Source organism: Patiria miniata, unplaced genomic scaffold (genome assembly GCF_015706575.1).
Source record: "Patiria miniata isolate m_02_andy unplaced genomic scaffold, ASM1570657v1 HiC_scaffold_1, whole genome shotgun sequence".
Taxonomy (NCBI): Eukaryota; Metazoa; Echinodermata; class Asteroidea; order Valvatida; family Asterinidae; genus Patiria; species Patiria miniata.
In genome coordinates, this window is record NW_024037047.1 from 20,876,401 (window position 1) to 21,143,088 (window position 266,688).

General features: G+C 39.8%; 8 protein-coding genes and 1 long non-coding RNA gene across 12 annotated transcripts; 5 read left to right on the forward strand and 4 right to left on the reverse strand.

Moving 5' to 3' along the window:
- Positions 1 to 26,368: 26,368 nt before the first annotated feature.
- Positions 26,369 to 32,689, forward strand: LOC119719093. Its single transcript, XR_005269909.1, has 3 exons — positions 26,369 to 26,450; positions 27,967 to 28,027; positions 32,661 to 32,689. It is a non-coding gene; the product is annotated as an uncharacterized LOC119719093 (long non-coding RNA).
- A 4,777-nt stretch (positions 32,690 to 37,466) lies between these two features.
- LOC119731596 (F-box only protein 22-like) lies at positions 37,467 to 37,958 on the reverse strand. The gene has a single exon (XM_038204793.1). The coding sequence runs from the start codon at positions 37,956 to 37,958 to the stop codon at positions 37,467 to 37,469; it is 492 nt and encodes a 163-aa protein (XP_038060721.1).
- An 8,422-nt stretch (positions 37,959 to 46,380) lies between these two features.
- Positions 46,381 to 85,616, forward strand: LOC119725332 (tetratricopeptide repeat protein 17-like). Its single transcript, XM_038196730.1, has 23 exons — positions 46,381 to 46,568; positions 49,241 to 49,500; positions 52,249 to 52,363; positions 53,630 to 53,746; positions 55,174 to 55,283; positions 56,595 to 56,742; positions 59,148 to 59,290; positions 60,623 to 60,780; positions 62,476 to 62,591; positions 64,334 to 64,393; positions 65,738 to 65,934; positions 67,663 to 67,849; positions 68,540 to 68,623; positions 70,286 to 70,510; positions 71,828 to 71,977; positions 73,089 to 73,299; positions 75,008 to 75,153; positions 75,860 to 75,962; positions 77,821 to 77,947; positions 79,367 to 79,607; positions 80,832 to 80,951; positions 82,113 to 82,256; positions 84,804 to 85,616. Exons 1-23 carry the CDS (start codon positions 46,407 to 46,409, stop codon positions 84,951 to 84,953), a joined length of 3,474 nt encoding a protein of 1,157 aa, XP_038052658.1. The 5' UTR covers positions 46,381 to 46,406; the 3' UTR covers positions 84,954 to 85,616.
- A 5,592-nt stretch (positions 85,617 to 91,208) lies between these two features.
- On the reverse strand, positions 91,209 to 92,549 carry LOC119731605 (3-galactosyl-N-acetylglucosaminide 4-alpha-L-fucosyltransferase FUT3-like; the record flags this gene model as incomplete). The annotated part of the gene is made up of 1 exon (XM_038204804.1): positions 91,209 to 92,549. A coding segment is annotated over one exon (1,257 nt), but the record flags the coding sequence as incomplete, so codon positions are not given.
- A 5,559-nt stretch (positions 92,550 to 98,108) lies between these two features.
- LOC119725342 (CD151 antigen-like) lies at positions 98,109 to 113,722 on the forward strand. Its single transcript, XM_038196741.1, has 8 exons — positions 98,109 to 98,697; positions 103,443 to 103,551; positions 104,042 to 104,248; positions 106,131 to 106,205; positions 107,845 to 107,949; positions 108,654 to 108,866; positions 109,819 to 109,902; positions 110,084 to 113,722. Exons 2-8 carry the CDS (start codon positions 103,465 to 103,467, stop codon positions 110,219 to 110,221), a joined length of 909 nt encoding a protein of 302 aa, XP_038052669.1. The 5' UTR covers positions 98,109 to 98,697; positions 103,443 to 103,464; the 3' UTR covers positions 110,222 to 113,722.
- Positions 113,723 to 115,077: 1,355 nt separating this feature from the next.
- On the forward strand, positions 115,078 to 165,188 carry LOC119725351 (tetraspanin-1-like). 2 transcript variants are annotated; one of them, XM_038196761.1, is made up of 10 exons: positions 115,078 to 115,200; positions 137,424 to 137,551; positions 153,964 to 154,145; positions 155,344 to 155,541; positions 158,534 to 158,608; positions 159,120 to 159,221; positions 159,372 to 159,563; positions 161,091 to 161,174; positions 161,977 to 162,065; positions 164,956 to 165,188. In XM_038196761.1, the coding sequence occupies exons 3-9, from the start codon at positions 154,080 to 154,082 to the stop codon at positions 162,034 to 162,036; spliced, it is 777 nt and encodes a 258-aa protein (XP_038052689.1). In that variant the 5' UTR covers positions 115,078 to 115,200; positions 137,424 to 137,551; positions 153,964 to 154,079; the 3' UTR covers positions 162,037 to 162,065; positions 164,956 to 165,188. The 2 variants fall into 2 exon arrangements, with proteins under 2 accessions (XP_038052689.1, XP_038052680.1); XM_038196752.1 differs by having other exon boundaries at positions 137,428 to 137,551.
- Positions 165,189 to 181,405: 16,217 nt separating this feature from the next.
- Positions 181,406 to 218,885, reverse strand: LOC119725365 (CD9 antigen-like). Of its 2 annotated transcripts, none has more exons than XM_038196773.1 (7): positions 218,430 to 218,885; positions 189,150 to 189,350; positions 188,362 to 188,458; positions 186,973 to 187,052; positions 184,465 to 184,614; positions 184,204 to 184,287; positions 181,406 to 181,917 (listed from the first exon to the last, which is right to left on the reverse strand). In XM_038196773.1, the coding sequence occupies exons 1-7, from the start codon at positions 218,508 to 218,510 to the stop codon at positions 181,840 to 181,842; spliced, it is 771 nt and encodes a 256-aa protein (XP_038052701.1). In that variant the 5' UTR covers positions 218,511 to 218,885; the 3' UTR covers positions 181,406 to 181,839. The 2 variants fall into 2 exon arrangements, with proteins under 2 accessions (XP_038052701.1, XP_038052708.1); XM_038196780.1 differs by lacking the exon at positions 218,430 to 218,885 and adding an exon at positions 199,275 to 199,463.
- A 6,645-nt stretch (positions 218,886 to 225,530) lies between these two features.
- LOC119725382 (coiled-coil domain-containing protein 91-like) lies at positions 225,531 to 240,022 on the reverse strand. Its single transcript, XM_038196790.1, has 11 exons — positions 239,717 to 240,022; positions 238,004 to 238,145; positions 237,104 to 237,279; positions 236,092 to 236,184; positions 234,052 to 234,288; positions 233,674 to 233,853; positions 230,754 to 230,861; positions 229,959 to 230,120; positions 229,283 to 229,459; positions 227,170 to 227,283; positions 225,531 to 225,874 (listed from the first exon to the last, which is right to left on the reverse strand). Exons 1-11 carry the CDS (start codon positions 239,807 to 239,809, stop codon positions 225,737 to 225,739), a joined length of 1,620 nt encoding a protein of 539 aa, XP_038052718.1. The 5' UTR covers positions 239,810 to 240,022; the 3' UTR covers positions 225,531 to 225,736.
- A 1,280-nt stretch (positions 240,023 to 241,302) lies between these two features.
- Positions 241,303 to 261,043, forward strand: LOC119725393 (fatty acyl-CoA reductase 1-like). 2 transcript variants are annotated; one of them, XM_038196808.1, is made up of 14 exons: positions 241,303 to 241,457; positions 249,955 to 250,161; positions 250,682 to 250,857; positions 253,165 to 253,237; positions 253,381 to 253,487; positions 253,767 to 253,944; positions 254,911 to 254,955; positions 255,095 to 255,213; positions 255,908 to 255,975; positions 256,328 to 256,406; positions 257,016 to 257,105; positions 258,441 to 258,570; positions 259,400 to 259,527; positions 260,473 to 261,043. In XM_038196808.1, the coding sequence occupies exons 1-14, from the start codon at positions 241,455 to 241,457 to the stop codon at positions 260,630 to 260,632; spliced, it is 1,563 nt and encodes a 520-aa protein (XP_038052736.1). In that variant the 5' UTR covers positions 241,303 to 241,454; the 3' UTR covers positions 260,633 to 261,043. The 2 variants fall into 2 exon arrangements, with proteins under 2 accessions (XP_038052736.1, XP_038052729.1); XM_038196801.1 differs by lacking the exon at positions 241,303 to 241,457 and adding an exon at positions 247,911 to 248,248.
- Positions 261,044 to 266,688: the final 5,645 nt, after the last annotated feature.

The window sequence follows — 266,688 nt, forward strand, 5'->3', positions numbered from 1 at the left end:
TTTGTTTCTGTACAGAATGAAGATCTGCGTGGCAACCGTTCTTTCAATCGCCCTCCTTCTTGGTAACTCCGTCAACCTCCGAGCTTCCGTTACTGGGCCGGTTCCCTCGGACGGTGATGGTCCTGCGTCTCAGGCGTGTCCGATGTGCTGCGGCCAGGGGCCGGCTGCAATTCCCGGCATACCAGGTCTGCCTGGGTCGTTAGGCCAGCCAGGGTCAAAGGGCGAGCCAGGTCAAAAGGGTGATATTGGACAGAGTGGACCTATGGGTGAGCGTGGAGCAGCTGGGCCTCAAGGGGACGAAGGCATAGGCCAGCCCGGAAAAATAGGTCCAAGAGGTGTCCCAGGTGTTGTAGGGCCAACGGGGGAGACTGGTGTCAAAGGTCAAAAGGGTGAGGCAGGGGAGGCACCAGACGACTCCAACCAGCGGGTAGCATTCACCGTGGTGAGGACGAGCGCCTCGGATACCTCTACGAGTTACGTCTACCGTTTGCCCTTCCAGGAGACCGAGACGCTTCTGCCGGGTACCAGCTTCGATCTCGAGACCGCCACGTTCACGTGTGGTGTGCCGGGCACCTACGTGTTCATGTTTTCTGTGTATAAGTATCCCGTCAGCCTGTACCTTCAACTCCGGAAGAATGGCGACGTGGTTGTCTCTGGCCATAGCACTGATTCAAGTCACAATGAGCAGGTGTCTGGGAGCGCGGTGGTGGTTCTGCAGCGTGGAGATACAATGGATCTCACGATGTACGGTAGGGTGTATAGTGATTCCAATCACTACACCTCGTTCAGTGGCTTCCTCCTTTACCCCGAATAAACAAATCCAACACATAAGATACACGAGTAGATTGTGTTGCTGATTTTTTTAAGTGCTTTCCATTTTGCCGAAACAATAACTAAGGCCGAATAAAAAAAAAAACATTTCTCGTCCGGGTTTTGAAAAAAAGGAGGAAGCGGGGCTTTTTATTTTTTATTTGTTTCAAGATGGCCGCCAATTAAAAATCTCCTGCAACTGTTGGTGTTTCCACTTTTCAAAGACACTTTTAAAATGAAAGAGAAGTTGGACAAGAGAACTGAACATATTTACAGTGTCATTTAGACTTGTATTGGTCTACAATTTATTTTCCCATGAATTTGTGGACATTTTCGATGTTTTTTTACTGCATTTTTCGAAAACAAAAAAATAATTAAACAATCCAGGCGGCCTCCAAAAAGGAAGCGGGCGGGGACGAGAAACATGTTTTTTTTTTTTTTACTTCGCCTTATGAATAAAAAGCAATAATTTTCCATGCCACAAAATAAAACAACATTTTTGGCATTGCGCATGCGCATATCTGTATACAATAGATAACTTTTTTGGAGTGCATGTATTTAGCTTTATGTGCGAGTATTGCATGAGATAATAGTGAAATGTGCGCTTTAAGTTTGTTGACAATGATAATGTGTTGTATCCGCCGTAGAGTGATGCATTTTTAATGGAATATTTTTCTTAAAAGCAAGATAGTTATTTTTTTGTTCAAAACAAAACCACGTCGCAATAAAGCAGTGCCATCAGAATGTTTACAACTAAAACAAAATGTTAACGATAAACGAACCTTTCTGGAATTATTTAGGCCAAATTGCCGACCGCCAACTGTTTATTGCCATATTAGGCCAAAAATATAACATAGTTTTGTTCCTGAAAAAAGTGCGATTTTTTTGTGTTATTGGGTAGTTAATTAATAAAATGAGGTTGATTAAACAGAATACCTATATATAGGTATCCTAACGTAAACAAATAAAGTTTTAAAAGACATACCGACAAACAAACAAAATATTTGCCTACCTACCTACCTGGATAATTTGAGGGCGTACTGTAAACAAACACATTTCTTTCTTTGCCTTATGTTCCCTGTATGCCCAGCACAGATGATGTCAATTAAATCAATCCCATGTATGTATCAATTTTTATTTCATGTCACGAAAAAAGTCTCGAGTGATTGCATCAGATTTTCTTATAGACTTTAAAGCTTGGCATTTGGATAAACAATTGTTTGAAATAATCTAATGCTATTCACAGCAATTAGAATACACTGGTTTTTATTAAATGATTGCATTTATTTTAAACTTTATAATATGTGAGAATTATGTAAAAGTAACAATTGACTGGCTATGAAAACAGTATGCATAAAACCTCATTCTGAGGATTACCAAAAGCACCACCATTGTTGATAAATACTCTCTTTTTTTCGCTTGGCTTCGTTATGAAAAAAACCCATGATTTTAATTACTTTCAGTTGAAACAGAAACGTGCCCACAGTAATGAAAAAAGTGGAGTTGGCTGTTGTTTTTAAAGCCCGTAAAAGTGCGACAAGTGTTTCTCGATTAAAAGACTCTAAATTATTTGCAGACTTTGATTGTTCTTAATCAGTATTACTTGAGTGCATTCAAGAAACTCACTTTGAAAACATCAGTGAAAGTGTGAGCCCGTTAGATGGTAAAGAAACAATCTTAACGAAATCAATTAACACAAAGCACAAATTCTATTAAAGTGAGGAGGGTCTTTCAACTGGCAAGAATTGTCCTTTGTCCCTAAGCTGCCATCAGATGGGATCACTTTATGGTATTTCATGTGAAATTCTTTGTGTTGACTTTTATTTGGATACCATATTTGGTCAGGTGATGCAATTAAGTGCCCTGCTGACAGCATATCTTTGGATATTGTCTCCAGCCAGCACATGTACATGTAAGCTGCACAAGTATGCTTCCTGGGAATAGGTAGACTCCTGCAAGGAATCAAAGAAAAGGTTATAATGGACCCTTCCTGCATGTCAATCAACAGTGCACATTGGCCAATCAGATCACCACTTTTGATCAGGTGACCACAGTAGCTCAGTCAGACTGGGTCACAAGCACTGTTGGATCTATTGCTCACCCCGCCCCATTTTTTGCACCAGTGGTTAACACCCCCCCCCCCGATTATTTTGTAAAGAGTGCCCTTTTTACACAAGTGACCTTTTAGTTTTTACACAAGTGTCCTTAGTTTTGCTTAAAAAAAGTTTCTTGTTTCACCAGCAGCTTTTTAAGAATTTTTAGAATTGTACAACACGCGTGTTATACGCACATGTGTGTGCATGTAATGCAGAGCATGTGCATACATGTGGTGCAAAAGTTAGCAATTGCTGCATGACATAAAAATAACATGTACAGTGAACATGCACGGTTTTAACATGTTGGTCTGGATTTGACGCATGAGGGCGCGTTGTGGTGCGGTGTGTACAGTGTACGTTTGCGTATATGCGCACATTTAGATACAGAGAGCAACCCAGACTTGGCCAAGTCTAGGGAATTGCCAACACTCCAAGAAATTTGTGATTGACAGTAAGAAATTAAAGCTTTTGCAAAAGTGTAAATAATCAGTAACAGAGGATTACTTCTGTGCTTACAGGGATAGCGCAGATTTTCTGTGCTAGCATGCTGAAAGCCCAGAATTGTGTGCTTATGATCCTTGAAATTGAGTCTATTGAGTTAGTAGTGGCTTTGTGTACTTACATGACAATGAGCTGAGCCTCCTGGGAATGTTCAGGGAGAAGCAATTCACGGATCCACATCTGTCTGTTGGTTTGAAAGGAAAAATACAAAGATTTTAGGTGGAAAACGGACTGGTATATTGATGTTTAATATATCGATTGCCATTTGGCAAATAAAATGAACTGAGAGTTGTTCAATTTGCATTGAAAGTGATCAATTCTCATTTTTGAAAAATCACCCACCAGAATGTCAAAGGTTGGACACAATTAACAGATGATGCAAGACTGGACTTAATATCACAAAAACCAGGGACTAACGTAAAGTGGATACTGGGAAGAGCTTTAAGTGTATTGTCTCCATGCATGGACAAAAGAGGGCGCTTTATAGACGAACAAGCAGAAGCCGAAATGAAGGACAGTACACTGGTTCACTCACGCTGGCCGCACCGTGTATATAATGTATGGGTACCAGCATTTACAAGCCACGATGGCGCCTAAATGGCCCTCGTATATCGTTTCCACTGTATGGGGTGCTTGAGCGCAAGAAGGAGATTCTACCTTCTCTTTGAGCGTAGTGACTCCTTCCTTGCTGATCTTCCAAGAAAACGTCTCCGTGGTCTCTCCTACTTCCTCATCCAGCATCCAGGGTTTACAGCTCCTTGAACCGTCTCAAGCTCTCCCCGCCGGGAGAGAGGAAGGGGGGCAAGGTGCCCCCTGCCCCCCTTCCTCTCTCTGGATACGCCACTGCTGCATGTGAAGTATTGAATTTTATGTTTTTCACGTTGAGACAAACGAAAAGTGTCGCTGAGCTTTGTAACAGCATTGAAACGCTTAATATGGCTTGATATGTGGCCAGGTGTACTCAATGTGACCGTGCAGTTTTCTAAAACACCGCGCAGGCCACAGAATCTCCTCAAACCGTGTTCACTGAGGGCCTGATTTGACGGTACTTGTGGGGCCGTTGCCGGTTTAATTTCAACGGGACACACTGAAAGCACAGCAGAACTTATCAATGTTGATACAAGACACTCACAACTTACAAGTGTTTTTAATGCAATCTTTAAAAATGCACCTTCGTGTCCCATTTAAACCTATTTTCAATTTTTGTTTTGCCATTTTCAAGGGTAGTTTGGTTAATTTTTGTTTATGCTGTTGTGAATTTTTATATTCATGAACAAAAGTGTGATGTCATTACAAGCAATAAACCACAATGTCACAGCTACGTCAGCACCGAAAAATGTTGCCAGAATTTGGGATATTAAATGGCTGTCATTTTTTTTTCTTTTCTTTGGTGATTTGTTGATGTGTCAGTACATGGCAGTAAGCCATTGAGCAAACTTTCTCACAAATGTTTTTCATGAACAAAGTTTTGGGTTCAAAACTGAAAAGTGTCTTCCTAATATGACATCACAGCAACAATGCCCTCAGTTGTCTGGAAAAGCATGGACAATGTTAAAGAAGTGCACTTTATAATAAAATTAACCAAAAAGGGATCTCAAATAATTTTCATATATTTAAGAGGAGTGGAAAGTTGAACAAAATATGTTCCTTAGAACAATTCACTTCATGGAACTTTTAAGTAAAAGTATTGCCGCATAATTCTGAACAAAAAAAGTCGGACAACAGCATTTTCAAACTAATGGGCGGAGGTGATTCAACAGCTGTTTCATGAACGAACAAAATCATACACAAACAGCCGTTGTAAATACATGTACTGTTATTATTATCCTCGTCCAAGATTTTAGGTTTAAAATGTTGCGCAGCTCTGCCAAGTTTTGTGAATCGTTTTGTTAAGTTTATTGCGCAGCTGTGCCATTGTGTACGTCCTATGCATGGCATAAGTTACGCACTGTTTCGTGAAATGGACTGCTGGTCATTCCTTACTCCCTGTTTGTAGCCAAGCGAGGGGGCACTTCCGCACAGAGTCCATAGCAACAGTGTCTCAAGTCTGGAGAGTTTAAAGTTCAAATGTCAATAAGTCAGTGGACCAGTTATTTTCCTAATTTCAAGTGCAAATTAAAGAGATCACTCACTAATGCCTCACTGTTCAGCCAAATGACAGCAAGCATACTACACAAGTGAACGACTTCTCCAAATTCTGCAGTTTCTTCAGCGCATTCCTGCACCTGAGATCTACCGAGTCTCGGTCTGCACTCTCCTGCACCGATCTCCCAAGGGTGAAGTTATCACAGCCGTACTCCCCGCCCCCAAAGAACCCCACAAGGGGCGTGTCGGGAAAGACCTCGTGAAAGGCTCCGCTTTCCCAACTTCGACCCAAGGGGGTCGAGCAGTACGCGCCCATCACTACCTTCTCTCTCACCCTGGTATTGGATCATTTGCAAGTGCAAGATTTTTGAACACGTATGCAAATGAGGAATAGTCTGGTGCCTGCAGATGCGTTACATTATCGTTCGTTTTTGTATGCGGTGTCTGGGGTAAAAACAGAGTCAATTCGTCGCAGCGCGAGCACAGCGTGAGTTACGAAAACGCGATTTATTTAATTAAACTGTTACGATCTTATCGAGACAACATGCAGTATCACATTTCATATTAATATGAACAAATTGGAAATGGAAAGGAATGTTTTTGAGAAGGCGTGGACGAATGATCGTGAAAACACGTACTGAACGTTGTGAATAACAACACCAAGTACACGATAAAACTGCATCCATTACTAGCTAATTGCGATATCGAATCAGGATACAGGTAGACAGTTTACTATCCAGGGTTTACTATTGGAAACACGGTTGGAAATAAAGTAAGCACTGGGGACGAGGTTGCCGCTTTCCACATCCTCGGCCTGGTAGAAATGGCGCCCTCTCCCAGCGCAGCTGAACAAGAAAGCCAGGCTGTGTTTCGCTGGCAATCCCAACTTCTTGAGTTCCTGGAATTTCGAACGAGCTTTTTCCCTGGTGGTGACCATAGACATAAAGAACCTATAGAAGGACAACAGGGGGCGCCAGACCGTAATTTCAGTGAAGCCGCCATTTTTAAAAACAATGGGCAAACTTGTTCTGCACGTCACACATAAAGCGCACACAATACGCGGCTGTCGGTGAGGTCCTCCAAATAGAACGTCACAGTGAAGGGTAAGTTGTAGTATTATTGCCTGTTATGACAGTAGAACAAACCTGACAATGTGTACATATCATGTATGAAATATCTGGGCATTGAGCAAGGGGGAAAAAGCAAGTTTTTAAGGAAATTTCATTGGATATTTTGCAAATAAAAATTGATCCAGACGCCACTTTTCAGGTTGTGCACGATTCAATTGTACTGTCATTTGTTATCATCTCATAGTCCCTGTCACTCACTCATGTCAGGAAAGAATGTTGTAACCTGACGCTACTTGAGCGGTTGTGTACAAAGGCTATGGAGAGTCAAGACAATTTTCTAAATATTTCCAAACAAATTTGTGTTTCTCAGTCCCAGATTCATATCTTATCATCATTTTCGCAACTACTGACATTCATTGAGATGATATATGAAGAAAAAAGCAGCGTCAGGTTGCAACATTCTTTTCCTCACAGAGTCATGGCAATGTTGAGCAGATTAATTTAAAACTTGCACAAATTTGCAAGAGTGGACCCTTTTCCTTTGTCAGGACTGAGGATTGTCAACAATTTGCATAACAGTCATTGGGAACTTAATAACAATGTCACAATGTGGCCAACCAGAACATATCAACTGCCAGAATAAAATGATCCAAAGAATACAGCATTAGTGTATTCAAATTTGTTGGAATTCTGTAAAGCTATATAGGAGTGTGTCACATGAAACTTCTTGACTCTCGATAGACTTTGTGCACAACTGCTAAAGTAGCGTCAGGTTACATCATTCTTTCTGATCGCGCATACACTTTTTGAATTTGCACAAGTTCTAAATTTGTGTTCAACACCATTAAAAGCCATTCATTCTTTTGCTACTTGCAGTCAAGTCTGAAGTGTGGACAGCTTTCAGCAACATTTTATTTTCCTATTCCATGGTCATCCTCAACTTAGCTCTAATTTTGCAAGTGCCTATAATTATAAATATATTACTGTGACCTACACCATGTAACTTGATAATAACTTGATACGAAATATTTTTCTAATAATATAAGATCATTTTTAATAAACCTTTGTTTTCTCTTGTATTTGTTTTGCAGAATCTAAAGTGATGCACAATGCCTCAAACCTGTGTAGCATGGGGGTGTAAACAGCGTTATTCACAAGAATCAAAGGTGAATGGAATTACATTCCACTATATTCCGAAGGACCTCACCAGACGACACCAGTGGGTGCATGCTATGCGTTGGGATGGCTACAATTCTTCTGGTCAAGATAGCCTCTGCTCGAAGCACTTTGCTCCAGAGTCTTTCAAAACGGGCGGTAAAACCAAAATTCTGAAGAGAAATGCTCTGCCCACGTTGTTCGAATTTCCCAAACCCCTTCAGCCTAGGCCCCTTAAGGAGCGTCGAGTATTGAATCTTGCTGTAGCTCGTGAGACAGCAAATTCTCTTCTTGAACCCGATGAAGACCTGGATATGCGTAGAAAAATAGTGACAGCTGTCCAGAGTGATCATGGATTCTATGGATTGCTGAAATTTTGTATTATGAAAAAATACAGGTTGCAGTAAGTTTTATGGTATATTTATTGATGCTTTCATTGTGTATAGTTGTACAATGTACATACAATTTTACAGTTTGTGTTTGTACCCTTCTGTCTTTTCACAATTATATTTATTCCAAGAAAATTTTAATTCCACAATTTTACCTCGTTTATTTGTTTTTTATGTAAATCGAATGAACAGCTTATTAATTTTGTACAAAACTGCAAAGTGTAATTAAGAAATTGTACTTGTATGAGCAAATGTATACAATGTGTATTAGAATTCATTTGTTTTAATATATTGTAGATTTCTATTTATTGGACGCTCAAGTGCAAAATGGAATTAAGAACTTGTACTTGTATATTATAATTATTTTGTGTTTATTGTACCGGGATATTTTTTTTTCTGGACACTCATGTGTATTCACATTCTCAAATGCACATAATCTGCAAACGGATCATATGAATGGGAAAATATAAACATAAACAAACAACTTTGCATATTTATTTTAATTGATATATTTGCTGTGTATAATTGTACACTGACATTTTACAATCTGTGTGTGTACCCTTTTATTTTTTCAGAATCATACTTATTTATTTGAAAATTTAGTTCCACAGTTTTACCTCCATTTATTTTTACAAAGCCAATATTTATTTGAAAACACAAAATGAAAAGGTTGTTGATTTTGTGGGAATAATATGCAAGTGGAGTTACATTAAACACTCATTACATCCATTAATTGTGTATTGTGCTCATTGCACAATGCGATTTTTGGACCTAAAATTCTCAAACTAGTTACATTTGTACATGCCTTTCCAAAGATGTTTTAGTATTCATGAATGGAACAAGAATAACTTAAACATTGAACATAATAGATTTATTTTAGTTTATTTTTTTAACCATGTACAGTATATATTTGTACCCAGATAACACAGATGTTGTACATAATTTACAGAAATTATAGCCTATATAAAATTTATCCTTCTATGAATATTGCTTTGTTTGATTTCAATTGTTAGAAATAAATTGAAATTTATTTTGAACGCTAATTTAAATTGTTTACAAATAATACATCGTATCACTTACAACCAGCATGGCAGCTATAGCAGTTGTATAGTGGACATGCTGTATATGAACAGGCCTTCCTTTTTCATTAATACCTGGGGACATGGACATCACACTTTGGCTCTCAATTTTTCTTTCATATAAAGTTATTTTAAAAAAAAATAACTATAAATCAGAGATGAGTCTCCAATTAGATCCAAGACATCATGACGTCATGCTTTGTTTACATGTGCGCTTTCCTATTACGTCCCAGCTGGCTCAAATAGGGAAGCATACATGTATTTAACAGAGCGTGTCGTCATTATATTTTAGGTCTATTAAAATGATGAACAGAATCTGTGGAGAACACATGACAATCAGACCCCACTTTTTGAAGTAACTGGAGGAATCATGGCTGACAGTAGTAGGCATATAGGTGGGGTGGGCGTGGACATTGGCTGATGTAGCTCCCTGACCTACAATACATGTACAAATGTACATACTTATGTACATTCTAGATCACTTGAACGCTCAATGGTTCTGGACTAGTGCTGAATAGTAACACGTGACATAGCAACCAGGCGCAGATCCAGAGGGAGGGTTTGGGGGTCAGAACCCCCTCCCCTCTTTGACTGGGCTCCGTTAGTATAGTAATAATAAAAAAATTACATGTGCCTGATGGGCCCGAACCACCTCCCCCCCCCCCCCCAAAAAAAACATCCTGGATCTCCCCCTGGCAACCGATTAAAAAGTTTTTGGGTGTAATGAATTGTTACCATGACAACTAGGCCTAGTAGTAGTAGGGTTTTCCTTTTATAGTGAGCCACAACCATGACAACACACAGCACATACTTTTCTGATTAGCTATGTGTGAGGAAAAGTTGTCTAAGAAAAATTGAAATCAAGAGTTTTTCCACTTGAAAGTCCTACCTGAAGTTACCTGGTTAATATTATCCAGCATGTCCAGGGAAATTAAATTCTGTTTCTATAGTAGGGGCTATAGATTTCCTGTAAATTTCAGGCGAAATTTGCAGATTCATTTGCAGATATTTTACTCAGGGATGTACACTCAACCCTTTATTGATTTCCCTTGTTTTTAGGCCCATTTTATACTAACATGATTAACCAAACAAGTATCCGCCGTAGTCAATATCAAGTGAAACAAACAGTCCCGATTTCGATTTCCTCAAAGTCAAAAGACAACCTTCACACTAACTTGAGTAACTCCAGCTGACATGCTCCATATTCATTCTCATGCTACATGTGAATGAATATGAGCATGTCAGCTGGAGTCACTCAAGCTACCTTCACACCGTATACGCGTACCGCACAAACACATACAATTATGACAACTCACATGACTCAGACGTGTCAGAAATACATGACCAACGCATCACCCAGCATGCCGCGTTTCGCGGCGGTTGTAGACCTAATTAATTTATTTTGAAATAACACACACACAAATACATAGCTGTACATCATTATGAAGTCAACGTTTCAAAGGGTTTTCAGTCACCATCAATGCGTTTTCAACTGAAATTGTCGATTTGTATCATTCCTTCGAATGTTATTCCATAGAGTCATGCACATTTATTCAAAACTCCCGCCCATGGTTCATACCTAGTCGGGCGCCGTCAAAATTACGGTACCCTGACGTTGATTTCCATAGGCGCTGTCCGTCTATAGGTTCTTTATGTCTATGGTGGTGACGCTGTTATCAAGAACCACAGATGCTGCGCTCACGTGGGGTCCGGAGAACGTCACTGTCAGACAACTGGGCAGTTTCTTGGAGTTTGTTCCCCTGCAAAGAGTGCAATTTGACATTATTTCATCCAGCAATACCCATGATGATACTAACCATGGTCAGCTACCGTATATCTGGAATCTGCAAAGTATGTCTCTCCAGAAACATGTTCTAGGTGAGACATGTCCAAGTCTGTATGTTTGACGTTGTTTTTGCTTTCTTTTCTGGTCCCAGAGAGCCAGCATATAGTCCTCTTTTTGTAACTCACTGACTGACTGTCACTTCTGAGCAGGGCAGTTCTATTGTATAGGATTACCCCGTAACCCCAACGACTTTCCAAAATCTGGCCCATTGTGCAGATTGATGCATGAAAAGACTTCTAGTATAAAATAGCCATTCCAATCAACCTCTTGAAAATTGGACGACCAACTTTCTGCCTATGGACAGATTCAGTTGTTTGGAATGACTCCAGAGGCTAGTCAATAAGGGAATAAATGTGTGCTCCGGAGGTTTTTATCACTCTGTTTAATACCACTTAGAGTCTGGGTGCTGATAATTACCCGAGCCGGAGGCGAGGGTAATTCATAAATACCTTTTCGGTAAAAAAAAAATCATATAATTCGTTCAAAACATCCCGATTTTGTTCAACAAATTCACTTTATGCTTTTTGAAACATCCCTCCTGCAAAATAATGGAGTGTTCAGCTGGCGAGTAAGATGAAAACAACCCTTTTATGTAGATTGACGCGCGCGTATCATGTTCTGCGCGATGTTGCGCAGAACGCACCTAGCGCGTTGCGTTTTGAATTTAGAACTATAAAATTCTAACTCCCTGGTAGTGTTGCGCATGCCTACGCGAGGATTGTGAACGTTCAACCAATGAAACGGATTAAGAGGCACTGGATTTTTAGGAGTCCACATTTTATTGTGACACTGGAAAAGTGTTTAAGATCAGCTAGCCATGTCTTTATCATCCGTTTAAGACCGGCCACGTGACGGGCTCTCGACCAATAGGAATGCGTAAACTGTCTTAGGTATTTATGAATGTAAATTTAATGCATGTTGTCATTTGAAACCAAGATCTATTTGGGAGTTATGATAAACTATGCCTGAGTTAGTATATTAACCCTGCGCAGCGTTTACAAAAAAACTTTACAACAATTCGTCAACTGCTGCCCTCTGGGCAGCAGGTACTTTCCCGCACTACGCAAGACCCTATTCATAGCAATACAACAAAAAGCCACGTGCCAGACAGTGTCCAGACAGTTGCCAGACAGTGCGCTGGAAAAATAATTGACTGGCGGCTGTGGTATGCAGTTATGAAGGGAGATGACTGTGTCAAGTTACAGGTCTTTGTTGATTTTCAATGAGACTTGACAGGAGGTCTGGTCAAATGTTTGTTGACACGGCCTGGGTGTAGCCCTGGCTGCAAAGTTCATTGAACCAGCTTATTTGGCAAGGCTCGAATGAAGATTAGATGGAAGGTGACCGTCATTGGCCCTCAATTTTTTTTTTTTTAAATTCGGTCACCTGGGGCCCAAAGGGTAGCAGGTCACTCTGCGCAGGGTTAAAATATTATGTTGCATTTGAATTGTAGTTTTTTTACTCCTCAGTTCTTTTCACTTCAAGTTTTAATCAGTTTATTCTTGATTTGCATATTACTGATTGCTTTTCCTATCTGATCAAAATTTATGGCGTTGTAAAAGGTTAAAAACAGAGCAAGAGTGCAACAGCTTTTAAAATTATTGAGAAGTCTATGTTTTTTAACAACAGGATCATTGTACTTATACAAATCTGTAAATAAGTCACGATACTGAATGGTAATTATTTAATAGATGTATTTTTTGAAACACTCCTTTTGAAATAGATACATTGAATGTTTAAAAACAATACCTTTAAAGTGGAAATCCACCTGTGACCTTCAGGCTATTGTACAAGTGAAGAGCTCATTTGCAAAAACAGTTATATGATCCATTTTTTTCACCTTTTGAGAAAATGTGCTTTAAAACAACACAGAGAACATTACTTGTGCACAAATGTGGACTGCCCATTACATCATATCGAATTCTTGTCTATTTGTATTTGAAAAGTAATTTTAGGTGTTCAGGGAAAATATTAAGTTTCTTTCTCCAAGTTTGTAAAATTGGCTCTTATGTGCTTTTGCAAATGTACTCTTCAAATGCTTTGCCTACTCGACTTACAAATGAAAAACTATCAAGAAAACACATTGCACTGATTTGAAATTGCGTCAAATAATTTTTCTGGATATAGGACTCAACAATTCGAAAATCGACGGGAACCATTAAAGAATAAATTTAATATGATTTCAAGAAAAACAGTGTACTTATCGCGAAAAATTTAATTCGAATTCGAGTCACTTGGAGTGGGACAAAAAAAGCACTCTTTGTGGCGACGATAACTCCAGACAAAAAATGGCACGATTTGAAATTACGTCCCATAATCGACTGTGATATAAGACGCAATTATTTGAAATTCGACAGAAACCGTTGAAGAAAAAAATTAAGACAACAAAAACCAAAAGGACAGTGCGCAAGACCACTCCCGTACATTTTGCCAACATCTATTTCTTCCAAAAGAGGGCGCGCTACACAAGTACTGGTCACCACCGTAAAAACTTCTGTCAACGTGGATCACGATCTGCCCAAACGAAGTCGGCATTTAGTGAACACTTAAGCACACATTGTGGAGACGATAACTCAAGAACAACACAGCGCACTGAATTGAAAATTCGTTCAATAATTGTTCGGAATATAGGACACAACTGGTTTGAAAATCGACGGGAACCATTGAAGAATAAATAATATGATTTAAGGAAATACTGCGTACTAATCGCGACAAATTCAACTCGAATTCGAGTCACTTTTATTGGAACAAAAAAATAGCACTCTTTGTGGAGACGATAACTCAAAAACAACGCAGTGCACTTAATTGAAATTTCGTTCCCTAATTGTTCGGGATAAAGGTCACAAATGGTTTGAAAAGCGACGGGAACCATTACAGAATAAATTTAATATGATTTAAAGAAATACATCGTACTAATCGAGAAAAATTCAATTCCAATTCGAGTAACTTTTAAAGGAACAAAAATAAAGCACGCTTTGTGGAGACGATAACTCGAGGACAACACAGCGCACTGATTTGATATTGCGTCCCATAATTGACTGTGATATACGACACAATATATTTGTCACAAAAACCAAAAAGGACGGTGTGTAAGAGGACCCCCGTACATTTTATCAACATCAATTTCCTCCAAAAGAGGGCGCGCTACACAAGTACTGGTAAAGACTTCTGTCAACATGGATCACGATCTGCCCAAACGAAGTCGGCATTTAGTGAACACTTGAACACACTTTGTGGAGACGATAACTCAAGGACAACGCAGTGCACTGAATTGAAATTTCGTTCAATAATTGTTCGGAATATAGGACACAAATGGTTTGAAAATCGACGGGAACCATTGAAGAATAAATATAATATGATTTAATGAAAACAGTGTACTAATCGCGACAAATTCAATTCGAATTCGAGTCACTTTTATTGGAAAGAAAAACAACACTCATTGTGGAGACGATAACTCAAGAACAACGCAGTGCACTGAATTGAAATTTCGTGAATATTTGTTCGGGGTATAGGACACAAATGGTTTGAAAATCGACGGGAACCATCAAAGACTACAGTTAATATGATTTAAACAAATAAGCATACTAATCGCGAAAAAAATTGATTCAAATTCGAGTCACTTTTGACAAAAATAAAGCACTCTTTGAGGAGACCAGGAGACGATAACTCAAGAAAAAACACATTGCACTGATTTGAAATTGCGTCCCATAATTGACTGTGATATACGACACTGAAATTCGACAGAAATCGTTGAAGAAAAAAAATAAAGAACAAAACAAAAACTACAGTATAAGGACGGCTCTCCCGTACATTTTACAAACATCAATATCTTCCAAAAGAGGGCGCGCTACAAAAATACTGGTCACCACCAAAAAGACTTCTGTCGACATGGATCACGATCTGCTCTAACGAAGTGAAGTAAACAAAAAAATATAACACAATCAGCTGGCCAAGCTTAATTCAATGCGTCACTTAAGTTTTGAGATGTCCAGCTGGACTATCGTTTCTGTGCAAAAGTGGGAAATGTTCTGTTTGGACTGTAACTGCAGCCTATCGCCAAGTTTTTCTCATTGTTGACACAAGACACTGTTGAGGGAGAGAAAAACAATATTTTGTCTAAATCTTCTGTCTTGTTTGTCTATTTGTCATAACCAATTATCTGGCCAGAATTCAATTCAAGGCGTCACTTATTTTTTGAGATAACGTGGCTACCTTGACTATCGTTTCTGTGCAAAAGTTAGGCAAGATTTTCTCCGACACTGTTGAGGGAGAGAATAACAATATTTCGTCTCAATCTTCTGTCTTGTTTGTTCATGACCAATTATCTGGCTAGATTTCAATTCAATGCGTCACTTAATTTTTGCGTCACTTAATTTAATTAACATTATTGGATCTAGGGATAACAGTTTTCAGCCATTTCCAATTGGTTAATTATCAACCTTACATTTTTAATAAAATTTGGTCAAAAACTTCACTTTCCTCCAAACAATTCATCCTAGCTTTTCATTCACACGACTTTCAAAATATTTATAAAAAAATCCCCCCAAAATGCGCTGCACAAACACAAGAATAGCTGCCTTAAATTTGAAACAATGTCCGAAAGCAGGTTTTTTGGTCACCACAATATTTGTTTGTCTTATTAATAATTTATAGTGTGAATAAAAAGTCTATAGACTCACGTTATCGAGCTGTCTGCTGCGCTAGTCGGACAATAATGGGAAGTATCATCAAACAACAGGCGGGGCCCTTCACAATTAACGGTGTCAAGTGACAATCTCATAACCCATTAATTTCCCGCATTAACTAAGCAAAAAGAAAAACGGATAACGAAACCATTCCCCAATTCCTAAGCGAAAAGAAAAAGCGGATAACGAAACCCACTTCCCCAATTCCTAAGCGAAAAGAAAAACGGATAACGGACTTCGAATCCAAAATCCATTCTCGACAGCAAAACGGATAACGAATAACGATTCCCATTTCCGTATTCGACAGCCAAACGGAAAACGAATAACGATTCCCAAGAGGAAGATCAAATCAGACAACGAAAATCAAGTCAGAAGAGAGGAAAATCAAGTAAGAAGTGGAAAATCACGTCAGAGTAAGAAGAGGAAATCAAGTTACAACAAGTGGTGGTAAGGTACGGCTGTAAGGGGAGATGGGATGCCGTTTTAAAAGAGGAAAATCAAGCACGAATCAAGTCAGAAGAGGAAAATCAAGTGAAAAGAGGAAGATAAAGTCAGAAGAGGAAAATCAAGTTAGAAGAGGAAAATCGCTTTCCAAGAGGAACATTAAGTTACAAGTGGAAATCAAGTTACAAGTGGTGGTAAGGGACGGCTGTAAGGGGAGATGGGAGGCAGGTTCAGAAGAAGAAAATCAACCACAAATCAAGTCAGAAGACGAATATCAAGTTAGAAGAGGAAAATCAAGTTTAAAGAGGAAAGTCATATCAAATAGGAATATCAAGCCCCAAGAAGAAGATCAAGTAAGACAACGAAAATCAAGTCAGAAGACAGGAAAATCAAGTAAGAAGTGGAAAATCACGTCAGATTAAGAAGACGAAATCAAGTTACAACAAGTGGTGGTAAGGTACGGCTGAAAGGGGAGATGGGACGCCGTTTTAGAAGAGGGAAATCAAGCACGAATCAAGTCAGCAGAGGAAAATCAAGTTAGAAGAAGAAAATCAAGTGAGAAGAGGAAGAACAAGTCAGAAGAAGACAATGAAGTCAGACGAGGAAAATCATGTTACAAGAGAAAAATCAAGCCCGAAGAGGAAGATTAAGTTTCAAGAGGAAGATCAAGTAAGAAGATGAAATCAAGTTACAACAATTGGTGGTAAGGGACGCCTGTAAGGGGAGATGGGAGGCCGTTTTAAAAGAGGAAAATCAAGTTAGAAGAGGAAGATCAAGTCAGAAAAGGAAAATCAAGTTAGAAGAGGAAAATCAAGTGAAAAGAGGAAGATCAAGTCAGAAGAGGAAAATCAAGTTAGAAGAGGAAAATCACTTTCCAAGAGGAACATTAAGTAACAAATGAAAAATCAAGTCAGACGAGGAAAATCAAGTTACAAGAGGAAAATCAAGCCCCACGAGGAAGATTAAGTTTCAAGAGGAAGATCAAGTAAGAAGATGAAATCAAATTACAACAATTGGTGGTAAGGGACAGCTTTAAGGGGAGATGGGAGGCCGTTTCAGAAGAGGAAAGTCAAGCACGAATCAAGTCAGAAGAGTACAATCAAGTTAGAAGAGAAAAATCAAGCTAGAAGAGGAAGATCAAGTAAGAAGTGGAAATCAAGTTACAACAAGTGGTGGTAAGGTATGGCTGTAAGGCGAGATGGGACGCCGTTTTAGAAGAGGTAAATCAAGTACGAATCAAGTCAACAGAAGAAAATCAAGTTAGAAGAAGAAACTCAAGTGAGAAGAGGAAAATATCACTTTCCAAGAGGAACATTAAGTAACAAGTGAAAAATCAAGTTACAACAAGTGGTGGTAAGGTACGGCTGTAAGGGGAGATGGGACGCCGTTTTAGAAGAGGAAAATCAAGGACGAGGAAAATCAAGGTACAAGAGGAAAATCAAGCCCCAAGAGGAAGATTAAGTTTCAAGAGGAAGATCAAGTAAGAAGATGAAATCAAATTACAACAATTGGTGGTAAGGGACGGCTGTAAGGGGAGATGGGAGGCCGTTTCAGAAGAGGAAAGTCAAGCACGAATCAAGTCAGAAGAGTACAATCAAGTTAGAAGAGAAAAATCAAGTTAGAAGAGGAAGATCAAGTAAGAAGTGGAAAATCACGTCAGAGTAAGAAGACGAAATCAAGTTACAACAAGTGGTGGTAAGGTACGGCTGAAAGGGGAGATGGGACGCCGTTTTAGAAGAGGAAAATCAAGCACGAATCAAGTCAGCAGAGGAAAATCAAGTTAGAAGAGGAAGATCAAGTAAGAAGTGGAAAATCACGTCAGAGTAAGAAGACGAAATCAAGTTACAACAAGTGGTGGTAAGGGACGGCTGAAAGGGGAGATGGGACGCCGTTTTAGAAGAGGAAAATCAAGCACGAATCAAGTCAGCAGAGGAAAATCAAGTTAGAAGAAGAAAATCAAGTGAGAAGAGGAAGAACAAGTCAGAAGAGGAAAATCAAGTTAGAAGAGAAAAATCACTTTCCAAGAGGAACATTAAGTAACAAGTGAAAAATCAAGTCAGACGAGGAAAATCAAGTTACAAGAGGAAAGTCAAGCCCCAAGAGGAAGATTACGTTTCAAGAGGAAGATCAAGTAAGAAGATGAAATCAAATTACAACAATTGGTGGTAGGGGACGGCTGTAAGGGGAGATGGGAAGCCGTTTCAGAAGAGGAAAATCAAGCACGAATGAAGTTGGAAGAGTACAATCAAGTTAGAAGAGAAAAAACAAGTTAGAAGAGGAAGATCAAGTAAGAAGTGGAAAATCACGTCAGAGTAAGAAGAGGAAATCAAGTTACAACAAGTGGTGGTAAGGTACGGCTGTAAGGCGAGACGGGACGCCGTTTTAGTAGAGAAAAATCAAGCACGAATCAAGTCAGCAGAGGAAAATCAAGTTAGAAGAAGAAAATCAAGTGAGAAGAGGAAGAACAAGTCAGAAGAAGAAAATCTAAGTTAGAAGAGGAAAATCACTTTCCAAGAGGAACATTAAGTAACAAGTGAAAAATCAAGTCAGACGAGGAAAATCAAGTTACAAGTGGAAATCAAGTTACAACAAGTGGTGGTAAGGTACGGCTGTAAGGGGAGATGGGACGCCGTTTTAGAAGAGGAAAATCAAGGACGAGGAAAATCAAGTTACAAGAGGAAAATCAAGCCCCAAGAGGAAGATTACGTTTCAAGAGGAAGATCAAGTAAGAAGATGAAATCAAATTACAACAATTGGTGGTAGGGGACGGCTGTAAGGGGAGATGGGAGGCCGTTTCAGAAGAGGAAAATCAAGCACGAATGAAGTTGGAAGAGTACAATCAAGTTAGAAGAGAAAAAACAAGTTAGAAGAGGAAGATCAAGTAAGAAGTGGAAAATCACGTCAGAGTAAGAAGAGGAAATCAAGTTACAACAAGTGGTGGTAAGGTACGGCTGTAAGGCGAGACGGGACGCCGTTTTAGTAGAGAAAAATCAAGCACGAATCAAGTCAGCAGAGGAAAATCAAGTTAGAAGAAGAAAATCAAGTGAGAAGAGGAAGAACAAGTCAGAAGAAGAAAATCTAAGTTAGAAGAGGAAAATCACTTTCCAAGAGGAACATAAAGTAACAAGTGAAAAATCAAGTCAGACGAGGAAAATCAAGTTACAAGTGGAAATCAAGTTACAACAAGTGGTGGTAAGGTACGGCTGTAAGGGGAGATGGGACGCCGTTTTAGAAGAGGAAAATCAAGGACGAGGAAAATCAAGTTACAAGAGGAAAATCAAGCCCCAAGAGGAAGATTAAGTTTCAAGAGGAAGACCAAGTAAGAAGATGAAATCAAGTTACAACAATTGGTGGTAAGGTACGTCTGTAAGGGGAGATGGGAGGCCGTTTCAGTAGAGGAAAGTCAAGCACGATTCAAGTCAGAAGAGTACAATCAAGTTAGAAGAGAAAAATCAAGTTAGAAGAGGAAGATCAAGTAAGAAGTGGAAAATCACGTCAGAGTAAGAAGACGAAATCAAGTTACAACAAGTGGTGGTAAGGTACGGCTGAAAGGGGAGTTGGGACGCCGTTTTAGAAGAGGAAAATCAAGCACGAATCAAGTCGGCAGAAGAAAATCAAGCCCCAAGAGGAAGATTAAGTTTCAAGAGGAAGATCAAGTAAGAAGATGAAATCAAGTTACAACAATTGGTGGTAAGGGACGGCTGTAAGGGGAGATGGGAGGCCGTTTTAAAAGAGGAAAATCAAGCACGTTTCAAGTCAGAAGAGGAAAATCAAGTTAGAAGAGGAAAATCAAGTGAGAAGAGGAAGATCAAGTCAGAAGAGGAAAATCAAGTCAGAAGAGGAAAATCATTTTCCAAGGGGAACATTAAGTTTAAAAAGGAGGCCGTTTTAAAAGAGGAAAATCAAGTGAGAATCAAGTCAGAAGAGGAACCGCCAACGAATGAATGTAAAACAATTGAAGGAAATTGCATTGTGAGGACACTGTGTTTTTATTTTTATCGTCATGCATCAATTTCTTCCAAAAGAGGGCGCGCTAAACAAACACCGCTCACCGCGCACTGACTTCAGCCAACTATCTTGTTTCGATCTTGTTCAACGAATTCCCATAAAAATATATTTCTGAATGTGATACATTATGACGAATTATTGGTCGGAATTTCACTAAAAAAACAATTTTTAAATTGTGACTTATCAACCGAACCATATAGTATTTTCTGTCATTTACGATGATGTTCATTCGAATGTATTTTTCAGGTAAGTTGTTTCGCTCACATTATTTTTGTTCTTTGACGAATTCACTTGAAACTGTACTGGCGATCGTAACACATTATGAAAAATTACTCAAAGAAATACTGAGTTGATACGTTCAGTTTTACATGATATATTTTCCGAACCATAGTGTCTTCTTTTTATTCAATACCAGTTCGTGTTGACTGTGCGTGTAAGCAGTAGCGACCACTGTGCATGTGGTGCGCCCTCTACTGAAAGATTAAACCGCTGGGTACAGCTGTCTCTGTGCGAGACAATCAGAAAGCAAAGAGTAGTTGGAAAGAGCTTGGGTAATGCCCTTGAAAAAGAGGAAACAACGGAACCTCTTGGGAATTTCTTTTCTTCTCGAAAAGGAGTTGTGACTTTTTTTTGCCATGAACGTTGCTTCATTTGGATAATATTTTTCACGTTTAAAACATTAAATTGTTTCGATCTCATTTTCTTTCTTGTTCTATGAATTTTGTACAAATCACTTTTTACTCAATACCTTATAGTTGTACGTTAAGCATGACTGGCACCGCAAGCCTTTTAAATACTGACAGACAAAATAGAGATTATCAGCGCCAATATGGTTTTTTGTAACACCGACAAAACTGCATTCCCAATTGAAGTCACGGTGTCCTTAAATCGTCCTTACTATATATAGGTTTTCTCGGTCAATTTCGGCAAATGAGCAGCCAATTTAACCACTACGCTATTCTATTTCGCGCGAAATCAAATGCTACTGAAAAGGGTCATTCGAGTTCGTTTTATGACCAGTCAAATGTACTGTTGCGTCATTCGATTTAACAAAATAATCATGCAATTTAACAATTCAACAAAGCAGCATTCAAATTCGCAGGAGCTTTTTGAGGCGTGTGTTTAGTCATTCAAATTCATTTTTGGGCAGTCATTTCTGGCATTTGTGTAATCTAAAAAACGCTTTGTTAAATGTTTGTTTCCTTAAGAATGTTGAAGGCATAAATACGGTTCACTTTTTGGCACTTGAGTCACTTTGCCGATGTACTTCGAAGACGAGCTTTCGCTACAGTTTTACACGCATATTTCTAGAAATGGCAGCTCGTGGTCGCTACGCTAGAGTGGTCCAGGTAGATCGAGAAACGTTGATTGAGGCCTTCGAGGGAAACGAGCAAGATTACCTTCAGCTTGCGGTCAATTTGAACATCAACAAATCCACAGCCAGATCAATTGTTGCAACATATATGAGGACTGGAAGGCGAGAGACGCTGGCAAGAGGAGGAGCAACCCACAGCAAGATGGATGATGACATGCGAAACCATCTGCAAGGCATCCTTGACGCTAATCCCGTCTTGACACTTCAACAAATGAAGGCTAGTTTGAGTGAGCATCTGCCAGAGAAGCCCCAGGTTTCTACTGCCACCATAGCCAGGGCCTTGGATGGGATGATGATTACACTGAAACTAGTGGAGGACGTCCCTGATGCAAGAAATTCCCCTGAAGTTCTTGATCAACGCATCCAGTATGGTGAGTGGTTCCTGCAGAATGGTGTTCTGGCGCATCTAGTCTTCATTGACGAGACAGGTTATAACGTCTGGACTCGACGCTCCTAGGGTAGAGCTCCACGAGGGATCGCTGCAAGACGAGTCGTCGACAGACAACGAGGGAGAAATTGCAATGTCACCTTCGCTGTTTCTAGTGAAGTAGGCTTGGTGCACCACCGAATCGCATTCGAAACTGTGACGCGAGAGAGATTCGAGGAGTTTCTTGCGGACACAATTCAAGAGTGTGATGCAGTTTTCCCAGACGACGAACCAGACGACTCACGTGCGAGCCCAACTCCATGAAGGTGCCAACCCAATGATCCAGCTGAAGCGCCTCCCTCCCTACTCCCCATTCCTGAACAGCACGGAGATGGCACACTCTGCATTCAAGGCTGCAGTTAAACGCATCCTTGGGTTACCTGAGTGGCAACAACGTGTCGGAGACAGACAGGCTGCCCAGCAAGCAGGAATGAACATGCAGCAGTAGAGATGCGATCTCCTTCAACAAGCAGCCATCCAGAGCGTTGATGTCATCACCCAAGTGAAGTGCATGCAGTGGTACAACCATACCCAAACATATATGCCAAGATGTCTGGCACGCCAACAGATTGATGGTTGAGGAAGAAACAACATAAACAATAAAAAAAAACCAGGAAAAACATACAGAAACACCCCATTCAAACACAATACAAAATTAGGTCTTGGTCAGTTAACCAATAAAGATCCCCCCCCCCAAAAAAAAAGAATGAAGAAGAAAACAAAGAAGAAGAAAAAACCTCATTGGCCCCATGTAAAGTCTACTGGAAGCATAAATAAAGAAAACAAGGTTTGCCTGAATTAAAGTGAAGATACGAAACAGTTGCCTAGTACAGTTTATCTGTTTATTCGTATTTCTTTAGTCGTACTTATTTGAATTCTCTTTAAGCAATATTGATTGCCTCTTTACGAAATTGAAAAAAATTAAATCAGTAAAATCTCCAGTCGAACCAGCTTTTCTAAATTGAATGATGATTGTGTGTCACGAAAAAGAATGACGATATGCTAAATTGAACACAGTGCTAAAGGAATTTGAATGCCTCAAAACGAAATTGAATGGCCGAATTCTGAATTTGAAACGCAGTAACAACTGGAGAGGCAAAATAACTTCAATTCGAACGCACGAAAATTAAATTGGCTGCTCATTTGCCGAAATTGACCGAGAAAACCTATATTAAACAGAAACACAATCACACATAATGTCACACGATAACATGATGGTGAAGAATTTACTGAAGTCAACTTTCATGACACACAAAAAATCGCACTCGGTTTCCAAACGAAAACTCAAGAAATAACTGTTGCATTGAATTGAAATGTCGTATATTAAATAAATAAGAAAGATAACAACAATCTGTTGAATATGAAGAGGTATTGCTTGCCAATAGAAATAATATAACAACAAAACAAATTTGTGTGTTAAGCGCGAAAAATACAAGACAAAGTTAAGTCAATGTTCATAAGTCATAAACAATACCCTGTTTGTGGAGACAATAATTCAAGAAACATTTAAATGATCTATCTTGATAGGTTGTGATAGATAACACAACCTTTTGGAATGTGAAGAGGAATCAGGAAACATCAAACAATAAAATTAATATACCCATCGCAAAAAATAACTGGCAATTTTTGTTTAACTTTCACGAGGCAAAAACAACACACTCGGTTTCCAAAAGATTACTGAAGAAACATCTGTTGCATTAAATTAGAATGTATTCCGGGATCCCTTTGCCTGCAGCTTTCCAGCAACTTTGAAGCAATTTAGATTTTGTGTTTTATCCTCAATAAAAAAAAGACAAGGGGTCAAGCCTTATTTTTTTTAAATTCAATTAGGCCAAAAAATAAATTTTCTCCAAAACAATTAATGCAAACATGCCTTAGAAAGTAGGAGAAGCTTCGTTCAACATTCATAGAACCCAATATAGCCTTATATGGTTAGGAATTATTTTGTTTCCCCTCTTTTTCCTGCGCAATTTTATCAAAAAAAAGAAACGTTTTCTGATTTTGCAATCTACCTGAAACGAAGGCAAGGGCGGATCAAGAAGACAATTTGGGGGGGGCCAAAAAAAATTTGGTCCCCCCCAAAAAAGTGGGTCAAAAAATTACGGCGTGGGGTTCGGGGCCCGCTTAAGGGCCCCGAAAAATTTTTGGATTCTAGATGCTCTGTGGTGCGATCTGAGGCAATTTCTGACCACTTTAACCAATGTTTTTTTTAGGAAAAGATTGTGGTGTACTCATTGCCTGCCTTTATTGCGACGTCACATTAAAAAAAAAAAAAATTGGTTTCGGTTTTTTTTGGGGGGGGGGGCATGGCCCCCTTTGCCCCCCCCCCCCGGATCCGCCCTTGAACGAAGGCTGGACATTTTGTTCGTTGTGCAATTTTCCAAACGACATAGACACATTGGTTGCGCAATGCATTCCAAACGACGAGGATACGTCTTGAGACCATGATCATGTGCACCAAGTATAAAACATTTTATAAGAATTTTAATAAGAATGTCTTTTATTTCATGTCACTACCACTAGAGCGGGTATGTAAACATGCATTTGGGAACAGTGCCCTCAATAGTCAGGTAGCGTCTAGCCCAACCCCCTCCACCCCAGCTTTTCAAACTTTCCAAGTTGGTGGTTCCGCAAATATTAACAAGAGATTCCCGCTGCTGGTCAAGAGGCCTAACGGTAGCCTTTTCACAAGGTCACCCTGACTAGCGCCGATAGTTTACCGGGTGGCGAAACAGCGAGGCGTTTTGAACGGAGACTAGACACACGTCGAGTGAGCTGCAAGCGAGGTTTCCACATCCCAGCTTAATTCCAATACTGGATCCAGCTCTATTGCAAAACTGTATGTCCGAAGCCGGTGTCACATGAAAATCCGACTCCTATGAAAATCGGACCCCTATTTCCCTATTATTGGTTGATCCCTCGCACGTGACAGGTCACTCTCCGGAAACGATCCTAAAAATAGCATAGTATCGTACTCACGCGTGCGCAGTACTACCAATGAGTCCACATTTCACAGAGTCGGATATTCACGCTACACCAGTATGCGGAACGAAACCGGAGTTTGGGAAACCCCGGTCTGTCTCTTGATTCGGTCGTTTTGTAAACATAGACTTTGTGCCCGGCTTCGGAACAAGGCCATGTAAGGCCCCTAATCAGACAAGCGGCTTTGTCATTTTGTTTTCTCACTGGTATTGGGGGGGGGGAGGGGAAGTTGGGGGTATGTGGTCGTTCAACTATCCCCCACCCTCATCGTCGCTACGTCATTGCTTCAAAGATTATTATAAATCGTGGTGGTTCGCAATACAGAATGGCAAATTCTGGTGTGATTTGTTTGTCCGGATATCACCAGGGCTAGTAGTTCAGGGTGAATCGTACGCGTTATGCGGAGGCCACCAACTAGCAAATGTAGGAAATCTGGTCGTTCCATACAAGCCTTTCTCGTTGATATGGGGGGATCTTAAATCACTTTACATGCTATTTTGGAACTGTATCATTACTTTAGGTAGTGAACGTTTGCTTTTTAGGTCCATCATCACCGGTCATACATTGAACATTTCTGAATGAATATTCAAAAGGGAGATATTCAAGTGTAAAAAACCTTTTTCACATTTAGAAGGCTACAATTATACACGGGCCGTATATGATGCGTAAAGTTCATGGAAGTTTATTTAACTGTATTTTATTTCCTCAAAGTCCCAATCAAGGAGCAAAGCCTACCTCATTGGCATAACTACGGGGGACACGGGGCACATGTACCCCCACCCCCAGTGGAAGCTGCCCCCCCCCCCCCCCCCCCGCTCCGCTCCATTTTGAAAACCTGAATTAAAACATTCACTGTTGTAATGATACTTTAGTTTTGCATTTAGTGCAGCCTTTGAAAAAAATAACGCACCCCAGGTGCCCTACCCAAGTTAAACCCAAGTTTCTCCGCTGGCTTGAGTACGATTTAATTCCTCATATAATCCCGGAAATATCCACACAATTTAATAGACTGAAGCGCCAACTGTACATTGAATGAATCACGGCCAGTGTATACGTCACTTGTCTATCCATCAATCACAGTTTGTCGGTGACAAGTCGGTGACCACAAGTCGGTGACCACAAATGAGTGGTCTGTGACTGACAGGTTGCGTGTGTCAATCACAAAGCTCAAGTTTGGATGTGTCACCGACATCCATACAATATCCACCAATAAGAAGCGGCCATTTCAATGTCGGTGACTAGTTTTTTATGGTGAGTATATAGCCTCAACGACATAAACATTGCTCTCGTATCATTAATATGAAGCGAGTCGGTGGTGTGTGATTGACAGCGCATGGCGGCCATGCAATCACAAACCAGGTCCGAGTTTTTAGTCACTGCTCAGGAAATCGATGGCACTATTTAAGACATGTGGGGCCGTCCACCCCTCACAGCAAACATAGCTTATCGCCATCTTCGGACAACAACCAGAGAGAGAACTGATGACTACAAGAACTCGGTGAGTGTTTAAAACAATCATTTTTCCTCGGAAGAAATGTGTTGTCTTTTGCACAATGTGTTTGAATCAATGCGGGATTCAGATTTTGTTGAATGTTGCTGATTCAATGATTTTTTTAAACAACGAGCTCGGTAGTAGGCTTGATATTTCCCCGTCTTTGTGTGTTTGTAAAATGTGGTAGCTTGAGGACTGAAAAAAATTTTTTTAAGAACAAATGTTCAATTTCTTTTTTACTATGACTCTGATACACGTTTGCTAGCAGCAAAGCCAGCGTGCTAATTCCGATCCAGAAGTTGTGCCTTTTCCCAACGACCCCTTTGGAGTTGATAAAGATCGCGATAATTTACAAATGTGTTTGAAATTAACTTGTTCAGACGGACTTTGTTTGTGCATAACATGCACTAATCAAAGCCCGTCTGAAAGAGTTAATTTCAAATACTTTTGTAAATTATCGAGCTATTTTATTTCAGCTCTTAATGTAAACAGTTGTTGCGGATGCAGACCACGGTTTTGCGAGTTCAAATTTCAAGGCAATAAAAATGAGGAATTCCTGTAAGGCAATATTTCCGCTACTACTTGCGTTGTGCACTCTCAAAAATAAATTATTGTCCAAATACTGACTGGTTTCTTTACTCTTTGAAAAAAATCATTTGGATTCTTGTAAAGTCACATGGACCTTTTTTATATTAAGGTTCGACTGTTAGGTTGGACTGTTTTCTGACCGCAGTTTTCCGCAAGTTCCCTGCTGTGATTCAGAACAGTAAAGATGTATTATTATACCTGCTTATTCAAAATAATATTTCAGAGGGACTTCAAATCGGTGTTTCACATTTCGGTTTCAAAAACAAATCTCGCAAAACCTGGATTCGTTATAACCTGGCCAATATTTTTGGCATGATCAAGCACACTTATTTTTTGCCTCCTTTTTTTCCTATAGACTTTATCATTTCAATTTTCAAACATGAAACCCTAGTACAATGTACTCACATTATTTCCGGATATCACTCAAACTCAATCAGGATGAAAAGTTATGCGGACGTTGGCCACGGAAGAACGTATACAGGTATCCGTACATCTCAAAATGCCGGTCTTATTTGTGTTATTATTAATGTGGATATTCTCAGTGCCTTTGAACTTTGTTGTTGAACTGTGTCATTTCGCCATAGTTCACAGTGCGCCATTCCGGTTTCATCAAGTTACTTTTAGGCATTGCAGGATAAAAGTGTCACTGGTCAGAATAGACTAGAGGGCGCAAATACAAACGCACTGGATCATGATGATGCACACAATTTTATACAAGTTCAGTAGCTGGATGCATTTTGTCGAATTCATGGATAGATTTGGTTTTTGGAGAACGCATTTGAGATAAATAGTCAACCCAGATTACATTTTCAACTGTACGGACTTTTTTTGGCGGTATTGTGCTTGTGGAATTCAGCTATGCCTCCCCACCAGACTCCAAGTAATCTCCTAGAGGATTTTTAATGACTCATATTTTTGTTGGTATTTTTTTTAGCCAGCAATTCGTTCGAGTGTTGAGGAGTGCTCCCGCGATAGAATTCAAGAACTGTGCTTAGGTGAGTGTCTGTTTGACATTTTCTTCATTCAAGCATCGTAATAAAGCGGTGATTTGGTGGGAGACTGTATCTTTTTTTCTATTCATTTACATGTATACAGTTTTTGGTCACAGTTATAAACAGAAAACGTCATTCGAAAAAAAGGAAGTGTACAAATCTACACTCACTGTACAACTGTGCCTTACATTTTGGCCAATCGCTGCTATGAACAAACCTTTTTGAACCGTAGCCTTTTTGTTCGTGGTCTTTGAATCAACATGCGATTCAGTTTCAAACTAACTTCCGTTCGATGACGTCACAATGCTGAATTGTCGCAAAGACGTTTGGGGTCATTCAAAGAATATCTACGGCTGCAGACCAGCAAATAAACTGCCAAGGACCTCAGTGATAAATACCCCCATTTGTAAAGATCAGGACAAATACTCACAGCTCTCCAAGGTGTTTGAAACACCCTTCGAATTAAAGCTTATTTCATCATCTTTCATTGTCTGTTCAATGTTAGCGGGATAATCCGATGACCTTTTTGGAACAAAAATTCCACCCAAATATGATGACCCTGTAGTCCTGTAGCCCATCGCCCAAGGCACAATCTGCCACTTCACAAAACAATGAACACTCAGATTTATTAGGACAAAAGATATTGCTCAAACAGGGGCGGATCCAGGAATTTTTGCAGGGGGAGGGTCAGGCTCCTAAAAAAATAATGTCAGATTGTTGTGACAGGCAAATGGGTTATTATTATTAATTGGTTATTATAATTACTATTTTAATTACCTATTATTATTAATTGGTTATTATAATTACTATAATTGTGATATATTTTTGTGTGTGTTTCACAGCGGGGGGGGGGGGGGACCCCACCCCCGGATCCGCGCCTGTCAAACTATTTTGTCAAATTTTAAGCTGATATGATTGTAATTTGATGTATGAAGACGTCATGATGACGTCGCTAAAATATCCCCATCTTCACACTAAGGTTCATGTTTATACCAGGTTTCGTCCTTCTGCGGCTTCTCTTTGCATTTTGAATTCACCTAAATTTGACCTACCGGTAACCCCGGTAGGAAAGGTCAGACGACTTTACCTTCGAATATCAAAAATGTTTATCAATGTATAGTCAATCAGATTTAAAGTGTGAACATGATTGTTCATTTTGTTCATGAGTTTTTGCAGTGAAATCGCTTGTAATAAGATACCCGATGATGTCATTATGACGTCAGAGTATACAAAAGGTACACCAGTGTTGATGTTCGTTCAAGGTTTGAAGTTTATACCGTGTACTGTAGGGTTCAGTAGAAAAGTCGCAGATAGTTATTGTCCGAAAAAAAAACAAGAAAGAAAGAAAGAAAGAAATTTCTGAACATTTCCAAACAATGATCGGGTAGTACCCGATCACCCAAATATATCAGGGTTTTGTTGTTCGGAATGAGGAATTCCTGTCTGACTTTATTTCCGCCTCTACTTTCATTTCGCACGCTTCAAACTAAATTGTTGTTCACATACTGACTGGTTTAGTTTTGATAAAGTTGAAATCTTGTCACTATAATAGATAGCACACTGTACATTCCCGAAAAGTTGTATTGTCAAAACAAAGGCTATCAGTAGGACTTTTTCTAGTCATTTCTGATTGCAGTTTTGAGAAGAGTTTAAAACATCAAGTTCCATGCTGATTTCAGAATAGTTTCAACTGATTGTGATTAATGCTTAAACAAATTCACGCACTTTTAATACTTAAAAAAAGTTTATGTCTTTGGTTTAAAGAAGACATTTTGCGAAAGCTCCATCCTTTATAAATAACCTCACCCATAAAATCAGTATGATCAACCACTCCTTATTTTCTTTCTCATTTTGCCATTTTAATTTTATCGCTTTAATTTTAAAACATGAAATTCTGGTGCGATGTCCTCACATTGTTTCCCGGCAATCACTCAAACTAATTCAGGATCAACAGTTATGAGGAAGTTGGTCACGGAAGAACGTTTATCAGGCAATCCGGACATCAAAAACATGCCTGTCTTATTTTGTGTTATTGCTCAAGCAGTACCCTTTCAACTTTGCCATTTCGCTAGAGTTCACAGTGCGCTTTGATCATCAAGTTACATTCAGGCATTGCAGGATGAACGTGTCATGAATATAGATGGCGCAAATACAAACAGACTGGATCGTGATGATGCACACAGTTTTATACCAGTTCAAACTGCTGTATTTAACTGGATGAATGTGTAGAAATCCTGTATTGAGTTGATGTTTGTACAAATTGCTCAGGCTTTCTGTTCGCCTGAAGAGATTGAAGCAAAAGCTCTCGATGAATTCACTCATGTATTTGCATGTAGGGTTCCACTCAGCATGCCGCTGAGATTCTGTTGGATATTTGGACAAACAGCCATATTGGTTTTTGGCTTTTTTTTCGAAAGTTTTTGGTGATTGGTACAGATTTTCACAAATTTGAGAAATGTTTCAGTTGACAAACAGATGGTGGCTTATAGCCAAACCGGTGCTCTGATTTCCCATCCGGAAAATAAATCTTTATGTAATGACTGTAACTTGACTGCGGTAGTCCAGCTGTATTCCTTGGTATGAGATCGATTTCCCTCATTAATGCAGAAACTGTATGCTCATTGTGATTCCTAAAACCACAAGTTCAAGCAACTTTGAACCAATTAGAGGAACAAAGGAGCAATTGCTCACAATCTTAAGCATGATGCAGCACAACTAACTTTTGAACTTTTAGCTCAGTTGATGCTTTACATTATTTTGACCAAAACAGATAAATTAAAGGGATTATTTTTTTGTTGGTTCTTGTCACTGAATTTCGTTGCCCACCGGCACACTATTTCGAAAACGTCTTCAGTTTTTTAAGACGATATATCTTGTCTCATATAACACTATACATTTACGAAATAATTTAGTGTCAAAACAAGGTTGTTCAGATTCGACTGGTTTTGAATCAAATTTTGGATCCATTTTTTTTCAAGAGCTCATTACATCAATATAGGTATGATCAACCACTCCTTATTTTCTGCCTCGTTTTTTCCTGTTTAATTTATCATTTTAATATTTAAACATGAAATCCTGATGCGATGTCCTCGCATTGTATTCCGGCTATCACTCAAACTAATTCAGGATGAAGAGTTATGGGGAAGTTGGTCACGGAAGAACGTTTATCAGGAAATCAGGACAACTCAAACATGCCTGTCTTATTTTGTGTTATCATTTATGTGGATACTCAGTAGCCTTTGAACTTTGTTGTTAAACTGTGTCATTTCGCGAGAGTTCACAGTGCGCCATTCCGGTTTGATCATCAAGTTATATTCAATCACTACAGGATGAACGTGTCACTGATAGAGGGCGCAAATACAAACGGACCGGATCGTGATGATGCAAACAGTTTTATTCAAGTTCAAAACTGCTTTATCTAGTTGGATTCATTTGTAGAAATCATGTACAGCGTTGATGTCTGTACAAATTATTCGTCCCTTCTGTTTTACTGTCAAGAGCGGATCCAGAACACTTTTTTGGGGGAGGGGGGGGGGAGCCCAAAAATAATTGTGTCCCCCCAAAGTGGGTCCAAAAAATTACGGCGTCAGATTCAGGGCCCGCTTAAGGGCCCCGAATGTTTTTTTTTTCTTCTTCTTTTGTTTGATTCTAAATGCTCTGTGGTGCGATCTGAGGCAATTTATGACCACTTTAACCAAATTTTTTGAGTACACAAATAATGGGAAAAAATATGGGACATTATTCAGTTAACAAACAGATGGTGGCTGATGCTAATAGCCAAACCGGTGCGCTAATTTCCGATCCGGAAGATAATTATTTTTTATAACGACCGTACCTTGACTGCGGTGTCCACCTGATTTCCGCCACTACTTCCTTGGTATGAGATCGATTTTTCTTATTAATGCAGAAAATGTATGCTCATTGTGATTCCCACAATCTCAAAAGCAAGCAATTTTGAAAAGCATAGGATCATTTGGTTTTGATGCATTTTTTTTTCGTGAGAAGCAACAAAATGGCTTAAAAACTAAGAAGGTCGCAACTAACTTGTTAAAGTTTCAGCTCAGTGGATACTATCATTGAGTAAAGCAGAGAAAACGTATGCACTCTTTTGTTGGATCTCGTAACTTGATTCCGTTGCTTTATAACACCTTAAACTATTTTTTTTTAAATTTTAAAAACACCTTCAAAGTTTTCAAAGGATATATCAGGCGAAATAATTTCACCGGGTATTTCACCAGCATTGCAAGGTTTCTGTCATCAAATCGCCATATATGTACTTTTCCGGGCAGTTGCAAATGATCCTACGTGGCCTTAAATTCTTTTTGCATACAGTTTTCTCTCAGAAAATCTGGGTATTTGCTTTGGTAGTTACTGCGTTTGATTCGAAAATATTAATTCCTTCACAGAAGACATGAATATTGTTGCTCGTGCGTGGGTCTGTTCAGGGCCGTTGCATGCAGGACGCATTCCGCTTAAAAAGCATATATATATTATCAATCCAGATCGCATTTCGCCCGACAGAGATTTTGATCTGGGGGTGTTTTACTTGTGAAATTCAGCTATGCCTCCCCCAACAGCCCCTAAGATATCTCCCAGCGGATTTTCAATGACTCATTTTCGTTGGTATTATTTCCAGCTCGCAATCTGCTGAGTGCTGAGGATTCCCTTCGTGATAGAATTCAAGAACGTTACATCGAGGCGAGTGTCCGTTATTTGACACTTTCCTCACTCAATCATCAGAACAGAGTTGTGATATTAGTGGAAGACTGTATTTTTTTCTCTATATACACCTTTTGGTCAAAATTTTTAAAGAAAACATCGCTCGAGTGATATTCCCTCCCTATAACACCCACCGCAGAACTACGCCAGACATTTTGGCCTGCAGTCTTTGCAAATTCCTCGTTAACTCATCAGGGTGCCTTGAACTTATAGCGGAAACGCGCTGAAATTTCCTTCACATTTTTTATGGACGTATATCAGTTTTGTCAAAAAAGGGAACTTAGATGAAAACAAACATTGATCACACCAATATTTAGTTGCTGTGTAATCAGATTCTTTGGAATTTGTCTTCATTTAATTAATTTTTTAAATCGGAATGTCCTAATTCTTTCTTGAGTCACGTTGTAATTCGTTTGTTTTTGTTTATCACCTTAATGATTCTATCAGGACCAGGGCAGGGGCAAGATGTGTGCCCCCTCCCCCTAAAAATACTACAGCTCCGGAACGCTTTGCCCTATCGGAATGCAATTTAGTGACCTTTCCTAACTTTTCTTGGCGGGCGAGATAAAAAGAAAATCGATTCGATGGGTTGCCATGGCAACCGGTTGAACAAACTAGCCTTTTCATAAATGTTAGCCCCTTGACCCCTTATACGCCACTGTTATATAACAAAGAAAACATTCTTTGAACAATGATTCCTCCAATCTCATGTTTTTGGGTTTTTTTTCTGCAAATCTGACGGCGAATTGTCATTAATTTTAGACTAGTTCTCCTGTTTATCAAACCTCAATATTTTTCTCTACTCTTCCCGTTTTTAAAAACTATTTTATTGAAGAAAAAAAAATCTCACCTGATTTGTTTCAGTTTCATGCTTTGTTTCTGTACAGAATGAAGATCTGCGTGGCAACCGTTTTTTCAATCGCCCTCCTTCTGGGTAACTCCGTCAACCTCCGAGCTTCCGTTACTGGGCCAGTTCCCTCGGACGGTGATGGTCCTGCGTCTCAGGCGTGTCCGATGTGCTGCTGCCAGGGGCCGGCTGCAATTCCCGGCATACCAGGTTTGCCTGGGTCCCTAGGCCAGCCAGGGTCAAAGGGCGAGCCAGGTCAAAAGGGTGATATTGGACCGATTGGACCTATGGGTGAGCGTGGAGCAGCTGGGCCTCAAGGGGACGAAGGCATAGGCCAGCCCGGAAAAATAGGTCCAAGAGGTGTCCCAGGTGTTGTAGGGCCAACGGGGGAAACTGGTGTCAAAGGACAAAAGGGTGAGCCGGGGGAGACACCAGACGACTCCAACCAGCGGGTAGCATTCACCGTGGTGAGGACGAGCGCCTCGGATACCTCTACGAGTTACGTCTACCGTTTGCCCTTCCAGGAGATCGAGACGCTTCTGCCGGGTACCAGCTTCGATCTCGAGACCGCCACGTTCACGTGTGGTGTGCCAGGCACCTACGTGTTCATGTTTTCTGTGTATAAGTATCCCGTCACCCTGTACGTTCATCTCCGGAAGAACGGCGACGTGGTTGTCTCTGGCTGTAGCAGTGATTCAAGTCACCATGAGCAGGTGTCTGGGAGCGCGGTGGTGGTTCTGCAGCGTGGAGATACAATGGATCTCACGATGTACGGTAGGGTGTATAGTGATTCCGATCACTACACCTCGTTCAGTGGCTTCCTCCTTTACCCCGAATAAACAAATCCAACACATAAGATACACGAGCATATCGTGTTGCTGATTTTTTTAAGTGCTTTCCATTTTGCCGAAACAATAACTAAGGCCGAATAAAAAATACCCATGTTTCTCGTCCGGGTTTTTGAAAAAAAGGAGGAAGCGGGGCTTTTTATTTTTTATTTGTTTCAAGATGGCCGCCAATTAGACATTTCCTGCAACTGTTGGTGTTTCCACTTTTCAAAGACACTTTTTAAATGAAAGATAAGTTGGACAAGAGAACTGAACATATTTACAGTGTCATTTAGACTTGTGTTGGTCTACAATTTATTTTCCCATGAATTTGTGGACATTTTCGGTGTTTTTTTACTGCATTTTTCAAAAATAAAAAATAACAAAAAAATCCAGGCGGCCTCCAAAAAGGAAGCGGGCGGGGACGAGAAACATGTTTGTTTTTTTACTTCGCCTAATGAATTAAAAGCAATAATTTTCCATGCCACAAAAATATAACAACATTTTTTGGCATTGCGCATGCGCATATCTGTATACAATAGATAACTTTTTTGGAGTGCATGTATTTAGCTTTATGTGCGAGTATTGCATGAGATAATAGTGAAATGTACGCTTTAAGTTATTTTTTTCTTCAAAACAAACCCACGTTTGCAATAAAGCAGTGCCATCAGAATGTTTACAACTAAAACAAAATGTTAACGATAAACGAACCTTCCTGGAATTATTTAGGCCAAATTGCCGACCGCCAACTGTTTATTGCCATATTAGGCCAAAAATATCACATAGTTTTGTTCCTGAAAATAAGTGCGATTTTTTTGTGTTATTGGGTAGTTAATTAATAAAATGAGGTTGATTAAACAGAATACCTATATATAGGTATCCTAACGTAAACAAATAAATTTTTAAAAAACATACCGACAAACAAACAAAATATTTGCCTACCTACCTACCTGGATAATTTTAGGGCGTACTGTAAACACACACATTTCTGAAAAAAATGTCACGAAAAAAGTCTCGAGTGATTGAATCTGATTTTCTTATAGATTTAAAGCTTGGCATTTGGATTAACAATTGTTTGAAATAATCTGATGTTATTCACAGCAATTAGAATACACTGGTTTTTATTAAATGATTGCATTTATTTTAAACGTTATAATATGTGAGAATTATGTAAAAGTAACAATTGACTGGCTATGAAAACAGTATGAATAAAACCTCATTCTGAGGATTACCAAAAGCACCACCATTGTTGATAAATACTCTCTTTTTTCGCTTGGCTTCGTTATGAAAAAAAAACACCATGATTTTAATTACTTTCAGTTTAAACAGAAACGTGCCCACAGTAATGAAAAAAGTGGAGTTGGCTGTTGTTTTTAAAGCCCGTAAAATGCGACAAGTGTTTCTTGATTAAAAGACTCCAAATTATTATAAGACTTTTATTGTTCTTAATCATTATTACTTGATTGCATTCAAGAAACTCACTTTAAAAACATCAGTGAAAGTGTGAGCCCGTCAGATGGTAAAGAAACAATCTTAACGAAATCAATTAACACAAAGCACAACTTCTATTAAAGTGAGGAGGGTCTTTCAACTGGCAAGAAATGTCCTTTGTCCCTATAAAGCTGCCATCAGATGGTATCACTTTATGGTATTTCAAGTGAAATTCTTTGTATTGACTTTTATTTGGATACCATATTTGGTCAGGTGATGCAATTAAGTCCCCCGATGACAGCATATCCTTGGATAATGTCTCCAGCCAGCACATGTACATGTAAGCTGCACAAGTACGCTTCCTGGGAATAGGTAGACTCCTGCAAGGAATCAAAGAAAAGGTTATAATGGACCCTTCCTGCATGTCAATCAACAGTGCACATTGGCCAATCAGATCACCACTTGTGATCAGGTGACCACAGTAGCTCAGTCAGACTAGGTCACAAGCACTGTTGGATATATTGCTCACCCCGCCCCCATTTTTTGCACCAGTGGTTACCCCCCCCCCCAGATTATTTTGTAAAGAGTGCCCTTTTTACACAAGTGACCTTTTAGTTTTTACACAAGTGTCCTTAGTTTTGCTTAATAAAAGTTTCTTGTTTCACCAGCAGCTTTTTCAGAATTTTTAGGATTGCACAACACGCGTGTTATACGCACATGTGTGTGCATGTAATGCAGAGCATGTGCATGCATGTGGTGCAAAAGTTAGCAATTGCTGCATCACATAAAAATAACATGTACAGTGAACATGCACGGTTTTAACATGTTGGTCTGGATTTGACGCATGAGGGCGCGTTGTGGTACGGTGTGTACAGTGTACGTACGCGTATATGCGCACATTTAGATACAGAGTGCAACCCAGACTTGGCCAAGTCTAGGGAATTGCCAACACTACAAGAAATTTGTGATTGACAGTAAGAAATCAAAGCTTTTGCAAAAGTGTAAATAATCAGTTACAGAGGATTACTTCTGTAATTGTACTGTAACACCTATTGAAATATGGTACCAGCGCCACCTATTGAAATATGGCACCCCCCCCCCCCCCCAGCAAACTTTCTCACAAATGTTTTTCATGAACAAAGTTTTCAAAACTGAGTATAATTCGCTTGATTCTGAACCCAAAAAGTCGGACAACAGCATTTTCAAACTAATGGGCGGAGGTGATTCAACAGCTGTTTCATGAACGAACTAAATCATACACAAACAGCCGTTGTAAATACTGTTATTATTATCCTTGTCCAAGATGTTTAAGTTTAAAATGTTGCGCAGCTCTGCCAAGTTTTGTGTATCGTTTTTTTTTTAAAGTTTATTGCGCAGCTGTGCCATTGTGTACGTCCTACGCATGGCATAAGTTACGCACTGTTTCGTGAAATGGACTGCTGGTCATTCCTTACTCCCTGTTTGTAGCCAAGCGAGGGGGCACTTCCGCACAGAGTCCATAGCAACAGTGTCTCAAGTCTGGAGAGTTTAAAGTTCAAAATGTCAACAAGTCAGTGGACCAGTTATTTTCCTAATTTCAAGTGCAAATTAAAGAGATCACTCACTAATGCCTCACTGTTCAGCCAAATGACAGCAAGCATACTACACAAGTGAACGACTTCTCCAAATTCTGCAGTTTCTTCAGCGAATTCCTGCGCCTGAGGTCTGCCGAGTCCCGGTCTGCACTCTCCTGCACCGATCTCCCCAGGGTGAAGTTATCGCAGCCGGACTCCCCGCCCCCAAAGAACCCCACAAGGGGCGTGTCGGAAAAGACCACGTGAAAGGCTCCGCTTTCCACATCCTCGGCCTGGTAGAAATGGCGCCCTCTCCCAACGCAGCTGAACAAGAAAGCCAGGCTGTGTTTCGCTGGCAATCCCAACTCTTTGAGTGCCTGGAATTTCAAGCGAGCTTTGTCCCTGGTGGTGACGCCGTTATCAATAACCACAGATGCTGCCCTCACGTTGGGTCCGGAGAACGTCACTGTCAGACAACTGGGCAGTTTCTTGGAGTTTGTTCCCCTGCAAAAAAGGATTACCCTGTAACCCCAATGACTTTCCAAAATCCGGCCCATTGTGCAGATTGATCCATTCGATTCAACCTCTTGAAAATTAGACGACCAACTTTCTGCCTATGGACAGATTCAGTTGTTTGGAATGACTCCAGAGGCTAGTCAATGGAAATTTAATGCATGTTGTCATTTGAAACCAAGATCCATTTGGGGGTCAATGATAAACTATGCCTCAGTTGGTATATTAAAATATTATGTTGCATTTGAATTGTAGTTTTTTACTCCTCAGTTCTTTTCGCTTCAATTTTTAATCAGTTTATTCTTGATTTGCGTATTACTGATTGCTTTCCTATCTGATCAAAATTTATGGCGTTGTAAAAGGTTAAAAACAGAGCAAGAGTGCAACAGCTTTTAAAATTATTGAGAAGTCTATGTTTTTTAATAACAGGATCATTGTACTTATACAAATCTGTAAACAAGTCACAATACTGAATGGCAATATTTAATTGATGTATTTCTTTGAAACACTCCATTTGTAATAGATACATTGAATGTTTAAAAACAATACCTTTTAAAGTGGAAATCCACCTGTGACCTTCAGGCTATTGTACAAGTGAAGAGCTCATTTGCAAAAACAGTTATATGATCCATTTTTTTTTCACCTTTTGAGAAAATGTGCTTTAAAACAACACAGAGAACATTACTTGTGCACAAATGTGGACTGCCCATTACATCATATTGAACTCTTGTCTATTTGTATTTGAAAAGTAATTTTAGGTGTTCAGGGAAAATATTAAGTTTCTTTCTCCAATTTTGTAAAATTGGCACTTATCTGCTTTTGCAAATGTACTCTTCAAATGCTTTGCCTACTCGACTTACAAATGAAAAACTATCAAGAAAACACATTGCACTGATTTGAAATTGCGTCTAATAATTTTTCTGGATATAGGACTCAACAATTCGAAAATCGACGGGAACCATTAAAGAATAAATTTATTATGATTTCAAGAAAAACAGTGTACTTATCGCGAAAAATTCAACTCGAATTCGAGTCACTTTGAATGGGACAAAAATAAAGCACTCTTTGTGGCGACGATAACTCCAGACAAAAAATTGCACTGATTTGAAATTGCGTCCCATAATCGACTGTGATATATGACACAATTATATGAAATTCGACAGAAACCGTTGAAGAAAAAATTAATACAACAAACTGCCAAAAGGACAGTTCGCAAGACCACTCCCGTACATTTTGCCAACATCAATTTCTTCCAAAAGAGGGCGCGCTACACAAGTACTGGTCACCACCGTAAAGACTTCTGTCAACGTGGATCACGATCTGCCCAAACGAAGTCGGCATTTAGTGAACACTTAAACACACTTTGTGGAGACGATAACTCAAGAACAACACAGCGCACTGAATTGAAAATTCGTTCAATAATTGTTCGGAATATAGGACACAACTGGTTTGAAAATCGACGGGAACCATTGAAGAATAAATAATATGATTTAAGGAAATACTGCGTACTAATCGCGACAAATTCAACTCGAATTCGAGTCACTTTTATAGGAACAAAAAATAGCACTCTTTGTGGAGACGATAACTCAAGAATAACGCAGTGCACTTAATTGAAATTTCGTTCCCTAATTGTTCGGGATACAGGTCACAAATGGCTTGAAAATCGACGGGAACCATTACAGAATAAATTTAATATGATTTAAAGAAATACAGCGTACTAATCGAGAAAAATTCAATTCGAATTCGAGTCACTTTTAATGGAACAGTAATAAAGCACGCTTTGTGGAGACGATAACTCGAGGACAACACAGCGCACTGATTTGAAATTGCGTCCCATAATTGACTGTGATATGCGACACAATATATTTGAAATTCGACAGAAACCGTTGAAGAAAAAAAATTAATACAACAAACACCAAAAGGACGGTGTGTAAGAGGACCCCCGTACATTTTATCAACATCAATTTCCTCCAAAAGAGGGCGCGTTACACAAGTACTGGTAAAGACTTCTGACAACGTGGATCACGATCTGCCCAGACGAAGTCGGCATTAAGTGAACACTTGAACACACTTTGTGGAGACGATAACTCAAGAACAACGCAACGCACTGAATTGAAATTTCGTTCAATAATTGTTCGGAATATAGGACACAAATGGTTTGAAAATCGACGGGAACCATTGAAGAATAAATTAAATATGATTTAAAGAAATACAGTGTACTAATCGCGAAAAATTCAATTCGAATTCGAGTCACTTTCAATGGAACAAAAAAATAGCACTCTTTGTGGAGACGATAACTCAAGAACAACGCAGTGCACTGAATTGAAATTTCGTTCAATAATTGTTCGGGATATAGGACACAAATGGTTTGAAAATCGACGGGAACCATTGAAGAATAAATATAATATGATTTAATGAAATACAGTGTACAAATCGCGACAAATTCAATTCGAATTTTGGTCACCTTTATTGGAACAAAAAACAACACTCATTGTGGAGACGATAACTCAAGAACAACGGAGTGCACTTAATTAAAATTTCGTTCAATATTTGATCGGGGTATAGGACACAAATGGTTTGAAAATGGACGGGAAATAAATAAAGCACTCTTTGAGGAGACCAGGAGACGATTACTCAAGAAAAAACACATTGCACTGATTTGAAATTGCGTCCTATAATTGACTGTGATATACGACACTGAAATTCGACAGAAATCGTTGAAGAAAAAAAATAAAGAACAAAACAAAAACTACAGTATAAGGAGGGCTCTCCCGTACATTTTACAAACATCAATATCTTCCAAAAGAGGGCGCGCTACAAAAATACTGGTCACCACCATAAAGACTTCTGTCGACGTGGCTCACGATCTGCCCAAACAAAGTCGGCATGAAGTGAACAAAAATAAACACAATCAGCTGGCCAAGCTTAATTCAATGCGTCACTTAAGTTTTGAGATGTCCAGCTGGACTATCGTTTCTGTGCAAAGGTGAGGAAATGTTCTGATTGGACTGTAACTGCAGCCTATCGCCAAGTTTTTCTCATTGTTGACACAAGACACTGTTGAGGGAGAGAAAAACAACATTTTGTCTAAATCTTCTGTCTTGTTGGTCTATTTGTCATAACCAATTATCTGGCCAGAATTCAATTCAAGGCGTCACTTATTTTTTGCGTCACTTAATTTAATTAACATTATTGGATCTAGGGATAACAGTTTTCAGCCATTTCCAATTGGTTAATTATCAACCTTACATTTTTAATAAAATTTGGTCAAAAAATTCACTTTCCTCCAAACAATGCATCCTAGCTTTTCATGCACACGACTTTCAAAATATTTATAAAAAAAATACCCAAAAATGCGCTGCACAAACACAAGAATAGCTGCCTTAAATTTGAAACAATGTCCGAAAGCAGGTTTTTTGGTCACCACAATATTTGTTTGTCTTATTAATAATTTATAGTGTGAATAAAAAGTCTATAGACTCACGTTATCGAGCTGTCTGCTGCGCTAGTCGGACAATAATGGGAAGTATCATCAAACAACAGGCGGCGCCCTTCACAATTTTTAACGGTGTCAAGTGACAATCTCATAACCCGTTAAGTCCCCGCATTAACTAAGCAAAAAGAAAAACGGATAACGAAACCATTTCCCAATTCCTAAGCAAAAAGAAAAACGGATAACGAAACCCACTTCCCCAATTCCTAAGCAAAAGGAAAAACGGATAACGAAACCAATTCCCATTTCCTAAGCAAAAAGAAAAACGGATAACGGACTTCGAATCCAAAATCCATTCTCGACAGCAAAACGGATAACGAATAACGATTCCCATTTCCCCATTCGACAGCCAAACGGAAAACGAATAACGATTCGTAAGAGGAAGATCAAATCAGACAACGAAAATCAAGTCAGAAGAGAGGAAAATCAAGTAAGAAGTGAAAAATCACGTCAGAGTAAGAAGAGGAAATCAAGTTACAACAAGTGGTGGTAAGGTACGGCTGTAAGGGGAGATGGGAGGCCGTTTTAGAAGAGGAAAATCAAGCACGAATCCAGTCAGAAGAGGAAAATCAAGCTAGAAGAGGAAAATCAAGTAAGAAGAGGAAGATCACTTTCCAAGAGGAACATTTAGTTACAATTGGAAAATCAAGTCAGACGAGGAAAATTAAGCCCCAAGACCAACATCAAGTTAGACAAGGAAAATCGAATTATAAGTGCGGTGGTAAGGGAAGGCTGTAAGGGGAGATGGGAGGCTGTTTCAGAAGAGGAAAATCAAGCACAAATCAAGTCAGAAGAGGAAAATCAAGTTAGAAGAGGGAAAATCACTTTCCAAGAGGAACATTAAGTTACAAGTGAAAAATCAAGTCAGACGAGGAAAATCAAGCTACAAGAGGAAAATCAAGCCCCAAGAGGAAGATTAAGTTTCAAGAGGAAGATCAAGTAAGAAGATGAAATCAAGTTACAACAATTGGTGGTAAGGGACGGCTGTAAGGGGAGATGGGAGGCCGAAGAAGTCAGAAGAGTACAATCAAGTTAGAAGAGAAAAATCCAATTAGAAGAGGAAGATCAAGTCAGAAGAGGAAAATCAAGCTAGACAAGGAAAATCAAGACAGAAGAGGAAAATTAATTGAGAAGTGGAAAATTAAGTCAGAATTGAGGAAAATCAAAGTTACAAGTGGTGGTAAGGGACGGCTGTGAGGGGAGATGGGAGGCCGTTTCAGAAGAGGAAAATCAAGCACAAACCAAGTCAAAGAGGAAAATCAAGTTAGAAGAGAAAAATCAAGGTTGAAGAGGAAAGTCATATCAAAAGAGGAAAATCAAGCCCCGAGAGGAAGACCAAATCAGACAAGGAAAATCAAGTCAGAAGAAGAAAATCAAGTAAGCAGTGGAAAATCAAGTAAGAAGAGGAAAATCAAGTAACAAGTGGTGGTAAGTGACGGTTGTAAGTGGTGATAGCAGGCCGGCCGTTTCAGAAGAGGAAAATGACGCACGAATCAAGTCAGAAGAGTAAAATCAAAGTAGAAGAGGAAAATCAAGTTACAAGAGCAAAATCAAATAAAATCAACGAAAATCAAGTCAGATGAGAGGAAAATCAAGTTGAAAGAGGAATATCAAGCCTCCAAAGGAAGATCAAGTAAGAAGAGGAAAATCAAGTTACAAGTGGTGGTAAGGGACGGCTGTAAGCGGAGATGGGAGGCCGTTTCAGAAGAGGAAAATCAAGCATCAAGAGGAAGATGAAGTTAGATTAGGAAAATCAAGTCAGAAGACGAAGATAAAGTTAAAAGAGGATAATCAAGTAAGAAGATAGCCCCAATAAGAAGATCAAGTTAGAAGAGGAAAATCAAAACCCAAGATGAACATCAAATTAGAAGAGGAAAATCAAGTCAGAACAGGAAGATAAATTGATAACATGAAAACCAATTTATAATATGAAGGTCAGGTTAGAAGAGGAGTTAATGTCAAGTTTCAACAGTTGGTGGTGAGGGTCAGCTGTAAGGACAGATGGGAGGCCGTTTCAGAAAACATGATCATCAAGTTTGAAGAGTAAGATCTAGTCAGAAGAAGAAGATTAATTGATAACTTGAAGGTCAAGTTGAACGAGAAAGATCAAGTTAGACGAAGAAAATCTAGTTATAACAGGAAGATCAGTTTATATCATCAACAACAAGTTAAAAGACGAATAACAAGTTAATTAGAAGAGGTAGATCAAGATCACTTTATATCATCAAGATCAAGTTAGAAGAGGAAGATCCACTAAGAAAATCAAGAACAAGTTAGAAGAACAAGAGGTGGATCAAGACGGGGAAAGTCAAGTTAAAACAGAAAAATCAAGTCAGAAGAGGAAAATCAAGCACTAAAAAGGAAGATCTTAGTAAAGGAAAATCAAGTTTAAAAAGGACCATCAAGAAGATGAATTTATAACATCTAGATCAATTTGGAAGAGAACGATCCGGTTAGAAGAGGAAAATCAAGATATAACAGGAAGATCAATTGCGTGTGTTCTGATATATATATATGACTGGTGTGATAAGGGTCGGCTGTAAGGGGAGATGGGATGACGGGATGAGATGATGGGATGGATGTAAGGGGAGATGAGATGAACAGAAGACGCAGTTTAAGTAAGAACAAGATGAGAAAAGAAATGTGTAGCAGAAAAAGCTAGTAGAAAAGTTAGGAGAAAAAGTGTTAGAGAAAAAGAAAAGGAGAAGAGCAAAACAATAGGAAAATGTTAATAGACAAAATTAGAAGTAGTAAGAAGTATTGAACTTAAAAGACGTAGTTAAAGGATTTAGGTAAATACATAAGAAGTTAAGAGAAGACAGTGTCCGAAAAACTGTAGAAGCCCAACATGAATATATTAGAGAGGAAAGATATGTTAGAAGAAGCAGGAGGAAAAGAAAAATCACAAAAAGAAGATAAGATAGAGGAGGAAGATAAAGTGAGAAAGGGGTGATAAAAAAGAGAAAGTTGGAAGAGGAAGAGAAAGACTATAGGAAGATCCATTAAGATACATTGAACACGCGTCTGAACGAGCGTTTTGCCCATACTTTTTTTTCACTGAATCACGGTTTAAACGCGCACGACTGGCGGTCTATGCGTCTAAGTAACTCGAACTCGTATGTAGGTCCTACTATAGGCCTACATTTGTTTCATTGATTGGGAATTTATTTTAAAGGAAAATATACACTTTTTAAGCTACAAGGCGAGCTAGAGCCTATGTTGAGATTGAATCAAGTATTAAACTGTTGGGGCGAGGGAAAGAGTTTTCTTTGATGCCAATAGGTCGGGCAAGGAAATGTTATGTGATGCGTGTTTGAAAGAAACATCGGCGGCTGGTTTTCAAACTGGGGTGGGGGCCGGCATCACCAGAAAGGGGCACTTGCTCATTAAAAAGCATCTTCCTGGCTTTGGTGCAGCAGCGCGTACCCAGCATTTTATGGGGGCACATCCGTGCTGAAACTTGAATGTCGACATGTTGGTTTTTTTTCACTGAAAAACAACTGTTATCCGAAATTTTAGGGCCACGGTTTTGTTTTCATCTGGGGGGGGGGGAGGTTACAGGTTTGAGGGGGCACATTAATGTCCGCAAAAGGGGAACTTGGGTATGGGGGCCGGGGGGGGGGGAGAAGTTCCCGGCCCCGTTCCGCCGCCCCTTGCAAGAAACTGTTTTCAAGACCGTCAGAAATGTTATTGTAACTGAAGCAATTATCTCAAAGGCCCCATCCAACATCCGCGTTAAGTTCTGCGTTTGTTGGTGTAAATCGAGGACGTGCAACATCACCGATGAATCGAGGACAGAAACCGAATGGACTCTTCGATGGAAAATGTGCACAAAACCAACGCGAGCCGTTGCAAAAAACTTAAACGAGTTGAGGTACAAACTGGAAAAGGGAAGAGGGACAGAAGAAAATCATCAATTTACACCATAAACAAATGTGCTTGTTCAGTTGGGTCGAAATTCATCTTTGCGTGAACTGCGTATTTTTATGTGCGTGCTGTGAGTTAGTTATGTAACGGACAGTTTGTTTTCCGTAGTTACAAGTAGTAGACGGCGCCACCGCCGCCGGCGGAGTGCCTCCGGCGGCGCGCACCTGGCCTGGTTTTGAGTCTGGGCCGGCGCGCGCTCCGGAAATAGGTTGTTGTAAATAGATCACTTCAATTGGGTTCTTTTGTTTGGGTACGCGGGAAGGGTTTGGATAAGTTCCAGGGCTGGGTTAAGTTGTTACAAATGTATATATTTTTCAGACAGTGCGTTTTGTATGCTGAGAATGTTCAGTTGTGTTTTTGGAAGCATTGCGGCAGGTAGCCGGTCTTTACAGAATTAAAACGAAACAAGTTGAGTTTTGCTTCAAGCCTTGAGTCAATTGCGTCCCCTTTTTCTGGCGTTTTGCTAAATTGGGGGACAAGAACCCAACTAGGTCTACGCTACAGTTACTAATGTTAGGTGTGATCACTTTCTTCGGATGGAAATTTCTCTCAAATTTCAGATTGCCCCCCCCCCCCCGAAAAAAATGGAATAACAGAAAATAAAAGATGATGAAAAACTTCAATTTGATGCGTATCTTGCACAATTCTTTAAACTTCTTCAAACTTGACCTCTCACTGAGATGTTCACAGTAACGCGGTATCGAGGAAGGAATTATCTTTGAATTCCGGATTTCTGTTATAAATTACGGTAACACGGTACGCGGAAGGCAATTCAAGCTTCCGTAACATAACAAAGCGTGTGTGAAATTATCAACAAACCAATGCTTGACTTGCACCAATCCCTTCTTGACCATTTTCCTAATCGACGATATCCAGAGTATAATAATTTTTCTATAATAAGGCTTAGTTCAAATCACCCAAAAAGAACTATTAACTGATAACATTCATAAACTGAACGACTTCACTGTGTATTTCTGGAAAATTTAAAGGCATGTTTGAACTAAATCTTTTGAATTCTTCCCCTTCCAATATCCCTGTGGGTATTGTCAATTGACATGGACTTGATTTCAAGATGGAGTCTCGCGCAACGGTGAGATGTGGCAGTCAGCGGGGCGCACAAAAAATGAAAATATTGAGAAGAACTGTTCTTCTTGGGGTGTGTTTGCTGTCTTTGACCGGATGCGAAGCTACTACCCACTGGCTAGTCACAGAAGAAGGCCTGATAACTCAACAGGTGAGGACAAAATCGGAGGAAATGTTGATGACCGGTATTACGTACATTCAACATTGCAACATCTGAATATGTTGCAATATGCCTACACACGTCTGGCATATGTCTGGTCGTTCTATTCGAATGTCGGACACTTCGCCCCATTTCCACGTCGCCCCATGTCACTTCGCCCCTAACCACTTCGCCCCATCCCCACTTCGCCCCATCCCCACATCGCCCCATCCCCACTTCGCCCCATCCCCACTTCGCCCCATCCCCACTTCGCCCCATCCCCACTTCGCCCCAGCCGTTACATGTAAAAAAAAAAATCTCATCTATTTTTTTGGCTTAAAAAAAAACTATTTCAATAGATTCACTAATTGCTAACCAACGGAAAGAATTAGCCCATCACCAAATGAACAATTCATACCCAACCTCTCAAGCTAGGCTCTCCCCTACCGAGAAAAAAGCTTGAAGTAAAAGATCCAACTTTGTTCCCAACCCGGCTATACCAACCCGTCTCCCACTTATCTGAGAACGACAATACCTTTGACATCCTAATTTCACTCTTGGAGGAACCAATCTCATCAATGAAGTTGTAAGTCTCACATATCAGACAAATTTTGACGTAACATTTTCCTCAAGGCAGTGAGTTCCTTTGAACTCACTGACCCATACCTACGGGATTCTTTTGAATCCAGCGGCTGATGATTTTATTTAAGCCATCATTTCTCTCATCTGTGTCTCGAGCACCTCATCAGAGAGTTTGTATTTTTCCTGAGTTTCTAGAATTGGGAGCATTTATTATCTGGGGTCTTTGGCAGTTTATTTGGTCTGCACCCCTAGCCTTCCCTTTTTTATACTACATGGGGCGAAGTGGGGATGGGGCGAAGTGGGGATGGGGCGAAGCGGGGATGGGGCGAAGTGGGGATGGGGCGAAGCGGAGATGGGGCGATGTGGGGATGGGGCGAAGTGGGGATGGGGCGAAGTGGTTAGGGGCGAAGTGACATGGGGCGACGTGGAAATGGGGCGAAGCGTCCGACACCCTTCTATTCTGTAGTGTAAATCATCATAAAAATTGTTGAATGAACAGTTGTCACTTCATTTAAAGTGTACACTACAAAGTCGGAAAAAGTCATTCATTGCAAAAATGATGATAAGGATTAAGACATGAATCTGGGACTGATGATGAGAAACATTTCCATTTCCAATTTCGTCAGAAAATGTTCTTGACTCTCCATTGACTTTGTACACATTCACGGAAGTGGCCTTAGGTTGCAACATTTTTTTTCCACAAAGTCTATCGAGATTCCCATAATATCTGGCCATCACTCATTTTTCCCTTCAGTGACCTATCAGCCATCAGAAAGTGATAATATGTCCTAAAAAGTCAAATTTAACAGGGAAAATATTGAACTTTTGAAGTAGGCCTACAGTCGTTTTCCTAGTTCCGGATTTTTTCCTAGTTCCGGATAGCTTCAAATAAAAACCTATTTTTGGATAAGTCCCCAATAAATTTTTTTAAACGATGTGCATTTTGAAAAGGAAAATGTAAGCTCCTTGAGACACAAAGATTTTTCATAAAATCAAAATAAAAAGAGCTTAAATTTTGAAAATTGTTTTATGGTCTCTCCATCACTCAGGGTAAACTTTTTAATCAATGTCACTTGAATTCGTGGAGTAGTTGAGCCGGAAGCAGCCTGAATGATGTTTGCTATCCGGAACTAGGAAAACGACTCTATTTAATGAGAAAACACTTATTAATGTTCAGCATGTTCAGACCAGTCTCATAAAGTTTGTGCACAGGGTGACAAGTGATGCCATGATGGCCAGACACGGGAATATTTCTGTGTCTACATACTATTGATCCTTGTGAATATTTTAAAACTTTGGGTCTGTTTGAGTTGTCGGTTAATTTATACTCAAATCTCAATTAGAAATTCTTAATTATTTTAATAAACCTTAATTTCCTTAACACAGTCATGACGGCTACATGTAGCTATCATGTTATGGCAACCGTTGAGATACAATGTTCAAAAGTCCATTTTGGTGACGGATGCTTATAGGGTTTTACTTGGGTACATTTTAGCCCGACTGCATCTGGCCGTACAGTACTATCGCAAGCTCTGTAGTACGGCCAGACGCTCAATGCTTCCACAAAGACTGAATTTTTTTCCCTGACTGAATTCATAGTTTATGACGTTTGTCGGGCGCGCGGCGCGGCTGGCCATACAAACACGAGGTCATGAACTAAATAATGCATATTCATTATCTTACCCAAGCACGCTCGCATAATGCATACATTACAACGTGGCCGCCATTTTTAAATCGCATGGAGGACATTTTCAGGACGATATCTGTGGAAGATGATGACTAAAAGTCGTCTTTTGGCCAGATGGATGAAAATATTGAGACCAAAGAACGTTTTTTCGAAAGGGTAGGCCCTATGAGTTGCTCTACGATTAAGAACCTTAACTTTGGAAATTTGTGTCCTGGATGAAAAGATAATCTCGATCAAAATCTGTAGCAAAATCGCTTCATCAGCGGGAAAAAAAAATTCAGTCTTTGTGGAAGCATTGAGCATCTGGCCGTACTACAGAGCTTGCGATAGTACTGTACGGCCAGACGCAGTCGGGCTAGGTACATTTATACCAAACAAAGTCTACTGTCCTGACGACGTTTCATTCTCTCCGCAGCTCAACTCGCACTTCAACATGAGGGAGCCCTACAACTTCATCTCCTTCCTCAAGCAAGGCAGGCGCGGCGAGAGCGTCCGGGAGCTAGAGCTGGAACTGGAGCGACAAAAGTCTGAGATCGAAGCCAACGAGGATAAAGACTTGGACTTGGAGCAGAGATTTCTGAAGACAGACAGTGACTGCGTGGCTGCGCAGGAACCGCTGGCCCAGCAGAACCTCTACCCTACTGTCGTGGTACCCCTGTTCCTCAAGAGTATCAAGTAAATATCAAACTCAGTTTGTAAATAATTTTTTCATTTCTGGTATTGAAACCAGTGATTCCATTAACCCTAACTCCCTAGGCCTTTCTGCTAGGATGTAGCCTCAATCCTGCAAAATCCTCCAATTGGCCTCATGGAAAAATAGCATATAGCCTCAATCCTGCAAATTCCTCCGTTGTTTCTTGAATATGGTCCATGGAGGGGTGACCACTGCCTGAATCCTGCAAAATTCTCCGGCTGTGACTGTCAATAGGCTGAGGCAGAGGCAGTGACATCCTGGAGCAGTGCGGAGGATGTCAAGTATAATCAAGGACTAAACTATGCACGGCTTAGCATAAACAACACAAGGTCTGGCCCAAGACCTTGACACAGTGCGTACTCCGAAATCAGCAACGCACTTTTGCCATGTATCCTCAATCCTGCAAATTCCTCCAATTTGCAAAAAGGATTTTGGAGGATTCAGGGCGGTTGGGGTCAAAGCTCCCGTGGCACTGTAGCTCACAAACCTGGAGAGAGCTGTAGAGAGAAGACAATGAAGAAATGTTCAGTTGTAGAATGTGCGAGCGTTGGAAGGCGAGGAATGCAACCAATTCACCAACCTGATTCAGACAGTCATTCAAAAGCTTTTTAACCCGTATAAGTCGCCATAATCCTGACTCAGGTTTTATGGGTAAGGCTAGCCCATTGAAACCTCTTCACGAGCCTATGAAAAGACGTGAAGGCAGGCACTATCAAATGGGCACAATTGCAGAATACCCCGCCACTCGATCTGATCCACCTCGTAGCCGGCTATGAGGTCATGGTTGGTTGACCTCAAACATTCTCAGCGCTACTTGTATGTACTGTGCGTCATGCTCCATTGCACTCCCACTTCGTAACCGCGTAGCCGCCAACAGGGTTGTTGGTTTGGACTAAAAAAAAATTTAGCAACTCCCATTCCTATTGTGTTGCTTCGTTCTCAAGCATATTCAAGGGGACTCCCACTCCGTATCCGCGTAGCCGCCAACAGGGTGGTTGGTTTGGACTTAGAATTTTTTTCAGCAACTCCCATTCCTTTTGTGTTGCTTCGTTCTCAAATAATGGACCCCCACTCAGTATCCGCGTAGCTGGCGTGGACTTGAATTGTTTCTTTTCCAGTGATTCCAACCTCGTAGCCAGAGAATTTAGGGGTGTATTTCCGAGTGGCGGGTATTCTGCAATTACCCCATCAAATGAACCTGATTTAATCTTAATTTTGATCTCAGTTGTTTGCGGCACTTGGCACATAATTTCAGCATAAGAAACTTTTTTAAAAACAGAGAAAAATACTTAGCTGTGTAATAAGATAATCTTCTGAAGCCTGTTGATTGTGACACTTATCAGTAGTTTATTTGACCACTAAAAAACTTCAGTATCCCTCTTGAACATTTTGCATGTATTGCGAGGAGCGCCAAAATCACGCATTTGGCATTGTATACTCTAGCCTGCAGTTGTATGTGTGTTGCCAGCGCATATATTGATGACGTTCACATGCGTACATCCATGGTGCAAAGCGGGTAACACGTTTTTGCGAAAAGTCGTAATCTAACCTCCCTGTTATTAAATCGATTCATACGCACAATTTTGGTCGACCAGGACTTGTAGTCTGATAGTTAACCCTAACCCCCTAGGCCCTTTTTGCTAAGAACCATCCTCAATCCTCCAAAATCCTCCACAATTTTGCAACTCTGCCTACATTTTTCAAAATTGTCAGACAGTCCTGCCTCAAAATGCATTCATCGTCAATTCTCCAACATCCTCCTCATCCCAAAATTTTGCACTTGTGTTTAAATGAAGGATAAACCAACGCCAAATCCTTCAAAATCATCAGACAGTCCTGCCTCAAAATGCATTCATCCTCAATCCTCCAAAATCCTCTTGTGCTTCATTCACCATTTATCCTCAATCCTCCAAAATCCAGTCTTGCAAATCCCAACAAAATATACAGTAAACTGTGCACATAAACAGTTGGACTCTGTTAATTTGTGGTACAAATGTATGCTTAATCCCACGTAAAGCACAGTCAGTTTTGCAGTACTCATCCTAACAGATTCTAACAAACCCTGGTGTTGGAGTTTGGCTGGTTGGGGAATGTTAGGGCTAAGGTTCCTATGAAGATTCCTTGCCATTTTTTGGTTAGAAACTTTCGCCGATCCTTCAAACTCCTCGACTGTGCATGAACCAATGACATTCTGCTATCCTGTAAAATCCTACAAAATCATCAAGATTTTAAAGGATCACAAGAGGTTTGCGGACAATGTTAACCCTAATTCCCTAGGCCTTTTTGCTAGGATGTACATTGTAGCCTCAATCCTGCAAAATCCTCCAATTGGCCTTATGGAAAAATAGCATATAGCCTCAATCCTGCAAATTCCTCCGCTATTTCTTGAATATGGTCCATGGAGGGGTGACCACTGCCTGAATCCTGCAAAATCCTCCGGCTATTCATGACTGTCAATAGGCTGAGGCAGAGGCAGTGACATCCTGGAGCAGTGCGAAGGATGTCAAGTATAATCAAAGGACTAAATTTATGCACGGCTGAGCATAAACAACACTAGGTCCGGCCCAAGACCTTGACACAGTGCGTACTCCGAAATCAGCAACCCACTTTTGCCATGTAACCTCAATCCTGCAAATTCCTCCAATTTGCAAAAAGGATTTTGGAGGATTCAGGGTTAATGTTACCTGTTGGCCCTACTTATAAGGATGTTTCATGTTGTATCTGTTCAGGGCTAAAGATTTTCTAGACACTAGCGGTCCTCTGGAAGTCAGCCGAAACGCCATGCCCAACTGCACCAAGCTGTTCTATCTCCCTTTCAGCATGCATGCTTATGACCATCTACAGGTAGGGACAAACACTGCGAAGGGTCGAGTACAGGGTGTCCCAAAAAAATGCTCCACTCTCCTTTGTTTACAAATCCAAGCAAACCTGAATGCATAAATGTTCTTATTATGCATGGTAAGAATGTTATGTTTCTTGGTTGTTATCTACCAAAAAAATTGGATCATACTATCGATCCACTAGGGACAGAAATGCTTAAATATGAACTCGCCTCCATTTGCCAACTGCGCTGGGGACTCAAATCACCAATTTTAAAATGTCGATTTTTGTCAATTTTTGACAATTGTTCACCTATGGCTGATTGTTCACAATTGATTTACAAATAGGTATTTTTAGTCAAAGTCCAATAAATGGACAATGCCATGGTTGGTTGGTTTTCTCATGTATGCTTGACAACAACTGATGACTGGTCTTCCATTATAGACACCCAGTAGAATTTTTGAAAAGCACACTTGACAAAAATCGACATTTTAAAATTGGTGATTTGAGTCCCCAGCGCAGTTGGCAAATGGAGGCGAGTTCATATTTAAGCATTTCTGTCCCTAGTGGATTGATCCAATTTTTTTGGTAGATAACAACCAAGAAACATAGCATTCATACCATGCATAATAAGAAACTTTATGCATTCAGGTTTGCTTGAATTTGTAAACAAAGGAGAGTGGAACATTTTTTTTGGGACACCCTGTATATCATTTGGCATTTGTGCATTTTTGTTTGTTTGAAGTAACGGAAGTGCTCAAAATCAAAAATAAGGGTGCTGAACAAGTAACCTTTTAAATGTTCAGTTCAGTGAATGCTGTAATTTCCGAGAATTGATTATTTGATCTCGATTTTAATTCAAAAGTTGCCGAGTCATGTTTTGAATTGTACCTGAAATCAGCATCTGGGACACGTTCTCATTAAGCCGATTGCAGCTACGCGATGCCACGCACTAAACCGACCAATTATAGCAACCTCGCATGTTCATGTTGTGTCAACGCTTGCGCACACCCATTCACGGCTTCACCAAATTAAAAACGAACTAATAACAAAAATTTCCAAAAATATTTCTTTAGAATTGGCCGTCTTTTATTGTTTTCTTCGAAATGGATATTTTGCACAATGGTGTTAGATATATGTATATATATTTTCAGAAGCAAAATCCCATGCTTTAGTTTTATAATTTAGATTTTTTACTTTTTGATAAACTTTTTATTACATTTTTTTATTATTATTTTTTTTGTAAATTGATGTATTTATTATTATATCAAGTTTTTGTTTTAATTGCAGGGCATTCAGGAAAGGCATAGTTTAACCGATTTTGTGGAAGAGAACGTTGGCGACCAGCTGAAGGGAGTTGGGCCTGAAGGACAGACTGGTCGACTGCTTTACAGGGCCCTCAAACGGGTATAAACCATAGAGCTATATTAAATTACTAGAGCGCTAACTTCATGTAGGGAGTTGGGCCTGAAGGACAGACTGGTCGACTGCTTTACAGGGCCCTCAAACGGGTATAAACCATAGAGCTGTATTAAATTACTAGAGCGCTACTTCACGTACAAAGTAATGCCTGCTGGGCGCATCCATGTTTGTGCACAAACCTATGGAGACCTAGAAATTTTGTACAGCTTTTGTACGGCTGTTTGCATATCTGCGTTTGTATTCCATACCGGTGTGTTATCGAAGCCAATACGCCCAAAACCAAAACGCACGATCAGCAAATGAGCGTGTCATTTTGCTCTACGCAAACAGCGCAAACAGCGCAACGCGTGCGCGTATTCGCTGCAGATGCTTTTTGCCGTCGCGTTTTTTGGAACCGTGAATGACCGTGAATGTTTGCGTATGTTCTAATTGCGCGTTGCATGTAGAGTACACTTTCAAAATTCAATCCATCTAATTTCATTATGTTCTACAAACACGCACATGAATAAGCCTTTTCGGAGTTCAAACTGCGCGCATTCGTAACCTGTGACAACGCACATTGTTTGTCTCAAATGCCCTTTGACAGTACCCACAATGCACAAACAGCCTTTTTGTAAAGTCAGTGGCGCGATGATGTCAAAGGCCATTTGAGACAAACAATGCGCGTTGTCACAGGTTACGAATGCGCAGTTGGAACTCCGAAAAGGCTTATTCAAAATGTCTGCGCCTAGGACGGCTTCAAAGCGTCTCCGTGCGCAGAATGGCGAGTTAGCGCTCTAGTAATTTAATATAGCTCTATGGTATAAACTTAAAACCCTAAAGGGTGCAACCAAAATAGGCCATGAAGAATTGTTATAACTTCAATTATTCTATATTAGGAGAGTTTTGAGAGCCATGGAATTGGGGGATTGAAGACATGTGATGCGATCAAGCTAAATGAGTCGTTTGTCAGGAACTTTCATTAGGAGATTCAAGCCAAAATAGGGCCACTTCATCACATCACTTCATCGCATCTTTTGGTGTTCCCACTTCTATAATTCTTGAACTTAAGATGTTATCAGCCACGTCAGCATGCGGTTTTCACACAACAGTAATGCTAAGATTGAGCTCTTTTGAAATCTGTAAAAAAAAATGTTGAGTGTCGACAAATGATTCATTTAGCTTGATCGCATCACATATGGCACTGCACCTCTGGACAGGGCTTGAGGCTTCCAATCCTGAGCTTTTCGGATGCAATTGGGTCCAAAAGTGGCGCTATTTAGCCAAGCTGTGGAGGGATTCTTTTTCAAAATGCTACTTTTCCATTTTGGGGGAAACGTCATTCGTTTTAGGTGTGGTCTTCTTTGGGTGAGAATTTCTCCAAAAAGTCTTTGTCAACCCATCAAAGTTATTTTTTAAAACTTTTTTATTAGAATAAGACTTCATGGGAGCTGTACACGCTGGCTACCTTCTACTGGCGTGCCATGGGCAACTCTCTGCAAGTCATTGAGTGCGGACGTAGGGCCTTGCACTTTGCATCACAGTAAGTACCCTTGAATTCGGGCGACTCACAATGCAGTGCGCCACCAAGAGTTTGCCATGGAGAGTCCATGTTTCAAGTTTACGGTTTCGCTCATACCCCCCGGCCTGCAAACAGGATGCTGGGATACTCTGATGAGCTTCACAGAATCTTGTGAAGGAAGTGGCCTATGACCTATGTATAAAGCATCTGGCTGCAGCTGTTCAAGACCGCAGTTAGACAATGTGCGCAAATGCTATCCGAAAACTTCCCGTAGAAATTCACACGTTCCATACCGGATGTGATTTCTGCTTCATTGCGGACCATGTGAACAAAATTTTGAGCGTCGCATAATGCAATCCGACCATTCGTGATTCGAAACGGAGCCTGAGCAAGTGATGGGAATTGTAAATTGACAACACAGATAAGTTTTACAGAATTTCCTACATTATTACGCTTTTCAATGAATAAAAAACACCTCTAAACTGGAATAAAAGAGTAATGAACCAGTCTATAAAGGCCGTTTCAAACCTTGCAGAGTCATGACCGTGATGACGCGCAGGTCACAGGTCACGCATCCAACCAATCAGAGCGTGAATTCATCAGAGTATTCCAGCGTCCTGTTTGCAGGGCGGGGGGGGTACGAGCGAAGTTTACGGTCGACAAAACACGGCCCAATTGAATGGGTGTCAGTAGATAACTTGAACTAATTTGTTGTAGATTGGGACATAGCATTCTGCCGCCTTACAAAAACACCATATTGGTGAAAAGAAAAGAAAAGGGAAACGTACATGTATACTCGAATCATACAGTTACGAAACTACTGACTGGAAAAACTACCAATTTCAAATTATGCTGCAAATTTGTTGACTCTCTTAAACAATGCGCTAGGGAAAATGAACTCTCCGTGGCAAACACTTGGTGGCGCACTGCATTGTGAATCGCCCGAATTCATTTGCAGCAATCTTAAATGGTGCATGACTTTACTTACAATCACCATTAGAATTACAATTGTTGACCTCGACTGCCATTCAATCAATCAACCTGATAATTATCCGGTAAATTCAAACAAGGAGTTTATGAAGACAAATTCATTTGACAAATTCAGAAAAAAATGCAAAAAAACTATCTTGTATATGTACTCTTTTGCAATGTAAAAGTTTTCAATTGGCTGCTACTGTGGAATGTAATCCCTTTTTGCAAAATATCAATATTTGACCTGATAGCTTTAGTCAAACACTAAACAGGGCCGGTTCAAACTCATTTTTGATAAAAATGGGTATTAGCCCTGTACAAGGGGTGACATTCCGGAGTGTGTGTTTGTTTTTCCTGCAGTAAAGACAAGAACATAGCCTTAGTCAACATGGCCAGCGTGCTGCATCGCAGTCACCAGTCAGCGTCTGCCGCCGTGATGGCACACGCCGCCCTGGAGGCAGGACAAGAGGTGCCCAAGCTGCACGTACTATTGGGCAGCATATATGCCGTAAGTTACTACAGCTGTTCTTGGTTCTTGGTTGGTTCTTCTCCTAAATACTCCACGTGGGAGTTTATTCAGGAGGCCAGAAACACCGGGGCAAACCCCTTCTCTTAGCGATAAGTGTTTACTGGGTTCTTTTACGTGCATTTATACAACACACGGGACCTACAGCTTAACGTCCCATCCGAAGGACGAAGCAATAATGGTTGAGTGCCTTGCTTAAGAGCACAAGTGTCCGCCGGCGGGCTCGAACCCACGTCACTGTTGCCTCTGAAACACCAGAACGTGAGTCCGGTGTTCTTAACCGCTAGGCCATCACACTCCTAGCTGTGCTGCACCCTTTCTGAAAGCCTGAGTGCAGAAAACTGTTAACCCTAACTTATGGGCTCCGTGCGCTAACAAAGAGGGCGCCCTTTTACCTAGCAACGACGTCCCATGGGCGGGCGGGACACATACATTTCGCTGGTTGAAGCGCACCATTCCTTGTGTGTGACACACGTACACCAGGGGATTTGTACTATGCACAAGCAGTGGCCACGCTTCAACGCGGCAAAATAATACAGTCAGGCAAGATGGCGTCGATCGGTCACCCCCAATTGAACTTTCTTTGCCAGTGAGGGGGTACTTGTGAACGGAGCGGATACCTATTAGTTCCCCACGACTACCCTGCTAAATCTAACAGAGTCTGACGGTGTGCTCATGTGAGTTCCTGCTCAATCCAACGCAGTCCTACACAAACTTACCAAGTTGTTTGGTCAGTCAGTCATGGTGCCTTCCGCTTGCCAGCAGGTGGGCTATTAGAGAGCTCCAGCCTTTTCTGTTCTGCATTGGGTACCTGAACGTATAAAATGACTGGCATACTCACTCCAACAGAATCCAACTGTGCCTTTATGTTGTTGGATCCAACAGAGTCCAACGTGGCGTTTTTTTATCAGTATGCAACACAATCCGACTCTGAATGTTTTCAGTTGCCTGCTTAATCCAACAGATTTCAACAGGAATATATACAAGGGCTTTACTGCTCAATCCAACAGGACCCCACAGATATGTATAACAGTAGGATCCTGTTGGATTGAGCAGGGTTATGAGTTGAACAAAAATCTGTTTGTTCTGAATGTGCACAAACCGGTGGCATTGCGTGTAACCTCCACTAGAACCTTCTGAGAGAAAACAGTCAATCTAACTGTAAACTGGCCAGCCCTCTAATCTATCTTAATCCTTTGTCCAAACAGTGGCTTTATAATCCCTAACACTTGGTGTAATAAAGCTACATGTGCTGTCACACAGCTGATATTGACAAGTGCTGGGGATTAGCAGCAGTATCGGATAACAGGGGCCAGTTTGTTGACAAAGGGATTAACAAGATAAGAGTGTATGGCTAGAAGTACTGTATTCTTTCCGAGTTTACAGGCCCTAACTCGGAAAGCTGCTAGAAGCACTTACACCTGATGGAGTTTTTGCGTGAGCGTCAGGCACCTATCGGAGGTCTCCCGTGATTGTCGGCTTTGGACAGCCCCCCCCCCCCCCCCCCCCCCGTAGCTGGATATTGTATTTGTCATGTGTTTTGTTTGATGGTATTGTTGTTGGAACTCCTGATGACGAACAGAGCATACTGTTTGAAACATCAAGGTAATCCCACTTCAGAACCACGCATACTCACAAAAGAGAGAGTTCTACATGGTGTTACCGCAAACCTCGCACTTATCCGCTCCGTTCACAAGTACCCCCTCACCGGCAAAGAAAGTACAGTTGGGGGGTGACCGACCGACGCCATCTTGGCTGACTGCAATTTTGCCGCGACGCGCGGCCACCACTAGCACTGCGTGTACATAGTACAACTGAATCCCCTGGTGCACGTGCGTCACACACAAGGAACGGTGTGCGTCAACCAGCGAAATGTCCCGCCCAGGGGACATCGTTGCTAGGTAAAAGAGCACCCTCTTTCGTTGGCGCACGGAGCCCATAGGGAACTAAACTTTAACGAATCTTGTCTTCGGTTTTGCCCTTCACCGATGTTTTTTAAACACTGTATACTCAGTGTGTTACCTCCCGAGTGAAAGTTGGGGAAAAAAAGGGGGCAAAACCTGATTTGATTTATATCACACCGACGCAAAATTCCATCTTATGATAGTTTATGCGGTACCCGCTGCTATGTACATCAGATTTGAACCAGCCAACCGATCCCGTTAGCTCGGTGGTCGAGTGGTAAGACATCTGCACTAGAAAGCACGAGGTCGTGGGTTCGAGTCCCACCCAAGTGATTTTTTCCAACTTTCACTCGGGAGGTAACACACTGAGTATACAGTGTTTAAAAAACGTCGGTGAAGGGCAAAACCTAATTTGATTTATATCACCTCGACGCAAAATTCCATCTTATAATAGAATCTTGTCTTGCCTTGTCTTCCCACCAGACCATTGGGGAGTATGACCTGTCCGTCTACCACTTTGAGCAAGCCATTGAGCTGGGCCTCCCAGAGACATGCTGGCCCCAGCAGCGCATCCACGCCGTGCGATGCCATCAAAAGCTGGAGCAGGCATTGGAAGCACAGCACATGTAAGTATTATCATTTTTTATTGACAGGGTCGTCAGCTTCTCTGGAAATCAGGAAAAATCTTGAAAGTAAGATTTGAGGCTTTGCATGGTGGAGATACTAAATAATGAAAGGTTTGCGGAAACACCATGTGCGAATAATTTCTCAACTAAGAAAATGGTTCTAAAAAGAACCAAAGGTATAAACTCGACATTCCGGTCAGTATGCTCTGACCATCTTCAGGAGAGTGCCTAAACTCTGAAGTGAAGTGTGAAGTTGCATCCTGTGAGGATGCCAAGTAGACAGGATCCTAGAACAAGCTACTTAAGTATTCACTTTCTTAGAGTTTAGGCACTCTCCTGAAGACGGTCAGAGCATACTGACCGGAACGTCGAGTTTATACCTCTGGTTCTTTTCAGAACCATTCTCTTAGTTGAGAAATTATTCGCACATGGTGTTTCCGCAAACCTTTCATTATTTAAAAATCTTGAAGTTTTCATTTTTCCAGTCATGGAAAACTCAGGGAATTTGGGAGAAAACGTCAACAATCAGAGAAACTTGGGGAATTTGACAGGGACGGCTATATCAACAAGTGTCTTAGTTGCTTTGTTGCAACCACCTCGTAACTTCCCAGCAACCTCATTTAAAGTGAAAATATGTCTCGCGGAATGTTGGAGATTTCTCACGGAAATATCAAGTAAAACTCAAGGAATTTCTTTGTCGTGGAGAGAGTCCGCTTGCGCGTTGACCAGAACATAAAAAGGCACATTCTGTTATAGAGAATGGACGAGGAACTGTAGATTCGTGCTAAGAATGGACAAGGCCAAGCCGAGTCCATTCATAGCACGAATCTACAGTTCCGAGTCTATTCTCTGTCATTTCTTTGTCATTGTGGACCACGTGGACACAATTTTGAGCGTCGCATAATGCAATCCGACCGTTTCGTGATTCGAGCAAGTGACGGGAATTGTAAATTTACAACACAGATAAGTTTTACAGAATTTCCTACATTAGTACGCTTTTTCAACGAGAAAAAAAAAACATCTCTAAACTGGCATAAAAGAGTAATGAATCAGTCTTAACGGCCGTTTCAAACCTTGCAGAGTCATGACCTTGATGACGCGCAGGTCACTGGTCACTCAAAATCCAACCAATCAGAGCGTGAATTCATCAGAGTATCCCAGCATCCTGTTTGCAGGGCGGGGGGTACGAGCGAATGACCATCGTTGCTTAAAAATTTATATCGCTGAAGAATAAAACCCAGTATTGTTATTGAAAAATGTCTCTGCTCGGAACATTGAACATAAATTACCCCCTGGTGTGAGTAGTGGACTCATTTAACTTTGTCTTGACAGGTCCCTGCAACGAACGCTGTCGGAGCTGCAGGACTACAAGACCAAACAGGACGAGTTTGAGCAGACTCAGAAAAAGATGAAGATTGCGCAGCGCCGGCCGGAGGACCAGTTCGAGTCTAATCTGAGCTACCACAGGCACCGGCTCATGAGGGGCATGGGTAAGGCTTGCGGCTAAAGCTACGGCTATGGCTAGGCAATTTGCACAAAGCTACGGCTATGGCTAGGCAATTTGCACAAAGCTACGGCTATGACTAAGCAATTTGCACAAAGCTAAGGCTATGGCTAGGCAATTTGCACATGCACTTATGGAGGCAGCTGAAGCCGCTTCCCATAGACACGTGTGTGTTTACCGCCAGCCGTAGCTGAATGATTTCTGCACACAAACTGCCACATGCAAACAAATACAGCCACAACAACGGCTTGCAATTACACATGCACTTATAGAAGCGGATGAAGCCATTACCCATGGAGACGTGTGTTTACTGCTAGCCATCGCCATATGAAGCACTCTTAGTGCAACACAGTGCAACACACTGCAACACACTGCAACACACTGCAACACACTGTAGCACACTGCAACACACCCAGTCGTTTTTTGCTATGCTTCCGAGGATTGGCTTTGTGTTTTCCTTTGTCCCTGTAATATAACACTCTCCCATAGACTAAGCACACAAACCTGCTTTCGAGGACAATAGGCACCTTCCTTCGAGGATCAATGGCCCCTTTGTGCTCCTTTTGCTGTCTGTCCTCAGGCGTAATGCCATGCAGGAACACTGCAACACACATGTGTGTTTACTGCTAGCCATCGCCATATGAAGCACTCTTAGAATCAAACTGCCATATGCAACACCGTGCAACACAGTGCAACACACTGCAACACAGAGCAACACACTGCAACACACTGCAACACACTGCAGCACACTGCAACACACTGCAACACACAGCAACACACTGCAACACACTGCAGCACACTGCAGCACACTGCAACACACTGCAACACACTGCAGCACACTGCAACACACTGCAGCACACACAGTCGTTTGTTGCTATGCTTCCGAGGATTGGCTTTGTGTTTTCCTTTGTCCCTGTAATATAACACTCTCCCATAGACTAAGCACACAAACCTGCGTTCGAGGACAATAGGCACCTTCCTTCGAGGATCAATGGCCCCTTTGTGCTCCTTTTGTTGTCTGTCCTCAGGCGTAATGCCATGCAGGAACACTGCAACACACATGTGTGTTTACTGCTAGCCATCGCCATACGAAGCACTCTTAGAATCTAACTGCCATGTATGCAACACAGTGCAACACAGTGCAACACAGTGCAACACAGTGCAACACAGTGCAACACACTGCAACACACTGCAACACAGTGCAACACACTGCAACACATTGCAACACACTGCAGCTGGTATAAAAGTCTGTGGGATCAAGGGCGGATCCAGAACACAATTTTTTCGGGGGGGGGAGGGGGCCCAAAAAACCCAAACGGCATTTTTGTTTTATCCTAAATGCTCTGTGGTGCGATCTGAGGCAATTTCTGACCACTTTGACCAATTATCTTTGGAGGAAAAGATGATGGTTTTCGCAGTGCTTGCCTTTGTACTGACGTCACTAAAAACAAAACAAAAATGGGTTAGTTTTTTTTTGGGGGGGGGGGGGGCATTTGCTTGCAGTCGATAACCCCCATTGTGAGGTCACAGACATTGAGGACGGCCCCCAGTTTGTCATGTGCACCCACGGCACCCCGCCTGATCTTAATATCTTATTGCGAAATATCTTTTTGCGAAAACTAACTTAACTTCTCTATCGCGTCAAATCATCCAAAGTCATTTTTTTTTTATTTGCCCGCAGTGGATAACCCCCATTGTGAGGTCACAGACATTGAGGATGGCCCCCAGTTTGTCATGTGCACCCAAGGCACCCCGCCTGATCTCAGTGTCTTCGGGATGGCCCTGGATGAAGAAGAGGTCGGTGGATAGTATTCATTTAGTACCTGATTAGCTACTATAAATAATTCAAATTAGGTTTTGCCCTTAACCGACGTTTTTAAACACTGTATACTCAGTGTGTTACCTCCCGAGTGAAAGTTGGAAAAAATCACTCGGGTGGGACTCGAATCCACGACCTCCTGCTTTCTAGTGCAGATGTCTTACCACTCGACCACCGAGCTAACGGGATCGGTTGGCCGGTTCGAATCTGATGTACATAGCAGCGGGTACCGCATAAACTATTATAAGATGGAATTTTTGCGCGTCCCACCCAAGTGATTTTTTCCAACTTTCACTCAGGAGGTAACACACTGAGTATACAGTGTTTAAAAACGTCGGTGAAGGGCAAAACCTAATTTGAATAATATCACCCCGGTGCAAAAATTCCATCTTATAATACTATAAATAACAAAAGTTGCATCTTTCATAATAAATAGCATGAAATAGTACGGTCTCAAATTTGTGACCAGCTCTACAAAAAAGGGTATTAAGTCGCACTGAGCTTTATTGTGTAATGGCCCGCTCAACATTGAGAGGGTGAACATTTTGTCAAAATGTGATTATCATTTTATGTCATGAATGTCATCTCTAATACCTACAGTTTCAGGTTTCTTTCACAGAAATGTTGATTTTGATGAACAAAGTTGAAAAAAAAACAAGCATTTTGTGTGCATTATTCTTATGTTCTACAACAAAGCCAGCTATTTCAAAGCCTGTTTTCTCAGTTGTGTAATTTGAACTCCAAGGAAGTAATTAATATGCAAATATGTCATATCTCCAGAACGGGAGGGGCTATGGAGCTCTATTATATACCAAATGAAAGCTTACGTTGTGGGCTTTCCAACCACGTATATAACTCCATTTCACTTTTTTTGCGATATAATACCATTTTTTGTGGAGCCAGTCACATTTGTCATGTGCACCCACGGCACCCCATCTGATCACAATATCTGCGGGATACACCCGAATGAAAAAACACGGGTCAGGGCTGTTCATTTCCAAATCACTTATGTTTGATTAACCCTAACCGCCCTGAATCCTTCAAAATCCTCTTTGCCAAAGTGGAGGAATTTGGAGGATTGAGGTTACATGGCAAAAGTACGTTACTGATTTCGTAGGATGCACTTTGTCAAGGTCTTGGGCCGGACCTTGTGTTGTTTTTGCTCAGCCATGCATAAATATAGGCCTGGATTATGCTTGAAATCCTCCGTACTGCTCCAGGATGTCACTGGCCAAGCCTCAACATATTGACAGTCACTGCCGCAGGATTTTATAGGATTCAGGCAGTGGTCACCCCTCCACGGACGATATTCACGATATAATGGAGGAATTTGCAGGATTGAGGCAACCTAAATTCAACATCCCTGTTGCGTATAAAAAGGACCGCAAATAGTCCTCAGACCTAATTTCATTACGCTTTGTTTACATGTGCGCTCGCGCTCTCACAGGAAAGCGCAAACAAAGCATTACGTCATTAGGTCTTAGGTCCTTTGGGATATATGCGTGGACCTATCAAAAATTTACTGTGAGTTTATTAAAATATTACGAACATCATGTACGCATCAATTTGTTTTTTAATTAAATGTAGCCGACTAGCTTATATTTGATGTAAATGTCCATAAAACCTCAGTGTTACACCTTGAATTACCACCGCATTCTTCCTTATTAATGTAACCTCTTGTGGTTATGATATTTGGTGTAACTTGAATTTATCACTGTAGGAAATAGAGGTGGTGGACACGTCTAGCATTCGCAACAACTGTCTTCAGCTCCCCAATGGGGTAAGAATTCTCAAATATATCGCAGTCGTTAGTATGTTTTATACAACACCTGAATAAATCCCCGTCATCTGATTGGTGGATCGTTGATCACATGTCATTGAATTATTCGTACCAACGCACGGCGTGCGCATGGCGCGCAGCGCACAGTGCAATGGAAGTACTAATGCACTTTGATTAGAAGTACCATTGCACTGTCACTGCACATGTTGCCGATGGTGGCACTGTGGTGTTTAAATTGACAATAAAAGTTCTAAACTTATGGAAAAGTTTTAAATTGAGAAAAATTGAATATGATAACTCTGAACTCGTCAAACTTGTAAACAATTTTTAACTTGAATAAATTGGCTATTAAAAGTCAACCAATCAGATGACGAGGATTTATTCAGGTGTTATATAAAACAAATAATGAATGTTTCACGTTTGTGCAATAGAAAGAATAATTTCATTCGGTGACAGATGAAATGTTCCATTCCACTCGGCAATTTCATCTGTCACCTCATGAAATTATTCTTTTTTTAATTTAATTTAATTTATTTGGATATTATTTCACGACTGTTCTCTTTTCGATTTTTTATCCCCCAAAAATAGATTCCGGTTATTTAATTTTGAATGCAATATTGACCACAAGAATCTGCTAATATGTTACTTTACAAATTTTGAATTACTTGTGGCCGAACAAGAATTCTGTTCACGCATGATAGGTTGGTTCCCATCCCACGATCAGTAACGATAATGTACCGACAAGGAGCCAGTCTGCTTGCAAAGTTAATCTGTTTATGCCTAAAATTTCAAGATTTTTTTTTAGAGAGTTGCAGATGCCCAAAAAAGAAAGAAAAAGGAGGTTTTGGGGTTGTGATAAAACATACAAGTTGAAAGTTTATGAGCCAGTTGGCGTCGGAGGCCGTGTTAATACACACTGGCTGTTTTTATACACAGGCACGGTTGACGGTTAAGACATCAAGTTTGCCACGACTCGCCTTTGGGTGACGTCTTAACACGCTAATCCCTTGTGCCTTTGTACACACACACAATGTCTGTGGAGGCGCATCGTGTGTTGATCTTGAACTGGCCGTTGTGTACGGCCTATTGTACAATTTACGCTCCAGTGCACACCCCGGGGTATTGAAACATGAGGTTTCGGCAAGAAATATCGTACAAATACTGTTGAAATTACCCAGTATTTGTGGCGTTTGGCTGTATATCAGAAGTTGGCTGGAAAATGTTGCTTTTTGCAAAAACTTTTGGCAAAAATAATCCCGGCGCGAAGTGGTTAAGAAAATTTTTTTAAAATTTGTTATAAAGCACGGGGAATGTAACTTTAATACCGTCTGATTTTTCCTGTAGGAGGAAAGTTGCTTTAACCTGAGCGCTGGGCTCCGACGCAGCTACACCACATTTTTCACTCGGGGCAGCGCCCCTCCGCTCCCCTGGAACAGAGTGGACTGGCCCAGCGACGCGGACTGCCAGAATGTGCCGCACGAGCTGCCTGACTGGAGTAAATACGCACCAACACACTTTCCACCAGAAAACAAAGGACTCAGGTAATTAATGTATTTTTGTGTGGGGGGAATATCGTGCATTCATTTTTATGGAGCTTCTAAGCAAAGAAATTTTGCTAAACAAATTGTATGGACCTCTTGATCTTAACCACCAATAGGTAACGGGAAATGTTAAAGAGCTTTGACATGTTTGAAATTTGCACCTGTGTCACGTATCCCTGTCCTATGTGACGTCAGGACTTTGCGTGTTCTTCCAGGGCCCAATTTCATAGCGCTGCTTAACAGCTGACTTTGTGCTTACCGAGCCTCCATCTATTTCATAGGGACCGTTAAGCAGTAAGCACAGCAAAAGCACGCTTAACCCCAGAAGAAAACTTTGCTTAAATCAGTGACGTAACAATAGAAATCTCCATGCGCGCGCAACCGTTAGCATGAAATAGTGCTTAAGCAGCAGCATGATTTTCTGCTATAGTAAGCACAACTTTTCTGCTTACTGTTAAGCAGTGCTATGAAATTGGGCCCTGTATGTGATATGCGAAAATGACATGGGAAGTGCGTGTGGAAGCCAATCAACACTGGATAAAGAATGTATCCATTTCTGTCTTTTCGTGCAAAATTTCTTAATTTTATGATGTACCAGACATGTTGGATTGCAAATGGAAGCGCTCAGTTCCGTGGTACATGGGTTGGAATCCTGACGGGGAACATGGTCGCTTGTGCTCTTGAGCAAGGCACTTCACCATTATTGCTTCGTCCTTCCGATGGGACGTAAAGCCGTAGGTCCCGTGTGTTGTCTAATGCACGATAAAGAACCGAGTAACACTTGTCGCTAAGAGAAGGGGTTTGCCCCGGTGTTTCTGGCAGTGGCTGCAATATGCGCCGCAGCACCTTGTATACCCTTTATAAAGGTGCTACATAATGGGTCTCATATTTCTTATAAACTTCATTTACCTGTCTTTAAAAATAGACATAATTACCAGCGCCGTGAGTACCTAATTGTTCCGTGCGCTATAGAAGACTCCAGTAGTAGTATTATTAAAGGAAATATACATCATTTGCTTTTGCTGTAATTTTCAGAAATGGATGAAATTTGGGGGTTTGTAATATATAGCAAATATTGTTACACTGACTTTTTTGAAGTTTTGGGTTCGAAAATGCCGACCAGCATTGGAAATTGATACAAAAATACCACTTTTCTGAAAATGACAGTATACCAGGTGCCATGATTTTACAGGATGCTTTACACTGTCAATCACTAACAGTCCAGCAAGGTGTTTCAAAATAATTTGGTAGTTTATTTTTTGATGTTTGCAAATGTTGTATTTTCCCTTTAAGTCTGGAAATATCACAGAAGAGAAAGAAACCTGGGCCCAATTTTGTGGAGACGCTTAGAAGAGATTATTGCAACTTCAAATTTTTCCTTTTTAGCACAAATGAACAGGGGACCAGTCACAGGGAATGTACATTAAATTGAATTTGAACTGGTAAACCGGGCCCTATTTCACAGAGGGCTAAGCAGGAAATAGTGTACATTGTGTGGCATTTCCGCTGGTAACCTGCATTTTTGTGTGTGCTTAGACAGATTCATGAAATTGGCAATCGTTTTTGCTTAATATTACAAATCAGCAGAGTACCAGTTACAAACTATATATTGTGTGTAATTTTACCTGGTAACCCACAATTTTCTCCGCTAAGCAGATCCAAATTTACCTTCTTGTTCTGATTCGATTTATTTAATTGTTTATTCATTTGCTCTTTTTTGGGGGGTAGAGTTTCCCATCTAGTCAACGAGAACCTGAACCTCTTCAAGGATGACATCCACCCGTTGCCATGGTTCCCGCCCGTCTGCGTGACCGTGGAAGAGTTGAAGGACGGCAGCACGGCCATGGACTACGTCGACAGCATTACCAAGAGGGGGGAGATACCCTTGACGGATACTATCAAGAGTTTGAGCCCGGTGAGTGAAACATAAGATGATATAAAGCTGCATCGAAACTACTTGGTTATGACTTTTCAAAGCACGTGTCTATGAGGTGCGGCCTAAATCGGTTTCCCATGTATGGCACTGCCCACTGGGGGTTTTGTAGCCTCATTTGGCTCATAAATTCTTGACTTTTTTTTTTCATTTCATTTCAGAAACATTTATTTCCACATGAATAAGCACTTTAGAAAACAAAACAATTGTTACATGAAAACTACTAAGTGGAGGCATTACACAAGAAGCCGAAGCTTATAAACGGAATGCCTTAAACACACACAAAAATATATATATAAACAATACTGAAAAAGGAAGACTAAATTCAAAAGACAAAACACAACAAAACAAAACAATGAAACAGACAGACAAACAAACGGAGTGGACATAAACTTAATAAATTTTACAGACGGACATACGAAACATACTAGTGATACAACAACACAGTTTATAAAATGGATGATGCAAGCAAAAGAAAGCACAATTAAAGCGAATGGTATGAATGTAGAAAAACCAAAAAAAGACAAAGCAAACTATGCTATATACTGAGAGATAAGATGGTTCTTGAAAGTGGTTTTAAATCGGCCAACAGAGGACTGCGATTTCATAGACTTTGGAAATTGTGTTTCAATATTGATCCGTTTTCTCCACCTTGTTCAATTCTGCACACAGCAACTGCTGGCCTACGTCAACAGTGACCAGGCCAGTGAAGAGGAATTGTCCCAGCGAGTCCTGACTGCGTTTGAAGAACCCAAGGTGAGTTCAGCGCTTGTTTTCTGTCTGTCAACTTTCTTGAGTTCACTGAAAAGGTCACTTCCAAAGAATGAGAGAAAATGATGTCCTCAGAACAGCCAACAAATGCCAAAAAAAGCAAGTACCCCTTCCCATCCCTATGCTTATGGCAACATGGTGCTTGTGTTCTTGGGCAAGACACTTTACTACAATTGCCTCTCTCCACCTAGGAGTTTAAATGAGTACCTGTGAGGGAAGAGACCAGGGCCCAATTTCTTGGCTCAGCTTACTGTTAGCGAAAAATCCCTGCTTACTATAGCAGAAAATTCAGTGCTTACTATATGAAGTGTATTTCACAGAGAAGCGAGGAATTTTGGCTTAGGCCAACAAAAAAAAGGCTCCGGTTTCTGGTATGGAGCTTGCCCAGAAAGTGGTGTGGCAACGCGGCTTTTTTTTTTTTTTTACCTGATTTTTTTGCTTCAAATGTCGGCTGATGACTGCAAATGATGCCCGACTAAACTTAGTGCAAATATATTGGAGTCCAGAGAGGCCACATAAAGCTTATTCTCGACCATAACCCAATCTAAAAACACGTTAAAATTGTGCTGCAGCAGGATACCAGTCAAACCAGTGAGTTTGGCGGTTTTGAGACATCATCTCTCATTGAAAAAAAGCCTTTTTCATTTTGCCGACGCGCATGGCTACGGCGACGTGCGCGCGCATACCAGAAACCGGAGACTTTTTTTTTTGGCCTTATGTGTACATCTCGTAACTAAGGATTCTGTGCTTACAGGGTTAGCACATAATTTTTCTGCTAGCGCAGTTAGCACAAAATGGCGATCGTTAGCGCAGAATTCTGTGGTTAGCAGAGCCATGAAATTGGGCCCAGATTCCGCTGATCGTGAGCTGCTGCAGAAAAGTGGTCCTATGGCCTGATGACCAAGGGTAATAGTTGCAAAGCACTTTTATGACTTTGATGTGAAAGAACGCTATAATGAGCAACACATTTTTATTATTTGTATTATCATGAGTTTTAAACCCCCTGTTTGTCTCCCCATATTTATACAAATGGCATATTTTGCCAATATACGACAGGACTATACATGTAGTTTAAATAACTACACAGGGTATTTGGTACTAGTCCTGTCTTCGCTTTGAACAAGGCTTTACTCATTAACCCTAACCCCCTAGTCCCTTTTTGCTAAGCACCATCCTCAGTCCTCCAAAATCCTCCAAAATTTTTCAACTCCGCCTAAATTTTTCAAAATTGTCAGACAGTCCTGCCTCAAAATGCATTCATCGTCAATCCTCCAAAATCCTCCTCAACCCAAAATTTTGCACTTGTGTTTAAATGAAGGATAACCAACGCCAAATCCTTCAAAATCATCCGACAGTCCTGCCTCAAAATGCATTCATCCTCAATCCTCCAAAATCCTCTTGTGCTTCAATCACCATTCATCCTCAATCCTCCAAAATCCTCATGTGCTTCAATCACCATTCATCCTCAATCCTCCAGAAACCTCATTTGATTCAATCACCATTCATCCTCAATCCTCTAGAATCCTCCAAAACCGCCAGGAGGATTTTGGAGGAGTGAGGTGGGTTAGGGTTAAGTCCATTCCCAGGTAGCTTACCAACGTTCCTACGTGACATTAACATTGCCACCACCCATCTCCTTCTTTGTAGAATGCCAATGAGAAATGGCTGATATTCAACCTGGCCGGTTTCTACTGGCTCATGATCGGTAACAACTACCACGGCATCGAGTGCCTGCGCCGAGCGTTGCACCGCGCTCCCGTGGAATACGCCGACGTGCCATTGGTCAACGCAGCTAGCGTCTTGCTCAACGCCAGGCGGGCAGAAGACGCCGTGCAGTTGCTACGGATGGCTCTGGTCGTCAACAGCACGGAGGTTGGAAATTTCTCTTCTTACAGTCTTGAATTTGCTCAGTTCCTTGAAAATCTACCGGGAGGTTTAAGTAGGGTATTTACTTCCAAGTAGGTTTGATGGGCACTGCTATTATGAATGGGAGATAAGGCATAGTGTTATTGGCTTTCTGCACAGTGCAAGATTTGGGAGTTTATTTGAAAAATGCCAAGGAAGTTGGTGTTAAAGGGAATATACAACATTTGCTTTTGCCGAAATTTTCAGAATGGAAGGTTTTGGGGGTTAGTGGTTCAAAGCAAATATTGTTTCGCTGACTTTTTTGAAGTTTTGTGTTCGTAGATGGTGGAAAAACCAAGGAAAACAATCATTTTTCCGTAGTCTGGTTCCCTTACCCCACTTAAGATGAAATGGAGCAATTGCAAGGCACCAGGGAATTGTAAGGTCAGGGAACCAGTCTAGCTGGCTTGCACCTGTTCCCGGACGTGTAACGAGCTGCAAACAAAATGTGGACTTGGTAGATTAGGGACAGTAGTTGGAAGAAAAGTCAGGTTTTTCCAGCGCTGATCATCCGACCAGTGTTGGAAATTGATACAAAAATACCACTTTTCTGAAAATGACAGTACACCAGGTGCCATAAAACGTTTTTGGCAAAATATTACTTCGGAACACGACGATCTCTTCAATTTTGCTGGTACCCCTCTATGCTTTTGCACGCATACGTTGAAATGTTTATCTCAAAAGAAAAATCGTCAAATCTTGATGTGCATATTCGCAGTTGGAATAGTTATCAGACATGCAACTTTTCCTTGAAACAGCTGATTTCCTCGTTTTTCACTTCACGCTTATGCCATTAAAAATTGAAAAACTCTGTATAAAGTTTTTGGGTAAACTCAGTGTGTGAATATTTATGTGATAATTATAACTGTTGATTTCCTAAGGCCAAAAAAAAAAAGTCTCTGGTTTCTGGTATGGAGCTTGCCCAAAAAGTGGTGCGGCGACGCGGCTTTTTTTTTTTTTTTACCTGTCTTTTTTGCTTCAAATGTCGGCTGATAACCGCAAATGGTGCCCAACTAAACTTAGTGCAAATATATGGGAGTCCGGAGAGGCCACATAAAGCTTATTCTCGATCATAACCCCATCTAAAAACACGTTGAAATTGTGCAGCAGCAGGATTCCAGTCAAACCAGTGAGTTTGGCGGTTTTAAGACATCATCTTTTATTGAAAAAAAAAAAATTCATTTTGCCGACGCGCATGGCTACGGCGACGCGCACGCATACCAGAAACCGGAGACTTTTTTTTGTTGGCCTAACAGACATTTTGTTGCTATTTCTTCCCCTCAGCCAATCACACACTTCGTCTTGGCCAATGCCCTGGCGGCCAGCGGCAACCTGGACGCCGCTGCAAACGAGTTTGCCGTGGCTCTGACCTTTAACCCCAAGGATCAATATCTCAACACCTTGAAGCAGCTCAAGTGTTTCCAGAAACAGGAGGTAAGTTGTCAGGGGCAGTAACTTTGCCGTTTGGAAAGATTCAGTTAAGATCTGACAACTGGGCCCTCTTCTTACTTGTTTCAGACAGGTGGCGACTTGTGACTCAGCGATGAAACTTTTCCGATATTAATTGGAAAAACGACTTTTTGATTATTTCAAATTTTCTACAATTTGTCACACAAAATTTTATTTTTTTAACGATTCTTCCACAATATGTGATTTTATTTAAATGATAATTTTGGAGAAGAGTCAATGAAAAAGTCAATGAAAATGGCACTTAAAGATTATCGCAAGCGTAGTTTAAATCTCTTTCACCAGTCGTAAATGGAGTGTTTCTATGGGTAGAAACACTTAGGCCAACATTTTTCTCATTGTAAAATTTACAGGAGGCGGTGTCCTGAAATTGGGCATGAAGTGTATTGTACATGTATGTGAGAGTATCGTGGACTAGGGACAAAAGAGTTAGGGCACAAACAATGGGTCCACGATTGACGGAAAGTCCATGATTGAAATTCGTGTACAGAACCAATGAGAGCTGTAGCTAAAAAGTTATGTCAAAGGAATGAGGATAAGGGACAATGGGGGGTGCACAATTGCCGGTGTTTATGAAGATGTGTGTACATGTATGATGTACATGTGATCTGATACACTGTGCCCTCTGGAGACGTGTGTTCACTAGGGAACAAAAGATTGTATACGTCTGCACAGGGCAATTTCTATAGATGAATACGTCTCCACAAGGTTTTCACGAAATAGATATATGGATTTTACTAAATAACTAGGAGTTTCCAAGGTGGGTTGATCTTTCGCACATGGAAGAGTTTTAGAATATTAAGGAATATTAAGTCCAAATTTCAGTCAAAATTTCAGCCAAGCAAATTAATTCTGGTTAAAATAAGAGCATTTTGAAACTTCACTTTCAAACTCGAAAAACTTTACTACACGAGAACAAAGAAATGTCTCCACAAGGATACATATTTCAGTATGGGTGTAACTGCAGCGTGACCCGGATTTACGACACGTATTTTTGTTTGGCCTATTTTCCGATTCTTTTTCCAATATGCCAGTTTCATCTCTGGTGACTGTTTTTCTTGCTTTGGGTCACATACAGGAACTGACAGCCCGGCAGGCTCATGACGAGGAGGTCGATGCCAAAGGTCAAAGGTTACAGCAACGCCAGAGTCGCACGGTGTGCTCCCAGGGTAGCAAAGGGGAGAGGCAGTGCCAGACTGAGACCCGCACCAGGGAGTTTGTGCCGCGGGAGACGGGGGACTACTCCAAGGGGGAGGACAAACGGGGAGAGAAACCCCGCAAGGCAGCAGGTGAGACAACAGTGGTTCCAACTCCCTGTGCGTAGTAGTCAACTGTTAACCAAAACTAGTAATAGTATACACATATTGAGTGGCTCAGAGTGAAATGGGAGGAATATTATCGCAAGGTAAAATCTGGACTTTTCTATTTCACGAGGCGAAGTCGAGTGAACTGGAAAAGTCCAGATTTTACCGAGCGATAATATTCCTCCCATTTCACAATTTAAAGCTACTCAATATTTGTTTTATATAACTGACATATAGATCCTTATCATTTGATATGTTTGAACTTTTATTTCAATACAAAATTGGTGGAAAATGTATTACTCTCTTCCAAACCACCCCTTCACAAAAATGTTTGAACTCAACTCTGTAGCCCTCTGCTCTTTGGAACAATACGCGCTACGCGCAACGCTGAACGCGCACACCAGCATGCATTTGCACACAAATACCGCGCCATGGAACAAGAACGATCCTAACTGTTCAATAGTATTTCCTATTCCCCATGGGCGAATGGGACATTTTGAGCCCCGGTATGAATCGGAGTAATAATGAATGTCACGTGATGTGAGTTCCACCAATCAAATGACAAGAATCTGTATGTCAGTTATATAATTACAAATAACAAATTTTATTTAAAGGTGGAGTATGTCATTTGCAGCTATTCAAAAAGTAACTGACGAAATTATTGTTGAAAAGCTTACTTGGTTTAAAGATAGTAAGGGAACTAAACTCCCTGTGAAATTATTCTTTCTGGCATGCTGTCATTTTGAAGAAAACAATAAAAGAAGGTCATTTCCAAAGATGCGTCTAAAGATGCATTTTTGGAAATTTCTGTTAGTAGTTCATTTTAAATTCGGCGAAGCTGGAATGGGTGCGCGCAAGCGTTGACATGACGCACACACACGTGCGGTTGATATAATTCGTCGGTTCAGTGCGTGACATCACGTAGCTGCAATCGGCTGAATGAGAATGTGTCGCAAAAAAATGCTGATTTCGGGCACAATTCAAAACATGACTCAGCAACCTTTTAATTGAAATCAAGATCCTAGAATGTTGTTTTCTCAGAATACACAGCATTTACAATGAGCTAAAACTTCTTCAGGTTAGTTGTTAAGCACCCTTGTTTAGATTTTGAGCACTTTTGTTGCTTCAAACAAAAGTATACACAAATGACAAATGATGTACTCTACCTTTAAATACTTACTGCCGAAAGTGATGAATTATTAAAAATATAACATGAAATTTATTTTTCTTGTAACTATTTTTTTATCGGTATATTTTGATAGAACAATAAACTACTTTATTCTGATTTTGGGCATCTGCAACCCTCTGGAAAAATGGCTTTCATTTGTCGCACGAATGAACCCGCCCTGGAGGAGCCGATTTGTTGTGTGGCAGCCAATAACTCAAATTTTATGAAGAAATAATTCAATAACTAAACTTTGGTGCATTTTTGTCGTTCGATGTCTCATCCAAAAGTGAATAACTTATATATTGCTATCAAAATAGCAATTGAAAAAAAATAATCTATTTTTAGAGGTGAAACTCAAAAACAGCACAGGGAACTCATCTTTAAAAAATCTCAGATGACTGGATCCCACGAAATGAGTCTTAATGAACATTTTTCACTGTTCTCATGCATTAGGAAGCGCATAATTTTTGCCCTCATTTTGAAAAATCACTCAGTTTTACATCTTAAAAAAATCCTTTTTTCAAGGAACTCCACTGCATAACTCCCCAAGTCAAGACGGAGACGAGGGTGAAAGCTTTGTTAGCGTTGACATGGTAACGCATCCACCAGGGATCAATGTCGACCAGTCACAGGTGGTCAATTTAGAGACTACACTACAGCCTGGTTCCGTGGTGAGTTGAACTCGGGATTTGTCACTCATGTTTATTTTGACTCTTCCCATTGCAAGCTGATAAATGACTTGTTGGATCCCAAAAGTACTTCATAAGTCTAGTCATAAGTAAATCACAGATCAGTTCACAAATCCAGTCATAAATAAATGAATGCCAAATCACAGTTTGTTTGAACAGCTTAGTCGGGACTGGGAACTGAATGACCTTTGAATGACTTGTGATTGACTATAGTGATTGACTTGTGATTGACTAGCGATTGACTTGCGATTGACTAGCGATGGACTTGCAATTGACTTGTGATTGACTAGTGATTGACTTGTGGTTGACTTGCGACTGACTTGGGATTGACTAGTGATTGACTTGTGATTGACTTGTGACTGACTTGTGACTGACTTGTGATTGACTTGTGATTGGCTTGTGATTGACTTGTGATTGACTAGTGATAAGCTTGTGATTGACCTGTGGTTGACTTGTGGTTGACTTGTGATTGACTTGTGATTAACTTGCGACTGACTTGCGATTGACTTGTGATTGTTTTGTGATTGACTTGTGGTTGACTAATGATTGACTTGTGATGGGCTTGTGATTGACTTGTGAGCACTTGAACTGGACTTGACTACAAGACTGAAACGTCTCAATTAAAGAGCATTTTTTTCATGGAAAAGATTAATTATAAAGAGCAGTTTGTACTTTTTGTGGTTGTCAGTTAAAACTGAATTTCAAGGATGGAGAGCTTCAGGACAGTGAGTTAGTACCGCCCCCTGCGTCAGGTCCCAACATCCCTGCCGCTAAACCCTCGCCCACTGTGGGTAAGTCCAAACATTGCTTCCCTCCACAAAAGGAGAAGTGATTGGGAGTGTGATCAACCGTCAAAGTTGCTTTCCCCATGCTTTTCTTATTGCATAGCATAACTATTCTCTTGTTGCCGTGCGTATTTCCTCCTCCCGTCTGCTTTTTTTCTCTTCTTCTTTTTGCCTGTTAGGCAGGTCCACTTAACTTCATTTACACTCTGCAGAGAATTCAGATGATTGTTCTAGTCTTCGTTTCTTGTCTGTCCATTCATGTTTGTTATGTTTGTTTTCTCATGGCATGGCAATATAAGCCTTTGGCTTCTGCACATGCCACCATATGTGATGCGATCAAGCTACATGAGTCGTTTGTCGGGAATTTTCATTTGGAGATTCAGGCCAAAATAGAGCCACTTCATCACATCACTGCATCACATCTCTTGGTGTTCCAACTTCCATAATTTTTTAACTAAAGATGGTATCAGCATGCAGTTTTCACAGCAGTAATGCTGAGATTGTGCTCTTTTCAAATCTGTAATAAAAAAAAATTGACCAGGGTCGACAAACGACTCATGTAGCTTGATCGCATCACAGTTATTCTTGTCTTCGTTTCTTGTCTGTCCATTCATGTTTGTTATGCTTGTGTTGTCATGGCATGGCAATATCTTCACTTCTATACATGCCACCATATTGCTGCTTTAGTAATTAATTTTTTCGTAAACGAGTCTTTGATTTGTGAATTATTTACGTTACTTGTTGGTTAATTTAATACTTTTTGCTCCGTTCCCCCGTTACCTTATCCTCATTTTAATTATATTTTATTAATTATCTTTTATGCTCCTTATTTAGTTTCTCATTAATGTTATTTATGCATAGACTCATTGTTTGTTTTGTATAATTCTCAGTAATATTGAAATAAATGTGTGTATGAATGAATGAATGAAACTTCTATCTTGAAAAAAAAAAAATTTTTTTAAATTGTCATAACTCTAGTAATGGGCTCTGTGCACCAACAAAGAGGGCGCCTTTTTACCACTTTTAAGAGGCCCGTGGACGGGGCACACAGCGTGTGCGTACTGTGCTGAACTGGTTCACGCGAAGTACGCACGACTTCCTGAGTGTGCCAAAGCTATTAGCCACAGCATGTTCGTGCGAGCGTCAGGCATCATCCGCGCGGGAATACGTTCGAATTTAACTTGCGATGGTCTCCCAGGCTAATCCCGCCCCCAATAACTTTGGATCATTCGAAATACGCAGTGGATGGATTGGGAACCAGTCTAGGTCGCCCCCAACTCTCCTTTTCTGGCCGTTGAGGGGGTACTTGTACATGGAGCCCATAGGCAAGTTATTCACTATTGAGTTAGACTTGCATTAGTCTCACCTTCACCCAAAAATTGGTCTGGGACCAGTTTTACTAGACTTGCCTAAGCCACAAATTTCAGGCTTGACGCAGGCTTGACGCAGGCTTGAAAACATGCATCATTTCACATTTGAAGAATTTCAACCCTGCGTCAACCCTGCGTCAACCCTGCGTCAACCCTGCGTCAACCCTGCGTCAACCCTGCGTCAACCCTGCGTCAACCCCGAGATTGATTTCAACCCAGGTTGAACTCAACCCTCTTCCAGACCAGGTTTGAGATTTTCAACCCGGGTTGAAAATCTTGCCAGGGTTCAAAACAGTAGTGACTGAGCATGATAAGCTTGATTTGCATGAAACAAGTGTGAAATGATGCAGGGTTGAATGCGTGGTTGAGAAATCAAAAACTCAACCCGGGGCGGCACTGGGTTTGCCCAGGGTTGAGTTCAACCCGGGTTGAGAGGCTCTAGTGTGAAAACGGCTCTAGTCTTGTATCTTTGTTGTTTATTGTTTGTTTGGTAGATGTGAGTGACCTGAATAACTTGACAAGGCTGCCCTGGCCCACGCTGCACGATTGCCAGATGTACAAGAAGGTCAACTTGAACATGTTCTACACCACCTGGGTCTCGGTTACCGCCAAAAATGTCAAGTATGTGCTCTAGTCGGTTTTCTATGTCATTTCAGAAATGAAGGAACATTGGTTATTATCCACAAACACACCTACCGATTTAATGAAGGGTGGGGTTTTTTTTTTTTGGGGGGGGGGGGTTGGGATTGTTTTAGCAGATAATGCCAAGAAAAGGCAGAAAGTTCCTGGAGTCCTTGACACTGTAAATAAGACTAGGAGAGTGAAATGAGAGCGAGCTTGTTGATGAAGCTCTTGAAAGACTGGGGGTTTTAGGATGATGGGAAGCATGATTGTGGTAGAAAGTTCCACGATTGGGATGTGCGGACAATGAAGGATGATGAGTGGGATACAGTGGGGTACCTACAGTCCCGGCCAAATCTCGCTGGGCCACCCTCCCCTGGTCCCCGGTCAATGTTGTCTCTCATTGCGCCGTCTGTGTTCCAGCTGGAGATAACAACTTTAACAGGGGGAGAAGGGGACTGGGGGAGGGTATGCTTGTTGTCAGGGGGTCCCGACCATTTTGGCCGGGATTTTTGGCTGTTTCGGAAGACATATTTTGAAGGCCTATATCTACAGAACTACAGGTCCGATTGGGTTGTAAGTAGGTATGTACCTAAACCGGGATGTGATATAAATGAAGTGGAAAAAGATGTGAACTTGCTTTCAATGATGTCAGTCTCTGGCTGGGTTGTACTTAAAAAAACCAAAAATTACCAGTGACATCATAAAATGTTAGAGCACCCACTAGCAGCAGGTTGCAAAATGTCACATGTCACAAAAAAGTTGCCAAAACAGCATTGCGTTTGTCCACAAACATAAGTCTAGTTTCATTCCATTTTTTTCTTTTTTTTAACTTCTAGTAGTGAAACCAAGGATTCCCCAAATAGCGCCCTGGGCACTGTCAGCTCAAAGGCATGAAGAATCCAGTAGAGAGAAGTGAATGAGAAGAAATTACAGTTTTAGAGGTGGGAGGAAAAACACAGAAGAATATTCTGGGGAAAACCCACAGAATCAGGTAGGGACTGAAAATCTTAATCCACATGTTGGCCCAGGCGGGATTCGAACCTGGGTCACAGCAGTGGAAAGCGAGGAAAGTACCGCTACACCAACCTGACTGCCCTTGTAGGTATAAGCCTTTTCGGCGTTCCAACTGCGCATTCGTAACCTGTGACAACGTGCATTGTTTGTCTCAAATGGCCTTTGACATCATCGCGCCACTGACTTTACAAAAAGGCTGTTTGTGCATTGTGGGTACTGTCAAAGGGCATTTGAGACAAACAATGTGCGTTGTCACAGGTTACGAAAGCGTGCAGTTGGAACTCCGAAAAGGCTTATTGGACTGTGAAAGGGTGAGCATTGGTGGCTGATCTCGTAGAACAACCATGTGTGTGTGTGCGCTGCAGTGTCTTAAGGGTCTTTATAAATTGTTGGTTTTGTCAGAATCGAGGAGCACATAGATTTCCAAGCCAAGCTACCCAGCAAGTCGCTGGAACCGGTCTGCGAGGCAGATGTCGGAACCAGCATGCACACCCTAGACCACCTTGAGGGCATGGCGGGACGGGAGGAGCTGCAGTACACAGCGGAGCAGGGACTGGACGAGGCGCTGGAGTTTATGAGATCAGAAGATAAGCCCATGTCTATCACGGTGGCAGGGAAGAGGATCGCACTGGCACTTCGGAAAGTAAGCTTTATTTGCTAACCGTTTAAGGACACCCTGGCAGTGGGGGTTAGGGTGTTGAGGAAGGGGGGGGGGCATACAGATGAGCAAGGATTGGACGATCGAGCGTGGAACTTTCTGCCATCGAAAGACTTACCCATGTCTATCATGCTGGCAGGGAAGAGGATCGCTCTGGTACTTCGGAAAGTGAGTTCCATTAGATAATCCTGACATTGTACTCTGAATGTGCTCCAAGCCATAGTGTCTTCGTGTGAGCGTCAGGCATCGTCAGCAATGCATTTGAATGTCTCTCCCGATGGTCTCCCCCAACTCTTCCTTCCTTACTGTTGAGGGAGTACTTGTGCACGGAGCCCTTTCACCCAGGCATGCAATTGTTCCCCGAATCGGCTGATTTCCTTGTTTTTTTACTTCTCATGAATGTCATTACAAATTGAAAAACACTGCACAAAGTCTATGTACAAGGTCGCCAGTAACAATATACCTTCCTCCATTAAAAGTATTTTTTCTCGGAATCTCGAAATTCATTCTTACTTTACTCGTCAAGCCTCTAATTTTCACATTCCATACACCCGTACTTCTTTTGCCCACAAAACGGTTAAACACGAGGGACCCATGCTTTGGAATTCATTTCCTGATAAACTTAAAGCCTCTAAAAACATTTCGACCTTTAAACATATTTACAAATCTATTTTGTTAGAAGCTTATAGCTGAATCTCTGCAATGCAATTGTTCATTTAAATCCAGTTAGCGAGCCTACATTGTATATAGCCCATGCCCTTAGGTACTTGTCTGTTTTTGTTTGTTCACATCTGTAAGTTAAACTTAGCTTTTGTAAGCAACATGTGCACTGAGCCCTGTTGGTATTTTTGTCTCCCGATCTCGTGCCCTCTCTTTTATCTTCTTTCCGTAGGCTCAATGCACGTGTTTGCTTTATATAGGGACCATTGCTTACAAGCTTTGCTTCTTAATGGATCCCTCTGCAGTATCACTTGTTCGTTAATTGCATCTTTATATATCCATTTATTTATTTATTTATATATTACTTTCTATGATTAACTTTTGTTGGATTAATACTGTGGAAGTAAATAAACCTGAAACCTGAACCTGAACCTGTGTGGTTTGGAATGTCCTCGTTTCTTCTAAATCCCCAGTTGCATGCCAGTTCACTGTGTCTTGTGTCCTATGTGTTTGTTTTAAAATTTGCCACACCTTTGTTTCTTGTTTCAGAATTCAACATCATGGGTACTGACTAATCTGGCGGCCGTGTATTGGCGACGGGCTGGGAACGCAGTGAACGCCCTGAACTGCCTCCGGGTGGCGCTTCACTACTCAGACTACAAAGTCAAGGTTTGTTATTAGTATTAATATATTATAGGTTTTCCCGGCCAATTTCCTGAAATGTTCATTCACTTCTGAAAATCGGTCATTCGTTTTCGTCTGAATATGAATGCACGTCTTTAATCCCATTTCAATTCTACGAAAGTTCAATCGTTTTCATTGTCCGTGCATTCGGTTTTGAAGATCAGACGGCCAGTTACGTTGTGCATTCATTTACGCAAGCATACCTTTTCACGCAAACCTCTGAAATACAATTTTGTAAATGTGCAATCAAAACTACGTTTTTCTCATTCAAAATAGCAGATAACATCACAGAACATTAAACTAAAAGTGAAATAGAATGGCAATGTTTGAAGTCGCTCTCTAAAAGCGAAAAAGAAGTCTTGTAAACGAATCTGAATGAACATAAACGAGAGGTGCTGCTCAATCACTTAATTGATTGAACTGAAATGGAATCGAATGCTCTTCTAGCGAAAATGAAAGGCGTGTTCAGAGCGATTCTCAAATTCAGACGAAAATGAATGACCGATTTGAATGAACATTTTAGGAAATTGGCTGGGAAAACCTATGTTTCTGGTAATTAAACCAAGGATTCCTGAAAAGAGCTGAAAAGTGATTGTGTTTGATTTTGGTAATTGCTGGTCCCAGAGGGCCAGCCTAGTGTCCTCTTTGTACCTGACTGACTGACTGACTGACTGGCTATAGGCTGGTGAAAAGAGCCGGGCAGTGCTGTCGTATAGGATAACCCCTAATTGCCAATGAACTGGCTAAATTCGGCCCACTGTGTAGACCAGATCAATGAAAAGATGAGTGAATAGCCCTCACTAAATCAATTGAATACATTTTCAAAAGTTGAACAAAGACATTGACTGGAGCAGGGTTTGAACCTGCGTCCTCCGTATTGCCGTTCCAGCACTCTACCAACTGAGCTCCCCAACTCTATGTTGGCGGTTCCCCATTTTGTCAATGTGTTTGTTCAAGAGATGCCAGTCAGAAGCCATAAACGCGCAAGTGCCATGTAGCTACGGATCACGCCCAAAGTCACAATGTTAGCAACATTAGCAATGCTATAAACCCGGGAAATTGCAAACTCAGAGAAGATATACATGTAGCTTTTTATTACATGTGCTGTGGTGCTTGTCTAAACCAAGAGTTGGTTTTTTTTACTAGGATCTTGCCCTGATCAGCATCGCCAATATCTTCCACCGCTCCGGCATGATTGACAACGGCATCACAGTGGCTCAGATGGCCTGGGAGATCTCCAGCGAGTTTGTGCTCTGCCACTTCACGCTGGCAAACCTCTACGCTGCCAAGGTGAGCGGATTCACCCAGGGTTTCCATATGCATGGTCATGGAAAAATCCTGGAAAATCCCGGAATTTAAAGCTATTATGGAAAGTCGTGGAAAAGGCATGGGGATTTTGTTATTTTACAAGGAATCGTGGAAAATTTGTGTTCCAAGAAAAATCATGAAATGATGCCTACTGGTGATTGGTCATGGAAAAATCCTGGAAAATCCCGGAATTTAAAGCTATCATGGAAAAGTCATGGTAAAGGCATGGGGATTTTGTTATTTTACAAGGAATCATGGAGAATGTGTGTTCCAAGAAAAATCATGAAATTATGAGATGATGCCTACTGGTGATTGGTCATGGAAAAATCCTGGAAAATCCGAGAATTTAAAGCTATCATGGAAATCTCATGGAATTGTACAAGGAGTCATGGAAAATGTGTGTCCCAAGAAAAATCATGGAATGATGAGATGATGCCTATTGGTGATGGCAGGCTTCCAGATGGCATTCCAGTTTACTATACTTCCTCTTTATTTATGTATGCTCTGTACTTGTTGCTTGTTCAATGCACCATTGTGATGCTTTTGGGGTGCTGGGTGGTCTTGTGCCAAACTGTCTCGAAGCTATGGCCCAAGGCCGAAGCTATGGCCCAAGGCCGAAACTCGCTTTAAACGAGAGACAGTGCAATGCTTCCCAAGGGGATATACAAAAAAATGCACATAATCATGAGATAAGACGACCCTTAGACTGATCTTAAGTTAAAACAAGTTCAGCGGCATTGCTAAGAAAGTTAAGATGCATTGAATACATCTTAAGCTAGTTGAAATCGATCCCAGGATGGTTCCCGAGTTAAGACAACTTACCCTTCCTAAGACTTGTTGAATGTTTCGTGAAACGGGCCACTGGTTTCCTGTTTTGTCATAGGCCGAAACTTGCTTTAAACGAGAAGACAGAGCAATGCTTCCTCAGGGGATATACAAAATAATGCACATAATCATGAGATAAGACGACCCTTAGACCGATCTCAAGTTAAGACAAGTTCAGCAGCATTGCTAAGAAAGTTAAGATGCATTGAATACATCTTAAGTTAGGTGAAATCGATCCCAGGATGGTTCCCGAGTTAAGACAAGTTACCCTTCCTAAGACGCGTTTGAATGTTTCGTGAAACGGGCCACTGGTTTCCTGTTTTGTCATAGGCCGAAACTTGCTTTAAACGAGAAGACAGAGCAATGCTTCCTCAGGGGATATACAAAATAATGCACATAATCATGAGATAAGACGACCCTTAGACCGATCTCAAGTTAAGACAAGTTCAGCAGCATTGCTAAGAAAGTTAAGATGCATTGAATACATCTTAAGTTAGGTGAAATCGATCCCAGGATGGTTCCCGAGTTAAGACAAGTTACCCTTCCTAAGACGCGTTTCAATGTTTCGTGAAACGGGCCACTGGTTTCCTGTTTTGTCATAGGCCGAAACTTGCTTTAAACGAGAAGACAGAGCAATGCTTCCTCAGGGGATATACAAAATAATGCACATAATCATTAGATAAGACGACCCTTAGACCGATCTCAAGTTAAGACAAGTTCAGCAGCATTAAGAAAGTTAACATGCATTGAATACATTTTAAGCTAGGTGAAATCGATCCCAGGATGGTTCCTGAGTTAAGACAAGTTACCCTTCCTAAGACTTGTTGAATGTTTTGTGAAACGGGCCACTGGTTTCCTGTTTGTCATAGGCCGAAACTTGCTTTAAACGAGAAGACAGAGCAATGCTTCCTCAGGGGATATACAAAATAATGCACATAATCATGAGATAAGACGACCCTTAGACCGATCTCAAGTTAAGACAAGTTCAGCAGCATTGTTAAGGACGTTAAGATGCATTGAATGCATCTTAAGTTATAAGACGCATTGAATGCATCTTAAGTTTGGTGAAATTGATCCTAGGACGGGTCCCGAGTTAAGACAAGTTACCCTTCCTATGACGCGTTTGAATGTTTCTTGAAACCAGCCACTGGTTTCCTGTTTTGTCATTGTCAACCAGTTTTATGGACTCAAATATGCAACTACATTCTCAATGAAGAAAAGAAGATAAAAATTCAGTTTTAGGCCAAAAAAAATAGATATTCGGTCTCTGGTCAGACCAAAGTTCCGGAATTGACGCGGCCACGCGGCTTTTTTTTTTTTTTTCAAGCTTGGATTGTACAGACAAGGTGGGTACTATTTTGCTTTTTTGGTGTCCTCAGGAGGTGCGGAAATAGAGGGCGCTGTTGGAGCTACCGCGGAACATTTTGGGGAAAAAAAGATCGACGCGCATGATTAAATTCGACGCGCGCGCTGACCAGAGACCGACTTATTTTTTTTTTTGGCCTTACAGCCAGGAGGAAAACCCTAGAAGCATATTCCAGATCAGGAAGGAAACTGAAAACTCAATCTACATATCCGCCTCGGTGGCAATTGAACCCGGGCCACAGAGATGGTAGTCGAAGAAAGCACCATATGGACTTGTAAGGACTTGTCTTCATTTATGCTTTGCAGTCGTTGACAGCATTTTGGGATTTATCTTTCCAGCGCCAATTTGACAAGGCCATCCAGTTGTACGAGTCTATGATCCTCTTCAACACGTCATTCAGCCCCGCGGAGGAGCGGCTCAAGACCATCAAGTGTGCCGTGCTGCAGATGACGAAAGGCAATCCTGCGTCCATGCTGGGCAAGTCATAGCTGGAAAAAGGTCAAAGGGCAACACTGGTACCCAATCCTTAACACATTCATCAGGAAAGTGCGCCAGAAATCACCACAACTTCCCCAAAGTGTGAGGGTTCTGGCATAACGAGACAGAACTGGGCAAAGGCTGTAGTGGAAAAAAATGCCCCCCCCCCCAAAAAAAAAACAACCATGGGGGTGATTTGTTTTATTTTCACATTTATTGTTATTTGTAAAGTTTGATATGTGTACTACACATATGTTAAGGAAATAGTATACAAATCATGTAATAAATTTGTTAACATCTCATTTTCACGACTTCAAAGAGAACTTTAAAGACCTCTTTCTCGGTATCTAACTTTTTGCACATGTCGATAAATGCAAACTTTCAACAGCCATAACTTGTTAATGGGATGTCCTATTGAAGTGCAACAAACGGCATTGCAAGGGAATTTTATTCTCTTTCCTAATACAAACAAACCCTCATTTCGACCTCTGCCCAGTTCTAACTCATTTTGCCCGAACCCCTCACATAAATACTCGTTCTCATAACTCCTCAAGACTTTTGACGGAATGCAAATTCAACTGACCCCTTGCACAGAGCCACCTCAATATGGATACTTTGTTGTTTAAATTCAATGACAGTGAAAGTACAAAGTGTTAACTCATGCAAATCAAAGAGGAACAGAGACATTATCCTCAGTGAGGGCGCTCTATGCAAAGGGTCTATAGATCACTGTACACTCACGTGGCCCCCTTCAATGGAGAAACCATTGTGCATGCTGTTGTACAAAGCAACTGCCCGTGATGGATTATCTGAACAATAGCTAGCACAATGCTTTCGCCATTGAAGGGGGCCTTCGTGATAGAAGAGAAAGCGTGCCAGTTTTGGTCTATGCAGTAGGTATATCAATTTTCTGCTTACATGCGAACTGGCAATAACAACACACACTTACCTACAAAAGGTCAAAGGTTATCACTGGTACCCACTATCAAAACGACTTGACATTGGTAACCCCCAACCACCACCTCACATACACCTCTATATTTTGTACTCTAATAAAAGTCACATTATTTTTACTGTTTTGATATTTTGTACATGCTATGGCAAGTTGAAATATATATTGCAATTATATTTTCAAGTAGGTATACATTTTAATGCCTTGCGTTTCCGAGACAACTCATTTGCGTAGTATTTTAAGCAACTGTAGGTAGGGCCAAAATATCGCTTTAGGAAGACGCAATTTCTGAATATTTTTATGCACCGCAGCTCTGTGAAATTTAGCCCTTCACTTCATCTGCAGATCTATGACAGTTTGCCTTTTTTTCAAACTTATTATGTGGAAGATTGTTTTTGTAAACCTGTCTAAAGCCGGCCTCGGGTCAATTTGCGATTTGCTTTCGCCGTGAGGGAACCCTCGGCATCAAGCACAAAAGTCACGCTCAGGTCACAAAACTGAGAAATCGTGTGATTATCAAGGAACAAGCGGCATCTCCACACACAGTCATCGTAACCATGCTCAGTCACCCAAGGCCAAGTTCGCGCAAGGACTATAGTTGACCAATGATTAACTAACGTTTGCCCGAACTCTGTCTAGTCAATGGTGGTTGACTACGCTAGTCGACTATTTGGAACCAACCTACTGGGGTTGGTTGCTTCGCTGGTAATCAATAGCCGCGCGCATTCATAACGCTAGCAGAGAGCCAGGATCCAGAAGGTTTGGGATGACATTTTGACCAGCGTTTGACTAGAGACGTTCGCACGTTGCAATCAGTGCGCAGGCGTAAGGTACGTCACAAATCAACCACTAGTCGACTAATGGTCCTTGCCCGAACTTCGCCAAAGATGTGACGACCATTATGCAGTATAGACGTGATCACATGACTTGATCTCATGGCGGCGCCCAATCAAACGATCTTCAATGTCTGTCAATTCGGTCACCATGATCGTTGTAAAACTCTCCTGCACACCGATTGACTACACATTAGATGATCGGTATGCGCGCACGACGTCGTAACTTCAAACAGCTTGACTGCGATTGATTCCCACCTGTCGGGAACACGCTCTGTCACGGCGCAGAAGTTGAAACTTTTGTTTGGGCCGTGACATTAGCGGCTGATACGTTCCTGACAGTCCAAGTTCAGGCGCAGCTTGATCCTGAAAAGTCAGTCGCCAACTCTTCCGTGTCATCTTGAGGCCGACCCGAGGGCAGCTTTTATGTCCCAACCTCGGCTGAATATATTATGTCCTTTCAGGCCAAGTACAAAAAATTAATCAGTTTCTTGCCTTTTTTTTTAAATCATGCAAATCAAAATTTAGTAGAAAGTGTGATGGCTCCTTTGGACACAAATGTACCAGCAAAAAAGAAGAGTCAAGAAAATGGAAGAATCAATGTATCTTCTTGGAAAATCTGCCATCTTCAGAAGAAAAAAAAAAGGGCCCCCTCCTTCCTTTTTTGCGAAAAGCCCAGACGAGAAACTATTTTTTCTTTTTACTTGGCCTAACCTTGTATCATATTAGCAGTACTAGTAATTGAGTCAAGGCTTAATTAAAGGTGCAAACAATGATATAATACCAAACAAATAGAGGGCGCTGTTTTGTAAAGCCCCCCCCCCCCTAAAAAGTAAATAAATAAATAAATAAAACATTAAGGTACGAGGGTGAAACAAAACTGAAAAGTTAGCTTGTTTTCTTATGCTTGGGGTATATTTTTGAGTCGTTTTATGTTGTTTTTTTATATTGCACTTTAAAAGTGCATATATTTTTAAAGTGTTGATTTTTGGAAAAAAAATACATTTCATAATCATGCTCACAGCCGACTATCACATTATTAAAGTTGGCACATTTTAACTTCTTACCGCTCGTTTAATCAATATTTTAAAAACTGAACTTTTTTTCAGACTTTCCAATCACGAAGTGATTAATTCCTTTGTTTATTAAAAAGAAATATCTTATATTTTGTATGACTTTATAAAGTAAAGAATTAAAAACACGTTTTTCGAACGGTACGGCTTTATATTATGTTGGTGCTGTCTGGTGTTACTTTACAGTTGTGCAGGGTGTCCAAAAAAGTTGTGCAAGCAGATATCCTTTAATTTCCCCAAAAAACTAATAAACATGAGTATTTCATCTTGATGGAGCATATTTATTATACTCTGTGTATATTCAGTAAAAATGCAATGGAAATCCGTTCATGCAAACCAGCGATCTAACTGAAAAGGCTATGGGTTTTTCACCCATTCCAATGGGATGGGATTTACACAGTTAACTTAATTTACATCAGAGTGAAAAGGCCCATGACAATCTGATGCACTGATATCACCAAAGATCCTATAGCGCCGCGGCGCTATATAGGATCTTTGATATCACTAACTGTGTAAATTCCATTGGCCAAATCCTGAACGGGATTTCGTTCCCAGCGCTTACACTTCAAAAGTTTGTATCATAGAGTTGCACCCTCTCTACAATCCCTGAATCAGTAATGTAACATGATTCCAATGGACCGATCCAGTAAGCTCCGCCCAGTGCGCACTGGGCAAATTAACACGTGCTCCTCTCCAATGCCACGCTGCATTTTCCTTCCGCGCGCATCATACGCGCGTGCACGCATGTCGGACTTTAGTGCACGCACGTCGGACATAAATCACGGCTGTGATAAGCACCACCATGTACTATCAGCTGGATAGTATACAAATATTGAATGCTTCGAGTGGTGTAGTAAAACTAGCCTCCCTCGGTGATCCATGGACCATTCTATTTTCCCGAGGCGAAGCCGAGGGAAAATAGAATGGTCCATGGATCACCGAGGGAGGCTAGTTTTACTTCACCACGAGATAAAGCATTCAGTATTTGTTTTATAACACTTCACCCACAGATTCTGCTTGATTTTAAAATTTTACATTATTTAAATCTGAACAGAGTTGAAATAAACTTCAATTTCAATACAAAATTGGTGGAAAATGTATTTCTCTCTTAAAAACTACCCCTTCACGAAATGTTTGAACCCAAGTCTGCGGCGCGCTCTCTTTGGAATAATACGCGCTACGCACAACGCGCAACGCGCACACCAGCATGCATTTGCACACAAATACCGCGCCGTGAAAATAGTACTTTGGTTGCTAATGGTATAAGTACTTTGGTTGCTATGCGCATAGTACTTTTGACCGTGCACAGAAAGATAGCAAATTTAGAAAGTAACATGTGACTTGCTCTCGGTCAATCAAGACACAGAATCTGTGGGTGAGGTGTTATAATACACGTTACGTCGAGGTCCCAGCGAATGTGTTATCTTCGCATCATATACATGTAAACGAATATTTCAAAGACAGGCAGTTAGATTCATCTACGACTATAGCACATCACTTGGGGCAGTTACATCACTTCTCCATTACCATGGATGGCGTGCCCTTCAACAACGAAGAAAAATAGCAGATTAACTATGCTCAACAAACAGCAGGATACTGAACAACACAGTTTATGTACCAGCAGAGGCCTTTGTTACTGAAAATACTCGATCATCCCGGGGACATAAACTCAGACTAACCAGAACCAGAGCCTTCACTAACAGTTTCTTTCCCATGACAATCAAGGATTGGAACAGTCTCCCACCTTTATCATCGAATCTGGGAAAACATCTCACTCAACAATTACAGTGGAACTCCTCAATAGTGATTCCAAATAAATAGGCTGTTGAACACAGTCCAGCTCCACGCCCCAAACTACCCAACAAGTTGGTGTGGCGTTTCCTGATGGATGCTTTGCCAACTATATGCCATTCAGATTCAGAGTAAAATATTGTTAAAACAATTTCTTTACCAGAACTGGCTGGGCACGTTTTACTCTAGGCCGCACAGCCTACAGATGAGGAACATGAGCGAAGCAAACATGTCCACGGAGTCCAATAGTCCACGGAGCAGAGGCCTTTGTTACTACAAATACTCGATCATCCCGGGGACATAACACAAACTAAATCATCGTTTTCTTCCAACCGATACCATTTCAGGCGGAACAATTTCACATGGTAATTGGTACCAGTCCTCTCTTCACTTTAAAGGGAAAATACAACATTTGCAAACATCAAAAAACGAAATCGTCAAATTATCACGAAATACCTTACTAAATTGTTAGGGAATGACAGTCTAAAACATCCTTTAAAATCGTGGCTCCTGGTGGGCTGACATTTTCAAGGAAAACTGTATTTTTCCAACGCTGGTCGGCCGACCAGCGTTGGAGAAAACTGGCTTATTTCAAAAACTGTTCTTAATTTTTCATATTTAGTTATTCTGACTTTTCTTTGCAATTGATCACACACCTGTGAAGGGGTACAAGCCTGCTAGACTGATTCTCTGACCTTACAATTCCCCAAAGTGTATTAATTGCTTCGTTTCATCTTAAGTGGGGTCAGGGAACCAGACTACAAGAACATGATAGGTTTTCTTGGTTTTTCCAGCATCTTCAAGCCCAAAACATGAAACAGTCAGTTTAACAATATTTTATGTAACATACTTATCCTCCAATCCATTTATTTCTGAAATTGGCAGCAAAAGCCAATGTTGTACATTCCCTTTAAGCAAAGGTGTTTTTTCCCCAGTCAAATCGGTAGGTTCGTTTCCCGGTTATTACCGATGTTCCTTCGTGGCTTTTGATAAGTAAAGGCTTGGAATTGACTTCAGCCGGCAATAACGCACGAGTCCATGAGAAGTGCCTTAACCCTAAACCACCCAACCCTTCAAAATCCAACTGCATATTTTCCTTGATTCTGTTGGAGTGAGTAGGCCTACTGCACCAGTCATGCTTTACATGGGGTCAGGAATACCGCCATAATAAGAGTCCAACTGCCCGAGTGTTGAGTCACCGTATGATGTTGGATTTTGCAAGAGTGAGGACGGTTCCTGGTAAATCACACAAGGGGTTAGGGTTATTGAAAGAGGATGCCTTTATCTTGAGCAGTTCGCGTATTTTTTTTCTGCAGCATACATCGTATTTGTACCAATTACATCACGCACCCTATAACATGAATATTTATCACTCTGTGTGGATGGAAGACACTTAGGTTCTCTTAGTGTTTTCCCTTCAATTAAACCTATCCCAACCAACAAAAATATTTGATGAAAATGGGCATGGGTTCGAACCACAGATCTTGCGATCCATGGTTCATTCCACTATCCACTAGGCCACTGTAGCAGCTCGACGAAAGCCGTTCTTTGAAATGCTTTGATGTACATGCATGACTGAGTGATAGTGATGTTGTGACGTCATTGTTATTTTCTTATGAATAAACATCGAAGTAGCTGAATAATCACGATCCATTGACGATGTGTGCTGCAAATAAAAACACCGCGAGCAGTTCAGTAGGCCTACCCTCTAGGTTTCCAGCGGCGCAACTTCCACCGCAACTTTGGACGAAATGTTGCATCGCGACCCTTAAGAACAGCACAGGAGATGTAGTAAGGGTGTTCAAAAAGAGTTCGTTTTGCGATTTTACCACTTTTAACTTTGTCAATAAATGGCACCAAGGGGCAAAAGAGTGCCGGAGAGAGGGAGTGGTCGGCCATTTTAGGTAACTCTATGTGTCCCGTTTGACGCCAGTCAAAGTATTTTGCGTACTGCATCGGGCTTTGATCCAAGTAAAGCAGAAAGTCAGCGAGTTGTTTGGTAGAGTTGAAATCTCCAGCGAAGATGTAGGAATTTGGAGGCGCCTCTTTGGCGTAAAATTCCCGTTGGGCGCCGTATACGACGGGGACAAGCCCGTACGTGTACGCGGTCTCCCAGAGTTTCTCCGTGGCATAATCGTCACACTCGGCGCTTTCTAGCGCCAGGTAGAATTTGTACTGTTTTAGGATCTTTATGCATTCAGACCGGGGCTCGAACGGGCAGAACAGAGGTCCGCATGCGCCGTAGATGTCGACAGCTATGTGTTTTTGCAAGCTGGCCACGTATTCGTACCTGGGCCAAAATGTTGTGTAGCAGTTTCGCACTATCCACGCCACGAGTTTGGTTTTCCCGCGCAGCCATCGGTCCATTGGTTGGCTGTCGTTGGTCGCTGATTCCCCGGCGACAAAGTACCCGTATCTCATCTGCACTTCGGCATCGCGGCGGAAGGACCAGACTCCATGCAGTGGGAGGGACCCGCTGTCCGCTTTGAACAGCCACCGCAAGCGAGCCGCCGGTTCCATTCCGTAATAGATCCACGCCTGGTTGTGAGACGCCGGCATGGATACCAGCATTGTGATGTCCCGGACGACCGCTGCTTCATCCATATTAAACACAACGGCATCTTGGTCTGAGAAGTCTGTCTTGTTCTTGCCAACACTGACCACCATTTTGGTGTCTTCGTCACAAGAAAATTCGTGTTTCCACACTCCTCCAGTCTCTTCCAAGAAGTCTAGCCGTTGAGATAAGTGCTCTTTTGCTCCAAAAATCAAGACATTGTACGGGTTTTCTTTGTAAGTGTCTGTTAAATCGTCCGATATTCCGAACGGATGGAGAAACGTTGATTTGGTGGCAGTGAAGGCGAGGATTTGTAGAACCACACACACAGCAATGACAACCAAGACCCATTTCTGCAAAACGAACAACAAATAAACCCAGGAGAGTGTTTCAAACGAATCATAAGTGTTTCATAATGTTTCAAAAACTTTATGAAAATCAAATTGTATTAGAACTACTAGCAGGTACTGAAGGCTGAGATACAGCCGAAGGCAGAGACCAATCCGAAGTTTTAAATAAAAAGAAATGTGGTTCCCAAAACAAAATTAATGCGCCCTCAAGCGACCAAATATGTTGCTAAGATTATCAATAAGCTTTTCACTTTAAGCCCCAAAATCTCTTCCCTATAAAATTAGAAATTTTAAGTTACTGAATAAAACAGTTACTGGTGAGAGGGGTTTGTACAAAGGCAAGTAGTCCAATCAAAGGTTTGTGATGTTTGAGGTGGATTTATTGCCTCAAAATGGACCCCGAACTTGCAGAAAATTTTGGGTTAAGGTTTCTCTGCTTTTATGGGGTCCGCAATGAAACCTCCCCGGCTTAGGGACCTTCACACATTAGTGACACCGGAAGGACATGGTAGACAGATAATTGAGAATCCTCATGTTGGTTTTTGTGATGGTCTTCTCGGAGGCATCGTACTTTGCACAACCATGAACCATTCAGATTGTAAGAATAATCTTCGCCACCCTGTTGGAAGCACATATTGGGGGTCGTACGGGTCACGTGAAAATAATATATATATATTTTGTCTAGATCTTTTAGGCAAATTGGGTGAAGGCTTGCCATATTAATAACGGGGAATGGAACATGAATGCAGGAAGAAGGGTTGTCTCGATTTGAATTCAGCGAAAGTGCAATGGCATGGTAAATGCTGTTGACGATTTCCGTTAATATATAATGGAAAGTACAACTTCGCCGATTGTGGTACTGTGAATTAAAGGGCCCATGTAATAGATTTTGTTTGATGCAATCCTTTTTATGTACCATTAAGTTCCTTATTTTCACTGTTAATATTGCCATTTGAAGGGTGTTTTGTGCCTTTTTTATGTTACTGTGAATTTCCATATTCACTGAGCAGAACTTCACTGTTACAGCTGAATGCCTCGGGAACAAAAATTGCAAGAATTTGGGAGGTTTTAGCCTTGGTCATTTTTTTTCTGGTTTTGGTGATTCAGTGTTGTTACAGACCATGACAGTAGCTATACGAGAAAAATGTATGCAAAGTTAATATTGTCAGTGTCCAACATATTTTGAGTTTATTCAATTAAACAGAAAGCTCCTTACTGAAGAGTGTCGAAAGACAACAAGTTTCATTGCAAGACCAAAATTGTCATGAAAGACCACGCAAAGCATGAACATTTTGAATTGCACTGATGACAATAACTTTGGTCTTGCACGAAAACAAAAATTGGTCTTGCACGAAAAAAATTCTTGCATGACGCTTTTGGTCTTTCATGAAATTTTGACGTTTCACAAAAGTTTGGTCTTGCATGAAAAAAATGGGTCTTGCATAAAATGGCCTTGCACCAACAAAATTGGGTCCGTGCATGACAATTTTAGTCTAAAACAAAATTAGTCTTGCACGACATTTTTGGTCTCAAAAAAAAAACAAGTGTTGTTGGACTTGCACGGACAAAATGTTTTTGAATAAATTTCACTTTGACTTTCCATAGTAGTTTGTACAAGAAATGTTTTTCGCTCTGTCTTGAACTTGTCAGTGAGTCCTGAAAAATCCATTTTTCACAAGGCACCGCTGGAGCGAAGCAGAAAGGGCCAATGGGTCACAGAGCACTACCCGTGTTGGACAAATTATGCTACGGTTAAAAGTGAGAAGTTTAGGGTATATGCCTGTCTTGATTTCGAGTTGTCCGTACCTTCGGTCTCACGGTGTACCCCCGGGGTATTGTCGCAGGTTGTTGGTTGTCCAGGGACGCTCTGAGTGAGTTGTCTGGCTGGGCTGGATTGCTTTTGGGCAAGTTACCATCCATGTTTGTTTCAAGCACAATGCATCTGAAGTTTTATCTGAAACGATCGAAAATAATTCTGGATTTGCGTAACAAAGTCTGACCCGACCCAACAAAATGAGCTACATTAGCTTCTCCAAAGTTACAATTCAGCATTATTTGCATTTTCCAAATACATTTTCTGCACTCAGGAAATCAACAGGAACACTCGTAAGGGGTGCCAACTGTCCTCCCCCCCCCCTCCCCGGAGAAGCAAAAAACAAAAGTGAATATGCCAGAGAAAGTACAAGGATTTTTTGGAAATAATGTGCTTTGCCCCACTCTAGAAAAAAATCCTGGCGACACCCATGCATATTTCTACCTTATAATTATATGCATAAAAATGTCAAACTGACTGATACCAAAATAAAGAGGACAGTGTGCTCTTTTCACTACATGAAAAACCAATATAAGTGAAAGAAAAACATGTCATAAAGACTTGTTTCGTGGGATCCGGTAACAAAATATTTGGTCACTCTTTGGACGAAATCGCCATGGAGTTTGGAACAAAATCGATTTTGGTAGGAAAAAAATGTAAAAAAACCCTCTCCCAAAATTACTTGTGGGTCCCCGTACTAAGCAAATCTTACTTTTGCGGCTATCCCCTAAAATGGTCTTTGGATTTGCAACTCGCGGTTAAAACACCGGCAACCTGAGGCGAAGAAGCGTCGTGTTGGTCTCGAACTTGAAGTACGGTTGCTTGATTTTACAACAGTTACTAAAAACGGTTGTTATATGACAATTTTGGTCGGATCTCTTAGAAAAGGTAAAGTTGATCTCCTATACAAGTGGATCATTTAGGTTTGTTAGAAATGCTTTAAAATGTCTTTTTGGAGCATAATGCGTGACCCCACTGTGCAATAATATTTGTAAATCTTTCAAATAAAAGCTAGCATAAAACGGTTGTTGATAGAAGAACTAGGACCAACTCTCTTCTGGCTTGCAGTGTGAACAAACGAAACACATCCACCGATTTTCTATCGTCTAGTTCCGAATTCTCTAAATGCTTTTAAACTAATCACATGAGGCTGATAAGTAACGATACGGCCCAGACGAGAGTCTTTTCCCTCAAATTTACGAATAACCACGATTAGAAAAGTAAGAAAGTAGTTTCCAAAGCATACGATACCAAAGAGTGGTTAGGCCTATAGCCTACTTTCCTCGCCTTTAGCCGCTGTGGCCCGGATTCGATTCTACTCCGACCAGTATACCACATGTGGATTTGGGTTTTCACTCCCTACCTGATTCCAGTGGCGGTTCTAGGGGGGGGGGGGGCTGGGGAGGGGCTTTAGCCCAAATTTTGTCTAGCCCCCCTCCCCCCAAAAAAATTCCATAAAAAAATGCACTAGCAATTATGTAAGAGTTTGACGTACATGGGAATATTGTCCCCCTAAATGAGAAGTGTGCATTTGTACACTTTTAATTAATAAAGTGTGCCTGATTATATTGTAGGATTATATCAGCGCTCCCCATTGAAAATATGGCATGAGCCCCCCCCCCCCCCCCCCCCCCCCATTGATTTTCAGAGGCCTAGGCCTAAGTGTCCGGAGAAAATAACCTGTCTACATTTTCAGCACGCCTCCCTGAAAAAATTATACATCCACCTTGCTAGCCCCCACCCCCCACCCCACCCCCCCCCCACCACCCCACCCCACCCCCCAAAAAAATATTGGCTCTAGAACCGCGCCTGCCTGATTCCCTGGGTTTTCCCCAGAATATTCTTCTGGGCTTTTTCCCTCCCCCCCCCCCCCCGGCCCTCCCCCTCTAAAACTGTAGTTTCTTCTCATTGTCTTCTCTCTGCAGGTTTCTTCAGGCTTGCGAGCCACAGTGCCCAGGGCGCTTTTGAGGAATCTTCATTACCAGAAAGAAATACAATACTAAACTTACCATAATCAACAAGACGAACTCATTCTCTTCAAACTCGGAAGTTTTTAGGAAAACGTGTATCTTCAACGTCAACTAAAAGAAGCATGAAAAAGCCGGCCTGTGGTATGTTTTTTTTTCAGTCTGGCTTCTGGCACTGGCAAACTCAAAGTGCAGTTACATGCATGTACTAGGTATGTCTTTACAACGTGTTATACCCCAAGCCAAGTAGTCGCACCTACCATCAATCATGCCGGCTTGCACTTTCACCTCTCGAGCTCGAAGCGCAGACAGGAAACGATTTTACCGTTTATATTGGCTTGATATGGCATATAAAACTTGACCTTGAACCCATCCTAGTCATTAAATGTTTAAAGAGGCTTTTTTGTGAATTTGGTGATTTGTTTTGGACATCGAATGAGGATACCTGTTTGGATCATTTTTTTTAAATCATATACGTTGTATATTGCTATATCTTTCAAACGATAAAGATATCGGATGCACTGCTATTTTCCTGTTTCTCTTTCATCTCGAAAAAAATAGATTCCTTTTCAAAATGCTTTTTTCCCCAGCTTTCACTCGGGAGGTAACACACTGAGTATACATAACAGTGTTTAAACGTTGGTGAAGGGCAAAACCTAATTTGATTTATATCACCCGACGCAAAATTCCATCTTATAATAGTTTATGCGGTACCCGCTGCTATGTACATCAGATTCGAACCAGCCAACCGATCCCGTTAGCTCGGTGGTCGAGTGGTAAGACATCTGCACTAGAAAGCAGGAGGTCGTGGGTTCGAGTCCCACCCGAGTGATTTTTTCCAGCTTTCACTAGGGAGGTAACACACTGAGTATACAGTGTTTAAACGTCGGTGAAGAGCAAAACCTAATTTGACAAAATGCTGTGGTTCTTTTTCTAGCGCTACAAAAACCGAAAAAAATATCTGCCGTCATGTTTAGTGATTGAATTATTACTTTACAATGTCGAATAATTGACTGCCAGACACATTCTCGCGGGGTAGGCTGGTTCCCGCCCCACAATCAGTATTGATAACTTGTATGGACCGGAGTCCAGTCTGCTCGCAAAGCGGATCTTTTTGTGCCAAAACAAAAAACTTTTTCTTCGCCAGAGGTTTAGAGACGTCCCGAAAAAAATGAAAAAGAAAGAAAGTTTGGGGTATAATTATGGAACTGTTTTTTTCTAAACAGGAAAAACCCCAATAATTTGACGAGTGAAAAGTGTTATTAAAAATATGTCAATTATATATTTGATATCTTTTTTTACAAATGATTGTTCTTGGAGTTGTTATATGGCGGACGTGACTTCACTTTTAGACCGGTAAAAAGGCCCAAACATTGCCTACGCTCGCGTCAAATCACGATTTGCACGGGCCTCATTTTGTTTTCCATAAGAGCATTTTGTGTGCCATGAACTTGAAGGTTTGTAAAAAAAAAAATAATAATAAAAGGGTGCAAGCCGTGCACAGGATCAGGAATTCGAGCTCATATTTTTGTGAAATTCGGATGAAATTGTGCCCTGAAATTCCTTTTATGATTTTGCAATGGAGCGCAGGGGTGATCATCTTTGGATGAAATTTTCTCCCAAAAGTCATCGGATTATTCCGAAAATTGAACAGAAAATGAAAGATCATGAAATGAGCTTTTTAATTTGATGAAAGTTGCGAGTATTTTTGGGGGGGGGGGGGGGGGGGATCGCATAGTACATTTTGTACCCCCTGTACGTTGTGACAAGATGGAGGGCGCACTTCACCCGCGGATTTCGATATGCTTCGGTGAACACGCATTGTGAAAGTGTGCCCTTCCTTTACTTCTTACCGTTTACGTACGTACATGTACATTGTACATGTGCGCGCACGCACACACGGTTGGTATAAATGGTTTTGCAATTGGTGGTAGCCGTGTTGCAATAAGTTTCTATAGGCCTACATCAGCTACAGACATGTTGTTTTCAACTACACTGGCCTTTGGAATGTCGTTCCTTATGCATGAGTCAGGGACCCACGTGCGTATTCATATGGTAATACCGTCACGCATGGGCTGGTACCCCCATGTCCGTCAGCGCGTGTTTTGTTATGGGTGTTCCCCGTAACTTTGCGTTAGTGCAAATAGGTCATGAACTGATGAAGGTGTTCCCATGAACAGTTTGTAGGCGAGGATTTGCGGAATTTATAGCTCAGAAGAGGAGAATATGGATGTACTATGGAAGAATAAGGATGAACTGAAGTGGCTGCTGTGATAATCGGAAGAGGAGGAATGTGAATAATTTGATAATTGATTGACAAGTTTGTCAAGTCTTGTGACTTTTCTTCTTCAGTGGATTTGCATTTCAACAGAAGCGCCAGCACTGCAGCAATGACCTGCGTGTAAACTTCAGTCGATTGTGTGTGAGTATACGATTTATGGAATACCCCGATTTATGTACATGTACATGATCGTATGTTGCTATTCAATTACACTGCAGTTGCACAAAATTCCACCTTGAAAACTTGAATCTATTGCCAGATAAATTTCAATTTCATAATTTTGTTGTAGGGCCTACTGTGTTGTACACTGAAACTGTTCATACTAACTTATGATGTAGGCCTACAAAGTATTACTACAAACAAAAGTCCCCCCCCCCCAAAAAAAAATCTCAACAAATTGAAATTTAAGTTCTAATCTCAGTCTAATTTAGGGGGTCCCGCATCTTTCGATTATTTGAGAAACTTGTTATGGAAAGATTGTAGTATCCGGACGCCACTTTTCAGTGGTTAATTTGAATACAAGGTCTATGGAGAGTCAGGGAATATGTTCAAAGTATTTCCTTACAAAATTGGAAATGTTTCTTGGTCCCAGATTCAATTCAATTTCAATTCAATTCAATATAACATTTATTTATATCCAATCATGAATAAAATACAGTTCATATAGCATGTAACAATAATGGTAAATAATTAAAGAATATAAAAAAAAAATAACAAATAAGTAAAATCGTACATGATAAAGCAATTAAATCAAGGCATAATAAGCCTAAGCTTGTCAATGACAGGTGCTAAAAGCATACTGTGACCACTATAAAGCAATAAATGAAACACAAAAACGTTCATAAGTAAGACAATTGTAAACACATAATACTCGGTCAATAACAAAGCAGTTAAACAGGTAAATAGCCTAATAATCAAGAGTCATGTCTTTTCAATATTTTAGTTCCAATGAGAGATGATATATGATGAAAAAAAGTGGCGTCGGGTTTCAACATTCTTTCCCTTGTCATGAATTTGCTATCAATGGAAAGAGAATTGGGAAAGATTTCCATATACGAAGTTCACTAATTTTCCTCTGTATTGACTAACAAGCCCCCAGATAGCAATTTCATGTCATCAAAGTCAATTTGAGCTGTGAGAAAATACAAGCATTTTCTTAGAAAACACTTACAATTTTTCAGTCCAATCTCATAGGGTTTGTACACAGGGTGTTGAGTGAACTTCGTATATGGAAATCTTTCCGAGAATTGCAAGACAAATTGAATGGCATTAAAATAAAATGTAGAGCTCCATAGGTGCGTGTATTTCGGAGTTATGCCAGTTTTAAGGGGTATATTTTGGGTGTGGTGTCTGTAAAGCATTGCGACAATGGTGACTGCGTGCAACAAACGTGCTGACATTATTTTCAATAGCATTGTGTTAAAGGGAAAATACAACATTTGCAAACATCAAAAAATAAAACTACCAAATCATTTTGAAATACCTTGCTGGACTGTTAGTGAATGACAGTGTAAAGCATCCTGTAAAATCATGGTACCTGGTATACTGTCATTTTCAAGAAAAGTGGTATTTTTGTATCAATTTCCAACGCTGATCGGCCGATCAGCGTTGGAAACAACTGGCTTTTTTTTCAAATACTGGCCCCAATTGACCATCGCACTTGTTTGCAATCGATTACAAACCTATGAACGGGTACGAGCCAGCTAGACTGGTTCCCTGACCTTACAATTCCCCAATGTATGTAAACTGCTCTGTTTCTTCTTATATGGAGTCAGGGAACCAGACTACAGGAAAATGATCGTTTTTCTTGGTTTTTATAGCATTTTCGAACCCAAAACCTCAAAAAAGTCAGTGCAACTATATTTGCTATATATTTCCAACCCCCCAATTCCATCCATTTCTGAAAATTACAGCAAAAGCAAATGATGTATATTCCCTTTAAGAAAGGTCTATCTGTCTATACATACGCAGAACTTGAAGAACTTTCTAGAAGTATCAAAACTTGTGACATTATTCAAAAAGTAAATGTATCAAAGTAACATATATATGACCTTATTTTAACCACTTCGCTCCGGTATTATTTTGACATTGACCTGACCCAGGCGCGGGACTGTTTTTCACAAACCTCGATGCCAGACGGGTTCAGGCCATCATCTGCGGGTAGCACACCCTGATATTTCTGGCCTCGCTCGCTGGGAGCGGGTCGCTGACAGATATTTCCGGCCTCGCTCGTTGCGTGTTTATCCGTCATCCGTTCCGAATACCGCAAAACCTTTGCGTGTATACACGTCATCCGACGTGAACTGGTTAAGACTTAAGTACATTATGTAAATAAAAGTTTCAGAATGGAGAACATGTACTTGTGACTACAGATGTACTATTTTACGTACATGTTTGCATATTTACACACAGTACATACAGTACATGTATGTACTTTGACTATAGTGTACAAGGAATAATTCATTGGTAGATCACCAGCGCAGTCATCTTTGGAGCCGTTTTCACCCTTCTCAAGATGAGCACTCCTGATGTAACCCTCTGTGAAGATGACTTTGAGAAAATATTCACTTAGTTGCTGAACATCTTTCTGTCAAGAACATCTAGGCCTACATGTATCTGTCAAGAATTGTGGGCTCTGAGGTCTCTGGACTTGGGACCAGACTTTGGTGGGTTAAACCGGTTTTATGGGTATACCCAACCGTCCCCTTCCCTCAGAGTACATTGTATACTATGTATAACATCTCTTTACTACTTTAACTGTTTTTAATTTCTGGGCTATTTTACACAATTTCTCTAGCATAATATATTTTTTAAAACAGAATGTGCCGTACAACTCTGAACAAGAAGGGAAAGATTTCCTTGTCATATTTTGTTTTGTTTTCTGAAATGTTTGGTAGGGTATCAAAGTCAAAATCATGCCCAATTTCCTTGCAGTGAAATTCACAGAAATTGACGTCAAATACCGGTAGGCCTAATCATCACACGCACATGTGCAGTCATGCGTATGCGTGAAACAGCAACTATCAAATATTGCAAGTGGGTGACCCACCACAACCTTGGGTTGTAACCCATTGTAACCCATTCATTCACTTTTCCAAACCACAATCGAAAGTACCGAAATATTACCTGACATTTTCACCTTGAGTTTATATGGTCCCCTATACAGAATATACAAAAGTGTCATAAACTTAAATTTTGCATGTATACATAACGTACATGAACCATTTACATTCCTGTGGCTTTTGTTGTAATACCTGCGGCTGTATTGACAAAAGGGTTTTGTGATCGTAAAATGGAAATTGCAAAACATTGTGGATATTGGCATATTTTCGTGGGATGGAGTGTCTTCACAATTTAGCGAAAGGTGTAAAAGTTCCTGTGGCCATGGGGAATACAATTGAGTAGCCTTGCTTTGCAATGTACGTGTATTGAATGCCTGGACTATATCTGCTGTCCGCATAGTATTGCTGCATTTACCAACATACAGGGCGGTGCAAAAAGAAGGAAACTCACTTTTGACAGCAATTTTCACCTACTTGTTGAGCATATTTAAAAAAAAAATTAATTTAATGGTATTAAAATATTGACCTTTAAACATGGGCCTACATGTAAGTGATGAAACAGGATTTTAGATTTCTAAATTCATAGTTGCATGCTTGAGTTTTATGTGACTCCATGCGGCAGCCAATCGGAGTCGACTTAGAACCTCTTGCGCTATTTCCATCAGAAATTTGGACTAAGCTGTTGATTGGTCAATTTGGCTGCCATGTTTTGGTAATACAACGGGTTACCAAAGATCGAGAGAAGGCGCCCGCTGAAGGGTCAGAATATGGGGGGGGGGGGGGGGGAAGACACAGACACATTAATTATTTGGCATAATTAATCGCCGAATCTGCCCGCATATCATAGACTCTGGTATGCAAGAATCCCCCACCTCTTAGTTTTGTGAAAAAAATAAATAAATATTTAACACCCCCTTCTGTCTCTAAACGCCACTGATTCTCATAATACACAACACATTGATTTAGATAAAACTGCAGTTTTTGTAAACAGCTGTTGCAAGTTGTGACTAATCAATCAATAATTTACAATTACGAATGGCTCGTGTATAAATTTACAACAGATTGGTTCGCTGTAAACACACGTGTGTACTGTTGGAATGTTGGGTGTGTACCAATATTTCTTTGTATCTTTCCTTCTAAGGTTGGTTTCAGATCAGTTTGCAGTGTTAGCGTGAATTATTATGTGGCAATAAAAATTATGCTGCGCACACTCACAGTGAAATGCTAAAAAGCCTCGATAGGTATGTTCAGTATTTGCCTGTTTATGTTTACTACCGGTACATAAAACATGCACATACTTTTGTTGTAGGAATATACGCACGTTATTTTGTGCACTCATGAGGCCCCCTTCAATGGCGTAAAGCATTGTGTCAGCTATTGTGCAAAGTAACTGGCCCGTGATGGATAACCTGAACAATAGCTAGCACAATGCTTTCACCATTGAAGGGGGCCTTCATGATAGAAGTGACTGACAGAGTAACTGGATTGGTCTCACATCGCCCCTTTTTGTTGAAGCACTGTGTCCATGCACATACAATGTACATGTATACACAGTCGTGTTTTACTATACTCTCGAGGACAATGCTTTGTGTTTCCCTTTTGTCCCTGTAATATAACACTGTCCCATAGACTAAGTACGATAGAGGACCGTTTTCAACAAAAGACCCAACTCCCGAGGACTGAAAGGATCTGTTGTTCTCCCTTTGTGTGTCGGTCCTCAGGGGTTATGTAGAACACGTACATGTACATGTATGTACATACACATCAACTTATTAGGGTTACATCCAGATAGAAGTATAAATGATGTTTGTTTCTGTTTTGCAGGTGAAACAAAACTTAAGTCACCATGGCTACCACACTGGAAAGACGTCGAATGCACCGGGGCTTGAAAAACTCCAAATGCTGCTCCCACGTCTTCAACACGCTACTCCTGGTAAAAAAAACGTTGTTTCAATCTTCTTTTACGCATCTTCGTAAAAACGAGTTGCATAAGTACCAAGTTAATTTCACTCACCTTCCCCTGAAAGAATTCCCAGCAAACAAATGCATTCAAGTTGCCCTCTTGTCGTTTTTTTGGTCAACTAAGATTTTCAGGTTATGTTTTTTTACCAAGAAAGTACTTTGAGCATCTGCAACTGAAAAAAAACACCCTTATTTGAGTTGCTTGAACTTGGGCCTCCCAATGCACACAAAAAAAGCCTGAATTATAGTCTGAATTGTAAAATTCTTACCCCTCAACTAAACATGAAAAGATTTGATCCACGCAATGTCTTATTCAAAAAGTAATTTTTTTTTTATAATTTGGAGGAAAATAACAATTCAAAATGCTTTTTTTTGGGGGGGGGGTTGGTTATGAAAGTGAAAATAGCACAAGGAGTGAAAAAAAAATGGTAATGATTTTGGATTTCTTTTTGGCCAATTAGATCGCAGCACTGGGAGCCATCGGTGTCAGCGTCTGGATCTTCCTGACGGTCTGGTCGCACCCGGCAAGAGAGGGCGCCCTCTTCATAATCGGCATTTCGTACTTTGTGAGCAACATAGTCCCAGCGGCCCTCGGGGTGATCGTGATCCTTGTGACGCTTGTAGGGATGTGCGGGTTATGCGCGACGCACCGGTGTACGCTTCTGTGGGTGAGTTTCGGTTTCATTTTAGTTCTTGATATTTTTCTCCACGGCTCAAAATTCAAATTACAAGACGAGGCTAAAGCTCCAGTCACACATTCATGGTTGGAGCTACGAACATCCACGGTTTACCAAGAATCAATCGATCACGATGAACTGTCGAGATTCGTGGAGAAATCGACTTTCTAAGAATGCACTTCGGTTTGAGGACAGATAGCCACAACTGTCCTAAGGTTTCTCTACGAATACACCACGGTTTGTCAAGAATATAGACGGATTGTTATAGAATATCGACGGTATTACTAAGAATAATGACGTTAACACCACTGTTGTCTGTGATTGGGCCACGGAAGACCAAGATTCTCCTACGAATGAAGCATACATATTCGTAGTACAACCTTAGCAGAATCCTAGCATATCTGGGCATATCCGTCAGACATTTGTAGCAACTACGAATGAGCTACGAATCTCCAAGAATATGTACGAATAGCCGCAAATAACACTATGAAAAGTACGGTTGTCCTATGGATGTCCCACGGTTGCGCTACTAATTGATTTTCATGACCATTCTCCACGGACGTTCGGAATAGTGTAAAACTTCATGAATACCCAAGGAAGATGACAGATAACCACGGAGGTACGAAGGATGAATACCGTACTCCCACGGCTTATCACGAACTATGGATATCCGTAGCTCCAAACCATGAATGTGTGACTGGGGCTTTATTCAGACTGGATTCATTGAAAGTCGTTTGAAAATATGGTGCCCGCAGGCGCATCTTTTATGTGCGTTAGCAATGGAATTCCAACTTTACATGTACCGGTACATGTAGGAGACCCAAAAATGTGTGCATATGTTCCTCTGTTTTCTCAAAATGTGTAGTATCCAAACTAGCTGAAACTTCAACAATTAGTTAAGTGTTGTACAGTGTACACCCTACTTAATATTTCATTATTGTTCAAATGAAAAATATGCAAATGATAATCTCCAGAAAATGAGACTTTCTGGCAATCCATATCAACACACACACAGGGTTGTGTGGTGTACGCACTGATCTCTATATAAAGACTGGATAGCGGATACAGAGCCGCACAATGAATGAATTTGACGCCATATTGGTGAGACTGTGAGACCGCGGCTGGTGATCTACACAGGACAAGTTGCCGTCTTTATAGACAGCATGATTTCTTTTGTAACATCTCGGATCATTTGACTTATATTTTGACCACCACCACTGACCAAGGTTGACAATTTTTCTAACGACGTGGTTTACTTTTTTAATGCCGCAGTTCACTTTTTCGGCGTTTTGGAAATAATAATCACTACGGAAATGTGTCCCTTTTAGAACATAATAATATGTGTACGTGACTAAAGTGCGCGTCAACTGTTGATACACACGCGCGTATATACGCGCTGAACGTTCGTATTATACGCAGCCATCTTCGTGAGACCGGGGGCGATTTTGGTCAATATGCAAAGTCTACTGTGTGAATGCTGTATGGATATCCGCTATCCAGTCTTTATTAGAGATCAGTGGGTGTACGTTGTTTATACTCGGTTGACATTATTAATACTCTGTGACTCAGTCAGTTTAGAGGAATAGAGGCCGGCCCCTCCGGTCTCCGGACAGTAAAAATGTAGTCGCATCCGATTAAATATTTGGCTACAGCTTGTGTTAACACAGGCGCCAGTGTGGAAGTTGATAAAGCCACCTTCCATAGGCATGCATGCTACTGCTACTACCGGTAGCCATAGCCATGTTGTTTGGGAGCCACCTATACCAGACCTCTTTTTGAATAAAAAACAATCGTCCAGATTTTAGAGAACAAAATTTGGAAACATTTGTTGAAAATGTTTGGTCCATAATGACTTTTCCTTTCTTTCTTTCAGTATTTTATTTTGCTGATGGTGGCATTCGTTCTGACGATCGCTGGATCAGTTTTCAATTTCATATTTTATTTTGAGGTAAGTGCATTGAGCTCTTATTATTTGAAGAACATAAAGGAAAATGGGTGATCATTTTCTTTGGATGGTTTTAAGATATTCTAGCCTTTCAAACAATTAAGTCTTAATCAGTTGCGTCGGATGACGTGCTAACACGATTTGGCTCTTTCTATACACAGGCACAGCAGACTGGTTAAATTATCAAGCGTGCCTCGTCTCTCCTCCAGATGACGTCTAAACACACTATTCCCCCATTTGTTTTGTACACACACAAAGTCCAAGAACTCTGTGGAGGCAGACGGTGTGTTGTACTTGAACTTGGCCGCTGTGTACGGCCTGTTGTGGTACAATTTATGCTTCATGGGCACACCCCGGAGTGTTGAAAAATATGAGGTTTCGGCAAGAAATATCGTACAAATACTGTTGAAATGACTTTTGCGAATCAGTATTTGTGGCATTTGGCTGTATATCAAAAGTTCGCTGCTATATTTTGCCTTTTTCGAAAATTGAAATTTTCGGCAAAAATAATCCTGGCCCAAACTGGTTAAAAATGGGTTGTCTTCAAACAAATTCCGTTCTCACTTTGTAGCTTGAAGTCTAGAACCGCCCCTCCTTTTTTCTGGCAAATCTTTTTGGTTTAAAGATGCACTATCAGTTCTCTTCAAGAGATTTCTGCTGACAAATGTTCACCTTGTATTTTTTTAAATCAGAAAAACTCCACTCTTTCCTATTTTGGCCTCTACTCCCCTCTGAAAAGGCGTTTTACTGTGGGTTGCTTTTACGCAAAAAAAATGCGAGTAGACTGGTACCCAGGATACTGATAGATAGGGGGAACCGGGGCCAATTTCACGGCGCTGCTAAGCACAAAATTTGCTAAGCATAAAAAAGTCTGGCTTATAAATGTAGGTTACCAGCCAAAACTCCACATGATGTATATTGCTTGAGATTAGTATCAGCTGTTGTTTGCTTAGCATGAAAATTTCATGGAGTTTTGGCTGGTAACCTGCTTTTATAAGCCAGACTATTTTTGTGCTAAGCAAGTTTTTGTGCTTAGTGGCGCCGTGAAATTGGGCCCAGGTCTACCGTTTGAGAACTGAAATAATGTCCAGCCACACAAATACTGCAAAATTTGTAAAGTATGAGTCTAGAAAAATTGCAATTGAAAAAAAATGAAACCTCTGTATTTCAGGGTGAAACTCAAAAATAGAACAGACAATAATCTTTTAAAGGGGCACTAGGTCCTGAAATCCCCCCAAATTTCATGTTTGGGATTGTTTACTTATCCTATTTTTTTTCTCGCGAACAGCGGTAACCGATCACCAATGCACAAAATGTGGTTTCTTACACGTCCGCAAAAGGCGAAAACTTTACGGATGAAATCTCAACTAGCATCCAAACAGCTCGACTTTTTGGGGTCGCAAAAGTGGACCCCGAAATTCGTTCTCGCACGCATAATACAGGAATAACACACAAATGCCCAGTTTTTAAAGGATAGTTGTGTGATGTTTATATCCTACGTTTAAATGTTCTTTCCGATGAACATCATTTCGTTCAAAGCGCGTTTTGTAGCCCAATTGGGCTGTTCCAGGACCCAGTGTCCCTTTAAGTATTCCATCTTTGCATTGCATTATTCCAATTTTGTTCTTCATTTTCCTCCCAGCTTAAAGGCACTATTGAAAGCAGTTTTTTAAGGAATCTTAAAGACGAATATGGGCTGTATGGCGGTGAAGAAGTTACACGAAGCATCGACTCGGTGCAAAGAGAGGTATGTTCATGCAAAGTCAATACTGGGTTTTTGCACTTCACTGAAATATTTTATCAACACTGTACAGGGTGAGTAAAACAAAACGAAACCCAAATGTCGGGACCATTGTTTTAGTGAATTTCTGCATGTAGCACTTTCAACATCTAGGATATGAAAGCCCAATTCATAAGCATCCTTCTAGTACAAGAATCATTCAAATCACTCATGTACTTTTAAAGTTACAGAGTTTTAAACACAACCACCGTTTTAAATTCTGTCCACGGATCACAAAAAAAGGTGTGCGTTCTTTCAGCAAAACAAAACAATTCACATACATCCCTATGTGATTTTTGTTCGTTTTGCCGAAAGAACGCTGAACTTTTTTGCGATCCCTGGACAGAACTTTAAAACAGTGGTTGTGTTTAAAATTCCGTAACTTGAAAAGTACATGAGCGATTTGAATGATTCTTGTACTAAAAGAAAGCTTATGAATTGGGCGTTCATATCCTAGATTTTGAAAATGCTACATGCAGAACTTCCCTAAAACTATGGTCCCGACATTTGGGTTTCGTTTTTTTTACTCACCCCGTAGACCAGATATATCAAAAGACTTTTGGTGAATAGCCATTCTTGAATCACTTCAATCTAATTTTGTGTGCTTTGTGACCAGTTTTACAAGGCTAACCTAGCACTGTTATAATAATTGTTTTTATCTAATCGCACAGTTTGAGTGCTGCGGCAGTCTATCCTATGAGGAGTGGCGTACCAGTGAGTGGCATGCGTTAGAGCGCATTAGGTATTTCAGGGACACCGACGCTCCCATAATTCCCTCCTCTTGCTGCGTCACGTCAAGCACCAGCAACGAGACAGAACCACTGGACCGTGTAAAATGCTCGGCCCTAAACTCCACCTACCCCAACGACTTCATGTACAGCCAGGTAAATTTTTGGAAAATGTTTCATTCATCATTTGTATATTGGATGTATGCAGTGTACATGTATATAGTGTCCCCTCATCATACAATAGGGTGTGGTGTGCGACGGCGTAGTCAGGGTTGTCACCATAGGGGAGCAGTGTTCTCCAACCTGTAAAAATTACCTGGTGCTCTGAGAAGCTTTCTGAGGCACCCGCCAAGCTTCAAAAGCTGCTTCCAAGCTTAAAAAGTTGCCCGCCATGCTTAAAAAAAGGGGAAAATTATAAAAAAAGACAAACAAGTGGGACTACCCTTACCCTCCAGGGTATATTTGGCCAGAAACTCTGCCAAAAGCAATAACATGCAACAGGGGAGGGGGGAGTCGGGGGCTGGATGTTACAGTTGGGGAATTCTTCTTTAGGGGCCGTGCCCCTTTGATAATGCCGCTTTGATAAATCCTGATAGAATGTTATTTCAGAAAGAGCCGTGGGGAGGTGATATTCCAAGAAAGTCATGGAAAAGTCAGCACAACCTGTACATGATGATGCGTAATGTTTGGCTATGGCAGTCTTCCACTTTGCATTCTAGTTTACTATTTTTCCTCATAATGCATGTTCAGTGCACCATTGTGATGCTTTTGTGGTGCTCGGTGGTCTTGTGTCAAACTGGAAGGCCGAAAGGGAGCGGTGTCACTTGCCTGAGTGTGAAGACGGGCCAGTGTATTGTAAATAGGCTCCTTAGATGCTGAAAACAGTGTGGGAAGTGGTCATGGAAAACCTAATTTTGTCCTGGAAAAGTCAAGGAAAAGTCACAGAATTTCATGTTAACATTTCTGTGGGACCTGACAGAACTCTGATGAGTGGTCACCAAGTGCCATCTTGTTTTTTTGTCGCGAGTCCTAAAAAATTGCCTTTTTTAAAATTCAGAAGCAGCTTTTTTATTTCTCTTCATCGTTTGTTTTTCTCTTCTCTCTGCAGAGCTGTAGTGGGTTACTCTACTCGTGGTTGTCGCTGTTCGCGTTAATCCTGGCTGTAGCCTGTGCGGTGCTTTTCGTCACAGAGGTACAAAACATTCATTTTGTTCTTTTTCTTAGTCTGATTTTCTGCTTTACCAGAAGAAGCAAAACAATTAACAAAATCCACCTTTAGAAACAAAATCCAGATTTATTTTAAAATCTTTAAGTATAAAATTGAGCAGTGTTTGCCCTTTTTTTTTATTAATCTGTTCTTCTTTTTATATCAGCTGATGGGAGTTGCGGCCTGTGCGGTTCTGTTTCGGCGATTGGGCCCAGTCCATTACGAGGAAAAGAAAACGATGCATCGGCTCCGAGGAGACCCAGATTGGGATAAACGGAAAAGACACGCCCACTCAAGGGTGTAAACAGAATTGTCCCTATCAAGGACTATTTTTGGCCAGCTGAGTTTTTGTCAACTTCCATCAGCAAAAACATTGGAGTGAAGACTTTTGTGAACTCCTTCTGTGGTGCCTTTTGACAACTAACACATGTGAACACATGTACTTTGGGATCGCTTAATACAAGAAATGGAGTCTTGTTCCTGGACTTGTTTCAATGCTATGGGTTGTGTTGTGGACCACTGCACCATGTTAAGTTGGAGTCTTGTTCCTAAACTTGTTCCAGTTGAATGGGTTGTTCCGTGGACCACTGCACCATGCTAAGTCGGAGTCTTGTTCCCGGACTTCTTCCAATTCAGTGGATATTCCTGTGGACCACTGCGCTGTGTGAAGTTGGAGTCTTGTTCCCGGACTTGTTTCAGTTCGCTGGGTTGTCCTGTGGACCACTGCACCATGCCAAGTCTGAATCTTGTTCCCAGACTTGTACCAGTACTATGGGTTGTCCTGTGAAGCACCGCACCATGCCAAGTCAGAGGAAATACAAGATGGCAGACTGACCTACGCACTTCTGGCTACAGTCAAAGACGTGGCATCCTGGCGAAGTTCACGATATGGAACTACCCTGATTTTGATCGACCTTGATGTTCGGTTGGAATCTTTGACTACTGAATTTATGGATCGATCCTTCCTGCCTGTCAATTAAACAGTATGCATTGACCAATTGGATCGCGACTTTTGGTCAGGTGACGACGGTAGCTTGGTCGAGCCCGGTCACAAGCACTGTCAGAATTGTACACAAAGCAAAAGATGGGCAGGGATTTTGGCCAAATCTGGAGCAGTCAACCGCTTTAGATAGGCAGAACTGAAACAATGAGTAACTGAAAGGGCATTATTTCGTGCTGATTTATTGGTTCGCTTGAGTATGAGCCTGCTTAAACACTTAAGAAGCAGGCAGGAAGTAAATGCAAATTTTTCTTTAGCCTTGGGGCAAGACATTGTTGTAGAATCGTGATAACCAGCCGCTGCGTTAACCCGCTGCCCTGAGAGGGCATCATCATGACGAACCGCTATCACCCACGAACCGCAAGTAACAACATCTTTGGAATTGTGTAAAATCTCCCCCGAAAAAAGGGGGAAAGTAGTTTGCATGCGCTACCCTGCAGGCAATCACGGACCATTTTCAATCCCATGCATACTACTTCATTGTATGACTAAATAGCTGCCATGAAGTTGCACAGAAGTCTTGCTGCCTCTTATACGCTACTGGAAGAAATTTACGACTTTGGTACGAACTTATATGAAAGGTTTTGAATATATTAGGCAAAACAGGTGCGTGTGCATTGCACAACCGCTACAAGATTCCCAATACGATGTTGCTGGCTGTTGGAGGGTGGTAGCGGTTCATCGTGATAACGCCCGCTCATGGTGGCAGTTACTATCGCAATGTACCAAGCATTAGCAACGTTGCTGGCGGTCCGTGTGCGATAGCGGTTTGTTGTGATAATGTCCGTTCGCAGCAGCAGGTTCTATTACGGTGGTGGGTTAATATCACAGAACAATATCTCTACCCAAGGCTAACTTTTGTTCAGTAGCTTGTACAATGTGCCAATATACAAATACAATTTTTATACCAAATATTTCACAATTTTTTATTTTTTGGTGCTGGGGAATGGGAAGATATTACTTAAAAGTGTTTTTGTTATTTTAAAGGTCCTTAACTTTTCAGTGTTGTGAATAATTTGCCGACTTGTTACCATTCTGCTGGTCTGTTTAATACCTCCATATTCTATACAGTAGTATTTTTTGCTGGTTGTTTTTTTTTGCATGTATACAGGTTGTTGCAAAAACTGTAGTATCAGATATTTTTATGTTTGCCCTTCAAATCTAAAAATACAACTGTGACATTCAATGTCCAAATCCACTTTTCCCTTTTTTCCCCCAACATCTTGTTTAAGTATGAAGGAGATTTCCTGTAGAATATAAAATTCTCTTAAATGATTTAAGTACTACGCAATAGGAACCGTGGAACATTTTGGATATGAAAATTTGGGTGGTCAGTTTATATTTCTTGCATATGTTCTTCAATTTTTATGATCAAATTGGAATTATTGCATGATTGTTTTTTAAATACTCAGTGGACTTGCAAATCGAGCAAAACTTTTTATCGCCAAACATAATTTGGTGATTAGTGGAATGTTCGCTTGGTACAAGAGTTGTGCAAAGAAAATGTTGAATTTGTTCACTTCAGAAAGACAGGTTTTTTCTGTATTTGAAAAACGTCGCAAGGATTTTTGTACAAAAAAAATGCCCAGAAAATATGTTGCTATGTATATTTGGAATCTTATAGCATGAACAATTTTTGTCTCCATCCCATTTTTATACAAAGATTATACTGTTAAAAGATATTGGTATATTTTTTATTCAAGGAAAATAGTATCGGTACCAGGGTATGTATTTTTCTTAAAGTTCGCAATTTTTGAAAATTTGATGAATTATACTGTTAGTTTTAATTTTCAGGGTACTTACAGAAAGTTTCTTTTTTGTCTTTTAACATCTTGTACATACTATATTTCCACATGTAGGTGTATATTTCTGGTGTAATCTGGCTGTATATGTTAGGTCGTGAGAATTTCTTATATATTTTTTTGTTACGTATATCAGTATTCAGATTTTGCATCTACTAAATAATTTCCTGGGCATTTCTTATTGAAACATTCCTGAATCCTCCAAAATCCACCACTTTGCATGAACTCAGTGGCACACTCTATGTGCATGTACGTGTACATGTACCTACCAAGTTTCAAGTAGCATCAAGCCACGCGTGTAAAGTAACAGTGGCTGAGGTATACCTTCCTCAATCCTACAAAATCTTTCAAATCTCTTTGTGGATTTGAAGGACCTGGGAGTGTTAGAGTCAAAGATATTCAACAGTAAAAGTAATTTTATCAGGGTTTTTTTTATGATAGATGAAGTTAGGTAAAGGCAGTGGTATGTGAATTATATGCGTTTTAGAAGTGCAGAAGGCATTGAAAACAACTGCCTTTTTATGATATTTTGTGGTCATTTATATGTATGGAAAACTGCACACACATATTTCTGACTTTGATTCTGGAGGTGTGCCAACCCAATGTAAAAGACTGTCACCCATCCTGACAGATTCCAACAAAACATGCCGTTGGGGTTTGATGGGTTGACTTCTGTTAGGGTTAAATTACAAAAGTGTTTAAAACTTAAACAGTAATAACATTCAGGAATGCACAAAAAAGTATGGTACATATTTTTTTTTCATTTTTTTTTTATGAAAAATTAAAATGATTTTTTAAGTTTAACAAGACTAGTTTATACTCATACTGTAATAGTCCTGTCTTCCAAAGTTAGGAGAGGCGCCATCCGCGCTTGGCATCGATCGCGGCCCAGCGGCATATTGAAAACATCAAACACAAACAACTGGATACACTGTGTATCAATTTGACACAAAACAGGTGCGGATCATTGAGCAATGTATCAATAAAACTTCTTGGAACCTGATCAACTATAAAATGCGTTTCTAATTCTTTATAAATTAAATAAAATAAACATCGTAGATTCTTTGTAAATCAAACTGGAAGGTAGATTGCGCAAAATACAAGGGCCCATTTTTTTAATTTGAGTTCGGTTGAAACGTTTGGGAAAAATTTCTGAACGGATTTACGTGTAAACGTCACATCCTTACTTCCAATTTCTTTTTGAGAAATTCCATCAAATGCCTCATGGGAGCTGTCCTGAAGATTTGGTGAACATTTGTTTGTATACATTTGTTCTATTCAGAAAGTTATATTTTTCCTACACTTTGACACTTTTTATATTACTTTGTTCCATGTGGACTTTCAAGATTTTCAGAATTGTATGTGTAGTGTACTTGAAAGATAGTCTCTGCTGCCTTTATTGTACACACTATATGAAACATCACTACATTACGGTGTCGAAGTTGTAATAAACAGGGTTTTATTTTATAAAATAAAACTACATATTTACTGTAAAAATATGACTGCAATTCTAATTTTATTGTACTTTCATTACTTTTTACACTTCCCTGAAATGCTATCTTTGATTGTCGGGGTTTTTTTTGGTCAAAATACTTGTATGCCATACATGTAATAATAATAATAGGTTCTTATATAGCGCTTTTAACTAAGATCAAAGCGCTTGACATTATTATTACCCCTAATCATTGGGCCAATTAAACATTCCAAATACCATCTCAGCTCCCTTGAGAGTATATACAGCTGGATGCTGCCTGTTAGGCGCAAGGAAGCTAATTCCCTCACAGGTACCATTTACTCCTGGGTGGGGAGAAGCAATGAGTGACAAAGTGCCTTGCCCAAGGGCACACGCACCATGACCCCAGGCTGGACTCGAACCCTCAACCTGCAGCTTTACCCACAGACCACGAATCCAATGCCTTTAACCACGAGGCCACAGCACTCCACATATATAGGCAACAAGTACAGTGTCGTAATCATTAGTAAATTTCTCTATTGAATGTACTGCTTATTCTGCTGGCTCTGCTTCAGATAGCATTCGAGGAGTTACTTCATTTGCAAAGTGTGTTTTGCTGAAATATTTTGACGTGTCTGTCCCTTCTTGATAGAGGTGTTTGGTTAAAATTAATATTTAAGTTCAAAACCCCCGAAGAATTATGTTGTGAAAAAGAGAAATATATCGTCCAATGCGTCTGATATGTTTAAAAAGTTTTGACAATTTATTTGAAGATTGTCGACCTAACGTGTCATACCGAATTTCTTTTCTGTGAAAACGGATTTGCGCCCTCTACTGTTTAAGACTTGTACTCCCCCATGAGCATAATGGTTTCGCCCAATTAATTATTTTCATCAAGTGTACGTGTATCGCGCGCTAGTTGACTATGCACGCGCGATACACGATTGACAGCAATTCATCAAAGTCCGTCACACGTTGTCCGCAGATAATCGTTTCCTTTTGTTGCTGGAAAATACCCTTCCGATGCGGTAAGTAGCATTTCAATTATCATTTTCCATAGCTGATAAAACATTGAATTGCATATATTGTTAACAATGACTGATCTTCGGTTGGGATTGCTAGAAGATGCAAGAAAAAGCGAGATGATATTTTTTTCGTGATGCTTATGTTTTCTTTGACGGCGATGGGAAGCGCCACAAGATTAAGAGAAAGTGATCACGATGCGGAAAGGTCTGGCTCATTTTTTTTCGCCGATTACACCCCAAATATTGCGTGGATATTCAGCCAGGCCAATTTATCTTCATCTTACAGTTTTGACGTACGATACACCATGCTGATATTTTGTCCAATAAATTGAAATTATGAGGCAGCGTTTGATATTTCCCAAGCATAACCACCCGTAGGGCCGTACTCGACTCGCGAGTCGCATTAGGAATGAGTACCGTGCGCGTCGTTAAATTGACGGGGGACAAAGTCGGTTGGCGTGCGGTTGACTTCTCAACCATTTCCCAATGCGGTTCGGAAATCTTGGTAAGATAAAATATCGCTTCCTGCTGCTGCCAACCATCCATGCATTTGGCGATCAAAAGGCAGATTTTTATTAAATAAGCCTATTGTATTTGTAACTGAAAGTCTTCAAATTCTAACTTGGATTATTTAAACAAGAGGTTTTTTTTTATTTGTAAATAGGCCTAATAATATTTAAAACAATTGCTCTTTGTTGCTAGTGTTCACATAAAGTGCTTGCCCAACCCAGCACTGTTTATTTACTTTTTATTTTAGGGACTATTTTTTGACATAATGGCTACGGACACTGTAATGCATTTTTCAACGGCTATATTGAATTAATTGCAACACAACTAAAAACATAACATTTGTAATTTTAGTATTTTTCTTACTTTCATGTTTTCAGAAGTCTTAAATTGTACTGTTCGTGTATGTTTTGCCTTCTGACTATGAGATGTGTGAAAAATAAAATCAATCAGTGAAGAAAATTAATCTTGGATTTGCCGACTCGGCTAGATTCTCTGCTGGAAATCTGCCCTAGGCCTTTGGCACACAACTTTAATACTGTACAATATTTTGCTGAACAGTAAAAAGGTCGGAAAGATTCCCATATCTGGCCATCATTAATTGTTCCCCTCAGTGACCTATCAGCCATCAGAAAGTGATAATTTGCCCTAAACATGCTAAAAAATCAAATTTAAAGGGAATGTACATCATTGGCTTTTGCTGTAATTTTCAGAAATGAACTATTTGAGGGGTTAGTATAATAGATCAAATATTGTTACACTGACATGTTAGAAGTTTTGTGTTCAAAAATGCTGGAAAAACCAAGAAAAACAAAAATATTCAAGTAGTCTGGTTCCCTGACTCCACTAATGATGAAATGGATCAATTTATAGATGCCGGAAAATTGTAAGGTAAGGGAACCAGTCTAGCTGGCCTGCACCCATTCATGAACATGTAACCAATAGCAAACTAAATTTGGACTGAAAAATGGTAAATTTGGAGCAGTAGTTGAAAAATAGTTAGGTTTTTCCAACGGTGGTCGGCCGACCACTGTTGGAAATTTATACAAAATACCACTTTTCTTGAAAACGACTTCACATCAGGTGCCATAATTTTACAAGATGCTTGAGACTGTCATTTATCAACATCCTAGTAAGGTATTTTTTTAAAAATCTGTTAGTTTTGTTTTTCGATGTTTACAAATGTTGTATACTCCCTTTAACAGGGAAAATATTGAAGTATTTACTGAAAAAACGCTTAGAAATTTTCAGACCAGTCTGATAGGGTTTGTGCACAGGGTGACAAGTGATAGCCAGATATGGAATCTTTCCAAAAGGGCAGAAAGTGCGGATCTACCGGTAAGGCGGTTGTGGTCAGCGTGCGGATTACCTGATTCAGATGCACAGCCCTAGCCAAAGGACTAGTGTAAAAGTCTATGAAAGCCTTCCTCCATGTTTGTAGACACACCAAATAGCCTCAAGCAATGACATCTTACATACTACATCTGGTAAACCAATCACACAACACTGTAACCATTGGGGCGGATTGTCAGTGTAACACTTGAGGCACTTTAAGGCTCCTGCAGGGACCCCCTGCTTAGTATTAATAAACATTTAGGGATGCCCTCAACAAAAGTTCACAGTTGAGACCTGTACTGGCAGAAAGTTTGTACTTCTGGGGCATAGATTATTTATGAAGAAAATGATTATTGAGGAAATTTTTTTTTGGAAGAGCTAGGAAAAGTAGACTTTTTATTGTAATGGCATTTTTGTTTGATTTAGTCAGAGGTAAATGAAAGAAAGAATTCTGAGAATTCTTTCTACTTAAATGTTCAAAGTAGTTTGTTATCCTATTGATAAATTTTGAAAATCAAGAATCTTTCTGTGATAGATTTTCTTAAAGGGAATGTACATCATTGGCTTATGCTTTGATTTTCAGAAATGAACTATTTGAGGGGTTAGTATAATAGAAAAACCAAGAAAAACAAAAATGTTCAAGTAGTCTGGTACCCTGACTCCACTGAAGATGAAATGGATCAATTTACAGATGCCGGAAAATTGTACGCTAAGGGAACCAGTCTAGCTGACCTGCACCCATTCATTAAAATAAAACCAATTAGCAAACATAATTGGACTGAAAAAATTGTAAATTTGGAGCAGTAGTGAAAAATAGTTAGGTTTTTCCTACGGTGGTCGGCCGACCACCGTTGGAAATGTAAACAAAAATACAATTTTCTTGAAAATGACTAATTCACACCAGGTGCCATAATTTTACAGGATGCTTTAGACTGTCATTTACCAACATCCTGTAAGGTATTTCGTAAAAACTTAGTCATTTTATTTTTCGATGTTTGCAAATGTTGTATTTTCCCTTTAAGAGAAAAAGTTCAACTTAGTTTTCTAGGGAGACCTTACTTTTGTATTCTTATTTCTTTCTTTGTGGTTTTCAGAGAAACTTCTCAAGAATATAACTCACTCAGCATAGTTTGGTTTACACTGTGTATCAATTTGTCACCCCATCACTTCCCCAGCCTTTAAATTCCAGTCTAATTGCCTTGACCTTTGACCTTGAGGTTGACAGGGAAATAAAGGGGGGGGGTGAGACCCTACCAACCCACCCAACAACTCAGCACAACCACTGTATGTTAACCTTTTCTGGCAATGAAATTAAGTTCTGCCTAAAGTTCAACAAGGCTGTGGTATCGTGATTTATAACTTGTGACAACTAACATGGAGGTTTGGAACTTTTTTAGGGGGGGGGGGGGGGTAGGTTTGAGATATTTGGCAACAAATGTCTCAACAAAATGTGTGACACTTTGATGGATTGGGTCCTCACTGGAAGGCGTGAGTGGCTTTAAAGGGAAGATACAACATTTGCAAACATCAAAAAACGAAATGATCAAATTATCACGAAATACCTTACTGGATTGTTACTAAGGAAATGACAGTCTAAAGCATCCTGTAAAATTGTGGCTCCTGGTGTTCTGACATTTGCAAGAAAAATGGTATTTTTCCAACACTGGTCGGCTGACCAGCGTTGGAGAAAACTGGCTTATTTTCAAAACTGCTCCTAATTTTTCATATTTAGTTATTCCGCATTTTCTTTGCAATTGATTACACACCTTTGAAGAGGTACAAGCCTGCCAGACTGATTCTCTGACCTTACAATTCCCCAAAGCTTTCAAATTGCTCCGTTTCATCTTACATGTAAGTGGGGTCAGGAAACCAGACTACAAGAAAACGATTGGTTTTCTTGGTTTTTCCAGCATCTACAAGCCCAAAACTTGAAACAAGTCAGTTGAACAATATTTGCTACAAAGTACAAAGGAAGGAAAAGGGAAGAGGAACAAAAGAAAATCCTCGATTTACACCATAAACAGATTTGCCCTGCGAGTACACTGGTTCCCCTCCACGCATAGTCAATTCTAAGGGGGGCAGGAACCAGTCTACAATGCAAGACCTGAATAATTGTCAGGGGCAGTAAATAAGTCAAACTTTTGTTAAGTAATTAATGGATTTTTGTCGTCTCACTCAAATGTGGATATTATAAACTCTTGTATTGCAAGAAAAATAGTAGGCCAGTTACAGTTTAAATAATTCTATTATTTTTTTGGGGGGGGGTCTGAAACTAAAATAACGGCACAAGGAGAGTAAACTTAAACTTTGTGGAATTTCTAGGATCAGATGATATGTTTCATTTGTTCAGTACAAATTTAAAACAACATTTAGGGCTTACAAGGGTTGAATTGGAATTCCGTGGACAACTGTTTCTGTTTGTTTACTTCGGCATACCTTCCCACAGTTTACCCAACATCTTTTGAACCGCCTGACAAGTGGCAACAGTTGGTGTGAATTCCTGTCAGAAGACAAACAAATCTGAGCTGTGAATAAACAGATCACATAAAAGACAAAGACAACAAGAAAAGATTGGCATAGCTGTCATGTATCGTCAGGAATGTTTGGGTTTGGTTTTTAAGGGGGAGGGGTGTGTAAGTTGTGGTTGGGGGACCACCATGGGGCATGAAAGCTCAGTCGGTGGAGCACCAGTGCGTTGTTCTAGAGTTTGCAGGTTCAAATCCCGCTGTGGCTAAAGCTATCAAATCCCACTGTGGCTAAAGTATCATTAGGCCAAAAAATATAATAGTTCTGCGTACCCATTTTGACAGCCCCTACCCTAATTTTTTTTAGGGGGAAAAATGAGGGGAAAACCCTGAAAATATCAATCCCTACCTTATATCCTTGACTACATGCATGCACCTCCATATGATCGTACATCAAAAAAATTGCCCCCCCCAAAAAAAAATGTGATGTATTCGGAAGCAGAACTTTTTTTCTGGCCTAAACAAGAAAGCTGAGAACCATATTGTTGGGGGTGGGGGAAGAATTTAAAGAATGAGGAAAAAGGACCAGGGCGATTCAGTAAATTAATTCTGTTCAATTTTTAAAATCAAGAGGCCTCTTTCTAATTTAAAAATAAATGGAGAGCATTACACTCAACCTTTTTCTATACTGACCTTTTTGGGGAGTGATTAAAAAATCCCCAAATGTTTACCAAAGCTCCAAGGTATTGTAAGGATCAAGGTCCAAGGTTTTTCCAGAGAAATCCTACAGGCTACGACCCTCCAAAAAAGAAAAGTTTCATGAGAAAGTCTCCTTTGCCCATGGGTGTGTAACAGTATACCCTCCACATTAGAAAAACTGGCACTCCAAACATTTGAACAGACTTTGGGGACTGAAATCGGTATTCGACCCCGTAGCACACAACTTCTTTGTCCTTGTAGCATTTTAAACATTGAAATGTTGGATCTTTGGGTATGGTTACTTTGCAGAAATCCTGTGTGTACTTGTTGACAAAAAAACTTTTTATGACCAGTTCCGTGTTCCTCCCAGTCCCACGTTTACAGTCAGAATTTGGAAACTGTCCAAGTTTGCTAGCTAAAGGATACATATATGTAATTGGGTATTACAATAAAAAAGACGGTTTAATTTTTTTTGATGCACCTTTCTTAAGTTAATTAACAAACTGCTGCAGGCTTAACCGTAACCTTCCCAAAGCCTCCAAAATCCTCTTTGCAAAATGGAAATTTTGCAGGATTGAGGCTATAGGGCCTATCGCAAAAATGTGTGGCTGATTTTGGAGGATGCACTGTGTCATGATCTTACATCTGGCTCTGCATGAAAAGATATTGACAGTGATTGCCAGAGGATTTCACAGGATTGAGGCAGTGGTCACCCCTCTAAGGACCACATTCAAGAAATAACGGAGGATTTTGCAGGATGGAGGATGTATGGGTATTTTTACATGGACGCAGTTGAAGAGTTAGCAGGATTGAGGAAGCATCCTGGCAAAAATGCCTAGAGGGAGTTGGGGTTAATCAGGCATGCAATTTTTCCTCGGATCAGCTGATTTCCTCTTTTTTTTCACTTCCAATGTGTGCCATTGAAAATAGAAAAACACTGTACAAAGTCTTGGAAAGATTTGGTTTTCCTCTTTTTTTGTGACTTCCCAGTTGCATGCCTGGGTTAATGTAAATGATCTAAACAATGGAAGTTGCTGAATAGGCTACTAAAACCCCAACATTTGAGCATATGTATGAAACTGCTGCACTGTGGTACATTTTGAAAATATTCGCAAATTTTGAAAACTGTTTAAGAAAAAAAATCTTAAATACGAAAAAATGCAGCAAACATCAGTGTGGTTGTGAAATGTGATATTGAAATTGACAAGGGGAAGTATGTGTACGTGTACGGCAGAGAATTCGGTGTTAAACTTCAGAAAAGGGTTTGCTGAAAATATTTTGGCACCTTGTGGCTAAGTAAAACATGACCCCCCTTTGTGTAAACCAGGTTTTAAAATTAGACAATTGTCCAATTTCGTGCAGTTGTTATTTTTGGTTTGCAATCTTACAAAAGACAGGCATTAGCTTGTCCTTGGCCTAAAAAGTTGCTCTTCCCGTGCTATTTTAGAATTTACCCTAGTCTAGGAGCTAGACGTTGTTATGGTTTGATACGCGATAACCCGCCGTCGCGATAACCCGACGTCGCAAGAGGGCGCTATCACAACCAACCAATATCACCCACGAACCCGTCCGAACAATCTTTTTGCCAATTCCTATTGGTTGTGTAATGTACGCGAACCTGTTGGGTAGGTGTTCGGCCTTATAATATTCAGCGCGCAATTCAAAAAATTCATAGTAGTTCCGAAGCAAACTCTCAAATTTCTTTCCTGTACTATAAAAGATGCAGCAAGACTTCTGTGCAATTTCACTGGTCAGCTCTTTTGTTGTGTGTAATAATTATGTGTGGGACTGAAAATGAACCGTAATTGCCTGTAGAAGTCGCGCATGCGCACTAATTTCCCCCACTTTTCGGGGGGAGGGGAGATTTTAGGAGATGTCCTAGATGTTGCTACTGACAAGTCGGGGGGGGGGGGGATATTGGCTGGTCGTGATAATGCCCTCTCTATCAAGCCATAATAACATCTAGCGCCTAGAGTAGTTTCACCCTTCACTTTTGAGTTTGATGTACATGTACATGTGTGTTTAGTGTACACTCAACACTGGGTGGCACTTTTCTTATCTGGCTGTTCAGACCCTTGAAAGTTGACACATCATGATCTTGTTACACAGATATCAATATAATGGATGTCAGTATACATTTGCCTTCCCATAAATGCCTCATTAAGTGGCATGCTGAGAATGCCACTGAATGGCATTCAAGAGACAACACGCTGGGATTTTCTTCAAAAATCGGCGGAAAAAAAATATAGCGCAGATGATTACTTTCTCCTGGTTATTATTATACAAATAGAACATGGTTTGCGGGGAAATAGTGAAAACTAATGACCCCGAGGTGTTGGATGATGGAGACTATTATCATTCGCCTCGGGAGATTGTCCCAATCATCCAACACCGAGGGATCATTTGTTTTCACTATTTCCCCGCAAAAAAAAACATGTTGTATATGTTTTACTATACCTCAAAAATATTTATCACGCAGCTGCGGTATTTCATTGGTACCATGATAGTGATCGTGCAGTATTTGGATAAACTGAAACATTAATTTTATTTGAAGGAGACAAACAGAATAGAAAGTTGTGTCATTTAACTTGAACATTCATACAAGCACAGGATTTATTTTTGAAAGTTGAAAATGCAACAACTTTTACTATTTAAATGGAACAGAGCCCGACACATCTAAAGCCTGGTTTCCATATCGACGTAAGAAACGCAAAGTGAAACGCAAACAGGACCCAAACTGCAACGCAGACATATGGAAACATTTCATCCGGAAGTGTCGCCGACAACTCAGACAGACGCGCGAACTACCTAGCAGACGATCGGCAAAGTTGAACCCGGTTCAACTTTGCCGAATGTCCTGCCTACTGTCTGCGTAGTCTGCGTAAGCTGAACGTCGATATGGAAACCAAGCTTAAGGCTGCAACCCAAGTGTGTGATAGTACCTCCCTGGTTTTTCTGCGCGTCACGTGCGCGTAGGAAGACGCGGGGAAACAGTAAAAACTTTCACACGATTGAGTTGCTGGATTGGACCAATGAAATGCCGCGGCTGCCTGATGAATATTTATGAGGTATTGTAATAATTATCAGTTATCATTTCTTGTAAGAAACCATGGATTCCGCAAAAGTGCCCCAGGCACTGTAGCTCGCAGCCTGAAGAAACCTGTAGAGAGTAGACAATGAGAAGAAAATGACAGTTTTCAAGCTACCTGTAGGGACTGAAAACCAATCCACAGATTGACCGAGGCGCCCCCCCCCCCTATTACTCACTGTAGCGCCCAAAACCGCACCGCCTATTACTCACTGTAGTGCCCAAAACCGCCCCGCCTATCACTCACTGTAGCGCCCAAAACCGCCCTGCCTATTACTCACTATAGTGCCCAAAACCGCCCCGCCCAAAACCGCCCTGCCTATTACTCATTGTAGCACCCAAAACCGCCCTGCCTATTACTCACTGTAGTGCCCAAAACCGCCCCGCCTATTACTCACTGTAGCGCCCAAAACCGCCCCGCCTATTACTCACTGTAGCACCAAAAGCCGCCCGAGCACTCTGGTTCTATGGATTCTTCACTGAATAAACACAGTGTAATACAATGTAATACAGAGCTGCTAATGGGTTAATTACAGCAGATGTTTTGATTCGAGCTGTGTATTTTTGCTCCCTGAATGATGGCATTTCATTGGCCAAGTCCGATTTTCGATCCCCAATCACCTAATCATCACCCAGAAGTTAATCAGGCAGGGGCTAGGCTTATGTTGAAACATTGTCACAAGGAAACGCTAACGGCAAAGCTGAATAAACACGCCCAGCGTGTGAAAAGTGTCTTCACCCCTTCCATGTGTAAATAAGGCGTTCGTCTTGGATTTCCTTTCTCCATACAGTACCATATGTGAAGTGCACCTATATAGTTACAGTATTTATTTCACACTGTTCCACGAGAAAACTATAGAGGGCGCATTGGTATGCTTTCAATATCTATGGTTGCGAATATTGTGGACCAATTTGTTTGTTGTATGTAGACGTGGTGGAATGTGATACATGTACATGTACAATGTGTTTACTTCACTTCAGACAGACTTACATGTACAGTCGAGTCTCGTTATAACAAACTCGTATGGACCTAGCCAAATTGTTTGTTATATCAGAATTTTGTATTAAGAGGAACATCAGTCCCATTCATTGTGCACATAAATGCACAGTTGGGACCAAGGCTTTATGTTTGTTATAACCAGAATTTTGTATTAACAGAGTTTGTACTAACGAGAGTCATGAACACAAATGTTTGTAAATACTGTGGAAACGCTTTCAACCCCAAATTTGCTTTTGATTTCCTTGAATGTTTCTCTTCATTCTGCGACAGATAACCCTAACCTGAAAATGCCTCTAAACCTGTTTTCCAGAGAGGGCACGAAACGTTATGTGGACACGGCTGAGTCCACATAACGTCAACACAACCTGCATTATGTGGACATCTTTTGTTCTCATGTCCACATAGTGACTGTAAGACAAACTCATGGATACAGGCCATTAAAAATTAAAGGTACATTTGTGTAATGTACAACATTTGCTTTGCTGTAATGTTGAGAAATGGATGTATTTTGGGGTTAGCAAAAATATCACACTGGCCTGTTTTTTGTGTGTTCATAGATGCTGGGAAAACCAAGAAACAAATCTTGTTCTTGTAGTCTGGTTCACTGACCCTACTTCAGACAAAACGCAGATAAAATGGAGCAATTTTAGATGAAACCGAACAATTTATAGATGTCGGGAATTGTCAGCTCAGGGAACCAGACAAGCTGGCTTGCGCCCGTTCACAGATGTAATCGATTGCAAGCAAAATATGGACTAACTAAATGTGCTAATTTGGGGGCAATATTTGTTAAAAGTTATTTTTTCACCAACGATGGTCGGCCTTTTCTTGAAAACGATCCCCTGGTAGCCAGGTGCCATGATAATTGATTTCACAAGATGTTTGAGAATATTATTGACTTGCAGTCAAGTATTAAAAAGTATTTCATAATAATTTGGTAATTTTGTTTTTCAGTGTTTGCAAATGTTGTACATAAATTACCTTTAAAACTTTTTATTGGGTGTACATGCATCTGGACCTAATTTCTTGGATCTGCTTAGCTGAATGTCCATTTGTATTATTGCTGTAATAGAAAATTTACAAAATAAGCAAAAATCTGTCAGGAACTACCAGTAGACACAGCTACGTGTACATGCACACATCACACATTGACATTGAGTGACTTTTGAAAGGTGACCTGTTTTTGCCAGTCAATCTTTTTTTTTTCTTTGTACACTTGGCCCCTGAATTTTATCCGAAACCCCCCCCCCAAAAAAAAGCGTCTACAGAAAGCAATTCCACATCTCTGATTCCTCAAAGGATGCGGGAAGACGATTCCGGCCCCAGGATAGATTTCTTTTAAATACAAGATTTCTATAAATTTAGCAGCAGATCAATACACCACAGTGTCCTCCCATGTCTAATTTTCGAATAAATAAGTCATAATGTGTGTATGTATTGCGAGGTATGCCGTAAACACATTTGGCCCTCCTTTGCAAAAGGCATTCAGCCCCTTGATGACATCATCAGCGGTTGCTAGGCAACAGATCCTGCTGAGGAGAATAGCCCCCACGAAAAAAAATGCCCGCAAGAAAGGAGGCCTACGTGTAGACGTAGCCTATTGGGGTAATTCCATTTCGCATCAAAATCGGAAACCAACCGGTACAAATGTACATGTACGTACACGATACATGTAGGTCTCTGTCTGGAGTGTGCAAGCGCATAGTTGTACAGTGTTTTTAGATGCAGTATGTGTGGTTAATTGCTCCACCAAATTGAGGAATAAAGGGTGTACATTTAGCCTCAAAGTTTTCCATGCAAGTTGTGGTTAAATAAAAGAATTTAGTAATAGCCTTTCTTAAGATGCATTTAGTTTTAAGTGGGATTTTTACAGGTTGTTTTTTTTAATAGGATAGGCCATTTTTCGTAATAACATTGAAGCCTTTTAAAATAAGCACTGCAGTTTTCAAGATAAATTACGAAACTTTGTAGTGATAGTAAACAAAATTACCCGTTTTACCTTAAATTTCAGAGATATACCGGTACACGTATTTGATTTCTTTAAAATCACTGAAATTCTCTTTAAGAACAAAACACATTCTTTGGGGGGTTTTCAGAAAATATTTTATAGGCCAACAAAAAGAAAATTGAAGCCCCCTCCCAGAAAAATTCTTTTCTTTAAAGTTGTGATTTTTTTCTGAAGATGAGTTATATTTTGATTTTTTGGAGCAGGAGTAATTTTTTTGAAGAAGAAGAAATTTATGGGGTGTTTGGGGTTATTTTGATGAATGTGGTTTGGAAATACTGAAAAATGTTCATGCGATTCGTATTCTTACTGGTACCAGTAGTTTAACAATCAAGTTTATGCTGGTACGATGTAATCCTTAAAATAAATGTGGCATTGAATTAATAACCCTCAAAACTGGAATTCTTAAGACGAGGTAAAAACTCCTGAAATAATAATCCTCCAATTCACCTGCACTTACAAATGACCGTGGAGTGCATAAATTTTTCAAAATTACAATTTTTTTTTGCTCATTTCTTCTCCCAGACTCCTACCCCCCCCCCTCTCAAAAGATGAGAAATTGCGCCAGAACATCTGCATCCTATAAATAGAAAATCTCGTTATTTCCAGCTCGGTGTTCACGCGCCGCGCTCGGTCCCGACCGTAGAATGTCCCGTGTGCTCTGCCAAAAAAAGACCGAAGACGAGGGGGGAAAAAAAAATCACCGTCGAGATGATAGACATAAAATAATCCTCCAAAGAGTATCACTTGGAAGGGTCCATTTGCTCTGGAGGTGATAATTTAATTAAAATGGTGCCGACTTGGTCACGAGGGATCTTTTTTTCTTTGACATGAGTAAAATATAAACGAAGAGAGTTTCGTACATCGGTGAGTTAAACAAAAATAAAACTCTCTGCCCATCTGATACCTAGGTGTGACTAGGACGTGTGGAAGAAATCAAGGGAATGCAATACAGGCTGGGTTCGCCCTAGTGCGTTTGTTGACTGAGTGAATAATTTCGGGGATTTGGGAGCAATATTTGACGGCACAACGACACAAGTAAACATATTCTCAAATTTCGGGGGCGGTAGGTTAATGCGATGCTGTCATTATTTTTTGCCTTGTTGGGACTGCCAGTTTTGCGTGCTTGAAATTGTTGATGGGGATTATAGGCTCAATATTATTTGATACCGAATGATGGCAAAATATAGAATTCCGGTGAACTCAGTGGAATTTAATGACCGTGATTTTCCATCTTAACTTGTGTGCAAAAGCTCTGTGTGCAAAAGCTCTTTCAAAAGGTGACAGAAACGACTTGGCCAGATCTGCACTTTGTGGATAACTGTCTAAATTTGAATTCCTTGTGGTCATGTTTCTAGAAAATTGCGTTTGCTGGTCATCCAGCATGGCCTTTGAAGTAATGGCCACGCTGCCTGTTTGCGGTTTCCCTACCACCGCATTTCTTATATTCTAGGCCTATTTTGATGACATGTTCTCCCAGAAAAGTACCCGATAATTACTGAATATCCCCATATTTTTGTGACGGGGAACTCTGGAGTCTCAAAATCAAATACCACACAAGTCTAAGGCCAAATTAGTCGGCAAAATGAAAAAGTTTTTTTTTCAATGAAAGATGATGTCTCAAAACCGCCAAACTCACTGGTTTGACTGGAATCCTGCTGCTGCACAATTTTAACGTGTTTTTAGATTGGGTTATGGTCGAGAATAAGCTTTATGTGGCCTCTCTGGACTCCCATATATTTGCACTAAGTTTAGTCGGGCACCATTTGCAGTCATCAGCCGACATTTGAAGCAAAAAAATCAGGTAAAAAAAAAAAAAAGCTGTGTCGCCGCACCACTTTTTGGGCAAGCTCCATACCAGAAACCAGAGATTTTTTTTTTGGCCTAAGGGGGATTTTTTAATTTTGGATGGGCTATAAAACAAGAAGAGTAAAGGCAATTTTCACACAAACTTTGAACTTGATGGACTTGCACAGGTACATTCAGACGCATGGGCGTCGGCCAGGATTTTTTCTAGAGGGGGGCAAAACATATTTTTCCCAAAAAAATTCTTGTATTTCTCAACAAATTCTCGATTTCTTAGTTTTAGAGGGGGGCAGGGACATTTTGCCCCCCCCCCCATTAAATTTACACCACTATGACTTTGCGCCTTTTTTTCTTTCTTTTTTCTTCCTTTTTTTGTGTGGCTTTTCCAGGGGGGGGGCAAGTGCCCCCCCCCCTTGCCCCCCCTCGCGACGCCCATGTGCAGACACGTACAGCAGATGTCTTGAATTTGAGATAATCCTCATTACTGGTACATAGTGTACACGTACCCAAGTACTTGTACCAAACCCAACCCAGCTTCACCTCACTCAACGGACCTCTTTCCTTTCTGAGAAAATATTTTTTAAGAAGCAGAGAAAAAAACTAAAACAGAATGCAACTTATTTGCATGTATGTGCACTGAAATACATACATATATGACCATGTAACAGAACAAGTGTGATCGAAATTCCAGCTATATAAAAGAAACAAATAAGAAATTCAAATTTGTAATCCACTGAGAATACCAGAGAAAAATACTTTTAAAAAAACCAGAATGAATATAACTTTGCGTATTATGCCTGCATTAGAACAGAAAAAGGGTAATATGAAATTCATACTTTCTGATTGAAAAAAAAAATTCCAATTATATAATCCAGTGTTTAAGAATACAGCTGGAGAAACATACTTTTAACAGTGAAATTACTAATGTCTACGTAACAGGTCAAGAGAACAATGAAAACTTAATGAATAATAATTTTATGATCTAATATTTATCATATTAGATACATACGTTATGATCTAATATCTATATAGACCCCCCCCCCATTTTAAAGGGGGGGGGGGACATTGTTTGGTCCCCCCCCCACTTTTTCTTCCCCGAATAAAAATTGTGGCCTATAATAATGATTCTATTGCTCAGAATACATGTAGCTGATTCAATTACTCCAAACTCAAAACTTTAAAAAATGATATTTTGCTGCAATTGGTTTTAGTGGTCAGAAATTGCCTCAGATCACACCACAGAAATTGCTTTTCTTTAACTGCATGTCTCCTCAACTATATCGCCCATTTACATTTAACTCCTCACATTTTCATTCCCAACACTACACCCTACCCGATCTATGATCGGGTAAATCAGCTTGTTTATAATATTTATAATAAGAATACAGCCAGCTTTTATTTGATCAAACAGAACAGTGCGGTGCATGTATTACTTTTCCTTCTAAGACCTACCGGTACCGGTACACTGTACATGTAATCTCCGTTGAGCAGTTTTTATACACAGTAATCTAATCACACTGTCACTGTAAACTCACGAAGGCCCCCTTCAATGGTGAAAGCATTGTGCTAGCTATTGTTCAGATAATCCATCACGGGGCAGGTGCTTTGTACAATAGCTTGCACAATGCTTTCGCCATTGAAGGGGGCCTTGTGAGTGTATAAAGTGGTAGCGTGCTCGGAATGGTCTGGGCCCAATTTCATGGCGCTGCTAAGCGAAAAAAATTGCTTAGCACAAAAGAAGCCTGGCTTATAAAAGCACTTTACCAGCCAAAACTCCACGTGATTTTTATGCTAAGCAAACAACAGCTGAATACCAATCCAGAGCAATATGCATCACAAGGAGTTTTGGCTGGTAACCTGCTGTTATAAACCAGACTTTTTTTGTGCTAAGCAAATTTTTGTGCTTAGCAGCGCCGTGAAATTGGCCCCTGTACTCGTGTGTATTATTTTATCATAAGCCAATAAAAGAATTTGCAGACGAGAGGCTACTGTGCATAGTATGTGTGGCGCTGAGACCCCAGCGTGACATCCAACCATGGGCCATTAGCTCATTAGACTCCTGTCTGCGATATGGCCAGGGGTTGGACACTAAAAATACATGCAAGCCGGCTTAAATTAAAGGCACGCTGTGGTTAAATTTGTCAGTGTTCGGGACTAGGGGACCTCAGTACCTTGTACATAGTCACATGCATGGGTCCAATACAATGTAAAATTGGGTGTTTTTTGGGGGAAAACGAAGACTTGTCTCCATATCTGTAAGTTAAAAGGAAAGAACTTTGCAGGAAAGAACATTGTAACATATTTTTTTGGGAAGTGTGATTTCAAATTAAAGATATAGTCCATCGTTTGTAATTTGTGCATTTTGTTCGTTTGAAGCAACAAAAGTGTTCAAAATCTAATGAAGGATACTGAACAACTAAACCTGATGAAGTTTCAGCTCAGCTTCAGCTGTATATTGCGAGAAAAACAGCATTTTAGGATCTCAATTTCAAATCAAAAGTTGCTGAATCATGTTTTGAATTGTTTTGAATTGCAGCTACATACGCGATGTCGCGCACTGATCCGACGAATTATAGCAACCGCGCGCGCCTGTGCGTCGTGCCAATGCTTGCGCGTGCTGCGCCGAATAACAAAACGAACTACATGTGTACTAATTTAAATTTTCCTACGGTGCGTCTTAAGACGCACCGTTGGAAAGGCCTTCTTTCATTGATTACTTCAAAATGATAGCTTGCCAGAAAGATTAATTTCACAGGGAGTAATAGTCCACTTACTATCTTTCAACCAAGTATGTTTTTCAACAATAATACGCCAGTTACTTTTTCGGATGGCTGCAAATGATGGACTATAGCTTTAAACACTGACCACATGTATTTTGAAATTCCTGTGCTTCAAATTTTGTTTTTTAATTTTTTTATTTGGTACCGGTAGTTTTGTCAATTTTAAAGACGAACATCACATCGGCATTGGATGCTTGAAATCATGGATACATTTGTACATGTACCGGTATGTGTGTAGACTTTCGTCTGAAATCAGACTTTTTGAATCTGAGTGCTAGAAAAAGATTTTTTTCCAATTTGCAGACTTTTTTTTAAAAATGGACAATGGCGCAATTCCAGCGTTATGAAAGAAAGTACGTACATGTCCGTAACAGAGCCAATTAACCATGATATCTAATTAATGATTCAGAGAAATATCCAAAACTCCTAGTCTGTAATCTCCTTGACCATTACTAGATGATGGATGTACAAGTTTTGAAGAAAAAAAAATCCTCAGGTTTATTTACTGAGAGCTCTCCTAAAAGCTCTGGACATCACGGACATTAAGTTTTTATGGTTATGGGAAAGTCAAATAAAACAGTGGCTCTTGTGGGTTTCGTCAAAAAAATATTGTCAGTCCAACAGCTGGTACTGGATCAATTTCATACGCGTACTTCTTCTACACACCCTTGAGCTTCAAATAACATTTACGTGTAAGCGAAGAACATCACAATGTGTTTTCCATTCCGAGACTAGAGCTGTATCATATACAGAGAGCTGTGAAATACGTGTATGTCTGCGTATTTCTGACCTTTACGTGAACCACCGAGCGCTGCCCGCACATACTGAAGTCGTAATCCCTACATTTCCTGTTCAGTCCGTCCATGGGATGCGGCCGGGGAAGCAATGGCTCTGCGGACAGGAAAGCATTAATCTTGTTTATTAGCGAGAGGAACCCTTATTTATCAGACAAGAAGTCATCCCTTCCTGTTTATCTGGAGAGTTGATAATTAAAAGTGGAGGTGGATTGCATGCCCTACATGTATGTATACCCAGGTCGAAATAAAATAGAGAAAAAATATATTTATTTCCTATTGAAAATACATTTTTTAAAAATTTTTTTTTTCCATTGTATTTCGCCACCCCAAAAAATAGCGAAAAAATAGAATAGTGAAAAAATATCTTTTTAAAAAATAGAGGTAAAATAGAGGTAAAGTAGGTTGCTATTTTTAAAAAATAGCATTCTATTTAAAAAAAAAATGCTATTTTAAAAAAATACAAAATGGCGTCTGTCCAAACAACTGTTCTATAATACGTGGACACTACATGTTAATTGTACACATGTCCATGTGGACAATACTGTACAATGGACATACATACCGGTATTGCGAATTTTTTTTTTTTTTTGCGCGATCGAGCAAAAGCACAAATCCACTGATGGTGCCGAAAACCAGTGCTTTACTGTGGCATCATAAAGTCATAAAAACCATATGCAGCTTTTTCTCAAATCTGCTTATTTCCTTGTTTTTTTACTACTCATGAATGCCATTAATAATTGATTAACACTGTACAGAGTCTTGTGTGGTTTGGAGTTTCCTCAGTTTGTTTCTAACTTCCCAGTTGCATGCCTGACAAGTGTGCAAAATCAGTGAAATTCCGTTTCTGATACCGGTATATTCCCCTTCCCCTAGTGTGGCCACTGGTTATGGTTCGTGACTCATGATCAGAGGGTCAGGGGTTCGAATCCAGCTGCTTGGTCAAATGTGGTCCACATTGTCCAGGGGGAATAGAAATATTCTCAGTTGTTTCATGCTATGGAAACTGGAGATAAATGCCGGCCTGATGGGCCAAATTTGCAGAAAAACAAGAGCAGGTTCTAGAAAAATTGGTCACCCCTCCGCACCAACATTTTTAAGCCTCCCAAATGTGTTTGTAATAAATATTTTCACAACTGACAACTTAGGCAACCTTAGATTTCCAAATTTCCCAAATTTGGAAACACCCCCCCCCCCCCAAAAAAAACAAAGGCCATATCACTCCTCCAAAATTGGTAACATTCTTAAAATAAATGTTGTATTATTCGATTTAGCCTCCCCTACCAAATTCTCTTGTTTAAAAATTAATTTTACAATTTTAGGAAACCCCATTTACGACAGTTGAACATTTAAAACCCCTGCCTAAAAAAAAAAAAAAAATCTGTTGCTCCTAAAACAAAAGGTTAACTTCAAAAACCCAAACATCTCTACCAAAGTTTCTTGCATAAAAAAGTGTATTTTACGATTTAATTTTTAAAGAAATTTCACTTTAATAACACCCCCCCGTTTAATAAGAAGAAACCAAATCACTCCTCAAAAAATGGTTACCTTAAAAAAATATATATATCGTCCCTTGTGAGGAAAATAGGCTTGATTAAAGAGTTGGCCATATTAAATTGAAAGCGAGGTAAAATCTTCATTTGAGCATCCCTATCCAACACGTACTGTACATGATATGTACATGTACATGTACATAATATGTGCATGTACAGTACATATATATGTACCGTACATCTGCAAGACACGAACCTCAGAAGCAACGATCGCTAATTTAGCCCCGGTCATCATAGCATAATCAAAACGATGTTATCATAGAAGACCCCCCAAATGATCGATGGTGGTTGTTATGATTCACGGAATTGCAGGATGCGCTTGGCTTTCCGTTCAGTAATTTGCCCCGATGTACCGGCAGCGCGTGATTAATGGGTTTGACTCAGCGAGTTACTTCATCATCGGCTGTGGACTGGAACTCTTTGGCGCGCGGCTCGAGGAAAACATTTCCTAACATGTTTATAAATTGAAGATAAATAAAAGTCGTGCATATATTTCGTGTTTATTTCAATTTCAGGTTTAGCTCTGCGTCATGCTCAATTTCTTTTTCCTAACGAATTTTCAATTTGTATAATTTTAAACAAAAGAGGGAAAACAAGTTACTTTTTCTATTTTGGAGGTTTTCATCCCCCTGAAAATAGGCTTTTACATTCATGTTGGGTTGCTGTTACATCAGTAATCCACTGGCAAACATACACCTGAATTATTCTCGGGCCAAAAATTTGAGTACATGTAAATATGCCGTACCTGAACGTGAATGACTTAATTGTATAATGCTAGAAAAATAGAATTAAGCAATAAACAAAACTATTTTATTGTGAAACTCCAAAAATAGCTTGAGGAGAGACATACTATAAGAAATCAGTAAATTTTGTTCTCTGATTAAAGACCGTAGGCTGATTTTTATACTATTATCCCAAAATAGACTTACCGAAGTTGTATGTGTCTTATTACGACATTATTGGCAGACTTGTTTTCCCGTATTTCTAAAAATAGCTTGACCTTGTAGCAGAGCAGCCAGTGCAGCACGCATTTATGATAAAACCATTGTCCAATTCTGCCGCACTGCTTACCGTGAGCGAAGAATTTCTGCTAAAAATAGAAGAAAATTTTGCGCACCAGACGTTTTATTTCAAATGTTAAATGAGCACTGATCTTTGGGTTACAAGTGCAAAATGTTAACATCCCATAGCTCTGTATTTATGTGCTTACTGCAAAATTTCATTTCGAGCGCCTTAAATTCCATGTATAGCAAATTGTTTCATTTGATAATGTGATTTAAAAGATTTGAATTTAGTCATATATGCTGAAAATTTTCACAAACAAATTGCAGTGAAAATCACAGACGAATTGAGTCCGGATGAAGGGCCAATAAAATCAGAATTAACAGATCTGTTCGTAAAAAAAAGAAAAGAAAAGTGTTTACTGCAGGAGATAAAATTGTTCATTTTTTAAAATTATGTATTCCTTCCAAAAATAATTATTTATACTGTACCGGTACAAGTAAAGTACTGAATAAATATCCATGAAATTAGAATACCACATTGTACATGTAGTAAAAAGTGGAAAGTAAATTTAATCAACATTACTAAAATTGTAGCACCTAAACCAAAATTACATCAGTACATGCACGAGGCCCGCCAACAAAAAGATTCCATATTAGGAACCAGATGGGTGTGGGCCAAATGCGTTTATCACCCAGCAAAACTATCATTGCACAATTTTTCCTGGAGACACGATGCAAATATTGGTGCAACGAAATTGTCGGGGAGAGGGGGAGAAAAAAATAAATAAATGAAAGAATGATACTGAGTCAGGCGAGGACAATTAAATAATGGAGTCTGTCTTGGAGATTACGGACGCGCCCGGGGGCCAGCTTGCCTGTGACTCACACAGAGCGCAGTCATTAAATCTATCAAAAGGGGACGCAGTCATATTTTTGTCGATCGGACCGCCGAGTCATTTTTCTTGGAGATATTGCAATTGATTTTCCACGTATTTTTGCCAAGGCAAATGTATGAATCATGTGTTGCCAGAAGTTTTTGGAAGGATCGCGGAAGGGTGTCCCAATTATCAAATCTTGTCAAAAGGGGACACAGTCATGTTTTTGTTGTCCGACTGTGGAGTCATATTTCCTGGAGAGATTGCAATTGATTTTCCATACATTTTTACCAAGACTTGTTTATGATTCAGGTTCATGTGGTGCATACTGGTAGTTACAGACTTTGGAATGGTGGCACACGTACATGTGTCCACATCTTGTACAGTACAGGAATACATTTGTAAATATGTGCTTGGCAGGTTTTAAACAAGTACGTTAAAACCGACTAGGGGCCTGGTTGCCGATAATGGCCCAAGCCGAATTATGCGCGGCCAGGCCCTAACTGGTTTTAGACATACATGTTCTTGTTAAAAACCGGCCAAGCACATACTGGTACTTGCCGGTATTTCCACTCATAAATTATATCTTTCCGTCAAAAAAATCAAAACAAGTCAAATATTCACAAATTTCGAACGATTTTCTTCAACAAATTACTTCATGTTTTTTGTGAAACACCCCTTTGGCCATGTCTATGGTACATGTGCCTTGGGCGCACTGTGCTTAACATCTTCTTATATCACGTACTGCGCAATATGATCCAGAACACAGCAATTGTGTTTAAAACCAGCTGGTGTTTTATCAGCGCTTTAAACCACCCACGTGACAAGCTCTTGACTAAATTACACAATATGCACTGTAGAGTGACTCGAGGGAGTAAATTGTCTCATTTACAAAATGTATGAATATAAGGAAATAAATGTGTGCTTGGCTGGTTTTAAACACTATGTTTTAAGACCGGTTGGAGTCTGGATGCTGATAATTACCCGAGCCAAATTTATTCCCATTCATAAATATCTTTTCGGTTAAAAAAAAATCTAAACTTTTCAGTCCAAAAGTCTAGCTATGCTATGGTATGGTCCTCTCGCAAGTAGTTGCAAACAACTCCTTATATGGAGATTGGCACGCGCCTACTGCGTGATGTGGCACAGAACGCAGCTGTGCAGTGTAGTATGAATTTACCGTAGGACTATGAAATACAGACTCACCGTGGTAGTATTGCGCATACATGTACATGTACGTGTGGATTGTGAACGTTCAACCAATAAAACGTTAAAGGCACCGGATTTCACATGAGTCCAAATTTAATGTGACGCTGGAAAAGTGTTTAAGACCAGCCAGCCGGTCTTTATCAACAGTTTAAAACTGGCCACGTGAAGGGCTCTCAACCAATAAGAATGGGTAAACTGTCTTAGGTACCGGTATGAATGAAAATGGTGCGTTTGCCCAACGTGTTCAAGACCGTGCCTCAAAACTGAGGCCCGGTTCATATTCTGCCTCTTGTTCTTTGAATTCAAGATCAGATGGTCAGGGGTTCGAATCCAGGGGTTTGAATCCTCTATTTTATGTCCTTGGACAAGACACCCCACTTGCCTCTCTCCACCCAAGAGCATTCACTGTGTGGACCTGTGAACAAAAGTGGTCCACATTAACCAGGTAACAGAGACGTTGTGTGGACTTGTCCACGTCCACACAAGGTTTCCCCCTCTCTGGAAAACAGGTTTTAGAGGCATTTTTGGGTTAGGGTTCTGTCGCAAAATGAAAAGGTACACTCAAGGAAATCATGATAAAAAATATGGGTTGTAAGAGTGTTCACAGTGCTTTGGAGTAAAATGAGTTTTTTTCCCAAACAAAGGAATATGTCCACACTAGGTACATGTACAATGTATACGTAAGGTAAAAACTGGTGTATGGCTTTTCGATAGAACAGACACACAAATGGAGAACAAAAGATCCTTTCAGTCCTCAAGTGTTGGGTCTTTTGTTGAAAAGGGTCCTCGAACGTACGGTTATGTGCTTAGTCTATAGGAGAGTGTTACATGTATATTACAGGGGAAAAGGGAAACACAAAGCATTGTCCCTGGGCATATAGAAATTCACGACTGTGTGGGTATACTGTGTTAGCTGGCAAGTAACCAGGTGATGGAACAGAAATATTTTCAGGCCAAGATAACTAGAGATAAACACCAGCCTGATGAGCCATGCTGGCTCAAGAAAGACTTAATGTGAATTATTCTGTGCTTTGAAAGGTCCACTATCATGGTTGAGAGGTTCAGGTTGGCCCAAAATAATCTTCCTTTTATCCATTTCTGTCTAGACAGGCAGATGTACCGATACATGCCAGCTAGAAAAGTGGGAAATCTTGTGATAAGGGCTGCTACTGTCGGCTCGGAGCTGTCTTATCGTTAAGAAGTTTCCTCACGTAAACGGGACAGAAACCACCGGGTAAGTGCAAGCTGTGAAATATCCGAGACGGTTCAACCCGGGCAATTTATTTGCGGCACGCAGTGCGATTTGTGGGGAAGGGGGAGGCGCAGGGAACGAGAGGCGCGAAGTGCCAAATGGGCCGTCATCTTTACAGACGTCAAACATTTTTCAATTATTTACGTGTAGCCGGCAGTGCGTGATGGTTCAGCGACACCCTGCGTGTAGTGGTTGTCTTATGCTGACCGCGTCATTAAGTTTGACACGTAGGGTGCATTGAGCAGGGATGCCGCCTTATACGGATGATTGCCGTGACGTCTCGCGCCATTTTTCACAACCAACCTTTGGTCTTAGCCTACCACTGCGTAGCACTTTAAATTGCCGGTACATTAAATTAATGATTTCTTAGTTAGACAAAAATAGTTTAAACACCAAAGAATTCAAATGTTTGTCATTTGCGTAATAACTACAAATGAACCACAATATAGACTTTGTTCTTAAAACACAGTTCAGTTACTGTGTGTTGTGCAAAAATGTAATTTCATTTTCAAGTTTATTCAATTTTGGAAAGCATTGTCACTACAATGTACATCAAGGCATGGTTTCAGAAATGAAAGATCTTGTAATTTTTGTTATTTTTTTTTTACCGATATACATGTGTAATCCAGCATGTACACAATGTACGTACCAATTCAAAATATAGAATTTTTATGGTATGTTACTTTGGTCCTGTACGTGTTGTAAAACATACATGTACATACTGTACATTTACTACCGGTATATTTCGACTATATGACAGCAATTTGCTTGCCTTTTCAATACTGAAGACATTGAAATGACCTTGTATTAGATTACTGTCAAAAACCTTTTACGTGTACATGTAAGCACATTATTCAGTTTGAAATATGGTAAGATTTCAGGGTCAGCGTGTACATGTACATGTACGTACACGTACGTCATGTACATGTACATGTACCTGAAGATTTTGAGTTTATTATTGAATTGCCCAGTCTTTTGTATATTTTGAATTGGTACATAAAATATGTAAATTGCTTGTTCCCAAAATGGCATCCTTTGTGACAGATTTTATCTTTATCAATAAACTGGACAGTGTGGGGGAAAGATGGGAAATTATGTACCGTTTGTACCAATCACATAAATAATGCACGGTATGTATATGCATATTATGTAAATGCTGGATTATACATGTATAAGCGTTTGTTGAACTAATCTTTCCATTTTCAATAAATTAATTTAACCAGAAAATAGGTTTTATTTTGTTAAAATATGCTGCCAATTTATTAAAACATAATTGTGCATCTAGACATGGTACAGTTTTTAATCTTAGAGTTTTCGTTATTTTAATGCACATTGTGCAATCACAGACCAAATTTATTTATTGTTGTTTGGCATTTTCAAAGACTAAGTATTGTGGAACGGATCTAAATGGACAAATTGCGCTGAGAATTGCCCAATCAGTGGTGTAATAAGTCCTCCTTTGTGCAAGTGTCATGAAGGAAATTTGCATGGACAGTGCCCTAAGGTTTTCTGGGCCACTCCGCCGAAGCGAGGATTATCCCCTCCCGAAAGGTTAGGGAACAGTGGGAGGGTGATGGGGCAAATTGCTGCCGGACTGCCAGTTATGCAGACGGAATTTCCATTCATTGGCTGGCGCTCTGCATGCTCCCCGGTTTACGGGGAGGATCCCTGATTACGAAAGAAAATAAATCGCTTCTCTGAAGAAGGTGGGTCAGCTTGGGCACATTTCCAAGAAATGGCAGGGCTGCATTTCATTGAGTTTAGCAAAGTAGAATTAACTAAATTTTTCCACAGATGACACATTCTAACAAAAGGTCCAGTAAACTTATAATAAACTACCAGGAAAACTTATGGAGAGCTATACAGGGTCCACACTTTGGTATGGTTCCAGTTGAGGTTTATTATTTGGGGGGGGGGGGCTGCTTAAAGGGAAGATACAACATTTGCAAACATCAAAAAACGAAATGATCAAATTATCACGAAATACCTTACTGAATTGTTAGGGACTGACATTCTAAAGCATCCTTTAAAATTGTGGCTCCTGGTGTGCTGACATTTTGAAAAAACCTGTATTTTTCCAACGCTGGTCGGTTGACCAGTGTTGGAGAAAACTGGCTTTTTTCCAACAACTGTTCCTATTTTTTCATATTTAGTTATTCTGACTTTTCTTTGCAATTGATTACACACCTATGAAGGGGTACAAGCCTGCTAGACTGATTCTCTGACCTTACAATTCCCCAAAGTGAATTAATTGCTCCGTTTCTTCTTAAGTGGGGTCAGGGAACCAGACTACAAGAACATGATAGGTTTTCTTGGTTTTTCCAGCATCTACAAGCCCAAAACGTGAAACAAGTCAGTTTAACAATATTTTCTCTAACATACTTATCCTCCAAATCCATTTGTTTCTGAAAATTGCAGCAAAAGCAAATGTTGTACATTCCCTTTAAACGTTATAACAGACCTCCTAAGAGTAAGATGCTTTTTTCTGGGACTATTCTTCATTTCTTGGGATTTCATTTTTAATGCAGTTAGGGCCTACTCTTCCAACACCACTTTTCCCAGAGATGACACTTCCCAACAAAACATGAAATAAGACAATTAATTAGTATTACAAGATAATTTACCAGTTTCCATCAGCCTAATAGGGCTTTAGTTTCTTATAATTGTGTATCTCTTGCACTTGCGTTTCCATAAATGTTTAATGTTTTTTCAACCAAAACACCCCTTGACATTATTCCCCACATACGCCCTACTCGATCATGACCGGGTAAATCAGCTAAATATACCAAATAACCAATCAAAAGCTATTGTTTTGATATTGTAGCTGCTTAATAACCAAAGCAGTTTTTGCAGCCCCATATAATTGGCCTTTGTGCATGCATGTTCTTTCAAAACTGCTGACGAAAAAACAATTAACAAAATTGGTTCGATTCTACCTTTCTCAAACTTCAAAGGCAAAATGACAGTGGTACAGAAAATAACAAGTAGGGGACTCACAAAACAATTTTTTTAATTACATGTTTCATTTTTCGCCAATTTAACTATTGAATAAAAAGAGGGAAAAGTACTATACGTAGTATACATGTATGTTTAAATAAATTATCATAGTTCTTTAGCCATGGTGTTCACATTAAATTTTCCATTCCAAAATGCTTTAGAAATTCTTTATTTTGGTATTTGATTCATGTACAGATGTAAACTATGATTTTTCATTTTTTAATAAAAAAATGTGTATACGTGTACATGTCCCTTGTTGCCAATATGTGCCTGATTTTTACCAAACAAATCACATTGCGCTTTATCAACCTGTGATAATGATGAACATGAGTACTGCATTTATCTGCATGCTGAAGACCCCCCATACACTGTACATCTCTCCCATACTGCATGCATGGTAACATCATCCATTTGTTTCCAGCTAATGGCATTTTCTCTGGGTCAACAAACTACCCAGATTACTGGGGCTAAATTGTGCCACTCCAGGAGGAAAAATTGTTGCCCTTGCATCTTGACTTGGATTTGTGCTGGCGTTAGAAAAAAAAACCTGGAAAAGTTTTGAGTCTTCTGAGCAGCTGGAATCGTACTTTTTGCATTAAGAAATATTCTGAATTTATAGGGATCGACTTGAATTTTAGATATCATAATTTCTTCACATTAGTTTGAGGAGACAGATATTTCAGCAAAAAAAAAAAATTCTGTGCGCCCTTTTTTATGGAGAACTTTGAGACGACGTATTTTAAAGGACAAAATACTTCTGCTTTATATTGAAACAGGTTACATGTACATCCGGGGTGAGATTTGTTAGGATTTTTCGTTGGGATTTTTTCCTGATTTTGTATTATTTAAAGGGAATATACATCATTTGCTTTTGCTGTGATTTTCAGAAATGGATGGAATTGGGGGGTTGGAAATATATAGCAAATATAGTTACACTGACTTTTTGAGGTTTTGGGTTCGAAAATGCAATAAAAACCAAGAAAAACGATCATTTTCCTGTAGTCTGGTTCCCTGACTCCATATAAGAAGAAACAGAGCAGTTTACATACATTGGGGAATTGTAAGGTCAGGGAACCAGTCTAGCTGGCTCGTACCCGTTCATAGGTTTGTAATCGATTGCAAACAAGTGCGATGGTCAATTGGGGCCAGTATTTGAAAAAAAGCCAGTTTTTTCCAACGCTGATCGGCCGATCAGCGTTGGAAATTGATACAAAAATACCACTTTTCTTGAAAATGACAGTATACCAGGTGCCATGATTTTACAGGATGCTTTACACTGTCATTCACTAACAGTCCAGCAAGGTATTTCAAAATGATTTGGTAGTTTTATTTTTTGATGTTTGCAAATGTTGTATTTTCCCTTTAAATCCCTTTTGAAATATGGAATTGACTGAGGTTTTAAGGCAAAGGGTTTTTATTGTGTAGATAAAGTTATATATAACAAAAGAATTAGTTATTTTAGGAGGTGCCTACCACAGCTAACACCGGTATAACAGCACTAAACATTCTGTGCTAACCCAGTACTTAAGCATAGAATCCTTAGTTACGGTATGTGCGCCCTTAACTATTCCTGGATAGCGGATGCCCACTCATACACCAGTCACATATAGTTGATTTGCATTTTGGCCAGTTCGCCACCGATCTTCCAAAAATGGCCACTGATATACCGGTACGAATGTTCTACGCATGCAGGTACAGTGCGCGCTGTATTATCTTGAGTTGACGCGTATTTTGATCACGTACAGGTACATGTACATGTATTATGATGTTCTATAAAAGACAAGTTTCCGTTGTGATTATATTTCCAAACGTCGCAAAAAGTGAACTGCAGCATTCAAAAAGTGAACCACGATGTTTGAAAAACTGTCACCCGTGGTCAGTGGTGGTGGTGACCAAAAGGTAAAACAGGTGAACCACGATGTTACAAAAATGAATTACAACTGCCTGTAACAGGCATACAACTTTTCCTCGGATCAGCTGATTTCCTCTTTTTTACTTCCCATGTGTGCCAAGGGCGGATCCAGGGGGGGGGGGGGGGGCAAAGGGGGCCATGGCCCCCCCCCCCCCCCCCCAAAACGAAACCAATTTTTAATTTTTTTTATGTGACATCGCAATAAAGGCAGGCAATGAGTACACCACCATCTTTTCCTCAAAAAAACATTGGTTAGAGTGGTCAGAAATTGCCTCAGATCGCACCACAGAGCAACTAGAATCCAAATTTTTTTCGGGGCCCTTAAGCGGGCCCCAAACCCCACGCCGTAATTTTTTTGTCCCACTTTTTTGGGGGACCCCAAAATTTTTTGGCCCCCCAAAAATTGTGTTCTGGATCCGCCCTTGATGTGTGCCATTAAAAATAGAAAAACACTGTACAAAGTCTTAGAAAAATTTAAATTTCCTCTTTTTTGTACGACTTCCCAGTTGCATGCCTTCTGTAAAGACTGCAACTTGTCCTTTATAGAACACCATCCGGTCTCCCCAACATGGTTTCAAATGGATTTCTTCTGCTGTCTGTGTGCTATCCAGTCTTTATGAGATCAGTAATACGCATGCGCATTTATAAAACAAATTTCCTCGCTAACCCATGAAATACATACCGGGTATACATAAACATGTATGCTTACCCGTAAGCACATAATTTTCTGCTACAGTAAGCACGGATTTTTTGCTAAAGCACAGCCATATTGCGATAAAGCACAGCCATATTGGGCCCTATGAGTTTAGCTCTTAAAATTTGCTGAACGATATTTTCTGCGTAGCAGCTCTGTAAAATTTGGTCCAGGTCCAATCATAGATCCAAGTATGTAATTTGTATGTTCTGTAGACATGCATGACCTATATACCAGACTTGCTTTAGTCACGCTTGAGAGGGTTTGTGGTTGGTATAACCATGCTCTGTGGTATAATAAGCTTTTCTTATTACTATGAAATGTCAAGTTAATTTATGGGCTTAGTGTAGCCTGTGTATATTTGCAGGAGCTTCTGAGGTCCATAAATAATATTTTATGCACAGTGCATAATTTTGCCGTAATTATTTTACCATAAGGGGATGTGCATGTACCTGGTACAGGTACGGTATTTAATCTTGAGGCATAAAAAGCAGCTTGCTTCACAATTTACATTTAGGGATTTACAGTGTTATGTAGAATGCAATGTTTTGGTACATTGTACGTAACACAGCGTTATGTATGTAGCTATAATTTAATGTTGTGCGTAATTTACACTGGTACATGTACATGTACATGTATACATTGTTCATAAATGTGGGAAAGATTTCCATATAAGTAGTTCACTCAGCACCCTGTGTACAAACCCTATGAGAGTGGACTGAAAAATTCTAAGTGTTTTCTAAGAAAATGCTTGTATTTTCTCACTGCTCAACTTGACTTTGATGACATGAAATTGCTATCTGGGGGCTTGTTAGTCAATACAGAGGAAAATTAGTGAACTTCTTATATGGAAATCTTTCCTAAATGTGTTTCAGTACAATGTCACTTACCGGTAATTACATTTATATTAGGCCTGAAATTTGCAATTTTATTTTCATTTTGTAAAGAAGACTTTTGTATGAAATCAGACTTTTTCAGTATTTGAAATGCATTAGGCCAAAAAAAATAATAGTTCTGCCTCCAGTTACCCTACCTATTATCAATTCAATCAATTCAATGACTCTTAACTCGAAAATGATGTTTAAATGATGTTTAAATGATGTTTAAAAATGGTTAAATTGGTCAGAAATTGCCTCAGATCGCACCACAGAGTGTCTAGAATCCAAATTTTTTCGGGGCCCTTAAGCGGGCCCTGAACCCATGCCGTTAGGGCTTCGCACTCGCAGGTATGTCATTCCCCCCCCCCCCCTCCCACTTTTGAGAAATAATTGACGCCCTTGAACTGAAACAAATTTCAGGGATTTGATCTCTTATTGTTTCAGTTCATCGCTATTTTATTTTTCAACTGCCTGACATTGTTTACAGACCTCTCTCCATTCAGCATCCATCTTTTGTTGTTTTAATGCCCCGCGGCGAAGCCGAAGGGGCATACTGTTTCCGCCTTGTCCTTCCGTGGGTGGGTGTGTGGGTGGGTGTGTGGGTGGGTGTGTGGGTGGGTGGGTGTGTGTGTGTGTCCGGACAAATCTTGTCAGCGCGATAACTTGAGAAATACTTAACATATGAACTTCAAATTTGGTTTGTGGATTGTTCTTGGTAATCCTAAGAAGCCTTTTGCATTTGGGGCCAAAAGGCCAAAGGTCAAGTTCACAGTGGCTAAAACAATAGAAATCTTGTCAGCGCGATAACTTGAGAAATACTTTACATGTGAACTTCAAATTTGGTTTGTGGATTGTTTTTGGCAATCCTAAGAAGCCTTTTGCATTTGGGGCCAAAAGGCCTAAGGTCAAGTTCACAGTGGCTAAAACAATAGAAATCTTGTCAGCGCGATAACTGGAGAAATACTTTACATGTGAACTTGTAAAACAATAGAAATCATGTATTTATTCTGAGATTATAGGTATTAGGGATTAATTCATATAAAACCTACAGAAGACACTAATGCTGTCAATGAATGTTCCATGTGACCAAGGTACATGTAAGTTGATGTTAAAAGAGTGATGTTATGTCATGGGAACTGTCACCATTGCGGGGCATTTGTGTTTGTAAACACACCTGACTTGTTTTTTACAGAAATGTCTGATTATTTCACTAGTTCATTAACGATGAATGAGCAAGAAGTCTGATGGCACAAAAATCATGCATGTTACAGATGACTGCACTTCAAAATGTTTTCATTTTCAAATGTTTAACATTGTTCTTTGAAAAGCATCCTTTTCAACCATTAATCGAGCAATTTCCAACCTTAATTCCTACATGTATGTACAGTATTAGTACATTGTTCTTCCTTAGATTTTGTTAAGTTGGTCCACTTTGTTCCTTTAACCTCAAAGGGGCCATAAAAATCAGACCACGGGTTGCCGCACAGCGAAAAATTTTCCGACGCTACGTGGCGTCAAAACTGAATTTCCCCATGTAGTGTACACAGAGCAGAATTACCATTCGTGCATATGAATAACTAATTGGCCATAATTCCAAAACCCTTTGACCTATAGTCATGAAATTTCGTGGGGATGTTCATTGTAAGTTGTTCTATGCATGTACCGAGTTTCATAAGTTTTCGTCACTCGATGGCCGAGATCTTAGGGGGGAGTGCGGAATTTTATTTCAACACAAAAAAAGTTGCCAGAAAAAGTTTCATAATTTTTCGTCACTCGATGGCCGAGATCTTGGGGGGGGGGGGGAGAGAGGGGAGTGGAATCTGCCCCAATTTTTCATTCGTTGAGCAAATTTTAGGTTCACAATTTGAACAGAAAACGCCTAAACTGAACAGTGTCTTCCTGAAGTGACATCACAGCAACGGCACACTCAGTTGTCCGGTAAAACAACATTTTAAAATGTTTAAAGAAGTGCACTTTTCAACCAAATCAAACAAAAAGGGATGTCAGATACCGTACTTGTCATATTTTTATAGGAGTTGAAAATTGCTCAAAATGTGATGTGATCAAGCTAAATGAGTCGTTTGTCGGTAACTTTCATTTGAAGATTCAGGCCAAAATAAGGCCACTTTATCACATCACTTCATCACATCTCTTGGTGTTCCGACCTACATAATTTTTTCAACCAAAGATGGTATCAGCATGCGCTTTTCACAGCAGTAATGCTGAGATTGTGCTCTTTTCAAATCTGTAAAAAAAAATAATAATAATTGACCAGAATGGACAAACTACTGCTCATTTAGCTTGATCGCACCTCAAATGTGTTCCTAAAAGAAAAATTCATCTCAAGGATCCTTTAAAAGCATCCTGTTTGGCTTCACTGCTGTCAGCAGTCTTCCTAAATGCTTTTGGGGCCAAGAAACGATTGACTCTACAGGGGGGACGTCCCTAATGCTAAATGCAGACGTTGACATTTTAGCAAATTGGGCGATCTGGGTAGTCGGGTCCGCAAATAGTAAAACAACATGCTGCGCCAGCGTGCAAAATTCTGGGAGGTTTGACTCACATGTTAAATTGGAAAACATGTACCGGTATGATGAAACGCCTGATGGCCAGTTCCCAAGAAAAGAAATCAACAATTTGGCACATTGCCAAGTGGGCGAGGCCGGGCTGCAGGTGGGTTTACTCTTCGGGCAAATTTCTGTCGTCATGGAGAACCCGGAACGGTGATGGAATCTTGGAAAAGTGATTTCCATATGGCACCCCCTGAGTGGTGAGGTGTGTGGGTATGTGGGGGGGGGGGAGGGAATCAAAGACAAAAGGTACATTAAATCAAATATAAATTTATCAAAAAAAAATTCATAAGACATTGAACACTGCTCATACTTAAATGAAGTGCAGGTATTGTATCTGTACACTGTATAGTTTTCACATCAGTACAGAAGTAACAAAAGCCAACCATGTCTTTTACGTCAATTGGAGAAAAAAAATATGTCCGTTAGCTTTGGAAAATATTAAAAGCAAGGTTTATCACATTAACAAGCAAAAGTTGTCCCTTAGGCCAAAAAAAAAAGTCTCCGGTTTCTGGTATGGAGCTTGCCCAAAAAGTGGTGCGGCGACGCGGCTTTTTTTTTTTTTACCTGGATTTTTTTGCTTCAAATGTCGGCTGATGACTGCAAATGGTGCCCGACTAAACTTAGTGCAAAATTATGGGAGTCCAGAGAGGCCACATAAAGCTTATTCTCGACCATAACCCCATCTAAAAACACGTTAAAATTGTGCAGCAGCAGGATTCCAGTCAAACCAGTGAGTTTGGCGGTTTTGAGACAACGTCTATCGTTGGAAAAAAACCTTTTTCATTTTGCCGACGCGCATGGCTACGAGTACGGCGACGCGCGCACATACCAGAAACTGGAGACTTTTTTTTTTGGCCTTACCTAGGTGTCTTCATATTTTCTCTCCGAAAAAACATTCTCCAAATTCGTTAAGTTTACAATTTGGTAGCTACACTAGTACAGTAGTCTGAATGATAACATTTAGGCTTCATTTTACCATCAACTACCGGTACTCAACTAAAACTGACTGTAACATATGAGAATTGACTTGACCTTAATGGCTTCTGGTGACAACAAACTTCTTGGCTAATGACTATGGCCTTCCTGTCTTCAAGGATGGCCATCCAAACACAAACATCCGTTTCTTGTATTGAAGTCTGCAAACTAGATTACTCATTATATTTTTTGTCCCCGAATTTGTGTCATTTACCCTGCAAACCAAACAGTATTGGTTGCAAATTCCTTGTTACAAATTAAAAGTTTAAGCAAAACTATTCAGGTTTAATTACATTGTACTATTTCTATTTATTAAGTTTTTCGTAATTTTCCTTTCGCTGTTTAAAGAATTAAGCATTAAGCGGACGTACACCTTTCCGATTTTACGGGATCATTAGGCATTAAGAGGTGTGCATTGAAAATTCAGGTGATCTGACCGGTCACGGGCGACGGGATGAAATCAAATATGTTTGATTCTGTTTGCATCCGATTTCACCATATCCGATGCTACCAGATCCAGCCTCGACTCTATGGGCGCGTGCGCGTTCCTTCACTAACCCCTGGCCGTGATGTACATGTAAACGATGCTGACTGGCTATTCGGAGCATACTGCGCGGGCATTTCGAAGATTCCACGCCGGGCGCGCCCATAATGCGCTCGCATGCTTTGCATGTTGTTATTTTTTTAATTCTAAAATTCAACTACTTATTATTGTAAACATGAGTTAAAAGGAATGCTCTTTATTTAGGGAGATGGAATTTGGGCATTTGTAAAATCTGTAATAGACTCTCCTCCCCCCCCCCCCCCCCCACCCTGTCTTCCCCTCCCCCCCCCCCCCCCCCCCCCCTCTGGTACTTGTACATCTTTGTACATGATTTCTTGCTTGCAAGCTAGCCCTAATAAGTAGCAGACCCAGCACCATTTACTGCCCCAGTGATTACACTAACAGCTTACTACTTGTGTATTGACACTGTCTCATTAGGGACCCTCTTGACCTCAAGGAGTGACCTCGCGACCTTCAAAAGGTCACACCCATTTGGATTGGCTCATATTGAAAGAAGGGGAAGAAATAATACTGACGCATATGGAGATGGGGACAAATTTGTTGTTGAGCTTGGAGTTTTTGCCCAAGTGTGACTGCTTGCCATGTTATGGGGGATACATTTTGTAAATTTGCAGGTCGACTTTGCAGAACTGGGTTTTAAAGGCAATGAACTCCGTTTGCAAAGAAATGAGGATGCATTTTCACAGTTTTATCAAAAAGTATGATGTCTGCTGAGCTTAAATTTCAACAGGTTAAATTTCTTAATATAATAATAACCTGCTTCAGATTTCTTGTATTGTTGTTCCTTGAATTGGAAAAAAACACCTTTTTTGGCAAATGGTGTCTGTGAACTTTAAGAATTATACTCTCAAGCAAAGTGATACGCTTGGCAACAAAGATATTGGCAAGGGAGTTTCCCAAAACATTTGCTTCACATCTGGCTTGAGGCTTAAAGGGAATGTACAACATTGGCTTTTGCTGCACTTCTCAGAAATAAATGGATTTGGAGGATTAGTATGTTTTGGCAAATATTGTTAAACTGACTTGTTTCATGTTTTTGGGCTCGTAGGTGCTGAAAAACGAAGAAAACCAATTATGTTTTTGTAGTCTGGTTCCCTGACCCCACTTGAGATGAAATGGAGCAATTTATAGACTTTGGGGAATTGAACGGTCAGAGTATCAATTAAACTGGCTTGTACCCGTTCACAGGTGTGTAATCACTTACAAAGAAAATGTGGACTAACTAAATACAAGGAATATGGAGTAGTTTTTTAAAATAGCCAGTTTTGTCCAACGCTGGTCGGCCGACATCTGCCTACCGGTAGTTCTGTCTCATTTTGCCAGAACGCCTCTATGAAGCTTCAAAATGTAATTGCTCCACAGTCCGCAACTGTCAACTGTCACACAAGAGGAGTTTCAAAAAGTTCAAGTACATGTACAAACAAAAGAAGCCATTTAAAACTTAGAAGGACATACATGTAGGAAAACCCTGGTAGTACCAGTACATGTACTGGTACAACGTAAACAAACCTTGAAGAAGCATGATATTTCAGGAAAAAGGACGTATATTTGTACATGTACATGTATATGTATACATTCTCTACATCCTTATATTCAAAAGTTACTTGGTATATCTCCAAAATGGTAACCCTTTAAAGGGAAAATACAACATTTGCAAACATCAAAAAATAAAACTACCAAATCATTTTGAAATACCTTGCTGGACTGTTAGTGAATGACAGTGTAAAGCATCCTGTAAAATCATGGCACCTGGTATACAATGTACTGTCATTTTCAAGAAAAGTGGTATTTTTGTATCAATTTCCAACGCTGATCGGCCGACCAGCGTTGGAAAAAAATGGCTTTTTTTCATATACTGGCCCCAGTTGACCATCGCACTTGTTTGCAATCGATTACACACCTATGAACGGGTACAAGCCAGCTAGACTGGTTCCCTGACCTTACAATTCTCCAATGTATGTAAACTGCTCTGTTTTTTTCTTAAATGGAGTCAGGGAACCAGACTACAGGAAAATGATTGTTTTCTTGGTTTTTATAGCATTTTCGAACCCAAAACCTCAAAAAAAGTCAGTGTAACTATATTTGCTATATATTTCCAACCCCCCAATTCCATCCATGTCTGAAAATTACAGCAAAAGCAAATGATGTATATTCCCTTTAAAGTAATATGCACGTACTCGTATAATGTGGACCATAACTTTTGATGTGCAAGAAGCACTTTCAATTCCGGCAACCAGAGGAAGTAGTTATGGGCTGAACTCTACACTTTGCGGTTGTAAACCATGTTGGCTTCCCCCTAAATATTCCCTGATGGGAAATATATCAGACGTCTAATTGACGGTAAATTGTGTTGCATTCAGGAAGGAAACTTTTTTCTTTCTTTTTGGTTTGGAAAAGGTGGTTTGAGGTGCTAAATATTGTGTTCACATTCAACATTTATTTGAAGTGTTTATTTCAATAATGGTATCAAGTTTTCAGATTAAAGATATACATGAACATTGCATCATCTGTGCTCTTCACAAAAAAAAGAATGATTTATACTTCTAACTATTTTGAAATTGTATGCTTTATTGTAACAAAAAACACAAACAAACGAACAAAGCATCAGTCGCACCACAAAGCGTCGTATCCTGATTTTTGGCCAAATTGAGTTTTTTTCATTAAAGGGAAAATACAACATTTGCAAACACCAAAAAATAAAACTACCAAATCATTTTGAAATACCTTGCTGGACTGTTAGTGAATGACAGTGTAAAGCATCCTGTAAAATCATGGCACCTGGTATACTGTCATGTTCAAGAAAAGTGGTATTTTTGTATCAATTTCCAACGCTGATCGGCCGACCAGCGTTGGAAAAAAATGGCTTTTTTCAAATACTGGCCCCAGTTGACCATCGCACTTGTTTGCAATCGATTACACACCTATGAACGGGTACAAACCAGCTAGACTGGTTCCCTGACCTTACAATTCCCCAATGTATGTAAACTGCTCTGTTTCTTCTTAAATGGAGTCAGGGAGCCAGACTACAGGAAAACGATTGTTTTTCTTGGTTTTTATAGCTTTTTCGAACCCAAAACCTCAAAAAAGTCAGTGTAACTATATTTGCTATATATTCCCAACCCCCCAATTCCATCCATTTCTGAAAATTACAGCAAAAGCAAATGATGTATATTCCCTTTAACATTTTTATTTCATCAAAGTGCTCGTCCTTACAAAGTTTTAGTCTGGTTTTATTAAGTCGTATCCCGATATGCCACTTTGCGCGCTAATTCCCTTAGCGCCGTGGCGTAACTAAAAAGCACCAGCTGGAAAGTACTTGAAATACAATAAAGTGAGTTTTACAAAGTGACATGTACCTTGGGAACTGAAAATTTTAAGAACTAAGCAACTCAGAAGCAAATGAATTGCATACGATGAAGTTTAAAGGGAATGTACATCATTGGCTTTTGCTGTAATTTTCAGAAATGAACTACATGTATTTGAGGGGTTAGTATAATAGATCAAATACTGTTACACTGACAAGTTTGAAGTTTTGTGTTCGAAAATGCTGGAAAAACCAAGAAAAACAAAAATGTTCAAGTAGTCTGGTTCCCTGACTCCACTAAAGATGAAATGAATCAATTTATTGATGCCCGAAAATTGTAAGGTAAGGAAACCAGTCTAGCTGGCCTGCACCCGTTAATGAACATGTAATCAATAGCAAACACAATTTGGACTGAAAAAAAAGGTAAATTTGGAGCAGTAGTTGAAAAATAGTTAGGTTTTTTCAACGGTGGTCAGCCGACCACCATTGGAAATTTATACAAAATACCACTTTTCTTGAAAATGACTTCATACCAGGTGCCACAATTTTACAGGATGCTTTAGACTTTCATTTACCAACATCCTATTAAGGTATTTCGTAAAAATTTGGTAGTTTTGTTTTCCAATGTTGGCAAATGTTGTATATTCCCTTTAAACTATAATGTTCCACCTGAAACGAAACGGATTGAATTGTTACATGTACACAAGAAGTATAAGGAATGAACCGACCAAAATATTACCACTTTAAATCATTTTTCTCAAGACACCAAAAATTGCGATACGACCGTTCGTGGTGCGACTGATGAAATATTTGTTTCTACTTTGGGCATCTGTAAGTGTAACCCTTATTTGAAAAAAGGCATTTATTGTGGGTTGATTTTTGTATGTAGAAACTGAAGGTGAAGCCACAGCTGAAAACAATGCCAAGGTTTTAAAAAATGGCAAACGTGCAGACTACAATTTCTTTTTATGCAGAAAAATAACTTTCCTCAATATTTTATTCAGTTTTTAAAGGGAATGTTCATGTACATCATTGGCTTTTGCTGTAATTCTCAGAAATGAACTATTTGAGGGGTTAGTATAATAGATCAAATATTGTTTAACTGACATGTTTGAAATTTTGTGTTCGAAAATGCTTGAAAAACCAAGAAAAAAAACTGTTTAAGTAGCCTGGTTCCCTGACTCTACTTAAGATAAAATGGATCAATTTATAAATGTTGGAAAATTGTAAGAAAAGGGAACCAGTCTAGCTGGCCTGCACCCGTTCATGAACATGTAACCAATAGCAAACAAAATTTGGACTGAAAAAAATTGTAAATTTGGAGCAGTAGTTGAAAAATAGTTAGGTTTTTCCAACGGTGGTCGGCCGACCACCGTTGGAAATGTATACAAAAATACCGTTTTCTTGAAAATGACTCGACACCAGGTGCCATTATTTTACAGGATGCTTTAGACTGTCATTGACCAACATCCTAATACGGTATTTCGTTAAAACTTGGTAGTTTTATTTTTTGATGTTTGCAAATGTTGTATATTCCCTTTACTGTCATTTGGTACAGTCCCACTCTCCCAGGGCATCATAATTCATGTTGCTTGTAGAATATCATAAGCTTCTCTTGTTAGTTTTGGGGGAAATGGGCTCAACTTACTCCGAGTAATGTACAGATAATGGGACCCAGCTGTGGTAGGGAGTCGGCCATTAGGCCTCAATGATACTTGTGTCTGCAATCTCAAGTGTGTCTGTCTGTACGGGATCAACTTGAGATGCAAAGTGGGATAAGCAAAATTGAAAAAAAAATTGTTGAGTTTGAATCCGTATGTGACCTTAGGCCAAAAAAAAAAAGTCTCCGGTTTCTGGTATGGAGCTTGCCCAAAAAGTGGTGCGGCGACGTGGCATTTTTTTTTTTTTTTTTTTACCTGTTTTTTTTTGCTTCAAATGTCGGCTGATGACTGCAAATGGTGCCCGACTAAACCTAGTGCAAATATATGGGAGTCCGGAGAGGCCACATAAAGCTTATTCTTGATCATAACCCCATCTAAAACCACTTTAAAATTGTGCAGCAGCAGGATTCCAGTCAAACCAGTGAGTTTGGCGGTTTTGAGACATCAAAAAACCTTTTTCATTTTGCCGACGCGCATGGCTACGGCGACGCGCGCGCATACCAGAAACTGGAGACTTTTTGGGGGGGGGGGGGCCTTAGGATATGTTAAACAGCAAGGGGTGTGATTCAAAACTTAAATTAATGTACAACATTTACATTTGCTGTAATTTTCAGAAATGGATGAATTTGGTGGTTGGTATTTTATAGAGAATATTGTTAGCGTACGCGGACCTGTTTTGTGTTCATTCATGCAGGAAAAACTGTGAAATAAAATTACTGTTCTTGTAGTCTGGTTCCCTGACCCTGCTTCAGACAATCAGTAATTTATAGACGGTTTCTTGTATTTATGTGTATGTTTAAGTTTTGGTGTTTTTTTTTTTCCTATTCCATTGCAGTGCTGAAGTGACGCAAGTGCAATATCACAGCTCAACGCATATCAGGGAAAGCCGTGCGCCTTCCCAAAAAACCATCATTTCCATAGCAAGCACAACGCAGGGTCCAGCAAGCAACCATGGCGACAACACCGTGCGGCACGTGTTCCAAGATAGTACTCTTCATTGTAAATTTTGTCTTTTGGGTAGGTAAACCTGACAGAAATTTTGTGAGATTAATGAAAAAAATCCATGGGAAGTACAGTGGAATGCCGCTATAATGCGGACAACATCGCGGGATCCACAGAAATTGTTTGTAATACATGTAGCTATCATTCGGTATGGCGATATTTTAAGCTGCCGGTGCTCCGGTAATCACTTTTTAATAAATACTGCCCTTCACATCTTCACCCAGGCCCTGGTACCGGTACATGTAGTTACTGAAAGACGACTTTGAACACACGCCAACTATTGAATGTCATCACACAGTTTTAGAGCTTACTACCGGTACCTACAGCAGTGGGTGGCTTTCCCCTTCGCTTTCCCCTTCTATCCCTTGGGGAAACAATAACCACTTGTCGCTCTTCTCTTGACATTCTTCAACAACTACATTGTTCGGTACGTTTTGTGCACAAAAATTGGGAGCCAAAGACGATGCTCTGTACAGCCTAATGTTTGGTGAAATGTATAATTATTCGAAACTCGCCGATCAAGTTTTACATGCGCCAGCTGCAACTGTGCAGCGCTGGTAGAAAGTTGCATGCGAGCCGCATCTGTACAGAAGAGTGGCAAGCAGCAGACCATTCCAGGCTGCACCGTTTCGTGGATGAGCCAAGCGAGCCGCTCGGCGAAGACCTGCCGCGCAAACAATGGACGATGCTGAACCGCCTCAGAACCGGCGTAGGCCGCTTCGCCGCGACTATGAAAGGCTGGGGGCTCAGGGACTCTGCCGCATGCGACTGTGGCCACCCAGAGCAGTCAGTTGACCATATCATCGAGTCCTGTCCACAGCACCGGCCACCCCACGGCGAACATGACATTATCACCCTGGACGATGACACAAAGACATGGCTTTTCTCCACCGAGTTGCAGGTGTGATGAAAAGACGATGGTAGCATACGAGTGAAGAAGAAGAAGAACATTTATATGTACATGTACATGTATTGGCCGCTTTTCGACATGTAACATCACAGTCATGTGTGCACGCGCATAGTGGTTTTTTTTGTTTTTTTGGGGGGGGGGAATATTTAAACTGGCAAAAAGCTATTACAATACTCGGTTGATGATCGAATATTTGAATATTCATTATATTTGGGACAGCCCTACATTACTTGTGAATGACTTGTGACCGATCTTTGATTGACTTGTGATTTGACATGAGACTTTTTGTCTTTCTCCGTTCAGCTGAGCGGCATAGCAGTACTGGGCATGGGCATCTGGGTCAGCATTGACCGTAACACCATGGAGTTCCTCAAAGTCTTTGACTACCCGATCTTTCGTAACTTTGGCTTTGCCATGATCGGTATCGGGGGATTCGTGACGATACTGGGCTTCATCGGCTGTTTCGGGGCCTGCCACGAATCCAAATGCCTGCTCTGGACGGTGAGGAGATGGAATTAAGTTATGAGTCTAACGGTCATATTTTTAAAGGTCGAGTAGATCATTTTCTGCTATCCAAAAAGTAACTGATGAAATTATTGTTGAAATGCTTACTTGGTTTTATAATAAAGGCAGTAATGGCACTAAACTCCCTGTGAAATTATTCCTTCTGGCATGCTGTCATTTTGAAGAAAACAATAAACGAAGGCTATTTCCAAAGATGCATCATGCGACAAATTTTTGGAAATTTCCTTTAGTAGTTGGTTTGTAATTCGTGAATCCGTGAATGGGTGCACGCAAGCATTGACACGACGTACACACGGTTGCTATTATTTTTTGGTTCAGTGCGTGACACCGCGTAGCTTCAATTGGCTGAATGAGAAAGTGTCCCGAATGCTGATTTCAGGCGCAATTCAAAACATGATTCGGCAAATTTTGAATTGAAATCGAGATCCTAGAATATTGTTTTTCTCCGAATGTACGGCATTCACAGAGCTAACTAAAGGTTAGTCGTTAAGCACCCATCTTTAGATTTTGAACACTTTTGTTGCTTCAAACGAAAAAAATGCACAAATGACAAACGATCTTAAGCAAACGAGGGCTATGTTACAATGTCATTTTCTCAGAACAAACAGTAGATATATTGTGTACATTGAAGCAGTTTGGTGATTTTACTTCGAGAATTATACATTAGAAAAGCACAAGATTCAAAGACAGGCAACATATACACTTGGATTCATTCATGGCTCTTTGTATTCCCAAAATGGCGTTTGTCATGGCGTCCTCGTTTGCAGAAAAAAAATTACGGCTAATTGGCTTTGTAAACATACTGGCCTTCTACTAGTGAAAATAGGACTTACAACAATTTTTCCCCAAAAATGTCAATTTGCCGGATTGCCATGAAACGGAGACGTAGCCGGGGTTTTAGAAACGACTTGAGATTGATGGTTTAAGCCACGTCCGCATACAGCGTATCACACGACAGCTGGCTTTGTGTGGGGAGCGTGTTCAGAACGTTGATCAGATGTGCGACTACTCCTCCCCTTTTTTCTTGTGTTTTTGTCTGTATTTGGTCGGGGGGGGGGGGGGGGGGAGGGGGGGAGGGCTATCTCCCAAATGCCTTGCTACGCCACCGCCTGCCAAAATGTCATGCCATATACAGGTATCAATTCGTCACCGACACCACGAAGTAACACTCCACGTGTTAAACCATATTTTTTTCGATTTTCAGTTTTTTACATTTTTAAACATTATTCATCAAGGCCTACCATTGCACGAAGTTTCAAAGCTTCAAGAGCTTTACTTTAATAATTACGCTTATTATCCATGGCAACTTTTGCGCAAAAGTGACAATTTTCGTTTTCACGAAGTAGCACTCAAGTTCCATTTACCATTGCAATGCATGGCGCGCACTCTGATCAAATGTGAGCAAAAACGTTTTCACAAAGTAACACTCACCTTATATGAGCGCGCGCTGACCTGAAGTTGCACTTTCCTTGTGTTATATACATTGAAGAGTGTTACTTCGTAAAAACGAAAATTTACAGTTTCGCAGCCTTTTCGGTTTCACGAACTAACACTCACCTTTTTTCTCTTTTTTGTTGTTGATTTAATACACAAACGGGTGAAAAACAGCAGATTTAATAAATTCAATTCATCAAGTGTTCACAACGAGAAACCCAACTGAAAAAACTCTGCCGTTTTGATGCAAAGTGTTGTTTTAGAAGGCGTTCAACTTAAGATACCGTTTTCTCCGAATGCTTTTACTGGTATGTACATGGGTGTTACTTCGTGGTGTTGCTGACGAATTGTAACAGGTTCCCATCTGATTTTGTTTGCATACACAAATATGCCAAGCAATAAGCGGCCCTTGAAACTGATGCCTGGATACAGTTGGTTTCATTCTTGATCATCATTGTATGGTTTGTCAGAGAAACAAGTTTCGGTTCCATTTTCCCCTACAGCACATTATCTCTTTCGCAGATTTCCTGTTGATCGTTCCTGCTAAAAAGATATCCATTGAATGAAAATCCCCTAAAACTTCCCACTGTAAATATATCTCACACTGTCCAGTCTCCGATTTCAGTACGAGGGTTCTGATCTAGCCAGATTAGAGTAATGAATAATTTCCTGCAGCAGCTTGAGTCCATGGCAATCTGGTCTCTTGAGGTGCCCATTTAGATTCTTTGGTGGAGAGAGAGAGAGGCAATCGTGGTAAAGTGTCTTGCCCAAGAACAAGCACCACTACACAACCATTACAACCATTACCTCAGTTCATTAGGCACTTACAGCAATTTTCTGCAGCAGCTTGAGATCAGGGCAATCTGGTTTCTACCCTGACATGTGTCCGTAAATACTCCTCAGTGGAGAGAGGCAATTGTGGTAAAGTGCCTTGCCCAAGAACATAAGCGCCACTTCACTATCATGACCTCAGTTCTTCAGGTCATTAGACCAGTTTTCTGCAGCAGCTTGAGTGAGATCAGGGCAATCTGGCCTCTACCCTGACAGGTGTCCGTTTATACTCCTCAGTGGAGAGAGGCAATTGTGATAAAGTGCCTTGCCCAAGAACATAAGAACCACTTCACAATCATGACCTCAGTTCTTCAGGTCATTAGACCAGTTTTTTGCAGCAGCTTGAGTGAGAGGGCTATCTGGCCTCTACCCTCACAGTTGCCCATTTATACTCCTTGGTGGAGGCAATTGTGGTAAAGTGCCTTGCCCAAGAACATAAGCACCACTTCACAATCATTACCTCAGTTCACCAGGCCATTAGACCAGTTTTCTGCAGCAGCTTGAGATCAGGGCAATCTGGCCTCTACCTTCACAGGTACCCATTTATACTCCTCAGTGCAGAGAGCCAATTGTGGTAAAGTGCCTTGCCCAAGAACATAAGCAGCACTTCACAAATGTATGTTCTGTTTTTTGTGCAATTTTAAATGCAATTGGCTTGATTTTGTTTTTGTGATAATCGTTTTGTTCTTGTCTTTTATTGCAGTATTTTGTCGGCCTACTTTTCCTGTTCCTTGCGGAGATTGTTTGCATGGCCCTGGCATTCTCATACACTGAACAGGTAAGTTGTCATGCCTATTGACTAGAAACAAGGGCTCTAGTGCACATTTTATCAAATATTGTCACATTATATCATTTATTGGCATATGGTGAGGTCACTAGTGAGGCTGTTGATGCCAGAATTAATCACAGTAGCTGTTGTGTTGCAGATACATTGTATCATATATATAATGTATATTGACTGGCAATAAGGGCACTAGTGTAAACTAGTGCCCTGTCACAGTATCGTATCTTGACCTACGTGTATGATAAGGGCACCTGCATGTGTATACATCTCAGAGTTAGTTACAATACATGTATATAATGACTTTATCACTAGTGCCTTTAGTGACCTACCGGTACATGTAAGGGCATTAGTGGAGTATGTCACAGTATGTTGATCACAGTATGCATATGTGTATTATATTGGCTGGTATTGACTGCCCTCTGTTGACTGAAAGTTTCCAATTCCTACATGTACACTGTACCTTACAAATTTCCATTCCTGGTTTTTTTTTACCCATTTTGTGCAGGTCAAAGAATATGTCAAGTTGAAGCTGGGCGAGCCAGTCGAAAGTAGTTACACCAAGGAACCAACAGGAATTGTCAGAGCCGTCGACAGTATGCAAGAACTGGTTAGTGAAGAAACAAAGTTTGGCAACAAGCAGTTAACCAAGAGTCGGTGATGTTGTTGGAAGATATTGGTTTTGTAGGAACTTTTTGAATTTGTTTGGAAGGTGATCACCGGCATTCTTAATCTATCTGTCTCTTGTTCTCCTGTGCAGCTCATGTGCTGTGGCAACAGCAACCACACAGATTGGCAGCGGAGCCAGTGGTATAAGGAGGTGAACACCCCGCTGAACCCCATCCGCAACCAGACGATACCGGGATCCTGCTGCATGGAGTCTGAGGACTTTCAAAAATACCTAGACTGCCAGATAAAGGTCGAGAATCCTAACGAGTTGAGGCATTCACAGGTAGGCCGGGTTGGGGGCACTTTGAGGAGAGGAACATTTTTTTATGTAATCGAGTCCACTTCAAGTCCTCACTAGTCCCCCAAGTCAGCCCAAGTCCTCACAAGTCCTAGCAAGTCCTTACAAGTCCTCGCAAGTCATTGCAAGTCACCACAAGTCCTCACAAGTCCTAGTAAGTGCTTACAAGTAAAAACAAGTCTTCACAAGACCTTGCAAGTCCTTTCAAGACCTCACAAGTCGTCACAAGACCTTGCAAGACCACACAAGTCTCACAAGTCCTCGAAAGTCAATGCAAGTCACCACAAGTCCTCACAACCCATAGCAAGTCCTCACATGTAATAACAAGTCTTAATAAGTCCTAACAAGTAATAACAAGTCTTCACAAGACCTTGCAAGACCGCACACGTCCTCACAAGTCTTCACAAGTTCTCACAAGTCAATGCAAGTCACCACAAGTCCTCACAGCTCCTAGCAAGTCCTCACAAGTAATAACAATTAAGTCTTAATAAGTCCTAGCAAGTCCTAACAAGTAATAACAAGTCTTCACAAGACCTTGCAAGACCTCACAAGTCCTCACAAGTCTTCACCAGTTATCACAAGTCATTGCTTGTCACCACAAAACCTCACAAGTCATAGCAAGTCCTTACAAGTAATAACAAGTCTTCACAAGACCTGGCAAGTCCTTGCAAAACCTCTCAGGTCCTCACAAGTCCTCACAAGTTATTGCAAGTCCTAGCAAGTCCTCGCAAGTAATAACATGTCTTCACAAGACCGCAAGAAATTGCAAGTCCTCGCTAGTCTTCACAAGTCCTCATAAGTCCTCACAGGTCATCTCAAGTCACCTTTAGTCATCGCAAGTCATCACAATCTCCAACAATTTCTCACAAATCTAAATAAGTAATAACAAGTCTCCACAAGACCTCTCAAGTCATTGCAAGTCCTTGCAAGTTCTCACTAGTCTTCACAAAACTTCACTAGTCTTCACATTTTGCCCTTTGCTAATGATTGAGAGCCCGTCACGTAAGTGGTTTTAAACGGCTGATAAAACGCTGGCTGGTTTTAAACACTCTATTCCTGCACCGCTGCCTCATCGGGCAGCACCTGCCGCGCACGCGCCAATCTCCATGAAAAAAAAATGTAGCGCTATATGCGCACGAGGCACATACCACAGACATGGCCAGAGGGGTGTTTCACAAAACATGAGGTAAAATTGTCGAACAAAATCTTTGGAAAATCGTGAATTTTTGACTTGTTTTGAGTTTTTGACCGAAAGGTATTTATGAATGGGAATAAATGTGCTTGGCCAGTATTAAACATACGTTTAAAACTGGCTAGGAGCCTGGTCACGGATCTGCGTCAAGGCCCCCTAGCCGGTTTTAAAGGTACTTGTTTATTAAGCCGGCCAAGCACATATTTATTCCCTTAGCAAAACTCTTTATTTTTGTAGTATATCAAATTTTTTAAATGTCATGTATTGTATGTGTATTTACAATTCATTTGTTCAGTTACTGCTGTTTTTTGTGTCAACAGGGTTGTTTTGACGCACTGTACGGTACTTTCCTGGAGTATATATGGTTCATTGGCGGAGTAGGAATTGGAATAGCAGTTCTTCAGGTGAGCGTCACTGTGAATGTACAACAGTAATAATGAAGATATTAATAACAGGTTCTTATATAGCGCTTTTAACTAAGATCAAAGCGCTTTACATTATAATTACCTCTAATCATTGGGCCAATTAAACATTCCATATTCCATCTCAACTCCCTGGGGAGTATATACAGCTCGATGCAGCCTGTTAGGCGCAAGGAAGCTAATTCAATCACAATAACCATCACTGCCCTCACAGGTACCCATTTACTCCTGGGTGGGGACAAGCAATGAGTGACAAAGTGCCTTGCCCAAGAACACACACACCCCGACCCTGCCAGGATTCGAAACCCACAACCTGCAGCTTTAACCGCAGACCTCAAATCAGGGCCCTTAACCACGAGGCCACAGCACTCCAGTAGCAGATCTAGAGGGGGCTTAGGGGAGGGTTGCAACCCGAGTAACATGGGGCAAAAACTAAAATAATGGAATGTTCAAAAATTGATTCCCAAATTACCTTGGAAGGAGAGTTGTGCATCACAAGGCCTTAAAGGACCACTCACAGTGAGGGCTACCTACATTTTGTAAATAAGGGATAGAAAAGGAAATCTAAGAAATGGAAAAAATACTTGAAGACATGAATGATTTGAATGATTCTTGTACTAAAAGAAAGCTTATTAATTGAGCTTTCATATCGTAGATTTTGAAAGTGCTACATTCAGAACTTCACTCAAACAGTGGTCCCGAGATTTGGGTTTCGTTTTTTTTTAACTCGCCCTGTATATTTTAGGAACAGGATTTGACTTTTTGGGTTTGATTTCTACCGCAGGTTCTACTCATGGTGATTACCGTGTTCTTGCTACGAAACCTCACTGATGATTACGATTGATGACCCATCATGCACAGGCTGAAACTGAGGTGAGGGGAGGGGCTACTGGAAAAGGGGGCGGAATGTCTAATGAACCCCAGTCGTATGTTGAAACTCATTTGTCAGGGTTCTCAGCTACTCTAGAAATCAGGGAAAAGTGTTGAAAATGAGTTTCCATTTTTTCAGTCATGGAAAATCAGGGCATTTAAGAAAAACACCAAAATTCGGGGAAAACTCAAGAGAATTTGACAGGAAATGGAAACAATAATAATAATAATTACCCTGGATTGGACATTTGGGAGACATCCCCATAGACTTGTGCGCAAAGTTTTTCAAACTTCAATGTGCCCTAACCCAATATTCCCTTGTCCTTTTTCAACGAATTTCAGTATGTTTACTAATTAGACCACAAGCAACAAATATAACCTAATTGCAACAGTAAAATTGTGCCTCTAAAGGGGGGCTGTGACATTAGAAAGACGTGAAAATGTCTCCCTAATGATCGATGTCTCCCATCGTGCGAAGAAATTACGATAACGTGTCTCCTTAGTGGTACCTTTACACGTATATACTTCTTGGAGTATCCAATCAAAAGTAAGTAATCACATAGATACAAATTTCTATAATCACAAAAGTCAATTACACGGAGAAAATAGATGCCTATGTATTCTTGCAACCAGAGTAAAAATATACTTAAATACAGAAAACCGGACAATACCTGGACCAGATGGATGAATATAAGGGTTGGGAGGCCCTCGCTTGTCAACAAGTTGCTGGTGTATTATCAGTATCTTAGTTGCTTTTGTTGCGACCACCTCTTAACTTCCAAGCAAACTCGTTAAAGTGAAAATATTTCTCATGGAAATATGGAACTTTCTCAGGGAAATAGGTAGTCTAGGGGCTAGACGTTGTTTGTTTGATACTTGATAACCCGCGGCCACGATAACCCGCCGCCACGAGAGGGCGTCATCACGACCAACCTTATCGCCCACGAACCCGTGTGGCACAACGTCTGGGCCGATTTGTATGGGTTGTGTAATGCGCGCGCACCTGTTCAGCCTAACATATGCGACGCAAATGTAATTCTGAACCAAACTCTTAAATTTCTTCCAGTAGCACACAAGATGTTGCAAGACTTTTGTGCAACTTCACTGGTCAGCTCTTTTGTGGTGCGAAGTATGCGTGAGACTGAGCATGGACCGTATTTGCCTGCAGAAGTAGCGCATGCGCACACGTTTCCCCCCTTTTTTGCGGTGGGAAATTTAAGCAATTGTGATGGGATCAAGCAACATGAGTCGTTTGTCGACCCTGGTCAAATTTTGTTTTATTACAAATTTCAAAAGAGCACAATCTCAGCATTACTGGTGTGAAAACCGCATGCTGATACCATCTTTAGTTAAAAAATTATGGAAGTTGAAACACCAACAAATGTGATGAAGTGGCCTTATTTTGGCCTGTTACTCCACATAAAAATTCCCGACAAACGACTCATTTTGCTTGATCACATCACAATTGACCTAGACGTTGTTTCTCACGGGTTCGTGGCCGATATGGTTGGTCGTGATAACGCCCTCTCGTGGCGGCGGGTTATCGCGGCCGCAGTTTATTGAGTATCAAACAAACAATGTCTAGCCCCTAGACTAGGAAAAAGGGGAAAATCAGGGAAGTTTATATTTCATAAATTGCTTGGGACCCTATTGATCACAAGTCTCAGGTTACTCAAATAAGCTGCAACAAAGGCATTCCTTTGTTGTTTGTTCGTCCATGGTTACTTGCGACTGGACTCGTGATGGACACGACTACAGCACTGTTGAAACTGAAATCAAAGAGTCAAGGAAAGTGTAATTTCAATTTTAGAAATTGACCTTGAAATTGACAAAATGAGGAACCGCCAAAAAGTCCTGGATAACTCGGTAGAGCACCGGAACGACAGTCCGTGGGTCGCAGGTTCAAACCCCGCTCCAAGTAAATTTCTTTGTTCAACTTTAAAATCATTATTATGCACCTAGTCAGTTTTCCGTGTGTGGTTTGTTAGCAAAAGTTGATACTGACAAACGAAGACTAATGGCAAAATAATTTTCAAGTTTGAGGACGACATAAATACTGTCACTTGTCTCAGTTTCCACAAAAACTGTTGCCCTTCCTTACCAAGTTTCAAGAAAGTACTACTTCTACCCTACATATTGTCACCGTCACCACGAAGTGACACTAACATAAAAAAATCAATATTTTACGATTTCGATTTTTTTTCCTGATTTGTGATTAATTACACATAATCTATCACCTCAAGAAGTTACTAAGCACATAGTTAATTAGTTTTGTCAAAACATTAATTAACATTAATGAACGTTTGCAACTTAATGGGTCAAAACCGGAAAATGCGTTTTCACGAAGTGTACTATACCATTCTTTTGCATGTAAACTGCCTGCACACTACGCGTCAAAAACGGGTTTTGCGTTTTCACGAAGTAACACAAATGTCACGTGATACGCATGACTCACTTCTGGTGTCATCACGAAGTAGCGCTAACCCATTAGCTAATACACATGGTTAGCGTCACTTCGTGAAAACTCGAACAGCGCGTATTCTGATTTTAGAGTTTATACGAAGTGACCTTAAGGTTAATTAGTTGATAACTCATTAATATTATTTGTTTTCAATAAAAATCACACATAAACGTGACATTCAAGATCCCAGCTTTCAGACAATGTAAAAAAATATGAATTTTGAGGCTAAAACGATGTTCAGATCACCGTTTCAAAACACCACCAACTTAAATCGCTTGTATCTCTAAACACACATTTTCCACTTCACAGGGGTTAAGGTCACTTCGTGGTGTCGGTGACGATATGAACACTGAAGCAAAAATGATCCTGCAATGTTTTGGAAAGAAAGTTGTCTATATCTGTTATTGATTTTCCATCTTTTTATCCCTCCAGATTACCTTGATCCTGGTGCGAGAGAGTGTATTGTTATGGTGCATTGTGGGTGAGCTGCTGCAATAAAAAATAATTGTGTATATCGTTTCCTGGAATACGAAGAAAAACAAGGTAAAAAAAAAGTAAAAAAAAAATCACAGTGGTGCATCAAGTGTTCAACACTGTCTACAATGGTCTTATTAAGTCAGTAAAATTAACAGTGAATGTAATTGTAAGTTAAAAAAAAAATTCTTACAAAAGTTGTAAAATAAAACTAAATTTTTTAAAAGAGCTCAGTATTGGAATACTAAATTTCCTGACTTGCACAGACCACAAACAACACACAGAATCACATTGGCCTTTTCTAATCATGTGATAGGAAACGCCCAATGGGCAGTCGAGTGGTGTCAACTCATTTGCATGGCTGGATACGGGTGTGTTTGAGTAGCTTACACATGTAAGTAAAACTTACATCGGAGCGTTCGATTTGCCATTACGTGATACTCGTGTCTGCCCCAGTGTCACCCACCACTACCCCAGCTCGCGACCGGTCTCTGATGGCTACCTGCATAATTTTTCTTTTTTTGCAGCATACATCGTATTTTAACCAATCACATCACACACCCTAACATGAATATTCATCACGCTGTGTGGATGGAAGACACTTGGGTTCTCGTAGTGTTTCCCTTCAATTAAACCTATCCCAACCAACAAAAACATTTGATGAAAACGAACATGGGTTCGAACCACAGATCTTGCGATCCATAGTTCATTCCACTATCCACTAGGCCACTGTGGCAGCTCGCCGGCAGCCGTTCAAAGAAATGCTTTAATGCACGTGCATGACTGAGTGATAGCAATGGTGTGACATCATTGTTATTTTCTTATGAATAAACATCAAACTAGCTGAATAATCATGATCCATTGACGATGTGTGCTGCAGATAAAAACATAGCTGGGTGCCCGGGTGTAATGACCTTAATTTTCCAGAATGCCTGGCAAAAAAACAAACATGCGGCAGCCTTCCATTAGCCTCCTTTCATGGCATCCTAGTGTGTACACCAGGAAGCTAATCGAACACACCCTTTTTGCAGTGCGAAAGTGTAGATTGTGTGGAAGATGAAAAAAGTGGAAGTGTGATAGTTAAAGGGAAGATGCAACATTTGCAAACATCAAAAAACGAAATGACCACATTATCACGAAATACCTTACTGGATTGTTAGAGAATGATAGTCCAAAGCATCCTGTAAAATCGTAGCTCTCGATGTGTAAACATTTTCAAGAAAACTTGTATTTTTCCAACGCTGGTCGGCCAACTAGCTTTGGAGAAAACTGGCTTTTTTTTCTCAAAAACTTCTTCTAAGTTTTCATATTTAGTTATTTCGAATTTTCTTTGCAAATAATTACACACCCGTGAAGGAGTACAAGCCTGCTAGACCGATTCTCTTACCTTACAATTCTCCAAAGTCTAAAATTGCTCCGTTTCATCTTAAGTGGGGTCAGGGAGCCAGACTACAAGAACATGATTGGTTTTCTTGGCTTTTCCAGCATCTACAAGCCCAAAACGTGAAACAAGTCAGTTTAACAATATTTTCTATAACATACTAATCCTCGGAAAATTGCAGCAAAGGCAGATGTTGTACTTTCCCTTTAAGTAAGGGTTTTATCAAGTTGGTAATTTCATGAGAATTGTTGGTACGCAATTTGAAAAAAAAATTCCAAACTGTTTACAAAATGGCGGGCAAGGGTAGTCTGGTGATGGATTGTGAGTAATTCGAGGAGTTTTTTTTTTTCATATTTCAATACTGAGCTCTGTTGAACTTTTAACCTTTCACCTTTCACCTCAAACTGTCCACGTACAGTTTGATCTTTTTTCAGATGCTAAGTTAGCATCAACTGCACGTGGAAAAGTACACATTCCCTGACGTTACTCAGTTTTACTTGTATAAAGATTAGTGAACACGCAGTTGGGTATTCTCTCAAGCGTGGTGCAGAAATTTGAAGTGTACATGTATATGTAACTTACTTGTTTAACATTTTAAAAAGGGGGAAAATCATGGTAATGATTTTTTTACATCTCTTAATAGTTCATGTTGTATGTAAAGAAGATTTTTATGAGTAGCGGATTTAAGCTAATATTTGTACAGAAAATTTGACTGTGTATTGGTACTTAGCATAGTTGTATCGTCTCCAGTGACACTTTTATCATGTTTTCAAAATATTTGGTGTATTTGAAATGGTCGGAAAACAGTGTATAATTTATGCTTTTGCTTCAGTTTTTTTCCTAACTGTAGGACAATTTTAAATTAGACATTTGACATTGAAAGTAGGTTGGTGTTGGTGTAAGATACCAATGCGCGAGTACCTAGTACTTATGCTACTCGTCCTGGTGATTTGTCAACTACTCACGAGTACTTAACTACTCACGAATACTTGACTACTCACGAGTAATTTACTACTCACGAGTACTTGACTACTCATGAGTAAACTTGAGTGCTCATGAGTACTTAACTACTCGCAAGTACTTTACTACTCACGAGTGTAGTTGAGTGCTCACTAGTACTTGACTACTCACGAGCACTTGACTACTCATGATTACATGACTACTCAGGAGTACTTGACTGCTAACGAGCACTTGACCACTCACAAGCACTTGACTACTCACGAGCACTTGACTACTCACGAGTACATGACTACTCACGAGTAATTTCTTCACGAGTTCTCGAGTTGAAAAAGTCCACTACTCGCCCAGGACTAGTGTAAGAACGAACTAGTTTAACAAGTGTGACTTTGTCAAGAAAAAAGTACTGTGTTCCAAAAATTTGTATGGAAAGGATAATACATGTAAACCAAATGGTTAATCGTTTTGGTTTTGTATACTGAGTCCTGAGTTTTGAGTAACAAAATGTTACTCATGCACAGAGTCCTTACTCACTGAAAAATGTAAACTCGCTGGTTGGTGCTGCAACATAGTCCAGTTTTGCAAAGGTTATAAATGAACACAAGTTTCAGTAAAATGGTTGCAGATTTTAAACGCATAGCTAGCTTACGTGTACTTTGCGCTGTATGACATTTGCCTTGTTTAGAGCATGGACATTTGAGTTTTTATAATGTACATGTATTTCCAAGTACATATCATTTTTTTTCTCAATTTTTGAATGTCTTTGTATTAATATCTTAGACTGCCCAAAAAATCCTTTTTAAAAAGACGGAACCAGCAATATCTAAATTAGAAGTACTAAAACACTTTGTCAAAAAGTAGATATTCTACATATCTAATTTTAAATACAAATTCCAGTTTGATAATATTGTCCTGCATGTTATGTACACATGGCATATGCATCGAGTCATGTTTCTTATAAATATTAATATATTGAACTTGTGATATTTTTGTCGATATCGGCAAATTGGCTTATTATCAATTCTGATATTGTCAATATATTGACAAACAAATCCTTTATACACCAGCTTGGCTAATTATCAATATGCGTGTGCCATGGACGCCCATTAACTCATACAATGCAATATAACTATTTTCTCTAATACTTGATGATATACCACGTTTTATATCAAGTTCACAAAATATAGGTTGTGATATATAAACTATTACCACGTTGAAAATTGAAATAGCTTTTAAATAATATACTAAATACTACATGCTTGCCATACCATTCTAGTAATGATGATGGAAGTGGGCTTTTTGCTAGTATTTCATTTTTAGTATACCAATATATATCTTTGAAGAACACCTTTCTTGCCGTTTGTACCAAATTTTGAAATAACATATTTTCTAAGAACCGGGCCAGTGTCAGACTGGACTGATGCAGTTTCAAATATTGTAAAATGTGAAAGAAAACCTTGTATTATCTTCAGAAATACTTCATACAGTTTATTCTTGCCAATGACGTTTCCTTTTTTGGAAACTCTCTGAAAATATTTTTCCCTGAGACAAAAAATCATCAAAACCTTGATCACCACCAAGCTTTGCACTAAAACAAGAGGCTCTAATTTCAATACTGTCAAGTTATATATGTGTAGAATAGCATTAGATATTCTTAGATATTGTAATAGCTTATATTATGTAATATAGCTCTGTATGAATATTTTAACAGAAGTGAGGTTTAATTAAAGCATTTGTATTACACTCGTGAAAAAAAAAATGTGTACAAACATATTTGATGTCAGTATTCTGTCCATAAAACGTTTCTGGAATTTTAGAGTTTACCGAAATGTTAAAGTGTACAATTTTTTTTTTTATAAAACGGTAGGCTGATAACGCATTCTGTTTTGTTTTTATGACGTCACTGTTACTTTATTCACAAAAGTTGCACGACTGATATGTTGAGCTGTTAATTGGATTATCCCTTGTTTAAATTCTACAAGATTATCCCTTTTTTCAGTTAACAAAACCTACATATATCTAATAGACTAAACTGGGCACGCTACCACGTGATTCAATCACGTGGCCCCCTTCCATGGCGGGTTTATAATAGACTAAATAGACTAAACTGGGCACGCTACCACGTGATACAATCACGTGGCCCCCTTCCATGGCGGGTTTATAATGTGCTAGCTATTGTTCACATTTGTTTCCCATGAAAGGGGGCCCCATGAGCGTCCAGTGGTCACGTGCCCGAGTTTGTCTACACTTTTGGTGAACAAAACTTAACCATCCAAATTAATGTTTCAATAATTCTACTCGTCTGCTGTGAAACTGATCCAAGTATTTATTTGACTTATTATATATATACTACATTCTCCACTTGTAATATCCGTTTTGACAAATTTTTATTTCTTCCAATTTTTAGATGCAGTTATACAAATCCAATTGCCAAGTAAACTATATCAACCCAGTAGCATGTATTTTTGTAAGGTTAGCTTACATATTTTACCATTTTTTCATCCACTATTTTAGCTTGGAAGTATTTGTACAAAATGTCATTTGTAGAGATGCAAACAAATAAATATGGCTGTCTTTGTAAAAAAAAAAAAAAAAAAAGGAAGAGAAAATGTATTTTAGGGTAAGAATTTGCATATCAAAAAGGGACAAAAAAATCCGTTGGTTTGGCTGAATGTTTTTGCAGATTCCAAGTGTAGATATGCGTTGTTCTAGATGAATTGTGTAGCATGTACTAGAAGCATCATCTGCATGGACGCAGTTGTGAACCTACAATAAAAAAAAAGTTTCAAGAAATAATTGTCAAAAAAAGAGAACATAATATACTTGAGGCTCATGTGCATATTCGGCAATTCTCAAGAATTGATCAATGACAAAAGCCCTAAAGTTACAAAAAAGGCCAAGTACCCTTTAAAAAAGATTTGAGGGGAGGAATTTGCTTGACTGAAGCTGCATGTGGAGAGATTATGAAGCAAGAAATCATATTTTGACGAGAGAAAAAGAGCAAAACTTTGCAATGAAATTGATGTAAAAAATCACAGGTTTGTGCACATTGTATGGCAGACGAATTGTATTCAAGTCGGTCACAAGTCCATCCAGGGTTGAACAATGACAAAGGAATACCTCTTGATACACATCATTTGAAGAGCTTGCGACTTGCGAGTGGACTTGCTAAATAAGAAGACTTGGACCGGTGTAGCATGAATTTTGGTTTTATGAAATATGGACTCATTGGTGGTATATTGCGAATGCTCATGCATAGATAATTAGGAGAGGGGCCGGTCACGTGAGAGGGTTTAACCAATAAAAGGGAAAAAGAGTCCGATTTTCATACGAGACTGATTTTCATATGACACCGGCTTGGTTACAGTTCTAATAGGGCGGCCATTTCGTCTATTTTGTATTCTTGTGAGTGTTTCCTAAACCTAGATTTTGCCCCAGTCTTGGCTTCAGGCCCTTCACCTTCCTACCATACGGGGCTGTGACAAAAGCAGATTATGTACTGAACGCTCTAAATAAACTGTACAACATTGTTTTTTTTATAACAAGTGTCTTCGTGGTAGTCGACAATCTTTTATGTCTGTTGTTCAAGAGTGATTTAGTTAACTCCCTTCCAAGACGGCTGAAGCCAAAAAAAAAAAAATTTGGTCAGTTATTTTTCGACCCCAATTAATAACAAAATTTCAAGGGGTTAATCCTGCAATTTTCATTAAATTTGGTTTATGAAGAACTATTCGGCAAACGACTCACAAAAAAACGTTTGATGCTAGACGAACATAATCGGTATTCATACACCAACAATTTTAAAGATTTGGGCAATAATTACTGGGGAAAAATATAATTGTTGCTTGATTTCGTCCAAATTCCTGTTGTATTGGATTGAAATTTCTTCAAAATATGGGGTGTTTAAATGTTGATTGATGCTCCTCTTACCGCCAAAGGAATTTCTCAATTTCTGCATTGTTTGTAGTAAAGTCAATTTTTGGCCAAATTTAGATCAAAATGTAAGGCTAACCCCTCAGGGATCCTAGAACACATTCCAATTCGATTTCTGGACAGACGTGCTTTTCAAAATGAAATTTCGACCAACATTTGGGATAAAATCAGTCAAAAATGACAATTGTTTTTTTCCAAAACTCGATGATTTTAGCCCAAATCTTCAAATATTGGGAGTTTGAATGTTGAATGATGCTCCTCTAACCTCCAAAGCAATTCTGCATTGTTTGGAGAAAAGTAATTTTTTTGCCAAATTTGGATCAAAATGTAAGGCTAGCCCTTGCATTTTTTTCACATTTTGCCAAAAATTGAAATTGCTTTACACTTGCTAGAACGATGCCTTAGCGATCCCAAAACACATTCCGTTTCGATTTAGGGACAGATGTACTTTTCAAAGTGAAATTTCGACCAACATTTGGGGTAAAATCGGTCAAAAATGTAAATTTGTTTTCTCCAAAACTCGATGATTTTTTCCCCCCAAATCTTTAAAATATTGGGTGTTTGAATGTTGAATGATACTCCTCTTACCTCCAAAGGAATTTCTGCATTGTTTGGAGAGAAGTAATTTTTTGGCCAAATTTAGATCAAAATGTAAGGCTAACCCCTTGCATTTTTTTCAAATTTGCCCAAAAAAAAGCAATTTCCTAAAACTTGCTAGAAAGATGCCTAAGGGATCCCAGAACACATTCCAATTGGATTTATGGACAGATGTGCCTTTCAAAATGAAATTTTGACCAACATTTGGGGTAAAATCAGTCAAAAATGTTAATTTGTCTTCTCCAAAACAAGAAGATTTTTGCCCAAATCTTGAAATTATTGGGAGTTTGAATGTTGAATGATGCTCCTCTTACCTACAAAGGAATTCTGCATTTTTTGGGCGGAAAATCATTTTTTTGGCCAATTTTGGATCAAAATGTAAGGCTAACCCCTTGCAATTTTTTTCAAATTTGGCCAAAAAAATAAAATTGCCTGAAACTTGCTGCAAAGATGACTAAGGGATCCCAGAACACATTCCGTTTCGATTTAGGGACAGATGTGCTTTCCAAAATGAAATTTCGCCCAACATTTGGGGTAAAATCAGTCAAAAATGTTAATTTGTTTTCTCCAAAACAAGAAGATTTTTTCCCAAATCTTGAAAATATTGGGTGTTTGAATGTTGATCGATGCTCCTCCTACCTCCGAAGGAATTTCTGCATTGTTTGGAGAGAAGTCATTTTTTGGCCAAATTTGGATCAAAATGTAAGGCTAACCCCTTGCATTTTTTTCAAATTTGGCCAAAAAATGAAATTGCCTGAAACTTGCTGGAAAGATTCCTAAGGGATCCCAGAACACATTCCAATTGGATTTATGGACAGATGTGCCTTTCAAAATGAAATTTCGACCAACATTTGGGGTAAAATCAGTCAAAGATGTTAATTTGTTTTCTCCAAAACAAGATGATTTTTGCCCAAATCTTAAAAATATTGGGTGTTTGAATGTTGATTGATGCTCCTCTTACCTCCAAAAGAATTCCTGCATTGTTTGGAGAGAAGTCATTTTTTTTGCCAAATTTGGATCCAAATGTAAGGCTAACCCCTTGCATTTTTTTCAAATTTGGCCAAAAAAAAAGCAATTTCCTAAAACTTGCTAGAAAGATGCCTAAGGGATCCCAGAACACATTCCAATTGGATTTATGGACAGATGTGCCTTTCAAAATGAAATTTTGACCAACATTTGGGGTAAAATCAGTCAAAAATGTTAATTTGTCTTCTCCAAAACAAGATGATTTTTTTCCCAAATCTTTAAAATATTGGGTGTTTGAATGTTGAATGGTGCTCCTCTTACCTCCAAAGGAACTTCTGCATTGTTTGGAGAGAAGTCATTTTTTAGCCAAATTTGGATCAAAATGTAAGGCTAACCCCTTGCATTTTTTTCAAATTTGGCCCAAAAAATGAAATTGCCTGAAACTTGCTGGAAAGATGCCTTAGTGATCCCAAAACACATTCCAATTCAATTTAGGGACAGATGTGCCTTTCAAAATGAAATTTCGACCAACATTTGGGGTAAAATCAGTCAAAATGTTAATTTGTCTTCTCCAAAACAATATGATTTTTTCCCAAATCTTTAAAATATTGGGTGTTTGAATGTTGAATGATGCTCCTCTTACCTCCAAAGGAACTTCTGCATTGTTTGGAGCGAAGTCATTTTTTAGCCAAATTTGGATCAAAATGTAAGGCTAACCCCTTGCATTTTTTTCAAATTTGGCCCAAAAAATGAAATTGCCTGAAACTTGCTGGAAAGATGCCTTAGTGATCCCAAAACACATTCCAATTCAAGTTAGGGACAGATGTGCCTTTCAAAATGAAATTTCGACCAACATTTGGGGTAAAATCAGTCAAAAATGTTATTTTGTCTTCTCCAAAACAATATGATTTTTTCCCAAATCTTTAAAATATTGGGTGTTTGAATGTTGAATGATGCTCCTCTTACCTCCAAAGGAACTTCTGCATTGTTTGGAGCGAAGTCATTTTTTAGCCAAATTTGGATCAAAATGTAAGGCTAACCCCTTGCATTTTTTTCAAATTTGGCCAAAAAATGAAATTGCCTGAAACTTGCTGGAAAGATGCCTTAGTGATCCCAAAACACATTCCAATTCAAGTTAGGGACAGATGTGCCTTTCAAAATGAAATTTCGACCAACATTTGGGGTAAAATCAGTCAAAAATGTTAATTTGTCTTCTCCAAAACAATATAATTTTTTCCCAAATCTTTAAAATATTGGGTGTTTGAATGTTGAATGATGCTCCTCTTACCTCCAAAGGAATTTCTGCATTGTTTGGAGAGAAGTCATTTTTTAGCCAAATTTGGATCAAAATGTAAGGCTAACCCCTTGCATTTTTTTCAAATTTGGCCAAAAAAATAAACTTTCCTGAAACTTGCTGGAAAGATGCCTTAGTGATCCCAAAACACATTCCAATTCAAGTTAGGGACAGATGTGCCTTTCAAAATGAAATTTCGACCAACATTTGGGGTAAAATCAGTCAAAAATGTTAATTTGTTTTCTCCAAAACTCGATGATTTTTGCCCAAATCTTAAAAATATTGGGTGTTTGAATGTTGAATGATGCTCCTCTTACATCCAAAGGAACTTCTGCATTGTTTGGAGAGAAGTCATTTTTTAGCCAAATTTGGATCAAAATGTAAGGCTAACCCCTTGCATTTTTTTCAAATTTGGCCAAAAAATGAAATTGCCTGAAACTTGCTGGAAAGATGCCTTAGAGATCAGAGGATTAGAACACATTCCAATTGGATTTATGGGCAGATGTGCCCCTAAAATGAAATTTCGACCAACATTTGGGGTAAAATCAGTCAAAAATGTTAATTTGTCTTCTCAAAAACAAGATGATCTTTGCCCAAATCTTGGAATTATGCATTGTTTGGAGAAAAGTTATTTTTTGGCCAAATTTGGATCAAAATGTAAGGCTAACCCCTTGCTTTTTTTCCCCTCAAAATTTGCAAAACATTTTAACTGCTTTAAACTTGCTAGAAAGATGCCTTAGCGATCCCAAAACACATTCCGTTTCGATTAAGGGACAGATGTACTTTTCAAAGTGAAATTTCGACCAACATTTGGGGTATATCAGTCAAAAATGTTAATTTGTTTTCTCCAAAACTCGATGATTTTTTCCCCCTAATCTTTAAAATATTGGGTGTTTGAATGTTGAATGATACACCTCTTACCTCCGAAGGAATTTCTGCATTGTTTGGAGAGAAGACATTTTTTGGCCAAATTTGGATCAAAATGTAAGGCTAACCCCTTGCATTTTTTTTCAAATTTGGCCAAAAAATGAAATTTCCTGAAACTTGCTGGAAAGATTCCTAAGGGATCCCAGAACACATTCCAATTGGATTTATGGACAGATGTGCCTTTCAAAATGAAATTTCGACCAACATTTGGGGTAAAATCAGTCAAAAATGTTAATTTTTGTTTTCTCCAAAACAAGATGATTTTTGCCAAAATCTTTAAAATATTGGGTGTTTGAAATGTTGATTGATGCTCCTCTTACCTCCAAAAGAATTCCTGCATGGTTTGGAGAAAAGTCTCTTGCGGGGGGGGGGCCAAATTTTGATCAAAATGTAAGGCTAATCCCTTGCATTTTGTTTAATTTTGGCCAAAAAAAACAAATTGCTTGAAACTTGCTGGAAAGATGCCTAAGGGATCCCAGAACACATTCCAATTGGATTTATGGACAGATGCTCTTTTCAAAATGAAATTTCGACCAACATTTGGGGTAAAATCAGTCAAAAATGTTAATTTGTCTTCTCCAAAACAAGATGATTTTTTGCCCAAATCTTGAAATTATTGGGAGTTTCAATATTGAATGATGTTCCTCTTACCTCCAAAGGAATTCGGCATTGTTTGGAGAGAAGTCATTTTTTGGGGGGCCAAATTTGGATCAAAATGTAAGACTTGCGTTTTTTTTTCAAATTTGGCAAAAAAATGAAATTGCCTGAAACTTGCTGGAAAGATGCCAAGGGATCATAGACCACATTCCAATTGGATTTTTGGACAGATGTGCTTTTCAAAATGAGATTTCGACAATTCGGGGTAAACTCAGTCAAAATATGTTGAACATCTGCCTAACAAAAAACACGCGGAAACAACACACACACGATCCTGGGACAACAACTTATTGAATACCTGTCGTACTGGCTTGACAATTCGCCTTGTGATTGGTCAAGACTAGTAAAACAAGCCTATGAAGTATATTAAGCAAACAATTCAAATTCGTCGCCGTAAATTACTTTTTCTTCACGGAGAAAATCTGCCCAACTATACTGAACACGCAGAAACAACAGACACAACGGTTCCTGAACAATTACTTATTAAATAGCTGTTGTACTGCATTGAAATTTCGCCTAATGATTGGTTATGACAATAGTAAAACAAGCATGAGAAGTATATTAAGACAAAACAATTTAAACAAATGCTGTCTCACCAAAAAGCATTTTTTTGTCATCGCGGAGAAAAACCTGTCTAAAATGTAGCCCCAGTCTACAGAATATCTGCCAAACCATTGAACACGCCAAAAATTGCAAGTATCTGGCAAAAATGATCAGATATGAGTAGCAACGGAAGAACATCTTAACCTCAAGCCGAATTCACATTGAACACAAATCACGCGGAGATACTTTGAAATAGCAATAATTTAATCCATAAAATCCAAGTGCAGATTTCGGACAACCCAGAAATGGGCATTTTGTGAATGAACAGAATTGGCAAGATGTGGTATGCATTAGAACAAGGAACATTTACTGCAATGTAACAAGACTACAAAGAGTACTTCTTTTATTTCTTGGTAGCAACTGCGCGCCCTCTGCTGTTCATGACCTGAAAAGTGCAGTCAATTAATAGGCTGGCTTCCGTAACTCCATTTTAAAAACAGAATCGATGATGATGCGACTGGGAACCAGGCAATCTGCCATTGTTTTTGTTTAAACGAAAGAGGTCGCTGTGATGACAGAGCCGTAACTGTGACGACATATTGGGGTGGGTGTGGCTTACAAAAAGAGGTCAACCTAAACATATCATTTTATTAACGATCTTTCGTTTTTCATCATTAAATGAGTAAAGGTACTAAACTGCAATTATAATGAACAGGATTTTTCTAGTTTGTGCTTGGAAAATGGAATCGGTACAGCGCCCTCTTTCGCTTATTTTATTACCTATAGTTTTATCTCAAGCGTTGGTTTGTGATAATTCTACACATTTCCAAGAAGAGTATAAATACAAATGTACAATACTTTTTGTTTTTGTTAACTTTGAAGAAAATTATGGCACTACTTAATTCACCGAAGCAGACAGCGCTGTGTGCATTACACAGTCGTCCGTACTTTCTGTACAAAATGAAAAACATGTGCTTGTACCCAGAAGCCACCAGGCGACATCTCATTAATATCCGGGATAAAATTTGATCCGCAAAAGGCCCGTTGCATCGGGGATTCTCAACAACATTCTTAAGAAATCTTCTGGGAAGTTTTACGTTATCGGAAGTGCAAGCTATTTTACAAAAAAAAAATCCTACAACTTAGTCCTGATGCAACGGACCTTTTGCGGAAGAACTTGCTCCGACTCAGACACGTTTGTTCATGGTATAAATCGAGAACTTTCTATCGTTCCTCTTCCCTTTTCCTTAGTTTATACCTTTATTTGTAACAGCTCTCATTTGTTTTGCACACGTTTTCCAACAGGGGAGTCCTCGATTTGGTTTCTGTCCTCGATTCATCGATGATGTTGCACGTGTGTGTCCTCGATTTACGCCATAAACAAACGCATCCCAGATAGTTAATGAGATGATTGCTAACAATATTAAGCTATTTTCTTATAAACTTTAATGTGACAACCTTCTGAGCAAGATCTCGGCTCATTTCCATGGGAGTAATAAGCAGATGGACATATTAGCAAAATTACAGACACAGCAACCAATGCCGGGAACCAGTTGCGCTCAATATGCAATAGTTTAGCTGGTAGCCCGCCTTTGCTAAGCAAGCATGTATGCGCTAAGTAAGTTTGTGCGCTTAAAGATGATACCCCGTGCTCTTAAAAAAAAAAAAAATTGTCTCCTAACAAATTTTCAATTTGTTTGTGTTGTTCTAGCGAAAAGAAACTGATTTCGGGCGTCTGCAACACTCTGAAAAAATGCCTTTCTTTTTGAAATCACCCTGCGAGAGCTGAATGATTGTCTGGCAGCCAATAATTGAATTTTTGTGTAAGAAACAATTCAATAACGAAACGTCAGTGAATTTTTGTTGGTTTGATGTCTCATTCAAAAGTGAGTAACCGTTATATTTCAAAGAAAATAACAATACATGTTTATTTTATTTTTTGCAAACTCGAAAGTAGCACGGGGAACACATCTTTAATAGCTCCATGACATTGCCACAGTAGTTTTTCGGATACGGATTGTGGGTACAAGCAAAAAGAAACTGTTGGTCAAATAATCGATTCTAGCTAGTATCACTACAATAGTACAAAAACATTGAAGTTACAAAAATACACTCAATTACATTAAATACATGTACATGAGACAAATACTGAATAGTATTAGTTTTACACATAATTTGGATAAAATCTAAACATTCCTATTTGAGGGTCAACAATTTTATCGACTCCCTTTATAGAAAAGCCACATGTCTATTATTCAGTGGCCATATTTTTTTTACCATTGTTACGAATTGTGGACGACAAATTTCAGCCAAATTTCTCATTGCCAGGCATTGGAAAGAATGTTGCATCCTGACGCCGCATTTTTCTTCATATATCATCTCAATGAAGGTCAGTCATTGCAAAAATGTTGATGACATGAATCTGGGATTCAGAAACATTTCCAATTTTGATTGAAAATACTTTGAAAATGAACTCGACTCTCCATAGACTGTGTGCACAACCAAAGAAGTGGCGTCTGGATACTACATTCTTTCGCAGGCGTTTTCATGTTAACCATTAAATATAACGACAAAAATTGGCTTGGACATTGAAATTAAAGAAAACCTGGCCTGTTCTTTTTTTTAGATATGAAAAACAAAGTCACATTTATATCCCCTAACTACAATCAAACTTACTGAGTAGGGGTCATTCTATACATTTTGGGTCTTAAGTGTGACATTTTTTTCCTGTCACTTGTGACATTTTCTCCTGTCCCCGTTAATGCCTTGGTACTTTGTAATGTGCCATATCACTGATGAGACTGACTTCAAGCATTTTTTTTTATTTGTTGGGTAGGTAGTTTGCTATTCATAATCACTCTTGTAGGCCATCAGCCTGGGGGTTTGGTCAGTATCAAATCAGGGCATAAATGGTTATCGTGCGCATGCGTAAGGTATACCGCCCCTAGAGTGGAAACAAGCATTTTGATGGACATTTTGAAGGAAAAAAAAGGCTGATAACACCCAAAAAGCTGCCACCGCTGCAATGCTATAACATATTTTCCAACTCTGGAGGTGTATACCTTGCCAAAAATCGCTATGACGATTATTCCCCTCATTTGATACCGGTGGCCAACATTTTGGACCGAGGCTGATGGCCTATTGGGTGACCACTGCATTAAGGAGTACATGTATATCAGAATTCTAATATCATAGATGTCAGATGTAACAGGGACAGAGAAAAAAGCGGCCCCAAATTGATAGAATGAGCAACTTATGGCTAGTGATTGGGCAGGCCGAAAATACATTTTAGATAACTTATCTGGTCCGTTTTATGAAACATATTTTTTTTGTTTTCTGAATTGAAAGACTTAGTTATACATGCATTCTGTATACATACGCAACTACATGTTTTAGTACTTTACTTAATAATAAAAAAAAATTACTGATGAATTTTGACAATATTACCCACATTTCAGCGGCACAAGTTGTGTACATTGATTCAAGTACTGCTTGCAGTGAGCACTGATATAGAAATTGATGCTGGAATTCTAGATGCATTGAAAGCGCATAGGGGTGGGGCCAATTTATGGAAAATAGGGGGGGGGGGTTTAAAAGGTGGGTTTAAGTCCAAAAATTGCAAAAGAGCGCTACTTATCTGTTTGCTGGTAACGAAATTAACACTTACACAAGTTACTATGGACTTCTCCCGGATTCAACATGGCTGCCATCTCCATGGCAACTGGACAATCAAAACCTCTCATAAACTGAGATGCTATCATTTCCGAACTTGAAATGCAGGTCTAACATTATTCTTTTGAAAATAGTTACATCTTGATGAGTACATCATATTCTACAACAGTTTCCAAAGAGCACTTGTTTTTAAAAAATATACTACCGCTACAGACATTTTTTGTTTAGTACCACAAATTTCTAGTAAAAATCTATTACAGCTAAAAAGAGTACATGTACATGGTTCATTTACAAGATGATAAAACTGGACAATAAATTTAAATAGAAAATTGCGACAAATTTAGCAAAATTGGGCTGCTTTTTACAGTGAGATTATGGAGAAACAGGGATGATATTGTCACTTTAAAAAAAAAAAAGTCTAAAAATTTGACGAAATTTCTGCAAGATGCATTTCTTCCAATAATGATAATGTCCTTCAGATAAAACAATTCTGATTTCAGGCTTAAATCTGAAAAAAGAAAACTGTGAAATTAAACATTCTGTATGTGTGTGAGCAGAGAAGTCAGGGGACCAGACATTCAAATCTAACTAGAGATTGATACAATAGGCCCCGCCCACTGCACACATAGACAGCAACACCAGCACACATGAGCAAAAACAGGTGTGCCTCCCCAATGCCACACTGCATGTTCCAACAGCGCGTGTTTTACATAACACTCGAGGACATGGCATTGTCTTTCCCTTTGTCCCTATAATGCAACACTATCCCATAGACTAAGCACACAGACTCACAATCAAGGACCGTTTGTAACAAAAGAATCTGTTGTTCTTCCTTTGTCTGTTTGTCCTTGAGGTGTATGGAATTCACACACACACGTACTGGTATTTTGTTGTACCGGTATATTCATTTGCCCAAACACGGTGCAAGTGGACAAAGAAATATCATGAACTGGCATAAAGGAATTAGTCTTACAAAAACTGCTTGTTGAACATTGTTGCCATGAAAACTATATTCTCTCCCTAACGTACATTCCTATCTTCAATTCATAATCTCACTGTAAAATTCATTCATTCAGTTCAGAATTTTTTATCATAAAAAAAGCAATGCAGATGTTTGCAACCCAACCCTCAAGCGTAATGAATGGCAAACGTTTAACAAACTTTAGTAATATATATAAAAAAGTTAAGTTCATTGAGTTGGGTTTGTCTTAAATGTATACCCCTAAAATGAAATGTTGATAATTCATATTCACATATTAAAAACAAATCATTTTAGGTATTTGTGACATTCGTATTTTATGTCTTAGTATTTTTTGTTTGTTTCCATTTTTCAAAAGAAAAGTTCTGTTTTCAAAACTTGGAAATAACTCATGAGAATTTCTAGTTGGCATATATTTGACCAAATTTAAAAAGAAAAGTAATTTTTTTTTTCTTCAGAAATTGATGTCCATTTAGTGGATGATTTAAAAAAAAAATATAAAAAAAGGTTGTGCTTTTGTTGCATTTTATCAAACAGTAAAACCAACTATTTTCTGTACTTCCTGGTATTTGAATGGCAATAAGTGTACCCTCTGTCACACGAACAGCCACTTTCATAGTCCCTGGTATTTGAATTGCAATAGGAAGTGTTATCCCTAGCATGAGAACAGCCAATTTTGAACCCCTGGTATTTGAATGGCATTTATGAAGTTTTCCTCTGGCACGAGAACAGCTAATTTCAGATTCCCTGGTATTTGAATGGCAATATGAAGTGTACCCTCTGGCACGAGAACACCATTTTTTATGCCCCTAGTATTTGAATGGCATTATTAAGTTTATCCCCTGGCATAAGAACAGCCACTTTCATACTCCCCGGTCTAATTGAATGGCAATATAAAGTGTACCCCCTGGCATGAGAACAGCTACTGGATGTTATCTAGATGGGGTAAGATTTCTCCCTGTCTGCCCTTCTGATGGCACAGCACAGACACAATGAGAACAGCATCCCAAGAAGCTATAGGTGGGAAAATACAAACGAAAAAAACAACATATTATTGATTTCTCCAATTTAAAGGGATTGTACATCATTGGCTTTTACTGTAATATGCAGAAATGAACTATTTGAGGGGTTCGTCAGGGTTCCCTGACTCCACTAAAGATAAAATGGATCAATTTATAGATGCTGGAAAATTGTAAGGTAAGGGAACCAGTCTAGCTGGCCTGCACCCGTTCATGAACATGTAACCAATAGCAAACAAAATTTGGACTGGAAAAAAAATGGTAAATTACGAGCAGTAGTTGAAAAATTATTGGGTTTTTCCAACAATGGTCGGCCGACCACCGTTTGGAATGTATACAAAAATACCACTTTTCTTGAAAATGACTTCACACCAGGTGCCATAATTTTACAGGATGCTTTAGACTGTCATTTACCAACATCCTTGTAAGGTTTTTCGTAAAAATTTGGTAGTTTTGTTTTTCAATGTTTGCAAATGTTGTATATTCCCTTTAAAGATACAGTCAATCATTTGCAGCTATCCAAAAAGTAACTGACGTCATTATTGATGAAAAATATACTTGGTTGAAAGATAGTAATTGGACTAAACTTCCTGTGAAGTTATTCTTTCTGGCGAGCTGTCATCTTGAAGAAATCAATGAAAAAAGGCCATTTCCAACGACAACGATGCGTCTTTAAGACGATGCGTCTTTAAGACGCATCGTTGGAAATTTCTGTTTGTAGTTTGTTTTTAATTCGGCGAAGCGCCCAAGCGTTGACACGACGCACAAGTGCACGCTGTTGCTATAATTCTAAGTTCAGTGCGCAACATCGCGTAACTGCAATCGGCTCAATGAGAACACATCTCGGACGCTGAATTCAGGCCCAATTCAAAACATGACAAAGAAACTTATAGTTTGAAATCGAGTTCCTAGAATATTGTTTTCTTGGAATATACAGCATTCACCGAGCTGAAACTTCATCAGGTTAGTTGTTCAGCACTCTTTTTTTAGATTTTAATCACTTTTGTTGCTTCAAAGGAACAAAATGCACAAATTAAAATGATGGACGCTACCTTTAAAGGCAAATAGGATCATTTGCTTTTCATGCATTTTGTTCGTTCCCAATATCCAAAGAGGAATATTCAAAACCTAACCTGTTGAAGTTTCAGCTGAGTGAATAACAAAATATTACATTTTTTTTTTAGGAAACACTGAAAAAAAACCCATGCACAACCTCTTGATTAGGAAACATGATTTCGTCAACATCACTCTGTATTCCAAAAATCAGTCAGTTGATTGATCCACTGCAAACCCCAATGCTGAATTTACATCGCCCTGACGCAAATTCCATCTGAATAGTTTGATTGCGGTACCCACTGCTATATCAGATTCGAACTAGCCAGCAGACCCCGGAAAGCTCGGTGGTCAAGTGGTAAGACGTCTGCACTAGAAAGCAGGCGGTCTTGGGTTCGAGTTCCACCAGCGATATTTTTCCTCACAATCACTCAGGGGCAACACTGAGTACACAGTGTTTATAAAATATGTCGGTGAAGGGAAAAACTGAGTATTGAATATAAATCACACCGACGTAAATTCCATTTTATGAATAATTGACTGATCACTGGAAACCACCATTTTTCGGTTTCTTCAAAATGACAGCAAACCAAACAAAATAATTTCATGAAAAAAAGTAAGACTGCTGCAAACTGCTTACTGACTGGATGGACCTGAAATATATAAATCTAAAAATTAATGTGGCCTGACGTTGCGAACTTAGCAAGTTTTTCTTCAGAGGCTAAAACAGAAATGCTGTTTTAGCCTCTGAAGAAGAACTTGCTAAGTTCGCAACGTCAGGCCACATTAATTTTTAGATTAAAATAATTTCATGTGGAGATTAAAGTACCAGTAAGGTCTTTGATCCAAGTAAACCTTTTGACACAACGCACACGCGTGCGCGGTTGCTATAATTCGTCGGTTCAGTGCATGACATCGCATAGCTGCAAGCGGCTGAATGAGAACGTGTTCCAGACGCTAATTTTGGGCACAATTCAAAACATGACTAGGCAACTTTGAATTGAAATCGAGATCTTCGAATACGGTTTTCTTGGAATGTACAGCATTCAGAGAGCTACCATTATGAAACTTCATCAGGTAAGTTGTTAAGCACCCGTCTTTAGATTTTGAGCACTTTTGTTGCTTCAAATGACAAAACGCACAAATGATCTACTTTTCCTTAAAAAAAAGTTTAATTATTTTCTAGAGAAGAGCAAGTCCATATTCTATTCAGTGATTTTTTTTTTACCTGTACGGCACCAATGCCAATGGCAAGTCCAGCAACTAGAACTGCATTGTCTTCCAACATGTTGAAAAGAGCAGTCGCACACCCCTGTCAGGGAAAATCAAAACATAATTGGAGCGTCAGCCAAACTAGTAAAGCAGAAAATGTAGGGGGCGCTGTTTAAAGCCATGAGAGGAAACACACATGTGGATGCAAATGTCACATGTGGATCCGTGGTTTGATTACCAGCATGAGAGAATAAGACAACAAAAACAAATGACTTACATCTTGGTTGATTGTGAGGAGGGAGGTTATCGCCTGGAACGCTATGCCCTGTGCACAACCCTCAGCTTCTTCTTTGCAGCAAGAGTCTGGGACCGTCCCGTAGGCAGATTGTTGCCAGTCACTGGGCCCGGTGGCTCCGCAACACTTCAGCTGCCATGCACACAAAAAATGTCAGAAAATAGCATCAAATTTGTGGTTAGTTGGAAGTGAATGCACAGAAACCACCAGTCAATAGTAAGAGGATCATAAGTCAATTACTAGTGAAATCACAAGTCAATTGCAGTTCAATCACAAGGTCATCACAAGTCAATCACAATTCATCATAATGTAACCTCAAATCAATCGCAAAGTATTCACGAGTCAATCAAAAATCATCCACAAGCCAATCACTATAGTCAATCACAAGTCAATTACAATCAATCACAAGTCAATTACAATCAATCACAAGTCAATCACAAGTCCACCACTAGTAAATCACTAGTCAATCACAGGCAATCATAATGTAATCATAAGTCATTCACAAGTCAATCACAAGTCAATCACAAGTCAATCACATGTCAACCACTAGTCAATCACAAGTCAATCACAAGTCGTCATTCACAAGTCAATCACAAGTCAATCACAAGTCAATCACAAGTCAATCACATGTCAACCACTAGTCAATCACAAGTCAATCACAAGTCGTCATTCACAAGTCAATCACAAGTCAATCACAAGTCAATCACAAGTCAACCACAAGTCAATCACAAGTCATTCACAAGTCAATCACAAGTCAATCACAAGTCAATCACATGTCAACCACTAGTCAATCACAAGTCAATCACAAGTCAATCGCAAGTCAACCACAAGTCAATCACAAGTCAATCACAAGTCAATCACAAGTCAATCACAAGTCAATCACAAGTCATTCACAAGTCAATCACAAGTCAATCACAAGTCAACCACTAGTCCATCACAAGTCAATCACATGTCAACCACAAGTCAATCACATGTCAATCACAAGTCAATCACAAGTCAACCACTAGTCAACCACAAGTCAATCACAAGTCAATCACAAGTCAATCACAAGTCAATCACAAGTCATTCACTAGTCAATCACAAGTCAATCACAAGTCAATCACATGTCAACCACTAGTCAATCACAAGTCAATCACATGTCAATCACATGTCAATCACTAGTCAATCACAAGTCAATCACAAGTCAATCACAAGTCAATCACAAGTCAACCACAAGTCAATCACAAGTCAATCACATGTCAACCACTAGTCAATCACAAGTCAATCGCAAGTCAACCACAAGTCAATCACAAGTCAGGTCAATCACAAGTCAATCAAAAGCATCTATAGAGCTATTTTAAATTACTTGAGCGCTGACTCATGTACAAAGTGATGCCTGCTGGGCGCATCCGTGTTTGTGCACAAACCTTTGGAAAACTGGAAATTGTGTTCGTTTTTTTTGTACAGCTATTTGCATATCTGCATTTGTATTCAATACAGTTATCGAAGCCGATACGCCCAAAACCGAAACGCACAACCAGCAAATGAGCGTTTCATTTTGCTCTAAGCAAACAGCACAACGTGTGCCGTGAGGTTTTTTAACCGTCATGACGCGCTTAAGTAGTTTGCGTATGTTCTATTTGCGCGTTGCATTTAGAGTACACTTTTAAACTTCAATCCATCTAATTTGCTTGTGTTCTACAAACACGCACATGAATCCAAAATGTCTGCGCCCAGAGCGGCTTCAAAGCGTCTCCGCGCGCAAGAATAAGGAGTTAGAACTCTAGTAATTTAATATAGCTCCATGATCAAAAGTCATCTACAAGTCAACCACAAGTAAATCGCAAATCAGTCACATATAAAAATAATAATAATAATAATAATAACAGGTTCTTATATAGCGCTTTTTTAACTAAGATCAAAGCGCTTTACATTATTACCCCTAATCATTAGGCCAATTTAACATTCCATATACCATCTCAGCTCCCTTGGGAGTATACAGCTCGATGCTGCCTGTTAGGCGCAAGCAAGCTAATTCAATCACAATAACCATCTCTGCCCTCACAGGTACCCATTTACTCCTGGGTGGAGAGAAGCAATGAGTGACAAAGTGCCTTGCTCAAGGGCACACGCACCATGACCCCGCCAGGACTCGAACCCATGACCTGCAGCTTTACCCACAGACCACGAATCAGTGCCCTTAACCACGAGGCCACAGCGCTCCACAATCATAAAAAAAAAATTCACAATTTGATCATTCGTCAGTCACAAGTCAACTGCACATCAGTCACAAGTGTTTGACAAGTATTTCAGAAGTCAAACAGCAGTCACCTCACTCGTCAATCACAAGTCAAATAGCAGTCAATCACAAGCCAACCACAAGACATCCAGTCTCAGCTCCAGTGACAAGCTACTTGAAAGCTGACTACCTGACTACCTTGATCATTCAAAGTGCCAAGGGACTTAGTGTTAATAAAAACTCTTGAACAAATGCTTAGGAAAAACAAATACCTGTCGCTGCATATTGTCAACTGCTGTCATGATGACTGAGTTGTCCTCGGCATAAGCCTGTTGAACTGTACTAAGCATGCCTGTACACAGAGGTAATAGAAAGAAAACAAATCACCACGGCAAATTATGGTTTGAAACGACCCAATTAATAAGCATCATTCTGCAAAGCTTTTGTTTTTACTTAGATGATCCATGAAGAATGTACCGGTACATAAGGCCAAAAAAAAGTCTCCGGTTTCTGATATGCGTAGCCATGCGCGTCGGCAAAATGAAAAAGTTTTTTTTTTCAATGATGATGTCTCAAAACCGCCAAACTCACTGGTTTGACTGGAATCCTGCTGCTGCACAATTTCAACGTGTTTTTAGATGGGGTTATGAACGAGAATAAGCTTTATGTCTGTATGTGGCCTCTCTGGACTCCCATATATTTGCACTGAGTTTAGTCGGGCATCATTTGCAGTCATCAGCCGACATTTGAAGCAAAAAAGTCAGAAAAAAAAAAAAAAAAGCCGCGTCGCCGCACCACTTTTTGGTCAAGCTCCATACCAGATACCGGAGACTTTTTTTTTTGGCCTAAGACTGAAATCAAGGAGAAATTCTTTTTACATGAAAATGGTATTTTCATATACAGCCATAATGTACATGATCAGACATACAGGTTTATGCTTGGATTGTTACTATATGAAGAGTGCAGTTCTTCCCACTTCTGCCACCAAATGCCGTAGAAAGACTTCCGATATTGAAATGTACAAGCTCTGCTACATTGTACATGTACGTACATGAAGGTATTAAAAAGACCTCTTTACACACGCAACACTTAAACAGAGTATCTAAATCAACCATGTTTATGACTTCTTCCACATAAAAAGAAAAACATGCTTGTGTACTGCAAATCAAATTTGAATCCCACTTCTGACACCGAATATATTCACGAGTAAGTCTACGTACAACCTGTACCACAATCCTGAATAGACGACAACGTTCTCATCAGTACAAAAAAAAAAAAATCACCTTTTTTCAGCATAACATTGAAGTTCTTCCTTTTGAAACAACACCAAAATTCTGAACAATTGCAGCAAACAGGAAAAAAATACTAGCAGTGTCACACAAGAAGGTCAATGGTTTGAAACAGTAAGAAGTGACTGCTTTGTTACAGTTGTTCAGAATGACTCCAGAGTCTAGTTGATGGAAAATTAAGTTCTCCTGTCCAAAACCAACATCTATTTGGGATGAACGAGTTACATGTACTCCTAAAACTATACTAATACAACTCTGGCAGGCCAGTATGAAACAAGTGTCCATTGTTGATCCCACTTCTGACACCGATTCACATGGCCATCCTACATGAGCCATATTTTCATCACCATGCCAAAAATGTTGGATGTGTACCTTCTTCAACGATGCTTTTGAGTTTTTCCCTGTTGAGATAGCACCAGATACCACCGCCGACCTCAGCCACGCAGATCAGCAGCAAGAAAGTGAAGAACTGAATAACGACAAATGAATCAAACATAATTATAACATGAGGCTCAGCAATATTTGAACACCATGTGCACGACAGATCAAGACAAGCAATTAAGAGGCAACCAGAATTAAACCATTACCAGCGGCCTTTGATAGAGTGTTGGATGACGGCAATGGGAAGGCTAACGAGCGCCCTGCAGTTCATGAACACAGCCAATAGCCACTTACTTGTAACAAACAAAACCTATATCTACCTCTACGCCGAGACAAGCAGCTTGGAAGCAGCTGGAGAACAGCCGCATCCTAGGCCAAGTTTGGGCAAGGACCGTTAGTCGACTAGTGGTTGATTTGTGACGTACCTTACGCCTGCGCACTGATAGCAACGTGCGAACGTCTCTAGTCCAACGCTGGTCAAAATGTCAACGCCAAACTTCTGGATCCTGGCTCTCTGCTAGCGTTATGAATGCGCGCGGCTATTGGTTACCAGCGAAGCAATAAACCCCAGTAGGCTGGTTCCAAATAGTCGACTAGCGTAGTCAACCACCGTCGACTAGACAGAGTTCGGGCAAACGTTAGTTAACCATTGGTCAACTATAGTCCTTGCGCGAACTTGGCCCCACTTGGATAGAGTGCTGGCTATGAGCCACAGGTAGGCTAAATAGCACCCTCTATAGTTCATGCAAAGAGCTATTAGCCACTGTTTTAAGACCTACCATTCCGAGGAGTACAGTGTTCTCCATACAGGCTCCGCAGCATCCCAAGAAGCCCACCAGCATCATGAGGCCCCCGATGCCGATGAGGACGTACACGGCGATATAGTACTCCTGCAGATCACCCGAAGCTTGCGCATACTGCTGGACGTTGGGCTCAAAGCACAGCCACAGACCGACGCCTAGAAGGGCACAACCGCACAGCTGTAATGGAGAAAACAATGACATCATATTTTATAGAGTTATGACATAATTTTCTATTTATAATAGATGTTGCTTCTATATCAAGACCTACAATTCAAGCAAGTCAATCTTTTCAAAAATACTTCATTTTCCCCCTGAGAAGTGAGAATCTTCCTGAATCCTAAAAAAAATCCTCCATTGTACAGCAAACCAGTGGCACTTTCTTATTACTTCACCCCAACGGCCTACTTAGGTTTACTAAGTAGAAGACCAATTAAGTCTGTCAAAATCCATCGCTCGCTCTGCTTCAGGGCCAAATCTGTTGAAATCCACCACTGGTGCTGGTGGATTTTGATGGACTTGGTACACATGGCTTATCTGCCAAAATCCACCCAATTGGGGAGACAGGTTTTAATGGACTTGCTAAGGTTAGGGTAAAAGAAGCTGGTCTCAAATTTCCTTAATTAATCCAGCAAACTCCTCCGTCCAGACTCCTCCAGAAGATTCAGGGAGGCCGGGCGTATTTGTAGGAATGACCAGAGATAGAGAGTAAATAACTCTCTGTGAAAACCGCAGGCTGCCCTCAATCCCATATGTAAACAATATATCTCCTTATAAATAGTCTGTTTATAGGATCTCACACAGGTGCAGTTCCCATACAGTAGATTGTTTTGCATTCCACAAGTTCCTGTATTGATAAATTAACAGTGTCTGCAATTTCTAGGGGCACAGAGGTGAATCACTACCAGTATACCTCTGTTGTAGACATCAGCTATAGTCTTACCCATATTGTGCATCAGTTCATTTTTTTTGGAAGGGGAGGGGCTAAATGTAGTTGTATTAAAGGGAATATACAACATTTGCAAACATCGAAAAACAAAACTACAATTTTTTTTACGAAATACCTTACTAGGATGTTGGTAAATGACAGTCTAAAGCATCCTGTAAAATTATGGCACCATGCGTGAAGTCATTTTCAAGAAAAGTGGTATTTTGTATAAATTTCCAACGATGGTCGGCCGACCACTGTTGGAAAAACCTAACTATTTTTCAACTACTGCTCCAAATTTACAAATTTTTTTCAGTCCAAATTTTGTTTGCTATTGGTTACATGTTCATGAACGGGTGCAGGCCAGCTAGACTGGTTCCCTTACCTTACAATTTTCCGGCATCTATAAATGATCCATTTTTATCTTTAGTGGAGTCAGGGAACCAGACTACTTGAAATTTTTGTTTTTCTTGGTTTTTCCAGCATTTTCGAACACAAAACTTCAAACATGTCAGTGTAACAATATTTGATCTGTTATACTAACCCCTCAAAATAGTTCATTTCTGAAAATTACAGCAAAAGCCAATGATGTACATTCCCTTTAAAGGGGAAAACAGGATTCCCTTAACATTTAATTTTATGATATGGAAATTAAATGCCTACATCGTCAGTGTTTCACTTTATTCCGGCCGGCATTCCACAATCGTACCACACCAAATTAATTACTTTTCAAACCAAATTACAAAGCAAAGATGTGGGCCATTCTATGAATTTTGGGTCCTAAGTGGGACATTTGTACTGTGAAATCTGCCATCAATAATGAATCTATCAAGTGTTTTTTTTATTTGATGGAGGACGACTGCATTAAGGAGTGGATAAAAATCACATGTAAGGCCAAAAAATAAATATCCGGTTTCTGGTATGGAGCTTGTCCAAAGAGTGGTGCGGCGACGCGGCTTTTTTTTTTTTAACCTGACTTTTTTGCTTCAAATGTCGACTGATGACTGCAAATGGTGCCCGACTAAACTTAGTGCAAATATATGGGAGTCCAGAGAGGCCACATAAAGCTTATTCTCGATCATAACCCCGGCCATCTAAAAACACGTAAAATTGTGCAGCAGCAGGATTCCAGTCAAACCAGTGAGTTTGGCGGTTTTGAGACATCATCTTTTATTGAAAAAAAAACTTTTTCATTTTGCCGACGCGCACGGCTACGGTGACGCGCGTGCATACCAGAAACCGGAGACTTTTTTTTTGGCCTAAAGTGGACCCCAAATTAATAGAATGACCCATTTAACAACATGAAAATTGCAACATTAGGAACGGTAAAGAGCAATTACGTGGAGAGATTGACTGTAGCAGTCCAGCGGCTAGGCAACTCCAGAGGCTAGTCAATGGAAATTAGTTCACCTGTCTGTACCGGAATCTATCTGGGTCAACCTCAGGCACTCCCAGTAGATTTGGTTCGGCGAGGCTCTAGAATGCCTCTCTGAAACAGGTTTGAGACAACTAAAGGCACACAGGGACATTGGCCAAAAAAAAATACTGTTCCGAAGAAAACTATAATTGAAGGTGGTCAAAAAAGTATGCCTGCTGGCACACATTTTTACGTGCTTCAGCAACAGATCCAAAACATGTGAAAACCATTTTGCTGCTGAGCTAAAACTTCCACATCTATGTTTAATTGTTGTTTGTACTCTACTTAATTTTATTTCATTTTTGTGTGTGTTCTACACTCAATTAAGAATTATACTCATAATGAATATATACAAATGTACGTATACTTTTTAAAATAGTCAAAACTTTGTTACATGCAGAAGGTGTGAATTTGGACTTCAGTCAAAAGGATGTCATGCCTAGATTAGAAGGCACCACAGGAACCACCATAATGCCAACAGAGGTCCACGCGGCCCATTCAAAACACTGGCCCATGCACTGACCAAAAGTCTCAATGCTGGACCAGGATCCAACACCGAGATTTCAAGAACCCCTTTCACAGAGTTCACAACTCATAGGGTTGAGGCCAAGGCTTGCACAACCAAAATATTCAAAGTTGACCTCATGGTTTTGTAGTTATTATATTACAAAAATAGTCAGACGGACACTTTTTGGGGGGACATTTCTATAAGCCACATGGGTAAAACCATGAAGGAAGGAAGGAACACATGGAGGAAGGAAGGACACAGCCCTGGTCGGTACCACTGTTGGCGGCAGAAGGGGGGGGGGGGTTGTAGCTGATACTCTTTGAAAATGGCGACCCTATTGATGAATTTGCCCCCCTCCCCCAAAAGTGTCCGGCCACCGCTGGTTGGGATGAAAATCCAAAGTCAGCAGCCGATCCATATGTAGGTACACACACCGCTTAAACGTGAATGGTACACCTTAGCTATGGAATCCAGCTCCCAATACCAAACTTGTCATCACTGGCCAACTGGCATTCCAGACACTGATTACAAACACATGTAAGGTGTATTTTCCGAGCCGGTCCCTGATGAGCCTCCAATCAACCAATCAGGAGCCGGTGACATCCCTGGTATCAAATGACCCCTGCCAACCTTGGCTTGCCTGGACCCAACCCCACCAAGGAGACACATTGATGACGCTCAAGGGCAACAACAAGACTTGTGCAAGTCTGTCAATGAACTCTTTTTCATACTGGCGATTTTAATAATTCCTGTCACTGACAAACAGGGTCCCAATTCCCGAAGGTCCCCAATTCACGATCATGTACAAAACTTATGGAAGGTCTTCCTAAAAAGTTAGAGAACAAACAAAAGAGGGACTATATACCGGTAGGGGATCCCTGATTGCAGGCAAATACACACTTGTGCTCGTTATAATACATGATCTGAACCTATGTTGTGACAGTCCCTTTAAAGTACAAAAACCAAGGTGTCCCTTTAAAGCACAGCTATTAATAAATTCAGCACAGGAGCCTTGACTGGTACTAATGTACATGGAAACCTCAGGAAATCCTGCAAGGAATAAAAACCCGAAATTCTAGAATGCTGTTGGCTGAACTTTACAAGCCACATTTCATTTTCAAAGAGAAAACGTTTTTGTGAATGTTAAAGGGAATATACATCATTTGCTTTTGCTGTAATTTTCAGAAATGGATGGAATTGGGGGGTTGGAAATATATTGCAAATATAGTTACACTGACCATTTTAAGGTTTTGGGTTAAAAAATGCTATAAAAACCAAGAAAAACAATCATTTTCCTGTAGTCTGGTTCCCAGACTCCATTTAAGAACAGAGCAGTTTACATACATTGGGGAATTGTAAGGTCAGGGAACCAGTCTAGCTGGCTTGTACCCGTTCATAGGTGTGTAATCGATTGCGAACAAGTGCGATGGTCAATTGGGGCCAGTGTTTGAAAAAAAGCCAGTTTTTTCCAACGCTGGTCGGCCGACCAGCGTTGGAAATTGATACAAAAATACCACTTTTCTTGAAAATGACAGTATACCAGGTGCCATGATTTTACAGGATGCTTTACACTGTCATTCACTAACAGTCCAGCAAGGTATTTCAAAATGATTTGGTAGTTTTATTTTTTGATGTTTGCAAATGTTGTATTTTCCCTTTAACAAAACGATACATGTATTTGAATCCCTTGGACACCATACCGGTACTTAAAAGCACTTATGTTTTTCCTTACAGATTTATTTGAAACTACAAAGAAGACAGCTTAGCGCATTCTTTTTTCCATAATTTTATTGGGTTTTTTTCCTAAGAGGAAAAACTGCCTTAAGTTTAATGATGATAAACTAATTAAAGCTACACATGTAGCGTACATGTACCTGTACATGGGCAATGACCGTTTGCAAAATATCAACACATTTTCCAAACAGAAATACATACGGGGAATTCCAGTGTTTAACGCAGAAGAAAATGTAATGTCCGTGACAGAGCCAATTAATTATGATATCTAATTAATGATTCAGAGAAATGATCCAAAACTCGAACTCCTAGTCCTAAAATAATAAGAAGAATAATAATAAAACAGCATTTATATTATCATATTATAGCGCAATATGAATCAAAGATTCCTCAAAGCGCTTAACAATAGAACAACAAACAGTAAAATAAAAATAATCCCAATTTAAAAACCCAACTTGGTTACAAACTTCGACCAGCTGTTGTCTGAATGATTAATCGTAACATAAACCCTGTATTAATACTGTGAACTGTTAAATACCGCTGCAGTACCGCACATAGATAAAATACCATTAAAATACTGTAAAAACTTTATTTGTATATTAAAAAAACCCAATCACTGTTATTCCTAGTAAATGCATGGACAAAAACAAATGCATGTAACACTTCAAATGAAAAAGGAAGGAAAAAATACTTTTTCCTTTATTCTATAAATCCTAGGCTATAGCAGTTAAAACGTCATCATGTTCACCGTAAAACCTCAGGAATTCCAGATTTCCAAAAGAATTCTTTAAAAATCTCGAAATCAGACAAAAATCCTAAAAAAAAGTCCAGACAGATCTCACCCTTGTTGCCCATGAACATGTACTAAACATGTACATGTACATTTTTTGTACAATGTACAATAATTCCCATAGTGCAGTCCCTAATGGCCAATTGTGATTGATCACACCTGGTCATTCCCTACAGCACTGCCACTGGTCATTATGAAACCTACACTCAAGTATAGCAGGATCCCAATATAATTTCCTGTAGGCTAAAAGAAACAATCGGTATTGGTTTTCATATACATGTAGAGTTCAAGAACAAATGTACTGGTAGGCCTGCAAATACATCAGCCAATGTACATAATTTAGACAATCTTGATGATAAGTAAAGTAATCCATCTACATGCATGTATTTTGACAACTTTTCACTCTTCAAACTTTATGTCAGCAGGCTTTCAATGCTATAGTTTACACCCAAGTTACAACTTACGGAAGTTTGTTGCAGAGTTGTAATGACTCGAGTCAATGACTCGACTCGAGTCCGACTCGAGTCACATTTTTTGGCGACTCGACTCGACTCGAGTCCCGACGGGTAAATGACTCGACTCGACTCGAGTCACTGCGAGCAAATGACTCGACTCGACTCGAGTCCCTCATCAGAATGACTCGACTCGACTCGAGGAAGGCTAATAAGACTCGAGTCCCAAAATAAAAGCAAAACTTACTTGCGAAAAATATTTGCAATGACTTAGGCTGCGCCGTTCACGTTGCCAGTTTTTGTTCACGTCACGTTAATGTTCGCGAATAATGTACGTTTATATACAGCGGCAGTCTGTTTCCTTCCTCCATAATGAAACAACAAACATACACCGTGTCGCGGACTCCCACCTTGTGGTTCTATAGCATGTAATGCTAAACCCGGAACCAGACTTAAAACGCATTTCTCAATCCGTGGTTTCATCATTGGTTTCGGGCGATTTTGAAGTTCTTGGTGGAACGCTGGTTAAATTCATGTCCCGATTTCACACAAAAAAATGGATACGGACGGGCCCACCTTTAAATAATCAGAAACAGTTTTGTATAATGCAATTAGGTTTTAACGTTGTCAGCGATCAGCGAACAACAAAATCTAGACCCGAAGCCAAACTAGTTATAAGACCGAAGTTTCACATCTTCTTATCTGTGACGTGAGCTGGCAATGGAAACTGTTGGTTGGGTACCATACAGCATACTTTATGTCTTTGGATTTCCGTAATAGACTGATGCCTTGTATTCTTTCTCTCTGTGTTTGTTGCTTTTTATTGTAATTTAGTGTTCAAATATTTGTGACTCGAATTGACTCGAGCTAAATACTTGACTCGACTCGACTCGACTCGACCACACTCTGTGACTCGACTCGACTCGACTCGACCTTGTTGACCTAATGACTCGACTCGACTCGAGTCACTTCTTTAAAATGACTCGACTCGACTCGAGTCACAAAAATCAGTGACTCGTTACAACTCTGGTTTGTTGCATGCATATATCGGGTATTTGTTTTTCTGTGTGTTTTTCCCCCATCAAAATCCCTGAATTGTATATTTTTTGGGGGGTGGGGGGGGGGTGGGATCTCCTATCTTGAACCATTACAAACATACAGAATAGATGTACAGAGAAGTTTACCACCGTAGATGCAAACTGTCACATCAAGACTTCCACTAAATATTAATCCACATTTCTGTAATGTGAGAACCAATTTGGTTGACAATATTTTAGAATCTCCTTTGTCTCATTAAATCAAAAACTGTTTCACTTTCATCAAAACTGATGTCACATAAATGTCTCACTTTCATCAAAACTAATGTCACACAAAAATTTACATGTACTTCTGGTACTCAGCAGGCCTGCATACCGGTACATAATCCTAATAAAGAAAAAAAAATCCTGTTGAATTAAATTCTCATCCATGATTGGGGAAAAGTGGGGGGGGGGGGACTGGCTGGCTGGCTCTTTTAATTCACAAAATTATAAGTTGGATTGGGAATTTCCGACCATTTTCCTGGATTTGTGGGGAAAACCAGTGGACTTTGAGCTTGTTTTGATAACAAAGTTGTTAATCTCTCAAAATGACTGTTTAATAATTTATCGCCTTCAGCCAGGAAATGTTCATGTTTACACAAACAAAAAGGTCACTGTTGATTGCTTCTGAATGTCACTAGTATTGTTTAGCTCTTTAAATCCAGTGCAAGGGCATGATTTCCATAAATGTCCATAATTTACATTTTGATAAGATGTGAGATCTGAAGGAGCAACAGCAGCTACAGAAACAATCAAGAAATTTGAAGTACTTTGTTTGTAACTTCCTGAACGTAAATATCTGGTATTGTAAAAATGGTACGGGAAATCCCAATTTGGCCGAATGGAAAATCAAACTTTGCAACTTGGAACATCCTAATTGTGCAACATCCTCTCACAGAAGCAAATAGAAATTTATGCATCGGGAACTTTTTATGTCATAAAATCCCCCCCCCCCCCCCCCCCGGAAAAAACAAATTGGTAAGAAAGTGGCATTCATTTCGAAATACAGACATGAAACGACATCTGGAATTCCCAAAATATCACCCAAAAACTCCACTGAAATGAGAAGTTCCATCTCCATGATCAACACTATGTTCTGAAGCATGCAAACCATTCAAAATGCAAAGTGCTGACTTTACAATGTTCAGAGGTCATCACACTTTTGGCCTCCATTCCCGCTAGAAAGCCAATGTTTCTGATTCATTTTACTCTGCACATTCAACAAATTCTAATACATTTTTCAAATTAACAAAACATGAAAAACGTACTATGGTACTTTCACTTGTCACATCAGCAAGCAGTAAAGTACCAGTAAGTATTTTTTTAAAGAATTGAAAATTGAAAACTACATGCCACACACATACAAATATTTGGTGAACAAAATTTGTGGCACTGTTAATTCAAGTTGGCAAACTTATAAGTCTGTTGGAGGTCAGGGCTGCGACCTTTGACCCTGCTGACTGGCATGACCTCAGTTCAAATTAACCAAGTTAGAATGTCACATTGGACCCTAAATTAAAAAATGACCCATATGAACCTCATCGACACTGCATTTCCTTACCCTTAAATTCTGCCTTTTCTTACTTTAGGGACCCCCACTGCGGCTTTCTGCACTGAATTTGTCCTGTGCTCATCCATGCTTCCCCATAAAAGGGAACAAAAAATTACAGAAAGGCAAAAAAAAAAATAGTATCAACCGCAATACTTGGACTTGGAACATCCAGCTTTAAAATGAAATATGAGGAAGGAAATTTAAGATTGATCCACACAAGGAAGTACCGAGAACAAAAGATGGGTGTAACTTGACATAAATGTGAGGGAAAAAACACTCTGCCAACTTTATGCATCACACATCACAGGGAAACAAAATTTCCCAAAACTTTCAAACGTCATTCGATTTTCAAAGTAAGAGGGGCATTTCGCCTGCATGACAAAATTCCCTTTGTGGGTTCGTAATGTCACAATGGGCTCTGTGCAAAAGTACCCCCTCAACGGTTACAAACAGAGAGTTTGGGGAGACCACTGGGAAGGACATGACCAAAATCCAATCAAAAGGTTTAATTTTGTGTTGAAAAGATGACATTCCCTCATTTCCCTGCAAGGATAGAACAAATCGTACCACACAAGCCAGGAATTGCATTTCCTTGAACAACCAAAACCAAAGCAACATTTAGAAGAATTTTACATTCGAGATTGCGAAACTCTCAATAAGCAATGTGCTAAATTTATAAATCATCACTTCCTTAGCAAAGTGTGTGCTAAAGCTAAACATATGACTTGCTAAACAAGGAGGAAATTGTCACGAGGTAACACAATGCAATCACCTCGGACTCGGAGCAGGAAATATGCTGATTAATTTAACCTGATATCCAATATGGTACAGAGCTGTAAATATCAGAGCACAATTGTTAAATAAGACAAATGTCCATTTGGTTTGTTTTGATATCACAATTAAGTACACATAGTTTAATAAACTGTAGGTCTTTGTTGTTACAGTCAGTTGGGGCGGGGAGGGGCGGGCTGGAGTGCACCCTTGGTGGGGAGGGGGTCAAAAGATATAAAAAAAAAATAACAAATAGAATGTATGAATTTTATTTGAGTTGTCCAACAATGAAATGCTGAAAAGTTTACATCAATTCCCAAAACATGCAAAAAAGAAAACACAAGCAGAATTTCTACTTATCTTCTTTCTGTCTTGTTCTAAAGAGTGAAGTATAGGCCAACTACAAAACAGTATCTTCTCAAAATAAGTTTTAAAGACAAAATGGGCCCGAAATCTACCCATTCAACCCTAATTGTCCTCTATCCATATTGTGCAGGCCTGTGAACAAAATTAACGCACAGGTCTTCTACAATCATGAAAATCATCATTACTTACAGACAATACAAATTACAAAAAAAATACAAGACAATACACAATACAATTGCTTTTTATAAAAATGCACAATAATTACACATTTTGACAAAACCAATGAAGTGAACAAGGTACAAATAATTAAATGAGCATACAATTTGGTTTCAGAAATCCCAAATTCCCTTTACAATGTCTGCTCCGATTGTTGCAAAAAGTTCTCAAACAGAACGCCGCCAAGGCGCGGCATAGCCTAATTTAATTGGGTGAACAAGTGTCATCAGTAGAAAGTAAACTTTAAACCCAAATTTTTGGTGAGAAAAACCTCGAACAACGCCAACTTACCCAGAACAAAAAGTTGAAGGCAAACATCAAGTACTTGACACACGCCACACATCCCGTAACAGCCATTTTCCAGCTTTTTCTAACTTCAAAACTTCAACCGAATTTCTGTCCTTCCAACAAAAAAAACACCAACAACCACCTCGCTTGGAAATTTGACAATAACTAAACCACGAACGTGAATCTTCTATGGCTGTTTATTACGTGTAGCCCAATAGGGCGCCTAAACAATGAAAAACTTAACACAAGTCTGGCATACCGTTATCACACAAAGGGCGACTTATCGCGGCTTGTTGGGCTACAAAAGCGCCGCCGTGCCAAGATAAGCGCACCAAGCAAAATAGATGGATCTATCATACAACTAGTGCAGGATGTGGCAAGGATATTTAGGGATCGCCTTAAAAACAAAACATTCTGGCACACTTTGCACATGTCTAAAAACAATGCAGTCACCATACAAATAAACAACACAGAATGCGCAGTCTGTTTATAACATTTCCATCAAAACGTCCGGGTTAAATATGCTCGAAGTCTGGAAGATTTATTCGAGTGTGTATAAGGCCTGTACTTGCAAGGGTCACAACGCAAGTTCTGGAGTAAAGTTCATGACAATAGTTTCGACTTGCGCCACGTGTTTATTTAGGTTGTCTGCTTGGGTTGCGCTAGCTGGAAAACATAGAGGGCAAATACCGTTGTCCCGTATTGTACTGGTACAACAAAACGACAGGGAATGGAAGTTTATATGAAAAATGAGCGAGCCCAATTTGAAGTCGAATGTAAATACAAATTCTCTTTATACGGGTTTGATTTTTGCATTTGATGGCTGAAAATACTGGTATATTGGTACACTCATGGAGGAATGATGGTACACTAAACAAAAATGCATCGGATGAAGCAGTTGCAGCTATGAAAGCTTATGCACACTTTCTTACTTTTATATATTTAAACAAAAATGAGAAGTTGGAGTAACAGACGGATTGTAGACTGGAAAATAAAAATAGTGTAAAAAGGCAACTTAAGGCAGCCTGTGTTTTTGTACATTTTCTTGTTCGGGAGCTGGGATCATTGTTTAATTGCAGCATGTACAAGCGCATACAAGCATGTCTGTGCCTGTGGCAAAATTGGAGTTACTAATGCCACCCATATCAATGATACGTTGGCACCGGACGTCAGGATGGTCGCGGTCATGCTTGCCGACGTCATGCCGACGTTGGCGATCGGTACGGTAGGCCTGCAACCGGATGTCGGCCTACCGTCAAACGTTCACAGAAAACCCAAAGTGAGTAATTTGACTCATTATCGTAAAAAAAATATGAGTCATTTTGTCCGTGTAGTGACACACTGGCTTAAAATGTCACTACACGGACAAAATGACTCATTTTTTTTTACGATAATGAGTCAAATTACTCACTTTGGGTTATTCTGTGTTGTTGACGTTGGTTAAAAAGCCTTGTTAAGTTGTTTCCATATCGACGCTAAGCAGAGCCCGCGTACGTTGGCAAAGTTGAACGGGGCAACTTTACCGATCGTCTGCGAGATAGTTTGCGTCTCAGCGGTCTGGGCTGTCGGCGACAATGTTTCCCGATGACAATTAATTAAGTCTGCGTTGCCGTTTGAGTCTTGTTTGCGTTGTTCTGTACACTTCTTAACCTAGATATGGAAACTAGGCTTTGCAGTATAATCGACGTCGGTCTGCGAACATTATGCCGACGTTGGCGATCGGTATGCAATTTGACGTCGGCAAGCCCAGTTTCCATATCGACGTTTAGTATTTCGACGTCGGCCTCCCAACGTTGTGCCGACCTGGTAAGCGGCAAACTTTCGGTTCGACAACGTTGTGCCGGCCAACGATGTTGAACATTTGGTATTTGGAAGTCGACCTGCCAACAATATGCCGAATTTGGCGAGCGGTATACATTTTAACGTTGGTCCGCCAACGTTGTTTTGACGTTGGTAAATATGTATACGATGTCGATCTGCGCCGAAGTTATGCCGACGATCGGTATACATTTCATCTCGGCGGCCTGCCAACGTTGTTGTACTGACGTTGCAAGATCGATTCAAGGTTGGCCAAATAATGTCGCACCAACCACGGATGCACCAACTTTATAAGTTGGGCCGACGTTAACATTTATTGGGGCCGACGTTACGCCAATGTGTCGTATCAGCGGTGGCCCGATGGAAAAAAAATACGTCGGCCCAACGTTGGCGAAATTACGTCTCGTCAGCATGTTAAATACGCTGTTGGCCCAACGCCGAAAATTTCGTCGGGCCGACGTCACGCCAACGCATCGTATATACGTTGACCCGAATGAGAAAAAAAAATCGTCGGCTCAACGTTTTATGCCAAAGTCGTATCAACCGTGCGACGGTACGTGGAGAAGCCAACGTCGGCCAAAATAGAGCATGCTGTCATCAGATACCTGCAAAAATTCATTTATTTTGTACGTTTCCGCCGAAAGAGGGCGCACGTCAAGTCTGCCAGCTGCGAATAATTTTTGATTAAGAAACTTAGCGGGCGGCAGGTTGTAGCATGTGAGAATTCAAAGTGCCCGGATGACCTCTTTACACCTATCTTACTGATTGACTATCACTTATCCAAATTCAAATTCAACTTCAAATTCAAGTTTATTATCCACACAAAAAGTATAGAAATTCAGCTTCCGCTGGCATTTCTGAACAATGACATTACATAAAACTACTACACCAATGCATAGTACAATTATATACAGATCACTATAACTCACAAAAAAACAAACCAATACAAAACCAAACCAATACAATACAGTAAAAATTGAGAGGACCACGATACATTGCACAAACGATTCTTAAGTCAACAAAGTAAACAACAATAAATAACTTAGACTGGTTGCACGCTGGTGAATAGAGCCGGGCAGTGCCATCGTACAGAATTACCCCCGAACGCCAATGAATGGGCTAAATCCGGCCCATACACCAGATGCACGAAAAGCCTTCAACAATAGTTCTCAATCAAACGAACAGAATTTCATGATATCCATTTATAATACAATAATGTATATAAATGGACGCGGAACGCGCTAAATCTGAGACAAACAAATCTATAAGGTCCACCCCAGTAAATAGGCCAAAAATCCGTCCGCTGAGCCCATGAATAAAAAGTTATACACTCAAAATATTCTATATTAGAGAGTTCTGAGAGCCATATTGGGGAATTGAAGAGATATGGCAATGCACCTCTGGCCCGGACTTGGGGATTCCAATGCAGAGCATTTTGGATTATTGGGCCCGAAAGTGGCGCTATTTTGGCCATACATGTGGTGGAGGGATCTGTTTTTCAAGCCGACTACTCAGAACTCTCCCAGGCGTTTAGACTACACAAAAAAATTGATCAACATGTCATCTGTCGTTTTCTTTTCAATTTTTGGTGGGTTGACCATTGACTTTTCGAGAAATTCTCACCTTAAGACGACCTCTAAAACGAATGATGTTTCCCTTCAACCTCGACCCCAGGGTGTCGAGCAGTACGCGCCCATCACTACCTGCTCTCTCACCCTGGTATTGGATCATTTGCACGTGAAAGATTTTTGAACACGTATGCAAATGAGGAATATTCTGGTGCCTGCATGTGCGTTACATTATCGTTCGTTTTTGTATGCGGTGTCTGGGGTTAAAACAGAGTCAATTCGTCGCAGCGCGAGCACAGCGTGAGTTACGAAAACACGATTTATTTAATGAAACTGTTACGACCTTATCGAGACAACATGCAGTATCACATTTCATATTAATATGAACAAATTGGAAAGGAAAAGAGCATTTTCGAGAAGGCGTGGACGAATGATCGTGAAAACACGTCCTGCACGTTGTGAATAACACCACCAAGTACACGATGTAAATCCATTACTAGCCAATTGCGATATCGAATCAGGACACAGGAAGAAAGTTTCCTATCCAGGGCTTACTATTGGAAACAACGTTGGAAATAAAGTAAGCACTGGGGACGAAGATGTGTTTCCCTTATTTCAAAAAGAATTTTGAAGTATGGGCATTCAGCACATGTGTTTTTATTCCTCCATGATGTGTCTATGGGCACTTTAATACAGGGATGCACCCTTACCGTACCCAAAGCCACAGGGTTGTCTAAGGGGCGTGGCTAACTCGCAAACGGCGATAGGTCCATTGTCTTGATGGTTCATAAATCATTATTCAGTTAGTCCTAAAATTGCCTTTAATAAAAGAACGCGCCAGCTGTCTGATAAGATAAACGCAGCTGCAGTGCATAGTCAAAAATGGCGACCTTCCTCAATGCAGCACGCGCGCGCGCATCACGCACACTTAACGATGAGTCAATCCAATTAAGCCTTGCAAGATAATTTAGAGAATTGAGGACCATTATGATTAATCACTGTGTACTGTCTTTCAATTCTGAAAGAATGACTCATCGAACGGGGGGTGTGCTGGAATATTTTATAATTTTCAAGCTAATTGATGATTCGTTTCGAAAATGTAGCTCTATAAATCTATAAATTTGATATCTTTATGTTTTTCATTTTGAGGCATGAAAATAAAGCAAACAAAACATGTTATTCTAAAGATATTGGATTTCTGAAGTCAAAAAAGCACTGTAAACCATATGTAATTTTGTAAACTTATTTTAAAACATTGCCACAAACAGCCTTTATATTTTCATGTCTTTCATTGTAATACATGGATTTAAAATAGACCTTGCACGAGAAGTATAACATTGCAATTCCTTTTAAATTTTATTCCAAACTAATCGCCACAAAAAGAAAAGAAACTGCCTTTAACAGTCTTGATGGCACTGATGACTTCTCTTGACTGGTGACTTCTCCCTTCGGAACGTCAGGATCCTTAAAAGGCACAGTTGTAGGATGTTGACTTTCATTACTAGGTTAATTAGGTTTTGATTGTTGTACAGAGGTCTTCGTAGTTTTAAAATATTCCAATAAACTTCCAAAAATAAATCTTAAATGAAAAAAAAATTTTATTCTTAGAAAAATGGTTTGTGAAACTCGGCCGAGAACGCCTTTTAAAAGCACTGCAGTTTCCTCTGTTTATTGGGGGAAAAAAAGTGGTGCATGTTAAAATTTTTGGCTGCAAATCTAAAATTGTACATGTACCTTGAAACATGTTCACCATCTATGCACCAAACAACCTACGTACCGGTACTAATAATCAAATTACATGGGTCACCCTTTTTAAAACCCCTGCAATAACAAGAACTCTTTTACTTTTACCATTAATTTTATTATAATAAAGAGGTCTGTCGTCCCCTAGCTAATCACCGGTCGACAGGATATGTCGGCAGGGGAAGAAATAACAAGGGAGATGGCATATATCGCCGTTGGCGTATCTCTCTATTGGATTTGTCTTGGCGGGCAGGCGAGGAAAGATCGCATCTGTACGGCCTGTGTAGTGCAATGATTTTTTTCTGCAAACAAGTATGGTCACTGACCACAATGCGCATGCGTCAGTTAACCGACTAGTTCTCGGAGTTCACTTTCCCTAACTCTACAGGTCCATGAATCTGAAATAAAAGGTGAATTCTCCTTCATAGGACTATATTGAACGCGATTAAATAATGAAAATTCTCAAATCACGTGATATATTATTCCGATCACGTGATATGTTTCACGCATGTGTATTAAAGGGAATGTACAACATTTGCTTTTGCTGCAATTTTCAGATATAAATGGATTTGGAGGTTAAGTACGTTATAGCAAATATTGTTAAACTGACTTGCTTCACGTTTTGGTTCGGAGATACTGGAAAATCCAAGAAAACCAGCCATGTTCTTGTAGTCTGGTTCCCTGACCCCACTTAACTTAAACAGAGCAATTTATAGACATTGGAAAATTGTAAGGTCAGAGAATCAGTCTAGCAGGCTCTTACCCCTTCGCAGGTGTGTAATCAAATGCAAAGGAAATGCGGAGTAACTAAATATGAAAAAGTACGAGCAGTTTTTGAGAAAAAAAAAGTTTTCTCCAACGCTGGTCAGCCGACCATTGTTGGAAATATACAAGTTTTCTTTAAAATGTCAGTACACCAGGAGCCACGATGCTACACGATGCTTTGGACTGTCATTCCATAACAATCCAGCAAGATATTTGGTGATAACTTGATCATTTCGTTTTTTGATGTTTTGCGAATGTTGTATCTTCCCCTTAAGGTCATAGCCTATCCTTGGTTGTAGAAGAAAAAGTAGCCGCCGGTGTATATCTACGCCCGAGAAGGGGATTGCTGGATCTAAATAGATAAGCGGTTCCATGCGTCTGGCGTTATTGCCCATGCAGAACTGTCACTGAAATATCAGAGGCGGTTGTCCTTGAATGTTTGCCCGATGAAATTGTAGGTCTGTCATATAGAGTTGTGTATAGATTCAATATGAACGAAGTTACGTCTATAAATAGTATAATGTTGAGATGTTCCCACTGAGGGTGCGGGCCGTTCAAGGCGGATGACTACCAAATGTATACCTTTTGTGCATATAACATTCATCCACTTCGATCATGGGACATTTAATGACTAGAAAGCACTCAGAGAGCGCAAACCTCCGCCAAGGCTACAATTCCCCGCCATATTGTCAGTACACCCAAAAGAAATACTCGCATAAATGGTGAAGAATCCTTTGACAAAAATCGTGGCTCCAGAGTCAGACCCAGATCCGGATCACTTCCAAAATCTAATCGACACTTGTAGAAATCGACCACCCCTAAACAAAATAAATTCATTCACGTCCGTCCATAACTAACAAACTAACCAAATCCGATGAAAACATAGCCTCCTTGGCGGAGGAATAATAATGGAAATTATTATAATCATTTTGGTTTGCACTGCACCGATTTCTATAGCACCTTCGCCATTGTGCCACAGCTTCTAGAAGAACATAACTTCTACAGAGTTCATAGCAAAATCAAAATGCGGTGCGCATTGTATAGCAAACCTTCGCTGTATAATACAATGTATTTTTGGCTTTTCCCTGCTACCTAGAAATTATCCATGTACACGTAAATCAATATTCAATGGCCATCATTAATACCGAATAGTAGTAGCGCATATGACGTAGTCAGGTGGCGATCAACAGTCATAGTTTAAAAGTGCCCTATCCTTTGGAAGAAAGCTAATACATTTTGTAACAGTACTTGCATTTTGCATCAAGTCGAAGAAAAACAGAACGCCACAACCTTTCAATAAACGTAATATACAAAGGCTGTTAAAGACACGTGCATTATACATGTACAGATGCATGTGCATCATACCGTAGGCCATTCTAACTATAGGAATGGGCAAAAAGTGCATGCAACCATAGATCAAGGTGATTCCCAGAATACAGAAAGCTATACGTGTCTATGCATAGAAATTTAGATTGAGTCACGATCCCGCGCAGGTATTCCTACATGTATGTCACTTCTGATCCAAACAATGTTTGGATTGCTAGCTGGAAGCGGGCGTGAGATAATTCTTACATCACGATCATTGAAGATAAAGAGAGATTTGTACGTATACAATTAATATCGTAATTATATCAAAGTCTGCGTCACAATGCACAATTGCACAATGCGCCTAATTCACCGTGCAGCACCTCCTATTTAAGGGCAATTCCAGAGAGATGTGAAACTGAAAGGAAGTGTAATGTCCGTGACAGAGCCAATTAACCATGATATCTAATCAATGATTCAGAGTGATATAATCCAAAACTCTTAGTCTGTAGTCCCCTTGACCACACTATAGATGATGGATGTATAATATTTGAAGATTTTTTTTTCAGGAGTATAATTATTCACTAAGCTCTTAAAAGCTCTGCAAGAACATTACGCATAATCGTCTTTTATTGAACTGCGTAGAGCTAAAACCAATCCAAAAGATGGAAACTGACTTATAATTCCTCTATTTCCACAGGCAATGGGTGATGAACCGCCCTAAACGAAAGACAATCATCAAAGTAAACTAACAGACAAACCACGACATTCGCAAATTCAGGGCACGTAAGCTAACATCACGGTCGAAGTCTCTATCGGGTTCTACATTATATAATTGCTACTCGGGTGCTCTTGTTTAACCAGGTTCACATCTCTGTTTGATGTCTAGTGCGCCTGGGACTAGTTGGCCAGCACTGAAATACGGTCCACACGTGCGTCACATGTCCAATTGGAACAGATTCTTTTACTCGAAAGGTCAATATGAAATATGACACCATTTTAATATACATTACGGCATCGGGTTCCTCATTAGTACAGTTCTTCTCCAGTGTGCAGGGCAAACAGTAAAGCCTCGGTGCACACCAGAAAAATGACTTGTGCATAATTATGTAGTCATGCAGCCCTCAAGTCTGCCTTGACAACTTAGCTTGGTCGACCAACCGAAACTGGCATATTTTATAAAACAAAAAATGAATAAATAAAACAAACATATAAAAACACTCTTTAAACCAAATATGATAATAAGTTGTGGTTAAAACTTTTGCATTTTCAGTGCAAAAGACTGTCTCTTTAAGTTTTTCTTTTAAAATATCAAAATGAAACTGACAGTGACAGGGCTTAAAATAATCTACGAACTACATGAAAAAACATGAACAGGAAAAGACGCGCAAGTAAATACAGTAATGAATACATTAACACTTTTTTTTTAATAACTGATCAATTTGTCCCGTATGTTTATGTTATACATTTCCTTTACTTTCATTTTCTCACACAGAACAACACACGATACAAACACCAATAAATGAATGAAGTTTTGAGAGTTATAGAATGGCGTGTACATAATGTCATGCCTGGGAGGGACAATTTACTAAACTCTCGTGTGAGAGAGGTCTCTTTTAAGAAGTCTTTATAGCTACAGGTATCGATTGCGCTGCAAATTGTCATGATACGGCAATGACGTGACCTCTGGGTCACCCACCTGGCAGGCTGGTATCCTGTCATTGTTGCTATAGAGGCAATTAAAGTGCGAGCAAACGACAGGGAACCACCTATGTTTCTGCAGATGATGATGATGATGATGATGATGGTGATAAGTTTCTTTCTTTTTTTACGTACATCGTTGGCCTACAAATTCTTTCAGCATTTTTCTTGGCAAGATGATGACTCCATTCATCATTATTCTTGCAACGAGTGAAAAGACGTCTGGTGATTAAACTTGGTGTCCAATATTAACCATTTCAAGATAAAGCAAAGTTTGATATATTGCAAGAAAAAAAAGCCTTTTTTTTTACAAAACCAAGTGGTGTACCTCCATGCTGTAACCTAACATGTTTATGGGGGATTAAGAGGAAAATGTATAAATTTTTTCTGACAACGGAAAATTCGAAAAGCAAAAGGGGGTAATTTGGCTCAAGGGGCGCTATACCTTGTATAGGTGTATATTTCGCCTGCGCATGCTCAGAATGACGTAAACGAGTGTACCGTCCTCAGCCGTTAAAAACCCAGTTGGTAGAAATCTCAACAAGAAACGATCAGTCAACTGACTGAGTTTTTTTGGAAATAAAGAACGCTGTGGGACGAAATCGTGTTTCGTGCTCAAAAGGTTGTGCATGGCTTTTCACAGTTTCTCGAAAAGTGTAATATCGACTGAGCTGAGACTTCAACAGGTTAGGTTTTGAACTATGAGAGGTGTTATTATTATTGGGAACGAAAAAAATGCATGTAACTGTAAAGCAAATGATCCTATATGCCTTTAATTCCCTGAACATTATACCAACCGCACAGCATATCAAATTGCTACTTACACAATATTACCGCGGGTACGATGTGACAGAAAGATTCCGTGGCACAAACCTAATCCATCAAATGAGATATAAACATTATATCAAGCCAATAATACACGACGCGAACCTCTATCTATAGATAGTTATATAGGTCACATACCGCGCATTCTGCTCTGCTGTGCTGCTAATGCACAACCCGCTGTGGTACTCGGTAATCTCCGCTACGTACGTGAACTGCGTTCAACATCTATGCGCATCTACTGTAGAGACTATGTCTCATGCCTAATAGTGATACTGTCCTTTTTGTAAATGAGCAATTATATTCTCAAGATTATGGATGGGGATCATTTGAATTTTGAAACAAGTAGTAGGCAGAGCGACCATAAATGGTATTTTTTATATACAGGGTGAATCAAAAAACGAAACCGAGATACTATTGCTAATTGGAACAGAAGTAAGACACATAAGAATCAAAGGGAGATATCCTCTGTTAGGGTTGAATCTCCTCTTTAAAATGACACTCTGATCATGTCACATTCACGGTTGACTGAGTAGTGACCAATTTTATGACAGGGTCTATTTAGAGAATTGCGCCACTTTTCATGGTGAAATCTCTCTCCCCCCCCCCCACCTGCCTTGATTGGCAACGATAGCCTTTCACTCTGTGACAAACGACACCAAGAAACCACAATTGAACAGTGGAACAATGCTCTAAATGGACCCTTTCATAAAAATGTCATTGCTCAGTCAACCGTGAATGTAATGACATGACCAGGGTGTCATTTTAAAGAGAAGATTCAACCCTAACAGAGGATATCTCCCTTTGATTCACATATGCCCTACTTCTGTTCCAATTAGCAATAATATCTCGGTTTCGTTTTTTGATCAACCCTGTATATAAATGGTGATTTGGAGTACACGTATATTGTAAATGGTAAGACATAATATGGTACAAATTACAACCTTCAGACTTTTGTTTGATCTACAAGTCACTGACCTATTTCTGACATTAAATTGGTTTATCCTTAAGTGGGCATAAGTTTGTTGTGATTAACTGTATAGGCAATACACTTTATTCATGAGTCGGCCATATTCAATTGAAAGTGAGGTAAACTTTTCATTTTTTGGAAATTGCGAGTAGAAATGAAATTTAAAGCAATGAAATAGAGGTTCATTACAAATACCAGTGTGCTTTGATAAATAATCTAAACTATGCGATTTAACATACCGTTTTAAGCTACATTAAATAAAAAGGTGAAATTGAGGTTTGGCACGAACTGCAATCATGAAATAATCTGGCACCATCCCTTTCAACAGTTTACTATTTATAAAATAGACTCAGGGGACACGATCGAAAATGGCTACCTCATCGTGAATAAGGCCTGTACATTGGACCAAAGCCCGTGGCAAAACTGAGCTATATTATTTAAGTATATTCCTATTTTGTTTACGTGCATAGGCCTACAGCATACAAGCGATTCGATTCAAACTGTAAGTTGATATTCCTCCCTGTGACAAATTTGATTGAAGAGACAACCAAATTATTTACAGAAACATCTGAACGCGACAAGAAGTTTTTTACACGCAAAGTTCCGTATTGTTTTAACGTTGGATAAAGTTTCCTAAAATTTGGATCGAACTGACTTATCACCTGATGCAATGAATACTGCGTCTGACTAAACAACAAGGACATAAAATTGTGCTACTTGAGGGCGATTTGAAAGTCAATATTCAATTTCTAAATGTGTCTCTCGAACAAATGCTACTTTGATAAATCAATACGCCATCAGACGCCAATTAGCGAGACAAAACAGGCAATTCTCTGAGTTGCCATACCTCACAATGGATCGACCTTTATTAACATTGATCAAGCTTTAGTGCAACGATCGTCGTGTGCTATCAATATATACATGAAGTCCTTTTTGCTGCAGGTGGAAAGTGCAAAAGCAGTTAATTAAAGGTGCTAATTAACAAGGCAATTTTCACTAGATCTTTTTTTGCGTTTGTAGCGTGCAAAGACAACAACAGTACATTTTGGACGAAGCATGTCGATAACCGTCCTTCTTCAATCATTATTAACGCTAATATGCACTTCCGAAGTGTCAACGACTTGGATGAAACAACAAACTGCGAGTTTTCGTTTTAGCTGTGTTACAATGTTGCTGTGTTACAATTTTCAAACAATTTATTATAAAATAATTGCGGCATTTGTGTATGCCGTTTCAGAATTTAGGTTTACTAAGCTCCTTTGCAGTGCCAGGGGCGGATCCAGGAATTTTTGCAGGGGGGGGGGGGGGGGGGTTCATCAGCAAACGATTCTGAAATGTAGACAGAGCTTTTTTGTCCGGACACTTGGCCTCCGAATATCAAATGTGGGTGGGGTGGGGGCTCGTGCATACTTTCAACAATAGGGGCGCTGTTCAAATCCGACGATTATTAACACTATATTACAGAATAGTGTACAGATACCCCCTAACCAAGCTGGCTCTGTCCGTATTTAATTTGTGCAAAGGCGGACATTATTACCAGTATATTTTTTTTGGGTGTCAGAGCGGGGGGGGGGGGGGTGTTCGCATTATTTGTAATGAATTTCTATTATTTTGGACGGAGCGGGGGGGGGTCCCCCCCCCCCCCGGATCCGCGCCTGTGCACTAGTGTTGAAAGTGAGGCTTAACTACATGTATATAGCTTCCTGTATGGCTTCTTAGCTTGGTATAAGCCTATGCTTTGAAGTAACGATACCAAAAAGTATTGGTTTTGCAACTACCGCCTCGTTTTAGATCAAACGTGGCGATATGGTTCTGCTGGTTGGCCTCGAATGAAAAAAAGTCCTTCGTGGAACATAAACAGGCACAGCTTCCCTTAAAACAAACCCTCCCGCCAGCCCTTGCACTATATGCACTAACGAAGCAGAGGCAGGGAGGGTATTTGCTTTCGCACACGCTGGGACGAAAATTACCTCGCCGTTTGAGGTCAATGTTTCGAGATGTATTTTGTCTGGGACACGCGGACACTTTTCACCGCAACAACCTGCCATCCACCTGCGTAGAGGTATTCTACGCCGTGACGTAAGGGACCAACAGTTCACATGACAGACACCATTTTGGAAATTAAATAACAAGAGTTTATGGGTACAGGCCAGTAAATAGGCCCGAAATTGCCTACGCCGGATAAATCACGATTTGCATGCCCTCAAATTATCCGGTATCAGAGTATTTTGAGGGAGGATTTGTAAAAAAAAAAAAGGAAGCCGTGCAGAGGACTGCGAGCTCGTATTTCTGTGAAATTGGGATGAAAGTAGGCCCTAAATTTGCTCTATTTTGCCATGGAACGTAGGCGTACGTTTTTTTCAAACTGGCGATCACTTAGGGGTGGTCATCTTTGGATGGAATTTTCTCCCAAGAGTCATTGTTAACCCCCCCCCCCCCCCAAAAAAAAATCTCGAACAGAAAACGAAAGGTGATGAAATAAGCTTTAATTTGATGTGTGTCTCAAATGCCTAGGAGAGTATTTTAAATATTTTTTGGAAGTGCGTATGATTATCATTGAGGTCTACAGAAGTCTATACTGGTCAACCTTATTAGATTCGTAGCTTGATCTCTGACGTCGGTTCTACCCGAAAGTGATGGGCTTCACTGGAACGTGATATGGCAGTGACGGGCTGCACTTCTGACAAAAGGTCAATTCGATGCCCTAGAATAATCGGAATAAAGTCCAGTTTTAAGAACACTGAGGAAATGTCTGAAACGGGAGAGGATAATTTAAATGTTTTTATAATGGTTTGTCGCGCCCCTAGATTCATAACAAGAATGAAACTATTATAAGATGGAATTTTGCGTCGGGGTGATATAAATCAAAATTAGGTTTCGAGTCCCACCCGAGTGATTTTTTCCAACTTTCACTCGGGAGGTAGCACACTGAGTATACAGTGTTTAAAAAACGTCGGTGAAGGGCAAAACCTAATTTGAAGAATGAAACTATGTATTGGAACAAAACTGTGACAAAATAATGGCAAAACGGAGTGAAAATCATAAAAAGAGCAATTTTCTGAATTAACTTGCAACATATTCGCTTAATGTAAACAGTGACTACTTTACCTATACAATTTTTTGAATCACTTTCCGTGTTCACGGATACATTAAATTTGCCAGCAACCTGATCTGGTGCGTCTATATTTCCCAACCAATTTGCCCTTAGTTTAATTGGATTTCGCAGAGGTGTGTTGTTTCTCAACGTGACATTTGTACAGATGCTGTTTTTGATATTTTGACAGTGTCGCCTCATGTAAACACCATTGACATTTCCATATCGGATACTGCGCGTGGCTGAAAAAAGACGATGCATTGCAGATGTGTTCTGAATAATTAGACATGCAGTGTGATTTATATAGCAGTACTGCAGATATATCGGGTGGGGGGATGATATAGGCTGCCTCGCGAAGGTTATAAATATGAATGGAAATTATGCTACGGGAAATATGACAAGTCAAGGAGAGTATACATGATAGTATATCACAAATATGAAGGCTGTGTATATTGGAAAAGCTGGTCGATCTAGCACGAAAAGGTTTTCCTAAGATGTATCAACAAAAAACCACTCTGTCATAAGTCTATAGGATAATGCCGTGTGCTTAGGCCAAAAAAATAATAGTTCTGCTTCCGGTTTCCCTACCTACCCTATTCTGACAACCCCTACCCTAATTTTTTTTAGGGGAAAAAATGAGAAGAAAACACCCCAAAACCGTCAATTTCTACCTTTCACCCTTGACTACACGCAGACACCTCCATATGATTGTACACAAAAAAGAATTGGCGAATTCCCCCCCCCCCCCTACCTACCTACCCTATTTTCAAATGTCATGTAATCGAAAGCAGAACTATTTTTTTTTGGGGGGGGGGCTTACATACATGTACTTGCATATGCCTTGCAAATTACATTCATGCTTTCAAAGTAAATACATTATCGCATGGCTGTACAATACAATACAATACAATACAATACAATAAAACTTTATTATCCCAGTGCGGGAAATTCCAAGGCCTTTTGGATTACACTCCTCGGGAAATATACTACATAAGCTCCCTGAACGTTTTTCATAAATGTCATGAATTTCTTGTTCTTATTAACAGTGTAAATGCATTTTACTTTTGCTTGTACCACGGCGCTACAACAAGGACGTTTAATTTCTTTGCCCGAGGAAAAGTGCAATGAAAACATTTTTCTAATGCAGCTTTCTGCAATCGATGCAGACCATAAATATGGAGATGTCTGGCCTGTTTTTGTTTAATAAATTATTAGACCAGACGCTATGGCACAGCATTGCGGAAAAAAATCGTCAACGCAAGCGGCATATGGCTTGTATCAAGGCGTTATTTGTTATACTTTTAGGCCTAAGTGTTTCTGAAATTTGCTTTTTTACAAATAAATCTATATAAAAAAAATCATCAAATTTTCGCCATTACTGCTTCTTTGAAAGCTGCAAATATAGGGTCCAAAAAAAATTGGCAAAGTCACGAGCTAGAGTTCCTCATAATTTCTAATCGTTTTTATTTAGAGCAGACTTGCGTGGCGTTAGGCACACACGTAAGGTTAACACGACTATGTAAGCAACGCCTTGAAGCAAGACTAGAAAACGGGCGCGAGGTGGATTTTTATTGGAATGCAACGATACACACTTCGACCAGATGTTTATTCGATATTGTGGCAAAGGTGCATGGTGTATGACAGACCATAAATGGCCGGGGAAAATAGCTCCACAGATAAACTTCGAAGCCGTATAAACTATGATAAAATCTGAGATAAGAATAATTATGTTCATACTGTTTATATTTTGAGGTTGTCTGTTTATGTTTTGAGAATTCAGAACACGTAAACGAAATAGATGCAGCTACGCAAAAGCCGTGTCCGAAACGGGCTTCCAGAGCTACGGCTACGTCTATTGTCGGCGTGTCCCCGCGTATTTTCAATGGGCGCAGACCTAGACCTAGCTCTAGACAGTTGATTCGGATGCAGCCTAATATTAATTATTAAAAGCATGAGTTCTTAACACGCGTATACTCCCCTTAGGCTAGAACACATTCGACTGAGGTAGTTGTGGTTGCTTATCGCGCATAGGATCGCAAGCATTACGCCCTGCAATACATGCCTTGAGGTAGAATCTGACTGTAGTTTAAACATGAGAAATTGCAAACTGTGTGAAAATTGAATGGAGCTTTCAACACATGCGCCATTGAAAAAATATCACACATACAATATTACCCTTTAGGCCTATACAGCGTGTACAAGGATACAAGCACAACAATACACATTTCAGTGAATGATTTAGCAACATCGATATCCGATTTTCCCCCGGCTAAGTATTTGAGCTGACATGGCGGGGGAAGTAATTTTAACGGAAGTCATTTAAGTGCATGCATGCGTGACCGGCAGGGCGATAGGCATTTTTTTAAATAAAAAAACCCGTGTTTCCACGGTTTCGGTATGCGGTAGAGAATAAAGGACATAAACAAATGAACTTTGGTGAACCCGTGGTTATTGGCGAGGAAAATACCTTAAATTCCACAGGATTCTTTTTGGTTACTGGGTCACAAAATGTGGCAAATGTTTGATCTAAAGTTGTCGGAATTTGGCATGTCTAACTTCGGCAAGGGTTGAATAAAATATTAAGTAAATTCACGCGTGAATTAATATTAGTAAGAAGCACACAAAATTGTTAAGCCTTGGCCTATATAAAAAAAATTTCCCTTAAGTTAAAATAAATAATAAGAGAAGGAACACTTACGATTTTGTCCCCAATTTTTAATTTTATAAAGATACTACTCGGCTAAAATCGTTGTAAAGCTATGTGGCCAGGTAAAAAAATTAAACCAGTTTTTCGGCCTGCCCGCTTCCCTTTTTTTCTGGGCCCCTCCTTTTTTTTAATATTCATACATTTGCAAGATATTTTGCACATGCATGTATATTGTCAAATGTCAATACATTGTCTTTCTATTTGTTTCCAACAAAATTGTAGCTATGGTATTGCTCCTTTGGACATAAGTTTGCATCAGCAAAATATTCCACAAAATTGAAGAATGCATCCGCCATCTTGGAAATGCCGCCATCTTGGGGGGAAAACAAGAAGAAGACAAAAAAGCGCCCGCCTCCTTCATATTTTTAAAAAGGCCGGTCGAGAAACTACTTATTTTTTTTACTCGGCCTATAGGCTTACGTCGCATGGTGCTTTTAGTGGTAACGTATTTCTGTGCTTAGAATCTATGCATAGAATTGGCTTCTTTTCTCAGCCAGTTATTACTTTTTGCATACATTTTCTGAGCGACATTTTCTAAGCGCTATGAAATTGGACCTACAACGTCTGACCGACGGACCATCGATCACGCAGCGGGTCGATGCCAGAATGAAGGCCGTACGCCACGGGTCAAAGGCCTCGCCACGGCCGCTGGCCATTCCCGTGCTCCGCATGAAAAAACCCCAACCTCTTGAAAAAAAGTCCACCCAATGCTACATTATGCGGTGGACCACAATACAACATAATAGACTCACAAACAACAGCACAAATGGCATGATGCACGCGCCATTACCAGATTTTGAACACGTGAATTAAGCAACACAAAACCTTTGCAAACAGTCGATAACAGCTGATGATACAAAGCTTTTGATGTTATAAAAATAACCATTCATTAATGCCAGATGGATCTGGAAATGAATATTCTATTTTTTATATGAATTCTAAGAAAAGACATTTGATTATTTTTTTTTTTTTAAACAAGAAAAAAACTTGCGTAAAGGCTTTTACTTTGTAAAGGCTAAAAAAATGTCAATCATTATGTTAATTTATTCTTTTGCAATACATTTTGCACATAATATTGTCAATATATTGTCTGTTTATTTGTTTCCAACAAAATCGTAGCTATGTAGAAAACGCTTTGGCTCCTCAGCACACAATTTTGTATCAGCTAAATAGTCGAGAAAATTGAAGAATTCATCCGCCATCTTGGAAAATCAGCCATCTTGGAAAAAGAAATAATTTTTTTTGTCGGCCTTATTTATTTATTACATATATATTTTGAATAGATTTATTGATTAAACAAATAAACATCAATAAATCCCCTATCAATCAATTGATCAATCATTTGATCCGTTACTGTCTGTAGCCTATAAATTATTGTATAACATCATAAACTCAATCACTGAACTATTGGCCTTTCTATCTAATCTTATTTTTAATAAATTGGTCCAAAGCTACTGTAATAAATATAACCGATCATATTCACTTCAGTCACCAAAACAAGTTGATCAAAATGTCAATGATCCATCAACTAAGCTTAATGATAGTCCATCACATCAGCGATTTTGCAACCCGATATTCAATACACAAAACAATCAAAGCAAAGCCATAGAAACTGATAAAATATAAATGTCAATACACGAAGAACTTGACGGGTATTTATCACTGGTTGATGGTTGCTACAACACCGCGCCAACTGTGACACGGGACACATAAACAATGCATTTGGGCATGTGTCCCCTCCCCAGAAAGGTTTTGTCAATGTTTCTCTAGGGGTCATGTAAATAAGCAATGAAATTGTTGCGTTTGCACTCGGCCGTCAATAGGACCCGTTCCCACATATGCACACGTGTGTAAACATTTACTCTCTGTCGTAAAAAATGCGGGACGCCGAATCATGTCTGTGTACATATTCAAAGCCATACAATAGGTTTTTAGGCTTTATATAAATTATACACGTCCACCCAAAATATGCACACACAGCGACAGCATATGGAACAACTTACAATATACAGGCCATGGTCACACATCTGGAAACCATGTTTTTGCCAGACTGTCGTTACATTCACAAATTTCACAGTCGATTTATTTAGACCATGAAATTTTTACTTTAAACAAATTCATCTAGAATTGGAATTGTGGGTTTCAAAACGATGTTAATTTATTGAAATCACTGCATTGCAAGTAAAAGATGTACCAAGTAATGATTTACGTTTAAACCGAAATCCTTCTATGAAATTTCTCACAATTTTCACATGCTCATTCGATTGTATAAAAAACGACGGTACACGAAATAAAAGGAGTATGACTCAGTCCTCGATACAGCAGCTAGCAGTATAGTAGTGGTTTTATGTATATATCAAAATCAAGGTTAATTGTACTATTTCCACAGTATGAAAATGCAAAGTAGGCCTACAAGCACAGATTACCCATGGTCTACTCCTACCTCCATGTACAATGTATACATACATTATGAAGAGGGATGTACATGTTGTACATAATATACATTGTGCGTGCACACACGTACACACAATGAACACATTGAAATCAATCTAAGACGCATCCAGGAAGTAAACCAATCGATTAAGATTTCGATAGTCAAAATATGTCTGACAGCTAGGTAGCCGATCTGTATAATCATTGATAAAATAACACAGCCAATACTCACAAAATTTGTTATACACGTCGTGACGACTAGGATGTATTTACAGCAAAACACGGCCGTGCCGGCATCGCAGGAGCAGCACATCTTGTCCGTGAACCGTGTTGCACACACCGTACGCAGGGGTTGTCGACCGGGGGCAAGAACGCGCGATCTCCCCGTGGGAAAACCTAGGACGATCACGCTGCGCAGCTAGACTCCCAACAATCACCGTCGAGTTGTTGACGGCTTAGGATCCCGGGCCGTTAAAAAATCACCGCTATATGCAATGCACCCACTCAACTGGTCTAGAATCGGGACTGTTCACGCATAAAAAGCCATGAAAACACAGACAGGTTTGTGGATGGGTTTTTATTATTGTTCGCACGCCGATCGTTCAATAGTGTTTTCAGCCTCGTCACAAAGGCCTCCTCGTGTGTCATTTAGGACCGCATTATGTGCACGATGCGTGTGTGTGATGTGGCTATCGTGTGGTATTCCCCCGCGCGCAGGGCTTTCGCCACTGTCTTACGCGGCTGCGGTTGCAATTTATCAAAAAGCATTGTCGTTTTCTAGTGGACATAATGAATAATTAAGTTACTGTTGTGAATAATTAACCATAATGATGCTTTGGGGTACTTTCGTCGCTGATTTTATTTTTCCCAGGTTGCAATGGATTGTATTTCATTTCAACGCAAGACATTTTATGAATAAAGTAATAATTGGACAATAGTTTTTAATTGTTAGCCATTCGTGTTTTTACAGATAAAAAAAGACAGAGCTACCTATTATTTACTTATTTATTTATTATTTGTTGTAAACATGGAGGCCTTACTACAGAATATTGTGTATTACAAAAAAACGGGTCATTCTGGTTGCATTTTTATACGATACCATCCATTTTTTGTATGACTTTTCAAAAAAGATTTTTTTTTGACATTGCATTTGGTTTTCAAGCATAGCATTATTTGTTTAAAGGTTTATATGATGCATTTGACATTTTTGATGTAATTTAGAATCCAACGCTTTAATGGTTGCCAATAAAAATGATCCGTGCCTTACCGTTTTTGTTGAGAAAAATTCACATCACTTCATGTCCCTTCATGGCCACCATAGAAATGTCTGTGGCTCATTTTTGCCGTCGGGGAGTCTCCTACTTTTTAGACTGGCTCCGTCCATCACGTGACCGAAAATATCTACACATCAGTCTGCTTGGAAAGATTTGACTTAAAAGAAAAGGGGATGAAATATGCCACCCTGGTAATAGAAATGAATGTGGCGAATAAAATGGCAATAAAACACCCGAAAACAGAAATAGTACAACATCATAAGTCATCATGAGTCCAGTCACAAATAAATCATCAGTCCATTATAGGTCCAGTCACAAGTAAATCATAAATCCGTCATGGGTCCAGTCGCAAGTAAATTATAAGTCCATCCGTGATACGTCCATTCGCAAGCAAACAAGGCCGTCATAAGTCCAGTCACAAGTAAAATCATAAGTCCATCATATGTCCAGTCACAAGTAATAGGTCCAGTCACAATTCTATCAAAGGCCCAGTCGGAAGTAAATCATTAGTCCGTCATATTAAGTCTAGTCACAGTCCGTCATATGTCCAGTCACAAGTAAATCATACGTCCGTCATAAGTCCTGTCACAAGTACGATCATAAGTCCATCATAGGTCCAATCACAAGTAAATCATAAGTCCATCCGTCATACGTCTTATCGCAAGTAAATCATAAGTCCATTATAAGTCCAGTCACAAGTAAATCATAAGTCCATCAACAAGTCCGATCACCAGTAGGTCTAACAGGGAGTGCACAATAACAAAAGGAATGCTTGTGTCAAAGATCAGCTTGTGACTTAACTTGTGACTAGTACTAAGTAGATGATCACTTTTGATATAATTCTAGGGGTCCTGGGGAACGACGCCCCTCCTCCTTCGCGACATGTGCCCCGCCCCCCGGAATTCGGGGAGAGTAAAAAGGAGCTCAAGTTATTGTTAAAAGCCATTGTGTGCCTCCCCACCCCCCCCCCAAAAAAAAACCAGCCCAGCCCCTCCCTAAGGCCCCTCCAAGTGCAAACCCGACCCCAGTTATGTAACCGTACTGATTATGGAATTTTGAAAACTGTACTTAATTTGGATATGGCCATAACACTGCTTTAATAATTATCATAAAGGGCTCTCTGTTTTCGGAGGCAACAAACTTGCTCCCTGTATAAACTATATTGAAGAAATTCAAGACAATACTTCTAATGTGTCCGATTGTTTTCGCCACACGCCCTGCTTTAAAAATATTTATGATTAAAGCTGTATCCGTGTTTATGCTTTTCTTTGTGTCTTTCCTTATTATTATTTTTTTATACCCGGAACTTCCCCTTACAAGACCTTCATTCTGTTGATTTTGAAATGAATATGGATGCGCAATCTCGGGTTTTCCGGACCGGAGATGCGTAAAATGAGGCCGTGAATGATACTAAAAAAATATTGTAAAAGTTCTTGCACAAACGTGAAAAACGGTCCATCTGGACTGAACAAAACAAAAATCGGAGCTTGTGTCGAAGAGAGCCGAAAGCTAGCAGCACGTTTATCCTGGAGACCTAGCGGTTTTTGCTCCAAGGAAAGTTGGAGCAATTGGAAAATCCTCTAAAATATGTAAATTTCACAAAGTTTTGGGTACGCAGATGCGCCGTGTGTTTTGGATGAGGTGGAGGGGGGGGGGTGGTCTCCGTCCCAAAATGACCCCTCCCGACGCGGCCGAAAAATTACGGTCCACAATTGCAAGAAAACCTCAAACAAATTCTTTTGGAAACGGTTCCCTAGTTAGGTCCGACGGATTTGACTCCTTCAACACATGTTTTACGTTACATATAGTGTGGACATTCTTTTGTTTTCGTGTAGTTAAGAAAAACCTGTGAAAAATTCATTTCACTCACACTGTGAAGACTCTTTCAGCCCAATTTTTTTTTTATGATTCCCTTTAGTATTGCTCTTCATTTTTTCCACAGATAATTCTAATCCAAAATGCCTGGGCAAGTCCACACAACGTGGCTACTACCTGGTTTATGTGGACATCTTTTGTTCGGAAGTCCACACAGTGAATGTAATGCTTGTTCACTTAGTCACATAGTGAAAATTTCTGCATGTCCTTCGCAGCAATTTTCTTTGAAAATGAAAACAATGTTTCAATAAATGGGAGAAATGGAAGGGGATTTTTTTTTAAAATTTGTTTAACTTTACACCCTTCGAGCTTTCACGGTCATATAGTGCAACCACACTGAAGACGAAAACGAAATAGGCCGTATTGTTATTCAAAGAATGAGTGTGTCATTTTCTGGATTCAAACACTAATACCGTTCATTGAAGTGGTTTTAGTCTGCTCTTAAATCTAGTAGAGATTATAAAAAAAATGTATTTTTTTTTTAGATATAGCAAAGAACAAACTTAGGCCTAAGTACCTTACTTAACTACAATCGCACCTGATTCGCTCAAGAATATGGCCTGTTGAAGCCTAAAGCCGATCAAGTCTTACCTGTTGTTAAGGCTTAAAAGAAGTTTTGCTTTTGCATTTGAATTCTTCCATTTCAATTAGCTTAATTCCTCATTCAGCGACTTTGAAACAACTTTAGAGTCTTTGTCCAAGAAATGTCTCTACCTCATCATAATTTGTTCCGGGGATTTTAGCGTACTAAAAAGAAAATTATCTGGAAGGTTATTGAGCTTTCAATTCGAGAAAAAGGTTAAATTACAACAGACCCCTCTACCAAAAAGGGAAGAATTTCATGTACGCGTTTTAATTGTGACAAGTCGGTTTAAGATTGAGGGCGCCCTTGTTCTTCTTCTGCTCTGCAGTTTTCTTATACTAGCCATTTTGGTTTCATACAAAATGCAAAATACATTGTATTTTAGTTAAGAAACCTTTTCTTTTTCAAGTGAATTAAGGGGAAAAATACCGTTAATTTGTTTTCTTGATTTGACACATTTGCATCGGCAAAATAAAGAGATTCGTGGATGTTGAAACTATAAAATTTGTATGGCTGGACATACCAAAAGAAAAATAAAGTATATGAAAAAAAAGGGAAAATTGAAAAAAATATTGGCAGAATCATGCACACTATGCAGAAAACCACACACACTAGATTTCAAGAGTTCATCATTTGTACACAGATGTACAATCACACATTTTTATTCATATTGCCAATTTTGTTGCCTCTTACTGAAAGCATCAGGAATCATCCAATAAAAAAACAATCACCACCATTAAATATAAGTTAAAGAGAAATCAGTATTGGCAATAATGTACATCGGTATAAAAGCAAATATGGTACATGCTAGGATATCTAAATTCTCACTAGTCACTATGACATCTTTAGCTAAGAAAACCTATAGGAACTTTCTTTGCAAGTGACAGACTTTTAAAAGAATTATTAACCTCTTCATTTCCAAAAATAAAAGGTTAAAACAATAAACTTATGATCAGTCAAAAATACAGGCTACAATTTATAGGACATACTTTTGGAAATGACACGTTAAGGTTGTGCTTTGAAATCCATTGGTCTCTTGAAATTTCGTGAATAAGTTTTAATTTCAAAAATCATAAATATTTGTTCCAATTTTACAATCTTTGAAGGTAATATACAACATTTGCAAACATCAAGAAACAAAACTACCAAATTGTTATGAAATACTTTACTTGACTGTAAGTGAATAATAGTCTCAAGCATCCTGTGAAATCATGGTACCTGGTGTGCTACCTTTTTCAGGAAAGTGGATTTTTTGTATCGGTTTCCAACGATGGTCAAAATACTCAAATACTGCCCCAAGTTTACCAAATTTAGTTTGTTTGCGGGTGCAAGCCAGCTAGTCCGGTTCCCTGACCTGACAACTCTCTGATGTCTTTAACTTGCTCCGTTTTGTCTGAATCAGGGAACCAGACTACAAGAAAAGTAGTTTTTTTGGGGTTTTTTTTAAGCATCTATGAAAAGAAAACTTTAAACAGGTCGGTGTAACAATATTTGCTATAAAATCCTAACCCCCCTAATCCATCCACTTCTGAAAATTACAGCAAAAAGCAAATGTTGTATGTTCCCTTTAATGAGTTTATGACTTTTATACCCAAAAAGAATGTTATTCAGAAATCCCAAACAGTGCTGTGCATTTTCGAATGAGACAGCTCACATTTTTTGAATCTTCTAATTGGTAAAATGCTAATCGGATATTCGGTCACAGTGGATGAACAAATATCCGGATAATCAGTATCTTCAGCACAGCACTAATCTCAAAATCTCACCCGATGGGTTTACAGGGATTTTTTTTGACTTTTTGAACACATGGACTTAAAGGACTTCATTACTTAAATTAGACAGAATTAAAATAAAGCGCAGTTAACATTGAACCAATATATCAGCTCGTCGTCTCTAGGGGGCGCTATTTTAGATTTAAGGTCCTCATTGCACTCAACATGTTGTGCATTTAAGTCAGTTGCATTTGAAGCATAATCGATTCGCAGTGTAGGCAGATTGAATTCTGCACTGTCCAACTTGCAAAAAAACCTGTCTATGACCTATGGGTATATCTCTACGCATACTAAGCATAACTCACACTAAAAGTCCATAGTACAGAATTGTTGGCCGGCCCCAGTGGGCCAGTTTAGTACACCCCTTGCAACTACATGTACATGTATATCACTGACTGACTCACCGTCACGAGCCGGGCAGTGCTATCCTATAGGGTTACTGAGAAACACAAAACGAAGGGGCTAAATCTAGCCCATTGTGTAGACCAAATACATGAAAAAAATTCCAGTGAATAGTTGTTCTGAATCAATTGAACAGAATGGAAACCAGTAAGCTTGCCTAGTTTTTACTAATAAAGCTATTGCATTGTATAAATGAATACACTCACTAAATCCCAGAAATATGTTAACTTAAAACAAAACCTGCATATCACTCCTTTGTTCTTAACAAAGCAACTACAACTAGAATTGCTTTCAAGCAACACAAAAACTACAAATGCTTTGGACAGGGCATAAATTTCGTGAAATGCTCCCCTTCAATGCCATAGAGTACTGAAGTGAATACATCACGCGCACAATTATGTGTATAAAAGACATTAGCGCATAATTCAGCCCGTGAACCAACACGCGCACATACTACATTCGTTTGCACTACACTTCCCGGTTCAAAATGATGTCACACTTCCGTACTCAATACTGCATGTTCCAGCCGCATGCATCATACGTGCATGCACGCATGTTGGATTTTTTAGCACGCACTGGCGCTGGGCATTAATCAAGGCTGTGATTGGTCAAGTGTCATGGGGCAGCGTCTAATGGGGAGTCAGGTTGGGGTAGTGGTTCTCTCCTCGCCTTCCACCGCTGTGACCCAGGTTCGAATCCCGCCTGGACCAATATGTGGATTGGGTTTTCAGTCCCTACCTGATTCTGTGGGTTTTCCCTTAGATTTAGAATATTCTCGGTTTTTCTCCCACCTCTAAAACTGTACTTCCTTCTCGTTGTCTCCTCTCTACAGGTTTCTTCAGGGTTGTGAGCCACAGTGCATAGGGCGCTTTTAAGGTATCCTTGGTTTCATTACCAGAAATGAATATTTATAATAACAATAATGGATCCATCTATTTCTTCCTGGCCTGAAAATTGCGACTTTTTTTTGGGCTCAGTACATGTACATATAAATACAGGATTCGTTTGGCACTACTATCTAGTACATGGTATAAAAAAAAGAATATTTGATTTTACAATTTCCTACATGATTACGTATTCCTGTTTTTATTTCAAGTAACTCTTTACAAGTCTACATGGCCAATGGATGCTGCGCACGAACAATAGAGGGCGTTTCATGACCACTCACCAGAGTTGTATGCAAGACACACCGCGCACCGCACTGGTTTGTGCGCATAATTATGACACCAAATACGCGCAGCTAATGTTCATCTGAAAGTACACAAAGCCTCACGCCATGGTGTGCCCAAAACGAATATCATGCAAAGCCAATACCAGCACTCTGGGTACCAGACCAAAGCTGTGGGCACCAGACTTCTGGGAGTAATTTATTGAGGTGATTCCTAAAGCCGTGTCAGTATTGAATATGTGTGGCTGCAACTTTGTGGTTTTTTTTACCATTTTAATATTACAGGGATAGTCATAGCCGCAGACAATATTCCCCATTTTCTGATAAGGGCTATTTCTGGCCATTGTAGGACTGAACAAGTCTAATCTTTCCATAAAATCATCACCTTACTATAGTTTCATATATACACGTACAAAAATTGAAATATCGATAAATTACCTTTAAACGCTAAGAAATGAGTAAGTTTTAGGAAGAGTTGTTGTTGGGTGTGTCCACCGGATTGCCCACCGGTTTGTCGTCCATAAGTGATTTCAGCTGCTGTCGTGCACTCTCTAGGAACAGGTCCAGACTGGCCATGGATCGGTGCCGTACAACGGCGTCCAACTTTACATTAAAAAAAAAAAAAAAATTAGAGAAAACTTGGTGTTAAATTTTTTTCATTTTAAGAAAGTCGAGATACAGAAAAGCTGTGTTTGTCAGAGACAATCCCAAAAACTGAAAAGTTGTATTTTACATCGTAAAGCTATAAGCTCACTGTACACACTTGCATCTTGCTGTATAATTGACGCACCGATGTGCGGACCTTTATAAACAATCTGAACAGCAACTTCTGAGATTTGAATTTTGGGCAGAATTGTAACTTGTAACGAGTCACTGTTTTTTGTGAGTTGAGTCGAGCAAAGTCATTTTAAAGAAGTGACTCGAGTCGAGTCGAGTCATTAGGTCAAGAAGGTCGAGTCGAGTCGAGTCACAGTGTGTAGTCCAGTCGAGTCGAGTCCAGTACAGTTGAATCTCGTTAGTACAAACTCTGTTAATACAAAATTCTGGTTATAACAAACATAAAGCCTTAGTCCCGAATGTGCATTTATGTGCACAATGAATGGGACTGATGTTCCTCTTAATACAAAATTCTGATATAACAAACAATCTGGCTAGGTCCGAACGAGTTTGCATTAACGAGACTCGACTGTATTTAGCTTGAGTCAATTCGAGTCACAAATATTTGAACACTATACAATAAATAAACACAAGAGAGAAGGTCATTTTTGGCTTCTTTAATTTTACATTCGGGCTACTCCATGTGGTGACACCACATTTGACTCTAAATGAAAATAAAAAGGGGGTGCCAGCTGATCGTCATTCAACTAATGGGGACACTGATCAAACCACGTATGTATATGTATACATTATTTGCGAACATTCTTACGTGACGTGAACAAAAACCGGCACCGGCGTAAGTCATTGCAAATTTTTTTTGCAAAGTTTTGCTTTTATTTTTTGGGACTCGAATCCTATTAGCCTTCCTCGAGTCGAGTCGAGTCATTCTCATGAGGGACTCGACTCGACTCGAGTCATTTACTCGCAGTGACTTGAGTCGAGTCGAGTCATTTGCCTTCAGGGACTTGAGTCGAGTCGAGTCACCAAAAATTGTGACTCAAGTCGGACTCGAGTCGAGTCATTACAACTCTGATTTTGGGGTTGGGTTTCTTTAACGGGTACCCTACTCTGGGTACCCACGTTTTTTTTCAATCCAATACCCGGATCCCGTACTACCCGTAAATGCACACCCCTATCAAAGAACACAGGGAAAACAAGTTTTAAAGAGAACTCCATTTTTTGTTCAGGGTGGAACTCAGAAAACAGCAGGAATGGTACATTCTTTAAAATGAGCACCGTACCCGCTTTTGTTCTGCATTGTATTCCTCGGATCCTTGCCTGGCGTTGGCCATGGCTTGTTTGATGGCCTCCTGTTGGTGTTTTCTCTCCTCCTCTAATGCAGCTTTTATGGCTTCCTGACAAAAAGAAGAGAGACCAGTAAATGTTCAAATCGCTTTAAATAGTGATAAAAATATAAATCTTTGAATAGTGGGATAGAAAGAGGGAAAACTTCAGATTAAGCCCAGCGGTTAGAGCGTGGAGCTACAGAGTGGAAGGTTGGCAGTTCGAATCCCATTCAGACCAAAAACTGGAAAACTCTCTCTGACGACCCAGCAGTAAAATGGGTACCTGATTCGTTCAGGGAAGGTAAGACGGCGAGAGGAGAGGACTGGGCCCCGCCACTCATATGCCGCGCCCAAGACACAGTGGACCTCTAACATCCCACTGCCCCTACGGCCTGTAATGGCTACGGGACCTTTACCTTTACCTTTACAACATTCTGCAGGGGTCAAGCTGGCTTTATGGCTACATGTGGCCGGTAGTTCCCTGTCCACACGGTATGGCTGGCTAGTCTAGTCCCTGACTAACTTGTCAGAAAACACACACTGTGCCAAGTATAGCCTGTTAGGGCCCGTGACCATTCAGCCCCTGTATGAAAAGGGCCCTTCGGTAAGCTCGTCCTCTCCCAAGAAGTCCTTTCGTACCGTCCCAGCTACCGGCCCAGGAGCTCGTCCGGTTGCTCATCAGGAACTCCTCTATCCTGGGGTCTATTGTTTGCAAGTATTGACACATGTAATATAGCCCAGAAGAAACCTGCTTGTGGTTTTCATCTCTCAGCGCTAAACAATAGAACACTAGGATTTTATCTTTAATCCGGTAAGTCTGCTATTGTTCTGCTCTGGCTGTTCTCTGAAGGGCAATAAATTGATGCGCCTGACTGACTTCAAAACTTCTGGTCAGACAGGACCATGTACCGGACGAGACTGGGCTGAAGACCGGACTGGCTTTGGACCGGACGAGGTACCGGGGGGCCCTTTTCATACCAGGGCTGAATAGTTACGGTCCCTTACTCATGCATGACTTGTGAGTCCTATCTGCGTGGCACACGATATATCAGGAAATTTGCGTGCCGACTTAAAAAACCCGAGAAAAAACCCAGAGAAACGCAGAAAAACCCCAGAGATCTATGTCTGTTTGCAACAGAAGATAGGGCTTTTCCGCAATATGATTTTTTTTTTATCAATAACACGTTCCTGATTACTCATGTACAACGTTTCAAGCAAATTGGACCTATGGTTCTTTAGATATATTTTTCAAATATGTACCTTTAAGACTACGTCACATGACCCGTGATCACCTGCCAACAGAGTGCACTCGAATAATAAATGACGTCAGTGGTCAGATTTTTAAAAAGCTCACCCTTGCCACAGACTGATATCATTGAAAGCAAGTTCACATCTTTTTCCAATGTTAAATTATAAGGCACTTCCGGTTTGGACCGGAAAGGTAGGGTCATGTGATTTTGCAGGTAATATCAAAAATGAAGACGCTGGATTATTCTGTCCATTCCTGTCAAAAGCTAAATCAAATCTCTCACAGTCGATTTTATATTGATTTTCACAGATCAAATCTAGAAATCTTTGGTTGCTTTAATCCGATACTTGATGACGTCATTTGCTATTTGAAGCAAAAATCTGGATGATATCTCTCGCAGTTGATTTTTCAGCAATTTTTTTAATGTTTAAAGGTCTTTTTATTGTAATTTCCGGTATGGTGACGTCGTAGAGGGCGCTCTAACATGTTATGACGTCACCGGTAGTTTTTTTGTGAAGTACAACCTAGCCAGAGACTACCATCGCTGAAAACAAATTCACATCTTTTTCCAATTTTAAATTATAAGGCACTTCCAGTTTGGACAAGAGGGAAGGCGGAAAAGCCAAAAAAGCGGAGTGGGGAAACAAAAAATGCGGAAATTCAATGAAACGCAGACATTTCACATGCCTGCAACATAGCTCAATTTGTAGAACACTGTTGGTAGAGATTGTAGATTCAAAACCAACTCTTCTCACTTTCTTTGTTCAAACACAAAAACAAGACGCAGGTTGCCTGGTCAAGCATATAAATGTTGCCAACCTTGCTTCTTTGCCGTTCCTGCTCCAGTTCCCGTAGTAACGTTTCTTGGTGGCGATTTCGTTCCTCCTCTAACGACCTGGCAGCCTCCGACCTTTGGACCTCTAGCATCTCCTTGCCCTTTGACCTCTCCTCTTCTAGCGCCTTCTGGAGAGATGCTTCACTTTTTTTGTGAGCTTCCTGAAAAAAAAAGATCGATTTGTTAATGGTTTGTTTTAAAGTCTTTTACAAGGGACTCCAAAAAGGTAAAAAAAAATACTATGATGATTTTAATCGAATCAGGTTGATAAAGTTGTAATCACAAATCTCCAAGTTCAGTGACAAGCTGTAAACTTTGTCATATTTCATACCTATTACTTGTGATCTGACTTGTGATTGACTTGTGCTTGACATGTGATTGACTTGTGATTGACATATGATTGACTTGTGGTCGCCTAGTGATCGACTTGGGATTGACTTGTGATTTGACTTGTTACTGCCTGATGTTTTATTTGTGCTGGACATATGATTGACTTTGTGATTGACATGTACATCTTGTGATTGACTTGTGATTGACTTGTGATTGACATGTGATTGACTTGTGATTGACATGTAATTGACTTGTGATTGACATGTGATTGACTAGTAGTGATCTGTGATTGATTTGTGATTGACTCTTTTACAACTCTCTTTTACCCACCTGAATGGCCTTTTCTATTTCTAGTTGATTTTTCTCCTTTTCTTCTCGCAAGCAGGTTTCCAGCATTATCCTTTGTGCATCTGCTTGTTCTTGTAAGGCTGTCTTTATCCTCTCTTCATTCTGTTTTCTCTCTTCCTCAAGAACATTTGCTAATCTGTCATGCTGCAAAACAAAACATTGCAGTTCCAGACACGTGCATTATACATACATGCAAGCATGTCACACATTAAAGGGACACTGGGTCCTGGAACAGCCCAATTGGGCTACAAAACGCGCTTTTAATGAGATGATGTTAATCAGAAAAACTGGGCATTTTTGTGTTATTCCTGTATTATGCGTGCTAGAACGAATTTCAGGGTCCACTTTTGCGACCCCATAAATTCAAGCTGTTTGGATGCTAGTTGTGGTTTCATTTGTAAAGTGTTCGCCTTTTGCGGACGTTGAAGAAAACTTTTTTTTGCATTGGTGATTGGTCACTGCTGTTCCCGAGACACACAACGTGTATAGCGTACACTGAGAACGACACAAAAAAGGTACTCGTACTCCATCGTGTTCGATGTAAACAAGCAGGTTTTTTTCGTCTTTTCTCGGGAACGGTAAGACATTACCGTTGGTCTCCTTTCAACCAGATGTTTGAAATAGGCTAAGTAAACAATCCAAAACATGAAATTTTCGGGAATTTCAGGACCTAGTGCCCCTTTAATCAAGGCTGTGATTGGTTGAAACATTGAGGGGCGGAGCTAATAATGGATAGGTCTATCCCTATTATAATGGTAACCTCCGAATAAAGTTTACCTGATTTTGCAGGATTTCTTTGCAATTCTCCGTTTCCGTGGTGATGGCAACCTGCAGCTGCTTCTCACTGGCTTCCTGCTGCTGGAGGACTGCACATTTACATAATTCCTGCATAAAGTTGAATATATGAATCTATTACAATCTAATATTTGCATACTCACTGTCACATGAAGGAGGATTTCTGGGTCAACAAAGCAAGAAGAACTGCAGTTATACTAATGCACAAAAGTTCACTTTATGATAACCATAATTAAGCACCGTCGATATCGTGCTTCGGCCGATAAAGATATATCGTTTTTTTTATATCGATATTATCGATATATCGATATTTTATACATTTAATTTTCAAGGTATTATAATAGGCATGAATTACATAGAATCTACTCTTTCGTTCGCTTAAAAATAAGGCCTGACGCCCCGACACCGAATCTGCGTGGGGAGACGTATTAAAGCTACAGTCCATCATTTGTAATTTGTGCATTTTGTTCGTTTGAAGCAACAAAAGAGTTCAAAATCTAATGAAGGATACTGAGCAACTAACCTGATGAAGTTTCAGCTAAGCTTCAGCTGTACATTCTGAGAAAAACAGCATTCTAAGATCTCAATTTCAAATCAAAAGTTGCTGAATCATGTTTTGAATTGCTTTGAATTGCAACTATATGCGACGTCGCGCACTGATCCGACGAATTATAACAACCGCGCGAGCTAAGCGTCGTTCGAATACTTGTGCGCGCTGCGCTGAATAACAAAACGAACTACTAATTTAAATTTTCCTACGGTGCTTCTTAAGAATCACCGTTGGAAATGCCTTCCTTCGTTGATTACTTCAAAATGACAGCTTCCCAGAAAGAATAATTTCACAGGGAGTTTAGTCCCCTTACTATCTTTCAACCAAGTTAGTTTTTCAACAATAATTACGCCAGTTACTTTTCGGATGGCTGCAAATGATGGACTCTACCTTTAAGTCTTGAACCCCAAAGGCGACAGGTGATGCAGTCAATGTGCAATGACAACACCAGACCTTAAACTTACAGATTTCAAGGCATCTGCCTAATTGTGTAGAAGTGATTTCGGAATCTATATATCATACAGTATACCTTTCCAGTCACAGTATCAAAAAGTGAAATTCATTTTTTGCACCAAAATGTCCAGGATAGTGCAACAGATGTCATCATTAGTGGTTCTGCACTATGTTTCTTCAATTTTGTACACATAAAGTCTGAAATGTTCAATCAATCATTGTTATTTTCGATATTATCAACGAATTATGTTTTTTAGAGTGGCCAATGCATATTTATGATTATGCAAATAAGGGCGGAGTTTGCAGACCGATGTCAATGGAGAATACATTTAACTGCAACTGATTACCAAGGGGCTCTGAGTACTGGTATGGGAAGGGCAATGAAGCGGGCCTACAAACTTCCTACTGATGGTGTTGCTAGGCAACTGTATATCCATGGTGACAGTGCGTTTTAAAGAGGCTACTGATGGATGGGGAAAGTACAGAACAGAATGAAAATTAAGCAAAATACGACACATCACAAGAGGTTATTTTGGAACTCATCATTACTTTGAGACCGTGAATTCCAGCAAATATCAACAGAAAGTTCCGCCGCTCGGCATTTCGTAACGTATATATTCTCAATCACAAACAAATCTGACGCTGGGATTCGGTGTTTTCATTCCGAAACGGTGGAAATGCTGGTAAATTGTTCTAAGGGTACACCCCTAGACCGTAATGGTGTGATCCACATGATAAATGCTGCGGATAATTTGGTATCGCACTGACGCTCCGGGCACTCCTCATGTCCGGATCGTAAGTGCGATTCCAATTTTTTTAGCAGCGTTTATCACGTGGTCTTTTGATTGGCACGTCTGACACCGCCTGCGGTTCTAGCGTCTGTATTACGTACGTTGCCTACATGGGATGGGCCTGGCATACACACTGCCGTGCAAAACGATATCACCAGCACGTGGTGCTAGTCTACGTAAGTTTGGTTAGCAAATAATTCTATGTTTTGGAGGATAAATTTGGTGATATTTTCGAGGCAAAGTGTACTCGAATTTTGAGTGCGAGACTGAGATAGGTGACTGAATTTATTCTTCAAATGTCGCCGTATACGCCGCCTGGAATATAAGCTACAGGGACATTTTTCACTCAGCGTGAGAACCAACGTAACTTCGTAAGCCGTGACGATGTACTTTCGTATTTTTTAATAAAGTTTTTGAAGTTTCGATATTTTCGATATTTCTCCAAAGTCCGATATTTTCGATTTATCGATTTTACCAAATAACTAACATCGGCGATATCGATATCAAACCAATATCGATAAAATCGATATATCGATATATCAACGGTGCTTAACCATAATATGTTTTCTTATGTTCAACCACATGTACCACTTGCTTTGCCAAATTAAAAAATAAACTATTAGAATTCCATAATGTTAAAAATGTGGTTTGGTAAATTTGTATTTAATTGAATATCATTTAAAAATATTCTGATTATCAAAAACAAATGTTTTCAAGTATTTGAATTGATCAAATATTCCATTTCCACAAGCTTTCTATATTCTGCAAAATAACATGAATATTCAATAATCAATTGAATATTTCGAATTAGATTTTGCCCTTCACCGTTTAAACACTGTGTACTCAGTGTGTTACCTCCCGAATGAAAGTTGGAAAAAAATCACTCCTGTTGGACTCGAACCCACGACCTCCTGCTTTCTAGTGCAGATGTCTTACCACTCGATCACCGAGCTAACGGGATCGGCCCGACGCAAAATTCCATCTTAAAATTGAATATTTATTTTGGGTTCCTCCATTATAACTCATTCACCTCAACAAAATACATATGAATATTCAACGATCAATCTGATTTGAATAGTTGAATATTCAGCACAGCCCTACAATATACCTTATACTCCTCCACGATGACAGCCAGCGCATCGTGCCCCGCTTTGCGTATCTCCTCCATCTCTGTTGCATGTCGCGCTTGCACCGCCTCGTAGCGTTGTCTCTGCTCCTCTGCTTCGCGACGGTGACCTTCGACTTCTTTATCCAGGGCATCTAGTTTCTCTGTTAGTTCTTCGCGAACCTGACACGAAAAAAAAACCCAACTGTTATTGGAAGAAATTTAAGTAGCTTTGCTACTATATACCCACGTCAATGTGAGTTCCTCTTTACCTGCAGACTCTGTGTAATTTAGTATTCTGTGTCTTAATTGTGTCCTTTGGCAAGCCTCTTTATCTCAATTTGCCTCTCTCCACCCGGGTGTGAACTCCATGATACTCACTTTGAGTAATCGGATCTTTTCTCGTTCCGCGGCAGACAGCCGATCCTCCATCCTCGCAACTTTCCCCGTCAGCTCGGCCGCTAAAACCTCGGTGGAGGAAGACGAACGCTTGATGAGTCGATGGCCGGCTGGCGGCTCATTCATCTCTCCACTGAGCATGCCCAGTTCGTCTAGATGGTCCGCCTCCGCTGACGCGGCATTGTGATTCTCGACTGGCGGTGGTCCACCGACTGCGCCCTGGAAAACAAAGAGTGGTATGTTAAGGGAATAAATGTGTGCTCCGGAGGTTTTTATCACTCTGTTTAATACCACTTAGAGTCTGGGTGCTGATAATTACCCGAGCCGGAGGCGAGGGTAATTATCAGCACCCAGACTCTAAGTGGTATTAAACAGAGTGATAAATACCGACATATTGTGTTAATATTTTATAGTACCTTTTGTTTTTTACATCAAATTTTATTTATTTTGCATTCATCAAATACGAAAGTACAGTTTTTTACATCAAATTTTATTTATTTTGCATTCGTATATATCTATGGTCTTATTGTACATGTATAATGCACACTGGAAATCAATTTTCATGTTTTTTACGTGACGAGTATAATAAATTGAATTGAATTGAATTGAATTATTCCCATTCATAAATACCTTTTCGGTAAAAAAAAATCATATAATTCGTTCAAAACATCCCGATTTTGTTCAACAAATTCACTTTATGCTTTTTGAAACATCCCTCCTGCAAAATAATGGAGTGTTCAGCTGGCGAGTAAGATGAAAACAACCCTTTTATGGAGATTGACGCGCGCGTATCATGTTCTACGCGATGTCGCGCAGAACGCACCTGGCGCGTTGCGTTTTGAATTTAGAACTATAAAATTCTAACTCCCTGGTAGTGTTGCGCATGCCTACGTGAGGATTGTGGACGTTCAACCAATGAAACGATAAGAGGCACTGGATTTTTAGGAGTCCATATTTTATTGTGACACTGGAAAAGTGTTTAAGACCAGCTAGCCATGTCTTTATCATCCGTTTAATACCGGCCACGTGACGGGCTCTCGACCAATAGGAATGGCTAAACTGTCTGAGGTATTTATGAATTACATTTAAGGGCTTTTCCACGGAATAATAAACCTCAATGAAAAAAATTCAAAAAATCCAAATGCCACAAATGAAACATGCTTATTTATTATCTTACATTTCTTACAATGTTTAACAGTTCAGCTGTTAATTTTAATTAAAAAATCAATAAAAAAAAGGACACCAATTTCTTTTATTTCTCTGAGTTCGTCTGGCAGCATGGTGTTTCAAGCCTATTTCTACCACAGCAAAGAGTTGGATGAATAATCTCGTTTTGAAATGATTATAGCAACTGATACACTTTATCATAATTATATTCCAGTTTAAGAATACAACTTTTGGTTCCAGAGTGCAGTGAACAAAATCGTATTCAATTAATTCAGATGGCTATTCAATGGAAGTCTCCTCATGCATCTGTTCTACACAATGGGCTTGGTTGAGCCCATTTGTTGGTAGTACTGGGTACAAGGGCGGATCCGGGGGGGGGGGGGCAACAGGGGACATGCCCCCCCCCCCAAAAAAAACGAACACAATTTTTTTTTTAGTGATTTTAGTGATGTCTCAATAAAGGCAGGCACTTTGTACACCACCATCTTTTCCTCAAAAAAATTGGGTTAAAGTGATCAGAAATTGCCTCAGATTGCACCACAGAGCATCTAGAATCCCAAAATGATTGAACAAAAAAACAAAAAAACACGCAGTCATTTTTTTTAACCCAATTTTTGGGGACCAAATGTTTTTTGGCCCCCCCCAAATAAAAATTGTGTTCAGGATCCGCCCTTGACTGGGTAATCCTACAGGATAGCACTGCCCGGCTCACAAGTGACGGGGAGTCAGTCAGTCAGTCAGTGACATAGGTGCAAAGAGCACACTAGGCTGGCCTGCTGGAACCAGCAAAAATAGAAACATGGTATAATGAGGAGAAATCAGGAATGACAAAATTGCAAAGATATTGGAGTTTACCTCAGCTCCAAAAAGGTCGTCATCGAGTGCAACATCAATGTTGTCCAGGCCATTCTTCGCAGGCTGGTTCTGCGGTGGAGCTGCTGCTTGGGCCTATAGTAATTGCAGGAGAGGATTCCGATTACTAGACAACTATGGCAAAACTGAAATGGGGGGAGGGGGCAAAGGGGAGGAGGGAGAGGGGGAGGAGGGAGGGCAGGTTAGAGAGCAGCCAGCCTTAAAGGTAATGAATACAATTTGCATTTGTCGCAGTCTCTTGACATGAACCAATTTAAAGGCTATTAATTTATATCAGTCATCGTTCCACTGCGCAGTTAAATGTTTCGCGGCCATTGGTGCTGGAAAAACACGAATAAACGCTGTTCATTTTCAAATTGAAGCTTGCATAATCTGTCGTTCATGGGCCACAGGGAATGCCAAACTGCCAGCTCTGTGGAGGGAAAGTAATACACATACGTACATGTATATACCTAGCATACGTTTGGCATAACAGAGCGTACGCATGAAGTCAACAGCTGGCTCGTGGCCGTGCAGTAGTTGAGAAAACTGCGTTAGTACTGATACAAAATTCCTCTTTTCTTAAGAATGACAGCAAACCAGCTTAAATGCTTTCACAGGATGCTTCATGTACTATTAGCTTCTTATAATAAAGTGGGCTACTTCATAATATTTTGGAAGTTCTGTGTTTTCAAATGATCCTATCCGCTCCGTTCACAAATACCCCCTCACCGGCAAAGAAAGCACAGTTGGAGGTGACCGTCCGACGCCATCTTGCCTGACTCCAATTTTGCCACGAGGCGCGGCCGTACCATGTACCACTGTGTGTACATAGTACAAATCCCCTGGTGTACGTGCGTAACACACAAGGAACGGTGCGCGTCAACCAGCGAAATGTCCCGCCCATGGGACGTCCTTTCTAGGTAAAAGGGCGCCCTCTTTTGTTAGTGCACGAAGGCCATATGCCTTTAAAACTAGTAATCTTTTACTGATTCATATCACTTCAAAAAGTCACCTGAGCTTGTTGTCTGGAAGCTTCTGCCTGAGAGGTGAGTTCGGGGGCGGCCGCAGCGCCCCTCTGGGGTACAGGGTCGGCAAACGGGGGGTCTATTTGGGGCTGGAGGGGCGGCTGTGCCTGGGCCTGTGCCATCAGGAGGTCTGGCTGACCTGCAGCGGGATTCTGAACGGAAGCTAAACGGGGGGACCAAAACAAACTTTTGAGCTTCAAGTGATCATGAAAAAAACTATTTAGTCCACCAGATTGCAAAACTGCCCTTTTATAATTAAATATGGCTACTTTATCTGAGTAAATGTAGATTGTGAGAGAGGAGTTTATCAAAACACTTTCTAAGTTTGTATCACATCCCTTTTATATTGCTATTTTTCATTTAGAAAGAAATTGTTAATTAAAAGTGACTGTCCAAGTGATTGTCTAATTTTATGCTTGTCCAATGTAATGTCATCCAAAAACGTTGGTGTGTCTAATATCCAGTTCTGTAGTCCATCCAAGTCTATCACTCTGAAGCACTTTGGCCTTGAGACTTTTTGCCTGATGGATCTTGCTGCACTGGGCAGGCTTGTCACTTTAGACAAGTGTTGCATGTTGCTGCGTTTGGCAGGGTTTCTTGCCAAAATAGCCTGGAGGGTTAGAGTTAATTCCCTAATAACTCAAAACCCTGCCCCATTTCCACAAAATTAATCTCACTAATATTCAACACGGTATCTCTGCCAGCAATCTAGATGAGTCCCAAAACACAAAACATTAGAGATGCATTTTTAGCTGAGTTCAAAACAGTAACATAAGAATAGGTTTGTCGCTGTCTTACAATGTCTTATACATATGAGAACAGGGTCCTCAAAATAACCACTGCTGTGTCATTTGACACGGAATTAATTTAACGATGGTGATTTTTACCAATAGCAAAGGAAGCCCATGGTGAGGGGCTAGCCTCCACGCCAGGCCCTGGCACTTGTTGGGCAAGCTCGGGAGGAGGGGGTGTGGCTTCCTCAAACCCGCCAAAGTCACCCCAGTCATCATCCAATCCCCCTGCTGCCCCCTGCAAAATGGGGGGGAAAAAGTTTTAAAAGGCTTAAAATCGTTTAGTTTGACAGATTTTTTGGGATGCAACCTCAATCCTGCAAAATCCTCCAACTGCCTCCATGTAAAAAATGTATACAGCCTCAATCCTGCAAAATCCTCTGTTATTTCTTGAATGTGGTCCTTGTAGGGGTGACCACTGCCTCAATCCTGCAAAATCCTCCAGCAATCACTGTCAATATGTTGAGACAGAGCCAGTGACATCCTGGTCTGGAGCAGTGCGGAGGATTTCAAGTATTATCTAGGCCTAAATTTATACAGGGCTGAGCATAAACAACACAAGGTCCGGCCCAAGATCTTGACACAGTGCATCCTTCAAAATCAGCCACACATTTTTTTTTGCCATAGCCTCAATCCTGAGGATTTTTTGAGGATCTGGGAAGGGTATGGTTAATAAAGTACTTACAGTCCCCTGCAATAAAAGAAAAATGTTATGGCTATTGTTACGGCAGCCGTAACACAATTTTCAACTATTATCATTACGGCATTGCAAAAACACCATTGCCAATGTAAATCAAATTTACAATTCCCGTCCAACAAGAATGCTTCGGTAGCTCGCTTAGTTACACGCTAGACTACTCTGCCGGGGATTGGGGTTCGAAACCGCTGTCGTACTACTGATTTTTTTTAAAATAGATTTCTTAACTTTTAGGTTTTTTAATTTTTTATTTAAGTGGATTTCATTTTCTTCGTTGTGGCTTTGGAGGATTTAAAAAAGGGAAATACAGTCCGAGAACCATTCGGTTCTATGATAGTCTCGTTCTAACAGCCAATGAAAGCCAAAGATCCTGACGTTGAATGCTATTATTAGGTTGGGGAACCAGACGGTTCCGTACTGATAGCAGTTGAAAATCGCATTACGGCTGCCATAACGATAGCCACTGCATAAAAAAATGAAACATGCAAATTATGTATGAAAAATGGCATTTGACAGGTGTAAAATATATCCTTGTCGGCAAATGAAATTATGACTGAGTAACTACAGATTACAGGACCACACGTTTTGTTAAAAAATACTCAGTACTAGTAGTACTAGGGCCTATGAACAATTTAATAACTAACCAATTACCTTTTACATTAAACATCAATGTGGCATGTCTGGCATCAGAATTCCCTGTTCTTTATAATTACTACACCATTTTTATTAATAAAAAACAATAGGGGCTAATAAAAATTAATTAACTAGCAGATATGATTTAGCTTGGGCAATCTTACAAGTTATTGTGTACAGAATTACCGAAAACAGATTTTCCCTAAAAGGACTAAGTTAAAAAAAAATCCTCCAAGACTACAGAAACTCTATGGCTATGCGTAATAAACAAAAGTGCTAAAACAAAAATGTAAAAGAACAAAAAAGTGTAATCAACATCAACATGATCAAGTTAGCATGGTTAGAGCCTAGTTTACTATTGCATTCTTTAATGCATTAACAAAGGGTTACAGAGTTCTAGATTTGCCAAAAGTACAGTTCTATAGGTTAAGCCGTTAGTCCGGGCAGCGTTTAAACGCACCGCACACCAGGACACCTACCTGGGCCGGAGCTGGCGCCGCTCCCTCCGCGGCAGGCTGCTGCGCCGCCCCGGCATTCGACATTGCCGGGAAATTTGCCCAGTTGTCTGCCATTCCCAGAGAAAATCCTGCCGTTCGTCCAGCAAAAACAACTCGTCGTAGACCAAAAACAGATGTCACTATCTTCTTGAATGAGATAAGTTATGTATAGCAATCTTTAGCCCCAACAAATCACTGAAATTGGGAATAATTTGGACCGCATAATTCACTCGAAATTGTCCCAGTGCTGGAAGCGGCCATTTTGTCGAGGGGTGTGTGTGTCCGACCAATGTGTTCATATTAACTCCAGTAAGTGTCATAAAGAGGCGCGCGTGATCAGTAATAAATACTTTTGTTACCAGCAGAAGTATTCATAAAATTGATGCGATGAATGTTTAAAATTAAAAATAAACTTATATTTATAAAGCAACTACGGCGTAGGAGGGAGGGGGCGTAAATTGCCTTTCGTTTGTCAATAATTTTGGTGGAGGGGTGCCCCGCCCCCCCTCAAGATTAATTATTGCCGACCTTCCTAAAAATCATTTTATGCCTGTACTATAACAAATCATTTTACTGTATACATGTACATAGCAATTTAAATACAATGCAGTGTTTTGTTTTACTCATAGTTTTATTCATTTAAGGTCTTGTTTTATTGTTTTATTTCTTTAAAGTTTTACGAAGTTATAATTTATTAACATTGTTTTCAGTGTGTCATATTTAATCAGTTGGAGAACCCCTCAACAGAAACCATGTTTCTTTTGGGTGATCCAGCGGGAGCTGGTTAAATACTGTGTCATGATGTTTCGTCTAAAATGTTCATGTGTATTTTTGAGTATTTAATGTTGTTGTTTGTTGTAACAAATGTATCCAAAAAAATGAAATAAATGAAATGAAAGGACATGAACCTTAAATAAATATATATTTATATTTTAGTGATTAAACATCAATCGAGTATTAGGGAGACATGTGACAGTCAAAATTAATCATTCTATATCGGCTCATGTCCCTTTATCCCTTGTTCCATCCACGGTTTAGCCACTAGCTTGCCTAATACGAAATAAATCTTTTTGGACAATGAGATAATGAAATCCATTTTCAGGGACAATCTACATGTAGCTATTCTTTTGCACCCGCTATCACTTGTGTTTGTCCTTACATCACACTCACAGACTATCACTTTTTAATGTACGGCGTGCCATAAAAGTGCGAAGGACTCAAATGAGACTTTTACCAGTCTGGCACTAGTTCCGTTTTCGAAGTGTGGCGTCCTTTAGAAAGTGTCGAACAAATGACAAAAAGAAAACAATTTCATGTTATTATTCGAATAAAAAATAATTCCTTTTAAAATCGTTTCCCATTACATTGCTAATAATATCAGTTTTTGTTTTTGTAGGATTTCTTTCGCCTTGAAAAATTACGCGCGTTAACTTGAAAGAAGTTTAATTTGAACAGAAAGCCGAGTAGTCGGATACCGCGGATCTTCCCAGGGCCATGTGGAAAATAAACCGTTGGCGCGAACATAAAATGTTGGCTCCGCTATACTGGGTACCAGATTAACACCTGATTTATTTTCACGCACAATAAATTAGACGAGGACAAGGTCGTGCTTAACAACTGGCCTGGATGAAAAGGAACGGGTAACGGACGATCGTAGAGAAAGCAGGTTTTAAACCAAATCCCACAGATTTGAGACAATCGAGAGCTACCACTGAAGAAAATGGTAAGCAGCAAGGGATATGTGCCTTAACATGGGAAATCGGAGTCGTAATTCTGTGGACATTTTGGTGATGAATGTGTGGTGCATATTTCGACATCTTGATCGGCATTACAACACGTGTATTTAGTCTGTACACGATGTGTCATCGTACATAGGACTGGAGGAGTGGAGGTGTCGTGACCATCGTGACCATCGTGACACGCTTCTTTGAATGTTGAAATTTGAATAGCGCCCTCAGGGTTTATGCACAGGGCGTACGCTAATTTGATTTGCTGCACCTGCAGTTTTGGTGTTTAATAAGATGTGGGCTTAATTAATTCTAATTTGCAGTTCAAGATTGGTTATGGGAATATGGACAATATGGCGATATTTTTTTATATTGCAAAAATTTGCGATATTTTGTTCATATCGAAAAATTCGGCCCCTTTAAAAAAAAGCTGAATATTGGGAAATTTGATATAGGGCCTATATGCTGAAAAATATTGCAGATGTTTTTGCAGTTTAGGGCCTAAGCCTCGGTGACCAGACCAGGTGATGCAACGGAGTTTGTGTCCGTGATTAGCTGCAAAAACCACAAAGCTACTTTCCCTAAACAGGGGGCGGGACCGAATGAAGTAGGCCTATAGCCGGATTTGGTCTCTCCAAAAGCCTATCAAATGCCCCCCCCCCCCCCCCTTGTAAAATTGTCCAAGGTTCTATGTTCTGGCATGTGGATCATTTTGAAGAAAATTCCAAAGATGTGTCAAGTGACACATTTTTTGGGAATTTCATTGAACCCGCCCCCATGTGTTCTAATTTGTACAATGTGCATGATGTAGTTGGTTTTAATTTGGGCAAACCCGTGAATTCATGGGTGACGAACATCTGAATAAGAATCATGACCCGAATGCGTACTACGGGATTTTGTCCCAATAATTTCAAAATACAACATGTATGTATGGAATTGAAGTTGAGAACCAGAATAGAGTTTTTATGTTTGTGAACTGTTTTCTCCAAATATACTTTCGCAGAGCTACATAAAACTTCATCAGGTTAGTTATTCCATTCTTATTCCTCCATGGTTGTTCATAGTATCTGTCTTTAGAGTTTGAGCACTTTTGTTGGTTCAAAGGAACCAAAAACAAATTGCACAAATAGTAAATGTTCAACTCTGCCTTTAACTGTCTAAGATTTAGGGCTGGCCGCCATTTTCGAATAATTTAATATATTCGATCACTTGAAACCATGTTTGACCGAGTATTTGGATATTCGAAACTGCCAACTGCAAAGTCTGCATGCTGCGTCGGTAAAAAGTTGTACATCTATGAAGAGTGTGGCAGTTAAATTTTGCGTGCAGCGATCAATATGGGGCACTGAAGTGTTTTGCAGTACGTATGTTCTCACCCCTGTAAAAGGATGTTAACAATGAACCACCATCGAAAAAAAAGGTAGCGTCGACAAAAAAGTGGCACCTGATGAGTAACCTGACTATAAGGTGCCGCAACTTTACGATAAAATAACATCACAGTCCTGTGCATACGTGCATTACATGTATTTTTCCCCAAGAAAAATAAAGGCAGTGGATATTTTGCCGGAGACGGCAAACCTTCAGTAAACGTTACATGTAGTTTGCCGGATATGCACTGAACATGCGCAGTTACTGTTTTTTTGTACTTGAACATTTTCCGGTGACAAATTTTAGTCTGGCTCCATGCCAATATTATCGTTGTATTTTTGTATTAACAAGATGGGAATCAGACCATTTTATAATTTCGGACTTTATTTCCCTTTAAAAAAAATCCTCCAGAGCCACAAATCTGAAAAAGAAAAAGTAATACTCTGCAATAAAATGTTTGAGACATATTAAAATAATAAAAGAAGAATATTCTTATTTATTTGGGGAAAAAAAAAAAACCTTAAAATTGTGGCGGGGGTCAGGATTCGAACTCGGGACATCCCACTCACTAGAGCTATTGCTTAACCACTGCACCGACTGTGCTACACAATTTTGGTGGGAATTTAATACATGTTATAATTCAGCCCTATCTTAAAGAGTACAGCGCCCTCTGTTGATATGGATTGCCGCCGGCAAACCTTTAGTAAACGTTAGTTTGCCGGCGTTACCTCCGGCAAAATATACACTACCAAAAATAAAACCGGCAAAATGGTATTCGAAAATTCAGCTGCTGATCGAATAGTCGACTTTTCGGTATATTGGGCACAGCCCTACCAAGATTACATTATCCATCAAATCCAAATTGTCAACATTCTATCCCTTGTCTTATCTTCCCACATCTGATACATGATTCGGTTATCATCATCAAGTTGACAAAACCTCCAAGGAGTTACTGTATCAGTTAATCTGGATTAACGGAAAACCAAAAAAATGTTTCTTGTAGCTAATTAAAGAACAGGAACTAAATATAGCGTGCCATCGGTGATGTCTTGAAATTTAACTCTTTAAATAAATGAAAATGTTATTATTAGAATCGTGTTACCTGTTACCATGTTTATGTTTTCCTAAGTTATCTGTTTTACCCTGAAACATTGTTTCTGCTTGTGATTGTTTAGCTGATTAAATCACAAAGAGCGATTGCTTGAGATTTATCGAAGTTAATACATTTGTAAAATGAAAAGTTATTTTTAGAAGCTTATCACTTGTGTGGGTTTTAATCTCATTTGTATCCTGAAGCTGACCGTAGAAATTTTGAGAAATTTTGAGGCTAATACCGGAAATAGTTGTTGCCTTTTTCCCTCTATTTGCTTTAAAGGTACAGTCCATCATTTGCAGCTGTCCAAAAAGTAGCTCACGTAATTATTGTTGAAAAGCATGGTTTAAAGATAGATAATTATGGGTATAAACTCCCTGTGAAATTATTCTGTCTGGCAAGCTGTCATTTTGAAAAAATCAATGAAAGAAGGCCTGGAAATTTTTGTTAGTATTTTTTTATTCAGGGAAGTGCGCGCAAGCGTTGACATGATGCACACGCGCGCGGGGTTGGTATTATTCATCGGTTCAGTGCGCAACATCGACATCAGCTGCAATCGGCTCGGTGAGAACGCGTCTCGGACGCTGAATTCAGGCCCAATCAAAACATGACTCAGCAACTTTTGATTTGAAATCGAGGTCCTAGAATATTGTTTTCTCGGAATATATGCACCATTCCCTGAGCTGAAACTTCATCAGGTTAGTTGTTCAGTACCCTTCTTTAGATTTTGAGCACTTTTGTTGCTTCTAACGACATAATGCACAAATTACAAAAAAAAAAAAAAATGATGGACGCTAAATCTAATGTATGAAATTATTTTTTAGAGATTGGGTCTCTGTGTTTTGTCATAAACAATGCAATTAAGATAAATCCACATCAACTAAATTTGAATCTGCATTTAATTAAATTTGCTACAAATTGAATCGGTTTTGAATTCAACCTGAGATTTGTCAAGATGTTTCCTGATAAAAAGTGATTGCAGGGGTTTTTTTTGGTCAGGAGATTTCCTGATTTAAGGATAAAAAAAAATATTATCTTTGAAATCTGGAGTTCCTGAGGTGTTACCGTGAAGGTGTTTTTACCAAGAAAGGTTTAGAACAAGAACAAACTTAAGGGGTGCTTTTAGCATACACTCACATACATGTACAGGTATGGTATACCGTAGACCTTACATGTACGTTGCTCTTGGGCCTTTGGTGACCCTCTGCCGATTATTTCGTGGATTTTTTCATTTTCTCGCAATCTCGACCCTGCCTGATAAATGCAGAATTCTATGACCCATATACCGCATGTACGTGTGATTGTACACACGTATGTACTGGTCAGGTCATTGTACCGGTAGCTTGAGAAGTGTGCCTTGGGCATGTTTGACACTTCCCGTCATATTTTTTTTAATTCAGTTTAGTTTCCTGTTCAACATTCAGCTTTCATATTTCTTTTTTTTAAATTCCATTTATTTGTTATTTATTAGGCCAAAAAAAATAATAGTTCTGCTTCTGGTTTCCCTACCTCCCTATTCTGACAGCCCCTACCCTAATTTTTTTATTGGAAAAATGAGGAAAAAACACCTAAAACCATCAATTTCTACCTTTTACCCTTGACTTCCCGCAGACGCCTCCATATGATCGTACACAAAAAAAATGGCAAAAAAAAATATTTTCCTACCTACCTACATACACCCTTTTTTTTTAAATGCCATGTAATCGGAAGCAGAACTATTTTTTTTTGGCCTTAGGCAATGCCTGAATAAATCCCTGTCATCTGATTGGTGGGGTCATTGATCACATGTCTTGAATTATTCATCCTTTGTTCTATGGCATGGCTGCACCACAAAAATACAAGTTCCATTCCACGGTAAAATAGAAGTTCCCCTGTCTCACTATTTACCAATCAGATGACGAGGATTTATTAAGTGGTGGCATTATAAACCAATAATGAATGTTCGTAAAGTGGCTTTCCCAAGGACACAACTTAAATAGCCAGTAGCTTGATTCAAAGCCCTGACCCTCTGATCCCAAGTCCCAAACCCTAACCACTTGGCCACACTCCCAATCCCAGAAACTGCATACAAATTCTCTCATCAAGAAATTGTCACAAAATTATTGATTTTATAACAAAAAGCACGATTTTCCTTGCCTTTACAATTGTCAAGATATCGCCTCAAAGCGACTGTTCTCATCTTGTTAGCGGATCAATCATTAGTCACATGACGCAAGTAAAGCTCCACAAGTGATAGTTTAATTGTTGCCATGGTTACAGTATCCATGGTAATTTGAGGTTACTGAATTATTGGTTGAATTTTTTTTCTCACTTTGTCCATATCAGTCTTATCTAGAGTCTACATTTTATTACTTGTGTAAACATAGACTTGACAAATTTTGAACCACCACTTTTATACTTAACACTGAAAAAAGATATACTTAACACTGAAAAAAGAAACAAGATACAATGTAAGTGGAATTCACATTTTGAAACAGAATTCAGCTTTTTGATAAAACCCTGTAGTGGAAATTAACAAAGTTAAAACTTTTTCAGTTTTCAGCATGTTCAGCGTGAAGTTTTAGGTGAATTTAAAAAGTCTTTAAAGCCAAATTGTAAGTGACATGACAAAAAAGTTTGTTCTCTGTGTGTGTGTGTGTGTTTTTTTTTTTTTTTTTTTTTTTTTTAACCCTACCCTAACCTTGAGTGATTTTAATACTATAGGAACCTTCCTCACTCTTGCAAAATCCAACACAATATGGTAAACTCTACAACAATGGCCAAGTTCGCGCAAGGACTATAGTTGACCAATGGTTAACTAACGTTTGCCCGAACTCTGTCTAGTCAAAGGTGGTTGACTACGCTAGTCGACTATTCGGAACCAACCTACTGGGGTTGGTTGCTTCGCTGGTAACCAATAGCCGCGCGCATTCATAACGCTAGCAGAGAGCCAGGATCCAGAAGTTTTACGATGACATTTTGACCAGCGTTTGACTGAGACGTTCGCACGTTGCTATCAGTGCGCAGGCGTAAGGTACGTCACAAATCAACCACTAAGTCGACTAAATGGTCCTTGCCCGAACTTGGCCTAAACTGTTGGACTCTGATTATGGTGGTATGCCTGACCCCATGTAAAGCACAATCAGTTTACTAGTGCAGTACTCACTCCAACAGATTCCAACAAAACATGCAGTTGGATTTTGAAGGGTTTAAGTGGTTAGGGTTAAGGAACATCTACTACACAACGCACGCATTATGAAGTGGGAAATGAATGCACTTGCACAGCTGTATGGTTAAAATGGAATTCAAAATTTCCTGAAATGGAAAATTGAAAATACTTTTAAATGGAAATTCGGTGACCTACACATTTTCAAAATCCAATATGCCAATTTTTATTTGTTGCTTCCCTGTCTGACAAGGGGAATGGAGAGTAAGATTTTGTAACAAACTCATTTGCTTTAATTCACTGTTTTAAAAATATGCAAAAGAATGGACTTTTTTCAGTTTCATATTTGCTGATCAGCTGAAGTACGTGTACTCTGTACTTGTAAGTGAAAGCAAATCATCAATATTCAGATCGTGAGCTTTGTTCGAAATCTTTGAATTAAAATTGAAACTTTGCAAATGAAATGAAAGTTTGGCAAAAGATGACAATTGAATCAAGAGACTTCAAGAGACTGAGTTAAGTCTAAGCTCTCGTACAGTAGATTACATGCGCAATACATGCTGTACATGTACAGCACAAGTTAAATATTAACTTATCAACAGTGATATTTGCATAATGTGCATTGTGTAATATGAGGCAGATATGGGGGCTGCCTTTTAAAACCCTCAGACTGGGCCGGCAAAGTCCAGTTTTTGTCTAGTCGATGAAAGGGCAATGTCACATTGTACTGCTTCTAGAGAGCTTTTGTACATGTGTCTAATACGTGGCCACAAATTGCAAAGAAGTTCAACAAGTCTATAGACAATGATAGATAGTTCTTGCAATTTTGTATCTACATTGTACCGGTAGATTATCTTTATTGTACGTGCCCAGGTTTTGTTCTCTATGGAGCTACTGATCACTTGGAACAGTTACGTAGGTTGAATTTTGCCGCAAAACATAATCATCGAAGTTGGAACTCGATTTGCTCGACGACAGTCTCAAGTTACATTGTAATTCGGCTGCGATTGTTGAGCCCTGTCTGTTGGACTTCTTAATTAAGAAGGAGCGATCTTGTTTGTAAAACCAAACAGTCTAACTGTGAGTTTGAAATGCCGGCATTTGCGGAGGGCGAAAGTTCGGTGGATGGTAAGCAGTTGCTTTCAAAGGAAATGCAGTCCAACGCAGATCTTTGGGGCGTGGTAAGTTTTTTTTTAGCGGTGTGACAATTCCATCATTCCAAACGCTAAATGCGAAAGACGTTAGTAACAAAAATTCCCCATCATTGTTTTTCTTTTAAGGTACTGTATTGTGTGGTTGGCAGAATTTAAAACTTTGGCAACTTTGCTTTAGCTGGATATGAAGGGTCTCAAGTAACTGACATCCTGAGTCGCTCAGTACATGTAAATTACAGTCTTGCAAGTTTTCCTTCGATCAGCTGCTTTCCTTGTTTGTCACTTGACACTTGTGCCAATAAAAATTTAAAAAACACTGTATAAAATCTTATAAAGCATGGAATTTCCTGTTTTTTGGGGTTGGTTACTTTCCTAATATTAATATCTGAAACTGAAACTTTCAGGTCCAATTTGACTGAGCAGGGCCTGTCTTATCTTGTTGGTTGTGTTTTCATGGTTGTGTGGTTAAATAGTCTTAACTAGTACATTGTAATTTAGATACCGGTAGTTAGGAGTTCAAGTACCACTGCACAAGCCTGTTACTTTTTCGCTACGTGGTCTTGAAAATCACTTGACCCACTTTGTTAATGTTAAAATTATTTGTCAGCGGGCGTTGAAGCACGCGCGCCTGGCACACGCACGCCTTTGCGCGTGTGCGCAGCATTTACAAAATGATTGTTCGATTTCATATCAGTTTCTTCATTGTTTTTTACATGTTTGTGAAATAAGCATCGTTCAAATAGGAAGTGTGCTACAAATGTCAACAAAGTCATTAAACTGTAGAAGATACCGATGACGGCGGCTTATGCTACAAAGAAGTCATCACCCGCCGTGTGAGTGTGTGACAAAATCTTTGTAGCATAAGCCACCGTCGTCGGTATCTTCTCATACTTGTTTGTATCATTTCTGTCATTATAAATAGATTATATTTTATTATAGTTTTGTGATATAATATGAAAAAAAAAATAAACCATGAACCATAAACCAAACCCTAGACACGACATCTGTGATGGCAAACCCTTGTAAATATGAGTCCCTTTGATGATAATAATAGCGTAAATACAGGCATGCAACTTTTCCTCAGATCCGCTGATTTCCTCTTTTTTTTTTACTTCTCATGAATGCCATTACAAATTGAAAAATACTGAACAAAGTCTCGTGTGGTTTAGAGTTTCCTCTTTTTCTTCTTCTAAATTCCCAGTTGCATACGTGTAGTGTTTTCTACCAAAAGTAGGTCTCAAATCGCAGCAGAGATCAGCGTAATCTGGTCTCTACCCTCGCAAGTACCCATTTATAGTCCTGGGTGGAGAGAGGCAATTGTAGTAAAGTGTCTTGCCCAAGGGCACAAGCACCGTGAGTCAGAAACAGTAACCATCGAGCCACGGTTAATGATTGACTATCGGTGACTTACTGGTTGGGTGGAGAGAGGCAATTGTAGTAAAGTGTCTTGCCCAAGAACAGAATCACCATGTTCTCCGTCAGGATTCAGTCCCACAACCCATGGCACATGGGTTGAACACCTTAACCATTGACAATACTCAGTTGGTGAATACCATCTGCACCAGCAAGTCAGTGGTTATGGGTTCGAGTCCACCCCATGCAAGCATCATGAGCATACTACATTTTTTTTCTTGCAGGATAGCAGGTTCTAAAACGCAGTCAGTAAATGACACTACTCTGTTTCTGAAAGACAAACTCATTTTTTTTTTTTTGTATTTTATATTAATTTTCAGGCATCAAACAACAATGCCTTGGTCTCCATTCCGGAGTACTTCACGGACAAGTCCATTTTGATCACGGGGGCGACAGGTTTCATCGGCAAGGTGTTGGTGGAGAAACTGCTACGGTCGTGCTCTGCTCTGAAAACCATCTACCTCCTAGTCCGGCCCAAGGCTGGCCAAACGGCCGTCAATAGACTCCACACAATCACCAAGTCCAGAGTAAGAGACAAATGTTGTTTGCTGTAAAATTTTGTAAATGTATTAAAAGCTGAATCAAATATGTTCCGTAGAGCAAGTTTGACTGGAACCGTGGTTAACTACTGTTTTGACTATGTAGACTCCGTGAACAAATACCCCCTCAATGGTTACAAAAGGAAAGTTGGGGAGAACACTATCCATGCATTGAGTCCATAGTTTGACTACCGTAACTTCACAGGAACCCGTGCAGTTGACTGTACAGGGTGAGTGAAAAAAGAAACGAAACCCAAATGTCGGGACTATTGTTTTAGTGAAGTTCTTCATGTACGGTAGCACTTTGAAAATCTAGGATATGAAAACCCAATTCATTAGCTTTCTTTTAGTACAAGAATCATTCACTCATATACTTTTCAGGTTACGTAGTTTTAAACACAGCTACCGTTTTAAAGTTCTGTCCACGGATCACAAAAAAGGTGTGCGTTCTTTCAGCAAAATGAAAACAATTCACACGCATCCCTACGTGATTCGTTTTCCGTTGCAGCTGTTCGACAGAATCAGAGAAGAGAACCCGGACGTCCTGGATAAACTGGTGACGATAGAGGGCGACATTATGGAGCCCAATCTGGGCATCTCGGACGAGGATGTCGCAAGGCTGCAAGAGGAGGTTCAGATTATTTACCACAGCGCCGCCACGGTCCGGTTCGACGAAAAACTTGGGTTAGTGCCATATTATAGCAGGGCTTAAAATACCGACTTGACCAAGTTTAGTGTAGAACTGGGATTAAAATTTGGATATTTTTTTTAAATACGGTGTGAATTCCACTATTCGGTTTGATTTTGCAAACTGAATATTTAAAAATGACCCTGAAAAAATGAAGCCTTCCTCTTTTATGTGTCACTAGAAAACACTCGAATATCTCGCAAATTGCTCCATTTTCTATTACTGTAATCCCATTCACTTGTGAGTGGTCGTTTTGGTTCATGAAATAAACTGCCCATTCAACTGATCAGAGAGTTCCCACCCATTTTGCTTACACCATTACAGCTCTTGAGTGTTTTGTAAAGGCCGAGTGAACATTGAATCCCGCAGACTATACCCAATTATCGTGGAGGCCATTGCATGCGGCATCTCACTCTTCACTTTTTGTTGGCACGTACGACTGCAAGCTTAAAGGGAATTTCCACTGAAATCAGATTTTAAACAAAAAATGAGATAACTGGGTTTGGAAATCTCTGATTTCTCCCACTTTAGAGTGACTGAATCAAGTCTAATGTTTTCAGCAATGCATATCATAAAACAATTTTTTTTATCAATATTTGAAGGAGCCATTTTGGCCTGAGCCCTTTTTGTACCTTGGTGGTGGAATTAACTTTACAACATGTAGGCCCCAACATTTCCCTCAGTATTTCTGTTTCAAATACAAGATATGCATGAATGATCTGGTACATGGTACCCTGTGGAGACATGTGTACAATAGGGATAAAAGATTGTATACATGTATGTCTCCACAGGGCCATTTCTATAGGTGAATACATGTCCACAAGGTTATCACGAAAAATGGATTTTACTACAAAACTAGGAATTTTCAAGGTGTGTTAGTTGATCTGTCGCAAAAAGGAATATTTTATGTTACCTTGGATATTAACAAAGAAGTTCAGCCAGGAGATTAATTCTGGTTAAAATAGGAGCATTTTGAAACTAGATTTTCTCAAAATTTTAGTACACGAGAACAAAGAAATTAGGCCTACTCCTCAAGGATACAAATTCCAGTATGTACATGTATGTGCTAACAGGTACAAGTAGGGCCTATATCTTGTCATACTATATCTCACCTTGAAAACCAACAAGCTTAAAATAACTGTTATAAAAACCAAAATAAAAAAAATCAGATTATCTGAAAATGGATTACGATAAATAATCTAATTTTAGCAGTTGGACGGGGATTAAATTATTGTTATCAATGGTGTTTTAATCCCTGATAAGTTGGTACAAAATAAGTTTAAAAAAACCCTAAATTATTTTAAGGATGATATCCTATCTTTATCTCGCTAACCGCTGTGTTTGGAAACTGATAAGTTTAATGCATCCTTCAGCATGTTCAAGGATTAAAAACAATAGTAGTTGAATGCAACACGCAACACAAAGATGTGCTTTCTCAGAGAAAGAGGTTGCACATACTTTCAACATACCAAATTGTTTTTAGAAAACAATGCATAATATACAGAAATTAGCTTACAGTCATGTACATACTATACATACATGTATGTTTGTCATTTACAAGGGAGTAGAAATGGCCTCAGGATTATAATAATGTAATTTTGAACTTCTTAAAGTCGGACATGCATTTTTACGTATTTGATAAAAATTGGTGCATAGGGCTCAAAGCACTCTACAAGTCTTTAATACCCCTGTTCATCAGGCTATGACATGTATGATACCATATTTCTGCAGCAGCTTGAGATCAGTGCAATCTGGTCTTAAGCTACTGAGAGGTATCCCTTTGTACTCCTAGGTTGAGAGGTCAAAGGCAGTTGTTGCAAAGTGTCTTGCCGAAGGACACAAATACCATGAACCAGTCAGGGTTCTACTGGTAGTATCGCACATACGTACATATTTGTACACTGTAACCGTAAGACCATGGTGCTCTACAATACCGGGTTTACACATGTAAAAAGTACATGATGTAAAGTCTGTCCTGAGCCAATGTGGCCCATCAGGCCGGCGTTTATCTCTGGTTTCAGTAGCATGAAACGACTGAGAAAATTTCTACTCCCCCTGGATGGGATGCTAGTCCATCGCAGGTTTTTCCCCAGCTAACTCCGGTACCCATTTATAATCCTGGGTGGAGAGAGGCAAGTGGGGCGAAGTGGCTTGCCCAAGGACACAGCATATGACCAGCAGCTGGATACAAACCCCTGACCATGAGACACGAACCCTAAGCACTAGGCCACACTCCCCACATACAACATGTGATTATCAGTCAAGCTAACAGCATTATTATTTGGTTCTTGTTGTTTTTACAGTCTTTCCTTAAAGCTCAACGTGGGCTCGGTGCAGAAGATGCTTCAACTAGCCCAAGGAATGAAGAAACTTGAGGTAACTTCCAACCCTTAAGCTGCAACTTGAAATAAAATTATCGAGCTTAATAAAGTACCATTAAACAAAGTCAGAGTTAAAATATTGCTCACATGTCATGCCAATGCGTTTTAGGTCTGACTTACTTTTCTTTATGTCGGAAGGTATTCCTGCACGTGTCAACGGCGTACGCAAACTGCGACAGGAAAAAGATCGAAGAAGTTGTATACCCTCCGCCCATGGACCCCTACAAGCTCATGAATGCCACCGAGTGAGTACTAGAGTCTGTAGGCACTCCGTAGACAAAGCATGGTTGCTAAGGAAGGGCACCAGACTGAAGTGGTTAGGCAAAATTGACCTCTTTCTTTAAACTAAAAAACTTCTGAAATGGCTACGAAATAGAAACTTCCTCCTTAAAACATAGCAAAAATATTCAACAAAGAAAGAAGAAAAGGAATAATTTCTTCCCCTTTTCAGAGAAAATTTCCCTAATTAAGATTGATTATTGACTCTTGAAAATTGATCATTTTTTATTTTTGCCCCTTCCAAGATGGATGGATGAGGACATGCTTGCGACCATCACACCAAAAATCATCGGTAACCGACCCAACACCTACACATTCACCAAGGCGCTAGGGGAGTATGTACTGTTACAAGAAGGGGGTGGGCTACCGATCTGCATCGTACGGCCGTCCATTGTCGGCGCTGGCTGGAAGGAACCAGTTCCGGTACGGAACACTACCTATGATAGTTTCACAATGCATTGTCCTCGGGCGTATTGAATTTCATGACTGCGTGCATTTGTTTATGGGGTATATTGAGGACACACACGTGCAACATCATCGGTCAATCGAGGACAGGAACCAAATCATGGACGACCTTGATTAGAAAACGTGTACAAAACCAAAGAGAGCTGTTGCGAAAAAGTTATGAGTATGAACAAAGGAAAAGGGAGAGGAACATTAGAAAATCGTCCATTTATCTGTAAACATGTTTGTCTGGACGTGTGTGTGTGTGATATGATACACTGTGCCCTCTGGAGACATGTACACAATAGGGAACAAAAGATTGTATACGTCTCCACAGGGCAATTTCTATAGATGAATACGTCTCCACAAGGTTTTCACAAAATAGATATATGGATTTTACTCAAAAACTAGAAATTTCCAAGGTATGTTGATCCGTCGCAAATGGTAGAGTTTTAGAAAAGGGATATTAAGTCCGAATTTCAGCCAAGAAAATTAATTCTGGTCAAAATAAGAGCATTTTGAAACTGTACTTTCAAACTTTAAAACTTAAGTACACGAGAAGGAAGAAATGTCTCCACAAGGATACAAATTTTAGTGTGGGTGTTTTATGGCACACTGTTATTTTTGAAGGCCCTCAAATTTTTTGTGGGCCCCAAATTTTTCATAGGCCCTATGCACACTGCCTACTGTGCCTGTTGGATAATCCGGGCCTTTGCTCATGCTCAACATTAGCACAACACCTTCTGTAATAGATAGCGGAGAATTTTACTTGTGATATCTACTTTAACAAGACTCTTGTTAATGCGCATACCATAAGTTAAGTTCTTGCCATCAGCATTAAACTCATGCAAATGTGGTGTCAGAATAATCGCTTGGTTTCCTTTGATGACACTTCTGCCATGGCAAGTGCAATATTTTTAATGTTGATGTTTCATTTTTTAACAGGGATGGATCGACAATTTCAATGGGCCCAGTGGACTATTCATTGCAGTAAGTAAACTTTTCATTTCAAGCATGTGCCAAATTCACTTTTGGAACATGTTAATTTGCAAAAAGAATTTGCAAGGGGGTTCTTCAATTACAGCAAAAGATGATCCAAAAATGATTGGAATTTTATTTTTAATTCTAGACTGGCATGGGTCTGCTTCGGTCCATGCTTGCCGACTCTGACGCCATCGCAGACATCTCACCGGTTGATTATGTAGTCAATACGTTGATTGCTGCTTCCTGGCACACGGGACTTCACAGGTAAGTGATCGTCTTAAAAAACTAAAGTGACTTGTGAGGACTTCCAATTGACTTTCGAGTGACTTGTGAGGACTTTTGAGAACATTTGTGAGGACTTGTGAGAAGGGCTTGCGGGGACTTGTTAGAAATTGTAATGACTTGTGAGGATTTGTGAGGCCTTTTTAGGACTTGTGAGAACTTGTGAGGACTTTTGATTGATTTGTGAGGACTTGTGAGGACTTGTGAGGACCTTTGGGGGTTAATGAGGACTTGTGATATACATGTGTTTGTGAGGACTTCTGAGGACTTGTGAGGACCTGTGAGGGCTAATGAGGACGTGTTAGGACTTGTATGGATTTGTGAAGACTTGTGAGGACTTTTTATGACTTGTGAGAACCTGTGAGGACTTTTGATAGATTTGTGAGGACTTGTGAGGACTTGTGAGGACCTTTGGGGGTTAATGAGGACTTGTGATATACATGTGTTTGTGAGGACTTCTGAGGACTTGTTAGGACCTGCGAGGGTTAATGAGGAGTTGTTAGGACTTGTATGGACTTGTGAAGACTTGTGAGGACTTTTTATGACTTGTGGGAACTTATGAGGACTGTGCGGACTTGTGATTTGCTTGTGATAACTCTACTGCACCACAGCTTTGAAAAGGGTTCTTAAAAGTTTCTAGTCATTCATATTTAATTTTCTTTCTTTGCATTTCCAGACCAGCCACGACGCCCATCTACAACTGCGTCACCAGTTCCACCAACCCCTCAAAGTGGGAAGTCATCGGTAAGTAAAAAATACAATCCCTTGCTCACTAGCAATCGTTTGAAATCGTTATTTATAATTTCACCCCAAATCTCTCCGACTAACGTCCCCACTCCTCAAAGAAAGAAATATTGGGAGTTCAGCTTAGACTGGATAGCCCAGTCGGTTGGGCAGTGCTGTGGCATCCAGAAGACTGCAGGTTCGAATCCAGATTCTTTCAAGTGTCTTGGTTCACTTAAAAATGTATTTTATGAATTTCTGAATTATTAAGACTCGATTCAATCAAACAAATCTCTGCTTTAAGAATTTACATTATTTTCAGTTTCAATATAAACGTGTAGTATTTTTCCTTTCTTTTTTGTTCCTCTCGCAGACAACATTCCACATTACTACACAAAAACACCCCTTGAAGTGGCGTTCAGAAGACCGAATGCCGCATTCACGCAGAACCCGTAAGGACTATTCCGTTCTTTCTGTTATTAATTTTAATATGTATAAATTAAAATATTGGCATATAAAATACATGTAAGTTGGTGCTATTACATGCCGAGGGTTAGTCTATGGAATACTTTAATGTGTGAGCAGATTCGGTAATTAATTATGCAAGACAACCAAGTCTTGACCTCTAGATTTTGACCAATCAGAAGGGTGCTTTCTATATCGGGTCTTCGGTCATTCACCCATTGTCGGGTCATTAAAAAAAACCTAGACACAGCAACAAAGGTTGTGGTCACATGCTCTCTTGCGCAATACGCGCAAGCTTGTGTAGGTTTTGTCGATCTATATGCCCGGCTGTAATTGTTGTATTACAAAACACTGCATTCGAATTGACCAATCAAACAGTCCTGATTTGGGAATGAAATGACGTCACGATGTAGTAAAGTCGACTCCGGTTAGCTGATGCGTGGGATCGCATAAATCTGCATGCTTAGATATATCAGACGTTAGACAGGAGACTGGGCTCCATAACTGATGATACTCGGACTAGCCGAGGATTTGGTGAAGATAATTTATGTGATCAACAAAATATTGTCATTAGAAAATGTCTCCATTTGTTTCAGTATCGTGCACAAATACTGGAACATTATTGGGTCTAAGATACCAGCCTACTTCATGGATTTAGCACTGCAACTGAGAGGCCAGAAACCAAGGTACGTTTTGTAGTGATTACAAATCAAATTTAATCCCAAATCAGTCGAAATCTGACAAATGGGTTTGCAATATTCGACTGGCCTCAGGACTCTACGGTAATGTTGTTCATTGGGTCGAGCTGACCAGGCAAAACCGACCCGAAACATTATAAATATAAACCAAATCCAAACCGATACCGATCCGAACTCCTTAAAACTGACCTCACAAAAATTCAATGCAAACCAACTCGAACCCACACCGAAACCGAACCAACCCGAAAAAAACCCCGGGTCGGGTCGGGCTGACCAGGCCAAACCGACCCGAAACATTATTAATATAAACCAGATCCAAACCGATACCAATCTGAACTCCTTAAATTGACCTCACAAAAATTCAAGGCAAACCGACCCCAACCCACACCGAAACCGAACGACCCCAAAAAAACCCTGAATATCTTGCTAAGGCAACTATGTCCGCTTTTTGTGCCTGAACTTACCCTGTGCGTGAAAATCATTTTGAACACCCGAGGGGTGCCCCTCGGGTGTTAAAAAATGTCATATCCCACATCACAGCACTAAACAATTGTTTTGTTATATCGTGCCACTAACTCAAAAAGATAAATGGTTGTAACTTACTGTGTGAGAAATAACTTAAATCACTGCGATGTAACCTTTGATAACTGAAGGTTTTGATGTCCTGCCGGACATGAGACTGAGTGTTTGACGTTGCAGTTCTCATTGTGCAGAGCTAAATTAGCGCACTGTCGGGTTCCATACGCGCGCAACTCTCGCAATGAACGCAGTGGGATATCACCAATCGCCATGTTCAAATAGATTTAAGTGTGGGACATACATTTTATAGATCAGACACATGGCCGTTCTGGACCAATGAAATAAGCCATTTCGGGGTTACAAAAATGTACTACTGTGCATGCGCACATCCCATGACAACGATTAGGGTCGGGGGATAAACAGTTCGCCACACGCGTGCAAAATCATAGCGGGGTACCAACGAAATTAAAGAAAAGTTCTTATTGTGAAGTAGATGAAAAATGTTGATTGTTTTCAACGGCACCATGGTTTACGTTGTTTCGTGTGCTCCAACTTTTGTGCGAACAAAAATGTCCATCTTCTGTTTTACTAGAACAAAATTGCAAAATGTGGATTCGATTACCACGTCCCCCATAGACTTGAGTGCATTTATCTGCTTTGTTTATCTTCCGACACTAAATCGTTGAATCTGATGTGCGCACGTGCAGTAGTACATTTTTGTAACTCCGAAATGGCTTATTACAGTATCCAAGCACACGATGTAATAATACTGATTGATTTGATCTGTTTTTTTTTCCATTGCAGGATGGTGAAGATGGTCGACCGTATCTACAAGACGGTTGAGACCCTTAAGTACTTCACCATGCACCACTGGGAGTGGAGCAATCACAATCTGGAGGCGGTGCAAGCTCTCATGTCTGAAGAAGATAAGAAGGTGAGAGGCTAGAGCTGTGCATAGTCGAATAATTCAGTACTCAATTATTTGAACGTGGATTTGAACAAATATTCGTATATTCAAAAGTTGACATTGAGGTTACCAAAAAAAATATGAATATCATGTGTGTATTGATATATTTGATATTTGACAATTTGTATCTTTGAACTTGGATTTGAATATTCAAATATTGACACTGTTATACAAAATATTATAAATATTATGTATGTATCGATTTATTTGACAGAGTTTAAAGATTTAAATTAGGGCTAATCCTCAGGGGAAATCTCAAATCACGCGTGTTAAGTGGCTGTTCACACAAATCTGGCATCTGACAAGGAATCAAACCGCTCAACTTATACAAATAAATTTACATCACGGAAGTTTTTCATCTTCTAGAGACCACTCACCTTTTTGCAAATAATTTATTTAACCAGTTCACGCCGAGATTATTTGACAAGAACGGAACAAGGTGCAGGATTACTTTTCACTCAAGCCAGGCGGGTTGAAGCCATCACCCTCGGGCAGCACACTCTTATTTCCTGCCTCGCTCGCTGCGAGTGGGTCGCTGACAGATATTTCTGAGCTCGCTCCTTGCGTGTTTATCTTTCATACATTCCGAATAGCACAAAACTTTTTTTATGTATACACGGCCCCCAGCACAAACTGGTTAATAAAATGCTATTCAGATACTAGTTGGGTGATTGGATATTCGGATATAGGTATAAACGGCACAGCCCTATCAGATGCCGAACAAATCTCTTGATACCCATTGGTATTTCATGACCATAATTATTCAGTGTGAATTTGTTTTAATTTTTTCCGCCAGAAATTCTACCTTGACGTGCGTCCTCTCCACTGGGAATCCTACATCGAGGCGTACTGCATCGGCACCAAACGCTTTGTGCTCAATGAAGATATCAATTCATTACACGTAGCAAGGAGAAATATCAAAATGTAAGTTTGTGGTTTTCTTTATTTTTTTGAGATTATGTAATTTAGTTATTATGTGTCACATTGCAACCTCTGCGTTGAAAGTTATACATTTGATCATTTGTGACCCGAGCCACAGAAAAGGTATTAAGTCACACTGTGCATTGTCGTGCTCAAAGTTGATAGTGAACCTGTAGTATGCATTTTTCCCATAGAAGTGTGCACAGCACATGTTGTATTCTGTAGTATTTGGTGCTTGACCCCCAAAGAGCCCTATTAAGACGTTAGGGTTAATACCTACAGTTTCAGGTTTCATTCACAGAAATGTTGATGTCGAAGAATAAAATGGAATCAAAACTACCCGTTTTGAGCGCATCGTTCTGTTATTGTACAACAGAGCCAGCTATTTCAAAGCCTGTTTTCTCAGCTGTGTAATTTGAACTCCAAAGAATTGATTAACATGTAAATGTGTCACATATCCAGAAGGGGAGGAGCTATGGAACTCTATTATATACCAACTAAAATGTTATGTTGTGGGCTTTCCAACCATATATACATGTGTAACTCAATTTCACTTATTTGCGACATAGTACCCTTTTTTGTGGAGCGGGTCACATGTTAACATTGGGTTTGCCTTTCACCGCAAGAACTTAGCCATTGGCCTGTGTACAGTTCTCAATGTGCTTGTGACCATGAGTTAGCATGGTCACCTGACCCAAACATTTTGATCTAATTGGTCAATGCGTACTGTTTGATTGACAGGAAGGAAGGGTCATTTTTTTAATAAGTTGACCCATTATTAGCACCTGTACTACATTGTATTACATTGTGTTTATTCACTGGAGTATCAATAAAACCATAGAGTGCCCAGGTGGTTTTGGGCACTACAGTGACTAAAGGGTTACAGCAGTTTGTCCTCTTTAGATCATGAATTTAGTTTCACGTATTTGCTTGTCTTTGTTTATGCAGCCTGCGCAACATCCGTTGGACGTTCAACACAGTCCTGCTGGTCCTCATCTGGCGATTCCTCATCGCCCGCTCCCAGATCGCTCAGAACCTCTGGTACTTTGTCACCAATCTCTTCTTCAAATTCCTTCGGTACTGCCGTGCCACCAGCTCCACCCACTAGAAGAGAAACCCTTCCTACTAGAAAGGAAGCGCCCCTCAGAGAAGCGGTATCCACTAGAAGAGAAGCCCCTCCCACAAATAGCTGTGCGGCACCCATGAGAGGAGAAGGTCCTCCAACAAGAAGCTGAGCCCGTCCTATTTTAAGCTAATCAACTCCCACTAGAGGAGAAGCCCCGCCCACTAGAGGAGAAGCCCCTCCCACTAGAAGAGAAGCCCCTCCTACAAATAAATATGCGACACCCATGAGAGGAGAAGCTCCTCCAACGAGAAGCTGAGCCCTTCCTATTTTAAGCTAATCAACTCCCACTAGAGGAAAAGCCCCTCCCACTAGAGGAGATGCCCCTCCCACTAGAAGAAAAGCCGCTCCCACAAGAAGACAAACTCATCCCACAATTAACTATGCAGAAAAAAAGATAATCACCACCATTTAAAAGAGGAGCTCCACCCACAAGAAGCTTTAGCCCCTCCTATTATAAGCTAAAGCAACTCTCACTAGCTTTACCCAAAAGCTTAGCCCCAGTCACCGTAAGCTTTGCACCTTAGCTCGAGGAAAGCTCCTCCCACCAGAAGAGAAGCCATAAATTTTAATAAAATAAGCCCCTCCCATTTTGACAGTAGCTCCCTTTTTGGAAGCACCCCTGTCTATAAAGAAAATGACTCCTCCCATGGGGGAGAGAACCCCTCGCACTCAGGTGAGTTTAAATCTTTCTAAAGGACATAGTATGAAACGAACAAAACTATTTTCAAGAGGCCTTGTCAAATTGTTTCAACACATTAAAGGTGCTTCATTTAAAATCATACGTGTTATTCATCCCACCAAAGCGAGTCCCCACCCTTTTGAAGATTTGCCCCGCCTCCTGAAGATGAGTATCGCCTACTCTGCCTTCATATTAAATCTAATTTGATAAAAATTCATCGATATTCCTGTAGTGTTGAAAGTTTACCAAAGTCAAGACAAGTACAGTACATGTATAGAAGTAAAACCAGTTAAAACACATCTCTATGTTTTGCTTATTAGAAATCTACCCTCATTTACTAAATTTTTGTGAATCATTGTGTACAATATATTTTGATATTTTAGGAGTTCGCCCGTGGAGCAAATTTGTGCACATTATGTTTTTTTCTTGTGTAGATATATATTTGCAAGAGAGACGATTGTCTTTTAAGCAACTGAATTGCAGTTGGACTCAGTAGAGATCGATTGCTGTTTTCTGGTGGGGGGCTGGCTATCAGTTGTTTCGCCTTGCCACAACTTGAATCTTTGCTTGTTGGCAATTTATTCACTGTGTATATTTTGGTGTTCTAATGCACAAAGTGTTGGATGAGATACAGCATTGTGATTACATTCCACAATTGGAATGCTTGAACTTTGTACTGGGAAAGCCCTCTTTTTGGCTTTGTGGCCTTTTGCTATTATTAATCTAGTATTATTAATTTAGGAACGTGCTGGAAACACCTCTTTTTTTGTCAAAAGAGACGGGTAGATTCTTGAATGAATGTCAATGGACCGAAAGTTTTGATATTTGAGATGAGACAAGCAACTTATGAACGTGTATATTGCCCTAACAGAACTAATGCCCTTATTATTAAAACAAATATTAAAAATACTGTTTAATAGAAAAATATTGTTACTGTTTCTGATGTTTCTGTTTAATTTGCCCCAAATTCAAGAGAAGTATATTATATGGATGTTATTTTGTAAAAGTAAGTAAGATCTGATCAAATTAAAGAAAGTATGACTTGAAAAAATGTCCAAAAAATATAAAAAAACAACCAAAGTCCAGAAGCGACGTTAAACAAATCTAGGTGTTGTTATTTGAAAATTAGATTAGGAACTTTTATGTACACGTGAGATGTTCTTTTACAAAAAAAATAATCTATTTGCTAGTTCATTGTGATGGTGGTATTTATTGCAAAATTTTTGTGTTTTTCCCGAGTACTTTACACGCTATGCAGCTTACTTTGGTAGCAGCTTATTTTTTTTTTCTCGCAATTTTTTCTCTTTCATATTTCAAATTTTATTATCGTGACCAAAACAATGAGTTTAACCTTTGCAGTTGACCTTTTATTATGAGCGTCTTAAAAGGAAAATGTGATGTAGGCCAGTTTGGGGTGATGTATGGTAAAATGAGAAATTGTTTCTTGGAAGGTTTTTTTTTCCCACGGTGTCAACAAAAAGTGCTCAAATAAAATGTGAATATACTAACTAGAAATGGATACAATTGTGAAGTGTGATTTCATTATTAATGAGGTTGTAATTTTTTTTTTTGCGTTTGCCATATTTTTATGATTAAAGCTTTTTCTTGATGGCTAATCAAGGGTACATTTTTAAATTCACATGACGCCATATGTACCTTAATACCACATTGATTGTCAGTACAGAGAACTAAATAAAAATCACCGACCACAAGTTCTAAATAAAAAAAAACAACTACATAATAATAATAATAATAATATCGGAGTCTTATATAGCGCACGTATCTACCAACTATTAGGTACTCAAGGCGCTGGAGATATGTCTATTATTAAAGAAAGGTCAATAAAGTTTATTAGAAATATGAGACCCATTATGTAGCACCTTATAAGGGTTTACAAGGTGCTGCGGCGCATATTGCAGCCACTGCCAGAAACACCGGGGCAAACCCCTTCTCTTAGCGATAAATGTTACAGGGTTCTTTAACGTGCATTACACAACACACGGGACCTACGGCTTTACGTCCTATCCGAAGGACGAAGCAATAATGGTAAAGTGCCTTGCTCAAGAGCACAAGCACCATGTTCCCACGGTCAGGATTCGAACCCATGTACCACGGCACACGAGTCGAACACCGTAACCATTGGACCACAGCACCCCCGTGTTCTAAACAATACCACCCAAAAAGCCTACACGTTCTCTAAAATATAAGTGTACATTTAATTTTTAATGTGGAACATGTACTTGTTTTTAATTTTATTTTGATTGTATTCTTGGTATTTTTTTTATGTCTTTATGTAGGCGGGTGCAGACATCCAGGTATTTTTTACATTGGCTTATCTAGTACCCCGACCTTTTTTCTTGAAACTCTATGGTTCTCGAGTCTGGAGTGGATCTAGATCATGATAGAAGTAAGCATATATCAAACTAAAGGGAGAGGTGGCACAGCAAATATGCATAGCAACCAATTAAAAATATCAGTAGCCATTGCCTGTCCTCGTACATGTACGCGGTTCCTTATGGGATAGAAAACACAATAGAACAGACCCCACAAGGGAGTCTTAACAGAAATTTCAATTTATCCCATAAGGCCAAAAAAAAAGTCTCCGGTTTCTGGTATGGAGCTTGCCCATACCATTTTTTTTTACCTGACTTTTTTGCTTCAAATATCGGCTGATGACTGCAAATGGTGCCCGACTAAACTTGGTGCAAATAAATGGGAGTCCAGAGAGGCCACATATATAAAGCTTATTCTCGATCATAACCCAATCTAAAAACATGTTAAAATTGTGCAGCAGCAGGATTCCAGTCTAACCAGTGAGTTTGGCGGTTTTGAGACATCATCTTTCATTGAAAAAAAACCTTTTTCATTTTGCCGACGCGCATGGCTACGGCGACACGCGCGCATACCAGAAACCGGATACTTTTTTTTTGGCCTAAGGGAAATGTTATGGAGTTCCAGATTTCAAAGGAAAACAAAAGAAGGGAAACAAAGGTCTTCCCACGAGTTTATGTGCTAGCTCTAACCTTGCATACTCTTTGTGGACCTGTGAACAAAAGAGGTCCACAGGGTGCAGCAAGTACTGTATGAACGTTTTGTGGACTTGCACGTCCACACTAGGTTTCCCCCTCTCTGGAAAACAAGTTTAGAGGCATTTTTTTGGTTAGGGTTATTTTGTAGCAAAATGAAGAGGAACACTCAAGGAAATCTTGATAAAAAGTTTGGTTTGAAAGAGTATTCACGGTGCGGGTAAATGAGTTTTTTCTCCAGTTTTTCTTATAAAACTACACGAATACAAAGGAATGTTTACACTAGGTGTGGGTGTGTGTACAATGTTAACAAGGGCGGGCCGTTATGGGGAAGTTTATTGTTAGGCAAATTAGGACTGAGTTATGGGGACTTTCTGCTGTCCCCACAGTGTCTTTGGTCCCCATAGTACCATGGGACAACTCCTTTGTAGTCCCCACAACTACGGAACAAGGCTGGGTGTGTGTGTTGTGAGGTCGGGTCTGCAGTTTAATAGTTCCCTGTGCTGCAAATCAACTTGACTTGATTAAAGGCATACACGACTTCATTATCTTTAATGATATACAGTCGAACCCTGATAAGAAGAGCACTGTTAATACAACACCCTGCTTATAACAAGCAAAATTTCAGGTCCCAAGTCTTTGTTTTCCAATACTGTTAATACAAGTACCTGTTATAACAAGGTAATTTGTAAAGTCCCAAGGACCTTGTTATAAAGGTGTTCGATTGTACATGTACTGTACAATGTATTAGTAATCCAGGTTTCTACCGTAATTAATACATGCAGATTGTGTGTGTACACCCTTTAATTGTTTCTCTTCCATTACACAAAGAATACATTCTTTATGATTCAGTACAAATACCAAAGAAAAGAAATTTCAAAATGCCAGAGTTCATTGTTGCGCTAGGAAGCTTTTAATTTAATAAATTCTAAAACAAGTGATTCTGTGCTTGTCTGTGCCAGCGTAATACATCGACAACTGTAATTAAATTCCATTCACGCCTACAGAAATTTTACTCCATTATGGCTGAACTTATATTCTGCACACTGAAAGAAACTGAATTTGAGAAATGATTCAACAACACTTTATGTGCAAAACTTGCCGCTCCTTAATTGACTGCAGGACAAATAAACAAAACCTCTTACACCCAAAAGTAAATTAAAAAACCAGCTGCAAACTGTTCAACGACAATAGTGAAGTATTAAACCTGGGCCCAATTTCACGGCGCTGCTTAGCACCTGATTTTCTGCTAACAGAAATTTCAAGGAGACCATGAGCAGTAAGAACAACAAATCATGCTTAACAGGACGAGTTCCGGACAAGTTGCAGACATTGTATCGGGTATAAGTTGTAGGATTCTGAACAACTTCCCGGCAATCTTCCCGCAATGAAGTTATCAGTATTGGCGAGTCAAGCAGTAGCTAATGACAACTTCCCTGGAGCATGTCCGGACAAATGCGGAGCTTCCCCCCCCCCCCCCCGAGGACAAACTGAATGACTCTACCCTGCAACTTGTCTGGAACTCGTCCCATATATGAATTGACCTATCGCCGTTTGCGAGTTAGCCACACCCCTTAGACAACCCTATGGAATTTTTGAACGCAAAGTTTTTGTTTGTCTCAGATTTTGCGCGTTCCGCGTCCGTTTGTATATCATGTAATTGGCTAATATTTCACAAGCTGCGTTGACGTGACTCCAACGCGATTCTACCGCGATAGGTCAATTGAGACAGGCACTTGGCACCGAGACAAAATTGAGCCTGGAATATATTACCTGTGGCTTGTTGGAGAGAACGCAAAATCAATCAAAATTTTTACGAGGTTTTACGGTGGTACCTCGCCATTCAATCTCAAGTAAATTACTACTTGTTCAATTTGCACTCTTCCCTGTATCTCCCTTCAAGTTGTTTCGCTTTTTTTTGGAAAAATCCTGTCCAAATTGAAACGCCTAGCCCTCAAACTATTACCCACCAAAAGAACAAAGTTTGTATTTACATGATTCAACTTCGACAAAATAATATACAGAACAGTGATTTATGTACAAGTATTCACAAAGTACGTATGAAAATTATCAACTTGTTTTTGAGAGTATTTCTCAATGTAATGTGTGTCTATACATATTTACAAATTCACATGTAGACTTAATATTTCATACACAATAATGTGCTCAATATTTGGCGTGGTGATTCTATGAAGCAAGTTGAAGAACTAAGGTGCATTATGTAGCTTATTTACAAATTTATATTTACTGCAGATCAATTGGCAAATTTCAATAGGCAATTCTGGTTGTTGGAAAATTCATTGGTGATATAAACTCTTATCTGTAAAGGGGGC

Excerpts from the sequence above, each read along its gene's own strand:
- LOC119731596 (XM_038204793.1), bottom strand. The coding sequence starts at position 37,958 with ATGGGCCGGATTTTGGAAAGTCATTGGGGTTACAGGGTAATCCTTTTT.
- LOC119725332 (XM_038196730.1), top strand. The coding sequence starts at position 46,407 with ATGGAGTCTCGCGCAACGGTGAGATGTGGCAGTCAGCGGGGCGCACAA. Across the intron at positions 56,743-59,147 it reads TATTGGGCAGCATATATGCC|ACCATTGGGGAGTATGACCT; the intron begins GTAAGTTACTAC and ends TCTTCCCACCAG. Across the intron at positions 59,291-60,622 it reads GCATTGGAAGCACAGCACAT|GTCCCTGCAACGAACGCTGT; the intron begins GTAAGTATTATC and ends TTGTCTTGACAG.
- LOC119725342 (XM_038196741.1), top strand. The coding sequence starts at position 103,465 with ATGGCTACCACACTGGAAAGACGTCGAATGCACCGGGGCTTGAAAAAC. Across the intron at positions 104,249-106,130 it reads ACCGGTGTACGCTTCTGTGG|TATTTTATTTTGCTGATGGT; the intron begins GTGAGTTTCGGT and ends TCTTTCTTTCAG. Across the intron at positions 108,867-109,818 it reads ACGACTTCATGTACAGCCAG|AGCTGTAGTGGGTTACTCTA; the intron begins GTAAATTTTTGG and ends TTCTCTCTGCAG.
- LOC119725351 (XM_038196761.1), top strand. The coding sequence starts at position 154,080 with ATGGCGACAACACCGTGCGGCACGTGTTCCAAGATAGTACTCTTCATT. Across the intron at positions 155,542-158,533 it reads CCAAATGCCTGCTCTGGACG|TATTTTGTCGGCCTACTTTT; the intron begins GTGAGGAGATGG and ends CTTTTATTGCAG. Across the intron at positions 159,222-159,371 it reads TCGACAGTATGCAAGAACTG|CTCATGTGCTGTGGCAACAG; the intron begins GTTAGTGAAGAA and ends TCTCCTGTGCAG.
- LOC119725365 (XM_038196773.1), bottom strand. The coding sequence starts at position 218,510 with ATGTGCTGCTCCTGCGATGCCGGCACGGCCGTGTTTTGCTGTAAATAC. Across the intron at positions 187,053-188,361 it reads CAAAAGCATCGTTGAAGAAG|GCATGCTTAGTACAGTTCAA; the intron begins GTACACATCCAA and ends CTCTGTGTACAG. Across the intron at positions 184,615-186,972 it reads TTGACAATATGCAGCGACAG|CTGAAGTGTTGCGGAGCCAC; the intron begins GTATTTGTTTTT and ends TGTGCATGGCAG.
- LOC119725382 (XM_038196790.1), bottom strand. The coding sequence starts at position 239,809 with ATGGCAGACAACTGGGCAAATTTCCCGGCAATGTCGAATGCCGGGGCG. Across the intron at positions 230,121-230,753 it reads AAGAAATCCTGCAAAATCAG|CATGACAGATTAGCAAATGT; the intron begins GTAAACTTTATT and ends TTTGTTTTGCAG. Across the intron at positions 225,875-227,169 it reads ACAATGCAGAACAAAAGCGG|TTGGACGCCGTTGTACGGCA; the intron begins GTACGGTGCTCA and ends TTTAATGTAAAG.
- LOC119725393 (XM_038196801.1), top strand. The coding sequence starts at position 248,159 with ATGCCGGCATTTGCGGAGGGCGAAAGTTCGGTGGATGGTAAGCAGTTG. Across the intron at positions 253,488-253,766 it reads AAGCTCATGAATGCCACCGA|ATGGATGGATGAGGACATGC; the intron begins GTGAGTACTAGA and ends GCCCCTTCCAAG. Across the intron at positions 254,956-255,094 it reads CCAGTGGACTATTCATTGCA|ACTGGCATGGGTCTGCTTCG; the intron begins GTAAGTAAACTT and ends TTTTAATTCTAG.